The sequence below is a fragment of the Thermobia domestica genome, chromosome 10, assembly GCF_964235325.1.
Source record: "Thermobia domestica chromosome 10, izTheDome1.hap1.1, whole genome shotgun sequence".
In the NCBI taxonomy this organism is placed as follows: domain Eukaryota; kingdom Metazoa; phylum Arthropoda; class Insecta; order Zygentoma; family Lepismatidae; genus Thermobia; species Thermobia domestica.
Genome location: NC_137463.1, coordinates 83,271,400 through 83,559,757, shown reverse-complemented (window position 1 = coordinate 83,559,757; position 288,358 = coordinate 83,271,400). Strand labels below are relative to the sequence as shown.

At 35.5% G+C, this 288,358-nt stretch overlaps 1 protein-coding gene across 2 annotated transcripts; it reads left to right on the top strand.

Moving 5' to 3' along the window:
• Window positions 1–46,886: 46,886 nt before the first annotated feature.
• Window positions 46,887–206,078, top strand: LOC145662516 (scavenger receptor class B member 1-like). 2 transcript variants are annotated; one of them, XM_081728168.1, is made up of 10 exons: window positions 46,887–47,221; window positions 155,391–155,482; window positions 157,836–157,996; window positions 165,515–165,656; window positions 169,016–169,222; window positions 173,196–173,586; window positions 181,993–182,111; window positions 186,814–186,942; window positions 194,911–195,109; window positions 204,643–206,076. In XM_081728168.1, the coding sequence occupies exons 1-9, from the start codon at window positions 47,089–47,091 to the stop codon at window positions 195,082–195,084; spliced, it is 1,548 nt and encodes a 515-aa protein (XP_081584294.1). In that variant the 5' UTR covers window positions 46,887–47,088; the 3' UTR covers window positions 195,085–195,109; window positions 204,643–206,076. The 2 variants fall into 2 exon arrangements, with proteins under 2 accessions (XP_081584294.1, XP_081584295.1); XM_081728169.1 differs by lacking the exons at window positions 46,887–47,221; window positions 155,391–155,482 and adding an exon at window positions 163,842–163,963 and having other exon boundaries at window positions 157,880–157,996; window positions 204,643–206,078.
• The last annotated feature ends 82,280 nt before the right edge of the window (window positions 206,079–288,358 follow it).

The following is a 288,358-nucleotide window of genomic DNA, read 5'->3' as shown; positions in this document are numbered from 1 at the left end:
CAAGAATATACATTTTATTATCACACCCAATATAGCATAACAAGTTTCTATGTGAATATGATATGAAAGAGCATCAATACATGAAATGACATCAATTTCACTGTTCTTAAGTCCAAACTAAGCAAGTATTAAAGTATTAGCCACATATGTAGAATTAAATATATAAATAACAATAAAAAAAATAACGTATAATTTAAAATGCTATTCTACTTGATCAAGGTATTTATCCTTTCTTATGTCTTATTTGAGGTACAAATATAAAGGTAACCAAGAAAGTTCTGTCGTTTTTTCACCCAACATCTTCGAACACTGATATGTCACTTAAGGCGTACCTGTAAGATCAAAACCTAGTCCCCATCAGCATCGACGACCTTCTGCCAACGTTCTGAAAGGCGGTAGAACTTGGTGTGTCGTTAAGCGAAGAAGGTATCAAGTCCATTTTTCATCTCTACTAGATTTGAACTGGCGTCCTCTAAAGTGATTGTCCAAGGAATGGGTGATAATCCGACGGTGCAATATCCGTGGAGTATGGCACATACAATAGTGTTTCCCATCCAGGGGGAAGAATGGTATCCCGAGTCATCCTAAGCACGTAAGACTTAGCATTGTTCTGAAACAGGAGGATCCCGTTGTGATTCAGAGTTTTAAGTTTTTTCTTGAACATGGCTCAATGCTGACTGTACACAGTTGCATTGATGTTTACCAGCTGGTGCCAGTTCCTGATGCACGATGCAGCGAATAGTCCACCGAACACACAGGAGGACCTTCTTCTGGTGCATTGCTGGTTTCGGCTGTTTTGCAACCGGTTCATGAGATGCTAACCAATGATGACGGGGCGCCGTGGAGCTTCGTACAGGACCCCCACTTCTCATCACATGTCAACATCTTATCCAGAAATGGCTCCTTCCTCACACGAGACAGCAAAGAAACACATGTGTCTGCTCGCATTGCCTTCTGGCTCGGAATCAAATCATATGGGACCCATCGAGCAACTTGAAGTTCTTCCCAAGTTGATGGAGGTGCTGCCAAATGGTTTCTCCACTCACACTGAATTTTAGTCCCAGTTCCTCACATGTCTGGCCGCTGTTCGCCTCAATTGCTACCTGAAGATCTTCAGTTTGTACATGTGTTGGTCTTCCGGTACGTGGTGCGTCTTCGAGTGTTTCGTCACTGTCCTTAAGCTTGTTAAACCACCGCTGCACTGTCCGCGTAGTCATGATACTCTCACCAAAGGTCTGGCATATCTTCCGCCCCGCTGCAGCGGCGTTTGACCCCAGTTTGAATTCATACAGCATACACGTCCTTATGACGCTCGGTGGAGTTACCATGTTCACTCTGTCTCTACGCAAGTTCACGGCGTAACTGAACTGCCCCAACCAGGTAGTATGTTGGATATTCCCACACCAACAACTGACCTTCACCTTACCTCCATTCGCATTCAACTCACGGTGTGACGGCCAATTCAACACAAACTTTCATAAAAAGCGACAGAACTTCCTTGGTTATCTTTATACATGGCTGCAAGAGCAATTGCTTCAGTGTGCAATATACAGTATGTTTGTAGAAGACACAGGTAGTCCGTCGAAACAGTAATATAAGTATTATACAGTATATTTATTCTTATGTTTATTTCGGTGTATTTGTTCAGCTAAGATTTTATTAAAAGCCTTTGCTAAACTATTGGCCGGCATAGTCATAACATAACCATACTTCTCACTTGCTTTGAATTTAGGTTTAATTAAAATTTTCTTAAACAGTGACGCAAATAATACATTACTATGAATAGTTACTTTGATTATACGATGTTTTATTCGTTCAAACGTGAAAATTATTAGCCTTACAAATGTTTTGCCAAATGACTCTAAATTTCCCTGTCATAATCTGAAAATTCCCTTCTCTTGTGTAAGGCGAAACTGAAAAAGGCCAAACGAGATTTCCCGTTTCGCCTTACAATCAAATTAATATACACAATCTTAGCATCATAGCCTGAAGTCATGAAACAGGCATAATGCGAAACGGGAAAATGCCAAATGGGAAGACACCGTAAAGTGGCGTATTTAAGGGGGTGGCTTCCGGGCTTAAGCCCTCTCTGAAATTTTATTTTCTATTTTAAATTAAAAAATGAAGTTTTTGAGTTTTACGTCCCAGGCTTATGACGGCTAGGCTAAAGGAGACGATGATTATGAGGAATGAATGGAATGGTGGAATGAAGAAAGTGAGAGGAAACGGGAGAACTCCAAGGAAACCCGTGCACATGGTGTTTGTCCACCACAAAGTTCACTTGGCAAGAGCGGGGTTTGAACCCGGGACCCCACGCACTATTTTAAAGTAAATGAAATATCTTGAAGGATTTTCACATTTCCAGGAATAAAGTTAGCAAATACGTTGAGTAGTGTATTAAAATGGTTCTTCCAGGTAAATTTCTTCTTGGTGATTTCATGAACTTTTCAGCTTTCCCTCGTACAATCTTCACAGATAAGTACATGCCCGCAACTGGAGGGGGCCTGGCCCCTCGAGACTTCAATACAAAATGCTATTATTAATACAAAAATCACAATTTAGCTATTTGTAATAGAATTTTTAATGACTTGGGCCCCCCTATCTTATTCATGGCCCCCAAACTTCTGTAAATATAAGTTTTCTTTCGACTTACAACAACAATTCAGTGCCACATTTAGTTCGCGATTTCTTCTAGTATAAACTATAATTGAAATATTACTGTCAACTGGCAACACTGCATAATACTAGGCAGCTTAATAATAAAATTATCCTTGGGTAATCAGTTCACTTTTCTTAAACAACTTTCGATGCATAAACTTGAGCTTCTCTCCCCCCAATAGAAAAGCAACAGCTAACTAAATAATTATATGGCCTATGGAACCCGGAGGTTCAATGCTGCGCTCACAAAAGCTCTCCACTGACTTCTATCCTTAGCCAACTGGATCTATTCTGTATTACTATTTCTGAGAGATCCATTTTAATAGTATCCAGCCATTTGAGCCTAGGTCCTCTCATGGTCGTTTTCAGATTGGACTTCCAGTTAAAACTTTAAAGATGTTCCTATTTTCTTCCATTCTGGCTACATGAGCTTCCTAGGTTTGATGACCCTAACTTTTTACTTTTTAGTCTTGGTTTATTTCAACGTTTTTTACAATGTAAACAACGAGAAAGAGATAGCATCCAGCAAGAGTAACAAAGAAAATCCGTATCTGGAATCGGCACTTCCTGTAATTACCCTTTTCTTCTATCTACTATTTGAAATATACCTGTGTATTAATGATAATAATAAAGTTTAATAATTTATTTAAATTGGGCCGCCATTTTAGCAGCTGTCAGGTATATTCCTACAAATGCAATCGAAATTTTACTTAAATTAAAAATTAATTTGGAAACGGCAATCTGACATAAATCTGTCAAAATTATAATATGTATTCCATATTCGTCTTTAAACGCTTAAGAGCCCTACTGCTTTTACCAATTAAAAAAAAATCATAATTGGAAATACACAGAATTCTTACGAAATAGCTTTAAAAATCCAAAGAAGTTATCTAAATAAATGCTGAAATTAAATTGTGTATTCATTAGATTAATTTTTATTCATAACAAACTATATACATGAACATTTTAAACAGGAAATGAAAAGTCTGTAATGAACATCTAGTAACAGCTGATCAGAATTAATTCACAATTCTATTAATAGTTGTTGCTGTAATCGAATTTCAATAGTTACGTAATTATCAAATTTGCAATAAAATAAATTTCACATCTTCTTACAAGAGTGTGCTTGGGTTTTTTACATGCATAAGTTATGAAATACGAAATCGTGGTTTTGTGTACAAGCAAAGTGAAGATACATATTAAATCCAAATTATGATAATAGTCTTGCATGCTTCTTATACACATATATCACTATCTTACACTAATACCGGTCCCTACGTAACTGAAATTGCGTGTTATTTGTATTTCATAATTCACATTTCATTCCTAATAATTAAACACGAAAATTGTCAAAACATAATTTAACCTGGGCCACTAAGCATGCATTTGTACCAGAACGAAAATAGAAAGGTCATTCAATCTAAATATTTGTGGGAATTAATTTGAATAGTTTTAAATGAAAGTATCCATTGGACTGTCATTTCTGATTTATAAGTACTTGAGGTCTTCTTGTACAAGTATTCACAATCATCCTACTTCATCATAAAATTATCCATTCAGCATTTCTGATTTGTAAGCACTTGAGGTTTTATCTTATTGTGCAAGTATTCACATTTAAGTGGTAGCCATTTCGTAAATGATGCTCCGCATTATTTTTTCTTGCAAAAGTTGATTTTTTTAAATTATTATTATACTCTCAGTGATCTATCTAATGACGTACTTTCCCCATTTAAAATTTTCGAGTGACCCCCCAGTGCCCCATGATAGGAGACGCTGTGTCAAAAACAGCACCTTTTATTAAATTCGCCCTTTGATATTTCTCTATTTTATGTTTTGATTCACCTAATTTTATTATTATTATTATTTTAATCTTCAGCGGCTTTGATTTATAAGCACTGGTTGTTTTATCTAACTATGCAGGTACTCACATTTAAACGTTGATCTTTTCGTAAATCATGCACCACACGATTTTTTTTCCTATATAATATATTCATCATTTTTGGATCAAAAGACCCAATATATTTCATTCAAAATTTTTCTTGTAGGTCTTATATCTGGAGAACTTCATATAGTGTAGCCAAACCCAAACTATCACTTTAACTCAATATGATGTCCTTATTCCGTAAAAAAATACAAAAACTCGATTTAGTGGCCGTTCAAAAATTTTGAGAACCTGACCCAAAAACTAATTATTGGCCAAGATTGCAATCTTTTGATGCATTTTTTTTATCATTCCAAAAATTCTTGTTAACTTTTTAATGATCTGTCAAATGACACATCTTTCTATTTAGAATTTTCGATTGACTCCCCAGGACTCCTGGTTAAAGGACACTGAGGATAAAAGAAAATGTTCCCATGATGCACTCCTAGCACTTTCCTATCTGAATATTTGTTTCATCCTTTTTATAGTAAGTTATTTATGATTTATAGGCACTAGACGAAATTACAGACTTAACTTGTACAGGGGTAGACCAAAAAAAAAACTAACTAAAAACACTTCATACAGGACACGTAAGTTTGGCCCTCCACTGTACAACGCGTGTTGCGGTTGCCGATCGTTTTTTGTTCTCAATGTGTCATGTGGACCTTCCTCTTCCGTAAGCAGTAACCCGTTCACCTGTGAGCGTCGTGGTGTGAAAGTGGTGCGGTAAAATGGGCGACCTGACAGACTTCTAAAAAGAGTCATGATCGTTGGTGCCCGTCTGGTTGGAGCTTCAGTGGCAACAATGGCGAACATTGTGGGGGTATCGAAAGGTACTGTGTCCAATGTCACGAGGGCATACACAATTCATGAACAAACGACGTCTGCAAAGTACAACAGTGGCCGAAACACAATCCTGTTAGATAGGGACCGGAGGGCATTAAAACGGATTGTAGCAGCTAAAAAGAAGACCACTGCAATGGAAATTATGTCTGAACTTAATTCCGGCCTACAGAACCCGGATTCATCGAAAACAGTGTGACGGGAACTTCATAAAATGAAAATTCAAGGCAGGGCCGATATCGCCAAACCCCTGGTCACAGCAGTAAATGCGAAGAGGCGTATCCAGTTGTGCAAGGACCACAAGGCGTGGATTCATGAGCAATAGAAACACGTAATGTGGTCCGATGAATCAACCTTCACCTTGTTTCCAACAACCGGTAGTGTTTACGTATGGAGAACACCGTCGCAGGCCTATGATACAGATTGTCTGCTCCCAACTGTAGAGATTGGAGGTTTTTCTGTTACAGTATGGGCAATGATATCGTGGTTTTCCGGAGGTCCCATCATAGCCCTGCATGAAATGATGAATGCTAAGTAACGTATGAGACCATTTTGGGGGACCAGGTTCTACCCATGGCATAAATATTGTCCCCTGATGGTGATGGCATCTACCAAAATGATTTGGCACTCTGTCACGCTGCAAAAACGGTGAAATCATGGTTAGAGGAGCATGACCCAGGAGCTATCACACCTCCCCTGGGTCCCACAATCACCAGATCTGAACATCATTGAGCCATTGTGGTCTGAGTTAGAAAGGCGTGTTCGGCCTCATTATCTTCCACCAGCATCCCTTAAGGAACTGGAGCATGTTTTGGAGGAACAATGGTACAAAATTCCACACACCACGATTCAGGAGTTGTATATGTCCATTCCACATCGGATCCAAGCTGGTTTGGACGCAAAAGGAGGCCCCACACCATAGTAGGTATGATTTTCACACTTTTGCAAACGTTTTAGATGTTTTTTTTTGTCCAACCCCTGTATATTCCTAGGTATTTACAGAACTTGTGTGATTTACAAATTTTCGTCTCGAAAAGAGTCACTTAGAGGTACTGATTTTATACACAGAGAGATCTTTACCGGATATAATTGACTCTTCAATTTTCGACTCGAGGGAAATTGAGGGGTGAGGCACACGTTCTAGAGATTCAAAGATCATATTATGTTCCAGCATAACTCTGGAACGGCTAATGTAATTTTAACTTAGTGTACAGACCTATATTACCTATAATATGTAAAATAATACTTTTGGGTGTGCGAACCCCCTAGCACCACTAGGTGGAATGGGAGTTACTTATATGTAAAATAAAAATAATTTAAAACAACATAATATCAGTCTCCAGCTATAGTTTTCAGGGTCGCTGGGATGAATAGGGACACTCCCGATGCCATTTAAGTCCCAGTTCAGTCCCCATCGTCATGGGGTGAGAAGGAGTGAGGGGTAGAGGCAGTGGCGTATTTACCATTTTGTTTCGGGGAGGGCTTTGCTAACTTTCGGGGGGGGGCTTTGCCTGGAAATGTGAAAATTCTGCAAGATATTTCATATACTTTACTATAGTAAGTAACATTTCGGGGGGCTTAAGCCCGGAAGCCCCCCTAAATACGCCACTGGGTAGAGGTGAGAAGGGGTGATAAGTAAAAAATAATCGAAAACGACTCTTACATATATATTAGTGTCCAATGCATAATTTTCAGGGTCACTGATATGAATAGTGATACTTCCGATGCCGTTTAAATTCAAGTTGAGCTCCTATAAATATGGGGAGTGAGAAGTGAAAAAATAATATGTTCAAAAATGACGTTACTAGTTGTTTATGATGACATCACAGGAAAACGGCTAACTCATATGAAATTAATTTTAGAACCTAGTACCTACCTCAAGATAAATACTTATAACACAACTTTGATTAAATGGATAAGGGGTTTAATAATTTTTATACCAAAAATAAATTATCTTGCGATATTTATCAACACAATTTTATTGAAATACGTATCCTAAGGATTGGAGAGGTTCAAATATTTTCCATAAATATATTTTCCCCGTGCGAAGAAAGTGTATTTCAGTTAGATGTATGCATATATGAAACTCAAGGAGGCAATTTTCCCATTTAGGATGGTACCCTTCCTAAATGACGCTCTTCATATGAAGGAATGAGAGTTTGTTCTACCTCTGTTTTACGTTTCGTTAATACGAAGACACATCTAATACTATATTTGCGATGAAAAATATGAAACATTGTCAATAATTAAGAAAATCTGGTTATTCATAAAGAAAAAATTATAAATATACTGTAATTTTCCAGTTCCAGCAAATAGTTTGTACGAGTAATTCTCACGGGTCATAAAATTATTATTAAACAGGGTGTCTACTAAAATTCCAAAATTAAATTTCGTGACCTTTTCTTTACCAAACCATAAAATTTTGTAACATTCTCAAGAGCGAATTTGGGTGCGAATTAGGCTGAATTTTCATGCATGCGATAGAAGCGTGCTTTGCTTGTGATTTGGTAGCATTTAAAGCCGACCATCAACATTTTTAGTGGTGAATTTTGACGTTTTATACAGCAAAATTTTCCAGTCTGTACTTATATTTGTACAGATTTTAAAAAATTGTCACCCAAAAGCTAAATTTCGTGACTTTTCTTGACTTTCATGACCGTTTTCTGATTTCGTGACTTTCGTGACCAATAGACACCCTGTTAAATTAATAGGTTAAAATATTTATAGTGTCAGTAGAATCTGTAGCGAAATTCTAACAGTGGCTCATACCAGTGACGAGGTGCTCACCTCTAGTGTTAGGGATCCCTGGATGGATCGCAGGCCAATTGAGTTAATGATAGACATGATGTCAGTGAGTTTTTTCGGGGTTCTCCAGTTCCATCCCACAGTCTCACTGCATTAATTCCTTAAAAATCATTAATTTTCAATTATCATCCGTCCGATTTTTGTCTATAGTTTTTAAACTTTGACACATAAAAATAGAAATTTAATTTAATTTATATTCTAAATTCCGGGAACAGCTTAAGCAGCTTATTTTCGGAATATCAATTATTTAATTAATTACTTTTGTAATATTTCTGTTAAGCGTGGTACATATCTTTTTCGTCTTAATATTGAGTCTTAAAGAAAGAAACTACAGCATATCTCATGTTTGTCAGTAGGTCGCAGTGGATCGTGGTAGAGCGTTCACCAGTGGCGTTTTCAGGGGGGGACTTCCGGGCTTAACCCCCCCGAAATCTTACTTACTATAGTAAAGTATATGAAATATCTTGCAGAATTTTCACATTTTCAGGCAAAGCCCCCTTCCCCCGAAAGTTAGCTAAACGCCCCCCGAAACAAAATCGTAAATACGCCACTGGCGTTCTCTAATGGTGTGTGTGTTCCATGGTTCAATCACAGACCTGCCAAGTAGGCTTTGTAGAGACAAACACGGTACATTGTATTTCTTCTCGCGATTTTTGCCGTTTCCTATCACTTTCTTCATTTCACAGTTTCATCATCACGTCTCCTTTATCCTACAAGTTATAAGCGTGTGACGTAAGACTGAACGATTTCCTTTTTCGTGCTTCTCAATGTACAGTATCACCTCGATGTTCTAGTATACCAGAAAAGCCAATAAACATGTTACACAACATCATTGGAATGTTAAATAAATCATTTCTTACATGTTTGTTTCTTAAGAGAGTTGACTAACGTAAAACATAATATTTATCATTTTACGTATCCATACGAGGAAAAGCACTTTTAAACTGTTTCGTAAAATAATATGTACTATTTTGGATTTTAACATTAGAATTGGGAATTAGATTTCTGGGCTTTCGGCACTCTAGGGCCATGCATTGGGACCTGTATGTTAGGTACTATCCCAGCATTTACCTGGTGTGAATGAAGAAAAACTCAGGAAAACCTCAGTCAGTGTAGTTGGCGTGAAAAAGCTTTTACATTTTTTTCGACCAAGTATTCCCACCGGGAATCGAACCAGGAACTACGAGGATATTTTGTATTTTCTACAGTGCTCAAAGGTTACAGCCATTTCCTACTTTAACGATTTTCGTTTTTTTTCAACTTTGTGTAATTGAGTAATTTATCAACAATATGCAATTTGTCGTAAAGTAATATATCTCATAATGGCATTTTCCATGCTACTTTCTAACTACTGTTATGTTTGAATATATTGAGAGATCGACACTTTTTATTATTATTATTCTTGACATGGTCAATTAATTCACTACTATTGCCTACCAAAATATTTACAGATTCTTTTGAAATACTTTGTATGTCTCAAATATAACTAAATAGTTTATCACATTATTATATATACAATAAAATATGCAAAGTAATCTGCAAAAAGGTCAAGGTCAGTGTTACTCAATAAATGTTCAAACAATGCTTTCATATGCGTACTTTTGGTAAACCTTGTTATTTGCGAATTTTCCTCTTACGAAACACTCTCAGTTTGTCCTCCAATGATTTAATCAATGGCGTATGCAAACGAGAGTTTCCAGGTTTTAACTCCGCCCTTCAATAAGACGATATAACGAAAGTAATAAACATTTATCAGATGAGGATGTGTATACAAAAATGTCGAGTGTCCTGACTCGAAACGTTGAATGCTTCAACCCTCTCTGAGGAACTTCTGCGTACGCCGGTGGGTTTCAAGACTTTCAATTAATACAGAAGTAGAAAATTGAATACGGACTTTACAAAGGCAATTATTCTGACTGAAATATACGCAGTTTTCATGAACAGAGCGCCCATACTCTGTAAAAAAATAAAACAGTATTTAAACACATTTAGTACAGATGTTGAGAGAGAAATATATCAAGTGTGTGTTTACAAAGTGTGCTTTGTGTGTCCAAAAGCGTTCATTCTCCAAAAACAGTATTTAGTATGACATATTTAAAACACTTCTCGGCAAACAGTTGGAAAACAAAGTGATGGCATACATGTTGCACATTTTGTACATACACCTGGGACATGCTTGGACAACACAGTATCCACAATGGGTGAATATGTCATTTGAAGGTGTTCAAAGAGTGTCGGTAATGTGTACAGTACCGTACGTTACTGTATCTAAAAGTAGTTTCTGTATTTTGTTTGCAGTGTATATAAGGGACGCTCACACAGGACGCTTGATAATGTTAGGTTTACATTTCCTATCCCTGTAATTTATCCAGCACATCTAGACAACTTGTAAAATTTTCATGGATGTATCGTTATTGTGGGTTTCTCACGAGATAAGATGAGATAGAATTTTCATGACAAAATACGAAGCAAGACAGAAATTTGCAAATAGAAATAGATTCACATTCCGAGACGAGACGCACCTATCCTAAACAAGACAATGTCAATTTTCTTTCTTAGTGCAATGTCCCAAGACTTCGCGCCATCAGTGGCGGATCTAGCCCGGGGCCGGGGGTTCTAGGCCCCCCCAGATTTCTGAGTGACAAAAATAATTTAAGCTATTATTTATATATTTTTGAAAGTTTATAGTATACAACTGGGTTCTGACTGCCCTCCTTCCAGTTTTCACCTTCTAGATACCTCTCTGGCCGAGATTAAGGACTCTCCTCAAGTTGGGTTTTTTAATAATAGACTATCAATTTGAATTTATACCGAAAATATAATATAATATAATATATATATATATATATATATATATATATATATATATATATATATATATATATATATATATATATATATATATATATATTGTATTTTTATCATTACCTTTTCATTGGAAGACGTATCCTAAAGAGATTCAAATATTTCCTATAAATTTATTCTCCCCGTGCGAAAATTGGTCATTTCAGCTAGTTTCTTACAAAATGAAAAGCATTCTAATATTAAAAGAATATCGCTATTCAAAGCTGAGTTGTCAAATCCTACATTTTAAGAAGGAATGTGTCATATTTTAGTTGCAGCAACATTTTGTAATTTCTATTATACCACTTTTGCACCTCTGAAAAAACGTTTTACTTGATGATTTAGAAATTTGAAACAAAATCAAATGAAATATATAATGGAAAAATACTTGTAAGTAAAACACATATTTGCTGATTGAGTTTATACACAAACCAAACACAGAGTAACAATTCAGTAATTTTAATATGTTTATTTTTTTTTCAATTATGAAATTTTAATTATGAAAGTCAATTATGAGAAAAAGCAAAAATAAATTAAGAATATTCTTTCACTCTATTCACGCACATATAGGAAGAAATATAACTAACTGGGTGTTAAAGACAGGAACTACAATCTATTTAACTATTTTTATGCTTGCTTGAAACACATGATATATTTTATAGGGGGAATATCTTCTTTGCTCGGCAACCGAAGTACCACAGATATTCGCCTAACGTTAGTTCAACAATTTTTCAATGGATTCACCGTTCCTCACGGATTCACGATCTATGCTACTCGGACTTCGGAAGGGGATAATAGTATATTTGTTTCTTTAATTGAACGTGACTGTACTTTTAAATACAAGGTACGGACCACTGCATTAAATTTTCTCGCTCCAATTCCTTAAAGTAAATCATGTTATGCTGCTTGACGCTAAACCCCAAAACAACAACAACAACGATTAAACTCTTACATTCGAATGCTTTTTTATTTTCTCGACGCATCTTAATATGAAATTGTTAGTGGTTTACTACTCACGTATAAACGTTGCATGCAAAACCACTCGCTAAACTGTTCATTATAACACTAATTTTGTAGCAAAAATAATGTTGACGACTATGATACTATAAGGTAGTACACTCAAATTATGCTATAATGGACATGGTGTAAGTCGCATCAACTTATTATTATTTACTAGAAAACTAATATTATAGCCTAAAGTTTCGCGGAACGGTTTGCTCGGAGCTTTTGTACTTGAACACTAACCACAATAAATTGTATACCGGTATTAGGTTTCGTAGAGGAAAAAAGAAATTTTTCAACTTCGATTTTTCAATACGCTCTTTCTTAAACAAACAAACAAAAAAAAATAATTTTAGATACTTTTTTTTTAAAAAAATAATTCCATACAATTTAGATAGATTCATAATGAATCGAATGGAATCAAATCGAACATAACAGTGCCGTGAGACCATAAGTGACGCGTCTATTTTAGGTATTTTTGTAGATAAGAAGATAATGTCATCAATGCCTGCATCTGACGCACTTAAACGGGAATTTCCTCCATGACTGGGGTTGCCATATGGCCGTATTTTGTACGGACTGTTTGTATTTTTGGGTCCGTGTCCGTGTCCGTATCGCACAAAGCATGAAATAGAAAAATGTCCGTATTTGACAGCTTTTGGAGCTGCCCGAAATTTTTTTAAGTCGCGAATCGCTAAAATTTCGGGCGAAAATTATAGTGTTTTCATCATATAATTTATATTTTAGTTATTATTAATGAAGTAGGTTACGTTTTTTAAAAAAGTGTCTCATTTTTCTATTTCAGGGTTCTTTTGGTTAGATTTTGCATACGTAATCTAACGGCATGATATGTTATATTTGTGTTAAAAAAAATATAAAACACATTAGTTTCCAATGATGTTTTAAGTATTACAGTAAACAATTGTGTGATAACCTAAAAGGGTGATTTTTAGATAAGAAATTTCAAAATATTTGTTCTGAGTTTGAGCACCGTATATTTGATGGGTCGTCATTTTAAGGCTTGTCCGTATTTTGCATCAAAAAATTATGGCAAATGGTGTGGTATCATATGACACAAAACCAAAAAGAAAAATCTATGGGAGAGAAGAGCATATTGAAGGTTAGTCAAAGTAAAATGACTTTTGTTTGTATTGTTTGAAATTGGTCTTGCATCATAATATCCTCAAGAGGAAAATGTTCGTGGCCATGACATCATAATGATGACTATTGGTATCAATCTCTAAATTCTCCTCATATAGGTATAAGGAAAAATCCATGCCTTTTGTGTCAGAGTTTTCTTCACCGTCATCACACAAATTACCTTTCAAAATTATCATAGGGAAAAGCGTTGATGCCTCTCAACCACCTACATTAGTCACACTCATATGCAGTATATAGATGCTTGATTTGATTTGATTTTAGTTAAGCGTCCTGTTCATCAGCAAACTATGTGAGATCTGGATCTACAACTTAACATGGAATCCAAATCACATGAGTTTCCGCCGGTAATCGACCCCGGATCTCCCACACCAAAGTCGCATACGCTATCCACATAGCCACAAGGGAGCTCTGTGTACGGATTGAGACCATTCAAGCTATGGCAGAAGTAAACGGGCAGATTACATTTGAAGGGAAAATTTAGACCATATAAATGTACGAAGTTGAATCCCGCAATCGAAATATAAATTATTTGATACTGAAACACTCCTAGAAGAAATCGAAGAAGAACAATTTAAAATGTTTTTTTCTGATTAATCGTACACAAGATTGTATTGCAGATGGATTCTCAGTGTGCAGAAATGAGAAATATTTGCAGAACGTTTCAAGCAATTCTCAGAATTAAAACTTTGGATGACAGTGATGCAGTCAAGAAATTAATTACATTCTGATGTCTTTAGTTATAATTTTGTCAAATAGAAACAAATGTATTTAAGTCAGGGTATGCAGCTACTTTCTCGGATCTTCTCAATGATATTTATAAATATTGAAGTTACAATATTTGTGTTTTCTGAACTTTGCAAGAAATTGCGACTTTGCCCTGCTAGTGACTTTCGGGTGAGAGTAAATTATCCTTAAATCACAAACCATTGAGATCAAAGACCTCAACTTTAAAAGTCATTTTTCTTCTGACCTCATACATGGATATACTTATTTAGAACTGTTTTCGTTCGATTCAGTGACCTCCAATTAATTTAAAAATCGCAGTTTGACATTTATCCGCGCGTGGGCCTTTTTTACTAGTGGCATTAGTGTTAGTTCTTGGGACAAGAGAAACATTAATCTAAAATTGTTGTCAATATAGCATGAACTTACCTCTAAAATGAATTTCCTTCAGATAATTACGTGTAATAACTTCATCACCTGCAAGAGTAGAAGATTCAGTGTTTCATCTACTGTTACTCAAAAATGTTCAGCTTAGAGTAGCCCTCCATATCATAAGGGGAGCTGTGTAGCAGAATGGAACTTTTCCGCCAATGAATTTTTTCTCCGTTATTGTTCACCAATTAGAAGTCAAGATTTGTTTGCTTCTGCAGTCAAGCTGCTTTTAATTCAACTCGCGTGGATAGAAATAGCAGAAGGGCTATACGACACAATTTTGAGCTTTGCAAGTTAACATAGCTATATACTTGTGTTATAGTTGGTATTTTGTAACTTTTCGTATTCTTGTGACTGAACTAATACATATACCCTATGATATTATATATACACGGCTGGATCCAGGATTTTCTGACGGGAAGTGCACAAATAACTACCAGTACATTTGAATTAAATTTAAAATTTTTAGGCATCTGGGATGTGAATGAAGAATTTTCCTGGAAGTGCCAACTGTATATCGGTAAATCCTTTTCCTTCAAACTTCACAAAATTGACTTAAATTATTGCTTTTGCAAAACTCCGCTTTCTATTAAGCCTGAAACGGAAACACCACATGAAATTTTCGGAAAGTCTTGCTAGTTTTCACTCCTAGCTTCTCACTTTAGGTAGTGTATATTCACAACGAAGGCGGGGATGGGGTGCACATGTTCCGGTGCACCCCTCCTAAATCCGGCCCTGTATATAGACCCTATATACAGTGGCGTATTTTCTATTTTGTTTCTGGGGGCTTTGCTAACTTTGTTCCTGGAAACGGGAAAATTCTGCAAGATATTTCATTTATTTTAAAGTAGTAAATAAAATTCCAGGGAGCTGGAATTCTAGTCCGGGAGCCCGGAAGCCCCGCTTAATACGCCAGTATATATACAAGGTGGTAGGTAATTCCACCGAAAAACTTTTGGAGGCTGTTCCTTATACGAAATGAAAGAAAAAAGTTCTAATAAACATGGGTCGAAAAACGTGTCATTTCAGAGTTATGAACTACCGAAAATTCGAAACACCACGTTTCAAAACATCCTGGCTTAGAAACTATAGTGACTATCCCAAGCGGTTTAAGGAATTACACAGGAACTGGTATACGCTCTATCTAAATATCCACGTTTCAGAATTCACCGGTATCAGCAAAACGAACGCACCATTAGTACTTAAAGGAGTATCCCTATACTTCAACTTCCTTTTCACAGTTCCTTTCACCGATAACGGAACATGGTAAAACATGTATATTTAGATAGAGAACATACTAGTTCCTGTGTAATTCCTTAAACCGCTTGGGATAGGTCCTATAGTTTCTAAGTTAGGGAGTTTTGAAAAATGATTTTTCGAATTTTCAATGGATCATAACTCTGAAAGGAGGCATTTTTCGGCCCATGTTTATTAGAACTTTTTTCTTTCGTTTCGTATAAGGAATCGCCTCCCAAAGTTTGTCGGTGGATTTACCTACTACCCTGTATATATATATAGGGGTAAAGGTAGCTCAGTGGTAAAACATTCACCTTTGATGCGTAGAGTTTGTGATTAGATTCGAACTCGCGAGAAGTCGGTTTTGTGGTGGACAAGCACCGTATGCTTGAGTTTTCTGAGAGGTTCTGTTTTCTCCCACTTTCTGGCTGAGGGAATCTTCCTAGAGCTACGAAATTTACCCCGGGGGCATATCTCCGATCCTGCTTAATAACCTGAATTTTATCAATATTTCCATTAAGTCCTCCAGAGGGATATCTTCTGAAACCATTAAAGTATGATTTGTTTGAATTCAACAACAATTTATTTGATTTCCACTTTTGCATTATTTTGTTATGATTTACATGTTGATCAAACTCCCGTTTGTAGCAGTGATTTATATCTATTTGTTCCACCATATCTTTACAACAAATGCTCTTGATTTCTTTTATTTGGCGCACCTGCAGTGCTATAATAATAATATAAATAAATAAATAAATAAATAAATAAATAAATAAATAAATAATAATAATAATAATAATAATAATAATAATAATAATAATAATAATAATAATAATAATAATAATGTAACTTTTGCATGCAATTTACCGTGACAAAAAAATCATAGATATGCATACCATAGTCGGTGAGGCATTTGACACCAAATATTATATAATATAATACAAGCATAACTGATCCAAACTATTTCACTTTTGTTGCTTGAGGATATTGCATATTTTTTCCCCTTCAATCATACTCCCTGCATCGCCAACCATGAAAATTTTTGCTATTTGCTTTCATATTGTTTCTTTTTTTTTCTTTCTTGGCGGCTTCTTGACATTGTTCTCACTGTGATTACGACGAAAAGAATTACATAATAAAAATTCTTAATAATAATAAGAATAATAACAATGAAGAATGACTGGCGTCCATATGTGAACTGTTGTTCAATTTCAAGGACATAGTGCAAACAAAATCGTCTTATTTTCAAAACATCTAACAATATTATCATATTTAACCAGCCAAGGGAGGCAAATGGAGGCCCCAGTCCAAGATTATCTGTTTTTTTTTTTTTTTTTTTTTTTTTCATTAAAGTTGTCTGACACAGTAAATGAAGAATGTTATAATAATATGTTAAAGAAAATTAAATAAATTAATCCGTCAATACAATAAAGGAATTGAAAAAAATTTAAATAAATCATTCAATTTGTGCTCTTATTTGCTTAACTGATTGCACACAGTTGCGAATTTACTACTATATACTATTGTATAACAGCGTCTGAGTTGGATTTTAACTTTTCTTAGATTTTTTGAAAAAAAATAAAATAAAACTATTTATATATTAATACCCATATAAACGCATTCAAACAAATGGACTTTCATAAACAGTGTTTGTTTTCTTATGATTTGCTAATTTGTACCCTGTGATTCTAACTTCACGCACTGTCAAAATCTTGTTTCAGAAAGGTAACTTACTGGGATAATAATAATATATTCATAGTTATAAAAGGACTGCCACCTTGAAAAAGTTATGATCCCGAGAATAAGTAACTGGGTACACCCCTGTGTACAATGTATTTAATTTTGAAACTACGCACTGGGGTTTGTACAACTTCGGCTACTCTTGAAATGTATGCTGTGAATTTATTTTATCAGACTAATGAACGAGATATTGCAAATTCAGATCCCACTGTCTGAGCTTCCAACATTATTAATAATTTCTGTATGATTTCTATAGTACATTTTGATTTATTTGGGAGTCGAATACCAAATGATAGGCCCACAGGAGCATCCAAAAAGTGAGTTTCCCTAGGCCGGTAAAAGCAAAGACCTTAATACATGTATTCCATTGAACACTTGACACTGCTTTCCAACATTTTCGCTACTGGAATTCAGACACATGTCATATGGTGGATCAACTTTTGTATTCCGATGTAAAAGTCAGCCGCCTGGTACTTCGACACACACCTGGTAGAGGTCTGCACGTGCTTGGGACGTAAATTTTTAAATATACAACCATATTTCTCGGGCCTGTTCGGGTCTAACTTTGTAAATATACTGCACAACGATATATATTACACCGTTCTTTCTGGAGAACTTTCAAAGCACAATTTCAAAATTAAACCTCTAATTGCTGTAAATAAAAATGCAATTTTGCTTTCATTATTAGGTCTCTCTAATTCGGGCTTATTTCGGGCTCATTTGATTATCACACGAGCTCGGGCCGGGCTCGGGCCTAAATACTAAAACATATTTCGGACTCGGGTCAGGCCTCACATTGTATATTCACGGGCCAGACCGAGCCGGACTCGGGCTAAAAATTCCGGCCCGTGCAGACCTCTACTACCTGGTACACAATTTCATGCACAAGGATTGGGAAATCCGTGAGAACTGGTTGTTGAGTTCAGTTATAGTGAAGCGATGGTTCGCCAGAATGCGCTGCCGCTCCGGCTCATAAGGTAATCTCTCAAGAGAGATGGCCGCCCATTTCAAAACTCAGCAGCCAGTTTCCATAGACTTTCCGATCTCTATCACTACACAGCTGGGCTTCAAGAAATTGTGTCAGGTGGGTGCCTAAGCAAGTGAAACTTGTCCCACTACAACATAGAAATACAAAATTTGATCCAATGGTACAAGTGTCTGAATTCCAGTGATGAATATCTTGGTGGGCGCTCTCATCTGTGCTGATCCCCTATAGTCAGTCCCAAACCAGTATTGAGAAAGGGACGAGGAACTCCAGTTTAAGTGTTGGCTACCACGTCGAACGCTAAATGTTATACATTATTATGAGAAAATTAAAACATCACCTTCTGTGTGCAGCTCTTCCTTGTAGTGTCCAAAGTCGACAAGCGATAGACAGAGGTAGAGGTGGTAATGGGATCCCCTATGGGATAGACAAGGAGTCACAAGAGGCTGCTATCCTCGTAAATGGGTCAATGACACAGACCATTGGGCCCAGGAGTGTACATAGTATCTTACTGGGTTAAATATGAGCTGTTATAGCCGCCCCTACCGAAGGAAAGCGATTGATGCTTCCCAAATGGGTATATCTGCTTGGCGCTAGATGGGGTACATTACCAATTGGTACAGGTATATATAGTGTGCCTCTTCCGTAAAATGAGGTAGGCAGGGCCTGATACGGTGTCATCCCTACTGCAGGAGGGAAACCTTTTCGATACTTCCGAAACGGGCGAGTAGGACGTACTCTTGGGTCCGGAAAATGATTGGTTGGGCACCTGCGACAAACAGGTAGGTAGGAATAGGATTCAAGCCCCGGGCTATCCCAGGGCTCCTGATTGTGGGTTTGACTCTGGCAGACTAAAATCATACCAAGGAATTCGGTAACTTGGAGCTATGTTCTCCAAGGGGAGGTTAGTTGGTCTTACAACGCTCGGGTGCTGTTACTACTTATGATAGTAAGCCCCAACGATCATAGTGACCACAACGAGTGCAGGTAGACTCTCACTTTAGTTTGCACATGTGCTGTATTTAGACAGTAATTGTTTCAAATTCATTGTGACTGTGTTTACCGCACTAGGAAATCTTACATTTCGGACGCGCCTTGTACTTTGTGATTCTCTATCCTAAAAAATGGCATACATATTTTAGAAAAATATCTATTTATTTATTTTGTAAATAAATAAAAATATTACCTATTGTATTTATTTATTTTATAGGTAAATACAAAAAATCTGCCTATTATTTTCACACATTGAGATACATTCCATTAATACCATTTTACTGATTGATTTCAATATCTTACATAAAATCATTCAAGTACACGGGAGTTTGCCAGATTTCAGTCTGTACTTTGTATACCAAAAATTAAGTGTGTATTTGCAGCATTAATAGAAAAATACATCTGATATTTTTACTTTCATTTTAAAAGAGGTTAGAACAAACGAAGAAAATGACACAAGAACGTAGTTACTGCATAAGAGCGAATCTTTTTCCTTATTACAAGAGGAATTGAATTCCATATTTACATTAATAAACTGCAAGATTAATCTGTTTAATTTTATTAATATTATTCTACATCAGTCGGCGTCAATGAGTTTTGTTCTAAGGAACAGTATAATTTTGATTAGCCAGTGTGTATTAGATAGTTTTACATGATCTTTTGAACCTTCTGTTATTGTTATTTTTTTATTTGTTGATTTTTTAAGAAAAATGTTAAATAGTCTATATTAGAAGGCAGACAAAGACATCAGAATAAACAAACCAATTGTGATAGCATTTGTAGATATAGAAAAACTTTCGATAACGTAGATGTGAATATCATGTTCAGAGCGTTGAAGAGTTTGGAGATGGATTATAGAGACAGAAGAATAATATACCAAAGGAACCAGACAACTATTATGGGAAGAAATCAGAAGGAAACAAAAATAAGTAAAAGAGTAAGGCAAGAATGTAGACTTTCACCTTTCCTGTTCAATGTCTATATGGAAGAGGCTATGAAAGAATTCTTCGATAAAAACAAGAAAGGAGTAAAAGTAAATGGACAGGTTTTCAGCACAATAAGGTTTGTTGATGACATAGCACTGATAGCGGAGAACGAAAAGAATTTGCAGGAAGCATTTTCAAACCTAAATGACCAACTGAAAAAAAAAAATGCAAAATGAAGATAAATAAGAAGAAAACCAAACTGATAAAGTGTACAAGAGTAGGAAAGGAAGGAACAAACATGTGGCTACAAGGAGAGAAAAACGAAGACGTTCCTGTATTTAGGAAATCTAATATCCTCGGAAGTGAAAAAGATCTAAGTTCAAGAATAGCGCAGGCTAAACAAGCGTTCAGTAGGAAAAGAGGACTGTTAACATCAAGAAATATGTTGTTGGACATTCGAAAACGATTTATTAAAACTCTGGAATGAAGCGTGGTGCTTTCCAGATTAGAGACGTGGACATTGAGAAAAGCTGAAATATCCAAGGTGGAAGCATTTGAAATGTGGTGTTGAGACAGAATGCTGCGCATATCATGGACCGAAAGGAAAAGGAATAAAGACGTACTAAAGGAAACTAATGAAGGACGACAGATCATAAACATAATAGGAAAAAGAAGAAACAACATGCTTGGCCATCTTATTCGGCACTCCGATTGGATCACCGTGTTGATAGAGGGAAAGGCAGGAAGAAAACCAGGAAGAGGAAGACCAAGGATAAAATGGCTAGATGCAGTTACGAAGAAGAGGCCTTATGAAAGTATAAAAACAGCTCTCCCAAGGGAGAGAAGAGTTTTAAAATTTCCATGTTGCCCACCAACCTATGGTTATGGAAAGAAAGGAGGAGAAACAAAGACCATGGTACTTTAAATCAACAGTTATCCTTAAAATGGTACTGAGATAATTTAATACGATGGCCTGTATCTTTTGTTATAAGTTAAATAGAATCTTTTACGTTAATGCCTCGTTTTCATTCCCCATGAATAAGACTAATGCGAAATAAAAGTAGTTTTTCTCTTCTTTCTTTTTTAAGAAAAGGAATGAAGATATTTTATTTATTTACTTACAGAAGAAGTTTCCACATTGTATATACAAGGCCGACTTAATTTGAAACTATGCAACACATTTTTAGATTTACATTCAGGACTAAAAACATTTACATACACAAATAGCATATTTACATAACATTCTTCGAGTAGGATCTAATACCTTTCTCGGAGTATATATAATTAGTACGAAGTCTGTAGAATTACAAGTGTGTAAGTAGCAATTGACAACCTATATGCTTGTGACCGGATAAACTGTGCAAAAGGTCGATTGGTTCGCAGTTTAACGACCCTTCCATTACTGGAGTTACATGAGTAGAGGGCCTATTGTGTATAGCGAACTGCATAAGCTCGAACTGGGGATCGAATTATTTGCCGAGACACGCACGTATACAACAGAACAATCATGCGTTAAATAGCTAACGTTCTTATCTGTTGTGCAGGAAACCTGCCTTCGATTCCCGGTAAGAATAGGCTACTATCATCAAATTTGTGTTGAATAAATATGTAACTACAAGAGCATCAAGTAATTGACCTGTTTATATCACGAAGCAAGGGAGCATAGTGAGTCAGTAATGAAGCGCTCATCTCTGATATGAACAGTCTCTGGTTCGATCCCAGCCCGATGAGTTTATGAGTGAATAATGTCATTTGGTTTGCTCTCTTTATGGGTTATCCATTTATATAAATTGGTAAAGGTGCAAAGGTGCACGTGCACTCTCTCCCCCCCCCCCTTCGTTGTAAATACACACTATCTAAAATTAGATGCTAGCAATGAAAATAGCAACACTTCGAAACTTTCTGCCATCATGCTTCCTTTTGGGGCTTAAAAGAAAAAAGAGCTTTGCAAAGGCAATAGTTTAAGTCGATTTTCAAAAGGTTGAAGGAAAAGGATTCACCAAACGAAACAATATAACATTTGTCAAGTACTGAATAAAACGGAAGCCAGGAGGAGAGGAGAACAATTTTTTCCTGTGTAATACTTGTGACCCTTTAAAATACTTTTGTCCGTTCTATGCATCAGTGTTATCAGGGCTAAAGAATATTGTCACATGTCACTTTGAAGAGTTTCAGTGTGATTGGTTAATTTGGTAGTTATTGGTGCATTCGTGCAACCCCTTAAACAATCCTGCATCCGGCCCTGTGAACCTCCTTCTCTAGTGAAAATTCCACTCCTAGAACAATGAATGACTTACTTCAACTAGGTTGTTCTAAAAGATGTCGTGAATGTGATTTCGTATCTTGTTGCGAAATTCTTTTTCGTCTCGTCTCGTGGGAAAGCCATCTTCAATTTATTTAAAAAATGTGTAGAGGAGACGGGGGCTCGTTGGCAACAGGGGCTGGTTGACGAACTGCATATAACTCCTTCATTAATTAACATAATGAGCTGTTGCTGCTGTCATAAAAGAGCGACCTATGGATACAGCTGCCACCTTCATATGGAATTTGTAACTTGCGGATTATGGCGTCTATTAGATGATGAGTGTTTTTGCCAGTCTGAAGTATTTTTTTTCAGTTCTCCTTTACAACTTCACAGAATCGTAACTACTTGGAGTACAGAGGTAAGGAATATAGCATTAGTTAGATCTGAACTTTGTTTTTATGGATATTCAAACAATAAAACGTAAATGCCAAACAATTGCTGATTAATTACGTCTTTGTTGCACAACATGAGCTTGGGATTAGTTGGCGTATAGCATTTGGGGTTGGTTGGCAAGTGCGCCAAACCAATTTTATTTCATTTTACTTTTATTGTTACATTGTTTGTTTTATTGCTATGTTGTTTACAATTCTACCAATCTTTTACTTCAATGTTAGAGAATAGCATGCACGTATTGGATTACTGTCAAAATTTAGAAATCGATATAAGACTGTATGCCGGACTCTGAATTTTCTGAATAGGTTTAATTCTAAGGATCAAGAATATTTTGTATGTGCTCTTTTGTTACAAAAATAGAAAGTTGCTTTTTCTTTCTTTGTGAAAAGTAGGAAATAAACTGCACTTCTCGATAATTCAGCTAAAACACATCTTAGTTTATCTTAGTTACTTTGTGAACAGCGGGAAATAAACTACGTCTCTTGATAGTTCAGTTATTTTAATTACATTTTGAAATAATATGAAGAATTAGCCTACACCAAATCATATTAAAACTGATGTGGTTTTATAATCTTGTAGCTTTCAATGTCATGACAACCAAGCTAGAATGAAAGAAAGAAGTTTTCATATTTCATAATGCTGATTCTTTTAAACGTTGTGAATAAGTCATTTCAAACTTCAAATAGCCTACTTCATTGCAATATTTATAATAAAATTTAGAAAAATAACGTATATTTGTAATAAATCCAATTTTTGTTTGTGTTTTGCTATATTTAAAAAGTATGCCAACTAGCCCCACAATATCAGCCAACCAGCCCCTTACTAGGGGTCGGTTGGCATACTCCATTTTAAAAGGAAGAAAATTTATTTCTTGAAAACTGTAAGCAACAAAACAAAAACAAAACTTGAATTTATTAGAGGAAACATTGGTCTGTACGTACACATCCATTACATTACAATACAGTGCACCATCTGGTCCTAAAAAAATACAGAATGAAAAGTTCGCCAACTAGCCCGGTCTCCCCTATAGGAGAATCAATTTAAGTTTCTGAATTTCTTTTAGGGGAGAGGGAGTTAATTTTCGATAATATTCTTTGATTTAGATTAAAATATCTTTTTAAGACCGATGAATATGAAACGTTTACTTAATGGATGGAAATTTTCCAGAAAATTTTTAAACGGAAAATTTTCCCCTAAAATATTCATGTAATCATTTAGGAAATAAAGTAAATTGTAACTAATAAAGAGATTAACCTTTGCAGTTATTCTCCCATTTTAAAAGAAGTAATAAAACAATGGCAATTCGTAACTTTTAATTTATAAAATAAAAAGATATTTCTTGCTCTATTTTTCTATCAGATAATTGTTATATTTTCTTCCGTTACTTTTATGCGATTTTTATAAATACTAATTATACACATTTTTAGATTGAAATACTATTTTCAATACAAAGCTTTCTTCTGACTACAGTTCTTAGAACTAGAATTTACAATAATGAACAAGACTTACATATATATATATATATATATATATATATATATATATATATATATATATATATATATATATATATCGGATGTTCTAAAAATGGCGCCCACGGACCACAGAGAACTATTCTACAGGTAAAAATAAAACGAAAATGTTATATGATGGTTTGCCGTCCGGGGTCTCTTTCAGCCGCTATGGGGAATCAAAATTTCACAATGTGGCAACGTTGCAGATTACCTTGGAGCTATTAGTATCGAATACAACAATCAGTTAAATCGATTGTTGCACTAATAAGTGATGGGAGTGTCAATCAATATCGACTTTAGCTGCCATCTGGAAAGAATTGATATCACTATTTGATAAATTGGTAGATCTAATCTGTTTCTTTATTTGCGACGTTGCCACATAGTGCAATTTGTGTTTCTAGACGATGACAACAAAAGTATACAAATATATATAATGTCTTGCTTTACTTTGACTTGTAGATTAATGTCCTGTTGTCCGTGGGCGCCATTTTTAGAACACCCTATATATATATATATATATATATATATATATATATATATATATATATATATATGTATATATATATATATATATATATATATATATATATATATATATATAGAGAGAGAGAGAGAGAGAGAGAGGAACATATAAAAATCTTTGTTCCTAAGTCAGAATTTCCATGGGAGAGTCCCAAGTAGTTTGTTGGACAGTTTTCGCCGCTCATAAATATTCATGTCTCGATATTTTGATATTGTAGCAGTTTCTAATGATACATAATAATTGTATTCACTAGTGGTCGACAGTTTCAATAATTGATACACCTTCCTCCTCATATTAATGATCTTGTAAATGACACAGAAGAAATACGATAATATGTGTAGCTATGGATTACAACCGTACGGATGTAGTGTGAGAAGAGAATGTCACGTATAATAAACGTTTTCCGCTTGAAGAAATGCTAAGTTGACAAGCAAGATATAAAAAAGGCCTTTAGAAATGAAATATGCAGATCACACACGTATGACTAGTTAATATATTGTTGTTTCATGTAAAATGGAGGGTAGAGGGAATCAACATTGTTTATTGCACCGGTACTCGAACCAGGATTCTCCCACGTGGAGAACCGTACGCTAAATCTTTTGCTTGCAGTGCGGAGTTTTATTTATAAATGTTATAAACGTTACTGTGTATGAACAAACTTATCTTGAACAGGAAGTCAGCAGAATCCGCGCCGGGAATCGAACCCGAACTCTCCCACGTGGAAAACCGTACGACAAACTTTTGCTTAGCAGGTTTTGTTACATATATGTAGCTATGAATTGTGTAAGACGTATAACAGGTATTTATAAAGTATATGTTAAGAAGAAAGTTCTATTGGACAGGTAGCCATGATATTGCCGGGATTGAACCAGAGTTTTCCACTTGGAGGACCATATGCTTTTTATGTTTGCACTGTGGACTTTTCAGTTATAAATGTTATAAATTTTACTGTGTAAGAACAAACTTATATTAAACAGGAAGTCAGCAGTATCCGCACCGGGAATCGAATTTTTTTCTCACATGCAAAGCCAATATGGTTGGAACGTTAGTGGTACTTTGAATATTATATTTTATGTTTTTGTAATTTGTAAAGTCGTAATACGGTAAGTAACTAATTGCATTTTTTGCGTTCTAGGTGATGAAGCAAATAGAAACTGATATAATCAATAAAAAACTGAAGAATAAAACCCATTATCGTGAATTGTTTGCTGTTGAAATATAGCGGTGTTTTTAGGGTAAAGGAGTTATAGATTGGTTTTAAAACATGGATTCACTGAAACCTTTGGATCTTAGTACAAGAGGTGAAAGTGATTTTACAGAGTCGTCACTTTTGCAGGGGACAGAGTGTTTATCCCAACCAGTGGTGGGCTCGCAATCTCCGCCACTGGAAACAGAAGTTACCCCGGCCAACTTGGATGTATTGACGTTTTTATCGGGGAATTTTAACCAGTGGTGAGCTCGCAACCTCTACCACTGAAAGCAGAAGTTACTCCGTCACTTGATGTATTGTGCGCGGATCATGAAAAAGAAGAATATCCCCTATACTTTCACCAACAGTGAGTAATTCTCCGGTGCAGAATTGGGAGTTAGAAGAACTTTTGAAGTTACCATGTGAGTGTACTGTAGAACGAACATCATTGGGTTGTATAAAAGAGTGTATAATATACTGGAAACCAGACGATGTATGTATCTGTATTGCCTGCAGTTTTATGGAAGTTGGACAGTTAAAACATGATTGTTTGATGTTGGATACGGAATCGCTTGAACGGAAAGCTATAGATGCTGTAACAAAAGTTGAGGTTCGTAAAGAATTATTATCAATTTATAGAAAAATCATGGACATCTGTTTGTGACAACATGAAACTTTATTGAACGTTTCCGAGATCTTATGTGAGACTTTCAATACAGGCCGACGCTAGTTAAAATTTTGCTAGAGAAAGACTTTGGGAAAGATACCGATATGGTGTAAAATATACAAGAATGTACGAAAGTGCGTTAAAAGTAACCTTATTGTGAGTAAAAGATTTTTATCTTGAATTAGTTTGCACATTATGTGTAGGAGATATTGCCGATAACAAGACAAATATATAATTTTATATTTTACTATTATACATTTATGTATTTTATTATAATTGAATATAAGTTCATGGAGTACATTTAAAAAAAATAGAACATACGTTGTGATATATTAACGAATTGTTTTCTTGGGAAAGATTTATTTTGTATCGCCTTGAAACATTATTAAACAGGTAATTCGAATAAAATATTTGATTGTAATATAAGACGCAGAATGCATAGAACACTATTAAATGTAAGGGTAAATGTAGATATGTAAATACGTGTATCACACTTGAAAAATTAATGTATTTGTTTTGTTTTTGTTGAAGAGCAGAAAAATGACTAGCAGGGAGATTGTTTATGTTTCACCTAGAGAAAAAGAAATTCAACGTGAAAACGAAACACCTATAGTGTTAATTCACCCGTCTGACCCCGATTTACCAGATGAATTACATGATAAAGTGAGAATCATATAGCCGTCACAAGAAATAGAAGTGTATTATTTCAGACGCTACAATAGATATAATGAAGAAATACTCCCGGAAAGTGATGACAGTGTTTCAAATATTAACTGTTTCGAAGTGGAATCTAATGAGTGCGAGTGTACAAGTGAAAGTATTAGTGATACCTATATTATGCAATTATTTAACCGTTTGGGGATCCCATGGTACAATTTGTACCATACGGGTGTTTCATGGTACATTGCGTTATATCTCTCCTATTTGAGCTTTTTCGTCCGGTTTTTTTTTGTTTTTCAAGTCCAGAGGCATTGTAGAAGACATTACGTATGGTTTCACACCTTCCTGCGTCGAGACATAGGAGGCGATGACGTCATAAGTCTAAAATTTATATTTTCGTGTAATACGTTTTGGGGGGGTTTATGTAAAGTATTTTTGGCGATCTTATTTTTACACGTAGAAGATTGAAATTTTGCACAAACATGCAGTCCACCAAGTAGTATTTACCAGATTTTTTCAGATTTCTGGGTTAAAACAGGGGGGATCCAGAGGGTCAAAAAGTTGAAAAAAGGATAATTTTACCAAAAAATCCCGTTTTTCCTCATTTTCCCGCCTTAGATACATGATGGAGACAAGTGAATGGTACCGTCTGAAAGACAGTTCTATTCTGAAGAGAATGATGTTCGACACATGGCCCTAGGTAATTAGGGAAGTGTCAGGGAATTTTTATCAAAATATACTTCTGTATAGGGGAATTTTGGACATTTTCGGTATTATTTTTGTGCTGGCTTATTTTTGCACCTAGAAGATTGAAATTGTGCACAAACATTCAGTCCACCGAGTAATATTTTCCAGATTTTTGATCAGATTTCTGCGTTAAAACAGGGGGTACAAAGGGGCTAAACGTTGAAAAAGGGAAATGGTTACCAAAAAATCCCTTTCACGGGATTTTCCCGCCTTAGATACATGATAAAGCAAGTGAATGGTACCGCCTGAAAGGCAGTTCTCTTCTGAAGAGAATGATGGGCGAAACAAGACTCTAGGGTAATTAGGGATGTATGCTATATGAAGGAACTGGTCTTTAAGAACCAATGCATTAGAAGAAAAATATTTGTTTCGAAGAATATGGTAGGAAACTGAAAATATTTAATACTTTATTTTAGATTTTATACAGACATTACCAACGTAAGTGAATGATGAACTGTTTGTCCATTGAACCGAAGTCACTGAGGGTGATACTTTGTGTTTAGTTCATGATATGAAGAATTTAAAATTCTTGTTTACTCAGTTACTTTAAATGAAAAAAACAACATATAATCTTGTATGCAGAATGAACTGATTGAAGGGCACACCCAAGTGATTGATCCATCGGACGCGAACCACGTTTAAAACTTTATAACAAAACAAACATTTCAACACTTTCTTTATGGTTGCAGTAGGAGAGAAATGCGTGATATACTGTAGAAAAGTTGATGTTACACTACCCTTGTATTGTTTCTTCTCTTATAAAAAGAAGTTAGTGTACTATTTCGCTGAGAATATAGGTGGCAATACTTTCAAATTACGTATAGTTTTATTGAAAGTAGAATAATGCTACTTCAATAATGCTTAAACACAGTGACTGTTAGTGCTGGATCCCCCCTTCAAAAAATTCAGGGTGGGCAGACCCTTACTTGGTATATGCTTTTTAAAAAGAATAAAGCTTTGAGACCTCAATACTTTGGTGTAAATGATAAAATGTCTATGAAACGCATAGGAGTATACAGGAAAACACTTCTTTTTATTAAGATGATAACGTGAAATACGTATTCCATTTTATACAGTAAAAAGTCAAGATTGTACTGTTGTGAATAATTAACTTTGACTTGAAAATCAAACACGACCCTTTTTTTAGACAACTAGTAGAAAACCTACGTATAACGAATTGACACAAACAGTAGACCCTTTACTTTTTTGATCCTGGCAATGACTATTGTATGGTAACTTCTTGAAAACTTGTAGACCCACAGTGAGGTATAGTCGGATAGGGGAAAATGATTCATGCTAATAGCAGAATGATGTAGTATGTGGAAAAGTAGGAGAGCACGGTGACTCAGTAATAGAACGACATTCTCTGGTGTGCGTGATTCCAAACCGACCAAGTGAACTTTGTGGTGGACAACATCTTTTTTCCTGGTACTTCCATTTCCTACAACATTCATTTATTGGCTTAATCAACCTCTCCCTTAACCTAAAGAACTTCCTTCAGAGTAAGGAAGCTACCATGTTTCATAATCTACAATATAACAAGCACGATTATCGTTGTATATATATTAAAACCTCAACTTCTTCGATATAATTTTACGACAAAAGATTTTGAATTGAATAATAATACGATTTCCATGCTTTTAGTTAATATTTAACTTCTTCCTAAATATAGTTTCGGTAGATTTTATCGAATGTATTATTTGATAATAAACCTATTCACTTTATCGAAAGTATTATTTGATATATTAAAGCATTTTTAATTGTAGCATTACGATTTGACGAACTCATGTACTTATTAATAAACTCATGTCCCTGCAAGCGAATGAGATGTGACTGTCGAAATAAAAAAAAATTCAATCTTTGAGACAGGTATATTTATTGTTTCAAAATATTGAATTAGTTTTATTTGTATATAAAGCATTTTAATTTGATCTTTCTTTCTCTCTTGCAATAGAATCATTACGAGACTATGATCACACCTTATAATTATTATTAAATAATCTTTATTGCAGATTTAATTTACTTCGCGATTTCTTTGGAAACAATAACAAATCTTACTTGAGATGGATTGATTTCTCAGGGAGGAAATGTAAGAATCTTAGAAAACTTGCTTAAATGCTGTTTGTCAACAATAATAACCGCTTGGCGGGCTAAGATCGAACCATGGACCCATCACGTGCCAGAGGTGAACGATTTTGAAGGCAATGTAGAATATTCTATAATCCCATAGTAGTATCAATAACTGTTTGAGATTCTTAGTATACTATGTGATACCAGGTTATTTGAATTTTATTTTGTTTTTTCGGACTAATGTTTAAGAGGACCAGAAAGATAGATTTCAAGAACTACCTATGGTCTAGAGACCACAGTTTTAATATCACAGTTTTATACACTTGCATTCAAAATTATAGGGCCATTAGATGGGTGTATGACTCTTGTTGGAATAAATGTTTTCACTGTCTTCCATCGTGGAACCTTTTTAAAATTTAATGTAAAACTTTAAACATAATGAAGAAAATAAGAACATGCTGAGGTGACATAAACTTGGAAACTCCCACCGTGCAAAAGAATTAAGGAAAGCAGCTTCTGTTTTCAACCTGAGAATATCCGTGGTTGAGATTGACCATCAAATATAACGATTAATTTTCTCAGATGATGACTTCGTATGCTTATGCCAGTAGCGAAAAGTGGAAAAGTGAACCAGGTAGTGTTCGTAAAATGGTATTACATGGTTCAATCTCAGAACATGTCCAATTGTGATGGACAACAATTCCATGGGGGAGGTGGGGTGGACAACGCCATTTTTACGAAGTACAAGATCACATAACTAACTTTGCTGCCTAGAACTTTCTGTTGGTATCAAAATTGGCGATACACGAACTTTCAAAAGACGAAATATTTCTTTATCCGGACTGTTAATACGTATTTGAAATTTCATCGGAACAAGCATTCACCTTAAACTATAATAAACGAACGAACTATCTAGTTGCATTATAAGAAGGCGATAGGGGTGTGGATGAAACGTTTTTGTATTGATTCTTTGAACACGATTTGTGTGCGAGTATTTCAATTTATTTAACTTTTAATATTGGAGATTATCTTATACGACCATTCAATATTTATTATTTCTTATACATATTCATTTGTAATATTTGACCATTGTAATGTTAGTTGAAAAAGGCTTTATTTAACAATATGAGCACGAAACCTATAGGAAATATATTAGATAACATACATAATTATCACTGTACGGAATACTTCTTTGAACGGAAAAAGTTTGGTCCATTGGTAGAGTGCACTCCTCTGGCACGACGATCCTTAGTTCAATCCCAGACCATGACAATTTGTGATAGACAACACCCTGTAGATTTCTCAGCATTCTCCATTTCCTCCCACTTTCTTCATTTTCAGCAATTCACAATCATTCACCTTTCAACGTTGCCTACTCGTAAAATGTCTCGAGTAGATGAGTATATAAGACTCATACCAGAATAAGTATTTTTGCTTTACCCTCAAGCCAGAGAAACAGAAACTCATATCCACGAAGTAAAATTTCTCGAGTCGCTACTCGCCAAATTTCACGAGTTTCGTGGATACGAGTTTCTGTCCTGTATGGTTGGATAACGATGGATAATTCACATTGAGTTCGTTTCTACTGATCGTACCCTCAATACTGACCTTTATTCTGAACAGTTACAGAAAAGTATTTTGTACTACGCTAAAAAAAATATCGTGCATGGGTGAACGGAAAGCGAGCCCTGCTGCAACAGGAAAACTCGGAACGACATTCGGCTCCAAAAACGCAACATAAAATTCAGGAACTTGATTATATACAATTGATACTACGTCCAGCATATAGTCTGATCTTGCTGCTTCCAATTACCATCTATTTTCATCCATGGGACACTTCTCGAAATCACAATGTTTCACTAACCAGCAGGAGGTGGAAACCGCAATAGACTGACTTTTTTCCCTCTAAAAACAAGACATCGTATTGACGTGGGATCGAAGAACTTGCAGGAAGATGGCTGTGTACAGCACAAGGGGCCATACTTTCAATGTGAAACTGATTTCATTGTACTGTAATAAATACAGGTATGTTGTGTACCAGAATATTGCAAAGCTTATGATTTATCCTTGTATTCTACACGACATCTTTTACAACGCTGTTCGATTACATATTGACGAATTCTCATAAAAACTATATGTAGTATTTCTTTTTATATAATTTAGAGTATTTGTGTCCTGATCGAGCTTGTAGTTATCCTTTAGTGCACCGCTGACACGGTGCGTACATAAGAGGGAAAGAAGCCAATCGATTTAATGAGAAGAGAGAGAGGGAAGGGAATGTGTTTGTGAGAAATACAGTAGTGGTTCCATCAAGGGATGGCCAAGTCCAGGATTTTTAATTTCCGGAATCCGGAAGTAAAATAGGAAAATTTCGGAATTCGGGAAAATTTCGGATTTTGGAAAAATTCCGGAATTCGGTAAAATTATACGAAAAAATCCGGAGTTTGTCCGATTTCCGAAGTTTTCTAAATTCCACATTTTTCTGAAATCCGGAAAGTGAAATTTCTGATTCCGGAAAATTTTAGCCACCCCTATTCCATACATACTTTCTATGATGTAAGCCTATACGTATGATGATGTTTCATAGCCTTGATCATACCGGATCTGTCTGAGTCATACCTGGTCATTTGTCATCAGGATGCAAAAATAATTAAAACAACTATAGTTAATCAACCAATTTTTTATTTTCATTCGCCTAGCTAGAAGCAGAGTTGAAATTTTTTTATTGTATTATTCCGTAACAGTCTGGATTTAATCATTTTTAAATGTATATCTTCATAAAACCAAAGTCAAATAAATGGATTTCTATAAACAATATTTGTTCTTTTATGAATAGTTTATTGGCACCTTCCTATAATCTGTGATTCTAACTTCGCAAACTGTCCAGACACATGTTTCAGTAAGGTCGAGTACTGCATATAATAATATTTACGCTCGGAATATGGAGCTTACTAAATGGATGCTACAGTTGCAATCAAATGGGAAACGAGCGCAAGATCAGCCAAAGCAGAAGTACAGAGATTGTGTGAAGAACGAAAGATATGGTACCCCTACGCTTTAAAAAAATGCGCGTATACTGTAACATTATTTTTCGCAATTTTTCCATTTTCCTTGCGTTTATGAGAAAAATTAAGTTGTTAGTAAGTGCAGATAATAGAAAGCAATCCATCTAAGGAGATATTTCCAAAATATATAATCTATATATATAAAAGAGAACGCACAAAATCCTTTGTCCGCTCATCACGCTAATACGGCTGAACCGATTTCTTTCATTTTTGGGGGGTTGTTAGGATTTGGACCCTAGATGGTTTTTATCATATCACTTTAATTTTCAATTACCAGTGTCTTGAAGATAATTGACCAATCAGGTGTCAATACGTACAAAAATCCTTTGTCCGCTCATCACGCTAATACGGCTGAACCGATTTCTTTCATTTTTGGGGGTTGTTAGGATGTGGACCCTAGATGTTTTTTATCATATCACTTTAATTTTCAATTACCAGTGTCTTGAGATAATTGACCATTCAGGTGTCCATACGTACAAATCCTTTGTTATTAGTTCATCATAGGTATAAAAATAAACGTATTTATATGCAACCCGCATGACCCTGTGACTCGGCGGGTTAACATAACTGACAGGCGCTATAAATCACTTGAAAGCGAAAAAGTAAAAATTATCTAAGTAACAAAGTTTATTGCGTTCCGGGATGACCGCAGCGAAGCGGGGCGGGTATGGGGTGACCGCAGCGAAGCGGGGCGGGTTAACATAAATGACAGGCGATATAATGTTAACATTAGTGCAATCTTCTATGGTTTTTATCATATCACTTGAAAGCGAAAAAGTAAAAATTATCTAAGTAACAAAGTTTATTGCGTTCCGGGGTGACCGCAGCGAAGCGGGGTGAACGCTGCTAGTATTCTATATATATAAAAGAGAACGTACAAAATCCTTTGTCCGCTCATCACGCTAATACGGCTGAACCAATTTCTTTCATTTTTGGGGGGTTATTAGGATTTGGACCCTAGATGGTTTTTATCATATCACTTTAATTTTTAATTACCAGTGTCTTGAGATAATTGACCATTCAAGTGTCCATAACGTACAAATCCTTTGTTATTAGTTCATCATAGGTAAAAATAAACGTATTTATATGCAACCCGCATGACCGTGTCACTCGGCGGGTTAACATAAATGACAGGCGATATACAGCGGAAAATAGCTTGAATCTTCTGTTTAAAATTTTTTAATTGATTTGCTTATTTTTACAGACACTTTTACAATATGCCAGCACCGGGATGACCGCAGCGAAGCGGGGCGGGTTAACATAAATGACAGGCGATATAATGTTAAGATTTACTGCAATCTTCTATGGTTTTTATCATATCACTTGAAAGCGAAAAAGTAAAAATTATCTAAGTAACAAAGTTTATTGCGTTCCGGGGTGACCGCAGCGAAGCGGGGTGAACGCTGCTAGTAAAATAATAAAAATATATGCAAGAAACAAAATTATGCTCGCTTTTGTGCATACTGGTACTCATGTTTTTAAGGGACATTCCCAGCAGCAGAGCACGATTGCGTATGAAATTTCACAGTTGGTATCAAGAGAGTTGGATCAAGAAACTGAAAAGTGGAGTAAAATATTGCATTTATTAGTTTAAACCTAGTGTATAGATTGTCTGCCAAATAAAAATTAGCTTCTGTAACCAAGATGTCACACGGGAAATATAGAAACAATCAGGAAAACTCTTGTCTTAATGTTGGAAGTGACATGCGAAATGGATATGAGCAGTGGCGGATCCAAGGGGGGGCTATAGGGGCTATAGCCCCCCTTGACGCTCAGGTATACACTGGATAAAATGGGCTTCAATCCTGCTTTACACTGGATAAAACGGCAAAATATGGTTTAGCCCTCCCTTGATCACATCCTGAATCCGCCCCTGGATATGAGTATTTATTTGTTAAAAAAAAGACAGTAAAGAAAAAGTAGTCTCTGTGGTTAGGTGAATAGAGCAGTGAACTCGAAATTCTTATACTGTTTTCCCAGCAGATCGAATCCCATCCCATTCCACCTTTTCTTTTCTTTACAAAACGTTATAGGAAGTGTATAATTTTCATGATAATAAAGAACCAAAAATATATATAAAGGAAATAACTTATTGATTCTTTTAATGATGTATTTATTAGGAATCAGTGTACTATTAGTAATAGCGATTGTTTTCAGTTTATGGTGTTATATAGCTTCTTCTCTCATCCTCTTTCTTTGGAAAAAGAACATTTTCGTTTCCAAAAAAGTGCGAAAGATATACGGTATACAGACAGAAACAGACATATTAGTACCAACGTACTAGATATATGTACATACATCCTTTTTGAACTTGAAATAACTAGCAATCTAGGTACTCTAAGTACTTGAGCTTTAATTACCCTAGATAATCTAAGTACATACACTGTAATTACTGTCAGTATATACACTCTAAGTACTCTCGTTGAAACAATGAATATTTTAGTTACTCTTAGTACATACAACCTAATTACTCAAGTACACTCGTTGAAGTACTGAATGTTTTAATTGAAGTACAAGGGCACATTCGAAATTGAAATTTATTGTTACGGCTTTTATACCGATAGTTTAGAAACCATTACTGACATGTAATTACACATGCTTATGATGACGTTCTACTGGACTCATTACTTCATTGTTGTCTTTCTTGCGTATGTAACATTGAAAATACTTAGTTTTGGAACTTGCACTTATTAACTGTACTTAGTATTACTATTTTTGCTTAATGTATTATCCTTTGAGCATATGTAACCTCGAAAGTGCTTACACTTTCATTACTCATATGCAACTTACCTTCTCACGTATGTAATTTTATTGTCGATCTGATCTGTAACTGAAGTTCATAAGTACCCGTAATGTACCTTTTATTTGAATCAAACTTGTGATATTATACTAATTATTAACCTTTTGCCATTAATATTAATATAGGCTCAAAAACACACCCTTTATGCTTGCCCTTCCAGCACAACAGAAAGTATTTTTCTCTTTGAAGACCAATAATTTCCAAGCTCAAATCTCATCTCTTTAACCGTTTCGTGCTCCTATAATTATATACGAAATTGATTTGTATGCAAGAAATATTAAGTAATTATCTTTTGTAATTGTATGGTAGGAATTATCATATTTCTATTTTTACATGTCAGAATTATTTTGTTGCGTATAAAGACGGCATTTAACTACATGGGATATGTAAAGAATTACTACTTAATTAATTTAATATTTAATTGTATTACTTCGATGTGATACAGCACAGTAATTATCTTTTCTTGTATGGAAGACAGGAAAAAACTTGAGTGAATTCTTTAGATCACAGGTGGAAAGAAATGATGAAGAAAAAGAGGAATTACTTGTAGTTTCTTTGGTATAACTGCATAAAGTCGTTGATGATTTTATGTTAATTTCTTTTTTATATCGTAATGTCTGAGAGGAAACTTAAATCTTTGAAATGTCTGCACTAATTAATTTAAATAGAATAATATCATTGTATCATCATAGTCGTTTAGTTATATATATTAAGAAAAAATGATATAATAGCAAGAAAAGCTGATTGTGTTTTTTATAACAGGTGGCGAGGTTCTTTATAAAGGAAGGGCATTTCTGTGTTTTTGTGTGTTTGACCTTCAGATCTCTCGCACATAATCTTTAAATTGAATATTCTTCTTTGCATTTTAAAAAACATATGTTATATATGAGGCTAAGTAGTTAGGATGCTAGGATTAAAAATACAATATATTCCTTACTAACTATTTGTAAGTTTACCGAAACAAATTTATTTCGAAGTGAGTTAAATGGAAACAAATTTATTTCGTTGAAGGTAAACTACGTATGTATTTGTATTTCTGAGTTTTTGTCCCGTGATCATATCTTTTGGATAAAGGAGAGGGTAAAATAAAGTAGCGGTACACACTTATAATTTGATGGAGCGAGTATGCAGGAGGAAACAGAAGAACTCTGGGTACAACGTTTTGTACTGCAAATACACTCTGAATGAACGAAAGCATTTCGTTTCAGAAGTGACTTATTTTTATGGACAGTATTATGTACTGTTTACGAAGTTTTGGTACCAAGCATTTTATAAGAAACGAAAAATATTGTAGGTACATAATGTTGCAAGCGTAATATGGCACGAATAACGGATGAAATTAGGTTTTTATGTATCTGTGTACATAATACATTAGGTTGAAGGAAATGAATCGAAAAAATATGTTGTCTTATATTATTGAAGGTGATTGTTTGACTGAAAGATACTTCTTTTAACACTGAAAACCCACAATTATTTTCCACTGAGAGTTCAATAGCTACTATGTGTATAAAAATAGTAGATAAGTAAAGGAGATATATGTAATAACAGGTAGTGCACATTCGGCCAACTTTAGCATCATTCAAACAGTATAGGCAGCGACATTAATAGTGCGTTTGTTTTTATTAACATTAGCTTTATATAAATTAAAATATTATAGTTATAATAAGAAATACTACTTGGAACACTATAGTTCGGTTAAATTGTTTTACAGCGTCAGGTAGAAGGCAAGAACCAGCACAATTGGCGACAAGTATTACCCTGACTGTAAACTATGGGATTTAGTGGGAAGAGAGACCGAGATGTCTTGTGTATATAGTAATAAGTATGATTATCTAATTTTGAAACCTAGAAGATTTTGCGATCAACATTTCATACCTGTTTTGTGTTTTGCATATGATATTCACAGGCAGCCTGATACTATTTTAGTTGAGAAGTGTGCTTAAGTATTGACTGTATTAAAGAATTTTCTTCCTGCTCTTGGATTAAGAAGAATAAAATATGTCAAATAAACTAGAAAATATTCGCAATATTTCTATGCTTTTGGATTCAAATACTGAACTTAACTATTTTCAGGAAATTGTTCAATTACTGTTTCACTGGTTCTTTGAATGATTAAAATTCAAAGTCAAAGTTAGATGAGATGGGCGCTGTTGTTTAAAGTGGAATCTGAGCTATTACTGTGATTTGTAACCGAGGAAAGTATGTCTATTGACAAGTTTCGAGAAACAGGAAAAGGTTATCTTAATTCCAAGCAAATGAGAAGTGGTTTGTTTTAAGAAAGCATTGGGTAAAGTATTCCTTTTAACTGCCCTACACGCCGTTACAAGAAGATGTAATAAGTATCTAAGTATTTCTATTAAGAGTTAGGATTTGTTGCATTTTAGATATAACGAAAGCTTTACGCAGTATACTTGACATTTATGCTACGTAAAAATAATGTATTATTTTTATAATGTTTCATAACATATTTTTGAAGTTCTTGATTTCTGTGACAAAATTTGCATTAGGAAGCGTGCTACAATCTATTTTATGTTTGTATAATTATTACTATATTTATATTTCCTATACTTCAAACAAAATCAACGACACTTAGGCCTAATAAATAACTGCTCATTATTTAATTTAATAAAACATATTGCATTCAAATTGTTTTATTTGAAATAAATGAAAACTATATAACTGTGTTCTTATACTTGGTATTGGGTAATTTTCGGGTGTACTATGATCGTAAGTCTTCTAAGGATGAAGTGAAGAATAGCAAGCGAAACGAAAATGGCGCCTACTATGTGTAGATCGGCAATTCACAACTTTTAATCAAGTTGCCTACTGGTGTGCAACTGACAAATTGTGAGTCTTGGAGATGCTTGCTTGCTGCAAACTTAGAGATCACAAAACTTTTTAAAGCACTGAAGTTCCGAAAGTGTAGTGCAAGTAAAGCGCAAACTTATGCTATGTGGGATGTGATAACCTCTGCAATGAAGCAGGAAAGGAACTGTCGGGTCATGTACCTAGAAGAGATGAAAGATGAAAGAGAAATGTCATACATGAGATTTTTTTAAAAGAAGCGATGTACATAGAAGGCAATCGAATACAAAATGGATAGATGTAACTAGTCGTTTAGCAGAAACTGTTCAAATGGGAAAGACCAGCTAGAGGAAACATGTAGAAGAAAATGACAGAGACCTTCGTGCAACAGATGATTGATATTACTTGAGTACATATGAAAGTTACACATTTTATGTTTAAGCTGAATGTTATAATTTCTCTACAGCGGTAGGGAAATGTTCTATCAGTAAGCAACACTGATAAACGTTAAAAGCACACACCGTGGATGCTTTAAATTATTTACTTTATACATCTGAATCGTTTTTTTAGTCTTACATATATCCCTTGTATTTACGTTTCTTTATTATAAACATGAACATGTAAAACATTTTGTTTATATCGGTAGTTTTAATTATTTTTATAATATTTCATACTGTACTGAGAGATGTATTATTTCAATTAAGAGAAGATAGGTGAAACGTTTTGTGTAGCTAAAGGTTATGGAGACCTTAGAGTATTGTGTTATGTACATGTTTTTAAGTTACAGAAGAAGGCTGAAACAGGATCATGATGAGAATTGGTAGAAGGAGAATGTGTAAGGAAATAAGAGATTCGTGAATTTAGAGGCACAATTGAAATCATATTTAATTATTAAACTAAATTATTTGATAAAAAGTTATTTAAAATTATTTTATATAATTTTATCTGACATCCATGCTATTCAGAAAAATGTAGTTAGTGACATATTTGAATAGATTAGGTCTCACTTCGATATAGAGATATGTCTGAATATTATTTTCAACGATATCTAATTGTTTCGATTATATAGCTGAAAAGCATTCATACTGGTATGTATTTTGAATATGTGTCTTGTTTTTCTAGGCCCTAAATTGTGATATAATCTATTCACCATTTATTGTAAAAATAGTTCATCTACTTTTTTTGTATGTATTGAATATGTATTAGAATTGAGTTGATTTAGTGTTTAACGTCCTTTTCAGCAGCAAGGCTATGTGAGACGGGACCCCCTGATTAACGTGGAATCTGAACCATATGAGCTCCCGCCGAGAATCGATCCTGGGTCTCCCACGGTATTTTAACAAAAGCTTTGTTTCAAAGTAATGATAAAAAATTTAGTGCAAAATTTATTTATATAATGTTGTAAGAAAAATTTTATTCTTGGTTTCTACATATTTGTTTATCCGAAGAAGAAAGAATATGCAGTGTATCTTTCTGCAAGAAAAATGTTTCTGAAATTCAGTTTAACAGGAAAAGTTAGTAACAAAATATGTTAATAAAAATGTTAGTGCAAAAGTTAATTTATAATGTAACAAAAGTTCTGCATTTTAGTTTATCAAAAAGTTAGAAACAATATGTATTGTAATTTTTACAAAAAAGTTTCTGGAATTTAGTTTTAAAAAAGTTTGAACAAAAAATTTTAATAAAAGATTTTTATTGCAGAACTTATTTGTATAGTGTTGTATGAAAAATATTACTGAAAAGTTTATCTATTTTTAGTTTATAAGAAAAGTTTAAAACAATATGTAGTCTATTTTCCTGGAAGAGAAAGGATTCATGAATTCAATTTAACAAAAAGTTAGTAGCAAAATATGTTAATAAAAATTTTAATTCAAAAGTTAATGTTTAATGTTGTAACAATAAAAATTCTGTATTTTAGTTTATCGGAAACGATACAAACAATATATAGTGTAGTTTTCTGCACGAAAAGTTTCTGAAATTTAGTTTAACAAGAAGTTAGTAACAGAATTTGTTAGTAAAAATTTTTAGTACAAAATTTATTTTCATAGTATTGTAACGAAAGTTATTGGAAAGTGTCTCTATTTTTAGTTTCAGAAAAGTTAGAAACAATATGTAGTGTAGTTCCTTGGAAGAAAAAAGCTTCTAGAATTCAGTTTAACAAAAAATCAGTAACAAAATATGTTAACCCCCCGTAAGTACTATGGACCGTCTCTCAGACCGCTGCAACTTTTCGTATCATATCTTCCACAGTCTCACTGCTACAAGTGGATCTTTTCGTCTACCTTCCTGTCTAGCAAATGGTTACGCATTGTGAAGTTCGTGTTATAATTGATCCCCTGTGCGCGGCGCTGGAGGGGTCGAGCGGTCTCACAGACGTACTATAGTAGTTACGTGAGTATTTTTCTGTTCAGTTGTCTTTCGTTATCTTCTCATTATTTGCAGTTTTGTGTCTTACCGTGTAGCACGGCTTACACCACACATCAAATAATGACCCAGAGACTGGAAAATCTAAAATAATCATATTTTATAACATGAGTAAAGGCGGAATGGATACTCTAGACAAAAAATGTACGGATTACAAATCAAGTCGTCGAACAAGACGATAGCCATTGACAATTTTCTTTATGCTGGTGGATGTTGCGTGTGATGTCAATGCGTATGTCTTGCATCAAGTCTACACTAAGTCCGCAGTGATGACAAGACTTGATTTCATGAAAATGTTGGCAACAGGACTTTTTTGGGCTCACATAGAACGTAGATTGTTCATTGGACATCTGCCACGAGAACTGAGTTTTTCCATCAAGAGCATACTAAAGCTTTGAAAGTGAATTTCCCATCATCGCGCACAGGAGTGTAAGAGGAAAACATAGTCTTCTATCCACTTGAGTTGTAAGCGGAAAGCAAAGATATTCGTGTTAGCTGTGTGGGCCGCAGTACCAATTTCCTTCCAGTGCAGAAAAAATGATATAAGTGTCTACCTCAAGAAATAGCCTGCTGTCAGAAAAGTTAGTGCGATACTTTCTTTACCGGCAAAAGGTATTTTCTTTACTTTCGACATCATATAAGAACTAAAAATAAGTTTTATTCATTATCTTTTCACTACAAAAAAAGTAAAAGTACAACTATAACGGTACTTTCTTGTAAGTTTTACAAAGCTAAAATCCCATGCTTTTTCTCCATTTTTACTGTATTTTTTATTCTCAGTGCATCTATAAGAACACTGTACTTTAAATTAGTGTTACTTTGACTACATAGTAACGGAGAAAAAATTGAATATTTCAACAATTACAATTTTAGAATAACAATGAAAGCATTGTTGCAAATTTTGACTATGTTCTCTTTCTCATTGTTTTAAAAATATAAAGCTTTTTTTCCATCGTGAAATTACTGTGTTTTGTTTTTCTATATGCAACTAAGATATGTAGGATAGCATTTAAAAAAATATGCAATAAAACTACTATTCAGAAAATGTGAAATAACAATGCGGTCTGACAGACCGTTCCATAGTAGTTACGTGATTATTTTCGTCCATAGTACTTAAGGGTTAATAAAAATTTGGTGCAAAAATTAATGTATAATGTTGGAACAAAAAGTTTCTGAAATTTAGTTTACGGGAAAGTTAGTAACAAGATATGTTATTAAAAATGTTAATGCAAAATTAATTGTGTAGTGTTGTAACAAAAATGTTACTGAAAAGTTTCTCTATTTTCTATTTTATCAGAAAAGTTAGAAATAATATGTAGTGCATTTTCCTGTAAGAGAAATGTCTCTTGAACAGCTTAACACAAGAAGGTTAGTGACAAAATATAATAATAAAAGGATTTTTGGTACAAAGGATATTTTGTAATATAACAAAAAGTTTCTATATATAATTAGTTTATAGAATTTTTTTTTGTAATTTGCAAGAGTTAAGAACAATGTAAAATAGTACAAAAAGTGCGAAATTTATTTTGTATAGTGTTGTTAGAAAAATATTTCTGAAAAGTTTGTTTAACAGAAAAGTTAGAAATAATACACAGAGTAATTTTCTGCAAGGAAAATAACCTTGAATTTAGTTGAATAGAAAATAATGTTTAAATAATGTACTAACACTTTCTTAGTGCAAACGTTGATATATAATGTTGTAACAAAAAAGAATGTTTAAAAGTTTCTACATTTTAGTTTATCAAAAAAGTTAATATGTATTTAAAATATTCTACAAGAAAGATACTTCCAGACTTTAGTTTACCAAAACGTTAACAAAATATTGTAAGAATCGATTTAGTGCAAATGTGTTTATATATTTTTGTAAAGAAAATTAAACTTCCGAAAAGTTTTTGTGAGTTAGTTGATGAAGAAATTTATAAATTTTATGGTATGTAATTTCTTCTATGATATGTTACTAAAATATTTTTTGAAGAAAGCTAAAAAATATCTTAATCTAATTTTTTGTAAGAGTTAAGATAATAATATCTAATTGCAAACGAATTTACTGGAGAAGATTAAATTATTAGAATCAAGTTATCAAAATAATGTACAAAAATTTCGGTTGACAAATTTGTACAATATTTTGATAACTTCAATTCTTTTCAGTGAAAAATGTATTACGGATTCTTTTAAATAGTATGAATACAAACATTTACTTTTATATAGAAATTAAACGAACGAACTTTAAACGAACTATCCGCCGCTGCTGAGAAAACTGGTGGGGTGCTGACTGCCACGGGTGCTGACTGCCACAGCCAATTATTGGTGCTGATTGCCACGACTGTCGCTGATTGCCAATATCAAGGTGCTGACTGCCACGAGCCTGAGAGAAAGTTGCTAGACGTAACATTACCGGACGCCAAGAAGCATGAAAGAAACTAGATGATCCTTAGGACCGTGTTGTTCAGACCAACACCTAACAAAGGTAAACAGGTCTCTGTATGTAACACTCATGTCCAAAATTATTGTCACATGATTATAAATATGTTGTTCTAGTAATATAATTTGATAACGAATTCGCCCGGTATTTCTTATAATGTTAGTATGTGTATAATCGGCAAAGACAAGTATGTGGTAAATTTCATGTCAAAAGAGCAGTAAATAAGAACAATAAAACGAAAATAAAATTTTCTTGTCCATTTAGTTACATTTTATTTTACTATTATGATTTTCGTATTTATAATTCTTTTCCTATGAAATTTATCACAAATATAAATTTCCTGATTATACACATAATATAAGTATTAAAAGTATCCTGCAAAATCATTATCAAATTATATTCTTACAAGAAGACAGCTATAGATATGCGACAATAATTTTGGACATGAGTGTACTTTCAGTTTTGTCAGAGAGCGGTGCGTACAAAATTGGTACGATTTATGTATTCTCACTTGAACTCCCTATGTCAGCATGAACTGTGTACAGCTGTGCAAATTGTTTCGAGCAGCTCTTGAAAGTTCCATCAAAAAAGCACTGCTGGCTGTACCTCACAAGGAAAGTTCAGGAGAAAGCACTCGCCTGCAGAGATACTAAGCATGCCATTTAAAGTCCCAATTCATGCTGATTATAACAAGCTAATAAAATTCATGTACGGTTGAGAACGGTTCGAGATATTCAACTTGGAAGTTTATATGAAAAAATGAGGATATACGCATTTATACGCGTTAAGTACAACATAATTAGTAACGAATATTGACGTACGAATTGAAACAGTAACAGAAAAAAAGTGTTTCGCAATAACTAACGGGTTTGTTAGATACAATTAGTCATTACATTGTTCACAATAATCATAGGTTAGAGATGAAAATTGATCACTGTTGTTGTTCTGTTTTATGAAGAAATGACGCAGGCAAAATACTCCCTTGCACCATGAACATTTTATATGTGCAATTGTGTTACATCCGTCAAGAGAACAGTTCGCAGAACCAAAGCAAAAAGCAAATTCGACAAGTGATTCAAAAGTTATAGGCCTATAATTTGTTCGTAACCTGCTTTGCAGAACGCAAACTGAAACAATCCAATGTATCGCGGTGATCGGAAGTGATTCGTATGGACACGAACTTAATTTGATTATTTCGTTGGTACATTATAACGCCCAGATGAAGAAGATTCATACTATGTACAAATCTCCTGCCATAATCTTTGATTGATCGGAATCAAAACACATCAAATGGTTGCACAAATCGTGTGCAATTCTTTGGTATCTTCTCAACCATTAGGTCTTTGCCATCCGTCATGCAACTTGTAATGGACAATTTGTCTGTGAATGGACCCCAGTGATCAAGCAATAGCAAGTTCAAACAATCAGGCTTCGCCATGGGTGAGAATACTTAACGCATTGAAACGTGCATCCACTCATTTTCTCATATAAATTTCCAAGCTGAATATCTCGAACAGTTCTCAACGTACAGGAGTTTTATTACCTGTTGTAATCAGCATGAATTGATCCTTCAAATGACATGCTTATTTCTCTGCAGGCGAATGCTTTTCCCAAACTTCCCTTGTCAGCTGGCTTCAGACCATCATATCGATTAATAATACAATAAAACAATTAATATAAACAATGAAATGTGCAAATTGTACATATAACAGAAAAGACAATCCCTTTATAAACATCCAAGTGTATGTCGTTCCACTTAGTGAGCAACTTTGTAACTTATAGGATGCCACATAGATTTGCTGTGAATTAATCCCTACTAAATTAATTAATAATCATAAATTTAGTATGAGGTATTAATTCCTCTCTTTCCAAATACAGTTTCTCCCAGGCTCGTGGCAGTCAGCACGCCGTCGTGGCAGTCAGCACCTTCATATTTGCAATCAGCGACAGTCGTGGCAGTCAGCACCAATAATTCGCTGTGGCAGTCAGCACCCGTGGCAATCAGCACCTATCCAGAAAACTCCAGCCACTCCGTCATTAGATAACAATCTTGAAAACAATGAAATCTAAAATACTTTACCCCCTGACATTCAGTATATTTCAACACAGGTTGTGCTTTCAGTTACATTAAATAAACTTATAAGTGTCCTTTACAATATTACTTATCTATAACAACATTTAAGTAAGTAATCTTTTTTATATAATTTTCTAGAAAAAATCATATAATTTACTAACAAAATATGTAAACAATAACTTAACAAATATTTTTTTAAAAAATAAGCGAAAACACCAGTTTTGAGCTGAAATGCTTTTTCCTGTTTTAGAAATACTTGTAATTACATAAAAGTGCGTTTTTATTAAAAAGATATAGGTTACTAATTAATTATGCAGTTTTATTTTTTGGAGTCTCTCAGACCCAGCCCGACCGTTTATGAAACTTTGTTCCGCCCGACCGTTGTAGGGTTAACCGAGATCCGAAAGTCGCACCGGGTATCAAGCTTAGATCTCCCGCACCAGAGGCTCATAATCTGAAAATTATATAAAATGAAATCTTCTAAGTTTTATGTCCGATGCCGGCTAGGCTAAGGGAGAATGAGAAATGAATGAATGAATGAAGTGGTAGGAAACGAGAGAACTCCGAGAAAACCCGCCAAGCTGGTGCTTATCCACCACGAAGCTCACGGCATGAGCTGGGATCGAACCAAGGACCCCATGCACCAGAGTTGAACGCTCTACCACTGAGCCACCGCGACCCGGCTTATACACTGACTAATATAGCAACGAATAATCTCTCCCCTGCCTTAGTGTTCTGGCAATTCCTGTGAAGAATAACAGATCTGAAATAAACTAAGTGTTTAATATCTTCTTCATTTCCTTCTTCATCTTCAGAACCGCTTTTACAAGGTTACGTTAGATGGACGGAGGAAGACGTGTAGGATGCAGTAGTAGTGGGAATCGGGATGCACTTGAAAGCAGTGAAACGTAAACGTCCTTGTCAGAGGTTGGCAATACTGAGCGCTATTTTGGTTATTAACTACGCGTAGAAGCTTGTGCCATGAGTAATGCACGCCTGATCATTTGCGGAGTCATTGTTTCGGCTTTAACAAGTGACGGCGGCTGAATGGAAACACAGTGAAACCTAAAACGCGGGTGATAGCATGTGCTATGTGATAGTGATAACGGGAAAGTACAAGTGTTTACATGTTGTATGAATTATGTTTAGCTAATCACCAACATGATGGACCGAAGCCCTCGTAACAAAAAATGCAGTATTACGAACAAGGTTTATTTTCTCGTCGACAAGGAAGGAAAGGACATAATATCACCAAGACGACGGCATTGGTATCTTCTAAGGAATAACACGTGCGGTAAGAAATAGAAAGTGTTGCTAGGCTTGGGCTTGGGGAAGTTAAGCTCCCCTGTGGAAATTTATCTTATCCTCTCCCAGAAGTTGTAGTTTTTATGTCTTAAATTTGCATTTCAAATGAAGAAGCATTAATCCTTGGGAAGCAAAGAACGGGCAGAATTACTTACTATTATTATTTTGCATATTAAGTAGTACACAGCCATGAATGATATTCCATATCTTTATGCAGGTCTTTAAAAAAAGTAGCTATTCCGAAGAGAAAAAAAAAGTTGGTAAATGAATTTGTTACAAATAGTATAACAGTATGCGTGTCATCTTACGAGAGATGAAACAACACTATATAAAAAGCTATAATGTAGGCCTACTACCAGAATAAATAATATACGCACAATTATTGGCAATAAACGACATACTCTGAGGGCTCAGTGGTAGAGCGGTTACTTCTGGTGCGTTAGGTCCCTGGTTCGATCCCCGGCCAAGTAAGTTTGTGGTGAACAGCATCGTGTCCGTGCGTTTTCTCGAGAGTAGACCTCCTCCCGTTCTACATTCTCATTCCACCAACTCTTTCATCATTATTTACTTACCTAAAACATCGTCTCTCTCAGCTTAAAGAACATAACCGTGGGGCGTTAAACTCAAAGATTTCATTTCAATTCTTAGTGCCATAAACCAGTTTTTCCTGGGTTTTCCTCATTCACACCAGGCAAATGCCGGGATGCTACCTAACTATAGGTCCTAGGCCACTTCCTTCCCCAATCCTTTCTCCCTTCCCTTTCCCCGGATAGTGTGCTCGCCGAGGGACGTCATCCCTCATGCGTGACGGGCTAAATGGCCTTAGACGCCGATAGCCCAGATATCTAAATCCTAATCCTGATTCTCACAGCAGTCTTTCTCGAGTCTCGAAAACTATGCATGAGATTTTACCTCAACTATTGTTTGAGATGAGATGAGAAGTATATTTTAAAATTGGAAATGAGACAAGAAACACAATAATGTTTGTCTTGTTTTTGAGACGAGAAAAAGAAATTTTCCGAGTCTCGTAAGCACTGGCGTATTTACGATTTTGTTTCAGGAGGGACTTTGCTAACTTTCAGGGGGGGCTTTGCCTGGAAAGTGAAAATTCTGCAAGATATTTTATTTACTTTACTATACTAAGTAAGATTTCGGGCGGGGGGCTTAAGCCCGGAAGCCACCCCCTAAATACGCCACTGCTCGTAAGCAACAGTAATTCATCAAAGTCTTAGATCTCAAAACCCTGTTTTAGTGTTTAATGACTCATTGAAAAAAAAAACTATATATTGATTAAGTAATTGCACGAACAATGAAGACCATTTATCAGCGTTGAAAGATATGCAAATCATTACACAATATACTTCAATAATAAATATGGTTTAAATGTTATTTTGTCACATCGTTCATGGACCTCTCATGACGCAGAAAGAAGGTTTCTGATAATTTCTAGATGAAATTAGAAAGAAAATCAGATCACAAATTTTGTGCGTAAATTTTACAAAATGAGACAAGCTTTCAGAGATCCGAGACGGGACGAGACGAAAAATCGACAAAATTTTACGAATGGTATGGTATAAATATTACTCTGAAATATCTAATTTGGTTCACTTCAATGTAATTGATCGATTGATATACGTTTTATCTTTGGGCAATAGGATTTAAGATTTGAGATTTTCTAGTCTTCCGGCATGTTTGGCTATTTAGCCCGTCACGTATGAAGGATGAGGATGACGTCCCTCTCTGAGCACACTATCCAAGGAAAAGGAAGGAACATGGGCGTCATTTAGGGGGCAGGGGGCAATTGCCCCCCCCTGAGTTTGAGCTTTATATAGATTTTATCAATAAAATAGTAGTAAACCAGTGAAAAACGCGAAATTTTACTTATATCAAGAGGTCTTGCCCCCCCCCCCCGAAGCAAAATCTCAAATTACGCTCCTGGGAAGGAAGGAAGCGGCCTGGGACCTATAAGTTAGGTACCACTCCGGCATTTGCCTGGTTTGACTGAGGAAATCCCAGGAAAGCCTTATTCAGGATGGCTGGCCTGAAAAAGCTTTAAACACTTTTTCGACCGAGTGCCCTCTCCGGGAATGGGACCCGGGACCGCTCACACCGAAGGCGATAGCGTTAGGGACTACGCTACGCGAGGCCACTCTTTGGACAATATGTAAAGTTAAGCAAAAACTTGAAGATAAATAATCACAATTGTGTGCTATATTTATCATAGATCATGGTGGCTCAGTGGTATAGCGCTTACTGTTGGTGTGTGAGGTCCCTAGTTCCATCTCCGGCCAGGTAAGTTTGTGATGGTCAACGTCGTGTCTGTGTGGTTTTCTCGGGGTACTCCCGTTTGCTTCCACATTCTCATTCCACCAATTCTTTCATCATTATTCACGTGCCTTATTTATCCATCTTAATTATCCTAAATGGCATAATAGGAGGATGTCAAACTGAAATATTTAATTTCATTTCATATTTATGTTATATCTAATTATTTATGTTGTGTACTAAAGTCTTACTAGGATCATCAGAGAAGAGCTTGACGAGTAAATACTTCAATATTAGTGTCATCTTAATGCGTGGTGTCGTTATCATTAGCTTCAATTTTTGTTTACAAAAATGCGTTTTTTTTGTTTTTTTTTTTGTTTTTTTCTTTTTTTTGAAACTATACACAACTTACAATCTTCCCATATAATTTCGTTCAGTTCTGTGAGATACATCGATTGGTAGTCCAATTTACTATGTTCCATCTTGGGACTTTTTTCCTTTCGTTAAAGAGTTGATTTTGAGTTTAACGTCTCTTTCGGCAGCGAGGTTATGTGAGACGTGGACCAGCTAATTAACGTGGAATCCGAACCAAATGAGCTCCCGCCGGGAATCGATTCCCGGATCCCCTCCGCTAAAGGTACGTACGCTAACCGCTTAGCCACGAAATAGCTCTCTTTCGTTAAAGAGTACTATTGTATGTAGAATTTAGGAAGTTGAGATAGCCTATAGATTGTCTAGTTTGACAGTCTTGGTATTTTGTGCACTTTGTAAATTTTAGATACAATACGTTAATACGCAACTGTATGTTAATAACAGTAGTCTTCTAATATAAATAAAATAAAGAGTTTCTTTGTGTGTTTGTCTGTCTGTCTCTGTGCGGCCTGGGGACCAGACGAGTGGATTGAGAATTACCAAAATTTGGTCACGGGTACCTTAGTCAAGGCTCTAGATCAAGACTTTTTTTTTTTCAAATTTCGAATCAGGGGGTCTCAGGAAGGGCATTGACCGGGACCGGCCTGGGGACCAGACAAGTTGACCGAGAGTACCAAATTTTAGTCACGGATACATTGGTCCAGGCCCCAGACCAGCAGTGCAAATCTGTCTTCAACATTGGGGGGGGGGGACTGTTTCCATATATATACTGTATATTTATAAAGTTGGAAAACAATGCTGTGGAGGATCTGGAGAGCAGAGTTGTCTTCCACATTCGGAAGTGGGCAGATTTGAGGCTTATTCTGGGAGAGGGGAGATCAGACTCATATTACGGTACGATGAATTTGACTTCTAAGATGAACCTGTTGCATATTAGAATACAGGCGATGTAGATGAAGTGACAGTCGGACAAAAATCATCACATTTTTCTCCCAAAAAACACATTCCAAATCGGATTATTGAGCAGGAGAGTCCCCCTCAGTTCCAAGATTGAGAGGGACATGTCCCCCTCATCTCCCCTGGGATTTGCGCCAGTGCCCCAGACCAACACGAATCGTTTTCGTCAACATTCGAACCAGGGGAGTCTCAAGAGGCGTTTACCGGAACATGTAGAAAATGACTGATATTAGTGTCGAATTCATAGTTTTCGCGGTCGCTGATCAATGGTGAAACTCCAATCGCATCAACTTCCAAATTCACCGTATTCGACTGCGGGGGGTTACCGGGGGGATACCAAGACATGTAAAAGTAATCCAAAATGACCGATATTAGTTTCAAATCCATAGTTTTCGCGGTCACTGAGATCAATGGTGATACTTCCATTAGCGATGACTTGCAAATTTAGCCCAAAATGACCGATATTAGTTTCAAATCCATAGTTTTCACGGTCGCTGAAATGAATGGTGATACTCCCACAGGCATTGACTTCCGAATACAGCCCCCATTCGAAGAATTGGTATATTCAGCTAGTTATAAATATAGGCCTAGTTAGTCGCTTCTCTATTCCTTCCAAATATCTCTTTTTTTTTCTTTCTTAAATTTCGTTTTATGAATACACTAGAAAATACTATTGTTCTTGTAGCCCCGGCTTATAATTTTTAAATATTTCAGTTCGATGGGCTATTTACTTTGGACCATATGAGATCATATGAGACCAAGATCTACAGCTTATCGTGGGATTCGAACCACATAAATTCCCACTACCTGTCACGTATGCTAAAGCTACGAGTGAGCTCACGGCTAGATGGCATTACTAGTCAAATACTACAATGTACTAATGAAGTAAACAACATGTAACGATTCTAAGTAAATATGCAAAGAAATATTTAGCAAAGACATGTCTTACCTCTATTCTGGAAAATTGCATAATTTGTTACGAGAGAGTTCCCTCGTGGTAAAACGATTAGCGCATGCGTCTTTGGCGTGGGAAACTCGGGTTGGATTCCCGACGGAGTTCGGATTCTACGTTAAGCTGTAGTTCACGTCTCATACAGCCTCGCTGCTGAAAGAGACACTAAATTAAAAATTAAATTAAATCAAAATTTGTTACGAGAAATATGCATAGATCAAAATGACACAAATTTTCCCGATTTTCACGGTCATACATTTTCCTGTCCGCTTTAATTACTCTTTTGACATTGTTTTACTCTGCTTTGCCGTAAACTTCAACAATGAATGTTTGTAACAAGTTATATTTTATTTCTTGTTCTCTGTTTTCTTGGACATTAGCCTACTATAGTTTTATAGATGTGTCTATGACTGAGTGTAACTAGGATGGTAGGGGCAACCCTGACCTTTTACTTCTGGGAATTAAAAGAACCTTTTAGAATAAAGCTTTATTATTATTTTTTTAACTTTATATTCTGAGCCCAAACTACTCTTTTGTCTTCTTTAATGAAAGTGACGTGATAAATTCCAGTTCGAGGTAGGTACCGTCAAATGGGGTGAATAGAAACATGGGGGTGAATAGAAACAAAATTCCAAAATTAGTTTTGGATTTATCTGGATGATAAATTAATCAACAAAACTGAAATTTCTTAACATAGTCCTATATGGTTTAAGTGTTCACAGCAGACAAAAAATGTTTTAGTGAGTTGGGAACACTGAGGTAGACGGTAGCAGCGTTAATATGTTACTGAAATCCTACACGATATTTTGGCGCTCCTCAAACTTTCTTGGTAAGTATGACATTTTCATATTTGTTGCATTTGAACATATGCCTATTTTGTAGTTTGTTGTTTCATTTAATGAGGTTCATAGTAAAAGTTTTCCTTTTGTAAATTATTTGTAATCAAAATTTAACTTTACTGGGTTATTGTAACGATTTTTAATTAATAGTGTGAATAGAAAATTCTTGAGGAGCGGTAAAAAGGACCTGATAGGAATGAATCAACCATCTCTAAGAACAAATTTCCAAGTCGTCTTATTAAAAAAAAAAAAAAAAAAAAAGTGTGACAAACCGGAGGAGGTAAATATCAGGGTTGGATTTGAAAAGTGTGGAATTTTTCCCCTTTGTCAAGACCAAGTACTGAGGATGCTGCCAAAAAGAGACACTGAACGAGAAGAAATAGAACAGCAAGAGACATCTCAGACTGTAGACCGTTCATTTATGGGTCTTCTCAAGAGCATGCGAGAAGATGAAAAAAATAAACAACGGAAGAAGAGAGAACGAATAGATGTTGTTTCTGGTAAGAATTTTGGTTTGTTTTCTGAAAATGATACACTTTCATCAAATCACAACGAAACTCAACCTGGGCTCTCTTACTCCGACAGCAACAGAACGGATCTCTCACGAACAAGAAAGTTGATGCATGTGGAACACTCGTCATCAGAGAGCTCAGACTATTATTTTCTTCACGACAGTGACAAAGATGCGAAAATGTGAACATGGTGGGTATGTGGGAGTGTTTTATAACCCGTGTATTGTCGGAAGAGGGGAAAGACAACACTCCAGAAGACAACATTCCCGACGATCACGAACTAGATTATGGTTTTCTAAAGCTGGTGATTTTACTGTGGTAAAGGCTTATGGGAAGCTAAAATACTCGGTGAGGCTATTCACTACCCAAGTGCGAAAATGTGAACATGGTTGATATGTGGGAGTGTTTTATAAGAACACCAAAAACAATGAAATTTTTAGAAACTTCTGAAGAATCGTTCTTACTACATGAGGATATTCTGACGAAACTGTCGGGTCCTATTAGGAGTTCCTCAGCACGCTTTAAGTATATGATAAGTTTTCCTAGTGATTTCATTGGTTAAGTCCTTTTTCAAATGTCATCAAAACTGTATGGTCGTTTGTACCTACTTTGTACATTGTATTGTTTTATAAGCAGGGTGGAAAAAATCATGATTTTTTTAAAAAATCATTTTTGTTGATTTTTTTATTTAAATCGACTTTTTTGATTTAAATCGATTTTTCTGGTTTAAATTAAATCTTTTTCCTCGCGTAATACAAGTCACGAACTGAATATAAAACATTAGGAATTAATATTAGATGTTAATTATGCCATTTAAGTGAAAGTATTGGGCTTGAATTTTGAATTGATTGCCAGTCGTTAACTTATTTCAATCCCAAATAGAGCTGCAAGGATTCGAAAAAAATCTCGTTTTTTTGGGGGGGGGAGGAAACTCGGTTTTTTCTACTTCGCTTTTTTGGTTGGGAAATTTTGGGCTTTTTTCCAAATTCTTTAAATTGATAAAGCACGTTTTGTTTCGCTTCTCTACAATACAAAAACTCATTTAAGTAATAGTGGATGCAGATAATAATACAAAACCTCGAAAATAAACATGAATTTCGAAAACATATTTCAAACAATTTTAATTCTTAACACATTTTTATTGTAAATCCCAAAAAATTAATCCATGTATATAATAAGTTGCAGTTAAGTTTTAACTTTCATATGCATTATAAGCAATATTTTTTATTGTGAATTAAAAATACAAAAACAAGGAAAAACTGTTACATGACATACAGAATTTATTGTACTATGTGTGTAAGTTGAAACAAATAACACATCGGGAAGATAATAATATATTTACTGAACTAACGCACAAAACAAGTTTAAGTTTCGACGCAGTAGCCTTCTCAAAAATAACATGTTCTTCTCTTTGTTCATTACGTATATCAAGTGGCTCAAGTGGTACAACGTTGGCTTCGCATTCGGGAGGTCATGGTTCGATTCCCGCTGCCGACCATCCTGACTGGGGTTTTCCAGTGTTTCCCTCAGTCCTACCAGGCAAATGCCGGGTTGGTACCTACTAAGACAGGCCCTGGCCGATACCTTTCCAAATCCTTTTCATGTTGTTGCTAGATATTCAGTATAAAATAGCCTCTGTGCTGCATCTGGTTATTGTTAAATAAATAAATAAATAAATATCATTCCCTCGTCAATTTGTTATAGCCTATAAGTTTATTATGTCTGACTTCCAAGACTTTCGTACTAGAGTAACAATGAAAAATAATCATTGGTTTATTACAATTCAACGTATTACTTTAAAAGACTGAAAAAATGCAATCTTTGTATGGGACGCTCAAAAATCACCTGATTTGTTAATGCACCTCTTGCTTCCGCCTTTGCTACCCCTACAGAAACTTCTTTGAAATGGAACAGAAATGATGAAAATGTATTTTCTATTCATTTATTACAGGGCCGCGGTGGCTCAGTGGTAGAGCGTTCACCTCTGGTGCTTGGGGTCCTGGGTTCGATCCCAGCCCCCGCCAAGTGAACTTTGTGGTGGACAAACACCGTGTGCGTGGGTTTTCTCGGGGTTCTCCCGTTTCCTCCCACTTTCTTCATTCCACCATTTCATTCATTTCTCATAATCACCGTCTCCTTTAGCCTAACCGGCATAACCGTGGGACGTAAAACTCAAAGATTTCATTTTTCATTTATTACATACGTAAAAATCTGTTACCACCTATCAGGTGCTTAGAACCTGCAAAATCGGTAAAGTCCCAAATTCTGTAATGCACTTACTGTTCCTTAAGCTTCTTCAGAGTCAGGAAAGTACTGAATTTTCTGTTCATGGATCATATGCGTAATACTGTTCATTTGAGCGTTTGGCTTCCAAGGCTCTGGAATATATAACCACCATCACGGTTTACCCTGTCCTGAAGGTTTCTGAATTTTTAACAAGAATTCAACATGTCATTACGGAACTTTCCCTTAAAAAAAAGAAAGAAAAGAAGAAAAGAAAAACTACGAAATACATTTAAGCCAAGCACAACAAACATGAGTGAGTGGTTAGCTTTTCCACTTCTATTGGGAAATCCGGGATTCAGTCCCGCATTCGACCATTCCGACAAAAGTTCTTAATTCCATCTGTGAATGTAGAGATAGTGCGTGCACTGTGATTTCTGACTGATTTCATTTCTTATGTTTTAAATTGTTATTATTAGACCTACTAATTACCAGCAATGACGGATTTCTGAAAGGGGTTAGGGTGGGGCTGTCTTTTTGGACTGAAGCCTGTTCTCCGAAATTACGAAATTTCTAAAACAAAGGAAATTTTAGTTATGTTTTTACTCATAAACTTCAAGCTCCCCTCAAATGAAAATCACGCATTTTTAGAAAAAACTAACCATTAATAAGAAAAAACCTTCCCAAAACACTTATCTAAATCCGTACTGATTATTTGTATAAAATGGTATTCAAGGTTGCATCCGGAAGATTATTGCTACATCATTACACAGCTACAGTATAACAGAAATGTGAAAGTATGCTCTGACGGATATATTGAAAAACACAAGTTTAACTATGTGCTAGAAATTAGAGTAGTAAGCTCTAAGAAATGAAACACGAACAACTAAAATGAAATGATCTAAAGAAAAAAAATGTCGATAACTCAGAAGTTAAAATAAAGTTATATAGCCTCTAAAATTGCTGTCAAATACTACATACTTAATGTTTAATTTATAAAACATGTGCTCCATCCATTATGATGGTGAATTCTAGAGGGAAATATGGCATTTAGGTCATGAAATCTTGTTTAACTATACAGTATACTATAAGAAAGTTATTTAGATAGAACAATCATGAAAATGGAAAAAGCCAAAATTCCCGTTTTTTCCTAAAAAGCCGGCTTTTTATGTTAAAAAAAAAACTTCAATTCAAAGAAGCCAGCTATTTTGCATCTCTAATCCGAAACAATGTTTCTTAAGCACTAAGGAAAAAGTACGACGACGTTTATCAACATGATACTTTTTTTTTTGACAAAAGTTACTCATATTTGGCAGGGGCATACCTAAAAAAAATGGAACTAGCTTGCGGCACGAAATACATATAAAATAAGCAAATTTTGCCTAAAATTATAAAATATGAAAAAGATTTAAGTTTCGGAGAGGGAATCGGACCCCTTTATAAATACGCCTCTATTATTTGGGAATAAACAAACAGACGCGCACACAAAAGAATTTTCGTCTTAAATGTCCATGGTGATTTTCTCGTTGGAATAGTTAACGATTTAAAAACCTTATGTTACAAAGATAAGAATGCAGAATTCCTCCGTTACCCGTTCAAAACGGGATTTTCCCCTAATCATCCTCTGCATGAAACACTCGTTTTCATACTGTGTGGTACATGCATTTTCATCTTATTGTATTATGATTATCTTCCATAATTGAAATAACACAACAGAGGCTGGATTTTACTTATTTTCACTTTAAATTAATTTATTTAGGAATTTGATTTAAATCAACGATTTTTATTTAAAAATTCAAGTGATTTAAATCTTGATTTAAATCGTGATTTAAATCAGACTGATTTAAATCAATCCACCCTGTTTATAAGTTTGTAACTTAGGTATACCCTAATACTGGTCTTATTGAACTTATATCTTGCAGGTATCAAATAAATAGTTCGTTTCAACAAATACGCTGTTTCTTTTTACCTTCCCAATAGTATAAAAGAAACAACAATGAAAATAAAGTCATTGTTTCTATTCACCCCTACCCATGGGGTGAATAGAAACGTTAAGAAAAATCAAGGTGAAGAAAAGTGGAGTTGATAAATTAATATGATGTTTACTTAACTTCATTAGCATTTTAAGACCGTTTTCTTGGAATACATCTGATACGCGAAATCTTTAACATCACCAAACTTATATACTCATATAGCCAAAAATGTGTTTCTATTCACCCTATTTGACGGTAGTCCTACTAACTCATTTTTTAAGAAACTCATGTCAATTGGTTTAGCCGTTTGGCCGTGGTGCGATCACAAACAAGGTTACATTTACTTTTATTAGTATAGACTAACTTAAATGCCTGCTCTTCGTACGGGAGAAGTGGTCTGCAGAAAGTATTTGAACTTCTTCCCTCTTTAGGATACTCCTTTTAATCAAAGTGACATTGAGGTAGGTACTAGGCTATGTTCCAAGACATTTTAAAGCGATCAGCTCTTTTCCCGAGATGCAATCACCAACAATTGACGCCAATTTTTGAACACGATACATTTAACTTCTTCTCACCGCCATGTCGATGAGGGCTGGTTGAATTTGGACTTAAGTGACATCGGCAGTATCATTGTTCATTTCAGTGACCTTGAAAATTATGATGTGGACACTAATATCTGTCGTTTTATTATTATTATTATTATTATTATTATTATTACTTACCACCTCCTTCCCATTCGCACACCTAACCTTTTGTCACTCCCCATGCCGACGGGGAGAATTTGTACTTAAATGGCATCGGAAGTGTCACTATTCCTTTTAGTATCCCCAAGAAGTATGGATTGGATATTAATATCGGACGTTTTCGATTATTTTTATATTTAATCCCCTTCCACCTCCACTCTCAACTTTTCTCGTCACAACAGTTTAACCTTTGGATACCCAAGGGGGGTACAAATGTACCTCATGCATATGTTTTACTATATATTTTAGGTCACAAACGCTCGAGGTTGACTAGCGTTCTTTATATTGTAAACCGGAGTGTAAGGAAACTTATTTCCTCAATAACAATTATATTGTAAGGTGATCGGTTTACGTATGTGGCTGAAACTATACTGGGGTACATTTGTATCCCCTTTGGGTATCTATGTAACCATATTTGTTTTAAGTATTTTGTTGTTGTATATTATTATTGTAAAGAGCAAAATAAAGAACGTAATATTAGAGCCTACTGAATATATCTTTGCAATTTTGCATTCATATTGCAATATTACAACCGTTTTTTACCACAAAAATGTAAAGATATTAATATAGTTTCATAGCGAATAAACAAATTTCCTTTTCGCTAACCTAACCTACCTAAACACCCTAAACTAAGCTACAGTAACAAAACCAACATAAATTTACAAAGAACAACACAACATAAACTGACATACCAATATTATCGATACCACAAATAAGGATGTTTCTAATTGCAAAAAATTGTATTGGGGTACACCAGTAGGTACCCCTTTCGGGAATCCCGACTTAAAAAATATCACGGGTATCCAAGGATTAAAATATTAAACTGCTGGAAACGGTACTACAATCTTTACGTCTATTGAAATACATTTAATATACGCGATTGGATATGATATACTTCTAAACACTTTTTCGAAATAAGTAAATTGTGAATTTCTATTTATTCGAAATGCGTGGGGCATTTAAGTTATAACACCTCTCTTTTTTTATTTTTAACTCAAATCAGAACTGGTATCGAATAGAAATGTGCTGTTTATTTTAAAATACGCGAGCACTCGTTGTCAATGCCTACAGAGATGGGAACAGCATACGGCACAGAAGTCTAGCGGCAGCGGAGAGATTCTGGTTCCGTACCACGATTTCACACTAAACTACTTTCGATGTTCATTGCCCTTCCGTCTCATTTGCACTATTATTGCTGCAGAGGGCTCAAAAATTTGGATGTTAGTGATACTATGTCTTTAGTTTGTAACATTCAATAATAGTTCTGCTATTACATGTTTTCGCTTAACATGTAAATTTGAAATATGTAATAATCTGACGTAGTATCATTTGAAACATATGATGGGTTGGCAACACTGCTATTCTGCTAATATTGTAAAGCAGTGGTTCTTAAACTTTCGGATAACGCGGACCCCCTGTTCATTCGGAAAGTGATCTGCGGACCCCCCTTGCAATGCTATCTGAAATTTCACATGATATTAAAAATATATTAATTAGAATTACCACTGACAAGAAAAAGAACAAACAAATAAAAAATACAAATAAGTAATTTATTCTAACGATACCTTACTGTTTTCTAGTGAACGAAATTTCAGTTGAAAATACAGTAACTTCAGGACTTAAAAAAAGAAAAAAATGCACTTGATAAACAATATTTTCAAATGTGGGGTCACTAATGTGATGTGTTTTTCCATAATTGCACTGAAATCCGTAAGTTTTGTCACCATCAACCTTAGGTCCGATTCCAGATGAAGACGAGTAGGGATATACCGATATGTAAACATTCCAAACAGCGTGATACCATTGTTAAAATAATGGGAAAGGTTAGAATTCGTAACAGAGAGTCCTTGTGTAACTGTCACATAAATTGGAGCTTTCTAGGATTATTACAATAGAAGATACTGTCACTTGAAAGTTTCATATAGGTGTGGGACAATACTTTAACTGTTGGAAGTCAGAAAAGAGTATTTGAACATTCACATAACTTAGTTACATGTATTTAGAAACAAGGTAAATGTCGATAATACATTATTGTTAGAAGCACAGCTAAATGATAGCTAAGAGACTAAAGAAATGTAAGAGAATTCTTTGAGGGCAAGTAAAGAGAGGAAAGAGAGGCAGCTGTTTCTATGTGTGTGTTCCAGGTTGTCGGAGAGGTGAAGTGTAATGTCCTTCTTTTAATTGAGGCTGTGACTTGTACCCTATGGAGAATGAAAAGATGTGGAAAGAAATAGCACTCATTATTGTGAAGGACAGAGATTTTTTAGAAACACCTTGGAAATGTTACATGTCACTTTGTGAAAATTATTACAATGGAAAGCGAAACATATTTTTGGGTGGTCCAGATGGTTGGGGGCGAACTGTAATGTCCTTTTTGGAGTAAAGGACCACTTTTTTAATTGGGGTTGTGACTTGTTACGCATTTGTTAAGGACCTTGCCAGCTAGAGGCAGATGTGGAAATTACTGCAATGGAAAGCGAAAGCTACATACCGAACAGAATAAAAGGAGAAAATGTATGTGACATTTGTTGGTAGGGGGTGAAGAGAACGTTATGTTAGTTTTGTCCACCTGTATTTTTGAACCCTTTTTAGAAAACAAAGATCTTTTGACTTGTTAGACAGATAAATGTTCCATTTAGCATACAGATGTGAGTTTGTGAAAGTTATTTGAGAAAACGTATGTGACATTTATTGTTGACGGTGGAGACAACGTCATGTTAGTTTTGTCCACCTGTATTTCTGACCTGCATGTAACCCTTTTTAGAAAACAAAGAATGGAAATAGTTGAAAAAAGATCTTTTGACTTGTTAGACAGATAAATGTTCTATTTAGCATGCTACCTACCTTAATACTATGAAAAAGAAAGAAAGAAAAACCTTTTTTGTGGAAAAGATTTTTGTTAACTTTAAAGAATAGCTTTTGTAGTTGTTTTTGTGAAAAACGGAAGGGTCAAAAACAGATGTGTTTGTGTGTGCATCAAAGCACGCTGCTTAAGCGATATACATATAAGGAAGTTTGAAATGAGATGAAATTAAATACTGTGCTTTTGGCGTTGTGGAAACTTGGCTTGTGTATTTTCGTGTGAGTGTGTTCTTTGGAGAATAAACTTGGAATTACTGGAAGTAAAGGTGAGTTAAAATTTACCATGTATATAAATAAATATGATAAAAAATATTGAACTGTGATTTTAAAATGTATTTACATGAATTAAAATGACTTGTGTTTGCTTTTATTTATTTGACAAATGTAGGATATAAGCGTTGTTATGAGCGAAAAAGACATTGAGATTTCCTTACGGCAAATTTAAGATTGAAATGCCATGTATTTCCTGGATAGTTTTATAGGATTTGTGTGCGAGTTAGCACAGAAAGAACGTTCGAAAGAATATATATAAACACTTGTTTGTTAGGTGTAAAAGATGTTTAAAATGGGACAAACAGGTTACCTAACACTGTAAAGCAATATGGAAGGTAACAGAGAACGAAAGCGAGAGAGCGAGAGAGGGGAAAAAAAGAAAAAAGTTTGCTTGACTGTAGGCTACAGTAGGAGCGGAGCAGAAAGGCGGGAGAGGGTATATTTCTGTTGCTAGTTTGAAGGAAAGAGTGGGAGCGAGAGAGAGAGAGGCGGGGGAGAGAAAAATGTATTTTTGTATTGGTGTGTGTGAGAATGTCCGCACGGATGCATAAACGCGTTGGTGTGTGTGTGTGTGTGTGAGAATGTCCGCACAGATGCATAAACGCGTTGGTGTGTGTGTGTGTGTGAATGCTCGAAGCACGCATAAATGCGTTGGTGTGTGTGTGAGAGAGAGGCGGGGAAGACAGCCTTAGCGTCAATGGGGCTGGTTACTACCTACGCTTGGGGCGGTTTTTATTGCTAGGTGAATGGGATGGAATTTAAGACATTTCAAAGGAAGGAAAAAACTTGTTTTTTTGAAGATGAAAAATCCAGAAGTTTTCGTAAACATATATTTTTAATAAAAACGAATAGCAAATGATTGAGTTGAATTAACGAAAAGGAATAATTTTTGTTTGTTGAGAACAGTGGCGTATGCAGAATATGATTATGCGGGCGGCTTATTGAGAATAAATTTACATTGAAGTATATGTAAATGCTTTTGAGTGATTATAATTTTAGCTATTTATTGTTACTTTAAAGATATGTTTGCCATTTGAAAGGGGAAAAAATTAGGTTTTGAGTCTGATATATGTGTATGTAAAGCTACATCATACTGTTATGCTGGCTACTGCAAAGCACATGGAGATTATACAAATTTTAACACATTGTTACTTACCTAAGACAAAATGTTCTTTTCCATGTTTGAAGCACATACGGGAACTATATACGAACAAATAAAATATGGCGGGAAAAAACACGGGAAGGGACAAAATATTTTTGTCGGTAAACGTATGAGGCATTGCCGTTTCTACAAATAACACTAGGCCGGTAAATTTTGATGTTAAACAGAGAAAAGCCTGTTTAGTACTGACATTTGTTACTATATAGATGGCGCTGATGGTAAAAAAGTAAGGTTTTTCCGTATAATAAATTTAAATGATCATATCTCGTAAACTATTGATTGTAGGACAAAATGGACTACAGAAATCGATTTGTCAGGGCAAAATCTATATAGAAAAACACCCTACACGATAAACTTGAACACGATAAACTTGTGTTGTTACAAGGGGTGATCAAAAAGTAAGTTTTGTGGCATTACGCTTTTTACGGCAAACTATTGTTCGTAGAAAGTAAAGAAAGATATTTTCTTGAAGCTTATGACCTAAGGAACACTACGATACAAGTTAGAACAATGTAACTTTAAAATAACTTTAAATGATCATAACTCCTATACTATTGATCGTAGGACAAAATGGACTACAGAAATCGATTTGTCAGGTCAAAATCTATATAGAAAGGCACCCTACACGATAAACGTGAACATTTTTTCTAATTATTACGAGGGGTGATTAGGGATGCGCACGAGACGAGTCGAGACAGGATTTTTCTGACAAAATTCGAGTCGAGACACGGCTCTTCCAATAGAGAAATATACATTTTTCGAGTCGAGACATCACTTTTACGGCACATTTTCGAGTCGAGACAGCCACAAATCTTGTCTCGTGCGCATCCCTAGGGGTGATCGAAAAGTAAATTTTTCTTAAAATACATTTTTGGCTTTTTTCGGCAAACTATTGGTCGTAGAAACAAAAGAAAGGTATTTTCTTGAAGCTTACGACCTAAGGAACATTACTATACAGGACATTGAAAATAAAAATTTGATGAATTTGCATAAATATGGCGTCGATTTTTTTGAAACTGGAAATATGCTTATTAGAATATATATTTTTATATGAATAGATAAAATGAATGATAATACTAAAATAAATACCATTTTCGCGCCTTTTTACCGCTACCGGTGCGCGCCGCGTGGTATTTGCGCCCGGAAAAGGGTTTTCGCGACGCGGGACGCGTAAAATATTGCCGCCCGGAAACTGCGCGGGGTATTGCCGGTTATAAAAACAAACAACACTCGGTAACTTGCTACGGTACATGTACACACACGCACAGTTTTATACACACTAATGTTAATGTTGTGTGCACAGTTGGCGTTGTTTAAAGAAACACACATGGCGGTTATTATAATGAATTTTAATGTGTTTTCTTTGCATTAATGATATGTAGTATATGTAATAAAGTTTATAATATTTTTATATGACATAATATTAATTGGAATGTATGACTTTGAAATATTTACACTTAATCTAGTAAACGTTTTTTAAATATTGTATTATCTTATTATAAACACCAATAATTGGAAATTTGAACAAGTTAACACGAAGATTGCCGAACTTTACCGAACTTTACTGAAGTTTTACGAACTTTACCGAAGTTTTACCAACTTAACCGAAAAAAAACATGAGAGTTTATTCACAATTCTGTACATGTTTGATAAATGTAACTTTAAACATTAGTAAAGGTATACGTGTATTTTCCAATAATTGTAATTTTATAACGAAAATAATTATAATATCAACACAGAGTATAACACTACTAGTTGTATAGGCTTTGACGCAGTTTGTTGCGTAAAATTTAATCTCGTACCCAAACGCATTTAGTTTTGTAATCTCGCACCCAAAGGCATTTAGTTTTGTTTTCTCGTACCCAAATGCATTTAGTTTGTAGTCTCGTACGCAGGTGTTTTAACACATTTTAAATTAATAACATTAATATTACGAAATGTATTGTAATTTACTCGAACAATTTGTAATTGTAGTATTATTTTTTATTGTTTCGTTTGCCGTGCAAACTCCTTGTTAAAATTAATTTTCAAAATATTAAAAATTGTTGTGAACTTGTGTTAGTGATTTTTAAAAATTCCTTTGTTAGTAATGCTAGGAATTTCTTTTGTTTGCTTTGCTGCAGGTGTTTAAACTAGTTAAAACCAGTTTTATTGTTTTTTCTGTAACGGATTGTGTATATATACCCCCGTTGCTGAGGAAATATTATCATATTATTGTTGGTAACCATACCTTCAACACGATATTTACTTAGTGATTAAATTTATAGAAACATATTAAAAGAAATACTAAAATATTATATTAAGAAAAGAGTACTAATATTAACTGTATTGTTACAGTTGTTGAAATTGAAAAACAACATAAGAAGAAAAAACAAAAGAAGGAAGGAAGGAAGGAATCCTGATGTGTACCAAGTTTAGGATACATACCAGATTTACTTAGATAATCGTAAGTATATTTATATTATACATATTTGAATGATAATGTTTTTATACTTTAATATACGTATATAAAGTATTATTTTTAAAATTGAAAACTGATAAATATTTACAGTAATATCCATTTTAAAACAAACGAAATTTGTTTTACCATTGCACAAACGTGTTTCTTAATAGAATTACACTTTATTTTAACAACAAAGTTTTTGCAGAATTTAAATACGATCACATTGTATTTTAACAATGAAGTTTTTGCAGAATTCTAAAATGATCACACTATGAGTGTTCTATTAACAGAAAAATAAGTAGAGCTTCTTAGAAGCAAACTAAATAATATTGTTAACAGAATAACATTATATTTTTATATATTGTTGTATTTATTTATTTATTTTAATGTAAACTAATTTTTGTTTTTTATATTTTACAGATGGAATTTCTTGGTGCATGTATGGTTCAAGATTTCAATGAAATCGATGAAATTTATTTGGGTGAATTATTGAAGGACTGAACACGAAGGAACGCGTGTTGGAGACCTGGTGGACAATTATGGATAAGCAGAGGCAAGGATTGCGTGGCAGTGAAAGGTATGATACCTTGCTATCAGCTCTTTTTAATTTTTACCATGATAATCAAGCACTTATATTGAAATACAGGATGTCTAGTGCTGACATCATTGACTTGTTCGCACACGGATTTTTCCGTGAACAAGTCATGTACCAATGGGCACATGACAAATTTGTACATTTTAATTATTTTAATTGTGCACAAGGTGATAGGATAAATGCAGCAGAGGTAGCCGAATTTTGTAATTATGGAGGGCGTTTTATTTTGGTTCATAATAATGTGATGCCATCTGTTGAAAATTCCGTAACCTCGGTCCACCAAGAAAGTCAACCCTCGGAAAACATACTTCAAGAAGATGATTTTAATTTAATCGATGAAATTATTAATGAACAAATAGAAAATGAAGTAACAGATGGTACACAAACAATTGAAAATTCCGCAGTTTTAGTAAATCCCGATGAGTTTGGAACATCTGATTATGTGGAGGCTTTATTAAACGAGTTATGTGGACAAAATCCTGTGGATATTGTAAATAATGAAGAACAGCTATCAAGTGTACAATGTTCACGGGATACTCGTGGTTACGGAATGGGGTCTCCACAGCCTAGTACTTCCGGCTACGTTCCTCCAAGTAAACGTAGCGGACATACAGATGTTCAAAATACAGGGGAAGTTAATTTCGAAGTAGTACATGAAAGCAGAAAGTTTCACTAAGTTTAACTTGGTGGGACATGAAATTGCGGTAAGGCCAATGGGAAATGAAGAAATTAGAAATCCTGCGGCCTATATTGAAAACCTTATGAACTTCGCATTGGATAATGTACTAAACAATGCGAGACCTAATGATTTTGTTGGAATGTACATTGATTCCTCCAATAGTAAGGATAAGAAAGCAGTGTATGTTCCATGGGGACGCCGCAAAGACATTTCTGCTAAGTCCGTTTTAGCTTCCATTACTAGAGTGTTAAATAATAATGAAGACTTCATTACTATTCATCATTACACCATTCATCAAGTTCATCATTAACGATGGTTTCAATTACAATTTTTTCATTTTTACGAACATTATAAAAACTAAAAGGAACATTAAGTTGTGTTAAGGCAACATACCATTCTCCTTCACTTAAATGAATAGGTTGTGCTAACTTTACTATAAATGAAGAAGTTGTATTATTAGTTAAATTTCACTACTAGCATTTGAAGGAAGAGTAACATAGAAATCATGTTCTATCATTGAACTCATTTTGAAGACTGAACAGAATTTGTTTTAATCCATGAATTCATACTTGATGGATATCCCATCCACTTTAAGTACATCATATCTTTTTTCGTTTTAATACTTTCTCAATTAAAAATGTTTTGTTTGAATTTACATTTACTTTTTGTAATTCTTCTGTGTAAAATATTCCTTTAATTTCCTCATCATTCCAATCTTTTAATTTATATGATAGGATTTGTCGGAATACATTTACCAACAATAAAAATTTCTTGTGACCATTTTGGTAAATATCCCTTTTCTAATTTATGTTTATATTTACTAACACGTACATAATCACCAGGCTGAAATTTACATGTTAATTTCTTTTTATTCATTTTATCATCGTACAACATATTCCAAACTTGGTCAACATTAGAATAATTTACATTTGCCGGTGCCATTTTAATACTACTATGATACGAATGATTATATTTTTTTACAAATTGATCTAACACACCTATATAACGGTATGTATTTTTAGCGGTAAAATAGCGATACAATTTTTCTTTTAATGTTCTTATAAACCGTTCAGCTAATGCACATTTAATTTCTGAATGTACACTATAATGATTAATTTCGTATTCTTTAAATAAACGTTTTACATGTCGATTATAAAATTCTGTACCTAAATCCGTTTGCACATTAAACACAGGTAGTTCAAAATTTTTAAAATTTTTTTTGATTGCTTTTGCCATTTCAGGACCTGTTTTTGTTTTCAAGGGAACACAATACGCATACCGTAAAAAAATATCGATACAACATAATATATACATATAATTTTTGTTATACTTGGCAATATTTTGCATATCTGCTAAATCCATTTGTAATGTTTCATTTGGTGCACTAACATAATATTGTTTACGTTCAAACACTTTACGTGCTGGTGCATGTAATGTATATGCATCTTGAGATGCTAACCAATTTTTAATTTTCTTTTTTGATAGTTTTGTTTTTCCTTGTAATGCTTTAATACTTGATAAAGAAGCAGGATTCGTATAATCATAATATAATTTTGACAATTTTCCCATTTTTATTTACATTTTATATTCTTTCCAATTTTTAAAAATATTTGTTACTAGTGTTGGACTTTGTGATTTTTTAACTTTGCTATGTGATTTCACTATAGGAGTAGAAATAAATTCACGTGGTACATTAAGATCATCCAATAAATTTTTAAATTCGTGAATGCCTATCGGATTTCTTGAATATTTTCGTGTACGAACAATATCATTTATTAAATCAATAATAATAGAACCTGGTATTATTTTTCCTTGAATACGTACTGTTCCTGATTGACCCCAATGAATTTTATCAGAACTTGTTAACTGTTTTAATAATAGATCTGTTTTCCTTCGTTGTGTTTTTGGTACTGATTGTAAAATGCCCGATACAAAGGGTAAAATAGAATTATTTTTTTCTTGTTCAGATGATGATGATGTTTCACGAACATCTTTTACAATAATAGGTAATGTAATTGGATTTTGTGACACTGATGAAGTATAATTTAAATATTGTTGTAATGCTTGCTGATACAATTTCCATTTTTCATCAATACTAAGATTACGACGATGTAAAATACTATTCATTTCTTCATCTAATCGCGATTGATGTGAATCTATTGATTTTATATTTGCATGCATTTGTTGCATTGCATTTTCAGGCACTAATATCATTTTACGAAATTCCGACATACTTATCTTCCAAACAAACTAATTGCTACTGCACCAAGTAATGGTCCTAAAATTAATGGTAAAAATGCCCCACCTTTCTGCAATAAAATTTTCCTTTTCTTATTAAGTGCTGTACGTTGTGCAGATAAAGCACGCAAGATCTTTTTATGTCTACGTAAACGTTGCTTCTAACGCGAATTCATCGGAATGTTTCCTTTTTTGTGTTTTTAGCAACTTGTGAAATAGTACGTATTAAATCACCAGATGAATGTCGTATAATTTGTTTTCGCTTTGCGCTTTTGCATTTGCACAAAGCACGGAGAGTATCAAAGTGTTGTTTCACCTTCAACATCTTGAACTAAACTAAACGTAAACGACTGAATTACTGTCTTTTACATTTGCATATACATGCAGTGTTTCATTAGGAAAAATATTTGTACGTAATCGTAATGCATCATTTGTTTTTTGAGTTAAGTCAAATAACAAATAAATGTGAGGTTCACGTGTTACATCTTCGAACACATTCACAACTTGTTTACTATATCGTGGCATGATTTGTCTTGCTAAATATTGTATTTGTAATTTATCACGAGGATTTTTAAATACTATAATATAATGTGCATTTAAACTTATATCACGAGCATGTTTTCCTTTTGGATATAAATTTTGAACAATAAATATTACTGTTAATTTTTTATGATGTGCATATTTTGTAAATAAGTTTGCAACATCACCATTGGTTTCAGACATTAAGTCATCTAATATTAATAATGAATTTTCTTGTATTTCAAAATTATTCATATTTGGAATTCCTTCTATAAAGCGAATTTCTGAACTTGCATCTAAATTTGGTATGACTGCACCATAACACCAAACAATTTCATTAAATTTCATAGTAAACATTTCATCACTTTCATTTAATAATGGATTTACAAAACATATTTTGCCTGCACGTGAAGGACCGGCAATTAAAATGGTTGATGGATGTTGAAACTTTAACATCTTGTATTAAACTGAATGCATACAATAGATATTTTACTTTATATACAATCATTCACACACTCACTCACACAATTAACAAACAAAGACAGAGTAAGTGTTCTTACAACTTTTTATACAAAAAGAATATATAAAAAACAAATTAACAATAAATAAATATTAAAACTTCAAATGACTAGAATCACAGCATAGCTGTTGTTGAGTATGCTTTGGCCTACAATTTATGAGTTTGCACAGCAAACCATGGAATAATTAAATAAACTAGTGATACTCTATTAATGTTTTGTTAAAAATAAATAAATAAATAAATAAAACAAATCACTTATAAGCCAAGCTAAAATTATTATTGTACATAACCATGAGGTAAACTTCTTGTCTTTGGCACTGGTTCGTCACTTTGTATATCGTCAATACGTTTACGTTTTTTGTTTACCTCTTGGTGTGTTTTTGTCTCTTTACGTGAAAAGATAATGAAGCCCTGTTTCCGCACAATGCTATTTGGATTTTCTATAGTTGTACAATTAATATTTCCTGTCACTAATACATAGAAACTCTCAAAGTTTATTCTTTGAGTGTAAACCCCGAATTTTGAAAATATTCCGAAATTCCCCTTCTGCATTTTTAAGCCGCATACTATAATTTTTTGGCCCTAAGCCTATAAACGTTACAAACTCCCACCCTTCTTCAATTTCATCAATGAGATCACCCAAATAGCTTCCAAGCTTCAACGGAGGTTCCCTATCTTTTTTACACGTAAACATAATAAATTACGTCACAATAAATTACAATAAATTACACAGTGTGTCACAATAAATTACGTCTTCAGGTCCTACAGTCACAAGTAAATCATATAATTGTAGCCTGGCCCATGAAGTAATAAAACCAGCAAGGACGACATTGGGAAATTGTAAAGGTACATTTTCAGTTTCCAAGTCTTTATATGTGAGAATAAGATGTTTCTCACCAATTGGAATAACACTATGAACCTCATATCTTGGTGTAGCAAGGTACCTATGGAACTCTGCCCCACTATCAATAATTACACACTGTGTCATATCTGTTCGTTGACCCCATTTTCCGTATAAGGAATTGAGGTACAACTTCGCGCATTGTCTAAGTCCAGGGTTCGACCTAATATTATCTTTATTTATTTAATTTTATGCCTTCGTGAGCATAGTAATCGTCAATATATTTATCTTTGTCTTCTTCAGTTTTACACCAAGCAGGATAGCCTGAAGCTTCCTGCTTCACCTGAAGAAACGTATTCACATAGTCCCAGAATAAACTAGGTGAATTCCGATCTTCAGAACCCATGAGTTCAAATTCCCATATTTCATAAATTTTGACGATCTTATAACCGTTTTCAAGAGCACGGTGAAGCTCTGGTGTACAAAAAGTTCCAGTTAATGCACGTTCAGTATCACTATGTGTGCAATTATCAATAGTTTCTCCTTCCATACGTAGCCTACAAAGTCCAAATATTAATCGGCTTTGTGCTACATACGGCAAGATGGGAAAAGAGTTGTTTAGGAGCCAATACAGTACATAGGTTTTCCCAGATGTGGGAAAAATTCATGGGATTGTAAATGTACGTATTGTAAATGTATGTATTAATGTATGTATTGATATTGTAAAACAAGAAAATATTGGACCACTACTTCGTAAAGTTAGTGCATATAATATCGAGCACGGAAATGTAAAATGTTTTCTATTTCACACACCACAATAAGTTAAAGTTGTAAAATCTTATTTTAAAACGATTGAAGTAAACTTAAAAGATGAGCACGGTTTAAAATTGCCATTTGAATTTGGAACTTCAAACTTAACACTTCACTTTAAACGAAAATGATTTCTGAAAGTATTGATGATAGTTTTTACATTACTCTTGTATCAAACGCAAGTACTGATGTATATCCTACAAATAGTCCAACACATTTTATTAATCAACCAAAAAATAATATTCAATTATCAGAAACCGATTGGCATGTAGGATTAATTGAATTACTTGTTCCTTTAACATGTTATAATGTTAACGATGGAGAAAATGTTATATGGTATAAAATAAAAAATGAAGAAGCACAAAAAGGTAAAATTGTAAGTGGATATTATCACTCCGCACATCATATCATTGATGAATTAAATAAAGTATCAAAAGACATAAAATTTTCTGTATCAAATATTGTACAAGTAGATTGTAGTGATCGTGTTGAATCTGCCTTATTATCACCAACATTAGCAATGCAATTAAGACTTCGTCAACATAAAGATCTTGTTTTGTATAAACGCGGATTTAAACAACCATACGTTGATATTGGATATCCACATCAAATTTTTATTTATACTGATATACAATATCAGTTTTTAGGTGATACAAAAGCACCTTTATTACGTATTGCAACAATATCAAATGTAAAATACGGTAAAGTGCAAACATTAACATTTCAAGATATTCATTATCTTCCATTTGCAAAGTTTTCATTTAACAGTATTGAAATACTATTAAAAGACCATGCAGGACGAAATTTGCCATTTTATTCTGGGACACTAAGTGTTACACTTAATTTTAAGCGCTCTCCTAATAAAAATTAATTAATTAATTTTATTTTAAAAAATGAAATTTAGACGACATTACGGACATGGTATCCCATACTTTTCAGGACCTGTATATCAACGGGGACATGGTATAGGTAGTTTCTTCCAAGGATTATTTCGTTTTGCATTACCATTTCTTAAACAGGGTGCAAAAACTTTAGGTCGACAAGCATTACAAACGGGAATACAAGTAGCGGGTGATGTGTTAGAAGATAAACCATTTAAAGAATCTGTTCGTGCACGTGTAAAAGAAGCTGGTGAAACATTAAAGACAAAAGCTGTTAACAAAGTTGGTCAGTTATTAACTGTAAGTGGTAAGAGACGGCCACGCAAGTGTAAAGCTCCTGCAATTGTTCCTTTTGGACCTCCAACTAAACGTTAGCGTACAAACAAAAGCAAAAGCAAAAAAAGTAAAAAGAAAAATAAGTCGTGTTACAGATATATTTTCATAATGGCACTACTTAATTCAAGCAGTGTGGAATGTACCAACGATTTCGATTTATTTAGTACTCGAATGACACAAACTGCAATTGAATCTTGCTTTAATGCTGAATACCGTCCAATTTCAACATTAAGTTCTGATGGACCTATTGAATTTTTTATTCCCGGTGAAACAGAAGAATTTATTCATACTGCATATCTTTATCTTTACGTACGTTGTAAAATTACAAAACCTGATGACACACCATTAGCTGACACTGATGTTGTAGCACCAACAAATAATTTCTTACATTCATTATTTACTCAAATTGACATTTCATTAAGTGATAAATTAATTACTTCTTCATCAGGATTTTATCCTTATCGTGCGTACCTTAAACATTATTAAATTATTCCCGTGATGATTCTGATACACATTTGAAATTAGGTATGTGGTATAAAGATACCGCTAAACAATTTGATACCATAGGTAATGCTAATGTAGGTTTTCAACAACGTGCTAATTATATTAAAAATAGTAAATCGTTTGAAATGTATGGGCGTCTGTATACAGACATTGCTGGATTACCAAGAGCACTTGTAAATAAAGTAGGTCTTCGTATAAAATTACATCGTAGTAAAGATGCTTTTTGTTTATTGTCTCCTGCAAATACTTCTTATAAAGTAAAACTTGAAGATGTTACTCTGCATATACGTCGCATTGATGTTGCACCTCATTTAGCAATGGAAATCAATACTAATATGAATCATGAAACAACAAAATATTCCCTTACAAGAGTACAAACAAGATCGTATACTATTCCTGCGTATACTAAACGTTAATTCATACAATCTTGATAATATTTTCCTGGGTAACGTACCTAAAGGTGTTGTTATCGGATTTGTTTCCAATTCGGCATTTAGTGGAAAATCTGAACTAAATTCATTTCATTTTCAACACTTTAACGTTAACAAACTGCAGCTACAAGTTGGATCAAAACCTTTTCCTCCCAGTCCCCTCACCCCCGATTTTAAAAACAATTTGTACCTTCTAAGTACCATTCTCTGTTTTCCGGTACTGGTTTATATTATAAAGATGATGCACATACTATTACTCCTGAAGAATATCCACACGGCTATACTCTTTATGCATTTATTCTATCACCTACAGCAACATTAGATGATTGCATTTGGGACCTTGTGCGTGATGCACCTGTAAATGTTAAAGTTTCCTTTTCTGAAAATTTAACTGAACCTATAACATGTATTGTATACGCCCAGTGTGATTCTTTAATTCAAATTGATAAAGATAGAAATATATATATACTGATTATACTTTTTAAAAGTATCATTTTAATAAAAGAAGTATAACTGTTCACTTCTAAGCATATCAATTACATGTGCCCTACTGGTACAAACTGTGTTAAACATTGTATATTGTAATATTTTTTGCTTGATTATTTAAAGAGTTGCAAGGTATCATACTATGAAGTTTGTCAAAAGTATTTTTTATGCGTTAGCACCATTCAACGATATTGGAAAAGTTATAAAAAAATCTGTCATTAATATTTTAAACATGTTATTTCGTTTTATGAAAATATTCCATATACTCCACTAGGTCTTCGAACATATACGCGTATAAAGTGATGTAAAGTGAAGTGATGTGAATTTAAAAAACAAAAGTTATGTACACAGATGATTTAATAAAAGTGTTACTTCGTGATAAACTTACTGGTGCAAATGTGCATGGCATTTATCCTATTGATAGAATACCAAAAACTGTGCAACCACCGGCTGGACTTATTATAAATTTAAGCAATTCATCTTCAGGTGGCACACATTGGGTGTGTGCATTCATTGATGAAAATCAAAGAGGGTACTATTTCGATAGCTTAGCATTACCATTTCCAAAAGAAATAAAAACTTTTTTAAATAAAAATTGTAAAATATATTTTACAAATAGTTCCGCATATCAAGATGATAATTCAATCTTGTGTGGACAATTTGTATTGTACTTTGTGCATCATATTGTACGAAAGAAAAGCTTTCAAAAATGTTTAAATTTATTCAAAAAAATCTTAAACAAAATGATAAAATTGTATTCAATCATGTCACCAATATAACGAAAAAGAAAAACAAGCAGATTAGTTTAATAAATTTTTTATTTACAATTTAAAATCTTGTATTTTTATTTACAAGAACATATCATATCCTTTTTACAACTTTGCAAATGCATTAGTTAATGTTATAGTACGTTGAAACTTCCACCAATAACATAATTGTTGTGCATTACGAAATGCACATCCTGATTTTTTTATCAAGTTTAATATTTTGTTCATGAAAAGCACAATAATCATTAAATACGTTTGCATGCAGTGTGTTTAATGGTGGACACTGTTTACTTTCCAAATCAATAACATTAGCTAGTGCAAAAATATTTTTAATGCATAGTGCTTTTTCTGCACCTTTACAATAAAAGGTTGCATCTTGTTTACAAAGTTGATATATAAGGTTACGTATGTGTGATACAGTATAACCGCATTTATCATTCCAAGTTAATCCGTGTAAGTTTAATGTTAACCATTCAATTTGTTTTCGACAACCTAACGGAATTACATTGTATTCTACTGGTGATTTTATTAAACAATGCAAATTTACTGTACCATCACATGCAGTTAAACAAAATTCACGTATAATAAATTCATGATTTGAAATCTTAAAACCTTGTATGTCAATAATGTATTCATTAACACATGGTGAAATTTTATGTTTACGTTCTAAGAAAAACGGTATAATTTGTCCAGCAAATTCAGTGTTCTGTAAACAATCACGCGTTTTGCGTATAAAGTTTATACTTGAAATTTCACTATGATGTTCTTCAAACACTTCAAATAAATCAATAAGAGTTATATCGTTGGATAAATGTTCTACAGCAAAAGTTCCAATATCATGAAGAAATAAACATTGATGTTCAAGATGCAGCAAACATTGTTCACAATAAATATTATTAAAGCGTAAGTATGCACTTATAGTTTTTAAAACACAAACTTCACTAATATGTTCTTCACTACATGATACACAAAAATTATTTTCGCAATACATTATGTACAGTACGTTTTCTTAACACACATCACTATACTCGTTCGATCTGTCTTTTTCAAGAAAAATACTTAAAAGTTCTTTTCGTACATTCACATCCACTGATAGTTCACCAAATGTAATATTAAAATAATCTCTTGTTAATGGTATAATAACTGTACGTGTTTCTGCATAAATCTCAAACAATTCCTCCTGTACACGAGGGTTCACCAACACAGACCAAACACGAATGTCTAAAACGTCTTCATTACAATAAAAACATTCATGAGACCATTCACATGTATCATGCCAATAACATGCATAACATATTAAATAATCATTTGGTTTCCATTTCACAATGCATTCTCTAACACAGTTCACATCCACATAGTTAACACCACATTCACAGTTCCAACTTAATTCTGATAAAGCAGGTGAACATGGCGGCGTATCCACATTTGATACCACTTCGTCATTTGATTCCGCCTCAAAATCTGAATTATCTTGCGAAAATTCATACACTTCATTATCTATTCCCTCTTCAATATCACTTGCATAAACTTTTATATTGTCGTTTTCATATTTTTCTAATTCATTTTCATTAATTGTACAATCTGGAGAATCTGGATATTCATTCTCAGCGTCTAACTTATGCTTCACATCAACGTCTTCTACAAACTGACGGTTCTCTATCGCTAACAAAACTATACATGCCTATTTTTTAAAACCAATATTTAATAAAAATTTCAAATGACGTCACGCGCTCGCGTCCGCGCACGCGGGTATTTTCCGTTCATTTTCTTTGAAACGTTTTTCCATGAAGTATCGCAGGATAGTTCCAATAGCTGTTCTTGTTTTGTGATAGAGAGATTCATACCTTGTATGCTATGGACTTCTACATTAGTGAAAGAATTTTCAATTCAAATCATTAGCAGGTTGTGGGATAGGGAAATATTCTTCAAAACTTGAAGTTAATGCTCTCAGATATCCTAAAAGTGTTTTGCGTATTTCAGCAGTTTTACACCTGAAGAATCAAGGAAATCCTTGGACGCTGGAAATGATGAATAGTTATTGTTTTGTTCTCGTACTGCCCACAGCTGCAGTTTTTTAATCTTAAAAATACTTCTTGCATAACAGCTGTGAGTTCCATTTTAGTACAACACATCTCAATTTTTAGGCCTTGCGGACCCCTTGGCTATGTTTCACGGATCCCACTTTGAGAATCACTGTTGTAGAGTATGTTGAACAATTTAATTCCTCAATTTTTTTTATTTCATCAAAAGAATATATTTCAATCAAAAATTTTCTTGTACGCCTTACATCTGGAGAATTACATATACTGTAGTTAAACCCAAACTATTACGTAACTCAGTATGTTGTGTTTATTCCGTAGAAAATACGAAAACTCGATTTTTAAGGGCCGTTCAAAAATTTTGTGGCCCCTGATTCAAAAACTAAAAGATCTCAATCTTTTGATGCATTTCTTATCATTCCTAAAATTCTTGTTTCATAGCTACATAACAAGACTAAATTACCCACTGGAAATTTTGAAGGTCAGTAATAAATATTTCTAATTATTTTTGAAAAGCCGTGCTTTCAAGAAAAGTACACAATATCTCCAAAGTACACAAAAGTCTCCTCCACGTCCATTTCTTTCGAGGGAAAATATCTAACAATTACATTTGCCAGTTATTTGGAATTTAATACAAACATCCGGATTATTGACGTATATATCTATTTATGTAGTCATTACAGTTTCGATTTCCAAATGTAACAGTAACACGGTGTAATTTTCGTCATTTTGCTGATTGCAGTTTATGACACGAAATCATTTATCGTACGATTTCTCGTGGCCGATATGCCACCAAAAATGATATATGATATTCTACAGAATCAAAATATAGCGGAATGTTTGCATAGTATCTCTCAACAAAGAATACCACTACATAAAGATACTAAAACGCAATGAAGAGTTCTAGAGAGGAAAACACGCACACAAACATGAAACTAAACAAGGAAGAACTCCACCAAGGAAGAACACTACCAAGAACACAAAAATCTCTATGAAAAAAAAAATCAAGACCTCACGAAGGACACATGAAAATATAGGGTGTTAATGAACTGTACCAACAAACTTTAAAAGGTGATTCCTAACATAAAAAAAGTTCGTATGGATCTGTAGGAAAATGTGCGTGGTGCTTCTGAGTTAGGGCCCTCCAAAAAGCATGGAAAAATAATTCCAACACGCGATGTTTCGAACACAAGGAACCGTGAAGTGGCGATCTATAACGGTGTAAAGACAGTCACACAGACATACTCCATTTAAAAATGCATATTTCAGCAATGTGCAATGGTGCGCAAGGGATTCCCTGTAAGGCATAATTCCCAGACATACCTCCAATTGAATTCTGAGGTATGCCAATCTTAAAGGTTGGTCCAAAGCAGCAGCAGTAAACCTTGACAGGAGTGAACACGGAATAGGTCAACAGGAAGTGTTACAAACCGCCAACTCCACGGTTGTCTGTGTTCGGAATGTATTCGCGTGCTGCGATGTGTTTTTTCATGCTTTGGACGGGCCACCAAAGCCAGTCTCAAGCCCGTGTTGAGAACGAGGGAGGGTTGTTCCTGCAAGCAGGGAAATATAAAAGAGTTAACTTTGTTCGGGTTGTGTACCACTCATGAGAGGTTATGTGGAAATTGTTTTCTGATGATATAAAATATAAGTTCTTCAACGAAAGCACGGGGTGGCAAATTCTAAATGTGCTGTAGCAGGGCTCTCGTGAATTTGCTATCACTTAACAAGGACCACAAATTACTCATTTAATGGCTAACAACTAAAAGGTTAATTATTCAAATAGCTTGGAGCAGACAAACTTTAGAACGACACAATCAGCAGCAGCGGAAGTAAAATTTTGAATGGAAGCAGTTGGAGGCGGTTGAAGGCACAAATCACGACAGCATTTCATGCCAACTACTCGGGGAGCCCACAGAGCCTATAATCATACTTTTTATTCCTGTGGTTCTCCACTTTTTCTCTGGATTCCAACTCCGGCTCTTTTCAGGACTCTGAAGTAATGTCTGTTGTGATGCACTTCAGGCAACGGAGCGCGTCAGCTGGTTGGTTGATGGACACTGACCGACCAGGGTGCAAAACTGACACTGAAGTAAGTTGATTGATGGCTGTTGGGGTTTCGGAATACTTTGTGCGTTACCATGACCGGAGTCCCGGCGGAATGTTAGATCACAAGCATTTGCACATGCAGGGTATGCACCGTGACTTTTCCCCAGCTTGAGAGAAATTCGACCCTGTTGAGGGAAAGAAGAACCTGAAATGTACAATTACTTAAACGCTAAGATTTGCTTGTAAACATGATGTGCATGATGTGGCTCCTACTAATAACTTACCTGCCAATCTTGACCACTCTTAGTAGTGAATTACCTCAAAATATCAGCACTTACTCTAACCCGCTCTCAGTACTTGGTGTCCTATTCCTGTTCTCTAGTGGACCCAATTCCGACCAACCTGAACTACCAGCAGTAGGGCATCTGGTTTTCTGCTCTTCGTTATTCAGCTGGGCGTCGCAGTTTTTCCAGATATTAGAATCTAGACATCTATTTTTTTTAACTCAGCCTACAGAGTTTTATGCAGCTACACCCTTCCAAACTCACTAACGTCTTTAGTAATCGTTTCTTCATCTTTTTTAAACAGATACTGATCAATAACCTCTCGCGAGTGTTGGAAACCAAGGGCTAACATATCATGACTCTGCATATTCCTAGTAGACTAACTTAGAGCATGCAGAACCCGGGAAATGGATAGAGGTCTGTACTCAGAACCGGATGCTGCAAAATTTGCGAGACAGTGCCCAAAATCACGTTTCTGTTTCTGTCCTCCACGTCACCTGATGTTCAGGTACCGGCTGGTCCACTTCAGGATCAACTATCTTTCACTACGCTCCAGATACCTGTCACACAAGCCACGACTCCTTTTGTTAAAGCTGGAAATAGTTTTTCACTGGAACTGCCAACGAATCCAACCCTTCTTAATATCAATCAATAGAAGAAATGCCGCTTGTGGATTCTGTGAAAGCTCCATGCACTGCCAGAACATGAAGTATTTTACCTACCTACAATTCAACAGCCAACTTTTAGTCATGTGTTTCAGGGTACCGGCTGTTATCAGGACCAACTTTACTCCAAGTTCATTCCGAATACGATCACAAATGTTGAGATGGACTATGAACAAGGCTAACACAGTCAAAGAGCGCAAAATATCATTTCTGCTCCACTTTAGTCGTGCAATACTTACCAAGTTCTTGCCACGAATGATAAGCCTCCCTGTCACTCGTTAAGGTGGACAGTCCAAACATATTGTTAAGAGTTTGTTACTTAAGATACTGAAGATAGAATCAGTATTCACGGAATCTATTGTTAAAGCCTGTCAAATTAAACCAGAGTTTAGCATCAAGCGGTACAATATCGAAATTTGATGTCATAATCAGGAATAATTCTTCCGAAGATGGACGTATATGATTAAATAGAGAGAGAATTTCCCAAAAGGGTTCATGATTGTGATCGATTTCTCGTACATGGGCGAACTCTCTCCGAATGGTGGAGCGAAACATCAAAATCAACGCTGCGTACTACTAGACTCATGTCCTGATTGAAATGTATCAGCATGAAATCCCAGAATTGTACGGACAAGACGTCAAGCAGGTTGAACTGCACCAAGATAAGGCATTCAGCTACATGGCGAAAACATCATTTGAATTCTATCGTCGTATGGAACAGGAAACTGGAATTTCGGCAATTCCCTTCTCTGCCATCCCTGTCAATGGATTATTGTGCTTTTGGACACCTCAACTGGCGCCTGTACAATCGTCGAGTCCGCACCGTCATTGGCCTGTGGAAAGCCTGTAAAGAGGAGTGGGATGGAATACCCATGGTATAGCTGCAATGCAATCTCCTGCAATGGATGCCGGGCAATAGTCAGTAAATATGACCTACAAATACACAACCGGTATTGGGAACACGGCATTCCCTAGGTAAGCGGCACATTTAGATTGGGCACAATATAAATGAATCAAATGTATTAGTATGGCCTGGGCATTCCACATTCACTCTTTCATATAATAATTCAGATTGCCGCTCTGACCCTAAGGGAGAAAAGGGGATCATTTCTATAATATCAAAATATCTTTTTCTTTGAGAAAGTGTTCACTCATTACCAGTGGCGTATTTACGATTTTGTTTCGGGGAGGGCTTTGTTAAGTTTCGGGGGGGCTTTGCATGAAAATTTGAAAATAGTGCAAGATATTTCATATACTTTACTATAGTAAGTAAGATTTCGGGGGGGGGGGTCTTAAGCCCGGAAGCCCCCCCCCTAAATACGCCACTGCTCATTACCGTCTGAAATGCAGTACCGTTATTTTCAGATTTTGCTATGGGAGATAGACAAGACCACCCGATAAAAGTAGAATTTCTCGTTTTTCATTAGTATTTATATACTATCGATTAAAGTGTATAAATTTCTAACTCAGGGGGCAATTATCCCCGGAATGACGCCCCTAACAGACACTAGAAGGATCCAAGACAGAAGATCTAAACAGATAATAAAATCAAGGATTGTATCATTCACAATTTTTGCCATATCTCTCATGGAATCAATCAGGGCTGCAGGCACAAACAAGTGAGTTTCATTTCACAGTATGAAGCTTCAATAGACTTTCAAACTATGGCAATTCAATACTCAAACTTCAAGTATGGGGGGGGGGGGGCGCGGTGGCTCAGTGGTAGAGCGTTCACCTCCGGTGCTTGGGGTCCCTGCTTCGATCCCAGCTCGCGCCGTGTGGACTTTGTGGTGGACAAACACCATGCTCGTGGGTTTTCTCGGGGTTCTTTCGTTTCCTCCCACTTTCTTCATTCCACCATTTCACTCATCTCTCATTATCACCGTCTCCTTTAGCCTAACCGGCATAACCGTGGTACCTAAAACTTAAAAATTTCATTTCATTTTCAAACTTCAAGTGGTACATCTGTAAGAAATGGTTGGAATAGATTAATAAGATCAAAGGTAGAACCTGTTCCGCAGACGCTAAATCCATGCAGAAAGCCATTACTCGTTACACCGTACTGTTTTTCTATGGTGATAAAAGTTGAAAACGGAAATCGTTAATTTGAATTACTTCAGGGTTTCAAAAGATAGTTAAGAAACTAGACAGAACGTATTCTTGGAAGCTGAATCTACTGCAAAAAACTGCATATCAATCTCTCACCATTATTGAAATCAGAAGTAGTAGTAAATTTCAACTTCTTTTGGTTTTGGTAGAGTATTGTGTGTTGTGATGGTATGTTCTCACAAGGGAAAGTCACGAACTGGCTCCGCTGAGATCCGAACGGGACAATTGTGTTTGCATTTGATATGTTATAACTAGACGAATCCGAAAGTTATACGTGCCAACGGTCGGGATATCGTGAGCTAGAAATTATTTTGTAATGTAAAAGCTATTAGCTGGCAGAATAGTTTGAACAGGATCTTTTGTTTGGAAACGGTTGGATAGATGGAAATCTCGGCGGACACGTATCCCATTAGTTTCAAGGGCACACTTTTCAGGGTAAAAATGTTTGCCCACGGTCCCAGACAGGGTCCAACTCAAAAGTTAGAGCAAATGGCAAGGGGATTAAGTAGCACATCGTTTGAAAGCTGTTGTGAAATGAGAGAAGATGGAGCAAGTCTCAACTCTCTATGACAACCCTATGCAAAATAGCGATGGGTCAAAATGTAAACAAAAGCTTAATTGAAAAGTCCGTGGCCACCTCCTATAAATCGGAAATGGTGAGACAAATGTGAAAACAGGAAGGCACGTATGACATTATTTTCAAAGTATAACAATTTAAAGTAAAACCATCTTGTCCCAGGGCCCCCGCGGGATCCCAGGTGGGGTCTAACTCAAACTTTTCAAATGGCAAGGGAGGTAAAGTACCACATCATGTGAAAGTTGTTGTTAAATAAAAGAACACGGAATAAGTCTCGACTCTCTACGATAACCCTGTGCAAAATGACAGAGGATCAAAATATAACACAAACTTAATTGAAAAGTCTGTGGCCACCTTGAATCCAAGATGGCAGCTTAAAACCTATGTTGAAGTATAGTTACTCCAAACTGTTGAAGCAAGGAAAACCAAACTTGGCAAGAATGTTCATCAATAAGCGTAGTTGACGAAAAGATACGAAATGTTCAAAAGCGCCCCATCTTGAGTTCAAAGTGCCGCACTATGTATCACACGCATGTCCAGCTCAAACCACTGCAGCTGGAGAAACGAAACATAGTATTTGGTCTAGGAATTAATTCGTGCGGTTGGTACGCACACATTGAAGCTGTAGTACAAACACAAAATACATAAATACCTTAGGAAAAATATTGTCCATCGCTAGCCACCACTTTCGCCCATCTGTCAGGCAATGTACGGATTCCGTGGCGAAAGAAGTCCTCATCCTTGGAAGCGATCCAGTCAGAGACCCATGTTTCGATATCTTCTGAAGAAGTAAACCGCTGTCCAATCAAATCGTTGTTCATGCAATCGAACAAGTAGTAGTCCGAAGGAGCAACGTCTGGTGAATACGGCGGGTGGGGTAAAACTTCCCATCCAACATTTTCTAAATAGGTTTTGACCGATTTTGCGACATGTGGGCGAGCGTTATCATGTTGAACAATAAGTTTATCATGTCTGTTCTCCCATTCTGGTCGTGTTCTGGCCAGAGCTTGCTTCAAACGCATTAATTGTCGTCGATAACGTTCTCCATTCATAGTTTCACCCGGTTGCAGCAGCTCATAGTACACCACACCTTTCATATCCCACCATATGCACAGCATAACCTTTGCACAGTGAATATCTCGTTTTGGTTGTGATGGACCTGGTTCACGTGGTTTCACCCAGGCCTTTTTTCGTTTAGGGTTCTCGTAATGGATCCACTTCTCATCACCCGTAATAATTCGATGCAGAAACCCCTTTCTGCTCTGTCGTTGAAGCAGCAATTCGCAAATGGTTTTTCGTCTTTCAACGTCTCTGTCTTTCAATTCATGTGGAACCCAATGTGACATCTTTTGAATCATTCCCATGGCTTTCAAGCGTTTGGAGACTGTTGTTTGATCAACGCCTAATGCTGCTGCAAGTTGTTCCTGCGTTTGACACGAATCCTGCTCGAGCTATGCTGTCAATTTTTCGTCTTGAAATTTTTTTGGCTGTCCAGCTCGCTCTTGGTCTGCCAAGCCGAAATCACCACTTCTAAACCGTGCAAACCACTTCTGACACGTTCGCTCAGCTAGAGCATGGTCACCATACACTTCCACCAAAATACGATGACTTTCAGTCGCACTTTTCTGCATGTTAAAGTAATGCAGCAGGACACCCCGCAAAAACACTTTATCAGGCACAAATTGCGCCATGTTCACTTAACTACAAACTGGTGTTGTTGACGCTTTAATCCACTGCCCTATACTACGAACGATACGCGATGACAGGGGTTTGCAACACATGTGTGGATACACGGAACTGTGGGACGCTCCGTTCGTTGCGCCATCTCTTGTCCACCCGCACGAATTAATTCCTAGACCAAATATTTACGCTTATTGTGAATAGTAGATATCCATAAAAAGTTAAAGACGTATCATCTGTAATCCAATATGGTTCCCATCGTGAAAATGAGTTCATATATAAATGCTGACAATTATCTTACATCTGACAATCACAGCTGAAAAGTTGCATCTTCATTCAGTCGACCAGTTGAAATACAGATCTACGAGTGACCCGACCGAAGTACAGAAGTTGTTGCCACCAGGTGGCAGCTGCAACCGCCTCAGCAGACGATTGGAAATATCATAGAACGGATACTAATATTGTTTTTTATATTATTATTATTATTATTTATTTACCATTTCGATCATTTCTTATTTCTGTGTTATTCTCACTTTCATTTTCTATCCTGTTTGTATCATATATGAATTAGTCCGTCATTGTGAACTCATCTTCTTTCATTTCACAACAGCTTTCAAACGATGCGCTACTTAAACCGTTGTCTTCGAAACTTTTGAGTTGGATCCCACCTGGGACCCTGGGACAAGATTTTTTTTTTTACTTTAATTAGTTGTACTTTGAAAATAATGCCACACGTGATTTCCTGTTTTCACATTTGTCTCACAGTTTCCGATTTATAGGGATGGTCATGGATGAACTTTTCAATTAACATTTTGTTTACATTTTGACCTACCGCCATTTTGCATAGCGTTGTCGTAGAGAGTCGAGACTTGCTACATCTTCTTTCACTTTAGAAGAGCTTTCAAATGATGTGCTACTTTACCCCCCCCCTTGCCATATGAAACTTTCGAGTTGGACCCGGTCTGTTGACCCTGTGAAGAGCCTGGGGCAAACTTTTTTTTTTAGCCAAAAAAGTGTGCTCTTAAAAATGATGGGATACGTATTCGTCGAGTTTTCCATCTACCCAACTGCTTCCGAACAAATGACCCTGTTCAAACTATTCTGCCAGCTAATAGCTTTTACATTACAAAATACGATATGAACATGAACTTATAAATGAAGCATCAAACAGGTTCACTATATTACATAAACAAAACAGCACACAAAAGGTAAATAAAACAAAAGTGAATCGTGGATCCATTTCAGTAAAAAATGTCTACTATTAGGGACCCTAGGAATAATATTTATTCGTATGGCTTTAAGATTTGTCAACATTGTTCCCTTAATTAATTTGTCATGTATGGAACGGGCCCAGGGGCGTACGGAAGGGCCCACAGGCTCCGGGGGCCCACAAAGAGTAAGAGATGGAAAGAAGGAGACTATTTTCGAATTTTGCGAAGTGGCCCAAAACAACTTTTTCTAGGGTGCCCAAATATTAATCCTTGCCACACACACACACACCCCACAGAAAACTCTAAGTTACGACGCTGGACCCAAATAGATACCACTGTAAGTTTAGGTGGTCCATCTTGTTCCCTTTCATGGGTATAAAATTGCCAAAAATGCAAAATTGGAAGTTTTTGACTTAATTTATCCACTTTGATAATGGTTTATCGTGTTATGTGATTATATAATTGACTATAGCTGTCTAATATCTTTTTTGGTCAAGAAATAAGATTTGATAAAATGTTCTCTAGGACTCGAATATATATTTGTAAATTTGAATGGTCCAGCTTACTCCTTCTATGTGTAAAGAATTACCTAAAATTCTAAATTTGGACGTTTTTGACTTATTATATCATCTTTAATGAGGCATTAGTTTATTATATGCTTATATAGGTGAGCACAAGGGTCAATTCTCTTTCATAAAAGACATGATTATAATGATGCTTTCTTTCAATATTTGTGAGGGATATATAGGATTGGCCCTTAAATTTCAGAATTTTCAAAAAGCATAACTTGATAAATGTTCCCTAGCACTCGAATATACAGTGTGTTTCATAACAACACCGACAACATTTGGGAGGTGATTCCTGACACCATGATAAGACGAAAAGTATAGACCAACCTAGATGCACAAATGCTTCCTTTCGGAGTCATAGGCTGCCAAATCATGGAAAAAATGGACTTTAAGCGTTCATAACTCCAAAACTATGGGACCTACCGTAATCGAGACAAGACTTTATTTAGGAAGTAGTAATGGCCCTATCCAAATATCCATGTTTCAGAATCCAGTGGTACTCACGCAATAATTTTCATAGAGGCAGTTTGGCTACAGGCACATAATTTGAAGTACTCACCAAGTACCTCTACAAAAATGGTTATGGAAGTACCGGAGGATTCTGAAACATGGATATTTAGATAGGGAACATACTAGTTGCTAAATGAAGTCTTGACTCAACTACGGTAGGTCCCATAGTTTTGGAGTTATTGGAGCTATGTACTTTAAAGTTTTTTTTTCATGTTTTCAGCAGCCTATAACTCCAAAAGGAAGCATTTGTGCATCCAGGTTAGTCTATACTTTTCGTTTTATCTTGGTGTCAGGAATCACCTCCCAAATGTTGTCAGTATTGTTTTGAAACACCCTGTATAACGTTGTGGATTTGGGTGGTCCGACGTCCTATTTTATGGGTAAAAAATTGGGAAAATATTCATATTACGGCCTGGTCGGTTATTGATTTAATTATCTTTTTTAAAGTCTTACTACAACATAAAGCTATACTAGTATGATTGAGTACACGGGATCAATTTTCTTTCATATGATACTGGTACATTGATTTTTTTTATTTTATAAATTTGGAAGGAGTACATTGGCCATCTCTCAAATTTAAGAATTGTCAAAAATATATACATGGTGTTTCAAAACAACACCGGCAACGTTTAAGATGTGATTTCTCACACCAAAATAAGACAAAAAGTATAGACCAACCTGGGTGCACAAATGCTTTCTTTCGGAGTTAGAGGGTGCCGAAACCATAAAAAGAATTAAAGGTCCATAGCTCCAATACTATGGGACCTACCGTAGTCGGGTCAAGACTTCACTTAGGAACTAGTATGTGCCCTATCCAAATATCCATATTTCAGAATCCTGCGGTACTCACGCAACAATTTTTATTGAAGTATTTGGTGAGTACTTCAAATTATATATCCACAGCCAAACTCCCTCTATAGAAAATTGTTGCGTGAGTACCGCTGGATTCTGAAACATGGATTTATGGATAGGGCACATATTACTTCCTAAGTGAAGTCTTGACCCCACTACGGTCGGTCCCATAGTATTGGAACTATGGACCTTTAAAGTTCATTTTTTCATGTTTTCGGCAGCATATAACTCCGAAAGGAAGCATTTGTGCATTTAGGTTGGTCTATATTTTCTGTCTTATCTTGGTGTCAGGAATCACCTCCCAAACGTTCGGTGTTGTTTTGAAACACCCTGAATTTATAAATGTTCTCTAGGTATTCTCTAAATTTGATTGGCCCTGCTTATTATATTTTATGGGTATAAAATTGTCAATAAAATACTGTCTAAAAGTAATACTTTATATTTAGCGTGAAAAAAATGAATTAGCGTGAGGTGTGAATTTTAAGAGAATAGACGCATGTATTCAACCATATAACCACATAATGTGATAACACCTCATGAAAGGAGATAAATTCATGAAGTCAGTAGTAGAAAGTTTTTTTTTTTTTACTATTTCCAAACTCAAGGGGTGGGCCAATCTACCGCTTCCAAAAATTTAGAGGAGTATCTCAATATATTCAGGTCTTATAATAAAACAGTATAGACTCTTTTAGTTAATTATATAATCATACAACATGACAAACCATCAGAAAAGTAAATACATTAGATCAAATAAGTAAAAATTTTGAATTTTGGCAATTTTATACCGGTACTCAAAAAAAGGAACAAGATGGACCACTCAAACTTAAAATTCTATATATTTGGATCTAGAGAATATTTACGAAATTTTATTTTTTGACAATTCCCAAATTTAAAGGGTGGTCTTATGTGCTCTTTCCAAAATTTGAGAGAGATGCATGACTGTATCCATGTCCGATGAACGGGAATGGTTCCCTATACTCACACATGTAACCATATAAGGTAATAAACTCTCATCATAGGCTGAAAACCTCCGAAATTTACATTTTTGGTATTTTTTTTTACCCATGAAAGGAAACTAGTTGGACCTCGAAATACTTACAAAGGTACCAAAATTCACAAAAGTAAATCCCCACGTTAAGCGGGTTTGCATATCCAGGCTCCTAACTATGAAAACATTTACGATCACTCCAACCCCAATCATTTCACAGATTCAACCTGTTGTATATAAGTTATTAGGACGTAAAATTGAATGTAGTTTATACGAAAAAGACTTTTATGCATTGCAACACCTGTAACACCCAAATATTCACCACAAACTTATAGTCGTATCGAAATAAACAAACAAACAAAAAAAATGTGGAGCAGGAAACTACTTTACACAAAAGTCTAAACAAACTCAGTGAAAACGTACGAACTGGTCGAGCGGTTTGGGTGAATAGTCTATCAATCATAAGTGTATGTGTTCAAACCCTGTAGGTATTTTTCATTTTGTTTTTTTTTCTTTCTTAAAAGTGTGTTCCTATTTTCATCAGAGGACTGAGAACATTTCTTTGAATATATCTTTGGCAACTACTTTTCTCTCAAATTCGATTAGAAAGGAACATTATATAAATTGCAAATCTAAAATCTAAAGCTGAAAACAAAATATTAAGTATGTTCAATATTTCATTATTATCCTTTGATTTGTAATGAAAAACTAATTATAAGCGTTGATAATTTCAGAAGATTCTCCCCGGGTAATGGTCAATATATGAATGAGAGAAAACTGATAAAACATTATTAGTCCACTTTGAGCATGATCGAAAATATGGCCACGAAGGGGGAAATTTATGTCGAAAAGGTCTCAAATTCTGCCACAGGTCATGCCCTGAAATCATCGCTGTTTGAAAGGTATCCTTAACAAATACCTAGGTAGAATCAGGGGCGGATCCAGGGCGGGGCGATCCCCCCAGAAGAGGAAACTTTCTTACTTTATATATATAAATAAAATCTATCCCAGAGTTTGGAGCCCGTAAAAGTTGCATTATGACAACCCACCGCCCCCCCAGAAGTCGGTCCTGGATCCGCCCCTGGGTAGAATATTACATTTATTTCTCGTTCTACGTTTTGAAATGACAAAATCATAATTTTAAAGAGAATTATAATACGATAAGCATAAATAATTATAGAACTAATGAAGTAGTTAGTATTGTGTAATTTATCGATTTCTAATCGGATTAAAACTAGAATATTCGTTTGCATGCACTTTAAAGTAAATCCTCTCTCTATATAATTCTTACTGGAAAGGATGTTTAACTCCAATTACTTAATCAATATTTTTAATAATATATCTTTATTGTAATATTTTTACTATTCAATGTCGTATACACTTCATTTCCCAAAGCAAAACCTCGCAAATGTACACTGGGCTAGTGAATATTATCAAATAAATTATCATTTAGTTTACGTAAATACTGCATCGCCTGATTTCAAACTTCGAACTTTAACTAATAATAATAATAATAATAATAATAATAATAATAATAATAATAATAATAATAATAATAATAATAATAAATCAAAATAATAATAATAATAAATTCATAGCCATATTTTATAAGAAGTTCAGGCTTACTCAATAAATGAATTCAACGTGGTCTCTATTCGAAGTTCTATTTGTTCGAATCCGATAGAAATACAAAGAGAAACTTCGAGAACAGGTAAAAGAAAAATGTTACTTTGGTGGGACTGGAACTAACGTTTAAGAGTTCCTTTTAATTTACAGACAAATGCCTTAGACACTTTGTTTATTTTCTTTAAGCTAACTGATTCACTGAACGTATCTGAGTAAGTTGTCCCTACTTTCTACTCGGTTATACACGTTTTACAATGATTTCCTTTAAGTTAGAACGACAAGAACACGAATTAAAAAACGTATATAACAATTAAAATTCCAAAGTTCCCCCACCGGGAATCGAACCCGGGACCCCGTATACTAAAGGCATACATGCTAGCCACTAGACGAGCGGTAAGAACGAATGAAATGTATTTTGAAGTGTCTGAAATTTATACCTATGTCACCCTGATGTAATATGTATTGATGTTTTTATGTTTACCGTATTCGTTACTTTGCGGAATGGTATGTTATTCATATAGGTTCTATTACGTATTCCTCCATAAATATTATATAAATTATCAGAATTATTTATGATCTTTCATGGAAATTTGCTGGTGCATACACAGTAGACAGACAGTGGAATTGGAAGATGAGGTCAACAGAGATTTTCGCCGACATTATTTAATAGCTATATAAAAGAGATAGCGAATAGGAGTCTACCTAATAAAAATGGAATTTCGGTAGGAGATAAAATGATGAGGTGGATACGGTTTGGGGTTGATATGGTTGTTGTTGCAGAATCTAAAAAGATAATTAATAAGATGTAGAAAACTTGAGAAAAGCTTCTGAAGAATATGGGATGATAATAAATGTTAGAAAGACAAAATCCATGGTGATTGAAACGAAGCGATCGGTTTCTAATATAGAAGTAGGAGCGGAAGAAAACAACAAATGACTAGTTTCAATATCTGAGTAGTATTATTAGTGATATATGCGAACGTGAAATAAAAGCAAGGATAGAAATGGCGAAAGACGCCTTTAGGATGAAGAAAATACTATTTTGTGGGACCATGAATAGAATTTAAAAAAAAAAAAACTCATAAAATTCTTCGTGTACTGTATTTTACTGTATTTATAAGGCAGAGTCATGGACATTATGCAAAAAATGATGAGAAACAATTAAAGGCTTTCGAAATATGTGCGTGGAGAAGAGTGGAGAGAAATAGCTGGGTCGAGAGGAAAACGAATGAGAGGGTGTTAGAAATGGAAGGACAAAAATATTATTAAGAAGAGGAGGACAAACTGGTTGGGATATTGGCTAAGAAGGAACTGTATCATGAGGGATGTGCTAGAGGGTATGGTGGCAGGAAAGAGAGGGAGGGGATTAATTCGACTATATAAGCAGAATTAGGCTATTGGCGATATCAAAACAGAAAAAATCGTATGTGAAGATGGAAAGGTTAACAGAAGATCGTAGAGCATGGCAGTTTCTCAGTCGCGGTAAGTGACCCGCTGGTAATGGAGGAATACTTCTGATATAATGATGCTGATGATGCACAGTAGAAACAGAAAAATCCACTTTACTGTCATTACTAATGCGAATCACAATGCAAATTTCTACAGGCTGTCAAAATGCCTTGCTCTAAAGGCTGTTACTGTGTGAGGGGAAATCATAGGTCGATAAACTATGGAACAAACTGCCATTCAGATAGCTAGGGGTATGGGTTGTGACAAGAAAACAGTGAAGAAATTGATTTAGTGGTATGAAGAAAGTGGTGAATATTTCACATCTCAGCCAAGAAGTGGGAGACCAATAATAATAATAATAATAATAATAATAATAATAATAATAATAATAATAATAATAATAATAATAATAATAATAATAATAATAATAATAATCTCAGGTATTTATATTTATTTCCAGCAAGTGTTTAGCATACCCTCCTAGTTCAGTATTATTTTTTAAACGGTCATTATAAAATTGTCACTCTAAATTTTAAAGAGTCATTATAATTGGTGCTTTATTTATTTATTTCACAATTCATTTCTGCCAGTAGCTTTCGCCCCCTTCATGCTTAACCAGGAGGAAGCTGCGCGTCCTCAGGTTGGGAACCACTGCTTTCATTAAGGAATTCTGACAGCCTGTTAGAAATTTGCATTCGGACTAATATCAATAAACTGCATTCTTCTCTTTCTACTGCGCATGCATCAGTGAATTTTCATGAAAGATCATGAATAATTCTGATAATTTATATAATATTTATAGAGGAATACGTAATAGGATCCATATGAACAACATTTATCATTCCTCAATATAACAATTACGATTAACATTAAAAAGTCAATAGACATATCACATCAGGGTGAAATGGGTATAAACGTCACAGCCTTACAGCTGGTCTAGTGGCTAGCACGTGCGCCTTTCGTGTACGGGGCCCCGGGTTCGATTCCCGGTGGGGGAACTTTGGAATTTTAATTGTTCTATATGTTTTTAAATTCGTGTTCCTGTCGTTCAAGATTAAAGGAAATCATGTATAACGTGTATAAAACGTGTATAACCGAGTAGAAAATAGGGACAACTTACTCAGATACGTTCAGTGAATCAGTCAACTTAAAGAAAATAAACAAAGTGTCTAAGGCATTTGTCTGTAAATTAAAAGGAACTCTTAAACGTTAGTTCCAGTCCTACCAAAGTAACATTTTTCTTTTACCTGTTCTCGAAGTTTCTCTTTGTATTTCTATCGGATTCGAACAAATAGAACTTCGAATAGAGACCACGTTGAATTCATTTATTGAGTAAGCCTGAACTTCTTATAAAATATGGCTATGATTTTATTATTATTATTATTTTGATTTATTATTATTATTATTATTATTATTATTATTATTATTAGTTAAAGTACGAAGTTTGAAATCAGGCGATGCAGTATTTACGTAAACTAAATGATAATTTATTTGATAATATTCACTAGCCCAGTGTACATTTGCGAGGTTTTGCTTTGGGAAATGAAGTGTATACGACATTGAATAGTAAAAATATTACAATAAAAATATATATTAAATATATTGATTAAGTAATTGGAGTTAAACATGCTTTCCACTAAGAATAATATATATAGAGGATTTACTTTAAAGTGCATGCAAACGAATATTCTAGTTTTAATCCGATTAGAAATCGATAAATTACACAATACCAATTACTTCATTAGTTCTATAAATATTTATGCTTATCGTATTATAATTCTCTTTAAAATTATGATTTTGTCATTTCAAATCGTAGAACGAGAAATAAATGTAATATTCTACTCAGGGGCGGATCCAGGACCGACTTCTGGGGGGGCGGTGGGTTGTCATAATGCAACTTTTACGGGCTCCAAACTCTGGGATAGATTTTATTTATATATATAAAGTAAGAAAGTTTCCTCTTCTGGGGGGATCGCCCCGCCCTGGATCCGCCCCTGATTCTACCTGGGTATTTGTTAAGGAAACCTTTCAGACAGCGATAATTTCAGGGCATGACCTGTGGGAGAATTTGAGACCTTTTCGACATAAATTTCCCCCTTCGTGGCCATACTTTCGGTCATGCTCAAAGTGGACTAATAATGTTTTATCAGTTTTCTCTCATTCATATATTGACCATTACCCGGGGGGAATCTTCTGAAATTATCAACGCTTATAATTAGTTTTTCATTACAAATCAAAGGATAATAATGAAATATTGAACATATTTAATATTTTGTTTTCAGCTTCGGATTTTAGATTTGCAATTCATATAATGTTCCTTTCTATTCGAATTTGAGAGAAAAGTAGTTGCCAAAGATTTATTCAAAGAAATGTTCTCAGTCCTCTGATGAAAATAGGATCACACTTTTAAGAAAGAAAAAAATTAATAATACCTACAGGGTTTGAACACATACACTTATGATTGATAGACTATTCACCCAAACCGCTCGACCAGTTCGTACGTTTTCACTGAGTTTGTTTAGACTTTTGTGTAAAGTAGTTTCCTACTCCACATTTTTTTGTTTATTTCGATACGACTATAAGATTGTGGTGAATATTTGAGCGTTACAGGTCTTGCAATGCATAAAAGTCTTTTTCGTATAAACTACATTCAATTTTACGTCCTAATAACTTATATACAACAGGTTGAATCTGTGAAATGATTGGGGTTGGAGTGATCGTAAATGTTTTCATAGTTAGGAGCCTGGATATGCAAAAACGCTTAACGTAGGGATTTACTTTTGTGAATTTTGGTACATATACTGGTCCTATACTGCCATACAAAATTTGTAGTTTTAGCGATTTCCGAAATTTAAGAGGTGGTACTAACAACCATCCCAAAGTTTAGGGGTGGGCCAAGGTACTTCTGCCAAAAGGGAGTGGTCCTATGTCATTAACCCCGAGTCATCTAAAAATGTTTGCTGACTCGACCAGCCATATGCAGATCCGTACTACTTTGTCTTAACATCCTGAATAGATCGCAGAAAATATCTTGTCGCTATATATTTATTACCATTTTTGTTCTATGACGATAAATTAAACCAAAAATGGTCCTTTTTTTAGCCACTTCCCGGCTCAATACAGGGCGTAGGAAGGAGATAAAACGTGCTCTTCGGAAGCTGAATCAATTACAAGAAACCACAAATCAATATCTCTTACTGTTTTCGTTCTACGGAAATCAGAATTGAAACCGGAAAGCGCAATAGAGTGACTTTTCAACATTCCAAAATTGTAGTTAAGAAATGTAGTGAAAGTACTGTAAGTTGTAGTGAAAGTACTATAAGTTGTAGTGAAAGTACTATAAGTTCTATTTTTATGCGACTTCAAAAAACAGGAAGTAAATTCATTTCACACGGATCTTCTCTCTGTAGCGACACAGAATTTCCAGTGTCGGAGAGGGTTCAAGCTCCCAAGTTCCTATCATTTAAGGTATTTGTATATAGATCTTAACAAATTAAATACATTTTTTAATAATGTCTATCTCAAGGGGGATTAAACCTCGGAAAACCCCTTGCGTACGTCACTATTCTCTTCTAACAGGAAAAGAAGGGAGTAAGTATTAAATTGTTCAGCTGCATGCACAGGCTGCTTTTAGCTGTTGAAACAGAAGTGGATCCAGAAATTTTGAAAAAAGGAGTTCGTGGTGAAAACATGATGTTTCTTCATAACTTGCTGTAGTATACCTTCCATTTTACAGCTTGTATAAGAGCTCTGTATACTTCGCTTGCTTTTAGTTTTAAAATATATCTTGCCAGTTTGTTTTTTTCATGTTTAACGTTCCGTGTTTATGAACTAAGAAGGGCGGTAATGATGAGATGGATGATGATAAAATTAAGGTAATGGAAGGAAACAAGAGAACCGCGAGAAAAATCAAGCGCATCGTGTTTGTCCACCGCACAGTTCACTTGGTGGGAGCAGAGGTTAAACCTGGAACCCTATGCACTAGAGTTAAACGCTTCACCACTGATGCCAGTAATTGGGTCTCATGTCTTTCCAGTCCAATCGGGAGGGTTTAGGTTCATTCAGTTTTGTGCCAGAGATGGTGGTCCACTCATCACAGAAAAAATGTGTAATAATTCTTATAATATATATATATATATATATATATATATATATATATATATATATATATATATATATATATAGATAGATAGATAGATAGATAGATAGATAGATAGATAGATAGATATAGATATAGATATATATAATATATGCGTAAATTAGATTTTCGGACTGGGAGGGTTCTTATCTTTTTGTTCTTGCTCAAAAAGGATGGAAGGTACGAAGGCTTAGCAAAATATTGCCTGCTATAACAGTTTGGGATATTAGCTAGTTTGTAGTAATACAGAAAAAAATATTTTGTCGTCTGATCGTGTTGAAATAACACAAAAAGAGCTATGTTCTTCCTTGAGGAAGGGGTCCCGTTTTGACCTCATCATTGACTCATACAAGAACCTTAGAGAATTATGTATTAACATTTTCATAAGTTAAAGATGCATATTTATTGCGTCCATGATATGCAGTATTTTCATGCACTAAATTTTAATATTACATATTTTTTAATACACAGTTTTAACTTTTTAAAAGCAGACAGACAAACTCTTCTAAGGACTCCATAGTAGCAGGTTTCAATAGTATTTCTAATGTGAGGATTTCCAGATCACTTAGATCTTACACTGATGTCAACACAAGCAAACTTAGGTGAGCAGGTATCTTAATTTCGTAGAAATTTGTACCATACTTGAAAGTATCAATAGAAGGTATACTTAATATGGCAGCTAAACATTGTAGAGCAGGAAATCCGTCCTCAATGTTGTACTTCAAGTTTACATAAGAACAAGGTGACTAGAACTTTTAATTTCAAATACGGGACGCATACGAATCGGCGACAAGGGGGGGGGGGTAACTTCCACATTGCATTTTGGAATTCAGCAGTGTTTTCAATTTACAAAATACACAAGTAAGAATGATAACACAGCGTTTCTAACTTAAGTACTACCCAAAAATACTTCTAACTACTTCAACACTCAGATTTCCCACTCAATTTCCACTTGAACCCAGAACACTCAATTCTCATTTGAATATTCAGAAGTTCCAGACACGGCTGAACCTTCCCAATGAGTGTTGGTACTAGAGATGCAAAAAAGCCGGCTTTTTTGAATCGATGTTTTTTTTTCACATAAAAAGCCGGCTTTTTTGGGAAAAAAAAACGAGAATTTTGGAAATTTTGGCTTTTTTCACTTTCATGATTTTTCTATCTAAATAGCTTTCTTATAGTATATTCTATAGTTAGATAAGAATTCCATGACCTAAATGCGATATTTCGCTCTGAAATTCACCATCAAGATGGATGGAGCACATGTTTTACGAATTAAAGCTAACATGTAGAATGTAGTATTTGAGAGCAATTTTAGAGGCTATTTGACTTTATTTTAACTTTTGAGTTATCGACATTTTTTTCTTCTCTAGATCATTTTAGTTTGTCATCCGTGTTTCATTTCTAAGAGCTTAGTACTCTAGCTTCTAGCGCAAAAGTTAAACTTGCCCGTTTTTCTATATATCCGTCAAAGCGTACGTCTTTCAATATATCCGTCAAACCGTACTTCCATATTTCTGTTATACTGTAGCTGTGCAGTGATTTAGCAATAATTTTCCGGGCACAACCTTGAACACCAATTTATACAAATAATCAGTAGCGGATTTAGAAAAGTACTTTAGGAGGAGTTTCTCTGATTGTTTCATTTTCTAAAAAGTTCTAATTTTATTTGGGAGGTGCTTGAAGTTTATGAGTACAGACATAACTAATATTTCGTTTCGTTTATATGTTTAGAAATAATCTTCCGGATACAACCTTAAAGATCATTTTATACTGAGAATCAGTGGCGGATTTAGAAAAGTATTTTGGGAAGGGATTTCTTACTAATGTTTAGTTTTTCTAAACATTCGTAATTTTTATTTGACGGGAGCCTAAAGTTTATGAGTAAAGGCATAACTAATAGATACTGTATTTCGTTTGTTGCAGACATTCCGTAACTTTGGGGAACAGGCTTCAGTTCGAAAGACCGGCCCCCAACCTTCGCAAAACCGACACTGCTGGTAATTAGTAATAAGAACGATTTAAAAACAATAAGAAAGGAAGTCGGCCAACTCAAAGTACACGCACTATTTCTACATTCACAGATGGAATGAAGAAAAGCTTTGTCAGAATGGTCGAATGCTGGGTTGAATCCCGGACTTTCCGATAAAAGCAGAAAAGCTAATGACTCAGCCATGTTTGTTGTGCAGTTGTATTTAACTTAAATATATTCCGTAGTCCTTTTTTGGGGGGAGCGGCGGGGGGAGTTCCGTAATGATATGTTGAATCCCTCTTGTTAAAAATTCAGAAAACTTGAGGATTGGGTAAATGGTGCTGGTGGTTATATAAAACTTAACTGAAGAATTTCAAGAATATACAGAACCAAAAGCTCTAAATGTGCAGCCTTTAAGTGTATCATATAAATCTAAGTATTTCCCTTATGTTTTATTTTGTTTCAAAAAGAGAGTATGGAATATTTTGAAGTAAAAATACTACATACAATTTTGCTAGTTATTTGTGTATTTTTTTAAAGTGTTTACTTTTAGGGTTGGCTGGTTTACACCAACTTTGTTTTTAATAACTGGTTTAAACCAAATAATAATAATAATAAAAATAATAATAATAAATAAAAAGAACGAAAAATGCGAATCGTGTGAACTTCATGGTGACGTTTTCAGATATCAAACCACCTGCAATAGTTTTATTTTCCTTTCACCTTTTAACCAAGGTGTCCCATGTTCAATTCTCGGTCTAACCACAACCCTTCTTTCATGCGTAAACCAAGTAGCGGTTCGGATGTCAGTTTAAGCTAAAGTCTTCTCTTTGATGACCTCCGTATTTCGTAAGGATGTTAAGCCTGAACATACGAAACGAAACCAAATTGTATATTTCTGCATGCTTAAATGCCTGTTGTTTTATAAAGAAGCCAAGATTGCTTAAATATATTGATAGAAATTGGCAAAATTTATCGATTGCCTACGTAGCTTCCAACATTAGCTTGGATTGGCCTTTCAATTATATCTACGTACTAAATTTGTAATTTAATACCTCAGTTTTTGCGTACTGATTATGATACGTTGACCTTTAAATTTTACATGCAAAGCAATAACAGGATTTTTCCGTTATTGGCTTACATTTCAAGTAATGACAGGATTTTCCCGATGGCTAGAGCGGGAGCTTCTCAATTTAAGAAATTTACTGACTGGACTTCTTTAAGCTTATGGGAGTTCTTCCAGCATAGCCCCGCTGTTGCATAATAACACCAAGGCGAAACAAACTTATTTCTGTGAATATGTAATATAAATACATTAAGCAAAAAATCTAAATCAAAAAACCTGGTTTAAACCAAAAAAGCCTGGTTTAAACATCCCCCCCCCCCCAAAACGGGTTTTTGGCATTTTCAAAAACAACCATGGTTCTTGCCAACTCTGCTTCCTTTTGTATATAGGAGGTTAAAAAATTCTTATCATATACATTGGTTAATCCTTTGGAATTCATAATGTAAATATGTTGAAGAAAAATTGTTTGAAGTATCTTTTCGAAATTCATAGTTTATTTTCGAGGTTTTATATTATTATCAGCATCAACCACTAATTAAATGACTTTTTGTGTTATAGAGAAGCGAAACAAAGTCTGCTTTATCAATTTAAAGCAGAATTTTGAAAAAAGCCCAAAATTTCCCAAGCAAAAAAGCGAAGCAGAAAAAACCGAGTTTTTTTTTTTTTTAAAAAAAAAAAGCCGGGTTTTTTCCGAGCCCTTGCATCTTTAGTTGGTACGCAAGAGTGTAGAATTAGCATTGACCATTTATATTTTGAATAATAATTACGGGACACCTGGGTCATGTTTGCTTAAAAACGGGACATTTAGGCGTCACGTTTGAGAATCAGAAAAAAAACGGGATAACGGTTGAAAATAAGGGACTGTCCCGGCTAAAACGGGACGTCTGGTCACCTTGCATAAGAAATGACAACTTCGTACTCGTCGTAACTCAAGGGGAAGAAAATCACACAAAGATTTCAGTTCTTGTGTAAACATGATCAATCCATAAGCATACAGTCAACATAGCTGAACATTTGGGAGGGCAACGAGATTTTGCAACGAGATTTCCAAATCTGCTATCAAAATTGTCTAGCAACAATATCACATACCGCTACACTACTATCTTCAACCTTTTTGAGGGAAATCATCCGTAACGTGTCTGCATGATTTTACAAAAGTTGCTGTGTTCTCTGTCTGGATATTTCGTAAAACATTTTATTTCTCTCTTGTCTGCTATAACTGAACTCTTGCAACTGCAAAACAAACAGAATATCCTTAACACTGAACAATAAATTTCTTAAGATAAGTCATTGAAAAATATTGTTCTAAACTAGTAATACGCCTGGTTTTAAATATTAATCGATTCAGAGCAATACATACATTAGAAATCCCTTTAATAGTTCAATAGTTCTTTACAAGTAAGAAAAAATACGAACAGAAAAATCAAGTATATTTATAAAAAAAAGGCGAACGAATAAAAAACTTCAAGGATTTTTATAATTATGGTTATTAACTTTCCAGCACGGTGCATGAAGTTCAGAGTTGATTTCCAGTGAACTATATATATTTCAGCGCAGAAAAAGATTCTAGAAGGACAAATTTGAATCAAGGACTCCTGTCTTTAAAATTGCCAACTCTGGAAAATAAAATTACTGGCACTACAAAACAAAACAGATGAAGAATAATTGTATTTTAAACATTGAGATGTATAGTTCAGCTTGACAAAAATACCAACCAGTTAGCAACCCCATCTGGCCTTCATTATGATACGATACAAAATTGTTTCTCTGGAAGGAAAGAAGATTTTCTCAGGGATCATGGGTTAATTTATTTTTATATAGGCGTGGGTAAATATATACTCGAAGAAAACTCTTCCTGAGAAAGTGCAGATACGGTACATAATAATTATGTTAGCAATACATTTTGTACTTATGATTACATTAAGCAACGTGTTCTGTACAACGCTTGAATACAATACTCATTAATTAGTACATGTTACTAAATCTAAAGCGGCCGCTAGGAGTATACGTTTCCCAGGGATTTGCCGAAGTCCTCCAAATTTTACATTGTTTCCCCAAATTTTTTAATCTTCACTCTAAATTTTCCATTTTTTCCCCAAATGTTACACTCTTCCCTCCAAATTTTCCATTCTTCCCCAAATGTTCCATTCTTCCCCCAAATTTTCTATCCTCCCCCAATTCCTATTCTGTCCTCAAATTATCCATTCTTCTCCAGAATTTACAATTCTTCCCCAGAAATTTACTATTATTTTCATGAAATTTTCCATTATACCCTGTAAACTTATCTTTCTCCCACCGCAAATTTACTATTCTTCAATTTGGCTGTACCATATTCAATAAAAAGCTATGGTCGCAATATGAATCTTAAAAACCTCGCGCATGGTTGGTATTCCTGAAAGTCGCAACATAAACAAATTTCCCTAGCCCACAACATGAAGAATTCTATGGCTAGCCTGTCTGGTTTCATTTGAGTGATAATACAACCTAGCTTATGAGCTCTCATAGAAGTTATTGCTTGCTTTCTAGGCCAGAGTTGATTTAGTTTTAGTTCAAGTATTTCCTCGATTACCTTTACGATATTGACTGAACACCAAAAATTATGTGTGCTAACTACTAGGAGTCGAATTCTGAACCACAAGTACCGAAGACAAGGCAACGGAAACGCAGGTGTTATGAGAGAACTTTTGCTGTACTTTGTACGAGGGGTGATCAGAAAATGAGGTTACAAAGCCTGCAGTGAAACGTGAATATATTATTTCATACAACCTGTATAGCCAACAGATAGTACATACATTAGGTTATTTTTCGACATAGTCTCTATATTGGTTGAAGCACTTGTTTCATCGTGAGATGCATTTGAAGATTCCTTCCTGGTAAAAATCATGTCCTTACATGTTCACCCACATTGTCACGAAGTGTTTCATCTCCTCATCTGAAGCGAAGCTACGGTCTTCTAGGTTCCCCTTCAAGCCCAAAAATAGCTTGGAGCGAGATCTGGGCTGTAGGGAGGGTGGTCGATGAAGTCTCAGCGTGGTGGTCCTCCGGATCGTCTGTGCCAGCCGCAAATTTTCGACACTATTCTGCGACATCCTGAAAAGGCATTACAGTTTCTCCGTAAACTTGTGCCAGCTGCCGGTAAATTTCAGCCGCGGTGGCTGTAAGTGACGTGCAGTCCACCCAAACCTGCTTGGAAATTTCTTGATTAAAAGAAATTATATAATTTTCGTTTCTTATTTTCATCCGTATAAGGATCACTATTATTTAAATCAATGCATAAACTTTGCTTATTTAATAATTAAATCCTGAAACAGTTTTAAGTATACCTTGTACTTTGCATCACATGATTGTCGAGAATGTATATCTCTCCGCTGCACAGCTCGCATGAATCACTTCGTCTCTATAGAGCGAGAAGAACCAGCACGTATTAGGCAGTACTCCACTGTGGCAACCCATATTCATCTATATACTAATATTCGTAGTGATATATACAGTGCGTTCCACGAATAACATTAAGGCCCATCTCGTGAAGAAATCAAGGCAGATAGGAACATGAAACCTTTTGTAACCTTCAAGGGACACAAAACACAACATATGTTGACACGAAGTTACCAAGAGGGTTACGGGGTAACTCCAAAATTTTAAATAGCAACCCCCATTGTGTTGTACCTGGTTTGAAAGGTAATCACGTGTTGAGATCAGTTCTGCAAACTGCATGTCGCTAGCATGTCCCTAGTCAACATGACAGCCATCCGTAAAGTACGGTCGAAGTTTGTTCCGCGAATAACACTAAGGGCCGTCTCCTGAAGAAACCAAGGCAGATAGAAACATGAAACTTTTTGTAACTTTCAAGGAACATAAAAGACAACATTATGCAGATGATAAGAATCCCCCATGGGAGCCCAAGGGGGTTACAGGGGGCAACTACACAAGTTTTAATAGCAATCTCCATCGTGTGATACCTCTTTTGAAAGGTAATCACGTGTAGAGACCAGACCATGTTCACAACCAACTCTAAAGTTTAACGTAGGCTTAGTTCGGAACGAACGCACAATACACGTGCCACGCGTTTAGCACTTTAACAGTATTGCAAATACAAAACATGCAAATTGAACTGAAACGTATATAAAAGAGAGTAATGTAATATTAACGAAAAAATGAACCCTCCGAGACTCGAACCCCGGACCGCACGGGTACTGAATGTACGCGTTACTACTGCGCTACTGTCGAACTGCAACTCTTGCAGGCGAGAAGATGTAGTTCATGAGAACGAATTGCCCTTGGTGGCGCTTTGGTGTTGGACACATGTACTTGAGCAAAATCATTGTTTACTCGTGCACCACTATTAGATGTAGTTTATCGACCAACAGTGTGCTACATTACAACCCGGAGCAGTAGGTCTGAAGGCGGTACACATGTGTTTGTGCTAGTGCGTTTGAGCCTCTTACATTGCAGACATAATGTGGTCTCTTGACAGGGGGTCATTTAGGGGGGGCAGGAAAAGGCCTTTTGCCCCCCCCTGAGTTTGGGATTTATATATTTAATAGATTTTATCAATAGAATAGTATTAAGTCAGTGGAAAACGCGAAAGTTTACTTATATCAAGGGGTCTTTCCCCCCAAGCCAAATCTGAAATGACGCTACTGTCTCTTGAACAGAGAATTGGAATTGTGTGATTCTTTGGTGCTACGAATCGTTCGTTCAGTACAACAGCACTGTTGTTCAATGATCAAAACGTGCGCAACCCGATTAGTGTTCTTCTGTACGCCATTTATTACTCAAATTCTGCACGACAGGCAGTGTGACCAATGCTCGAAAACTTCGAAACCCTAGTATTGCTACGAAGGAGACAGAGATACAAATGTTGGCGGAGCTAGCTGCGCATCCTCAACAGTCCATAACAACGGTGGCTCAAACGTGCGGTGTGTCAAGAACAACGATACACAGAATCTTTTTTAAAAAAACTACCTTCCATCTATACGAACTACGTATGGTCCAGGAATTAATTGAACATGATCCCGATATACGTATCGAATTTTGTGAGTAGATATGTGAGGCATTGGTGCATGGGATCATAGTGCTGACAAATGTGTATTTCAGCGATGAGAGTACGTTTTACTTGATTAGCAAGGTCACCAAGCATAACTGCCGATACTGGTGTGACACAAATCCTCATGTATTTCGTGAAGGCAACACGCAACACCCACAATCGCTGAATGATTGGAAAGGTAACTGCGGTAATCACATAATCGGGCTCCTCTTCATCGCATGGCATATTAACAGCTGAAAAGTACCTGGCGATATTGCAAGACTTGATTGTAGGCGATGAAACAGAATCCACAAAAATTTGGAGAGATTCCGTCTGTTTTTCAGCATTAAGGCTGTCCTGCCCATTTTCACCGCGTTGTACATGATTATTAGAAGATGTGTTTCCGCGACAATTAATGGATTGGTCGTCGCGGCACCATTGAATCGCCAGATCTTACTCCGCCCGACTTTTTTTCCTGGGGCTATTTGGAGACTATGGTGTTCCGCACACAGCTCAACAGGATTTGGAGTTGCGCCAACGCATAGTTGATGTCTGTCATTCTATACCGGTAATGACTTTTACCCGTGTTCGAGAGGAGTTCGTCCAACGTTTACATTACTGCCAGGAGGTGGGCGGTGCACACTTCGAGCATCTCCTGTATTAATGTGGTATGTCCCGAACGGTAGCATGTTTCTCTCTGGTAACAGCTTTGCAATGTTTCTTCGACCGTACTTTACGAATGGCCGCCATGTTGGCTATGGACACGCTAGCGACATGGAGTTTCTAGAACTGGCTTTTAAACGTGATTACCTTTTAAACGAGGTACCACGATGGGGGTTGCTATTTAATCTTTTGTAGTTACCCACAGTAACCTCCTTCGGTCCCCTCATGGGGAATTCTTCTTATCAGCATAATGTCTTTTATGTTCCTTGAAAGTTTCAAAAGACTTCATGTTTCTATCTGCCTTGGTTTCTTTAGGAGACGGGTCTTAGTGTTATGCGTAGAACACACTTCGGACGGCTGGCATGTTAGCTAGGGATATGCTAGCGACATGCATTTTCCAGAACTGGTCTCTACACGTGATTACCATTCAAAGGAAGTATCACACGATGGGGGTTGCTATTTAAAATTTTGGAAAAATGAAATGAAATTAAGTTTTACGTCTCACGGTTATGCCGGTTAGGCTAAAGGAGACGGTGAAGATGAGAAATGAATGAAATGGTGGAATGAAGAAAGTGGGAGGAAACGGGAGAACCCCGAGAAAGCCTATTAGCACGGGTGTTTGTCTACAAAAAAGTCCACTTGGCGCGAGCTGGGATCGAACCAGGGACCGCAAGCACCGGAGGTGAGCGCTCTACCACTGAGCCACCACACCCCCTTAAAATTTTGGAGTTACCACCTGTAAACCCCTTGTGCTTCCCTCATGGGGGACTCTCCGTGTCAGCATAATGTTGTCTTTTATGTCCCTTGATGGTTTCAATTAGATTTTATGTTTCTGTCTGCCTTGGTTTCTTCAGGAGACTTGCTTTAGCCTACGGTCACAGTGCATCCGATTTTTCACTTTGGCGATTACGGCCGACTGGTCGGCCGACCGCGTCTGCCGACTGCTTGGTCACACTGCAACTAAACCGTCGTCAGTCTGTCTTCTTGTGGGATACAATATGGACAAGGAATTGCTGCTATTAGAAAATCCTGTGTTAAAAATATTACTTTTAGAGGAAGATAGGAGCGAATATGTAAATATTATTTTTCAAGAAAGGGAGAAATATGGCGAGTTTCACACTCTATTTCCAAAGTTGGTGAGCAGCCACAGAAGTTTTTTCAGTACTTCAGAATGGAACAGGATTCATTTTGGCACATCTTACAGAAGATCCGAGGACGCATAGAGAAGCAAAGTAATTTTCGAAAATGTATATCAGCAGAAGAACGGCTTGCTGTAACATGTAAATGGGAGTCTCAATACTTGCGATGAATTGTAAACCACCCGCTAGTCTGGCGTAGTCTGATGACAAAAACAAAATAATTTGTTTCTGATCGGTGGTGTCGGTAGAGTAGTCGCCAGACCATGTCGGCTCCAGTCTGACCACGTACACTTCCCTCAATGCATTTGTTTATTTCACCGATGTCGTCAAAGTATGTCAGACTAAAAAATCGGTGAAATTCGGATCCACTGTGGCCATAGACTTAACCTATGTCAAGGTTTAAAATGCAGTTATTCGTTATGTATTTTTGGGATTATGAGCGCGTGCTGGTAATCTTATTTCTTAGAGTTTGCAACCCTTAAGAGAGATAATGAATCGAAACTATTTAACAACCTCGGTAATTATTTAATACCATCATACCTAAGAGTTGCTATAGCATCTGAAACCTTTAATTTATTACTGTCTTGCGAAATGCTATAGCACATATACTCCGCGTTACTGAAATTGGCGTATGGAATCAGCCAATAAGGTCGCAGTGCAGTATTACTAAATCTGGGAGGAATCGGATCTGCCAGCATAATGGCTGATTCCACACGCCAGGGGCGGATCCAGGAGTAGGGAAGCGCACGAGACAAGTCGAGACAGAATTTTTCTGACAAAATTCGAGTCGAGACACAGCTCTTCCAATAGAGAAATACACATTTTTCAAGTCGAGACATCGCTTTTACAGCACATTTTCGAGACGAGACAGCCTCAAATTTTGTCTCGTGTGCATCCCTATTCTGGAGGATGGCGATCGGGGCTATCGCCACCCCCAGAAGAGGAAACTATCTTATTTTATATATAAATCCCATCCCAGAATTTGGACCTCTTTAAAGTAGCTATCCGCCCCTGCCATATGCTAATTCGGGTAACGCGGAGTACAGCGACTTTCAGTTGTTTTAAGACGACCTTGAATCGTACGCATGACAATTCTGTCACGTGTGAGGTCTCGTCTACCATACTGTGGTAGCACGTGACCTGCAGAGGTCACATGGTTGCATATAAGTGCGTGGTTTTAACAAGTAACAGTCGTGGGTATAACAAGTGAAACGACTGATAAACAAACACCTTTTGCACCTGTGTATCGTTTTTTTTTTTGTTTTTTTGTTGTTTTTTTTTCGAGCAAGAGAAATAAATTGGGGGAAGGATATTGTGACATGCACTCTATTTCCTTGTTTGTGTTTCTGTTTTATGCACACTATTTTTCTTGTTTATATGGGCTCTATTGCCGTGTAGAATTTATTATATCGTGTGTCCAGGAAATCTATGTTATAACTAGAGCCTGTCTACCCCACCTGTGCTCTCGGAAACTATGCGAACTAAACTTCGGCCCCACCCCCTCCAGCCTCTGACGGACGAAACCCTCCCTTTGCTTAGGGAAAAGAAGTGAATGACCTCAGCTGTGTTGCCAGTTTTTCATTCATTCGTTTGGTCTTGACGAGTGAGGATTGTAGACTACTTAAAGTGACTAACATGACGTTGCACAGCGGAGTCCATGAAATAATTCGTTGTGGCAACGCTTCCGCATCCAACAATTGAAAGATCTCGGCCGCAGCAGCCTGTCCCTCCTCGTTCGAGGGAGGTACAGGAAATTACATATCGATAGCAGCGCCAGCAAGGGCACAGTTGAACTAGACAAGCTCTAGGGATGGCCAAGTCCGGAATTTTTTTCTCTCCGGAATCCGGAAAGTAAAATCAGAAAAATTCCGAAATTCGGAAAAATTCGAGATTTTGGAAAAATTCCGGAATTCGGAAAAATTCCAGACTTCAGAGAATTCCAGACCAGAAAAATTCCGGAATTCGGAAAAGTTCCGATTTTGGAAAATTTCTGGATTTCGAAAAAGTTCAGTCGAAAAAATCCCAGAATTCGGAAAAATCCAGAATTTTCCAAAATTCCGGAATAGGCTATTTCCGAAATCCGGAAAGTGAAATCCGAAATCCTCTTTTCTTTCATAACAAGTGTGATGCATTTTGCTCCTCTTTCTTTCTAAGTTAAAGAAAGAAATGTCAGCTTGTTTCGAAGCGTATTGTTCTTTCGCATTCAATGGAGTTACCGGGTTCTAGTACATCGCGTTCGCTTCCGTCTCACCTGTCGGAAGCGGAAATTTGCTAAAATAATAAACGATTCGGATTCTGGTACGTACGGAATACAATCAGTTTATTTTTCTGACGAACGTTCTGTTGTTGATAAACTAGTGAAAAAATTGCCTGTCTCGAGTAACAAAAAAAAAAAAAAAAAAAAAATGTAGTACAGATGAAAAATTAGGGTGGAGTGAAAATGTGCAACTATCTCAAAAAACTGAATTTTGCGTAAATCCTGGTTTCAATCCCTCCCAAGTGTTAACTGCTGATGCATTTCCCTTTGATTTATTTTCTTTTTTTTGGACTATGATATGTACGTGCGCAAGTTATCGTAAATGAAACGAATATGTACGTGCGTGTCTCAACAAGTTGCAAAGAAGCGTCTCGAGGGCGCTTTAAAAAACATTTTTTTGGAAAGACATTACTCTTCCCGAGTTTAAAATATTCTTTGCTATTATTATTCATGTGAGTCTTGTTGGAAAACCTAAATTCCGTGATTAAAAAATGGGAGTTGATAAATCAGACCAAATGATGTCATGTTATTCTATTCAAAGGAAGACTGAAATGGTGGAAAAAAGTTATTTTTTCACTTATTCGACTTGACACTTGTAAATGACCGTATTCTCTACGAAAAAGCATTTTGCGAAGAAGTTTCCTCTTCAAAATTTCACAGAGAAAATCGTGAAAGGTATGGCAGAGATTTCCGCACTGGAAACCTCTCAGCAATCGTCAGGAACTATTTCCAGTAGACTTCTTGGCCAGAATCATTTCCCTTACCCCAGTGGCGTAGAGAAGGGGGAGCCAGGGGGCCAAACTTTCTCCCAAAGGCTTCCGACAACGTACTTTGGTACTTTGATGTTTGTAATTTTTTCTTGGAAGAAACAGCAATTTCCTTCCATGTCCTCTATTTTAAAACAAAACGTGTCACTAAACAGTTCCTAGACAAGCTGTCTTCCCGAACATCGTCTTTATTCTTTTAAAATGTTTTCGTTTTTTTTTTTTGAGGGGGGGCGGTAATGGAAATCGAGTTTTTCAGGAAATCCTGCTGTTCAAAGCGAAGGAAGGAAAGAAAGTGAAGACCTATATGCATATGGTGACCTTAAAGTTATTGTTCTGCTGTTTGACATAGCAATGACCATAGTTTTACGTATCGCCTTTGACTCAAAGCCTTTGCAGACTGACATGTGAGCCATACTGAAAATCAATTTCTTTCTGATCATAAAAGGAGGTTCCGAAAAGAAAATACTTTACCTTAGTTGAAGGGTTAAGAGAGAAAGAGAAAGGACATATCTGAGCCTAAGAAATTATTGAACTCGACAAAAATAAAAGTTAAAGTGACCCGTCATCGCCTATTTTGAATCATTCACTACGGTCCCCTATAGGATTAACTACAAGAAGAAACCTCGATTTAAAACACTCAATTCTAGCCGCAATTGGTGCCAGAGAAAGCGGCGATGAACGATTTTTGATAAATGATTAGCAGCTAGTGTCATTAACGTATAAGGAAAAAAAAAGAAGAAAGCAAGAAAGGAGGGGTAAAAATAAAATAAAGATTTTTCCTTTGTTTATTTTGGTTTCATTCAGATGAAAAATATTTGAGAAAAAATTGTTAACAGGAGAGTGTGGAAAACAATAGTAAAGACTTGTAGCGTGTGACCATCTCACAGCAATCTCTGATGTTTGATCATTTAGAGCAATTCAGAAGATTTGCTTGAGTTACTCGTGTTCAGGTCGTTGAAATAAGAACATCCTTTATAATTGCAAAACGTTGCAAATCGTTTTACAAAAGTGTTTAAAGCGAAAAAAAAAAACCAATGGTGTTAATTTCGGTGAGGAAAATGTGCAAAGAAACTAAAAAAACAACTGAGAAAAATCTAAACAAGATAATAGTTTAGAGTAAGACTCGAAAGACGTCTTACAAAAACGGCTAGAACGGAAAAAGACAGTAGTGTTGTTAATTTTGGCGAAGAATGTGTGCATAAACAGCAAATCGAGAAACAAAGAAGAAACATTTAAGCAAGCACTTCAGAGAAAAAGATGTAATAATAATAATAATAATAATAATTATTATTATTATTATTATTATTATTATTATTATTAAAATTAAACATTCTGGCTCACATTCTGAATCACTATTATATATATATATATATATATATATATATATATATATATATATATATATATATATAAAACAACAGTATGGTCTTTGCTTGGGACTGTGCTTTGAGGTGTATCATACTAAGCAAAAATATTGGGACTAATTCTGTGCTTTGTAGTGTGGGATGCATATTAAGGTGTTTGTGTGTGGGGTGAGAAAGTGTAGACGATTAGTTTTTCATTGAGGACATATGCACTGCCATTTATAAGTTCTATATATTTGAAGCACAAAACAAAAAGCAAACAAATATGAGCAATTTCCGTACGTTGTATTTTTTTTATGTCTACTAAGAAACGACACGACTATGACGTCATAGCTTCCAAACGCAGGTAAATTATTTTGATAGCATGTATTTAGTTTGCTATTTTCTAAACCTAATTCCATTTGGGTATTTTTAAAGTATGATTTAAAAGAAATGTTTTCATCCCACGTCCTTTAAAAGTGTGACGTCATCACACCCACCCTCCCATGCATATGGCATTTATATGTTGTTCCACATGACAAATGGTTACTCTTCTTTCATGAAACCAAATTTCATCTTTCTATCTGCACAATTAAGTTTTCAGTAATTTTTTCTAACCCCCAAGAAAAAGAAGAAAGAAACAGGATAGGGGGAAAATGAGGGTTGAAATTTTCAAGGATCGAAAGAGTTTATGAATAAAAATGGCACTTTTTTTTTTTTTTTTGACCAAAAGGTTGTTTGGCAAATTACGTTATCAAGAGCAATAATCGAAAGATGATTTGGTTGCTTTCGTTCTGGAAATTTCGATGTTCAAGATTATCCTTGCAGTGGGCAACCAATCACAGCAAAAGTGAAGGATATTCTGATAAAAGTTGGACAAGATCAGCATGCAAGAAGTTGACATCGCCAATGAGCTAAACATCCATTACCAAACTGTTAAATAATTCGAATGAAGATAAGTACAAAAAAAGGCTCGACGGTTATGTGCCACATGATATGACTCAAAAATATTTACGCCAGCGAACTTCCATCAAAACGTAACGGACTCTCTTCTGAAGCAGTTAATCATACGAGTGATGAAAAGTACGACAATAATATGCGAAAACAATCGTGGTCGAAGTAAGGAGATGATTCACAGTGCATGACAAATCCCACGCTGACATCCAGGAAGTTTAGTGGTATTAGAAGAGCATCGTGAATCAAGAGCTGCTGCGGCTGGAAAAAACGATAGATTTGAACCTGTACTGTCGACAAGTGTCACGAGTGTACCTACCAATTCAAAAGACACGGCTGAAACTGGTCAACACAAAGGATATCGTATACCACACTCGCAACGATATACTGCATACACCTTTAACGCCAAATCAGAAATTGAAAGAACTTGGCTGGTTTTTTTCATGCATCCACCGTATACTCCTGATCTGGCACCGTCAGACTATCATTAGTTGCTCTCTCCGCAGAGCTCTTTGAATGTTAATTTCAAAAAGAGGCCTTTGGATAAAAACGTGTCACTTTCTTTTTTTCTTTTTCTTTTATTTTTACCACAAACAGCAAAAGTCCTATAGCAAGGGAATTATGGTGTTGCCAGAAAAATGACAGAAGGCCATTGAACAAAATGGTGCATACGTGGTTTCATAATGTTGTTTCCAAATCACAATAAATGTCTTCTCAATTTTAATCCCCAATGGCTCAATATTTTCTTAAACAATCTAATATGAATAAATATTTAGAATGAGGAAAGAAAATCCTTCACAACTCGCAACAGTGCATAGATCAATTCAGAAAATATTATTGGAGTTGTCTTGGTCTGAACCAGGCCCTAAATTTCTAGTAGGAGTGTGTTTATTCCGTGATCCACCTACTACAGAGGATGGACTACACTACTACAGGGTATTAACTCTTAAGGTACCGTCCCTGCGACCTGTGCACAACAAATATTGTTCTAGCTTTTTTAAAAGAAGTTTCGTTGCAAAAATGTATTTCTCACATTATATATATATATATATATAAATGAATGTAATATGAAGAAATGTTCGTTGACCTTGAAGATTATTTCATCATTACCATAGTGTTATTATTATTATTATTATAATTATTATTATTATTTTAGTTTGATAGGCTAATATAGTTTGAGTTCTCATACTCTTTAACACGCAACTGTGTGTCGTAACATATATAATAGTTACGACTATCTTGCCCCAACTCGCAGTAACATACTGGTTCCAGTAACGTAAGATAATTATGATATCTCATAGATACGGTTCGCCTTCAGATAATCTCTACGAGAGACATAGATTTAGGAGCCAACTATGTTTGAAATACGGTAAGCCAGTTAAAAGAGTCAAAATAGCTTTTTTTCTTCTTTTAATGTAGGTTCTTTGCATTTAATTCAGCTTGCTAACAAATTTAGATAGGACTTAATTATTTTAAGAGATTAATTTCAACAATTGTTAGCAAATGATAAGTTGTCAATCTAAATAAGGATCTAGTGTTCTCAGAAATATTTGAAGAAAATCATACAAAGTGTACAAAAATTCTGTGTACTGATATTGTATATATAAAGGTTGGCCACAAAGTGAGCATGCCTTGGTGAAACAAGAAGGGAAACGTGTCACGTTGTTGAGAAATCTATGTTAAAACGATCGGTAGAACTTGGTATTCAGTGACCTATCTACACCCCTTAACACCCCCAGCACCCCCCTAAAATTTTCGGACACCCCTTGGAAATGAATACCTTACACCCCTCAATAGGAGGGTGCAATATTAAAAAGATTCATTTTCGTTCCGTCTATAGGCCCTACAGGACTTTTTAGAAAATATTTTAAATGATCTTTAGGTATAGCGGGAATTTCCATTCTGCCTAATCTTTGGAGACAGGGAATTCTGTGCGAAGAGGAAAGTTTTAAGGAAAAGCTTGACTCCTAGCGTGTTTGTATGCTGATCGAAACTTATGTATAAGATGGCTGCAGTAACGACAGCGGGAACTAAATCCAAGCAGTCGAAATACAAAGGTTGTTCAGTCTGAGTTCAGTCTATTTCGTTCCTTCCCTCTTCCGGGCAGAATGGACTCACCCGACCCGGCTCGTGGTGTCCTCCAGTGTTGTGGAGTGACTTCCTGGGAACGGAGTTGTTTTTCCGCGCGGACGACAATAACGCACAAAACAGGACCATTGTTGTGAGTGTTGTGTTAAATTTGTGGGTTTCCGCTCTGTAACCAAAATGCCGCTCAAACTAAGCTGGTTTTGGGAAAGCTAGGTTGCGGCTCTTTATGACGCCCACTTTAGTGTTTCTGTCATTAGAAAACAGTGCAAGAAGAATGGTTGCAACATCAGTTTAAGTGGAATAAAAAATGTTGTTAAAAAGTACAAGGGCAACGAAGCTCCACCATTTGGATCACCAACGAAGTTGCCTAGGAAGCGGGTATGCATCAAAGCTACCTCCACCATGCAGAGGAAAGTTCGCAAAATGGCAATGCAAGAAAATCCGCCAACACAAATGTCCCTTTCACATTATCCGGCGATTTGCCGGATCCGGTTCCGGCGAATTGCCGGACGAGGTAGAAAGACATTGCAAGCAATGAAGCTTTTCACACATGTGCGGCGGTCATCGGACATTCATCCGGCGAGCAAAAACAGCCTGATCTCCCTGCTAGAATCCGGCGCGGCAAATCGCCGTGTATAGCCAAGCGGAACATTACAAGCAATGGCGCTCTTCACATATACGCGGCAAACTACCGGATGTGTGTTGGGGGAGGAAGCAAGTGTTGCCAGGAAAGAGCAGAAAGTGGCTGCTATAATATGGGAGCGTGTGGTTTTGTGTGTTATGTGAAGTGTGTTTGTGTATGTGGTTATGTTCTAGCCCAGTACATCTGGAGTAATTAACCAAACCTGTATATACAATATATGGGGAAAGATGACATGTAAAATTAATTGAAAACTACCAATACTACCGAAGTGTCGAAATCAATATAAATTATTATTTTTCTATGTAATAGAAGATTGGGAGATGTCCGTGTAGCACTGGACAAATGACCTTCTATAAATTTGTGGTGACCCAAAATTGAAATATACACTATCAAATATTTCAGCAATACAGTCTTTTGCTATATATTTATGTACTATTTTGCTACGCAAAGCAAGAGAGAATTCATGATGTGATATTTGATAAATATACCGTATTTTATATATTTTATAATTATCTGGCTGTAATTTCTTGAATAGTCCTCTGAATTCAGAGACTAGAGCAGTGCTTTAAAGAGACTTGAGTCAATAGTCGGAACGCTTAAAACAAAAGAATAAACACGAAATAGTATAATAATAATAATAATAATAATAATAATAATAATAATAATAATAATAATAATAATAATAATAATAATAAGAAGAAGAAGAAGAAGAAGAAGGATGACCAAAAATATTCGGATTTCGGAAAAACTCCAGGTTTCGGAAAATCTTTAGAACCACACACTAAATTTGGTCATACCTATTATTTGTCGTAAGAAGAATTCCACTAGTATTATACTGGCAAAGGAAGTACTAGAACTGAAGAACTAGTTTTACATTAGCTTTGAATGAAATGACAACACACAATCAAGATGTAGTTTCAAATACATAAAAAAAAAAACATATAACTACTGTATTAAGTTTTCTAGTAATAAGGTTCTAAATTTTGTATTACGTCTATGGTTCTGTTGGCTAGGCTAAAAGAGACGGCGATGATGAGAAATGAATGAAATGATGGAATGAAGAAAGTGGGAGAAAATGGGAGAAACCCGAGAAAACCCACACAAACGTTACTTGTCCAACACAAAGTTCACTTGGCGCAAGCTGGGATCGAACCAAGCACCCCTGCACCAGAGGTGAATCCTCTGCCACTTACCCACCACGGTCCCCTCGTTTTATTGAAGTGAAACAATTTAACATTAACTTATTTCTTCACAATTCTTTTAACACAAGAAATGTTCGTCGAAAGTTATTCGCGTACTGAATTGAAAGAGAGACAGTATTTAAGACAAAATATTTGATTTGGATTTAAAACTTTAATTTATAACCCCCTTCATCGTGACTTGGTCGTGATAATCGGTCCTGACTCAAAAATATGAATTGTAGGGGGAAAAATATGACCTAAAATGTGTTAAAAGGTCTTTCTAAGAAAATATTCAAAAATTAAAAAAAAGAAAAAAAAAGGAGGTTGCTACCCGTCTTTCCAATCTGCCTTTTGCAGGTCAATTTACGGTCGAATCTGAGGATCCTGTAGTATTTGCTTACTTTCAACAAGTTTGGACTTTTTTTTTCGATTGGAAACTTATTTTGCCCTCAGGAGTAATCCAAAATGCCCGAGCCTAACATTTCTAACTCAAAAATACGAATTTTGGGAGAAAATTATAATGATCTAAAAATAATAATAATAATAAAATAACAAAATCAAAACTTTAGAATTAAAACAAATTGGATGAATTGGTTCCAAAGTTTTGAATTAGTAGACCTAAGAAAAAAAGTCCCCTTTTCAATGGTCTTTGAAAAAAAGGACTTTTTGGCGTGAAATTATTCCCCTCCTCCTTAGAATTCGAAATTATCAAAGGGGCCCCGGGAAAAATGTTATAGAAATCTTATACTCTGCCTAGCCATACATTATTATTTTTATTACTAATTTAGTCTAAATTCAGTAGCGGATCTAGAAGGGAAAACATGGGGGGCTGCCAGAACCCAGGCTATCATAGATATATCATGAGTTTACTATAAACTTACAAAAATATATAATATGTTAAATTATTATTGTCACTCAAAAAACTGGGGGCCTAGGCCCCCCTGGCCCAGGCTAGATCCGTCACTGGCTACACTATTCTATTGATTACAGAAAGGACCTGGATCCATCACCTTGGAAATTCAGCTGCGAATATATGTGAGGTACTATTGATAAAGGAATTAACTTCTTGTGTTGAGTGTTTCGTCTCGTATATTGTAGTGAAATGTTTTAACATGTTTTTTGTTCAATATCTTATGACTATACGAAATTGACTCAGATCCTTTCTTCAACCATCTATTCAATTACATTAAATTTAACGTTATCTATGTGTATAAAAAATACAAATTATCTTATCTTAATGTTACAGCCAACATTTCTGGAGGTTGAATACAGTTCCTAAATTTTGAATTCTGCCTCTGCAGCTGGGTCCGTACGCGATCCAACAACTCATCAAAAGAAGCGGTTTAAAGAATTTTACTTCGTCTTCCCTTAATTGTGGAAACAGTATAGAAAAATCTCCTTCAAGTACCGCTTCTCTAAAAAAGGGTGAACCCATATGTGTCTCTGACTTTTTTTTTCTGCCTGTGTCTTAACAAGGCGAGTAGAAAACACATTATGCGTCTGTCCATTACAACCACCACAACACGACAAGAGTCACTGAGTTTTGTTTCTTCAGTTGCACAGCAACCCTGCTCGCATATTTTTCATCCACGGAAAACGCCGGATAATATGAAAGGGGCCGAAACCGGATCCGGCAAACAGCCGGAACCGGATCCGGCAAATCGCCGGATAATGTGAAAGAGGCAAAAGGTGTATGGCTAATCGTCTTGACTTGTCTTTGGGGACTGTGAGCCGGACGTTACAACATCAACTCAAGCTGGAAAAAGTCATGAAGGCTCCCGGCCATCTTCTCACCGATGCTCACCAAAACGAAAGTGTAACGCCCGGAAGCCGTATGAACGGCATCTGACAAAACAAAGGTGGATGCAGGTCGTAACGCTCGATGAAGCATGGATTTATCTTTCCGACTGCGGCAAACCGAGAGCCATCATGTACCGAGAGAAAGGCGCCAAGAACTTCAGAAGGTTGGTCCGTGTCTAAAGAATCCTTCCCAAAAGGGTTCATGGTCATTACCGGTACTGGCTACTGTTACCGAGGTAACCTGAAGATTCGTGGGGTGGCGAATAACTGCAAAATAAATTCGCAGTATTTTCAAGAGCAGATCATGCGGCCGATCTACGAGCATGAGATTTCAATAGTGTACGGAAATGACGCCAATCTGGTGCGCATTCACATGGACAAGGCCTCATCACATACCTCACGATCGTCCCTCGCATTCTACAGGGAGATGGAGCAGGCAAGTACCTTTCAATGAGGTACCTGTTAAATCTCGAGATGCAAGTCTTATGGACTATTGTGGATTTGAATTGCTGAAGCTGGCTTTGGGAAAACGGCGTGTGACAACTGTGGAAGGACTTTGGAAAGCAGTGCAAAGGGAATGGGACAAGACTCCCCTCCCAGTTCTTCAGAGAAGCCTATTACAGTGGAGACTACGCTATCGGGCTATTGTTAGGAACCAAGGGAAACACATCGAGCACTTACGGACCTGGCGCCCGGATTCTTCTAAATTTTTTGGTAAGTCGAAATTGGCCAAATATAGACTGAACAACCTCTACACAAGGACAATTTTGACGAGGATAAAATCCAAGGAACAAAATCACAGGAGTATATATTGGAAGTGCCAGTGCACACCCTATATGATTATTTTTCCCCTTCAATTGTCATATATTCTAAAATGTTATCTGTATTTTTCAACAGAAATGTTTTTTTTAATGCTGAAAACTCAATAAAACGTAAAAATGTTATCTCCATGAGGAAATCTCGGTCGAAAAGTGGCAGGGCCACAGCCAACGGTGGCGGGCCACCGGTACGGATCATACACGACTATGTACAGAAAAAAAATCTTTTCGCCGGTTCAATCAGAGACTGCAGGTAGCCGCCGATCCTTTGCCGACTGTATGTCGGCAAAAGAGCGACGTCGCGGCAGGGCTGGTTACAGATCAGACTCTCTGCCGAAGAAACTGAGAAATTTGTGCCACCGTCATTTTCGAGACGACTAAGCCGCTACGCCGGCTAATTCTTAAATGTAAACCCGCCTTTCAAACGCCATACTGCCTACTGACACGTCGCCGTAAATCAACTCTCGGAATGTTGTCTTTCCGACGCCTTTTTATAACCAATGTCGTAGATTTGCCGCGCCTTTGTCGACCGAAAATCGATCTCTGGGAAGTTGTTTCGACGTTGTTGTGCGGCACCGCTACTTTCGTAGAATATTTTCCGCGAATCGGACAGACGTAATTCACCATGGGAATAAAAGGGCAGATTAGCTTTAATTACATTCACAAGTACCCAAGGGCGCCCATGTTGTAGTTTCCATGGGGGGCAAGTATAAGCGACGTTTCAAATATAGTTTCAAATTTTGCTGTAACTAATGTAAAAACTTTATTGGGTTTTCGATATTCTGAAGTACAATTCTTCTAGGGGGGTGATAGCCCCCTTGCCCCCTTGATGGGCGCCTTTGCACATACCCATATGAAAAGTCGGGGTTACCAGAACACAGCGCATCATTCGCATATGAGCATAAATGTTCTTATTCCTCACAAAATCTGTACATGTCCCTTTACAGACACAAGTGAAAGACGTCTTGATAAGAAAGAAATCGGCAAGGAGTATCACAAAAAGGAGATTTTTTCGATTATTTTTTCTCAATATCTTTCACCGTTTGCAAAATTTAAGCCTACTTCCGGTTGGAGTTCCTAAGTCATATAGGACCAGTGTTTTCTTTCTTCTTGTATGCAGTATGTTATAAACAAATACGCTACACACATAATTAATTATAATGTCAGTTATATATGGTCCTCATTGGGCAAAACACTCCAAAAATAAAGATTGATCTTAGCCTGGAGAAATGGTTATCCTTCCTTTTCCAGTATTATTTGGCCAGGAAACAACGCCTGAGACGTATTCAACTCGTATATACAACAATGTGGTGTTGGAATGTATAATGCGTAGGATATGATGCTTTAATTTTTTTAAATTTCAACACTTCCAGTGTACCCGTAAAAATGTAGTAAAGAAATAATGGCCATGTTTTTTAAACATTCAATTAGAACTGGACAATCTATGCAAAATTTGTAATCGATCAGTGAAAACGCCATCTTTCTAGAGCCTGTAGTTTCCGAGACTTCATTGTCGAAAGGATTGGCCACAAATATATAAACGTCCTTAAACATATAGTTTTAAAGAACTCCAAAGATGTCAGCACAATTCATTTGCATTGATTTTGGAGAAGGCTTAATAAAAATACAAAGGCTCTGAACAATTGCTTTGAAACATAAACTTTATAAAAAAAAGATATATTAAACGAATAATTTATTTGAAGTACACACAATTCAAAATATTGTCTTTGTTAAACGTGAAATCACAAATAACCGTAAGTGAAAGGTTTGAAATTCAAAGTCAGGGGTTGGAGTTCAAGCATTTTTATAAACTCCAGATTGATACTGATTTCGATCCATCAGCTGTGACGTACCACACGTTAGTACGGCTATTTTTTGCTACCTTCCTGCTCCTCATCCCGGGTTTTTTCTCTTGCCTTACTTCCGAGCACTGTATGTCAGACTAATCAAGCCAAGAGCGTCTAGTGCTACGAGTTTGGCACCTGAAACTACTCAACCTTGACGGCTATCCAAGCGGGTCGTCTCACCTTACATTTTTCATCTCCCAGCATCACATCATCTTACACAGTTAGCACGGCTTTGTGCCCCTTGATCGGCTTCGCTGATGGCGGACCCTGGCTTAGTTTCTGGACAATCCTTAGAATGTCGTCATGATTTTTTGCCGCCTGTTATCCCTGGTCCCGCTGGTCACACTGCGAAGGTAGAGAAGCGGAAAGACCGCAGAGGAGGACATCGTCAAAACTCCGAATGCTCTACTGCTTCCGCAGCTTCTGGCACTTCAACTCGGACGAGGTCTCGATCACCTCAGAATCATACGAGTTTCGCTGCGAAGGTAAAACACTCACCACCAGCTAAGAAACAACACTTTGTTTCCGCTTCTGAATCTTCAGATATGGAAGCCGAAGGCGCTTCAGCAGTACGCAAATCATCTGATCGAGTCATTATTTCCTCAAACGCTACTCCATCTCTGCACTCTTTCCTACTTCAACACTACGATTCTAAGTTCTCTAACGAAAAACTCATCATCTTGCAATTACGAAAATATCTACCTAGCCTCCCACTTCACGAAGTTGTAAACACACGCAATGGCTATATCTTCAAGTCTTCCGATCCAAATTTCGCCACTACTGTTCGCAACAAAGCATCCTTTGAAATCTTCGGTAAACAATCAATCCTCACCCACCTCACATCTTCATGTCGTAAACAACCTCCTCCTCCGAAGCGACCCCCATGTTATCTGTTGTTGTTCGAGGAGTCGATCCTACCTATTCAGATGAGGAAATTACGGATGCATTACAATCCGAAGGGCGCACGATTCACAAAATCATCCGCATTCGTAAAAGCGGTGCCACCTACATGGTGCGTGTCCTTACACTATCACAGGAAACTATTGACCGCCTTCTTACCCAAGGTGCATACATCTATAAACGCAGACACCGCGTGGAACCTTCTCGGTCACCTGCACCTATGGCACTCAGGTGTGAGAAATGTCAGGCGTACAACAGCCATTCAACGGCCCAATGTACAAACCCTGCTGTTTGTGGCTATTGCTCCGGTCCACACCAAACACGCCTCTGTCCGAATATGCAGCTCCCTCCTCAGTGTTCTACCTGCAAAGATCAGCACCCTTCTTATAGCTACAAATGTAAAAGTAAACCTCTTCCTGACCAGGCACATCCTGAATTAGTGGCTCCCTTACGCACACAGTCAACCTCAACAAACAGAGATCTGCATGTTGATGATCCCGTGACAGTAGGCAAATTGTTGGAATTTCTTACACTTGCTCTTCAGAACATTCACCCCTTTCATAGACAGCATGTTCTCCAACAACTCATCTTAGCAGCAAAACAAACCTTTAACGTTTCTCTCTATGCTACGTATTCAAATAATTACGTTCATTTTCATACCATTCGATACGAAACTACAGTCTAACTTCATACGCATCATGGATTTAAACTTTTTATTTCTCAACATCCGCTCACTCCCTAAAAACAAAGACCTTTTCCAGGGAGTACTATTAGAAGAGCATGTCACTGTATTTCTTCTAAACGAAACCTTTCTTAAAAAGTCCGTCTCGTGCTGAATCCCTCGCTATGACATGATCCGACATGACAATACACTAACAACCCTTCGCGCTAACGATGGAGCTGCTATTGGGTTTCGCAATAACCTGCCATACAGACAGCATTCTTGTCCTCACGTTCAATTACCTGAATATGTCATCACCACCATTTATTTCAAGTCCATAGTAATTACGTTCGCTACAATCTATGTTCGACCTGGCAATCCCATTCCGACCGCCTTCTTTTCATATATATCCGATACGTACAAACATTTCATTATCCTTGCACACACAAACCTTCACAGTCAATCAGCCCAGGAACGCACTCAGTTTTGTGGCTTCATCACCACTCATACTACTGGCATACTACTTCCACTTCCTTCTCCTACTCGACCAATCTCAAACACCACGCCAGACATCGCACTTACTTCCAATATATTAGCTACTCACTGCACTGTCACAGTCTTAGATTTGCTCGGTAGCGATCATGCTCCTATCAAATTGACCTACCATACAGGTCTTGCATGTCCATCCCGTTTGCCTACTTCTCGAGTCACACCTCGATATGACAAGGCCGACTGGCTTAGCTATCGTACTTATATATCTTCTACCATAGAACCCTACCAAGGCCCAGTCACTTCTGATGATCTTACGGAACAAATTGGCACTCTCACTACAACAATCCAGCGCGCATCTACACTCTATATCCCGCAATCTTCATCCTTTCCATATCGCCCCAAACTTCCACCCCATTATCTTGCTTTGGTTCGACGCTCTCGCCAATGCTATCGCGACTACCTTCGCACACATAATCCTGATGCACTTATACTTCATCACCAATTGCAGGGTACTGTCCGAAATTATCTCTCCGCCTATAAACAACGTCAGTGGATCAAAACATGCAATAATCTAGCAGACACTTCATATCCAACAATCTATTGGAAACGTTTCAACGCTTTATGTGGCAAAACCACTAACACAACATATCCTCTCCTTGTTCATGATAGGCCTCTCCAATCAGATCTAGACATCTCAAATGCCTTCGCTGATCATCTTCAAAGCATTTTTACACCATCAGTTTCCGATCATACCTACCGCACTCATCCTACTGCTCCAGTCAACACTGATTCACCTCAATTACAGCCCAACATCACTCACACTCTTCCGCAGCATGTTCGCACTGTTCCCATTACACCTAATGAAATCACCGCTGTACTACGCCGCAAGAGAAACACTGCTCCAGGATTCGATGTCATCACTTATAGACATATTAAAGAATGTTCCTTTGCTCTTCTCTCACTACTTGCTCTTATATACACCTTTATTCTCCGCACAGGTCTCTTTCCCACTGACTGGAAGGTTTCGAAAACACTCATGTTTCTCAAACCTAAAAAACCACCATCCGATGTTTCATCTTATAGGCCAATACAACTCACCTCCACTTTACAACGACTCACCAAAGGTAGTCGTCAACCCTGGTTCGGCTAATAATATAAGTAAATCTTTTAGTGACAATAATCGTTTGCACCTTAAAATATCTTCCGTAATTTTATTCACTAGTACGCTCACCTTTACTACTGAAATTACAAGTCCATGATAAGTATTAGATAATTTATTCGTTGATTCTCTTTTAACGTATATTCACACAAACTGTCTTGCAACCATACGTGTTAATTATATATCCATAAACAACTACATAGCAACCAACTATACAATAATAATGTATATTTCTTACATATATTAAAACATTCTTCTTTTGTTATCTTTAGTTAACATTATATCAGGTATAGTGCTTGTGTAGAAGCACTTTCTGCCCAAGATACAAGTAATTATCAACCGATACAAAGTATCTCGTTGTATAAAATGTCGCCCGATAATGGGACTAAATATAAAAGTTACAAGGAAGCTTGATTTTTATATTTAAGAACCACTGGTCCGTTTATAATAATGGTATTATATTAATTGTGTCCTTTACATTTTGATCGACCCTCGTATCTAACTTCATTAAGTTTCTTTCATATAAATATATTTATAATAAGTCTTTTATTCCTTTAATATTTATCTTTTATTATAAAAACGTCGTCGCTTACTAATATAATCAACGAAGGGTGCGAAGTCAAAAACGTAAGAAATAATTTCATTTTAAAACACATTACAATGATCAACAGTTTCAATCATTATTAAAAACGGTGATGTTAACAATGTTTGATCTTTCTAGGGCGCATTATATAACAGCTACGTTAGATGATATTTTTAATGTATACATCGTATCAATGAGGCGTCAGAATACAGAAGAATCTTATTCGAGTAATATATAAGGTGGTGCATGTAGACAGTCGTCGGATAATTAGCTTAATAGAATGAACCTTATACTTAACATAATCTTTGACAATTAAGTTTCAACACAAATCAATATAATATAAATAACCTTTGCTTTTAATCAATTATGAAGCGAATTATAATTCTTCACATTAACAAGAAAGAATTAAAATCATTTGAAAATTATCATTTATTGAAACAGACGTAATAAAGTATCTACGGGTCCATTACCTACTCCTTTAATGTGTTGTACTTCAAAGTCATAAGGGTTGTTTTCATTATTGTCATTAACACATAAATTTGAAGATAAATGTTCATAAGAACCTATAACTGATATGGGTTTAACCCTTACTACATCAATTCCAATCAGTTTAAATTCGTACTTGCATATGATTCTAATAAAGTACATTGTACTGCACAATCGTGATTATGTTCCGCATTATTTTGTACATGAATTGTGTCATTGTTTTGATTTTGATACGAAGCGCCATCTCTTGAATTACGATTACGTCTATCCATGTAGTTTACTGTATTTCTGGAATTTCGCCATGTATTTCGACTGTTTTTGAGTCTACTTCGATTAAGTGATCTGACATAATTATTGTCACGATTGATTAGGTTAGGTGGATTCCCATCATATCTTTGGCTATTTTGATCGTTCTGATTGTTTAAATTTGCTCGACTTAGGTTATGTTCCGTATTGTTCACATTACGGATATTTAGATTACGAACAGGTACAAGGTGATCTGAATTATTTTTAATTTTACCTACTCCCGCTTGATGATTCAGTGCCTGGTATTGAGTTTCATAACATTGGACAAGCATTAATAAGTGATTAAAACTCATGCACTGCGTAGAAAATAGGATTTGTTGTAATTTAAACGGTTAAAAATTTGAATAGATGCAATCACTCTAGATTCCGATTGCAACGGATTTACGACTTTTAATTCGTTATACGTATTTACAACAAAATCAACAACAGATTTGTGCAAACGAGGATTAAAAGGTTGGTTTCTAATCGTGGCATCTCTGTTTGCAAGTAAAAAGTCGTTTTCGTAATTTGCAATCAGCGCGGCTTTGAATTCCTCATATGTATTGACGTGATCTCGTACTGCTTTAAACCATAAAGAACATGGTGGGAGTAATAAATGGGGGATTAGTTTCATATATTGCGATTTATCTATACACATTATACTGCACTCATCCTGAAATTTTTCTAGGAAAGAAGTAGCATTTTCATTACATTTACCACTAAACTTACTCATAGCACGTATTTCGCTCATCTTTACACTTAACTTTACATTCCTTTCACCATTTCGTGTTCGCGTTGAGTGACAATTTCTACCTACTGCGTTAGGCGTGGTTCCACCATCTTTTTTCCGCCCATCTGTATTCCTTGTATGAATTCTTTCCAAAATAATGTCCTCATCGGATGGATTACTTGAAGAAGAGATAACGTAAGGTCCACGTTGATCTGCTGCGGGTGAATGTGAGGTCATCTCTTGTGAACAAGGGAACTCCAAACGATCATTAACCATGTTGTTGTGATATGCCTTGTCCTTAATCTGTAACGTCCTAATTTCCTCTTGTAAGGTAGATATCAATTGAGTATTTGCACGTATTTGGTTAGAATTATCTGTGACCTGAATCTTTTGTTGACGAACAGAAGATTCTATTACTTCAAAATCCTTTTTACACAATTAACTTTTTGGATTACATGGTTGTAATTATCCTGGCAATCTTCAGATAATCTTTTTAGCTTTTCATCAAACTGTAATGTGATGTCTCTCACCGCCTGGATAACAGATTGTTTCGTCTCTTCTGATTTTTGATCTATTTGCTCTAATCTTCTACTCAATTCTTCTGACTTTTGATCTATATGCTCTAATCCTTTACTCAATTCGTTGGACATCTGAGCCAAATTTTGCTTCATGGCTTCTAAATCGTCTTTTCGGCTTTGTTCCTGTCGCTGTAATGCCATTAAAATTTTGTCTTCTAATGTCAACATTTCGGGTGTAATGGGAGCTATATTTTGCTCGTTGTTAACACTGTCAACAGTTTCATTCTCTACTATCTCACCGATCATAATTTTTCTTGTGATTACTCTGCCACTTCTGAGAATAGTTGAGTTCGTATTCATGAACCTTCTTGCAGAGGTAAATTCACCCTTACTTTAGACTTCGGGATATGAATTTACAAGAATCCCGGGTGAGGTAAACCAAAAATTTTACAACGACTCACCAAAGGTAGTCGTCAACCCTGGTTCGGCTAATAATATAAGTAAATCTTTTAGTGACAATAATCGTTTGCACCTTAAAATATCTTCCGTAATTTTATTCACTAGTACGCTCACCTTTACTACTGAAATTACAAGTCCATGATAAGTATTAGATAATTTATTCGTTGATTCTCTTTTAACGTATATTCACACAAACTGTCTTGCAACCATACGTGTTAATTATATATCCATAAACAACTACATAGCAACCAACTATACAATAATAATGTATATTTCTTACATATATTAAAACATTCTTCTTTTGTTATCTTTAGTTAACATTATATCAGGTATAGTGCTTGTGTAGAAGCACTTTCTGCCCAAGATACAAGTAATTATCAACCGATACAAAGTATCTCGTTGTAACTTTCAGTAAAATTTTCGAACGGATCCTGGTTAAAAGATTACACCCATACTTAAACTATCATTATATCATTCCAACACATCAAGCTGGCTTTCGGCCCTCATATTCAATTAACGACCAACTCCTTCGTCTTACGTCACTTGTCACCAATCATTATAACTATTCAGCCATCTTGTCTTGTTCTCTTCGACCTTGAAAAGGCGTTTGACTCATCTATAAACTTATCAAATTACGACTTCCTGTTGCATATATCCGGCTTATCTTTCATTTCCTTACCTGCCGTCTTGCCTAAGTTGCCATCAACGATCAACAGGAAGACAGATCTTCTTGTTATCAGGCGTTCCACAGGGTTCGGCATTATCACCACTTCTCTATCTGCTTTTTGTCTCCGACTTCCCTGAACTACCTCCGAACGTCTCTTTATTCCAATACACCGATGATACAGCATTTCTTGCCCTCTGTCCACAATAGCACAAATCAATCTTACTCTTCAGGAAGCAATTAATCGTTTCACGGATTGGTGCCACACTTGGCAACTGACCATCAATGCCGCCAAGACACAAGCCATCGTTTTCATTCCAAGGTCCATCGGAATCCTTCCAAGCTATCCTTACAAGTCAATGACGTACCGTTACATCTACCAAAACAGTTACCTATCTAGGCATCACATTCGACCACCACCTCACCTGGACATCACATCTTAGTTCAGTGAAGGCAAAAGCATATAACAGACTTAATCTTCTGAAACGTTTAACAGGTACCACATGGGGTCTCTCTTCGAATATTGTTCTTAATACTTACAAAGTCTTTCTAAGACCAGTACTGACATATGGTTTTCCCGCCTGGATCTCTGCACCAACCTCATATTACGAAAAACTTGCCATTTTCGAACGTCATGCATTTAGAATTGCCTTTCGCATCTCATTGCCTAGTCCTACACAAGACCTCTATTCTCGTATTTCTTTTCTTATTCTCAAGTATCACCTAGAAGCCTTACGCTGCAAGTTCATTACCGACCGCTTCATTCATCACCACCCACTTCTTTTTGACACCATTCATTATCTTACACTCCATCCCTACCGAGCACGCTATACCTATACACCTCTACATTTACTCTTCAGGCTATATTATTACATATTATCTCCTAATCATCCAGCTCATGCGCTCATAGAGGACTTTTGCATTCATGCTCATCTACCTCATATATTTCCATCTTATATCGCATAGTGATTTCCTCTGTTACTAACAGGACTTCCCCATGTCTTCATCAGCCTAGAGTCGCCCCTAGGCAGAAGTTAACCGCATTCGTTTACTTAAACTCTTCCAAGTGTTGTGACGTGTCTGCACCTCATGCCATCTATCATGCTCATAACATATTTTCCTTGCCGAATAAATAGCATCTTACCGCCTTTTACTCTTCACTTTGCTTCATTCATTGTTTTGTCCTTTCCATCACCACGTAGCTTTTCAATTTGTCCGTAACTATCTTCTTATACCCTGCTTATATTATGTGTTATAATCTTTCCACCGTACTATAATATTTGTATTGTATTTGTAATGTGACTATGTTCCCAATTCCTTCCACTACCGCTGTCATGATTATGATCGCAAAGATCATAATGTCCATGTTATTTTAATTTAATAAATAAATAAATAAATGTATATAATGAAACCTATGACCCGGTACTCTAGCCTCCCTTAGACCATCCACAAATAATCCATGCAACAAAATTTTCCTGTAACTTCCCATCCCTGAAAGAAGGTGTACCCCTCTTAGAGGTAGCTAGCTTTCAAGCTAGCATTTAAAAAAACATTTTATATACTTAACTAAGAAGCCCAGCCTCTCTTGTGTTTCTTACTGTGTTAGCGAGGACCAAGTATTGCAACACGTACTTGCGAGCATAACACAATTAGGACACTTAGAGGATTGACGAAAGTTTTCGCTTTCAGAAGGCAAGCTTGCTTTTTGAACATCATTTAATAATCTTTCTTTTCGCTTCCGTCGTCATTTGGGCTTCGGCCCTAGGCTCGTTACTCATCATGACTGCCTTTGGCAACGCTTCCGGACCACTGTATCTCGATCAACAACTTCCTGTTAATATCGGACCAATCGGGCGTCAGAAAACTCAACTCCAGATTGTTACCGGAACTCCACGATCAGGACTCAACACCTCTGGTTCGCCTAGTTACACTGCCTGTATTAGTAAAGGTCATCGCATTCGCTCTCGGTCTCGGATGGAGAACAATCTCTAGATCCCAAGAAACAACGCATTAATCCTATAATCGATCAGAGTAGCAACTCCAACATGGATTGGGCATCAACTTCAGTCAATACTTCTAACACACGCAACCAACCAGTACCCGTATATAATTTTCTGTTAACAGATTATGACCAGAAGTATGATACCGTTCGCGCAGTTTTTCAGCAGCTAGTTAAATATGTACATCGTCCTGAGATACGTGACATAGTCAAAACTCGCAGAGGCATAATCCTGAAGTCTAGCAATTCAAACGTTGTATCGCATGTGCGTAATAAGGCCACTTTTGAAATATTTGGGCCAAAGGCTAAACTAACAGTACTAACTCCTAGCATACGCAAAACTACTACTCCTCCTAGACGATCACCAATACTCTCAGTAGTTATACGCGGAGTAGAACCGAACCTCACCGATGAGGAAATTTGTGAGGAATTACATCAGGAAGAATTCCCTGTAAAATGATGTATCAGGATAAGGAACAACAATGGTGCAACTTATCTTGTGACGGTACTCACACATCAGCCACAATTAATAGACTAATTGTTATTCACGGGGCTTACATTTATCGACGACGTCAGGCCCGTAGCCAGCCTGATTGCTTAGGGCGGGCAATGATGAATACTGAGGGGGCAATGGCAGGGACCTCAAGGAACATAAAAACTCTTTCTCTCTTTAATATATATATATATATATATATATATATATAGTTTTTGTTCCTTGAGGCGCTTGTCGTTGTCAATGTCTATGTTCATTTAAATAGTTATTTATTATTTATGGAATCTATAAGAAAGTTGAAACACTTTATTATGCTGATAAATATTACAGTACCAAATTCACGACTATCAAATATCATTAACATTTTTTGTTAAAATGATGGTATATAATTCAATACATATTTTAATACACTAAGTAGTACTAAAAGTAAAAAATAATAATTTATTTTAGGAATATTTATTAACTGTTATCTAAATTATAGTATTTTGGAACTACAATACTTTTATTACAAGTAGATTATGAAATATTTTTATGTATAAAAATTAAGAAACAACTCTGACATAAGTAAAATAAATATTTTTTATAGTCTTTATGTAAGTAATTGCATCAAAAGGAGTTTACGTGAGCACTTTGCAAATTCAATTACAAGCTGGTCTAGATCTAGTGCACGCAGAATATCTTTGTTGTAAGCCAGGAGAACGAGGTCCGATTTTCTTTCATGTCCCATAGACAGACGTTGAGGTCGAAGTAGAGCTATTAGATGTGAGAAGCAGTTTTCGACCGTGGACGTAGAAAACGGAATAATTAGAGCGGCTTCTGTAAGCATCTTTAGCCCCGGGAATGCCTCGCCATAGTTTCCAATTTGTTTTGTGAGCTCTTCCAGAGATGATGTCTTGTGGATCAGTCGATTTGCTAGATCTATTTCCTGCTTCAAATTCTGAAGCAGTTTGCAATGCAGGTCTTTGTACTTTACAACATCACACAGAGGTTTCAAATTTTCTTCACTTCTTTTCTCGCTCAGTAAGTGTTGAATGGCACCAATCACAGCTGTTCCTGTCTCACTGAATCTGCTCCGAATTTCTTCGATGGAGATATCGAGAACTTCGCAGAATAATCTTTTCAGCTCCTTCTCGTCTTCCTTTCCCTTCTCCAAATTTATGCCTTCCAAATCAACAACCGAATCAGCTAAGCGACTGGGGAGTGTTCATTTGCGTTCTATGGTTGCTGGATCGAAGTGTTTAAGGCATATGCCTTCATTGCATCGTCAAGGATATTTTCAAATATTCCTTCGTCTCGACGGCAAGACCTGAGCTGTTCCGTTACCGATCCTATTAACTTCACAGCGGCATCAATGTCCAAATTTCTTCTTTGTAGCAGTGCGTTTGTCGGTTTTATATATCCCTGAACATGAGCTCAGTAAGAAAACAGAAAGTCTTAGTGGAGATCTGATGTAGCAAACCGGTAGCTTCAACTTTCATTGAGGCGTGTTCTTCACTCGAAGTTTGAATTGCCATCAGTGCACTTAATATGTGAAACCTGTCGTCATGAATTACAGTCACTGTGTCAGGATGCCCAGTCCAACGTTGTTCCAACAATCGCTTTAAACTCCTTCCTGCGTAATCTGCTGCAACGCGTCCTTTTCTGAAAAAGTAATATAGTTGATGACAAATATCAAAGAACTCTTTCAGTTCAGGAATTGTGTCAATGGCTCCACAAATAACTAAAGAATGAAATGTAATTGGTGATTGAAACAGTTGAAATGTAATTGGTGATTGAAACAGTGAACAAACAAAATGTTCCTCTTCAAATCCTCAGACAAAAGAGCTTGCACTCAATTTTTCTGTCCACTCATGATAGGTGCTCCATCGTAGTACTGTGCTATTATCGTGTCGGTTTTGAATTCTACTTTTCTTAAACAATCTAAAATGGCGTTCTTAATGCAGGCAGTGTCTTGTTTGTCCAATTTCAGTATAGATACGCATCTTTCTTGCACTTTAAAATTCACCGACAAACTAATCTTCGATTCGGCGCTTGTCTCTGGTTTCATCTGCAAGTAATGAACAAAATGTACTTTCGTTTGCTTCATTTACTATTTTCCTCTTAACGGATTCTACCATGAAATGAATTAACTCATTCTGAATATCCGGACTAGTGTATGTTGCATTGGCAGGGATAGTTTTGACAGTTTCTGCTAATTTCGGATCTTTACGAATACTAAATTCAACGAAATTTAAGAACAAACCATTTGATTGTTTTCCGAGTTGCTCACACCCAGAATCTCACCTAAAGGACAACTGATTCACAGCCAAGAATGAATAACTTCCATCATACTTTTCACATAGTACCTATTATTCATAATTACATTACTACACACCTTCTTTACGGCGGAAGCTCATGTGGTTCGGATTCCACGTTAATCAGTAGGTCCACGTCTCATATAGCCTCGCTGCTGAAAGGGACGCTAAACTAAAATCAACTCAACCTTCTTTACGACCGTTTCGTCCGAGTCCTCACGTTTCCGTTGCTCCAAGTAGCAAGCCACAGCGTGCCTATGAGTTTCAGAATCGGCGTGACGAGAAAATCCCTTATTTTTCTCGTTGCATGCTTCCAGTCTCTGAAACCATTCTGCATAAGAGGGATCACTGTTTCTTGACGGACATTTCCGGCATGAGAAGCAAAAGGCAGCATCTAACATAACAGAATACTCGAGCCAATCCCACGTTTTGTACCATGTTGGACGAAATCGTCGAATTGAACCAGAAACGCTGGAACCTGAAAATTTTGCAAGATGCGGCTGAGCGGAATTTGTATCGCCAAGGTCTGATACATGGTGGAAATCAATACCAACACGGTGGAAATCAGATGTTTGACGTTTAGTTTCTTCTTGACCTTCTACACATGTTGATACAGATGACCCTGCTTCTGAATTAGTTTCATTTTCGATAACTTTTTCACCAAAAATGACTTGATGGATGCCTGCTTCATATTTATGGCGTTGTAATAGTCAGTAGAGTAATTTGAAACGTTTGGCGAGGTACATTTGCCTGTAGTTCATTTTCTACTGTTTTTGTTTCCTTCTGGAAATTCGCTAAGCACTCTGCTACTTATTATTGCGCACAACTATAATGGTGTGTGACAAAATCTTTTTAAAACAATAGGTTCGGTGTTCTGCTGCCGTCTTGATTTTTTTTTCTCTGCGTGCATATAAGGAATTAACGTTCTCTTCATTCCGTATATTTGTAAACAAATCGTGAAACAAATAGTTCGGGGCCACTTAGAAAACACAAAGTGAGCCGATGCAAACTGCTATTTAGAAATATTTTACAATCATTGATTTATTTTCGTGGGAGCTCCACGCAAAGACTCAAATCACGTGAAAACAGCATTGTTGCCGCTTTTACAATAAAAGACAAATCACGTGGAAACAGCATTGTTGCCGCTTTTACAATAAACAGAACTTCCGAATTCCCCACTGATTTTTTTGTATCTGACTATTCTAGAGGCGCATGTACGTTTTCTCCAGACATCGCAGTTTCGGTACCAGTTTCATATATGAGACATGCGCTTTCCTTTCACTGTAAGGAACATGGACATATTGCATGTTTTATACGTTAATTACAGGCACACGTGTGACATGTACTGTCAAGTAGGCAAAACAAATGTTTTTTTTACCTGCAATGTTACACATGCACAAGCCAGGCACTCACATTCATGTAGCATAGCCTGTTTTCGGGTCAATTTTCATATGGGTATTCTTTGGAAGGGTATCTTGTCCAACGCCTTGAATTCTTGTCGTGGTTGTGATTCTTCAAAGTCTTGGAATGAGGAAAAGTAATATATGGGAGATTATTGAGTATATCTAACAATGAAAATAACTGTTGTTTTTCGTAGAAATATACGTCACGTTCAATTTCATTTGTTTGTAGTAGTAAATGCGCGCTAAGTTCAATTTTATTTAGTAAATAAAATCACAAGATTTTCGTATTTGGGATTTGCTGAAACAATTTGAAACTTCTGGACAACGTCCTTTTTAGAGCGGAAAAATATTTTAGAGCGGGCAAAAAATATTTTTGAGCGGGCATTTCCCGCTCTAGCCCCTCCCTTGCTACGGGCCTGGACGACGTTATAAGGTCGAACCCTCTCGCACACCTCCTCCTCTACCGTTACGATGCGAGGGATGCCAACTCTATAATGCACATCCCACATCCGAATGTACTAACGATATTAAATGTGGCTATTGTTCATTACATCATTCTACTAAGGATTGTCCCAATCAAAAGGCACCACCACAATGCAGTACATGTCCTGAGAAGCATCCAACTTATAGCTACAGATGTAAGGCTAACCCACAACCCGAGCCATCCAAACCAGAACTTGTTGCACCCATCAGGTCTGCTGACCGTCCAACTCCACCTGCTAATTCTTTACTTCATCCTGTTATTGTCGAAGATCTGCTCCGCTTTCTCACAATTAGTTTACAGAACATCCATCCGTTTCTTCGCAGTCACTTTCTCAACCAAATCATTCATGCAGCTAAAATCTTGTTTAATATCCAGCTACATGCCACCTATTCTGTATCAACAGTTCATTTTCAAATCCAACCTCTTGAAGTCTACGTGTAATATGGCAGCTCCTATTTGCTGCTATTTCTGTATTTTCGTGATGGCTTACAACTTATTATTTATGAACATCCGTTCTCTATTGACACATCAAGTGCTGTTTACGCAGTTATTACTGGAAGAACATATCTCAGCTTTTGTGCTCAACGAAACTTACCTGGCTGCTTACCTACAGTGTTACATACCAAAATATAATTTACTACGCCATGATGCTCCGTCCGGACCACGCCTATATGGGGGTACCGCTTTCGGCATTAGCAGTCGTATACCATACAGCACTGTTACAATACCTCGCGATTTTAATCTGCCTGAATACAATATAGCAACTATCTACTTTCGCGATCGCACAATCACATTTGTTACAATCTATGTTCGCCCCGGAAAGATTATCAATTACGAGTTTTGTTTAAAAAGATTAAAATTAGCTATCTAAATAATTTCATTTCGGTTTAACTGTGAAATTTCTTATAAAATCCAATTATATTTTATTTATTTTTTAAGCCGATTATCTTATATCTATTAAATAAATTACAGGTTTCAATACTTCCTCCACCCATCTCTCATATGCTGGGAAATTTAAAAATATATTCATTGTGGTAAATTTAAGTAACTAAACAAACATAGCCATCCAGCTTTAACCATAAAAAAGCCCTTTACATGAAAATTATCCAGAAAGATGCCCTTAACCTGGCTTTTACAAGGGGCGTAAATAGGCATCCGGTATATTAGTATTTCAAATGAAAAGCGAAAAGAAAGAAGACGAGTGTATTTTTCTATATTTTCGACGCAGAAGAATGCCGTTACTGTTTGTGTTATACTGTACACACTTCTGCGTTTTACTAACCATGTTCAAGCCCCATTCATATTACACCATATATCGGCTAGGTCCAATGTAGCTTGAACTTGTTTTCTCTACTGCCAATGCGCCTCTTCTTCAAGGGACATTTTATTATTATTATTATTATTACACACTCAGAAACAAGGACAGAATGGCGCGAAACCTAAAAAGCTTTGGAGGATGATCCAGTAGCAACAAACAGACAAAAGGAAGGAAAAACAGTGTGGAAAATGTTTTGTAACCCAAAGTCGATGCATTTCTTCTTGCACCTGCCGGCCCTTCAAAGAAAAGTTTCTAGATATAGAGCCTAATAGTAATATTTTTCAGCTTGCTCCTTATTTTGGCTTCTGTGGTAATAATGAAAGATGCAAAGATGCATCACAATTTGCGATACATTTTTCAATTTGTATCTCATTTCCATGTTTTTGCATCGCAAATTGCAATGCGATACCGCTTAAAAAAAACGCTGATATATACACACACAGAGAGAAAAATGAAATGAAATTAAATCTTTGAGTTTTACGTCCCACGTTTATGCCGCTTAGGCTAAAGGAGGCGGTGATTATGAGAAATGAATGAAATGGTGGAATGAAGAAAGTGGGAGGAAACGGGAGAACCCCGAGAAAACCCACGCACACGGTGTTTGTCCACCAAAAAGTTCACTTGGCGGGAGCAGGGGACCCCATGCACCAGAGGTGAACGCTCTACCACTGAGCCACCGCGGCCCCTCACACACAGAGAGAGAGAGAGTGTGTGTGGATATATATAACTTTCTTAGGAAACAAATGATACAAGGTAGTCAAAAGCAAATGTTATACTGGATACCGGAAGTGACAAATAGGAACCTACAGAGCATCCTGAGACAAGACTGTCACGAAATTAAGTAGCACTGCGAATACCTTGAAAATGAATTATCCAAGATAGATGCTTGTGAAAAAGTATTGCAAAGACCTTAATCCAGCAATGAATTAACAATTGTTGATAATGGTATGTATGTGTTTCAAAAATAAATAACCCTCACCACTACACTCATGTGACCCCAATTCTCATTCTTGATATCTGACAAGGGAACCTTCCGAAAATGATAGTTGCTGTGAAAGATGTGGCCTATGCCAATTAAAAGAGCTGTAACAGAGATGAGCATTCCCCAAAAAATAGCTGCCCATAGCAATAGGTTCAAGAAATATAAGGGGTGGAAGTTCGGGAAACAGCAAGGTTGGCCAAGGGGGGGAAAAGTGCAAATTCCACAAAAAAAGGGGGGCACGGCAAAATACAATGCTGACAAGTGATGTATAGAAAGAGACTTGCCACAATAGGGAACAAATGAAGGCCACCAGTAGGGTTGACAGTGTTGCCAACTGCAATGAGAAGTACATGTTTTGCAAGAGCACTATGTGAAGTGAGTGCAATATTCAGTGTCATGTAGAACATAAGATATGGCGTGTATAATCAGTGGTACAATCTAACAAAAGAGAATAGAAAAAATAGAAGTACGAAAAATACGGAAAAGACGAAGTTGGCCATAATGCGCCACATTTGATCACGAGCTGTGCATATTAGAATGAACAAAACAAGAGAGTACCAACTATGCAAGAAACCGACGTACATAGAGTCGAAGAGAAAAACGAGTTCCAAAGTTGGCAGGACTGGCCATGGAAATCCAGACAATTCTAATATAGTTAGGCCACTTGCTTCACAAAAAGAAAATTCCGGCAAGAGGCATCATTTGTACATGCTCGTCCACATTGTACGTGCAATTGTTCGATGAGACAATGGTCCAAACAGAAGATATATTTGCAGTGAGCACAGCGGAATACTGCCAATCCGTCACACATGGTACAATGATCGCCTGTGAATGTTTCGAAACAGTACTCTAGATGTGTCGGAACCTTTGGTGGTCTTTCTACCACATATCCACACCTGTAGAAAGCAAACATAATCAAAGGTTTGATCTGCTGTGTGTTGCTGTCTGTAGTACTATCACCGCCTATATGATATATCCAGAGTGTCCCACCTAACTCTGCGACTGAAATAGTTTCAAAGCGAAAAAAATGTGACACATCCACTTGTGCAGGAATGTACCAATGTCAGCGGGCGACAAGCTTCTGTGACACGCAAGCGCCCCCAAGTCCCCCATCATAGGGTCCCAGGGGCCAACCTCAAAATTTCAAATAGCACCATCGGTCGAGTTATATTTCTTTCGATAAATCATGGAATATGCAACAACGCTTATCAGAAATATTTACTATATGGGATTTCAAAATGGCCGCCAAAAATATCTGCTCGGTGACAAGAACAACGTGCATTTTTGGTGGTCATTTTGAAGCCCGTGCTTCATATGGCAAACGTTTCTTATAGGCAGTGTTGTATCTATCCAGAGAAATATCATCCGCCCCCTGTTCCCATTTGAAATGTTGCGGTTGACCCCTCGAGCCTTATGATGGGGGCCCTGGGGGACTTGCTTCTTACAAAGTTTTCTTGGCCCGCGACAAGAGTACATTCCTGTGCAATTGGATTTGCAACACCTCTTTTCGCTTCGCAGCAATTTGAGATCACAATGTTCGATGCCATATTAAGACACAACATATATTTGTGGCGGTCATTTTGAAAAACATGCTTCATATAGCAAATGTTTCCTATATGTGTTGTTGCACATTCCATGATCTATCGAGAGAGGTGCAACTCGGTCCCTGTTGCCATTTGAAAGTTTGAAGTTTTCTCCTGTGGCCCTATGATGGGGATCCTGGGGGCACTTGCTTCTCACAGACTTTTATCACCCCCTGACATTGGTACATTCCTGCACAACTGGATCCGTTACATTTTTGTTCGTTTCTCAAATCTTTCAGGTCACAAAGTTTGGTGAGACACCCTGTATATTCCCACATACGACCCAACCATGACATAATGTTTACTTCTACTATCGGTTGTTGGCTCAACCCAACCATTTCATGTTCCCCGACTTGACATTACCTCAATCACTCTAGCAATGATGCATTCCGAGTGATGCCTGTTGCCGGAATTTTCTTTTTGTGAAGCGAGTGGTCTAACTATATTAGAATTGTCTGGATGTTCATGGTCAGTGTTGCCAACTTCGGAACTCGTTTTTCTTTTCGAATCTAGGTACATCGGTTCCCTAAATAGTCGGTGCTTCTTGTTTTGTTCATTCTAATATGCACAGCTCGTGATCAAATGTGGCGCATTATGGCCAACTTCGTCTTTTCCGTATTTTTCGTACTTCTATTTTTTCTATTCTCTTTTGTTAGATTGTACCACTGATTATACACGCCATATCTTATGTTCTACATGACACTGAATATTGCACTCACTTCACATAGTGCTCTTGCAAAACATGTACTTCTCATTGCAGTTGGCAACACTGTCAACCCTACTGGTGGCCTTCATTTGTTCCCTATTGTGGCAAGTCTCTTTCTATACATCACTTGTCAGCATTGTATTTTGCCGTGCCCCCCCTTTTTTTTGTGGAATTTGCACTTTTCCCCCTTGGCCAACCTTGCTGTTTCCCGAACTTCCACCCCTTATATTTCTTGAACCTATTGCTATGGGTAGCTATTTTTTGGGGAATGCTCATCTCTGTTACAGCTCTTTCAATTGGCATAGGCCATATCTTTCACTGCAACTATCATTTTCAGAAGGTTCCCTTGTGAGCATTTGAAATTATGAAATAAACCTTGTTCTGAGAAATCATAGGTTTAACCCTGTAGCTGTAAGAATTTCTAAAAACAAAGATAGTTAAACTAAAATTTATTGTTCCTTTGTATAACTGGGTAAAATTTACTGTTATGTCAAGGTGTAACAAACGGTTCTGCGAATTTGAAATATTTTAACAAACGGCTATAGCGAACCTGTACGAATCGGCCAAATAGCACCACTGGCTGTGTGGGCTTACGTAACCAGAGGATAAATATTTGGGAATCAAATGGTTGTGGAGAAATTCTGTAAGGAAATTGCTAGGCACCTTGTATATCACATCGTCATTAAGAAATCATGTATATCTATTAAAATGCTACAAAAGCTATAAAAATGCTTGAACTCCAACCTCTAACCTTGAATTTCAAACCTTTGACTTACGGTTATTTGTGATTTCACGTTTAACAAAGACAATATTTTGAAGTATGTGTACTTTAAATAAATTATTATTTAAATACATCTTTTTTAAAATAAAGTTTATGTTTGAAAGCTATTGTTCAAAGCCTTTGTATTTTATTAAGCCTTCTCCAAAATCAATGCAAATGAATTGTGCTGACATCTTTGGAGTTCTTTTAAACTATATGTTTGTGGACGTTTATATGTTTGTGGCCAATCCTTTCGACAATGAGATCTCGGAAACTACAGGCTCTAGAAAGATGGCGTTTTCACTGATCGATTACAAATTTTGCATAGATTGTCCAGTTCTAATTGACTATTTAAAAAAACATGGCCATTATTTCTTTACTACATTTTTACGGGTAAACTGGAAGTGTTGAAATAAAAAAAATTAAAGCATCATATTCTACGCATTATACATTCCAACACCACATTGTTGTATATACGAGTTGAATATGTCTCAGGCGTTGTTTCCTGGCCCAATAGTACTGGAAAAGGAAGGATAACCATTTCTCCAGTCTAACTAGGGATGATACCATACCTGGCCCAAGTACCTATGTAAAACCTATATATCGTCTGAAAGCTCTTGCCATGAGAAGTACGAAACCGTTTTCAAATTACGGGCAAACCCGCAAACTGACCCTATATGGGTTCAGTTTGTTGGCGTTGGTGACCCTATGTATGGTATATTCGACAGAAATAAAAATGAATATTACAATGCATCACACGTAAGCCCCTGAACCCATCATGTTCCTGTTTGGTTCACTGCTAGAACGTGACTCGGGTAAGGGTTCGATAAGATCACTTTGCACCCGTTCGTCAGTGTTGCCAACGAATTGTGATGGTAGATGGATGGTAGATGGTTTATGTACCACTCGATGTATATCCATGAAAATGCGGCATAAACATCATTCGTCACTAGAGAAAATTTATTTCGAACATATTCCTCTTCCAAGGACCCCAGTTTATCAGTGTTGCCAATCAAGTATAAAAATAAGAAATTCTAAAACACTTTCCGCACGATGAGACGTTTATACACCAAGCTTTGCAGAAACATCACACGAACTATAGGAAAAAGATGTTGAGTATGGCCGTCTCCCAACCATTCTAGGTTGTCAGTGTTGCCAACAAGTGTAAACATCACAATATTAAAAATGGCGTTAATGTCATTGAACGAATACATGACAAAGTGATAGAAGCAGCACTGGACAATGGAAAAGACAGTGTGAGTGTCTCCATCTCCCAAGCACCTCAGTGTGGCGATTATAATTAGACTTTGGTCCATACTAGATTTGTAGTATGTTAGTAAACCCACAAGCACCCATGTTGTCATGATTGAAAATGCGGTAGACTTCAAGCGAAAATCTTGAATGTTCGCCTTGATTGGCAACACTGCAACACTGGGATGCTTGGGAGACGGGAACATACACTGTTTTCCATTGTCCAATGCGTGCTTTTGTCACATTTGTCATATATTCTTCCAATGTCAGTCACGCCATTTCCAACATTGTGATGTTTACACTTGTTGGCAACACTGACAACCTAGAATGGTTGGGAGACGGCCATACTCAACATCTTTTTCCTATAGTTCGTGTGATGTTTCTGCAAAGCTTGGTGTATAAACGTCTCATCGTACGGAAAGTATTTTACAATTTCTTATTTTTATACTTGGTTGGCAACACTGATAAACTGGGGTCCTTGGAAGAGGAATATGTCTGAAGTAAATTTTCTCTAGTGACGAATGATGTTTATGCTGCGTTTTCATGGATGTGCATCGAGTGGTACATCAACCATCTGCCACGTTGTATTTACAATTCGTTGGTAACACTGACGAAATGGGTACGTTCGGGTGCAAAGTGATATTATCAAACCCTTACCAGAGTCACGATCTAGCAGTGAACCAAACAGGAACATGATGGGCTCAGGGACTTACGTGTGATGCATTGTAATATTCATTTTTATTTTTGTCGAATATACCATACATAGGGTCACAAACACCAACAAACTGGACCCATATAGGGTCAGTTTGCGGGTTTGCCTATGATTTGAAAACGGTTTCGTACTTCTCATGGCAAGAGCTTTCAGACGATATATAGGTTTTCCCCAGGTACTTGGTCCAGGTATGGTATCATCCCTAGTAAGATGAATCTTTATTTTTAGAGTGCTTTGTCCAATGAGCACCATATATAACTGACATTATAATTAATTATGTGTGTAGAGTATTTGCTTATTGCATACTGCATACAAGAAGAAAGAAAACACTGGTCATATATGATTTAGGGACTCCAACCGGAAGTAGGCTTATATTTTGCAAACGGTGAAAGATATTGAGAAAAAATAATCGAAAAAATCTCCCCTTTGTGATACTCCTTGCCGATTTCTTTCTTATCAAGACGTCTTTCACTTGTCTGTAAAGGGACATGTACAGATGTTGTGAGGCATGAGAACATTTGTGCTCATATGCGAATGATGCGCTGTGTAGAGAGCGCAGGTTCAGCTATTATAGTCTATCTATTAAAATGCTACACTAGTAACAAAAGCGCCTGAGCTTCAACCTATATAAACTTTAATTTCAAACCTTTAATTTACGGTTATTTGTGATTTCACGTTTAACAGAAATATTTTAAACAATGTGTACTTTAAATAAATTATTTAAGTAGATCTTTTTCATATAAAGTTTTTTTTTAATTATAGTTTAAAGCCTTTGTGTTTTAATAAGCCTTTTCCAAAATCAATGCAAATGAATTGTGCTGACATCTTTGGAGGTCTTTTAAACTATACGTTTGTGGACGTGTATATGTTTGTGTCCAATCCTTTCGACAATGAAATCTCGGAAACTACAGGCTCTAGAAAGATGACGTTTACACTGATCGATTGCAAATTTTGCATAGATTATCCAGTTCTAATTGAATATTTAAAAAACATGGCCATTATTTCTTTATTACATTTTACGGGTACACTGGAAGTGTTGAAATTAAAAAAGAAAAAACTAAAGCATCATATCCTACACATTATACATTCCAATACCACATTGTTGTATACATGGGTTACATACCTCTCAGGCGTTTGTTTCATGGCCAAATGATAATGAAAAACGAAGGATAGCCATTTTCCCACTCTAACAGTAAGTTGAATCTTTATTGTTCGGAGTGTTTTGCCCAATGAACACCATATATATCACTGATTATAATTAATTGTGTGTTTAATGTATTTGCTTATTTATTTATTTATTTATTTATTTTGCGTTGAAGAGACCACAGTATTGTACATTTGTACATGCGGTATAGAGCATGTCAAATTCTATTATTGTCTATATAATAAACTACTACTATAGTTCCTTATACATTACATTAGTTTTACAACATGATACATATATATACATAGAAATACCATACCTTATCTATTCATCTACCTGGTTTTATTCATAGTGCGAGAATCTAGAGTTTTTTTTCATTACATTATGCTATCTTCATTTAGTATTTAGGAAACACGTATTCAAGATATTTGATTATAATAGTATATAAATAAATATGACTACTTATGTAATAATAAAATAAAATAAATATCTTACTATTGATTCATACAACTACAAGTTTCTAGCTTGAGCATGTTCATAAAATTCCGAGACAGTATAAAAGCAGTGCTCTTGTAGGTACTTTGTTAGTCTTTGTTTAAAAAGGTGATCAGATTCTGAGTTTCTTATGTTGATGGGCAAGCTGTTGTAAATTTGTATTCCTGTATATTTTGGACCTTTTTGGTAAAGTGCTGTATTATGAATGGGAATTGCAAAATCGCTTTTGTTTCTGGTATTGTATGTATGAATGTCACTGTTGCATTTAAGAGACGGTTTCAGGTATTTTCTTATAAAGATTGCCGTTCGTATTATATAAAGGCAAGGCAGTGGGAGAATTTTAAGCACACGGAATATTCTTTTGCATGATACTCTTGATTTTGTACCTTTCATTGTTCTCAGTACCCTTTTTTGAATCTTAAAAATTCTCTTACTTTCTGCTGCGTTTCCCCAGTGTACTATTCCATACGTAAGTAGACTCTCACACTGACTATGATAAATTACTTTTAATGCTGGTATGTTGAATGATGTTTTCACACTTTTTAAGGCATAGTGCACCTTACAAAGTTTCTTTTGGAGTACAGATACGTGCCTATCCCACGTTAGTGTATCACTTACCCAGAGTCCTAGAAATTTCGTTGCTTTAACGTTATCTATAAATTTATTTTTAATAGATATGATTGAATTATTTACATTTATATTTCGAGAGTGATGAAAGTTTATTACTGTAGTTTTATCGGTATTTAATTTTAATTTATTATTTTCAAGCCATGAGTTTAATTCTTCTATTGTTTGTTCGATACTAACTTTCATTTTAATGTCAGTGTATTCAGTAATGGCTAGACTTGTATCGTCAGCAAACATGGTTGGTTTGGCTGTTTTTATGTAAGCTGGAAGATCATTGATGAAAATTATAAAGAGAGTAGGGCCTAAAATCGAGCCTTGTGGCATCCCATATTTTATTGGTTTGATGTCAGAGGTATATTTGAAACTTGTACCCCGCTGATCCGTGTAATCAATTTCTACGGCTTGATTTCTATCTTCTAAATAGCTTTGGAACCATTTATTTACAATTCCTCTTACACCGATATTGTTTAGTTTTTCGAGGAGTATATGATGATTGATGCGAAACAAGGTCGAATGCCTTAGTTGTCAAGAAAAATGCCAGTACATTTTTTCCTGTCGTCTAATGCGTCCCGAATATAATCGAGATAATTAAATATCGCTGTCTCAGTTGACTTTTTGCGTTGGAAACCATTTTGAGCAATGTATATTATATTTTTCCAAGAAGCTTACTATACGTTTTTGCATAGTTGATTCGATGATTTTTGAAAAGGGAGAAAGTAAGGCAATGGGTCTATAGTTTTCTACCTTATACCTATCATTTTTTTTTATGAATTGGTTTAATTCGTGCTAATTTTAATTTTTGAGGAAACTGTCCTGATGAAAATGAAAGATTTATAAGATATGTCAAAGGTTCCTCTATATAAGCGGAACTTTTCTTCACTATTGTCATTGGAATGTTATCAAAACCTACGGACCATTTGTCTTTTTGCTTTGAAATTATTTGAGCAACTTCATTAGGTACAGTAGTTGAAGAAACATCGTCTTTTGTAGGCTATCTTCCGTAGATTTTATTTTGAATTTAGTACCCGTTACACTTTTATTTCCGATTTCAGTAAAATAGTTGTTCATAATATTAGCAACTAATACTGGGTCAGTTATTTTAGTATCTACATGATTCAATTCATTTGTTTCCTATCTCCCTAGAAGATGCTTTATTATTTGTTTCACTTTTTACTATTTTCCAAAGTGTTTTTGATTTATTTTTTGAACGCTCTATTTGTTTGTCATATTCCATTCTTTTAGCCATTTTTATTACACGTCTATATATGTGCTTGTAATTCGCGTAATATCTATTAAGTTCCGGGTTCGATAACTCTTGTTTGACTCTTTGTGTCAGCTCTCTAATTGTTTTGCTGGATTTCTTTATTTCTGAAGTTATCCACGACTTTGTCTTCTGTGTGTAAATTTTATGAGTGGTAGTCGGGAATGCTGCATTAAAATAATTACTACATACAGGGGTGCCCACAAGGGGGGGCTATGACGCAAACTGCGTCATTGAAATATTTGGGGGGGGTTAAAATCTATATAAATATGTTTGATGAGGGGGGGGGGTAAAATTAATCGAAAAGAAGATTTTTTTATGGAAGAACACATACGGATAGACAATGGGGGGGGGGGTGCGTCATAGACATAAGGGGGGGTGGGCACCACTGCTACATATATTAAGGAAATATTCCCAGGCTTTACCTACTGTAGTTTGCTTGTAGATATCCTCCCATGTTTCACCGCTTAAGAGATACTGTATGCAAGAAGAAAGAAAACATTGATCATACATGAATTAAAAACTCGAACCGCAAGTAGGCTCAAATCTTGCAAACGGTGCGAGATATCGAAAAAGTAATAAAAAAACTCCCCTGTATGGTATCTCTTGTCAATTTTTTTTATCAAGACGTCTTTCACTTGTGTCTGTAAAGGAACATGTACAGACGTGAAGAATAACAAGAAGATTCATGCTCATATGTGAATGATGCGCTGTGTAGAGAGCACAGGTTCAGCTAGTAACTTTTTATTAAAATAATAAGTAAAAAATTGTTGTGCGTCTTATTAAAACGTCTGGGAGCGAACAAGAATTTTTTTTATCAAATCTACGCATTTCTTTGCAAACCAACAACTGACAAGATTGACTTCATAGAGCGCCAATACTTTTACAGGGCGCCGCGTCGTTTATTATTCTCCAACACTTTCTGGTTGGTCATTCGATGCCCTCTTGCTATCAGTGCTCGGGACGACGGGCCTGATGCCCCCTCCCCCTCGTAGGTACGGCTCTGATCATAGGGTACAGTTATGGGGCGTTTACACTTGGTCGATTTAGTCGCACAGCTAAATCGACTCGCTGCATTTGCCACTAAATCGAAGCAACTAGGCCGAATCAAATCGATGAATGTGTTCAATTGTTTCAACCACAGAAAATAGAACGTCTTTAAATTCAGTTGCCAATCGATTAGTCGCCTTCGATCAACAAGCGATTAAGTTGAAGTCCCGTTTACACGGTCGATTAAGTTGAAAGTGACGTCAATTCAACTGAATCGAACGCAAATCGACTAAGTGTAAACGCCCCATTAGTGTTGCCCACGAGACAATACAATTTTTTTTTTAATCTCATCTCGTATTTTTTGTCGAATTGTCGCCTCGTCTCGATTCTCAGAAAGATTTTCTTGTCTTGTCTTGAAAATCTTATTGTCTTGTTTTTATTTTCCACTTTTTGTATGGCATTGTTTTCTACTTAATTTCATCTAGGAAAGTACCAGAACGTTTCCGCGTAACGATGGTTCAGAAAAGCTGTAGTACGACAATAATTAAACCATATTTAATATTGAAGTATATTGTGTTATGATTTAAGTATCTTTAAACTTTGATAAATCCTCTTCATTGTGTTTGCACGATCGGTTTATCAATTTATAGTTTTCTTTACTATGATTCATCTAATTAGAACACTGTACGAGACTCGAACAATTTCTCGTTTCGACACCTTTTTAGTAGTATTTTGCAGTAGTATCTATTTTAGGGAGTAATTTTAGTAAAAATGAAATGAAATTAAATAACTTAATCTCCCACGATTACCCCCGTTTAGGCTAAGGGAGACGGATGATTAAAGAAAGTGAATAATAATGGATTAATTGTAGAATCAGAATGTGGAAGGAAACGGAGTAAACCCATTGACATGATGTTCACTATAAACTTACTCAATAATTATTGCGTCATTAGCTATTGATTCAATAATTATTGCGTCATTACCTATAGATTCAATAATTATTACGTCATTAGATATTGATTCAATAATTATTGGGTCATTAGTTTTTGATTCAGTAATTATTGCGTCATTAGATATTGATTCAATAATTATTGGGTCATTAGTTATTGATTCAATAATTATTGCATCATTAGCTATTGATTCAATAATTATTGCGTCATTAGCTATTGATTTAATAATTATTGCATCATTAGTTATTGATTCAATAATTATTGCGTCATTACCTATAGATTCAATAATTATTACGTCATTAGATATTGATTCAATAATTATTGCGTCATTAGTTATTGATTGATTCAATAATTATTGCGTCATTAGTTAATGATTCAAAAATTATTGCGTCATTAGCTATTGATTCAATAATCATTGCGTCATTGAGTTATTTAATAATAAGTAATTTCGAAAAAAATGATTCTTTTTAGGTTCGTTCTGGCAGTTTTCTTCAGTCTTTCTCAACTGTTTATGTATGAAATATGATGAAAATTATTGCAGACTCATTACAAAATCTCGTTCGAAAAGAAATTAACCCCAGCACTTAATCGATCTGGTCCTGCATTTTTCGATTGATTCATTAATTAACTGATTGGAGTTTTCAAGAAATCAATTTAACGTTCAGTTTCAACATCGAGACTGAATGAAATGGCACTATTTTCAAGAGAAATTGTGCGTACAGTACTCCACACGAAACATTTTAAGAGTAAAAATTGCACACCTTTTGACCGAAAGATTCTTTGGCAAGACATGTTATAAGATAGCAATAATCAAAAGAGGTTTGGTTGCTCTCGTTCTGGGAATTTCGATGTTATTCTTGCAGTGGGCGACCAGTTACAGCAATAGTGGAGGATATTCTTGGTTAAATTCGAACAAGACCAACGTGCAAGAAGTTATGACAATGACCTAAACTTCCATATTACCAAACTGTTAAATCATTTGAAGAAAGATGAGTACAAAAACAGGCCCAACGGTTATGTGCCACATGACCTGATTCAAAAATATTTATTCCGACCTTTCATCTGCGAATCCGTACTGAAACGTAACGGACTCGAGCCATTTTCGAAGCATTTAATCACGAATGATGAAAAGTGGATACGCTACAACAATATGCGAGAAAGCTCGTGGTCAAAGCAAGAAGATCTACAGTTCGTGGCAAAGCCCACGCTGACATCCAGGAAGTTTGGTGGTATTAAAAAGAGCATCATGCATCACGAGCTGCTGCCGTCGGACAAAAACGATAGATTTGGTCCTGTGTTGTCAACAAGTAGCGCGAGTAACTCTAGCAATTCAAAGGAAATGGCTGAAACTGGTCAACAGAAAGGATGTCGTATACCACGCTGACAATGACAGACTGCATATACCTTAACGACGAATCAGAAATTGAAAGAACTTGGCTTGGACGTTTTAATGTATCCACTGTATAGCCCTGACCTGGCACTTCAGATTATAATTTGTTGCTGTAGTTTCTAAAGAGATCTGTGCAAAACACATGTCACTTTCTTTTTCTTTCTTTTTTCTTTCTTTTTTTTAAATATAGAAACAACATAAGTTCCAGAGCAACGGAATTACGATGTTGCCAGAAAAATGGCAGAAGGTCGTCGCATAAAATAGTGCATGTATAATTTCATAATGTTTATTTTCAAATAACTATAAACGCCTTTTCAATTTTGACCTCCAAAGGCTAAATACTTTTTAGACAACCTGATATAAATGAATATTTAGAAGAAGTTCTTCACAGCTTACAACGGTGCATAGGTTAATTAAGAAAATTGTATTATTAGAGTTGTCTTGACTACTATCCATTTCATAAAGATAGGCCCCTGACTTCGTGGTGCTGCCATGACGTTCAGTCAAAACTTATATTGCATTGTCGTACCTCGTTGGAATTGGTGGAATATTGTCTTTTCAATACTTAAGACATAAAAATTTTCTTTGTACTATGTAGTGAGAAAAAAATAAAAAATAATGAAAAAGTGCGTATTTTTTCGTACTTTTTTGGTAGATCAATGTTTATAGGACTATATCTCAGAAAAGAGATCACGTGAAACTTTTTGTATAATTAAAACAAATGCACGACGCTCTGATCTCCTTTACCATGGTAGGTAGAGAAACGTACAAAACACTGTTCGAAAATTTGGAAGTCTAGTGTTCCAAATATTTGAAACTATTAACAAATAAGGTTTAGTTGGTAGAGTATTTATTTTTTTTAAAAAAAAGAAATTTACTTCAACATATTCTCTGCGTTAAGCGGTGAGCCATGTTGCAGCCGAATCTTTAAATTCCCCGCGCTTATATGAAGATACAGCATACAGTAAGTGGAAGTGCGGCACCGCTGTCGTACAGTGTTGTCGCGTTCAGGAAGCCTGTAGCGCGAAGCCGCCTTCATAAAGAATGTAATAGGAAAAAGTATTTATTATAATATTTCACAACATCATAAAAATAATAATAATGCATTACACATCTCAATGTAATCAAAATAAAACGTTCAAGTAAAACATCCAAAAACTCATCTCTTAATCTGGGGCCGCGGTGGCTCAGTGGTAGAGCGTTCACCTCTGGTGCTTGGGGTCCCGGGTTCGATCCCAGCCCCCGCCAAGTGAACTTTGTGGTAGGCAAATACCGTGTGCGTGGGTTTTCTCGGGGTTCTCCCGTTTCCTCCCACTTTCTTCATTCCACCATTTCATTCATTACTCATTATCCTTCATTACTCATCTCCTTTAGCCTAACCGGCATATCCGTGGGACGTAAAACTCACAGATTTTCATCTCTTAATCTATTTACTTCATTCACTTTCGTAATGGGTTTGTTGACTCATCGCTACTCCTGCTATCTTCCTGAACACTTATTAACAATGGCTCCATTTCTACCTCAAGATCTATCAGTATACACACTTTCCAGCTTAGGAACATGTTAAAGGTTAAAAAGATATGTAGCCTTGGCAAGCACGTGTTCACCCAAGTTCTGCGATCAATTCCCCTGCCGAACAGAATGGGTCCTTTGTTTTGTTTCAACGAAAGAAAACAATGTAATGAGTAGCTGACGAGGGCTGTATTTGCGTCTAATCACGTCGCACTGATTACGTTTTCAACACTTCCTTCGGTTCGTAGGCGTCAAAAACTTACACACGCATATATATATATATATATATATATATATATATATATATATATATATATATATATATATATATATATATATATATATATATATATATATATATATATATATATGGATATTCCTTTACGAGCGGCGGTTTTACAAAAAGATGAGGCAAAATTTTTAACGATTATGGAATTGCAGAACTGATGAATGACTCCGACTCAGACGGTTATGAGTTAGTAATGAATAGTAATGACATTGATTATTCTGTGCTCAGTGGCGTATTCGGGAGTGAACAAGGTAGTAACTCGGTTTCAAGTGAACCTGAGGCTGCGACGGGAAAGAGAGAAAAAAACGTGTCGTTCCTATTCAAAGACAGATTCTGATGTAGCTTGGAGCGATAAAATTCAAGTAAACGCAAAACCCCTGTTTAGTGGTGTCCCGGGAATTGATCAAAATGCTGGGCTATCTACAGAGTATTCCGCATATAAAGTGTTTCAGCTGTTTGTACCGATGAAGTTTTATAGTTTAAAAAAATTGATTTTGAATTGAATGTCATGTTCAGCAGTGAGGCTACATGAGACGTGGACCTACTGATAAACGTGGAATCCAAACTACAAGTACGTAGCATCCGCAAGGTGAAAGGAAGTTTTTAATAAATATTAGCGTTTATTGCAGGAATGCAAATAACCTTTCGCCCGGGGCTTGTGGTTCATCGGTGCGGCCGAGTATTTAATATCATATAGAAGTTAAGTAAATTATTTTTATTTTGTGATCTAGTAACTTTTTTCTTGGGCGAGTAAACTTTTGTTGCTTATTTGTATCCCTGGTTTATTGCCTGATATATAAAGTCGGACTTTGCGTGGGAAAGTGCTTCGAAATGTACAACACTAAAGAGAAGTACTGGGACTCCTAAATTTGAAAACAGACTTTCTGTGAAGTGTAAACTCAATATTACATATCAACTAAGGTTGTGTCGTATAATAAAGTTTGTGCTTGTATTTGTTTCTGTGCAAGTGTATTTTGTACTGCGTGCAGTAAGTGAAAAACTGACAAAAAGCAACAAATTTTCGAGGACCATCACATGCAAATCCAAAGAAAATAAGAGTTCGCTTTTCTAATTTTGAACACTTGGCACATTTACTGTATATCCTGTTAATTTCTAAGAAATTGATTCAAAATCTGTGGAGATATAACATTTTAAAAGTATTTAAAAAGTGCCGGACAGTGTGCATGACAAGTTTAAATACCAGTCCGGCAGAGAGTGTATAGGGCCAGGAAAATGTGGCAACGTAGCACTCCGTATAAACTGCGATAGGAAAGGGCGCAAAGCTGAGAAAATCACAATGTCATATTTGTGATTGTTTATCTTTTAAAACAAGTCAAAACAGTTCGGTTGAAAAAGAATATACAGTTCGGTTATATACTTTAAGATTTTTCTAAAAGTTTTTTCAGATTGTAAATACACCGCAGCAATTTAGAGATAATGATGTCTCACTTTTTACTGAATAACAAGAAAATTACTAGGTGTTGAGTAATGAAATTTTCAGAACTTACAGGTAATATATGCATCTACATATCGTGCACAGGAAATTATTTCATGTTATCTCCTTTCCGAGATATAGTCCTATAAACATTGCTTTACTAAAAAAGTACGAAAAAATACGCACTTTTTCATTAATTTCTATTTTTTTTCTCACTACACAGTACAAAGAAAATTTGTATGTCTTAAGTATTGGAAAGACAACATTCCAACAATTCCAACGAGGTACGACAATGTAATATAAGTTTTGACTGGACGTCACGGCAGCACCGCCAAATCAGGGGCCTATCTTTATGAAATGGATAGTAGGACCAGGGGCAAAACTGGATCTGAAAAGGTAGGGGGACGCTTGACGTTACGCTGTCCCTAGTGTTTATTTTTGCCAATTGTAATTGTTTGGGAAGTGGAAGGACGCCATAAATATTTTTTGGAAGTGAGGTAACGATGTTCCCCCGCACTTTTACCCCTGACCAGGACGAGTCCTTAGATTTCTAATAGGGATGTGTTTATCCCGAGATTCACCTGCTACAGAAGATCCGTGGACTGGCTACAGGCTATCAACTGTTATAGGTACCGTGTCTGCCAACTATGCATAAAAAAGAAATTATCGTTCTTATTATCTGCCCAAGTTTAATTATAACAATACACTTCTTACGTTCTGCGCAAAAAAAAAAAAAAAAAAGATAATGAAATAAATTTAATGTGAATAAATGTGTATTGACCTTGAAAATTATTATATTATTACCGTAATCTCCTTTCTTCGTATATTATGTTTAGAAGTGTTGAGTTCTCATACTTTTTAACACGCAACTATGTGTCGTAACATATGTAATACTTAAAACTGTCTTGCCCCATCTCGCAGTATTATACCGGTTTCAGTAATGTAAAATGGTTCTGAGAGCTCATAGATACGCTTCGCCCTCGGATAACCTCTACGAGAGACATAACTTTAGGAGCCAACTATGTTCTACATGCGGTAAGCTAGTTAAAAAGAGTCAAAATAGCTTTTTCTTCTTTTAATATATGTTCTTTACATTTCAATGCTAACAAATTGGTAACAAATTCAGATACAACTAAATTATTTTAAGAGGTTAATTTCAACATTTGTTAGCAAATGATAAGTAGTTACTCTAAATAAGGAACTGGTGTCATCTTATATATAAAAGAGAACGCACAAATCCTTTGTTCCCTCATCACGCTAATACGGCTGAACCAATTTCTTTCATTTTTGGGGGGTTATTAGGATTTGGACCCTAGATGGTTTTTATCATATCACTTTAATTTTTAATTACCAGTGTCTTGAGATAATTGACCATTCAAGTGTCCATAACGTACAAATCCTTTGTTAGTTCATCATAGGTAAAAATAAACGTATTTATATGCAACCCGCATGACCGTGTCACTCGGCGGGTTAACATAAATGACAGGCGATATAATGTTAACATTTACTGCAATCTACTATGGTTTTTATCATATCACTTGAAAGCGAAAAAGTAAAAATTATCTAAGTAACAAAGTTTATTGCGTTCCGGGGTGACCGCAGCGAAGCGGGGTGAACGCTGCTAGTCATAAATGTATGAAGGAAGTCATACAATGTTTGTAAAAATGGTATATATATACACCATTTTTACAAACATTGTATGACTTCCTTTATATATATATAAACGGTGGCCACAAAGTGGGCGCAGCTTGGTCAAACTAGAAAGGAAATGTTTCACGCTGTTGAGAGATCTATGTTAAAACAATCAGCAGAACTTGGTACTTTTCATTCGGCCACGATGAAACACATGAAACTTGATTTTAAGTGCCAGTTCTTGTCACGTTAATGAACTCACTGATGCTGATATGGATATCCGTAAAGTAGCTTGTGATATACTCCTTGCAGCAAGCAGAACGAACGTTCCCGTGATACTGATCTGTTCACAGAAGAATGTGCTATCTATCGGAGTATGCATTCATGCAATATCCCTTTTAGACTTACGAAAACCCATGTTTTTTTTATAGTCTTGGAAATTAACCCATAGCACTCTAGGCAGAATTGGGGAGCAGCCCGAATTATCTCCGGAAAACATCACGGATAATTCAGCAGTGCTACGATAATTAGTCCTCTACACGTGAACTATCATATACGTGATCATATCGCTGGAATAATAAACTCTAGTAGCTATCTAAGTACTCTAGTAGGTAATGATAATGAATTTTCATTATCGCGTACCCATATACCGTGCGTTCCACGAATAACACTAAGGTCCACCTCCTGAAGAAACCAAGGCAGATAGAAACATGAAACCTTTTGGAACCTTCAAAGGACATAAGGAGAATCCCCCACAATGGGGACTAAAGGGAGGTTACTGGGGGTAACTCAAAAATTTTGGTGGCTCAGTGGTAGAGCGCTCACCTCTGGTGCTTGGGGTCCCGGGTTCGATCCCAGCCCCCGCCAAGTGAACTTTGTGGTGGACAAACACCGTGTGCGTGGGTTTTCTCGGGGTTCTCCCGTTTCCTCCCACTTTCTTCATTCCACCATTTCACTCATTTCTCATAATCACCGTCTCCTTTAGCCTAACCGGCATAACCGTGGGACGTAAAACTCAAAGATTTCATTTCATTTTTTCTATTAAAATATGTACCTCAAAAAGATACCGTTAAATGATGTGCTTGTATGTCAAAAATAAAAAGGTGATTATATGACGAACATTTTACTTTCATCTGAGGGGGCCCCTAGTCAATATCTGCCCCGCGGCCCCACCTGGCCTTGTTACGCCACTCGAAGTAAGGCATCGTAAACCTCCCCTACTTGATATCTAACGTAAGTAGAGTCAGAGCATCAATTCGACTCTCCTTCCTTGTGGTGCTTAATGGTTTTAAAGTGAGACTACTAATATGCTCCTTTAGTATGGCCCAACGTTGAACTGATGCCGAGAAAAGTTATGAACTTTTTTAACTATATATATATATATATATATATATATATATATATATATATATATATATATATATATATATATATATATATATATATATATAAAATGAAACTGCGTACTAAGATGCTGTGGCTGCATCGTTAAAGACAAGGTTTAGTGAATGACTACTGCAAGGAACAGAGAAGACTCGGGAATTTATTTCTAAAATTCTCTTCTGAATACCTGGATGTTTGCCTTTCATGTTGGAATCATTGTCATATCCTTGGCCCCTCATGTCTTCGATAGGGATGTTCATTTCCTTTAGGTGTTTAATTATTTCTTCTGTCAGTCCTAGTGTCTGTTATCGGTACGGAACCAAGAAAGTGTTAGCAAATTTTTACGAGGCATTCTCCATTATTATGTGTAACTTGTACACAACGAACGATTATTGTCATTTGCTCTGTAGCACAAATACGGCAACGGAAATATTGTATGAGATACCTGTGGCTAGTAGTTTTTGATAACTAAAAATGAAGGAAATGTTCTGAATTACATGAATATTATCCTGAATGTGAGTGAAGTATTCTCAGTTGAACAAAATTTTATTTTTCTATGTGGGTCTACTACGAAGCATTATATTTTGATAATATTCTTTTCTTTCTTAAATTTTGTCGCCCATTATAGTTGCCGCCTTGGGTGGTGGCACGGCTCGAGCCGCCCTCGCGCCGGCCCTGTTTTTTATTATCCAGTATATGTCCTATATCAAGAATTCAATTCTTTTCTTTTCTTTCTTTACTTTAGTCAGTACAAAGTATTCAAACTATTCGAGAAGTGGGCAACAATTGATCATAGCTTAACATATTCCTTGAGTTTGAATTTCTGTAAAAATTTGTTTCTGTAAACATCACTCGGTAACAGTGTAATTTGAAACGGATGCCAATATACCAAGTAATGTAAATAGGTAACTTTTTTCTTGTTGAAAGTGCTTCGCGTCAAGTATTTACTATTTAACACAACAATTAGTGACTTTCCTTTTAGGATTATAGTTTTCCTTAAACACTTTTAACGATTGTTACGAGAAATTGTTCTTGCTTAATGTTTATAAAGATCCTTCCGAAGAATAAATATGTTATAAGACAGTAAAAGTGTTATACGTTAGTTATAGAATTTTTGTAAGGTAACAATGCTAAAATTTGCTAAGCTGTGCAAGTTTGCAAGCACAAAATGTTATCTTATTTATTTATTTTGCGTTCGCAGTATTGAACAGTTGTACATGCAGAATAGAACATGTCAATATATTTCTATATCAATAACAAAGATATTTCGTATACATCTTATTACTAATAGACCATACATCTTTTTTTTTTAGGTGAGTTTTTATAAAACATCCACATGGTTTGATACACAGTACAAAAATTCTAATTTTACACATTTAACTTACATATTACTGACACATATTCATACATATCTACTTGTTGTATAATTTACAGTTGTCAGTTTCATTATGATAACTTTATAGTTACTAGCTTTTCATTTAATTGTGGTTTTACAAGTTTCTTGTGTATGTTCAGAGCATTCAGGCTGAGAATAAAAGTAATATTTCAATAGTTATCGTGTTAGTCTTTCCTTGAAAATTTTTATCTGATTTGGAATCTCTTATATTGTTAGGTAATTTGTTGCATATTAATATTCCTCTATGCTTAAGGCCTTTTTGGTAAAGTGCTGTACTATGTGTAGAAATAGCAAAATCTTTTTTATTTCTATAATTGTACTTCACAATTGCACTTTAGTTGGAAATACACAGAATTCCAGAAAAGAAAGAAAAAAACGAGAAAAAGTAGCATAAAACATGTTGCATCGTAAATATATGGTTACCATATGAACTTTCTGCACGGACTGCCCGTTTTCAGTTCCTGCTGAGTGCTAATATGCTCAGGATTCTACGTTAAGATATAGATGCGTGTTTTATATTAACCTTGGTGCTGAAATGGACTTTAAGCTCTAAACCACCACTAACATACAATATTGCGTAAAGAATGTAAGTTGTATTTCCATCGGGAATCGAAAATATAGACCAGGTGATCAATATATATATATATATATATATATATATATATATATATATATATATATATATATATATATATATATATATATATATATGTATGCGCTTTGAATCAGCAACAGGGGAAACCTTTAATAAGAATGGTAAAATAATGTCTGTGTGTGTCATCAGATTTTTGCATAGAAAAAAAAATCATCTAGAGTTATCAAATTTTGTACACAAATAGATTTTCAATAGATCTAATGAAAAACCAAGCTCTATTTTCGATTTTCGAAGAGTATTTTCTAGGAGTCAAAATGCATGCACTTTCTTGGTGTTTTTAGAACACTTGCTCTATATGCAGCCAACATTACCTGTTGTTTTTAGCTGTGTGGGTTTACATAACAACAGAGGATAAATATTTGGGAATCAAATGGTTGTAGGGAAATTCTTTGAGAACATTCTCCTTCCTTTTTTTTTTTTTTTTTTTAAATCCAGGTTTTGAATTAAGACTGAGAACGAAGGATGAATACTTTTTAAATCCAACTCGGTAACGACCTGTGCTTAGAGCTGGTAAATAATAAGAATATAATATAGTATGTAAATTATTCAGTTTTGATTATCATCTGTAATTTATTTATTTATTTTAGTTTTGTCGCTGCTATTGGTGATCATCGGGTTCTGTATAATTGGAAGCATACTGTTGGGAGTTACCGACGTAGCAAACAGCATTCTTCTTCAGGTAATAGTATACTACTATAATGATATAGCTGTTGTAGATAAGGTGAGGTTCTAAATGCATCCATTTATTACTATTTTCACGTATAACTTTGCATTATTCGGCTTTCATTGTAAGGAACTATCTGCGTGGAAAGAAAGTAACATGAAAAAATAATCGAAAACGATTGATATTATTGTCCAATTCATAGTTGCATCATTAAAATGAATTGTGATATACTCGATGCCACTTTACCAAGTTCATCCCCTTCGCCGTCGAGGATGAAGAGTGTGTTCGTAGGAAGAGATTATAACACGAGTGGTTCGTGTTCTTGTTCGGTACGCCTTACTAATGGTGGTTTTAGTGGTTAGAATTCGTATGAGCTACTGCACCAGATTGCAACTTGAGATGAGTCCGAACCAAACTGAGATATCCGCGTACCCACCTTCAGTGACACGCCTGCTTCGCATACACTCTAGTGCTATGATATTACCTACTGAATTCTTACCGTTCTGGTAGTGATCGAAGCGAGAAACATGCATTACAACTGAAAACAAGAAATATACATGTAAATGATTTTACTCAAGCACATTTTGTTAATATGATTATTAATGACACCTTTTGAAATTTTGAATTTTAGATTTTTCTTTTTATCATTTTAACACAATGAATTTAAGCCCATGTATTTACTAATAAAAAAATAAAAAAAGGAATTTTAAAATTTTAACTCAGAAATGTATTATATGACGACGTAGCCGGCTTATTGCATGATTAGAGAAATGATTATTTTCACACGTTATTCACTAATTCACACAACATTTTAATTTCAAGATTTCACAAGAAAAAAGGGAGGTTTAGTGGATTCTTTTGGAGGGCAATCTCTTTTTAGATTCTTCTTTCCATTTTCGAATAGTTTTCCGACTTTCTTGAATAACTCCAATTTCCATTGTCCGGCTGGGAGTCGACCATAAAGTTATTTGTGGTACCGCAGATTAACAATTAAAGAAATAAATTTTTCCCTTGTCTTACTTACGTTATTTCATCGCTAATATGAATAAAATTCTGTAATGGATCTGGTATTTGCTCTAGAACAGCAACATTTACAAGGAACTAATACAACGTGGCATCTCCAGTCTTGGACAAATTAAGTTGATTTGAAGGATTTTCATTGACATTTACTTTAACACACGTATGTGGTGATATGATATAAATTCCACACTTCACTCATTCATGTTTTAACACAATATCACAAGAGATGACCAGATAAACGACGGATTTCTTTGCTGAGTCGTTCACATCATTTTCTTCTCATGGCGTCCATTTTGCACAATAGTTCTCGCGGCTTCTCTATCTAGCGTCGGTATACTTGCGCTTACGATGACAAAGAGAAATTTTAATAATATCTATACAAAATGTTCTATACAAAGAATATGTATATCAAAAAGTACTATAAGGATTCACCATTAGGGCAATATATTCAAAGTATTGAAAATAGTAAAAATGTTTTCCGATTGCATTAGATTTTAAGGGACTATTTTGTTATAAAGTCATGACCACATAACATTCTTTTTGTCCGATGCACAAGAAGTTCAAGTCTCCATTCACAGTACTGCCAACTCCTTGAAAAAGATAAAACTAACAAAGTTTGCGTCGACGTATAATCCATGGAGCCTTATTCCACTTCAGCCAAGAGAAACTGGGAAAATTAAAATGGAATGGGAGTGAGGGAGGACACACGCTCACAAGATGAGTTTTAAAGTTACACTTTCATTATAATCCATACCTAAAAGGGGAAAGACTTCAAATACGTTTCATAAATCTATTTCCCCGTTCCGAGAAGAGGCACATCAGCTTATATTTATCCTTTTCAATAACTTAAAAACATGGTTTCCTACTACATTTGAACAAAAGAATAATTGGTGCTTTCGTTGACACCTTCAATGTAGGATGAATCATATCGTATTCAGTAACCATTTAATAAACTTTATAGATATGAGATTGTTTGTAGATGAATATAATTTAAAATGAAGGATAGATTATGAAGAAATATGATATTAGATTATGATTTAGGATAGAATGTGAATTCATAGAAGATTATTGATATAAGAGATGTATAAGTGATATATGGAAAAGATTGAGACTAAAGAGGGTAAATAAGATATTGAGTTTTAGTGCATAGAAGTATTCGGGATGTGGTCGTAAGAGTCGCACACTTACGTAAGATTTAGTTAAAAAACCTTATTAAGTAAATAATAATAGCCAACAATATTCTAGGTAAACGTATATTGTATGGTACAATCTGAAACCTATTGAAAACTAGATTTTATACAAATATATGTTCTATTTATTTATTTATTTATTTATTTATTTATTGCAGAATTTGATACTGAAAAATAATTCTCAAATATTTGATTGGTGGGTTCGACCGCCTGTGAAACCGCTGATGAAGATACATATATTTAATTACACGAATGTAGAAGACTTTCTGAATGGGACTGCCAAACTAAAAGTACAAGAGATCGGACCTTTTACTTATTGGTTTGTATATGTGTTTGTTCCTTCTCTCATAAATTGAAAGAAAAGTTTGTTTTAATTTAAACCTCTTTTGAGAATAGTTCATGAAAGGTTACAGCCAACTTGTATTGAGTTTGCATAAGTAAATATAGATAAACAAATACTATGCATGAATAAGTGTTGTTATAGTGGAATTGCTGGCATACTGAAAACTAAATATTCAGCAAATATTACAGCGTGTTGTCAATGTTTTAATTCGGTGAAAACATATATTTGACTTAATTTCCGTATAAATGTACTTATTTCTCTGCTTTAAAAATCGTATTTTCATATAAAGTAATTAAATTAATCACTTTCGTTGTAATTCGTAACTTACTATCCAATGAGTATTAAGAATATAATCGTACTTTTTTTTCTGCAAGTTGGCTTCAGCTAAGAATTAAATGTACAACAAGAATGAAAATATGTGTTTTGGCTAGTGATTGAACTTGAGTTGTTCACTTACATTGGCGTATGATCATCTCTAGATTACCAACAATTTTTCTCTTGAAACAGTCAACAACTCACACCACCTTAGCCGTGGACCCGGGATTGATCTGCTACCCAGTCGCGCTTTTTTAAACTAAAAAACATGCACTTATATCAATAAGTGATGTGGTATAAAATAATTATTGGATTGTTTAAGCACAACACTCTTTGTGTATCGTGTAAAAACAAAGAAATGCGAAATATTATTAAGAAAGAAATGAATGTAAATTCATTGAAACCAACTGATCTAATACTTAAAAATACCCACACTAAAATATATTCTTCTACCAAAGTAGCAAATATTTTCAAAAAACTATTTCATACAATCACTCAAGAAATTACAAAATTCACTTTCAACGAATAAATAAACCAACTTTTCAAAGCATAAAATTCAATAAGCATAGTTTGTACCTTACATCTGTGGATAGAAAAGAAATCAAGTTTATCATTCAAAGCCTTAGGAATAAGAAATCATACGGACCAAACGAAATACCAGACCACATTTTCAAAAACTGAACTGACGATCTATCCACTTTACTTACAGTAGTTATTTAATTAATATTTCTTTAAGTACTAGCGTCTTACCGCGTAAATTAAAACTAGCAATGGTAATACCCATACATAAACGAAACGAGGAAGATAGTGTATCTACTGTAATTATAGACCAATATCACTTTTATCATCTGATTCCAAAATATTTGAAAAAAAAAGTTATGGCTAAGCAGGTAATAAATTTCTGTGGAAAATTTAAATTAATAAACCCTACTCAAATGTTGGTTTTCTGAAGAGTAAAACCACATCTACTGCACTACGAAACTAGGTTCAAAATACTTTTTTTGAAAATAGAAACTATGCATTAGGTTTATTATGTGACTCAAGTAAAGTGTTTGAAATTGTTGATCATAATATATTTCTAGGAAGTTATTTAAATTTTGGCATTAGAGGAATTGCCTTCAAGTGGTTTGAATCATATTTGTCCAAAAAACAGCAAACTGTAGCCTACATATTTCTCATTGTGATGAATTAGGCAATATAAGTGACTATGAATCAGATATAAAGGAAATAAAATCAGGAGTCCTAAAAGGGGTGTGTATTAGGGCCGTTGCTTTTCTTACTGTATATGAATAATCTTACAAATTTTGTCAAGACCGTTCATATGACATTTTTGCAGATCATACATTCTTACTAATAACTTGAAAAGATATGAAAATACTTCAACAAAATGTCAACAAAAGTGAACAAAACACTAAATGATTTCCAAGAATGGTTTAAGGAAAATAGACTCGTGCTGAACAAATCAAAAACAAAATATTTAGTTTTTCATTACCGAATGAAAAAAAAAAAAAAAGTTTTACACACACGGTTATGCGGCTACGCTAAAGGAGACGGTGATTGTGAAAATTGAATGCATTGGAGGAATGAATAAACTTGGAGGAAAGGGAAGAAACCCTAGAAAACCGACGCACAAATTGTCCACCACAAATTCAACTTGGCACGAGCTGGGATCGAACCAGGGACCACACACACCACAGGTGAACGCTCTGCCGCTGAGCCATCGCAGCCCGGAATGACAAAAGAATAACGGAACAACCGTAAGTTTAGGAACTAAAATCCTACATAGAGATACCAAAACTAATAATTTAGGTACAGTGTTAGATCAGAATCTCAGATTTGATGATCACATAAAAGAACTGTGTAAAAATTTGAGCTCGATGTGCTTTCCAATTCACCTATTAATCGATAAAATGTAAATACATACAATTGTAACATTATATTAAGCCGATGTCGTATCTCATATAAGATATGAAATTATGTATGGGGTAATATTACAAGACCATACGAAGTTTTCAAAGCATAAAATAAAATTATCAGAACTATCACACGAAATAATCAAAGAACTTACTACAAACCGTTATTTAGAAAATTACATGTGTTAACTCTACCGTTGTTTTACATGCTAGAATGTGTAAGGTACATAAAACAAAATTAGGAAATATGTAGAAATGTAAATATTTAGTCATAGTACAAGAGTATAGATGTTCCTTTATGTAGACTGAGAACATGTAGGAAAGTTTCATCTGGACACCCACTAAATTGTTCAATCATCTATCTCCAACTGTTAAACTAATTAATGATATTAATAAGTTCAAGAAGCAGTAAGAAAATATCATTAAATGCTGTGTTTTATTTTGTCAATGAGTTTCTAGATGAAGAACGTAAAAATACCTCTAGAGTAACTATAACAATTATCATTGTTTTACTTAATGTCATTCATGTAAATAATACTTTCATATATTATAAAGGTAAGCAAGAAAGTTCTGTCGCTTTTTTGGAGGTCTGTGTTCAATTGGCCCTCACACCGTGAGTTGAATGCGTATGGAGATAAGGCGAAGGTCAGTTATTGCTGTGAGTTTATCCAACATAGTTTATCCTGCTGCAATTGTGGCAGTTCAGTTACACCAAGAACTTCCGTAAGGACAGAGTGAACATGGGATCTCCACAGAGCGTCATAAGAACGTGTATGCTGTACGAGTGGTGGTTTAACAAGTTTAAGGACAATGACGAAACATTCGAAGACGCGCCACGTACCGGAAGACCAACACATATACAAAATGATCTTCAGGCATCAATTGAGGCGAACAGTGGCCAGATATGTGAGGAACTGGGACTACAATTCAGTGCGAGTAGGAAAACCATTTGGCAGCACCTCCATCAACTTGGGAAGCATTACAAGTTTGGTCGATGGGTCTCACATGATTTGACTTCGGGCCAGAAGGCAACGCGAGCAGACACCTGTGTTTCTTTGCTGTCTCGCTTGAAGAATGAACCATTTCTGGACAGGGTGTTGACATGTGACGAAAAGTGGGTCCTGTTCGAAGCTTCACGTCGCCATAATCATTGACCCACATCCCATGAACAGGTTCCAAAACAGCCGAAACCAGCACTGCACCTGAGGAAGGTCCTCCTGTGCGTTTAGTGAACTGCTGGCGGCATAGTGCATTGGGAACTGTTACCAGCTGGTGAAAGCATCAATGCAACTGTGTACTGATAGCAGTTGAGCCGTGGACAAGAAAAACTCAAAACTCTGGAGCCAGTACTTCTGAATCGGAAAGGGATCCTTCTGTTTCAGGACAACGCTAAACCCCACGTGGCTAGGATGACGCCGCATTACCATTCTACGCCTTGGATGGGAAACACTATTGCATCCATCATACTCCTCGGACATTGCACCGACCGATTTTCACCTGTTTCATTCCTTGGACAATCACCTAAGAGGACGCCAGTTCCAATTCCTAGTAGAGATGCAAAATGCACTTGATACCTTCTTTGCTTCACGGCCCACCAAGTTCTACCGCAATGAAATCCATGGTCTTCAGGAACGTTGGCAGAAGATTGTCGATGCTGATGTTGACTATTTTTGATCTTCCAGGTATGTCTTAGGTGACATATTGATGTTCGAAGGTGGTGGGTGAAAAAGCGACGTAACTTTCTTGGTTACCTTTATATAATCAATTAATGATATGTATTAATCATATTAATGTTCTATACCAAAGTGCGATATGCACGTGTATTTGGTACATGGAACCCAATAAGTACAATACAATACAATATTCAATACACAACATTCTTTGTGTATCATTGAATTCGCACTTATAGAGGAATTGGTGTGTCGAAAATCGGTTGTTTCTTCCATTCAGCAATATAAAGAAGTGTATGGTTGTTTAGTGAATGGATCGGGTTGCGTGGTGATTAACGCATCTGCGCGATGCAGCTGGAGATCCCGGGTACGAGTCTTAGTCCTGTCGTGCATTTTTTCACTCTTTGTGTACAACAAATGTAATTTGTAATTCTGTAGTAGCTAAACACGTATTTCAATTATGAAAATATGTGACTGTCTGGAAGAGGACTGTGTGGTGTAGTGACTACTGCACCGGAACGTTAAACCAGAGACCAAGCTTCTATTCCTGACTCGGTTTTGTATTTTTCACTCTGCAGAAGCTTTGTTGTATCTGTACCACAGTTACATAACTTTCTCACTAGAGGAATGAGATTTCGGTTCTCAACACGTTGTAAATTGAACAGTCATTTGTTTCCAAGTTGTAGGGCCAGTGGCGTAGCACACTTTTGCGGGCTCCCCCGCAAAGTATAGAGAAGGGGCCCTAGTTGTAAAGCCGATAGAAGTGAGATTGAAGTTTTACTTCTTTAAATCTTTATTCATCGCAAGACTTCGGGGCCCCCTATACGTCGGTCCCCCCCCCACAGTGCGGGGGTTGCGGGGCAGCTGCTACGCCACTGTGTAGGGCAAAAACTGTCTTGTGCTGCTTGCTGCAATGTGTACTCTGTTACAAGTTGGAATATAATCATTAATGCACAAGCCTATTAGTATCCACTCTAAATATCCGTAATATTATGACTAAAAGAAGCCACAGCGTAGAATCAGTGCATTACATTTATTTAATTTTTGTCCATAAGTCTAATATATCCAATACAGACATTAATCTAAAACGAATATTTTCGGCTTTTGTATACCTCATATAATATACTACTTCACTGGGTATTACATCACTAAATAAGCGTTTTTGTTTTGAGTATGCACGATAAATTTTGGTAAAACCCAGAAATAACACATTCAAGCGTGTCTAAAAAATTGAAATATGCCTTAGGTTTATTATTATTATCATTATTATTATTATTATTATTATTATTATTATTATTATTATTACTAAATGAATCATTTGTAGTGCACAAAATAGTCTGCACTAAGAGAAAGGCACCAAAGTATCACTTAACACTTTTTCAACTATAGTGGATATGCTAATGTATTATTATGTGTATTGTGGAAGTCTTTGTAATGGAAATTTCATTATCTTAGAGTACTTTACTAGAGAGATTTGTTATCAAAATGAAAAATACCATATGTTTTGCTTTTAAGATAGCATTTGTTAAAGTACAGTGCTTTATGATGAATAAATGAATTTATCCTTTTTAACTAGTATCGCGCAATCATACTTCCTTTGAGAAAATTTAGTCCGCGAAAGAAGGGAATGAAAATGAGAGAGAGGCTAGAGTGAGATAGCTAAAGAACATGCCTTGCTTAAGAATAACATATAATCGTAATTTAATTTGTCTTAGCTCCAGGGAACGGTTAAATAACTCTGGGAAGTAAGCCTGGAAGAAGAAGCATCAATTTGCCTGGTGCTCTGATGAGTTTGCACTTAAAGTTAGTATACTATTTTCACAAGACTTTAATAAAGTAAAGCTGCGTGGTTAAAAAAGTAAAATTAAAATATAAATATATAACAGTAATACTAATTCGATGTTCCACGGTTATGCCTTTTAGGACAGTGATTATGAAAGAACTGATTGAATCAGAATGTGGGAGAATAAGGGAAAACCCCGAACAAACCAGTGGGCACCAATGTTGTCCATCATGAACTCACATGATCTGGGATCGAACAAGAAGTGAGTATTCTACGATTGAGGGAAGTACTTTGATTTTTAGATCATTAATGAATCGTCAGCAGAGAATTAAGAAAAGCAGAAATTAAAAAAAGAAAGAAAGAAAAACGAAAATAGAGAGCGTTGAACAATCCGTAATATTTTTAGAGCTCATTTAAAGTGTTGGTCCACATCTCATGTAACATCTATGTTCAAAAACGAAGGTAAACTCCAAACAAGTAGAAATGTTTCTCTTTCAGTGAAGACAGAATATCGGCTATTTTATGAAGCATCATTTAAGTTTTTTGTTTTAGGGAGGAAGGGGGCAAAAGGGAGGCAAGACTCGTCGACATAACTAGATTCTCATGTTTTTAATAAGAATATTACTATTATATTTATTAAAATATATATATGTATTTCAAACTCAGGGAGAAAAAATACTCTCCCTAAAAGCCGAAATGATGCTACTGTGTCATCATCATAGGTATTCTGCCAGTATTGGCAGGTCACTTGCCGCTATCCCTCTCTTTCCTGCCATCATACCCTCTAGCACATCCCTCATGATGTAGTTCCTTCTTAGCCAATGTCCCAACCAGTTTCTCTTCCTCTTCTTAATAAAGTCTAAAATTGTTCTTTTCTCCCCCACCATTTCTAACAATAAGACCCTCTCATTAGTTTCGCGCTCAACCCAGCTAATTTGTTCCATTCTTCTCCACAACCACATTTCGAAAGCTTTCAGTCATTTTTCATCATTTCTGTGTAATGTCGATGTTTCTCACCAATATAGAACAATACTCCACACGAAATATTTTATGAGTCATTTTCTCAACTCTTTATTCAAGTTCGTTCAAAATAATATTTTCTTCCTCCTAAAGGCATCTTTCATTATTCCTATCCTTTCTTTTATTTCACATTCACCACACTTCGTTTTAAGTTCACCTTGCTTTTATTTCATGTTCACGCACACTTCATACCATCACTAATAAAACCAACCAGGTATCCAAAACTAGTTACCTGTTCTATTTTGTCCTCTTCTACTTCTATATTTGACACCGACCACTACATTCCAATCACCATGGCTTTTGTCTTTCTAACATTTATTTTCACTCCACATTTTTCACAGCTCTTCCTCAAGTTTCCTAATATTTTTATACATTTTCTCTTTAGATTCTTCAACAAGTGCAATATCGTCTGCAAACTGTATACACTTCATCATTCTACCTTCTACCGAAATGCCGTCTTTATTTTGAAGGCTCTTTTTCATTATCTCTTCTAAACAGATGTTAAATAACGTTGGTGAGAGGCAGCCAACTGTGTAGGATCACTATTTATTTTAGGTAACGTAGGATTATTTTAAATTTCTTAATGAAATTTATATCAGAAATTTTACTCAGTATTCTAGCACGAATTTCTAATCAATACCTTCGAAAAATCAGATACATTTTATTTATTTATTTTAAATATTTTGTTACTTTAAGTATTATTTTAATTGAAATGTTTTTCTTTCTTCATTTTAAATATGCTTTTTTTAAACAATATTAACTAAAATCTTTGTTTTTTTTTTCTTTCTTTTAGGCGAAATCTAGAAAAGGTTAATATCAAATTTAACGATAACAATACTGTCACTTTCCAGCAAAGGACTACTTTCCATTTTGAACCAAACTTAACGATTGGTAACTTGAATGACAAAATTGTTGTTCCAAATATTCCTCTAATGGTAAGTATACGGATAAAGTGTCTCTAGCAAATTAAAATTACTGTGGTATATTCTACTAGTATTTAATAACAGGACATAAATTGATCTTAAGAGTTTGTCAATAAATAATTTAACAGTCTAGAATACCTGCGCTAGGTTTTATTTATTTATTTATTTTTATTGTTTTCTTCGAATTGAACTGCAGTTTTAATGGCTTAATTTTACTGATTTTTCCTTCAAATTTATTTAAATGTTTATTAATACTTGAAAAATGAATTTTGTTATTTAAAACTCTAATACGAGGGTAATCCAGAAAGTGGGGTTTTTAGAAATGCAAAGAAACATTTATTTTCAATAATCTGTACATTAGTTTAAATCTTGTACATTTATCTACTTTTCTACGTAATCACCACTTTAGTTGATGCACTTTTGTAAGCACTGTGGCAGCTGTTGTATGCCCATGTAAAACTTTCTCGCTACCGTGTGTTTGATGAAGCATTTAACCCCAGTTTCATCCCGTTGTTGTTTCTGAAGTGCTTTCCGGTCAAATGTTCTCTCAATTTATTAAACAGGTTGAGTAATTGCAAATGAAATCTTTAAATTTTACGTCCCACGGTTATCCCGGCTAAGGTTGAGTAATTGGGTCCCAAAGCTGGACTATAGGGTGGGTGGCTGATGTCCCCATCCAAACTGTTGTAGGAGCGTGATGGTTTGCCTGGCGACGTGGAGACGAGCGTTGTTGTGGAATATGCTTACAACTTTGCTCAACATTCCTCTTCTCAGTTTCTGAATTGTTCGTCTGAGTTTTTTCAGTGTGCTACAATAACTCTCAACATTTATTGTGGAGCCAGAAGCCATGAAGACGACCCACAATACCCTCTTTCGATTCCAAAACAAAGTTGTCACGACTTTACCGGCAGACTGCGTTTGTTTAAATTTTGGGCGAAGAGGAATGCTGCTACTCAGGTGTGATGTGAAATGCTCAGGTTTCGTCACCCGTGATAGTGGAATCCAAAAAGTTGTCCTTTTCGTTTGCATGGCGGTGAATAAATTCACAGGATGAGTCAACTCGTTGCCGTTGGTGGTCTTCTATGAGCATTCGCGGAGCTGATCTTGTACACATTTTCCGATATTGCAACTTTTCCATCAAAATCCTATGAATGGTGCTTTTAGAAACCTCAGGAACCAAAATGCGTAGATCATCCATTGTGATCCGCTTATCGTCACGCGTGGTTTGCTCAACCTTCGCGGCAGTCTTGTCCGAACTTGATGGCCTCCCACTCCTTTCTTTGACTACTACGACTAGCTGCAAGCTCCTCATACCACTTGCAAACGTTTTTGACGTCCGTGTAAACCTTGCCATACACTTCCGTCAATTGATGAATTTGAATCAGTTTCACGCTTTTTACGTTGAGAAACCGAATAACTGCTTCGCCTTGGCGGTAGCGACAAGAGGAGGCTCCTTTCCAAGCCAAGACTGGGTGTTCCAGCAAGATGCGTGCAGGTTTGTTTGAGAGGGAGGGGGGAACGAAAACAACATTGTTGCCAACAGCAGCACGAAGCTTCCCTTCATATCCAGCGTCTTTGCTTTCGGGATTATCTTCGTATTTAATAATGAACAAATTTATTTATTTATTTATTTTTAATATGAAATTTATATTTAAATCAAATTCATTTTAAAGAGCAATGGTCATTTAATTAAGCTTGAGGAGGAAATCAGTAAAATAATATAACTAAACTTCAGGTTCATTTTTAAAAAAAATTGAAAAATAATTTTCCATATCAATGAATGGGCTAAAAAAATAATAATAAAAAAAAATTATCCCTGACAACTTCGACGTAAAATGGCTGATATCTGAAAAGTTGATTTAGCCAACCTTGTCTACTTTAAGAAAATCAATCCGCTTAGATCCTCTTATTCCTCAGAATTCTTGAAGAACGTATTAAAGAAGAAACTAAGCTTTTCCATACTATGAGAAATGCACTAATTACATTCTTTCGTCTCTTGAAACAAATGGAAAAAATATAGTGATATATGTTAGTTTGAGTATGTATTAATTTACTGTGTTTCCGTAAATGTTTGTTTAAATATCATCCGATATGATCAAACTAAAGTTCTATAACCATACATTCGTAAAGTGCACAATGACAATACTAGTATAGTATATATGTACAAATTTACGTACCTCTTAAAAAAGAAGTCAAATTAAATTTAAACAACAAAAGTTTTGTATTACAGTATTTACGAATTTTGGTTAACGTAAAATTGGCATGTAACAGAACAATGAGTCGTACCTTATGTATTACATTCACGAATTCTAATATATATAAATGAAAGTGATCTTGTATGGAATCGAATCACTGGAAAAACAGTTGAACTGTTTGAAATGAATTTTAGAATATTCTTATCAGTACTACTTACTTGGACGTGGGCTTTCATCATGTCATTTTGATCAAAGGCCGTATGTTATGAGGAATAAGGGAATTCAAAATTTATAGAAAATATAGAATATCTCATGAGCCCCTCTAGTAAGGAAGATGAATCCAGTATAGAAACTACTCATTACAAATATGCGGTAACATAACTTAGCGTTTTTTAAAATTTTGTTTCTAAGGGGATAAGAAGGACATTTTTTTTTTTTTTTTTGCCACATTGAAAGCAACATCGTCTGTTGTTTGTAATCGCATCGCGTAATAATGCCTGGTATATTTAAAATTTATTTTGGAACAATTAGTACCTACCTCAATTTTTTTTTCTTTTTTTTATTATGTCACTTTCATTAAATAGCATATTTTAAGGGGGTAGGAGAGTTAAAGATTTATGCCAAAACATAGTTTCACAATGTGGCCTTTTGTCATTAAACTTTCATTAAAATGCGTATTTTAAGAGAAGAAAAGGGTTTATCTATTTTGCAAAAACGTATGCTGTCTGTGATAAGAACTGCATTTTAGCTAGTCTCTAAAAGGAACTGTCGTACAAAAATCATGTAAATAAGTAGTCTGTTATATACAAAAAAAAGAGGAAAAATTACATCTGAATTTATTACTTAATTAGTAAATCGACTTATATTGTATGTGCGCTATCATATTATACTCAAAATGAATAAGATCCATTTGTAGACGGTTCATGAGAGAAGTCACAACTGTAAAAATTAATTTTCTTTATCTTGCAACTAAAACAAGAAAACTTGATTAATGTGTTTATTGCTGTATACAACAATTATTACATTATATAATCTTTATTCTCTTAGTTTCAAACGATACACCTTTAATTTTTACCGGTGTGATTTTCCTCACGAGCTGCCCCTGAGCTCTATGATCAATATAACTTTTATTTGTGTATCATTGATGCCAAGTTTTTTTTTTTTTTTTTTTAATAGGGCGCTGTTTCTATTATGAAAGACTCTTATTACATAGTAAGGAGAGGTTTATCATTTGTTTTAAGTACGTTAAGACTACAACCATTCGTAGAAGTGACAGTAGATGAATATCTCTGGGGTTATGACGATACGCTTTATAAAATGGCGAAACCTATTGTACCTGCAGAAATGAGACCTCCAGGAGACAAATTCGGAATTTTAGTAGGTGTAAGTATCTTGCAGATCAATATTATTGGAGATTTTTAATTAATTATTTTAAACTTGTTCCAACAATGACAATGACTATGAGAGTGACTTAATTCCTAGCTCACATCGTATACATGTAGAGGTGATAGTATGCGAGTTATTTAATAACTTTTGGATAGTGAGACTGAGTTCTTAGGAAGTAATTCTGTCAAACACATTTTTAATACAGCCAAGATTCTTGCCTTGTCGTCATGTTTCAGAAACTAGTACTTACATCGTTGAGATATAAATAGCAAGGTATTTTTCTTAGATGGAACCATTTATATAGTTCTAGACGATAGAACAAGCATTAATCAGACGTAAATTCCATCACACATATAGTCAATAACGATGATGACTGTCAACGTTGTTAACATCAGCAAACATCATTAAAAACAGAATAACACAGATAAAAAACAGTGAATCTTATTGTTTATGATATAATTTTAGTTTAATGTAATCCATCAGAAAGTGCCATGATAAGAACTTCCTTACAAGCTAATAATGGACGTTATTTAGGAGAAGTGCAAACTGGACCATTTGTAGTGCTCTATCTCGCACTCGGAAGCAGACTCAGAGTAAGATTTGATATAAAATGGTGATTGAAACTTTTTTTTAAAATTTTAACCAATATTTCTAAATTTTGTTTGATGAGTTGATATTTCTTCTCTTATTGTTACGTTGAGTTGTTGCACATGTTATACAATAAAGTTTGACAATTTAGTGGCGTGGATTGAAAGTGCTTGAACTATCTGATGCAATCCGCACCTACAGGAAGGAAGGAAAATAAAATAAAAGAGGTATACTGGAAGTGGTATCGAAAAAAAAAATCAAAACTCGTGATCAATTTTCTATTGGATTCTGGAATCAATTTATTAAAAAAAAAAAAAAAAAAAAAGATCACAAATTTCAATAATTTAATTCAAATTCATTATGAAATCCTAAAGAAAATATAAGCAGAAAAATACAACTTATGTAAATGTCATTTTTTCTCTTCATAAGTTATTGCTTCTGTTAAAAATAAAATAAAATAAAAGCAAACTGCCTCAGTGCGAACTTTGCCTGTCATTTGTTAGTTCTTTTTCGTTCTTTCTTTTTATATGTATTGAGGGTGAAGGTGTCAACGAACCGTAATGTACTGTGGGTACGTGAACTGGCAGTAGTGCTAGAAAGAAGTTGTCTCTGCTCTTTTTTTTTTTTTTTTTTTTTTGTTGTTGTTGTTAACTCTGAAGTATTTAGTAATAGAAAAGGACTGTTATGTTCAACATCATGTTATAAGTAATATTCAGATGCCTGCAAAATATATTTACATTCAGTTCAGATATTAGTTCACTTTCAAATCCTGCATTTGGTTCGTATAGAGAAATGTGCTCTGCCATCAGTTCCAATGAAGTAATATAGAAAAAAGTGAGAGACAATATAAGAACTTCACATTAAGTCAGACAAAGGAAATCTAAACAAAGAATGGTAACAATGGACTGGACTGGGTGCTTAACTCGAGAATAATTCACAATAGCATCGATTTATACTACTTCAATCGCCTCTAGAATCAGGCCTGTAATAATAATAATAATAATAATAATAATAATAATAATAATAATAATAATAATAATAATAATAATAATAATAATAATAATAATAATAATAATAAGTACTCTACCTTTTGGCAGCTGCTGGGACTAGTGAGTTTTTTTCTCTTTTCTTATTTCTTTTCTTCTTGATTTTTCAGTTTGGACCTGGAAATATTTCTTTCATGTATCTCGATTTTCAGCTTCCTCTTTTAACTTCCAATATTTTCTTATATTTTTCAAATCATCGATCACTTGTGTTATATAATTTCTTTCATAATAATAATTTAATAATTCTTTTTATTTGCAGTTTTAGCACAAATAGACATTGTATGGTGCTCTTAAAGGTCACTAATAAGAGTGTGGAAGTGAAGTGAAGATATCGAAAAGAGTTTATGTTTACGAATAATTAATTTGACGTTAATTTAATGAACTCTCGACTTAATTGTTAAGATTACACCTTGAATATAGCTGCTAAAGAATAAAATATTATTTTCCTGCTAACTAGTAATCTGGAAAAGTTAATTTTCGAAATTGCTTACAGATAAGTTGCGAGGTGGCAAGCAAACTCTCTTCTTAAGCCTATTAAATATCTACGTTTGGATCTCTTATTTCGAGTCAGTACAATGTACTACATAAATATGCATTAAAGTAACCAAAGGTCTAAAAGGAAGCTTCCTTGCTAGGATCGTACTATGGGAACCCTAACACAATCCAACATGCCAATGTCTTATTAGTAGTCTCATCATACATTATCAACATTACAGTAAAAGACAAATGGAAATTAAAAGCATTTACATGTACTGGGAGTTTTCCAATTAGATCATACCATCTCTTGTTTGTATGTGATTTCTTTCAACAACATCAATATTCCTTTCTACAATGATTGACTTTCTATCTTGGAATGGGCCCTTTTTCCTTTCAGCACATCCTGGCAACATACAATTGGTTAGCTATCAAAATTCTTATTAACTATCTACACCTCAACGGCATTCCCCTATAATAACCAATAATTATATATATATAAACGAAAAAACTCCATTAATTGTCTTCTCCGTTTGGAAGATCTCTACGGAGGAATTCTATCCCCAGATACCATTTTTTGCTTTCAGACCATCGAACGATATTACCCACTCTGAGAAGTTCTTTTCCTGATGAAGACAACTACCTGTCGATCGAAATATTCCTCCACCAACACTCGGAATTCAACAATCGTTTTTCACTCACTCTCTTCATTTGAACAATACAACACTCGTATTATGGAAGAAGTTTTTTATCTTAAATAGTTGTAGGGAACATTGAGAACGAAGATCGGCTAAGTACCAAGAACGTTAATTCTTTAATCCAAATGATGTTCACTAGAAAGGAGAGTAAGGAGTCATAAAAAGGTGAGAGGGGATAGTAATGGTGAGAGATGAATTCAAACGCCATGGAGACCTCTCTTATTTAAAAGGAAAATAAAGCCAGGGATTCATGCTTTTGGTAAAATAGGCCAACGAAGCAGCTTTTGACAAATCGATGAAAAACAACTTATATTATTATTATAAGTAATATCTTTAAACACATTTTTTTTTATTGTGGATCTGTTAAAAGAATTTAAAATTTTTATTTTTCTTAATCAGATAAGATATAAACAACTTATGTAAATATTAAATATTCATTGCTCATTATAATTTTTATTTTACATATTACCATGTTACAATTAAACTTTTGATATATATATATATATATATATATATATATATATATATATATATATATATATATATATATATATTCTTATGTATAAGCTTAATTTTCGGTAGTGTAGTTTCAAATTATCTTGAAATTTGCCTGAGCAAAAGTCTTTTGCATGAAATAATTCGCAATCGTATGACTACAATACTCTTTTGTGTACAGCAAACTGAAATATATTCACAAATAAGTAAGAATAGAGCTGTCCGTATTGTGTAAAGTTAGCCTAGATAATAGTACTGTGAAGTTGAACAATTACGTAACTGAGCCAAGTAATATGAAAAATTTATTTTACTATATTCTTTTTTTTATTAAGATTATTTTATAAACTGAATTTAAATGATAATTCAGTACTGTACCAAGAAATCTTGTAGCGAAGGTTAAAGTTTCGAGGAATGCTTTTAATGTCATAGGGATGTAGACCCAGCTAAAAGATAGATAACAATTTAGCAATTTAGCAATACTAAAAAACAGAAGTTCGGAATTTTACTATAATCATTACATATGTGTTAGAATTATGATAACTTACTTTTATTCTGCAATATAAATAAATTGGTTTCATTTTGCATCATTTTAAAGCTCAAAAAGAAATGGAAGATTGAGCCTCGGGACCTGTATCCTGAATTTAACTACTCTCAAATTGTATATTTCAGAGAAATGGTACTTCACCTGACGTTATCACTGTGTTTACAGGAAAGAGTGGAATAGAAAAACTGGATATTATTGATAGGTATAACGGAAAACATGAACTAGAGTTCTGGAAATCTGATGAATGTAACAGAATTGATGGCAGTGAAGGCACTATGTTTGCACCTCCGGTTAGCACTAGTAGTAGACTTCACCTATACAACAAGGAGATGTGTCGTCGGTTTCCTTTAGTTTTCAGCGATGATACTCGTGTTCACGATATACCTACAGTTCGATTTCAAGCGCCTGATGACATGTTGATAAACCCGAAAGAAAATCCTGAAAATGCTTGTTTTTGTTTGGATAAGACAGCATGCTTACCTTCTGGATTTTTCAATGCAAGTCCCTGTGCATATGGTAAGTATTGTTCGGAAATGATTGTAATATAGATGGTGTTTAGACTAATGTTAAGAAACAATGCATACCTCTATAACGTCTAGATATTTATTTATTTATTTTGATTTTATTATATCGGTGCTGCTGTTGAAAATTGAATTGATGTCTTAGTTCATAATCGTTCGTAAGAAATGCATTTGTTATAAATAACAAATTTATTATATTGTATTATATTAGCTGTGTTCAATGTACAAAATACATGTGCAAATCGGATTTTGCTATATAGTGTGTCAGAAAACAACCAGATTATTACTAGACACAGGTTATGTTTACAGATAGTTAATTGATTACAAAATATTAAGTACTATTTATATGAATGACATTAAATAAAACAAAAGAGCTATTGTTTGTATTCTTTATTACGAAACTTATCGAAGGATAAAATGCACCATTTAATAGATTTTTCTTACTGCTTCAATTTAATGATTTGCGGGAAATGTTTGAACAACTTAATGGATAACCTGAAAAAAATCTTTTCGTACAGTTTACATGAAGGTGGGAGCAAATGTATTTTCTTTAGCTCATGTTATACGTATATATCTACATTTTTTTTATATATTTCTTATTTTGCTTTATGTACACTACAGCCTAGAGCAAGAAGTCTTACCAGTTATATTCATATGGTGTTTTGGGCATATTTTTGGATTTGGGGGGGCCAGAATTTTTTGAGTTAAAATTTCTTACTTTCTTGATATATTTTCTCTATTTTTTTTTTTTTGTTTTGGTTCAGGTTACGTTAGGTTATACCGGTATTAGGTTAGATTAGGTTAGGTTAGGTTATGCTACTTTCGGTTAGGTTAACTTTGTATTGCCCCCCATTCCAAAACTATCCCGATGTTCTGTTAGTTATAGATTTTAATACTCTTAATTATATGTAGCTAGATTTGTTAGATCTTATATAAGTTTGTGCTAATTGGTTAGTGATAAATGCTGTTTTCTTCACTGTTCATGTCTGGAGGGAAAAGACAATATTGTCTCTCTTCTAAAAGTGACACGAATTTTACACTTATGCATTTGTTATTGGAACTTGTCATTATTAAAATTCGAATCTTTCAGTGTTGAAGAAGATAAAGCACAATAGTATTTAGAACTATTCGAATAATCATGTTTAGCAGGTAGCGTTGATAACGTCAAGAAGTTTCCACAATGCCTATCGTAGTACAGATGTGGCTTAATCTTTCACTTAGCAAATTCCCAACCTTATCCACATGGAGTACAGTCGTTTAAATATTGCCGAAACGTTTATAAAACAGGGGGAAAAAAGGAGAAAAACGTTCATATTTTCTATTCCAAACTTTCTTACTGGATAAAATTCCAGCTTCCATTCTCTCAGACACAAACAGACCTTATTTATGCCATACCTAATACATAACCCGAAACCACATGAAACCGAAAAGGTTTTCCTACTTCCCTAAAATAGTTTATCAGAAATGCTCCCCCTTCTTCCTCCCCTTTCACATCTTCATTATAAGAACTAGTTTCCTGTAGCACTCTAAATCACCACCAAAGAACCTCAAATGTAAAATGTATCATATATTTCATATTACCTTAACCTTCCAACATCTCGTCGCGAAGATAACATCCAGTTTCCACTATTCGTGTCCGTAGTTGCAATTATTCGAACTTTATTTACATTCCTGCTTCAAATTTTATCCTTTTTGCGACTAACGATACTTCTGTAGCTGTCAAATTCCCCATCTACCTGTCTCATAACATTATTTTCGAGCATATTTTCGCGTATCCCAAAGTACTTCTTCCAGGCTCTTCTACGTTCCTCACGAGGAGATATACAAACATTTAGACCACCGTACAACCCTCAAGCCTACCTCCTGGTCTTAACTGTCTATAACCGTACTTCACTCCAATTCCATACATTTATATTTATCTCTGCGTCTCTGTTATTTTATGTTTTATTATTATTTTTCCTGCATACTTTTCATTTTGTATTATTTCATTATTGTCGTTCAAGTTGTTAATTATTCATCATATTAAAAAGTAGTTTATATTTTGTTTGTAAATATTTTTATTACTCCTTTTCTTTTCTTTTCTTTTCTTTTTTTTTTTACAATTATTCATATATAAATTTTGCTCTTCATTTATTATCTCCATATTTTTCCGAGCAATCTTATCGATCAGTTCCTTTCATTAGTTTTATCTTTCTTCGTTAAATGGTCTTTACTTTCAATTTGGCAATACTGTAATAGACTTCATTCCAATATGGCGTCTAATTGGATGCGTCATAGCTAGGTTTCTCTTTTCTTCCTACTTCTTTGCATCTGATGATGACTTTAGCGAAAATATTTACAGCGTTACATATTAGTGTGTGACAATAATGTTTTCTGATGAAATCTTATTTTTATTAGCATGTTGCTGAATGGCTCGTATCATGATTATTTCAGAAATAATAACTTCAATTTTATTGATACAAACGAAGATAAAGATACGCATATTACGATTATATTATATTTAATATTTTCTTCGGATTTTTTTTTTAACTTAGTGATAAGATATATGATATTTTGTTCAGCTACTGACATCCTTAGAACATTGAATATATCTTCCACAGTATCAATATTATGGCAATTCGATAGTAATTAACAAAGAAAATTCGTTCTTTGTTATAAAATTATAGCCTGCTACACAGAAAATTGAAAATTGAGAATAAATGAATTCATAGAAAAATTAAAAACTAAAAATTGAAATCTTTTATACTTTTATATGATTTGGGAAATGTGTTTGTGTAATATTTTTATTCATTTTCTAACTCTGGCTAAATTTAACATGTAGTTTATGCTTTCAGAAGTACACGGTCTAAAAGTAGTTTCAGACAAGACATAATCTCAACATAGACAAATCTCTTTTTGTCCGTTTGTGAAAAATGAACAGTTAAAGTTTCAATAAAATGGAATTTACCTCACAAGTCGTTATCAGCGATCCTTGATAATACATAGAAATACCTAATAATAATCCCATTGCCGTGAGTTAGATATTCATAAAATAACCCTCTTTTTATCGGGATATCATCATCACTTCATTGAAAACTTCAGCAATGTGTACTAAGTGTAAAATGCGTTATTTATCTCTTGTTTCATCTCCATTTTGCACCTACATTTTAATGTTAAACTTTTAAATATGTTACGTTCTTTATGGAAATTTATGTAAAGAAAAATTTTGGTTTATGTTGTAAATAGTTTGGAATGAAGTTTATATCCAAATACATAATTCTGGTCAATGCAGTACAGAAAATGACATCCAGGAGGTTGTTCAAGCATTCAAACTCATGTCGTCTCAGGACACGGGCGATTTTTGCACACGTATCTTAATATGTTAAATGATAATTTTTCCATAATGTCTTGTTCAAATGGGAAGATTAATATTTGAAACTCTTCCCGTTTGCATACGCATTAATTCTGATAGAAACCTCTACTTTATGTGTTGTATGTGATGCAACATTTTGCGAATTCTTATCAAGACTTATGTATACGACTTTTATAACAAGAGTTAATTAAGAAATAAAATGATAACTTTACCTTAAATATTAAAAGTACATCCATTTACATTTGTTACTGTTGTGGATATATGAGGGATGGGGATATATCGAATATGTAAAAAAGGGAAACCAATGAGCTGATTTAGATCTGAGTTCTAATTTCTCATGAATGGGAAGTATCTCGCGGGGAATGGATATCATGACTATAGGAGATTGAGAACATTGTGCTTCACAGCCCGATTTATATCACAATGTTTATAATACACATGAATGTCTGGGTAGAGTCATTCTTGTTAATGAAATAATATAAAATAACATGGATGAAATAATGTTGTAATGTAATTCATATGCTTGTGCTTTATGCTTACGTTTCGACAATGCCACCTTTTATTTACATAGTAGGCTTCTTATGCGAAATCTGTTACTAAGTATATTAACTGATTTATATAACTAAGACAGTAAATCGTATTCGCAGAAAAGGTTAACAATAACTGCACACGTCGATTTAGACAGAGGTTGTCAGGCAAGGCTTTGTGTCACTAAGAATCAATAAGAACTATTTAATATTAAGGTTAGATGTCATTTAAACATAAGTAAGCAAGATGTAAGAATTCTTGGTATCGACAATGGAATAATAAGATGTTTCAAACCTATATGGATCATTTATTGCAGCTTTATATGCTATGATTAATGGACAGAAGAAAGATCAGTAGTTAATGTAACACAGGGAACATGAACAAGTGTTTACATTTAATTATATAGCGATTCATATGTGACAAAATCACTTGTACCTTCTAGTTAAATACTAAGATAATAATTCAATCAAATCTACACTCTCTCTTTTGGGGAAAAAAGTACACAAATTGATGTGCACTAAAATGAAAATGTGGATTACTTTAGAATTGCATCTGCAAGAACAAGATAAGAAGAATAACGAAAACGACCCTTAAAATGTAGCATTTTATTAAGAAGCAATAAATCTCTTCAACATACAGATGGTTAAAATTCGTAAGTTAAATAATCTTCATCTGATGTCAACTTTCAATATTGGAACATTAACATATTGTTACTTCACCTTGCCGTAAGTTAATGACTTAATAACATTTGCTGTCTATACGTCGTAACAAAACAATTTTATTTAGCATTTCCCATTCGCAAGTGAAAGTTCAAAAGTAAAACAAACATCTAACGCATTGTTTTTAAGATTGACACATTCAGTGCGTTCTATTTTCATGACTAATGCAAGTGAAGATGAGATTACTTTTTTAATTAACAACAACAAAAATAACAACAATAACAAATACTACTACTACCACTACGAATAATAATAATAATAATAATAATAATAATAATAATAATAATAATAATAATAATAATAATAATAATAATAATAATAATAATAATAATAATAATGACGACGATGACGACGTTTAAAGTGAAGAGGCGTGAAAAAGTAGTGATTTCCTCTAGTGCTCTGAAATCACATCAAAGATTTCACAGCTTTACAACAACAAAATAAATAAATAAAAAATAAATTGCAAGTAGTATGTTTGTTAACACCTTGATCTGAAGCATATCTTACTACAATTATCCACTTTGAACTCAATATAACAGTTGCCTTGCTAGGTTAGTTTAGAAGTTGTGGGAATCTGTTAAATCTTTTTCCTATTAAATAAATTTTAACACTAAAGAGGATGGTGGTTTTGATCATATTAAAGAAATTTATCCAATATATATATACATCTATATATCTATTATCTATCTATCTATCTTTCTCTCTCTCTCTCTCTCTCTCTCTCTCTCTATATATATATATATATATATATATATATATATATATATTCAATCTTTGGTACTCCATCCATCGTTTTCTTTATTTTGTTTCAACTTAAGTTTCAAACACATGCATTCAGATGGAATACCAAAAATAGAACTACTACTTCTTTTTTTAAAAAAAAAAATTCAGGTATATCTGTGAAAAATGTATGGAATATATAAATTCTTCCAAGTTTAGCGTAGCTCAAATAAATGTTCAAAATGACTTTTAGGCACTTGTCACTTATTTCCTATTTGTTCGAATTTGAAGTATATTATGGAGATAATTATAGTGGTAAATGACAAGAAATAACTCATATCCTTCGTGATATTTTAACAACCTTCCATTTTACAATGGACCCCTTCAGGGCCACTTGCTGGGTTATATTATTATTATTATTATTATTATTATTATTATTATTATTATTATTATTATTATTATTATTATTATTATTATTATTATTATATTTCAGGGTAACTACAATATAGGTATAAGATAAACCAGCACTGGTTTCAAAGGTAAAAAGTTCTATGGTATATATTTATTATCAATATTGATACTATTTATCTTGTATTTACCATGTATAATCTATATATTAATCTTGCATATTCTTTCAGCAGCATATATATGGAAAAAAATAGAAAATTTCCTCTTTTATTGATATAGAATGACAGTTGAAAATATTGTTCCGTTTCAAGCATGTTTTAGGATACCGTCAGAGGGGAACAGAGACCTGATTTACTTTCGTTTTCTTTTATTCCGCCTATGCCATCTATATGGGTCAATGGGTAGTTTTACTAGAAAAGCAGTTGGTTATCTTCCCGAACCTCTCATATATAGAGAGGGCATTCTCTTGAGGCGGGGAACCATTTTAATGCTTCGAATAGCGGGAGAGGCAGTTTTGTCCTTTCTCTGGTTCTATTTTAGGGGATGGGAGTTCCTTGGTTAGAACAATCTAAATGATGACTGTTGTGCGGGTATTTTCAAAATAGGCTGAAAAGTTCATGTATAGTATAGTGAGTTGGCAGGTGAGTCCACAGGTATAGCTTAGAGTTTTATTTGTTTTACTTCTCTATCTAAGGAAATAATTTTTTATTTTGGATAATGTTAGCTCGCGATTTCACTTTAAGCATTTTAACTAGGACTTTTAGTGTTTGTAGTTTACATTAGTTTTTTTTTTTTTTTTTTTTTTTTTTTTTTTGTCTGGTCTCCTTGCCTGGGTTTAGTGGCTAGGCTTATTGCTCTGAGTTAGAGAGCTCTGGGTTCGAGTCTGGCCGACGTCTGGCTTTATAAGGCCAGGCTGATAGTTCGTTTTAAGAAACACATTTGGTTCCGCTCTAGAATGGTAGGGTCTGGAACGGGTGAATTTAACCTAATACCTTTAGATCTGAGAGCTGATCTAGAAAGGCCTCTTGTTGGGGTCTATTCCTCTATCCTCATTGAACCTATTCCTAGTAAATTTTGTTAGATAGTATCCTTCTTGAAGAAGGTCTGGTTCTGTGTTTTTCCTCGCATAGGTTTAGGCCAGGTGCTGGATAAGTGGTGAAGATATCTTTAGTACTGTAAATTGGTACTGTAATAGTACTTCATCAGCTTGTAAGAGAACGCTTCCTGAGTGGACCCTGTTAAGTTAGAGTAATTAGTTAGAATAATTAAGTTAGAGTTAGTTTATGTAATTTTGTCTTGATGACAGAAGTAGAAAATTTTTAGATCTACTATAGTAAGAACTAATTCCCTATTCTTTAGGGATTAGGATAGAGAAATACTTAATCCCGCCTCAGTTTCCGGGAGGGCAAGTAGAGGCAGATAAATATTTTATCTAGTGATCATAGACTATTCTCAGCTATCATTCGCTCTTTATTGAAATAAAGATATCAAAAAGAGGAAACTTTAGTTTTTCATTATAATTTGAGTCTGGTATGCTAGTTGTAGTAAGAACTCCCCTAGATTCTTGGAAATAGGGTGAATAAATTGGTTAATTTAGAATTGGTCGACAAGAAAGGTTGTACTAGGATATTTAAAGGATTAAGAGGTATTTAACCTATCTTTTCTCTCTGCCTTCCTTGAGTAAATTAAAGGAAATAAGGGAGAGAGGGGAATCTTAAACCACCCTGACCGAAACCAACCTTGGTGAAGTTAATTATTTGAAATTAGTGGTTCTATCATTCCTCCTCCACAGGAATATTCTTTTGGAAAGATAGCTGTCAACTGGTTGGTGTGGTAATAACTTTAGATACTGTGAGTCTGGTAATAGCACTCACACGCAGAGAGGTTCGCCCATAACCATTACCAGCTGAGGGCTCGTAGAGGGAGCTCGTAGAGAGCTCATACAATTTTTAACAATTAGTGCTTAATAATTACTATGCTTGGCTTGTTTAGCTACTTGAGAAATTGAAGAAGCTTTTTATAATAAAATATTTTTCCAACAAAAGTTAGTTGCTAAATAATTACAACTTGTACCACTTCTGAAAATTTTCTTGTTAGTACCCTTACAGAAGTAGGCCAAAACTTAGCTTAGCTCAGAGAGGGGAAAGAAAATACAGTTATGTGTATATTCTTTTACGGAAGCCATATAACATAGGGCCTATAATCTCATGAAACACGAATAGAAACTACTGACTTAAAAAAAAAAAAAAAAAAAAAAAAAAAAAAAAAAAAAAAAAAAAAAAAAAAACTGGCGCAACAGCTTTTAGGATACCAGGGTTCACAAGTCAGCTCATGTTTTGATGTGGTGTGTGGTCAGCACATCGGCTGCCCTCACCGTTAATTCTGGCTTTCTAGACCGACGATCGCTATTTCTTTCTTTCAAGTAGTTCCGCAATTGTCCTCACGACGATGGATGTATGCCACAATGCCACCTGGTGAGAATGAACGATCACCCATATTTCCTGTGACCAGATCCGGTACTACCTGATTTCGAGGATCTCACGAAAAGTGGTATTCCAACGCGGCTAGAGTGTTGGTATAGGAATTGTTTGTACATACCTACATTATATAGATGATTCGTTAGTCTCGTTACTAACAATTTACTTAAAAGCAGTTTTTTAAAACTTTATTACAGGTGCGCCGCTGGTTGTGTCATTTCCTCATTATTACCAAGCAGATCCTCTTGCATTGGAAACAATAGATGGTCTTCATCCTAGTAAAGATGAGCACGAGTTCTATGTTGATATTCAACAGGTATTTAAACATATTTTCTTAATTAGTTGGTGTCTTATAAGTAGTATGCACGTCACATTTGGGAGTATGTGTTCTACTGTTAGAAGATAAAAAAAATGAAGATACAATGTGCTACTTAACAGTGTAGAGTTAATTAGAATTTTGAACTGTGTCTCGTTCATCGTTCAGTGTACTGCCTGTCGTCTTGCCAGTAGCATATTGAAAAGCTTAATGAGAACACAGCTTATTATTAGGTTCATCGTACCATGTGGCGTGGCTGTGGTCCAATATCAATTTTTAGATTTACAAAACATTTTGTTTTTCTCAATTTTCTCGAAAACTACGCATGAGAGTTTACACGAACACATATCATTTTATTCAGCTCAATGCGATCTATTGATTGTTACCTGTCTCGATTTTTTAAAATTATTAAACACTAATAATGTGGAAGTATTTATTTATTTTAGATTTTGAAAGTAACCTTGTTCAACGGAAGTATATATATATATATATATATATATATATATATATATATATATATATATATATTCTGGTAGAAGAGAAATTTCTGGAGATTGTTATGTAAATTAAATAAGTAACATGATTAAAATGACAAGCATACGATTACTGTCTGGCTCAAACCTCTTCATGTTTGAGGCGTGCTTTTTTTTTTTTAACACTATCCAATTAAAATTACACAAGGTTGTTTTAATATTCGATGTTTGGGAGAAATATTATTTGCATTCAAAAATGTCTTTGTTAATAGAATGTTGATGTATGTTTAAAAAAAAAAAAGAATATCGTTTCTAAGTAATTACGGGAGAAACGCATGATTCTACTTACAGTGGTTCATTATTTTATTGTTAGATTGTTTCTCCATATACAAGTTAAGCTAAACCAGTGTTTATTCTTTCACTTTCTTGGTTTGAAGTGTTTACTTCGTTCTCCCATCTGTGTTTCACGAAAGAAACATTTCGCGTTATACTTGGAACACGAAAGGAAATGAAATCCGACAACGTGGCTCTTACACTCTATTGACTTTCACTAACATCTAGAAGTTTGACAGTACTGGGTGAGATTTCGGCACAGAATAAATCTACTTTAATACCCCTTTTCGACCAAAATTTTTCAAATTTCAAAGCTTTTCGAAAATTTGTATTTTTCTTGATTATAAGAACCTATTTAAATGATAAATTTCAAATTCAATTAAGTTCCTTGTCAAAATGCCAGTTACAAAATTGGAACTCCAAGACCGAATGGGTACAGTAATATTTGTTCCAAAACTGGAATACCAGGAACTTACTTGTGCAGTAGTATTTCTTCCAAATCTTCACGTTAATTGTTATATAAGCTGAATATCAAGAACAAATGAGAACAATAGCATTTGTTTAACTCTAACTGTACACAAACAACACCATAAAGCGAACGACCATTTACTGATATCTATCCCCAAAATATATTTCATACACAGAATATATATATATAACGCTTCAAATATAGGAAGTGGTATAGTAATGTGAATAAACCGTAATAGACACATTTCAACGTTACGATTTCAGACTGCTAAAACTAATGAAGTAGATCTGAAGAAATAATGTAGAAGTCTAATGAAAACACGAGAAATTTCTTCTTTCATTCCGCAATAGGTTTAGAGACTTTCCCATAACTGGTTGTGATGTATCACTATAGGGAAGGATTAGACTGATCACTTAATTGATTTTTCGCATCATTCTTGAGAATTATATTTTTAGTATTGCATTCTTGAGAAGTAAAACGATTTTCAATGTTAGAAGAGTGAACAATTACATAACTTCAGCTTCTGACCTAAGTTGATGTCCTATTAGATTGTTCACTGTTCCTCCTTCATCTTCGTCTGCACTATCTTCCACCTATCAACATCGTTATGAGGTGGGGTAACATATACTGTAGCACTAGCAAGTTCTTTGTCTTCATTTAATGCTGTAATATTTCTTTAAATAATGGAAGTGCTTTTTTCACATCTATTACTATGTATCATCATTGTTTATTGCTTTTGTTGTTATTATAATTAGTAGTAGTTTATTTCCCAAAACGAACTAAATGTAATATATTTTTCTATTTATGTCCTTTGTGAGCAGTGTAGTTACGTAGAACGGAATCTACAGTTCAAATGGGAATGCTAATTCACCTAGAATTGAAACCCAGATTCTGTACACCAAACAGGGGCTTGCTAATGATGTGAGATGCGATATATGTATATGTAGCAAGAGACATTCTGCATCTAGCTTTTGACAGTCTATTTTATATCCTTAATGCAGTGATTACCAAACTTATAAAGCTTCTGAGCTGGCGTAGCATTTTTAAAATCCTACTGTGAACTATCAACCAAAAGAACTATCATTTTCTTTTTAATCTTAAACTTGCAACAAACAAATGACAACACTAATCAAGGTTAGCCAAATGGAACGTTAACGCGATCTACCGAAAATGTCCCTGCGAGTTACTAGTAGCTCGCGATTGACGGTTTGGTGATCACTGCTTTAATGCAATGATGAGAAAATGACAATTAAATAAATATTGCCTTTTCTTTCCAGTACTTTTAGAATTTGTATATGGTTATTAGCGCCCGTGTAATTTAAAAATAATGTAACAAATAGACACGCGGTGCACAAGTTATGAACACAAACAGTTTACAATTGAAAATAAAGTACAATTTTAGGACTCCGTAAAATTTAACAATAATACAAACAATGATACCGTTCGTTCTTGTATGTGAGAGGTCCCGGATTCGATTCCCAGTGGGGATACTCGGTTGAAAAAGTATAAAAGTTTTGAGGACAGCCATCCTGAGTGAGATATTTCCTGGGTTTTCCTCATTCACGCAGGTAAATGCCGGGATAGTACCTAACATATAGGTCCCAGGCCCCTTCTTTCCTTCCCTTCCTCGGATAGTGTGATCGCCGAGGGATGTTAATCCCTCATTCTTGACGGGCTAACATGGTTTTAGATGCCGAAAGCCCAGAAACCTAATTCCTAATCCTAATCCGGTTCGTTCTTGGCATTTCAGTAAGGACTATGACTAGAGATTTCATCAGTTTCTGTTAACACATAAGAAGGGATGGTTCGGCTCGACTTAAGACGAATAAAGGCCAGAAAACTGAAGCTTCATGGCCCTTTTCATATTATTATTATTATTATTATTATTATTATTATTATTATTATTATTATTATTATTAATAATAATAATAATAATAATAATAATAATAATAATAATAATAGTTGTCTACGTTATACTAATAAAATATTAGCGTCTAAGCAAGGTAGCTATTAATTGAACTTGCATTCTGAGTTCAGACGTGAACATAACAATAATAATAATAGTGATATACCCATGAGATGGGACCTGAGGGGTTGGAACTTCTTATTAAAAAAAAAAAAAAAAAAAAACCCTTTTAGACACAAATGCAATAAATTGAATGTATTTTGCGTGCTTATTTTGCATGGTAGGTCCTAATCGAAAAAAAAAATCCTGGGTTAGTCCCTGATAATGAATACTTTTTCTTATTGGGGGTTGTGAGAATATAATGTCAGTGCGGAAGATAAATAAGATTTTAAGATAAAAAATAAAGCAAATTCGCACTAGTCATGTACTAAATTATAAATAACTCTGCAAATACCCATAATTACGACAATTGTTTAAATAACAGCTACAATATTGGTTTGTCGTTGCATCTCTTCGTGATTATATTATTGTTTAATTTACAAACGTCCTTTAAGACAGTTACTTCTGCTCAGTAATCATTGATGACGGTCTGACGAAATGCTCATCAAATGTTAATATTTTCATGGTAGAAATTTATAAACGGTGAAAATTATTATTATTGTGTCATCCACATTCCATTGGTTACTATTGTACGAAAGTGTACAACTAAAGTGTTCTATTTTCTCTGCTATGACACTTTAAAATCATAATGTGGGCATTGCACTACTTGACTTCTGAATGCCGGCAACACTGTGAACAACACCAATCCGCTTATTAAACAAAAACCTTTTCATCAGTATTAACCTTTCTATCCATTTAGAGTGCATAAGTGCCAAAAATTATTTATTTACCGATTAAAAATACTCATCTCTAAATGGTTAATGATTTTCTTGAAAAAAAAAATAAAGAAAAGAAAACATAAATTAAGTTAAAGAGAACCAATTGTGTGTATGCATACAACATTGAACTTTTATTTAATGATGGTATGATTATTGTCCTTTGGAGAGTCTAATCTTTAGACACTGAAGGAGATCTGAGCAACAGAGTATTAAAATAAATAACAAACACTTAGAAAGATGTTGCATCCTCTCGATTTCTGTTCAGAATTTTGTTTATTTGTGTATATTTTTAAGTGTGTTAAAATAAGTAGTACTCTAATGCTTGATAACTTTCGATCTAATTAAAATTGAAACATACACTGAAATATTACTTACTCTTACTATGGAAGGAAAAATACTTTAATAATAACGTATTCTTTTTTTAAAAAAAATCTTGCAGTCATAATTTCGAATTTTATCTGTACATTTATATGATTTGGAATCTATGTGCTATTAGCAAAGTCCAGTGCCAAGTTCAAGTCAGTGTGTGAAAAATTTTCCACAATTAGTGAATAGTTTTACTGCCATTACAGCAATTTTAAGTATGGAATTTATTTCAATTTTCAACTTTTTTAATTTATATTTCAAATTTATCTATTTTCAGAAATTTGGAATCCCTCTGGCAGCCAAATTTCGATTGCAATTGAATGTTGTTGCAAGACAAGTCGATGGAGTTAAACAAATACAAGCGTTTAAGAAGGATACCATTTTACCCATTATGTGGATTGAGGAGGTAAGCTAACAACGCAACAAAAATATAAAAGATACTTTTTTATTCATATGTTGAATGTTATTTCCGGCACAAATAAATAGTTAGTTCTAAAAAGTAAATTATGTTTTGTCTGTGTGGTATACGAGATAGTTGTCTGGATGCCATTGATTAAGCCTAGAAGTTTTGATGTTGAGCATCTTGATTGAAGTTGTCCCTTATCATATTCGGGAAACGAAGGATTAGTTTCTTATGCAGTCTCTAGTACAATAATCCACAACATTCTTTTCGGTCTCGGTTAAGTATTTTTGAAGGGTGCATATTCCTGGTACACACAACTTCTTTTTGAAGTGCATATGCTATATCAGGGTGTCTATCGGACACGAAAGTCACGAAGGTCATGAAAAAGTCACGAAATCACAAAACGATCATGAAAGTCAAGAAATTTAGTTTTTGGGTCATGAATTTTTTTCTGTACAAATATAAGCACCTACTGGAAAATCTTGTTTTGTAAAACGTCAAAACTCACCACCAAAATGTCTATGGTCAGCTTTAGACGCTACAAAATCGGAAGAAAAGCACGCTTCTATCGCGTGCATGAAAATTCAGCCTAATTCTCACCCAAAGTTGCTCTTGAAAATGTTACGAAATTTTATGATTTGGTAAAGAAAAGGTCACGAAAAAGTCACGAAATTTCATTTTGGAATTTCAGTAGACACCCTGTATATGTTTCTCAAATTCTGTATTTGATTTGATCTAACTAAGAATTAGTAAATAATAGCGATGTGCGAGATGATATAGATTAGAACACAAGAAGTACATGTTTGCCCATTTTGCTTTACCCGCTGCACGAAATTATAAGGTATAACTATACTTGCGTAGAAAATAAATATAGTTGAAAATAAATAGTTGAAAAGTGTACAATGTTTTGTTTGTTTATTAGCTGATTTTTGGGTAAGAAATATATTCAGGATTACATGTCATAGTTCTGAAATTTCACGGTTATGTATTCGCTTCTGATATACTAAGATCTAAGAATACGCCTTAAAATGCAGAATAAATTAAAGTATAATATATACTCTTCTTAAGGCAGTTTGTTGAATGTTTGCAGTATATATATATATATATATATATATATATATATATATATATATATATTCTAAAATACTAGAAAAACGAGTGGTATGGTTGAATTACAAACCAATGTTTCTTACTAACATAACAACTATGAACTGTGAAAAGGACATTAGCGCCATGCAATGGCACAAATGTGACCAGTATTATAAAAGGTTAGCCAGTTGCATTTTTAGCAGGAGCCACAATAAGGTTGACTTGCTCTTTCCTTAACATCAACTGGAGGTCTTAACCTTAAAGAAAAAAGTTCTGTTTGTGCGTAGAGTATAATATTAAAATATTGTAACATAGATTTTTAAAAATACTTATGAAATGCTAAAATCTAAACATTTTTGAGATATCCAATGCATTTATAAGTTAATTGTGACGTCATACGCTTTTGTGAAATATTTATTTACAAAGAATTGATAACATTCTGCAAGCAACGTTCATTTTAAAAAGTAGCATTTACTTAAGTATCAAGTTACATTGTAGTTACATCGTTAATTTTTAAATATAGCATTTTGGAAATATTAGAAACTTATATTGTAATATTTTTTTTAAAAAAAGAACATTTTTAAAGTACTAAAACGTTAAGTTGCAAAATTTAAAATTTTAGTAATAGTATTTAGCTAGTACTAAAACGCTATGTTGTAAATTTAAAGAAACACAGTCATAGCATTATGAAAGTAATATAAAGTTTAAAATTAAAAAAAGTAATAGCACTTTCCAAAGTGCTAAGAGATATGTTGTAAAACATCATCTTTTATTCTTGCCAGAAATTGAAACTGTGTGGGAATATGCAACACAGTTTGCAACACGGTTTGCAACACGGTTTTGCAACACAGTTTGCAACACGGAATGTAATGAATAGTCTGTATGCGTATGGGTTTTATCCACACCAAAATAATGAAGACACAAATGACAAACAGTTAAGAAAACTTGTTCTCGTATTTTTACACACTAGAATAAAATCTAAAATGATATGGAATCACACATAGCACAATTGATTCAATAACAGAATCTGATAATTCACTAACAGAAAGAAGAAATGTAAAATTTAGAAATATGGAGAAGAAATAATAACTTTATTTATTTGAATGGGCTTTCTAAAAATTAAAATTTCTTTTATTATTATTATTATTATTATTATTATTATTATTATTATTATTATTATTATTATTATTATTATTATTATTATTATTATTATTATTATTATTGTAATCTTTATACATTGAAACCTGCCTAGGTTGGCTATTAAGAATAATAACGTGTGAGGCTTGACTAAAAAAATAAAAGAACTGGGAATCCTGTCAGTAGTACACGTAGAGCAATGGAGAGCGCATGAACGCAGAAGAACTTTGAACTTTTGAGGAGAGAATGATATACATGCGTTGCCACTCCCAGTCGAGTTTAGTTTGTGAGCAGTGCTTGAAGAGAGATCTGTGCAATTGTGAAAATTGAGAAGCTATTCTTCCGGCATAGCAAATGTGAAAATTGAGAAGCGCAAATTGCAAATTGCAAATTAACTTGAAATTCCTTGTAAAAGCGAAGAAATCACCGAGTGAGTGTGTGAAACTGTTGCAAAATGCATATGGTGATGTCACGTACGCAAGTGTTTGAGTGATGTACAAACTCTTCAGTGAGGAACGCGAGAACGTTGATAATTATAAAAGATATGTTCGTCCTTTCACAGCAATAACAGAAGAAAACTTGGCAATAGTGGTTAACATTGTCCGAAAAGGTCGCAGATTTAGCATTCGAATGGTCGCAGACACGATGGGCATCTATAAGAGTCTGTCTGCACAATTCTGCTCGACCATTTGAATATGTACAAAGCTTCCGCGAAAATATTACCAAAAAGCTCACACAGGAGCAGAAGGGCTTCCAGAGACATGTGTGCAGTGACATAACGGAACTGTTGGAAGCAAAACCAAACTTGTTAACAAAAATCGTCACTGGTGAGAAGACGTGGACTTTTCAGTATGATCCTGAAACGAAAAGGCAATCAATGCACTTCCTTATCGTCGCGAATGCAAAAGGCATGCAGGAGCAAATCAAAAATGAAGGTCATGTTCAATGTGGTTTTTGATATCAATAGCCTGCTTCTCATTGAATGGGTACGATTAGTCAATGGGTACAGTGAATAAGGAGTATTAGCAACATGTTTTGGTGAAGCTGCGAGAACATGTGAGAAAGAAAAGATCCTTCTTGTAGAAAATCAATTAATGGATTGTGGATCACAACGATGCTCCTTCGCAAACTGCTTTGACCGTTAAACAGTTGCTGGCAGCTAAGAAGATTCCAGTGATGGAATACCCACCTTATTTGCCGAACTTGGCATTGTGCGATTTTTTATTTTTCCAAAAGTGAAATCTGCCCTCAAGGGAACTCATTTTCAAACTGTGGAAGAAGTGAACCAGAAAATGACAGCGGTATTCAATACGGTGACACCTGAAGATTTTCACAACTGCTTCCAAGAATGGAAGCTTCGTATACAAACATGTATAGAAAGTGGAGAAGAATATGTTGAAGAGGATCACCTTTAGTTTGTAAGTTTGTGCAAATAAAGCGTACTTCCAGCACCAGTCCCGTTATTTTTTTTTTTTTTTAGAAAGATCTAGTATTTTTGCAATTATTATTAATATAATTATATTGATATCTTCCTTGATATACTTTGATATCAACATATTTCTTTGGTTGCAAAAAAGAATGACCAAGTGTTGCTCTAAGAGAGAATAGAGCAACATTCCTTAGTTCACACAAAATAATTAATGAGTAAGTTTCTATAATAAATTTAGAGTCTAACATTTGAATTTTGATAGATTTTACATAGGTACATCATTGAAATACTATCTCAGTTTTCCATTCATTTATTAGAATTCTACGATAGCTTAAATTTAAAACTATTTCCAGTAACTTACATTAGCAACAATTATTGGGAAACAAATATTTTCTGTTTCAGTGTTAATAATGTAGTGTGTAACGAGAAATGTTCCTAGAATTTCTGAATTGTATATAAGGTCAGGGACGTACGGAAGGGGGGGGACACGGGGGTCCGGACCCCCCCCCGAAATTTCGACTTTTTAAAAATTTAGCCTAATTTTAGGGGCAATTTTAGCAATTTTAATATAAAATAGCTTCATATTTAGTTTGAACCCCCCCCGAAATAAATTCCTGGGTACGCTACTGTATAAGGTACTTATGATAAAATAAATTCCGTTGTGTCTTTGCATTTGCAACTTTAACGAGTGAGAACACTATCAGAGTAGGAATTCAGATATTAGTAATAAATTCAGCTTCTACTGATTAACCCGTGTGGTGCCAAGATGTTTTCCATAACTTATCATACTGAATGGAAGGATGGAGCGGAGGGTGGATACTGGGAATGCATGTTGTGCCCGTAAAAGAAAACCTATTTTTAAGTAGCGATTTTAATGTGTTTCATTAGTTAGACGAAACAAATGATATTTTTAACAACCACTAACGTTTTATGTGCTCTGGGAATTCTAATTGAGGTACTATTTCGGCAACCAATCCTGTTCTCTTCTACTGCGAGACATTTAATGAAGTGCTTTGATTTCACAAAGATTTTAACATGCTATTTAATTTACTTAAGATTTTAACATTTTGGCCATAGAATATTCGTTCTTCAAGTTCATTCGTTGAGAAAATTAGATAAGATAAATATTACAATACTGGGTAAATAAGAAAGTTACAGGATCAGATCTCATAACTAGTGGTGTTATTCTAATTTTTTAACAACCGGTTCTGTATATATACATACACTATCTATCTATCTATCTATATCTATATCTATATCTATATCTATATCTATATCTATATCTATATCTATATCTATCTATCTATCTATATCTATCTATCTATCTATATATATATATATATATATATATGTGTGTGTGTGTGTGTGGGTGTGTGAGAGAGAGAGAGAGAGAGAGAGATAACTCGTAGGAAACAAATCATACAAGGCAGACAAAAGCAAAATTTTTATTGAATATCACAAATGACAAGTAGATACTATACAGCATCTTAACACAAAGTGGTGTGGTGAAATTAGGTAGCACTATAAATATCTTGGAAACAAATTATTCAAGATAGATGGATGTCAAAAATTATTGTGGGGATCATAATCAAGCAATAGATTGGCAATTGTTGATAATAGTATGTATGCGTTTCAGATATAAATAATCTCACCACTACTCTCATATGATTCAGTCCTCATTCTTGATATCTGAGAATTTGAGATTAAGAAATAAACGCATATGTTTAAGCCTATACCTGTAAGAATTTCTAGCAAACCATTGCGAACCGGCTAAATAGCACCACTGCTCATAAGCCAAATAAATGAAACTCAATTGTGTTTTGTTATTCTTTGTGTACTGTGTTTTGTACAGAAAGGTTGCTTTGTAATCACATTTCGTGTGCATTTTTTTTTCAATCTGTTATACTTTTCCTTTAACTTGACCATCCTTTGCAATATAATATGTAACACCTACCACTAGAATTATTGTTGAAATAGCTTAAGGTCCGGTCTGAAACACTTCGGATCTTCCAGCGAGGAGAGTATTACTTGTGCAATCCTGGTATGGGTCTTATTGTGACATATTCTGTTAGCAACTCCTTACCAATTGATAATAGAAACTTCTGGCGTCTGTTCTTATCCTTTGGATGCGAGTTAGGATTACTTTCGAAAAATTTTATATTATCACTGAGAACAGCGAGTGTGTAGAATGCTGATTGGCTGTAGGTTTCTTTTTCTCTTTATCGTACAATACCTAGTCAGTTAATCTATTTTAAAGGCCGCTTTTCCTTTTATTCAGTGCTTCTTCGTTGGAGGGACAAAATAAATAAATAATATTGTAATTTAATTTAAATTAAAAATTTAAAAAATAATAATAAACAGCAGTGATATCTTCGTTGTTAGTTAAAATATTTAGACGACATGGCTAGGGCTTCTTCAACTCCTTCTAGTTTTAAGCTAAAATAAGCCACAAGCCGTATAGAAACAAATAAAATAAAATACAGTTCTCTACATTCCTTCTGACAATTTTTTTTTTCATGCAGAAAGAAAACAAAACGCAATTGTTTGCAGTCCAATTAGCTATGCGTTTGAGGAGCTCCATCTTGGTACCATAAGGGTCAATTGTAACGGGAATATGTCTAAAAGGATTCAATGTGACTGAAAGCCATGCTTAAAAAATAAATAGTTCCAGAAGTTTACAAATATTATTACTGTTATTCGAATTCCCTACTCAATACGCAGGCTTTTTTTTTTTTTTTTTTTTTTTTTGTAAATTTTAGAAGGATAAGAAATAGTACGTATATACGGAATTAGTTAGGTGAAAAGGGCTTAGCCGTTCAGAAATAATGTATTTACACTAGATAATACTTTAAAAAAAATCTTCTGATTTCCCATCATATATTTGAATGGAAGGAAGAAATGTTTTTAGATGTCATCGTTATCGTCATCGCTGTCAATTTACTCTATATACGGTAATATAGAGAACATGACGTTGTAACTTGTATTAGCTACTTTAGCCCAGTGTTAGTTTTGTTTGTGTGTGTGTGTGTGTTTTGTGAAAGAAGTATTGTGCGGAATATGAAAGGGAAATTGATTTTTATAGGGTAGGTGTTTATTTGAAAAGGTTTAAAAGTTTTAGGTTCTTGCTAGGTGAAAAATGTAGCTCGCTATCCATAAGTCTTATGACCAGCCGATGATCTCAAAACTCACTTGAAATAAACTTGATGGTTGAGAGTTTTGTTGTTATTTATTTATTTATTTATTTTACGAGGTAAAATTGATTAGAACCTAGACCATTCCATTTTGTGGTTATGTCCTTCCCGAAAGTATTCTTCGTAGAATATTGAGCTAAGCAGTTTGACAGTAAATTTGCAGTTTAGTGCTCTAATGTATGTTGTCAGTGTTGTGATATTGGTTTTGTTGCATATTGTGGTTATGTTTCCTCCATATTCAGGATGTTTGAGTAGAAGCCACATACTCTCTGTTTTAGCTAGAAAATCCATGTTATGTGTGAAGAGGATATTTATAGGTAAGATTTTCCCTTATGGTCCTTTTGTATACTCTATTAATGATAGTTTCGGCAATATTTTGACTGGTGACAGCTGTTTCAGTGTTATACATTACGAAGGGCTTTGCTTTTAAGTTTTTACACATCAGGTTTAAGTGTGAATCGATTGTCTAATATTTTGCGTAGAAACGTTGCTATTCTTGTTAGTCTAATATAGGTGTCGTTGTTCGCAGTTGAACATGGATTGATTCTTTGCCTGTTGGATAGATAACAAGTAGTCGTATCTTGTCTGCGTTTATTTGAAAATTGGGGTTTTGATGTTTTTTAAAGTGCAAACTATAACTTTCATTATCAATAACTCGGGAACTAAAAGCCCACATAACGTAATATTTCATGTGCCTACTAAGTTAATCACGATCTACCACCATTTCCTATATAGTCAAGTGGAGATTCTTGATTGTCGAGTTATTGGCCATCAAAAGTAAGATTTGGACGTAATAAATATGTTAAATGAAGTGAATGCAGTGTGTACTTACAATAAACCTGTTAAATGAAGTAAATGCAGTGTGTACTTATAAATAAGTCTGTTAAATAAAGTAAATGCAGTCTAACTTCTAATAATTCTGTTAAATAAAGTAAATGCAGTCTAACTTCTAATAATTCTGTTAAATAAAGTAAATGCAGTCTGACTTATAATAGACCTATTAACTGAAGTAAATGCAGTGTGTACTTATAAGAAAGATTTGCCAATAATCAATGAATAACGATTTTTTCCGCTACAGAAGTATATAAAAACGTACTGATTTATTTAATTTTTTGTCAATTACAGACTGTAGATGAAATTCCACCAGATGTTTTACAACTCATACATCATGCACTCTTTGCGGTCAACTTTGCATCTAAAGGCTTTGTTTACGTTTTGATCTGCTGCGGTTTGATGTCGTTTTCAGTATTTCTGTTTATTCTCTACAGAAACATGGTGAGAAGTAGAATTGCAATATAAAACAACGTAATATGAATTAAAGAAGGTAAGATTATATATATATATCCTTTGAGCTGCACTAGTTTTATTTTTTATATATAAGCTCACATGTTTTCATTACATTTGTCACCATTTCTTATTTTATGCACAACGAACATGAGAATTTTTGAAACTAAACTATATAATGTATTGAAAAATGCTATTAAATAACTATTTATTTTCAAGTACTTTCATAAAGTGCAGGTATTTGAGTGTCTAACACTCACGACGTACGCTGCAGACTCAGAATTCTGTAAGACATTTGTTAGAAACATTGATCCATAACAAGGCATTTGTCATCGTTTAATAGCATTTTCTTGATAATACCCAGCTAACTTTCAAAGTTTTTTGATATTCCGTTGTCAATTAAAGTAATAATAATTAATAAGAACGAGTGTCACATATCACACATGACGAAGTCTTTTTTTATGGTGTAATATTTTCTCAATTACTGTTGAAACCGGAACTGGTAATAGATTTCTACCACTTCTGGTTTTCGTAGAAACATTAGAGTTGTGATGGAACATATTCTCGGGATACTTGATTGTTTGCAGAAAACACTTTTCGTTATCAATTATATTTTTACCCTATAGCAATCAACATAATACTGAAACTGCTCGATTTCTGCCGTTTTCGGTTTGAATAGAGATATTAGGGTGTAGGTGGTATGTTTTTCTTAGAATACCAAATGATTTTAGAGAACCGCTTCTGGCTATCTCTTGTAGTTTTTGGTCTATGTAGATCAATTGTAACCGGAAGTTGTATAGTGGATTTGTATTATTTTTGAGACACTTAATGTATTGCAGAAAATCTCTTCTCGCTAACTACTACCGTTTTGCTCTATAATCCTCAACATTAAAACTGGAAATGGTTGATTCCTGTCACTTCCGGTGGATAAATTATCTCTATCAAGAACTTGATTCCTAACTCTTGACCATCCTGGCCAAAGCAACTCCTTCAAAAAGTTGTGCGAAGCGCAAGGAGGAAACTTAAGAGGCCTACTCACTTCAAAATTAAAATGCCGCTAATTTTACAGTAATTACCTGATATCTTCAAATAGATAAAAGATAACACTGTTCAACAAATTTTGATCGAAAGTATGTAAATTCTTTGAAATTGCGATTTTTACATTCATTTAAGCATAATATGAAAGGAAATGATAATAGGAGAATTTTCTTAACTCAGGTTGTGAAAAAAACGCCCTTGTACAACAGTAGCTGTATGTATACAAATGTATTAATATTTATAGAACACTTAAGCAAAATCCTTGTAAATACCTACATTTCACTTTTTTTTTATCTATTTCACTGTGATGTGATAAGCTGGGGAGTTAAGAAGTACCCTAACCTATAGCTTTCTATACCCTTGTACTTCCTTTTTCAAAATTGAGCAAATACCAGTTTCACAGCGATACAGAAAATAAAGTAACCGTGGTCAAGTTAAACATTAACAATTCCGTAATAAAAATCGGTATTAACATCAAAACATGAAAAATATGTACAAATATCTTTTTGTGCAAGAACTACACTGTAATGTAGACAAAAGTTTCAAGTGATCCCTTGTACAGGATTATGTTTATTTTATTTTGAGCGTCTTCGCTTGGCTTGCCTTTTGTAGGTTACATCTGGAGCATCCCTTGCAATAGTCCAACAGTAGTCGGCCAACATGCTAGAACTCCACTTTCCCTCATATCTCTTCTCCCTGGCTGCAATATCTTGATGGAAACGCTCACCATGTTCGTCACTTACTGCTCCACAATCTTCGGGAAAGAAGTCTAGATGTGAATGAAGAAAGTGGAGTTTCAGAGACATATTGCAACCAAGATTTTCGTAGCACAATAACAACTTTGCTACCAGTTGTTTGTAATTTGTTCCTTGGTGTCTTCCCAAAAACTGTGAACAAACACTCTTCAAGCTTTCCCACGCAGCTTTCTCCTCACCTTGGAGGATTTCATCGAACTTGTGATCTTTGAATAGTTGCCTAATCTGTGGCCCTATGAAAACACCCTCTTTAACTTTGGCATCACTTAATCGAGGGAATTGTCCTCTTAGGTACTTATATGCCTCATCCTCTTGGTTCATGCTCTTAACAAAACTTTTCATAAGACCTAATTTAATATGTAGAGGGGGAAGCAAAATTCGGTTACGATCTACCAGTGGTTCATGCTGCACATTTTTCACTCCCGGCTGAAGAGTTTCTCTGGTACTCCAATCACTTTTGCGGTAATGAGATCCACGATCTCTACTGTCCCATTCACATATAAAGCAACAATACTTTGTATACCCTAACTGCATACCTAGCAACAGTGCTATTTCTTTAAAGTCACCACAAATGAGCCACTGAAAATCGTAATATTTAATGGCTTGAAGTAAACGTTTCAGGTTTTCATAAGATTCCTTCATATGAACTGCGTAACCTACAGGAATTGAAGGAAGTTAATTTCCAATATGTAAAAGCACTGCCTTTAAACTCACCTTGGACGAATCTATAAAGAGCCTCCACTCTGTAGGTTCGTAATTAATTTTAAGTGCCCTCATGAGACCATTTACATCTGTACATGCCACAAGTGTGTCTTCCATAGTAAAAAATGAAGTGAACATCTTCTCCCTATTCCGATACACTGAAATATTTACTTTTTCCTGCAATAAATTCCATTGCTTTAAGCGTGACGCTAAAATTTCAGCTTTGCTTTTCGAGAGGTCCAAGTCTCTGATTAGATCACTTAGTTCCTCTTGAGTAAGTCTATGTGGTTCACATGGAGGTTCTTCTACAACAAACGTAGGGTCCTTCGAAGTACTTGATTCAGGAGCTTCAACTTCTTGATCATCATCAGAAATAAAGATCGTATTCTTTAGGTGGGTCAGGAACAGGTAGTCCTTCTCCATGTGGAACAGGGTGCATTGCAGAAGTAATGTTAGGATAGATCAAGGCCCGCTTCTTCTTCGTGGAAATTCCCTTCTTGACGGAAGGAACCATACAAAAATAACAGTCTCTGATGTGGTCGCTTGGCTCCCTCCAAATCATGGGCACTGCAAAAGGCATTGAGCGGCCCATCCCATTAATCCAATTTCTTAGATTGCTGGCACAAGTGTTACACACAATGTGGGGTGCCCAAGATTTATCTTGGTCTCCAATTTTACAACCAAATTAATTCATAGGCTTTTCTTATTAGTGGTGTTATAGTCTGCTTTTGTGAGGAAAATGTCACTTCCCCACACACGTAGCAAAAGCTATCCTCACTGTTTACACAATTTCGCGGCATTTTTGTTTATTGAAATCCTCAAAATGTCACTTGAAATAGTTCCGACAACTATTTAAAAATATACATTCGAAATACCAGTATTTTTGCGTACTTGTAGTTGTATTTTTATGTCCTTCACTACACAAACGTCACACCCAAAACGCTGATAACTGCACTAAACCTGTCTTTTCTAACAATAGCAGAACACTACTGAGATAAGGAACACAAAGAAACCAAGCGTTCATATAGTTTCTCCAGTGTTGCCGGATCAGTGTAACATTTTACCCCAAACGAAGCAAATATATTTATTTTTAAAGCGTTATTATTAGACATGCCTGTAAAACGAAAAGTAGAGCTAATATTCGAAAATAACTTTCAAATTCGTGATCAGCACCACAAAATCAATAAGAATTAGCTGATTTTATTCAATTTACATTTTCGTTGTTGAACAGTGTAACCGGAATGTGAAACAAGATTGTGCTAGACAATATTATTTTGCATGAGGTACCGTTATCACGAGTCACTTTGTAGCTTTTCGTTTGCAGCCATTTAGAAACGCCAAAATAAATACCGATTTTCTAAATGGCTGAAAATCGAAAGCAGACAAGTGTGTCGTGATAACGGTATCTCATGTAAAATATTATTGTCTAGCGAGCTCTTGTTCCACTTTTCGATTATCTTTTATCTATTTGAAGATATAACTTAATTTCTGTAAAATTTTAATTTCGCCATGATGGAGCCTCTTAACGATAATACGAAAGACCAACACTGATCAGCCGAAACATTTTAACCATTCATGGACGTTGGAAACGAACTCCACGGCTGACGTCAGCGTGACGCGACATGGAACATGTGTTCACCAGACGATGATCCGATTCACAGCCGGGTAGTCAATGTGTTGAGTGTACGTACAGTATAATGGGGAAGGCGAAAATGTATGGACTTCAGCAGAGGCCAAATTGTGATAGCCAAACGACTTTGTGCAAGCATTTCGGAAACAGCACGATTTGTTCGATGTTTGAGATCTGTCTTTGTGAGTATATTCCAAAAGTGGACAAAGGACGGTGGAACTACGATGACACACCTCATTAAAGATGCTGAACGACACTAGCTTGCCAAGTTGGTAAAACAAAATAGGCAACAAATTGTAGTACATTTAACAGCAAACTTTGCTACAGAACAAAGTACGCGTGTGTCTCAACACACTGTCACCGTATCGTACACTGTTGGATATGGGCCTCCGCAACCAATGAATAACATGCGGGCTACTGTTATCTCAACATTGTCGTCCATTACGACGCAATGGGCACGCGATTATTGTCATTGACTGTGGAGCAATGGCAACATGCTGTGCGTGGTCCGACGAACCACGATACCTTCTGTATCACGCCGGCTCAGAATCCGTCATCTTCCAGAGTAACAGCACCTCGACATATACACAACAGGGGGAAAACAGGGCTCTAGTATGATTTGAGAAACCATTCCATGATCCTCCGTGAGCCTGATAGTTGTGGATGGCAACTCGACGGCCACGTACTATCTGATGATCATTGTCGATAATTTACACCGATTTATGTTAGCAACTTTTCCGATTGGCAGTTTCGTTCTTCAGCAAGACAACGTCTCTTGTTACAAGCCAAATGTTTGCTATAATGGTTTAAGAAACTCAGTGGTGAATTCAAACTTACCAAATTTTAGCTCCATTGTACTCATTTAGGATGTAATTGAACATCATACCCGAGTTCTTTGTCCGCATCATCGGAATTTGCAAGAATTGAGTGGCTTATGTAGATAGATGTAGACTTAAAGTAGCCAAAGGTGGACTTACGGGATATTAGGTAGGTGGTTATAATATGTTAGCTGATCAAGGTATAATTGTTAACCTTTTCTGTCGTCGCAGAAGTAATCACCTTTTGTTTTATCCGTGAACATATATTTTTTCCCCTTGCTTTCAATAAATTTGAAGTAAACTTCCTTGATAAATCAGCTAGCAAATGGAACTTAATTTTGCTAAGCAAAATTCCAAACTGATACAGAAAGGCTATTTCTATTAACAGTCTTAATTTTTTTACATATTTGGGGCATAGATATTTTTCAAATCGCATTCACCATTGGATTACTCAGATCCTATGCTAGATTGATGTACTTTGGCTTCTGTGCTGATTCTATACACTAGAATACCTTTGTTAAAACTATCTGTACTAAGTGTAAACCCACGACTTGATAATAATAATAATAATAATAATAATTGTAATAATTGTTATAGTGAATTTGTATAACAACAATGAAAATATGCAGTGTACAGGATTACAAGCAGTCAGCTCTGAAACACTATTTTTAAAAATTATTGTTATCATTTTATTTAGAAAAGACTGTTTTATCTCATGAATACATAATGTTCGTCTCGTTTGTTAAAATTTCTGAACTCTGCATTTCATTTTCTGGGAGTTTTCAGATAAACATTTTGAAAATGTTGTGCAGTATTTCTAATTCCTATTTACCCCAGGACTCAAATAGGTATATGAAAGCTAGATTATCTTTGTTCAGATTTAAGATTATCTTTCCTCTTCATTCCAATTTCTCAATTCCATACTTAATACATCATTCTTTGAACTTTCAAAAGAAGGAGAACTTATTTTATGTATATCGACATTTAAATAAATTATCTTGAGATTGTTGGATAATTGTCTAACTACCAGTAAATTGCCCACATATTTCTTTCGCATCTATGACATTAATTTAACCCTGATCAATACTGTTACTGTATAACTACCTACAACTAAAGGTAAAAATATACAAAATTTAGTAGATAAGCAAGGAAGATGTTACATTCGTCCTAACATAGTAGAACTGAAATACAATTTTAAGTATAACTATAACTACCATGCTTGATAACATCCTATCCAAAATCCTTCTCGTATACCATCACTTCCAGCAATAAATTAGCTCTTTTAAAATGTAGGGAAGTACTACAGTGCTAGGAGATGGAGAAGTTACTTACGTAATAATTGTTATACCTACCTATACTATTACTGGAGCTCCTACTATACCTCACTATATTGCTAACTCGTAATTCTCTCTTAATTGAATAAATTAGTGCTCCTCTATATCCCCTATCAGTTAAATAACAAAACCGAATATAGGCCTACAAGTAATAACAAACAGTTAAACCAGTAAAAAGAAGAGAGAAAGAAAGAGAAAAGAAAGACTTAATTAAAATAATTCAAGAAATTTCCATTCAATAAACATAATGTCCTTCACATGAAAGCAATAAGACATTAAATGAATCATTAAACGGGTAAGAGACAAGAAAGCATGGTGAAAAAAAGCAGACATAAGAAACCCCATAAACAAAATTATTATAAAACCAAATTGACCAAATGCTGTAGTTATTTTTTCCTTAAACATTATATCTCATAGAGGAGCATAGGTTCAGTGGTAGAGCTTTCACCTCTGGTGCGAGGGTCCTTGGTTCGATCTCACGCCATGTTCAGTCCTTAATTCTATAAACATTAAAGAATCAATGAAATAATATTATTATGTTGATTGTATTACTAGTAAATCTAATTTCTTCCCACTCAACAGAAACACTTTAATTGTCAGCTAAGAAAAGTACACCCCAATAATAAAATTGAATTTGTCGATATTATTGAAAGAGCAAACAATTAAATTAAAATAATAACCAGGTTAATATCAGAATCAGCAGGTAAAATATTTATTTCTACAATAAGCGACTATTCTAGAAACATATGAAACAAATCCTGTAAATATTAAAGATAACAAGTGAAATAACAATTTTCAAATACCATTGACAATTAAAGAAATGCGAATTCTTTCAAGAATTTTTTTCTTTAATTTTTTTTAAAGAGAATTCTTTAGTTTAACTTCGTGGCGTTACTACTGTAAGTATTAACTTTACATGGACGAGAAATATGAAACAAAATACACTTGTAATCTCTCATAAAAGATAATAAATTCTGTGATAATTTATGAGTATTGACTAAAGTTCATCTGAGCCATTCAAAGTAGCTTCCGATCACAAAAGACTGCGAAGTATTACCGTGTTGCTTACGTTGTTATATATTCTAAGAGTACATACAGTCAGGTCTAGTTGTTCCCATCCGATGTGTCGCTCAGTCCTGTAGAGTACGTCGCGAAATTTTAGAATTTTAAAATCATTATATATTTTGTAATTAATTAAAATAAAGTTCGAGACAGACTGTACAAGTCAACGCCTGTAGTGACAGCAAAAGTGGTCAGTGCTACAAATTTACTACTTTATAGTTTTATATTAGTATAATTTATCATTAATTAAAATCAAACAAGAATGTCTTGAACTCATGGGGGCCCAGTAGAATGTATCGCCAGTAAAGAAAGTTAGGAACCTTTGGTGTAGCCAGTAGGGCCAGCTCTAGGGAATTTGCTCATCCGTGTAATAGCATCATTTGCCACCCCGATTTCTCCATAAAGAACAACTGAAAACAAAGGAGAGGGAAAGAGCACTCGAAATTAGGAAGATTTAAATACCGGTACTACAAATACAGTCTCTTTGTTCTGTTTAAATTTTCTTTAGATAATAATCTATTATGTTAGTGAAAGATAAAGCAAACACATCTGCAGAGGAAAGATGGTAATCCTTTTTATAGAATTCAATATCGAGCTTCAACCTCAATATATCAGTTTGCAATTCCAGTGTAACTATTTCTTTTATCTTTATTTCTTGATTTTTCTTCTACATTTGTTAATAAAAAATTTTAAAAAACTTGTTTCCATCTTCAGTGATAAGGAACTTGTTTGGGACAGACAAGACTAGTTTCCAAAACTGTGATAATTAACTAAATGGAACACATGTTTGCTACTGTTCGAGAACTGAGTTCTTGTATTTGACAGAAATGAAGCAATCCATGCTGGGATTTGTTTGACCATTGCTTTAGCACTGTCCATGTGAACTTAAACTAATGCGACCTAAAACATGATTTATGAATGTAGTATTCAAATAGGACAGGTTAGTAAATTTAACACGTTCGCTGCGTTACAAGTCACCGATTGCTCGTGCGATATTTCATTTCTGTGGGGTGCTGTTTTATGCATTGGATTACCCCTGTGCATTTGTGGTGTTTACGTTTGTACAGATTTTTAACATTACTAGCATTTACGTGCTAATTTTCCACGAGACACGGTGACTCGTATAGCACTGAGATCCAAACTCAGTTTTACACTGCCGCAGCGAACGTGTGACTATCATCATCATGAAGTCTGTTTCCAACAAGAATTATTTATTTTTAATAATATAGTTATGATATATTTTCCGCCCCTCGGAACTTGGCGCCCTGTGCAAATGCACGTGTTGCACATATGGCAGAGTCGGCCCTGATTGCCAGCAGTGATTTGTTTTTGGTAAACCCGTGTGAAGAGTACTTAAACTGCAGTGTATAATATCTTCTCTTAACCCAACAGAGCTCAGATCTTACATCAATAATTTATATGGAAAACTAAATTGGTGAGTTTTCTGATTGTACCTCTCTGTTGTATATCTTATTATTTATTAAAAACTAGCAGCGTTCACCCCGCTTCGCTGGGGTCACCCCGTAACGGAATAAACCTTGTTAATTAGATAATTTTTACTTTTTCGCTTTGAAGCTTGAGCGCGAAACTGCCCCTCTGGCCCTGGGTCACCAAACGATTTAGCATCGAAAGTTGCGTTAAATATCTATTAATCAAACATAGACTACAAAAAGTTAAAAAGTTTTTATTTATAACTTTGGCCATAGGGCCACGTATAACTTTGGTAACGTTTTTACATGAACTAACTTTTTTTATGCCTTTGTCGAGATGCTCGCATGTATGAAGCCTTTCTTGTTCTTCGCCCTAATCTACTGGTCTTACGTGCTGGCATATTGTAAAAGTGTCTGTAAAAATAAGCAAATCAATTAAAAAATTTTAAACAGAAGATTCAAGCTATTTTCCGCTGTATATCGCCTGCCATTTATGTTAACCCGCCGAGTGACACGGTCATGCGGGTTGCATATAAATACGTTTATTTTTATACCTATGATGAACTAACAAAGGATTTGTACGTTATGGACACTTGAATGGTCAATTATCTCAAGACACTGGTAATTAAAAATTAAAGTGATATGATAAAAACCATCTAGGGTCCAAATCCTAATAACCCCCCAAAAATAAAAGAAATTGGTTCAGCCGTATTAGCGTGATGAGGGAACAAAGGATTTTGTACGTTCTCTTTTATATATAAGATAACAATTTATTACAGTACAATTTTTTTTCCTGTTTTTCAGAAACAGTTGCGTCGAAAATGTTGGATATCATGAACAGAAGATCTAAACCTTGTATGAAGAATTGTATGTGATGGATCCTTTTCTATGAATAAATATAAAGTTATTCGAGTGCTACATTATTTTATTTGTAATAAAAAAAAAGTTTCTTGTTATGCTATAAGACAGTAGCGGATCGAGAAGGAAATACTGGGAAAAGGAACATAGTGAAAACTGTCAACGTGTAAATCATTCCTTTTGAGTTAAAAGACTCCATCTATGTTCTTTTTTCTTAACCTGGAATGTTACAGCACAAGTAATTATTACAAGTGGGTCTCCAGTGGAAACTTGATAAATTAATGAATCACAGAAATCTTGCCATGTTTCGACTTGATATATAGGTTAAATTGTCAAATTTAATACTTTGAGAAGCAGGTGCAATGTTATACTCCAAAACTGATTATCGGCAATGTAACCAGTTCAATTGAGTTACCTATATATCATATGCTCCAAAACTTTTATTACCTGATATTCCGTTTAGTAGACCGTGGTCAGAGTGCCCTCATTTTATACATCACTTTAGTGGCTATGATCTCGGATTCGATTTCAGATGAGAATCATTGATTAATTATTTCTCAGAATTTCCTGTAGCTTATTATTCTGCGTTTCCCTTAGTGAGCTTTCATGTTTCACCATCAACACTATCAAGTAAAGCTCAATTTGAAGCGTGATATTTTATTTATACATGTACGAATAAAAAAAAAAAGTTTCATGCAATAATTTTTATAAAATAAATTAATACAGTTGTTAGAATATTTGAGACATAACGGTTTTGTATATTCGATTTTTTTAAAAGGTTTCCGAGATTTAAAAAATATTTTTTTTCTTTTTTTACGGATCCACCCCTGTTGTAAGCAAGTGAATCTTTGATATTACAATTGATAAACGTCATTTACTTGCTCAACTTTTTAAAGTTTTCGCCAAATCGAAACAGAACATTTAAAATGTAGAGTTTAGTACAAATGTATGGTAATTTGAAATAATTGTAAAGGATGATACATAAGAACTATTATAAACACGTTTGATTATGAAAAATACATTATTTGTACCCTAAATACTATTGAAGAAGAGTTTGGTGTAAATCTGAAATATATTTGCATATATATTATCGGTTTATATTACATAGGACAATTGTATTGAAAATTATTGCAAGAAGTGTTTTAATATCTGTTGTGTGATTAAATGATATTGACTGAATGTTACTTTGTTATTAAGTGATATGTTGTGGTGTTATTATTTGTATTTGTTGTATATTGCTTTGTAATGAGTGAATTACTATTGACCAGTTTGAAATACAATATTACAATGTTAAAGTTACAATTAGTACCATTTTTACAAACCTTGCAACTTACAATATATATGGTAATATTGAGAAAAAAAACTAGTTAAATATATCTACTTTTTGTTTTATAGTTTCTTTTCACACAGCTACTTTATATCCAGGGCCAGATTTACGGGTATGTGCAAAGGTGCACGTCCACCCCCTTTTGTTGTAAATATACACTACCTAAAATGAGAAGCTAGCAGTGAGTTTTGTAAAATCAATAGTTTCAGTTTCTGAAGGTTGAAGGAAAAAGATTCATCGAGAGCAGATACTTAGCATTTCCAGGGCAACTCCTCATTCACAGCACAAATGCCTAAAGGCATTTTAAAAACTCAAATTTAATTCAAATGTACTGGCTGTTGTTTGGTGCACCCCCTCAGAAAAAAACAGTGAGTGGATTTTCACGAAAAAACCAAGTTATACAAGCACATAAAATCTTTTTCAGGATAGTTCAATGCTAGATTTTAAAAAAATACATACAGTACTTTTGTGTATCGATTTGAAATTATGGAAGTGTTTTTTTTTTTTTTTTTTTTTTTTTAATTTGTGTTCGTAATCTGTGTCCGTGTCAGAGGAAATCTTCATGCAACATCAACCTAATCCTCGTAAATTCGTACGTTTTATCATTTTAATTTGGTTATAGAGAAGGAAGTAGTAAGTTAAATCCTCGATATACTTAAAAATTTTCAATATTCGCGCCATCTTCGTTTTCTAATTCATTTATATGACGAAGTATTTTTGTTTAATGAACTTGAATTTTAATGGTTTTATATTATTGATTTCTTCTTCCAGTTAGTTCAATTTGTTCCTTTGCTTTATGAAAATTAAATTTTGTAATTTACAATTTTGATATTTGTAAAACACATTTAAGCATTATTATATGAAATGTATTTATAATGCAAATGCATTTCGACAAAGCAATAGACATTTAAACACACAACTGCAAAATAAACTACTAAATGCAAATTATTAAAAATCCCTGTTAATTCCAAGGGAGAAAAATATGTTTCTCTATTAAAATCAATTGGCCTAAATAATGAACATGACATAGGTGTCCCTTAACGGTGAAGCAGTGAGAATGTCGCAGTCAATTACGGTGAAAACAGATTTTTTTTTTTTTTTTTTTTTTTTAGAGTTGCGCCGCACGGTGTCAGTATTCTCAGTGACAAATGTGAACGGTCCAGAAGGTTACTGTTTCCATGTTATTCCAGTGGATGTACTGTTGTATATCCTATATAGAGTTCTGTACGTATTGCAATGAAATTCGTTCAATAATTCCGAAATTAGGATTGAGTGCATAGAGAGTGGTCGAAAAGTCCCTTTACATTGTAAAGTATGGCGAGTTATTGTTCTCTTTGATATCTTCATTAATATTGTTGTTTGATGTTGGGTTATTAATCATGGTTTAATTTAATGCTTATTCACGTATAATAATAATGTTGTTCTTTTTAATAATATTAATGTTTTCTTATTGTTTTACGTTGTAATAAGACGGTGCTACGCCACACTTTGCTGTATGTATACTCACACGGTTTAATGAACTATGTCAAAACCGATGGATCGAACGTGGATTACGGGATCTTCCTGCTCCGTTGCTATAGTATAGCCTTTCCGAAGCCCAGACCTCACTGCACCAGATAATGCTTCTAGGGTATAATAAAGGAAAGGGTGCGTAAACGGCGATACGTGAGTAGAAATAACTGGAAGACAGAGTTCGCAGAGTATTTTAAACTGTCATCCCTGTTGCAACGCATACACGAAAAAATGTGGCGATGCATCAACTTTTGCATCGAGCAGAGAGGAAATCATAAAAATTTTGTTGATTATTTATAAAAAAAAATCTTCCAAAATGTACTGAAAAGGAGGCGCTTATTTTCGAAAGGAGTAATTTCCATCTCCAGTCTTTTTTGTTAATAATAATAATAATAATAATAATAATAATAATAATAATAATAATAATAATTATTATTATTATTATTATTATTATTATTATTATTATTATTATTATTATTATTATTATTATTATTATTATTATTATTATTGCTGTACCTCGGTTTAAACTGGTTTCAGCTTAGTAATCTGACGACCGTCTATGGCAACTGCAGATTATTTGGAGTTCTTCTCCAAAGAACTTTCTGACCATATGACAGGTGTCTATTATAGTATTATTGATTTTTGTAGATTTGTTAGATGTTTTGCGTTTATCTGTTCAAGTTGTGTCACAGTACTTTTAGGGACAATTGCTGTAGTTGAGATAATGATTGATCTTACTGTAACTTTCTGACATTTCTATAATTTTATGATTTTGTCAGCCAGGTCTTTATATTTGCTTATTTTTGTACTGAAAGTTGTACTACGTATATTATGAGTCAATGGTACTGTTACATCTATGAGGGTTAATTCTTGGTCCATTTTGATGCTAATATTGGTGTCGGGTCTGTATTATTATTATTATTATTATTATTATTATTATTATTATTATTATTATTATTATTATTATTATTATTTTCGGAATTGATCTTTAACGGTTTGTCAATCTTTGAGATGAAATATTCCAAAATTGCTAATTTTATATTAGAAGTAAATGAGCGATATATATCGATAGATAGATAGATATTACCTAGGTGTTATTATCAGACACGCTGTCATTTCTACTTAAAAAAAAAAAAAAAAAGACTTCCCGTTCGTGTAAACTCTATCGTGTAGAATTCATCTTATAGATTCAGAAAACATGAAAGGTCAATTTAGCCAAAAAACTTAGGACGAGAATGTTCTTTTGAAAATAAGCTCCTCAAGTGATAATAATACTAAAACTGTGCTAGTACATCTCAAACTGTACTAACATTAATGTACTCGTAAAATTACTTCTCACAAAGGTTGCACAAGAACATGAACAATAATACAACAACAATAGTATTGTTAGTAAAGATCAAATGTAAAAAGTAACTCGTAACACTTTGCCATGTAAAGAGATTTTTCGACCACCCTGTATTTGAACTGGGATTTGTATCTTTGCTTTCATCGAAAGGTTAAATGAGCTTTTAGAGAATCGGGGAACTTTTTCTTGAACTCGAATGTTAAATGTAACCCTGTGTATGTATATAGGGTGATTCACGAGGAAGCGGAAATACTTTGGGTGCTAATAGTATTGCTGATTCTAAGCAAAAAAAAGTTTTTATGAACATAGGTTATGTTCTCACAGGTTTGCTAGTTAAGGTTGTTAACTACTCTGGACATTTTCCTAAAGAAAAATATTTTTACTCAGCATGTCATTTCCGTTCTGGGAAGTGCTATAGCTTGTTGGAAGGTACTCTAATGCACATGATAGGGAAATTATAAAGGAAAATTTCCAAAATTGTCTCGAAAAGTTTTTTCCTTTTATTCGAGTAATTTGTGAGAATTGGATGACAACACTGTCGCCAAAGCAGAAAAAACAAGCACAGCGTAACTTGTATGCCAAATATTGATGGAAAGATTCAAGACATTATCTTTTATACTGAATGAGAAGAAAATATTAACATTGATGACCGAGAATAATATTAATAATAATAATAATAATAATAATAATAATAATAATAATAATAATTTAAACGTGCACTAGAAATCCCGGAATCCAATCAAGGATGCACGAACGGAAGTGAATAATCATAATCAAACAGAAGACAGAAGGCAAGCTTATAAAAAAATGTAATACAATATAATCCGAACGTAATTAAAATTTATGACCTACTGCTAACACTATAATAAAGACGATAAATGTTTATGCTTATTTAGAACGACCGAAGTGTACTTTACAAACGAAGAAACATGTCTAGTTTATAGTAGAAGTAAATTTTCCTTAAATGGCAACGTTTAAATTGCATCGAAGTGGACTTTCAGATGCTAATGTTGACGAGAGGGAAGTACCAGCTTTTTTTTTTTTTAATTACTTTAAAAATTTCCCTTCGTTTACATGATGAGTGGTTGACAACACTGGCACTGGGCAGTACAAAGAATGAGCACAGTGTAGGGATAGGTAACAGCACTGTAGTATCTCGTTCATGCAGTAGTAAATTACAAGTTCGGATAGCGTTGATCCCTACAGTAAGTGTCAACCAATAGAGAGCAGTATTCATTCTACTGTAACAATGACCTGCAATGTGTCGTGATTGTCGTGATAGTTGAGTTGCATGAAGAGACGTATGAGGAAACTGTCGCACATATTTACATACGAAGATTATGTGGACATGGTTTTCATGTATGCTATTGTAATGATAATGCTAATGCAGTTCTCAGGAATACAGAATCCACAACGCAGAACAGCAGATTGAAAAGCCTTTACAAACGTGTTTCGTACCTTACGTGAAAGGGATTCATTTCCAAGTGTGATGGTTTCATCACATCGGAATGTGATACAATCAATTGAAGTACATGGGAATGCTGTCATGAGTGGAGAACGAAGCTCGTCTACCAGCACAAGACGGATTGCGCCACATCTCCATGTTCCATAAAGTAGTGTCCGACAAACATTAAATCCGGATACTCGTAACATTCATCATTGGTCGGTGAATAACATAGCATTCTACAGTCGAAACCAGTTTTCAACAACGTTTCTCTGTTAACGTGTAGTGCGGCTTGGTAAATGACATTGACCCTGTTATTCTTGCAGAACAAATGACAAGCGCCAGTTATTTACATCTCTTAGAAAATGACCTACCTGTACAAATGGAAGATGTACCCTTGGCTACAAAAAGACGTATGTATATACATACGCGTGCCAATAAATAACAGTAAATTTGCCATAGACCATCTTAATCACGTTTACCCCAACAAGTGGATCGAACTAGGGAGTCTCGTTTACTGACCTGCACGTTCCCCTGATCTCACCCCGTTTGGCTCTTTCGTATGGGACGGTTAAAGGGGGAAGTGTACGAAATCAAATTCAATACAAGGATGAACTTGTCACTCGCATCAACAATGCTTGTACCCGCTTCAAGGGGAACCACGATGCATTCAGATATTTCACCCAAAGACCCTAAACAGAGTTGACAAATATATTAAGATTGGTGATGGTATCTTTGGTAAGGTTGGTATATTTGAACATAGCTATGAGATGTGTTATACATCAAGGAGAAACAGAAATTTTCGAGATTATTTCTTGTCTTTGCGAAATTGAATTTTGTGTATTTTGTAGTTAGTAGCTACTTACTGTTTAGATGAACATGCATGATTATTCACTTCCGTATTTGTTTTGCTATCCTTGATATCAATTGGCTTCCAGGATTTCTAGTGGACGATTTTCTTTTTACCAGTCATCAATATTTCTTTTTCTCATTCACTATGAAGCATTCAGCGTGGGGAAACTGGGTTGGATTCCTGGCGGGAGCTCACGTGGCTTGGACGTTAATAACTGTAGCTCCATGTCTCATATAGCCTCGCTGCTGGAAGAGACACTAAACTGAAATCAAATCATTCACTACGAGATCTAAGGACTTGAAACGTTTCATCGATGTTGGGCATACAACGGGTTACACTGTGCTATTTTTTTGTCTGCCTCGGCGACAATGTTGTTATCCTATTTCCACAAAATATTCGAAAAAAGGGGGAAAAAATTCGAGACAATTTTCGAAATTTCCCTTTATAATTTATCTATTGTTTGCATTAGAGTATCACTCTATGCACCATTCGAAAGGTCACTCTCTTACTTTCCGCCGTGCTATAGCATTTCCAAGAGCGATAATTACATACCGAGTAAAATTTCTTTTGTGCCGAGTAAAAAATTAAAATCAAACGTACTATCAGCACCCAAAGTATTTCCACTTCCTCTTGAATCTTTACACACACACACATACAAAAGCTTCGAAAAGCTTCGATTACGAAAGCTTCAATAAGACAATAAATTTATACATATTACACATGTACATAAATACATAATATTATTATATTTCCAGTTAGTTCCTTTTTTTGAAACCTGGACCTTGACAGAGCGTAAATTTAAAACCACAGCTTGCGGGAAATGTACGAATAAGTTAGTTAAAAAAAAAATCGGAAACTGTTCATGGAAGTCCATTTGTTTGACTGTATTTATCTTCTGTACTCTTATATAAAAGAGTAAAGATGAGTGATTTTTTGGGCATACTACTACATGTAGAGTCGTTAAATTTTAATTATAAAATATAATTTTCTTATGAAAGCAGGACATAAGAAAGAATTTTTGGAAATAAGTATCGTAAAAAGGGTGGGGCAAGATTTTTTTAAAGGATAGTGTATCTCGCAAGTTTCTGAAGCTAGTAAAATGAAACTTGGCACTCAGAAAATATGTAAATAAATTAAGGAAGGATTTGTTTAAGCTAGATGCGTGAAACTCGGTATTTGAACTTTTAACTAAAAGTAATAAAATACTATATGTTTCAGCGTCTTGAAAATTACACTTCTAAGGGGAAGGAGGGTCAATTTCTATAATATTAAAATATCCCACCTATTATAAGATTTGGGCAGAAAACTCTTTTTCCTTTAGGCCTCGGTTCATCCAGTTAAGCAAAGGAGAGTACAAAGTGGCTGATTAATTAGGTTCTTTTAATTATTTTAACATGTTGACGTAGTTTAATTCTTTTAAAACTGTATTCTTTCACATTCTATTATAAACATTCATCATTTGCTGTAATTATTAAACACGTTTAATAAACATAAAACAGACTAACCCCCGGTCCCGGCCAGGAATGTGTTTTTGGTGTTAAGCCATCATTTGCCGTTCGTAATATAACCTTTGATTTTAACTTCACGTACTATCAAGACTCAAGTCTCAGAAATGTAGCATATACACCCTCCATTCCAAAAGAAACCGAACTTTTGAAAACAAATAGTACCACTAGTGCCATCTGTTGTAATATTTTACCGGTAGATGGCGTAGTCCCTCATTGACAACTGGTATAAATGTCATGACATTTGGATGAACGGCAACAAAGTTATTGCGTTTCAACTGTCTGTGTGTTGTGTACATCGGTCGGAAAATGAGTTTCAAACAACGAGCTGCAATTGAGTTTCGTGTTAAACTGGGTAAAACTTTTAGTGAAACGCACCAAATGCTACAAAATGCATATGGTGATGAGTGTCTATCCCGTACGCAAGTTTACGAGTGGTTCAGGCGATTCAAATCGGGTAGAGAGACGCTGGATGATGACGAAAGATCAGCCCGTCCCAGAACCGGATTATCGGAAGAAAACATCGAAAAAGTGCGTGAATTCATCAAACATAACAAAAAATCGTCCGTGAAAGCTATTGAAATGGAATTAGGCATTCCTCAAACAACCGCATACCGCATTTTGACCGAAGTTTTGGGCCTTAAGAAGGTTAATTCGCGGTTTGTACCACACAAACTCACCGAAGACCAAAAAGTTGATCGAATTGCGCATTGCAAAGACATCGTTAAAAGTGCTCGACAGGATCGAAACTTCTTGAAATCGATTGTAACTGGTGACGAGACGTGGTGTTTTGAATATGAGTCGGAAACAAAGCGGCAAAGTGCTGAATGGAGAGCGCCGGATGAAGGAACACCCAAAAAAAGTCGCTTGGTGAAGTCAAAAGTTAAGGTGATGCTGATTTGTTTTTACGATTCAAAAGGAATTATCCACAAAGAATTTGTTCAGCCCGGCCAGACAGTCACTGGAGAGTTTTACTTGGGCGTCATGAAGCGTTTGCTGGCAAGAATTCGTCGTATTCGGCCCGAATATCGCGAAATCGGCAGTTGGACTCTTTTAGACGATAATGCACCATCACATCGTTCGCGACTTGTAACTGAATTTTTGGTCAAAAATCACATTATTCGGTTGCATCATCCGCCCTATTCACCAGATCTCGCTCCGTGCGATTTCTATCTGTTCCCGAAACTGCATTTGGCGATGAAAGGAAAGTGGCACGCATCGATTGATGCCATTGAGAAGGCGACGACCGCCGTCCTAAAGACCATTCCAATAAAGGACATGGAGAAGTCGTTTGACAACTTGTTGGAGCGTGCAAATATGTGTATCGATGCAGAAGGGGAATACATTGATTAATAAAAATGATTTGTTCCAAACTGTACATTGCTTTTTTTTTTTTTTTTAAACGTTCGGTTTCTTTTGGAATGGAGGGTGTATGAAATATACTACTACTACTTCTACTATTTCTACTACTACTGCAATAATAATAATAATATGTACTTCTGAAATACGTATGTATCTATGTGTTATTAATTCTTTCATAGATAATCTTGAAAGAAACTTTTTATTTGTTTTTAGTTTGTAAAAATCAAGGCCCTCTAGAATAACTTGCTGGCTACTCCCTGAATGACTATGTATTGGTTTCTGTACACGTATTGTGTTATCACTTGCTAGTCTAGTGTTAGTTGTAGAACACAACAATGGTTCTTGTCTTGGAATATTACTAGTTTGGTGTGGTAGTACAGTGATAGAGTGTGACCTATAATTTAATTTCCCTGTAGGATATGCTATCTGCAATGCAATAAACTGTATATGCTTCTTCTTCCTAACAAGGCTGGGCGATAAGCCCCTGCAATTCCATTAAAAATAAGGACGAAATTATTTTATAAACTACTTGGTGAACCTTTGTTAATATAACGCTATTAGTTCTTACAACCTTTTGTTAGAGAAAATATATAATGATGATGATTGTTTATTTACATAAGGTATACATACAACAAAAGGGAATCTGTTGGTCACTACTGCATATCTGCTAAACCAGGGTCAAACTCGGTGTGTCACAAAAGTTAGTTTAACAGAGTTTAAAATAATATATGTTTTGTTTATATATATATATATATTTTGTTTGACTTACAGAGATTATAATATTAGCAAAATGATTTGAAATAACACGCCAGGCATAAGATAAGCCTTGGGCTATATCGCTTAGAACTGTTTTAAGAGTGAATCTATCATTTATGCATTAAATTTCATTACTGGCTACTTACACATTTCGGCCTCGTATTGAAAGTCAGCTTCTCGTGTTCTTTTCATATCCCACGATAACTGTTTTAATTGCACACTAATTATAGGCACTACAATTCACTAGATGCATCACGTCTTCCTCTTCCAAGCCTAGAGTAGCGATCAGGTTTGAGCCCACTACAAACCTCTTTGTGTGGCTACGTAGTCGGGATCGAACCTTTGACCTCTAAAGACAGCATCAGTGGTAGCCCACAGCAAACCTCTCTGCGTGGCTATATAGAACGATATGGATCTCAGGACCTCTGAGGTAGGCAACAGTCACAGCCCACAGCAAACCTCTTTGCGTGGCTTATGGAGCTGAATAAACTGAATTGAACTCTGGGCCTCTCTCTTCCAAAATCAAGGCAGCCTGTTAATCAAGAACTCCTCGGCAAACGTGCAGCACCTTGGCCTACCTTCCGAAAGGACCTCCGTGACCTCAAAACCCGAAGTTTAAATACTCCTTACAGTTCTTGGTTTTTCAGGTCACGAACTACCTTCTGTAACTAAATTTTACTTGGGAAGTTAATTTTTAGTTTGTGTTCCGTATTTTAATGCAGCCACGGAAACTTTTCCAACGATTTCTTGTTAACTTGTAGGAAAACACAGCTTTATTTTGTTTAATAGTAGATTTTTTTTTCATTCTCACAGTGTACACTGTCCTGATCGTAGGTGATCGTTACATTTGTTTATTTTTCCGCTTATACATGTGGCTTCGGCGGCTCAGTGATAGAGAGTTCACCTCTGGTGCATAGGGCCCGGGTTCGATCTCGACTCCTGCCATGTGAACTTTCTGGTGGACAAACATTGTGTGCGTAGGTTTCCTCGGGGTTCTTCTGTTTCCCCTCACTTACTTCATTTCCTTCATTTCTCATCATCACCCTCTCCTTTAGTCTATCCAGCATTACCTTGGGACGTAAAACTCAAAGATTTCATTTCATTTTTACGCTTTTACATATCGACTAGTAATTATACTGAATAACTTAATTGTCCTTTCAATTTTAAATTTATTGAGCTTTTAATGTATACATAGTTTTTGAAAAAGGCCTCTTACTCTAAATTGTATCCTGGCTGCGAGAGCCAACTTGAAAAAATAACATGTTAAATCCTGGCTACGGGAAGCCAAACTTGAAACGTAACATTTACTCTAGTTCATAGCTGACGTTAGGGGAAAGGAGAAAAAAATATTGGGTCGCCGATATATTCCTTTCTTACGCTATAATTATAGACCAGTAAGCACAAGGTCACTTAAATCCAGACTCTTGCACACTAATGGCATCGCCGGTATGGAGAAGGAGGAAGAATAAAAAAAAATATCATTTCGAACAACACCACGTACCTTGTAATCATATTTATTTAACTCTCTTGCAAACAACGTATAATATTGAAAATGGCATTAGTAAACAGAGACAGCTAAACTCAATTGTCAGAAAAGAAAAAGGAAAAAAAAAATCATCTGTATTCGATCTTTAAAGATTTCAGAAACCTTCTAGCACCAACACAACTAAAGATGAGTAACAGCAATATTTGAACAGTATCCTCAATAACAAGAGTTGTTTACATTTTCAAATAAATATCAGGACATAATCTTTGGTAGGCTGCGTCACAGCAAGTGAAGGAAATTTCAAATACATTACTGTTCACAAAACATCTCACAGCAGAGGGAGTAAGCATGTGGCTGTGTCGACTAACTTTCCTCCCTAAACACATAACGTTTCCACTACTTCCGCAACCAGCTGTTAAGAGGGCATTTCCCTCGACATAACTTAACATTTAACAGCGGCGGTAATAATAATAATACTGTAGAAACATTATAAGAAGTACAAGACCAACCAGTAAATTAGACTCTACCCCTGACACCCTCACATCGGAAATGTGAGTACTAGCGTATGCCCACCGTCTTCGACGCGTCCTGCTAAACTAGTGAACAGCATTATAGCTAAGATATGACATGAAGACAACTCGAGGATTTACATAAAATTTGCAGTGAGACAACTTAATACTTAGATCATGAAATATATATGTATATATATATATATATATATATATATATATATATATATATATATATATATATATATATATATATATATATATATTGTGATAACTAATACGGAGTGTCCACTACCGGACAGACATGAGCTAGCTGTTGCTGATCAAGCTTTATTTCACCAACATAGTGGTCGTAAATAGACAATACGGAGTGCCCACTACTAGACGAACATAAGCTAGATGGTAACGAGTGATACATTATACATCTACGCAACTCGGGAAATGATTCCATCTAAAGCAAGAGAGAAATGGTGTTGATATCAGACTACCCCATCGGCGTATGATTCGACTTACTGGATAGAGACTCACTTTCGTTTACTCGGACATGTTACGGACAAGATTCACTTGAAATGACATTATAGACATTGTAGAACTGAAATACATATAGTATGTAAATGCACTGAATAACCAATGATTAATGGATGTATATATATAATGTCTTCAGTTTATAAACGATTCAAACCACAGAATAAACACACGACGATAATAGTATAGCACTGGATATTGTAAATGGAGACGACTTGAACGAATTACATGAACGGCGGACAAATTCCCTCACAGTTCCGGGACGACATTATTCCTTTCATGGAATGAGATAAAAGATAATGAAACATAGTTACCTGGGACGGTGACCCAAAGCTTACCCAACCTTTCGCTGCTTACAAGTGGACAGCACCGACACCACAGGCCAGTTCAAAGGGCTCCAGTTCGGACAGCATCCTAGGGTAGCAACCGGTCTCCAACGACCTCACAGGCATCTCGGTACATGACGGTCGTAATCATAGGCATAGGCACATCTTGACCAAATGGCAACCTTCTTTGATTGATAGCAATCAAATACACTCCACCAATTCCCTCACCAGGTAGACAATCTCACTGTAAAGTTGCTGAAACACTCACGTTCACACTTCGACCGCAGACGGGAACTTCACTGAAAGATGCATTTAAATCCCACAAAAGCAGGTGGAATCAGACGACGAGTAACAAAGGACGGAGTCCCATATTAAGGAAAGCAGAGGACGGGGAATCGCTACGTCAAGAAGAAAAGACCATACATAATCGAGCATGGTCCCAGAGACAGTTCTTGGGAAAGGACTGTTAGACTTCCACTTACATCACAGCAAACGATTAGCGAGTATTAAGACTATCCTAGTAATATCCTGTACGAGCACGAGCTGAGTGTTCGTAGGTAATTTATTGTAGTTCACTGCACGCACACTAATCTACCATCACTATTCCGACACAGCACCTCCTATTTAAAAGGTTCGTGATGGGAAACAATCATTCCACTGCATGACACGCAGTAATCAGGTCAAAAGACAGGACGAAAACTACACTTCCGTTCTCACCACCATATTTTTTTTTCGGTACAAAGAGCTAAGACAAAGGGAGCGTGCGCCTGCATCCAACTCGCTCTCTGATTGGTCGCTCCTTACTACGCATTAGAGCGTAATACCGAAACGACAACTTTAATAATAATATGTATATGACTAAATAGAAATAGAATTTATATGAATCAATGTTTATATATGCACATTTATAATAATCCCTCCGTTTAAACGAAGCACAAAATTTCAAATTATTTCAAGCAGTCAGCGCTATCTTCAGAAGCTGAAAGATATCCGCTCGACGCAAGTCATAGACATACAAAAGAAAGTAGCATACTGCGACTACACACACTAGTCCAATTGTCGACCATCTTGAATCCTTCATGAGGGTCGAGAATTGAGAAAATATAAAAGAAAATAACATTTGCTAAGAGCTAATTAGACATTTCTACGAATAATCTCTTTGAGAAAATGTAACGCTCAAAGAGGAACGTTACATTTTCGTACATAGAGTGTGTATTTAATGTTTAATCATAAAATATGTATCTAGTGGACTTTTGTTCTAGACATGAAAGCTTTCGGGTGGGTTTTGTCTGCGACCGAATGTATTGCCAGGTGACCATCAAAGTGGAATTTTCTCCATCTTGCTGTCCGCCTATCAAAGTTTATCATCAAGAGTCTTACACTGAGAAAAAAATGTATGTGGCGTACTTAAAAAGGTAGGTTACATGCGTAATTCCTGTAGTTTTTAGACTTAACGTACAGCGGACGTATAACTGAAAACGCATGTTTTATAATACTTTCCGTATAAGTGTTCCATCTATACATACTTTCCGTATGAAACAATATAGGCGATCAGGATCTCACATACAAATGGACGTATATAACATATAGCTGACGAATGTAACATACACATATGTATGTAATATAAGGAAAACTGTTAGATGTCAGACATCGTGCAATGGCATGATGTAACATCTAAGGTCAGTGCGTAAGTAGCATATGGATAACGTATGCTCCGCACTGATTTCTTTAGTAAGCAAGAGGATTCCGTATATTTGTACAATATACCGCTGTCCGGAGAATGTTTTTTTTCTCAGTGTAAGAGTGGAGACTTTCATATGAGACAAAGATTGTTTCGAGACGAGATGGCATTTGCATCATACCACAGGAGACAGCCTACAATCTTCTCTCCCCTCATCTCGTGGCAACATTATTAAATTAAGTAACTTTATCTTAGGAAGACTTTAAATGTCAGTAACAGTCGAAAACGTTTAAATAAATGAACAAGTAGTGAATTTCTGACAACTACTGCATTTCGAGCACTGAATGTAGTTATTCACCACCAACAATTACATAAATGTTGCCACTAAGATGGAAACGGGAGTATTTTTTTCTTTTAATTCCATGAGTACCAGTAGCGAAAAATATGACATTTATTATATTGTTTATATTATGAAGAAATAAAAAAAGTGTTTATAATCTACAATACAATGTTCCTAAGAACGCAAAGAAAAGAAATTATTTTTTAAACAATTACAATAATTGCCCACACTCTGCTTGTGTCGAATGTATTACTGAACTTCACATCAAGCAATGGGAAGTGTTGTTTTCGAAGCTCGTTTGGTGCAAGATTGCCGTCATGAAATAACCTTGTGTTTCGTTTTACCTTCGTATTCTATCACCTCCGATACTTTTGCTGATTTTGCGTTTTATCAATGAATAATTCGTAAGTTGTAGAGAATTGCTCCATTATATAAAGAAAAGGAGAGTTTCTACCGTAATAGGGACTCGAATCTACGTCCGTAAAATTGCAAGCATTATGCCTTAAACCCATTCGATACTCTGTTAACCTAGTAATGGTTCACAAAAGCCGTGAAATATTAGACAGTCTTTTTACCTTGTCATGAGAAATCATTTAATAAAATGAATAATTTACTCTCGTTGCTATCAATACTTCAATTCAATGTGAAATATATTCGTACAGTGTGAATAGTTTCCTAACAAGTAAATAATGCTTCTGTGTTTAAATTGATGTTTCTATGTTTTCTATTTTTTCCTTTCTTTTCCAAAGAACATCGAATGTACACATCACAGAAGCAGAGCATCTAGTGAACCGTATTCTACATAAAAGCTATTCACTTTGAAAAGCTATTTACTATTTGGAATCCCCTCATAATTTGCAGTATATTCTTACGTTACTCTTCTGTCAATTTCTCCGAAGAGGAAAGCGAGAGGTCTTTTTCTTATGAACTCCGTGTCTTTCTGTTCTGCCTAAGGGCCCTCTAGCACTTTGTAAAAAATATTATAAATATTCTTATCTTTAGGCAGAACGGGAGTTCCCGTTCTGCTTAATCTTTAAAGGTGCGAATTCTGTACAGGGAGAGATTTCTCCTAGGAATGTTTTTCTTCTTAATTGTAAGAGATTCTGTAAGAAGAATAACTATTTTTTCAGGTTTCATCATAAATTTTAAATGTTATTCTACTTGTTCTTCTCGGAAAAATGAGTGAGGGTAAAAGCAAACAATTGAGGACATTGAAGGGCAAAAACCATAATGCATCCACCATAACATGCTATACATCAATAGGAAGAGAATGAAGTGTAGTTACATGGTTTGCAGAATTTGTTATGAAATTGTTGTTTATTGTAAAGTAATTAGCTTCTTTGTAACAGAAAGTGTATTAATGTGCTGTTGTGAAATGAAAGGGAAGTGCATAGTTTAGTTATTGTTCCACTGAGCATCTGTGCAATACTTTCACCATTCTTCATAGAAATGTCGTCTATGGAACGTTGCCTTCCAGGCCAGAACAGTAATTATCAGCTCTATGTGGGTAGGCATCGCTAGTAGCAGTGAAATCGAGAAGACCCGTGGTGTTATGTTACGTACGTCACGGAAAAGGGGGTTAAGTTTATCCTGTACAATGAAAAGCGCGTGGACAACTTCATTCGTTAAATTATTCAAATAGATCATACCTTCTAACAGTAGGAATTTACCGCAAACATTTGTGACATCTGGTTAGCCAATAAAGTACGTGACCAACGAACTGAGTGCGTGACGTACGTAACCTAACGGTATTTGTTACGTACGTCACGGCCAATAATGTCTAGTCATGCCTGATACTAGCCTTCTTTAGCAGTGGAAACAATATATATTAATTGTTCCTGAATCGAGTAGTATTGTTAGTACAAATGGCAGCACTGCATCGACTGCTGCGTGTTCATTAGAGACAGGATTGTCTTAGCGTTGATTTCAGTTATGGTGTTTGTTGAAAGTGCACCATTGTCATTTCTTTTCTGCAACTTCCATATATAAATATGGCACCAGTTAGCCTCAGAAGTCCACAACGGAAAACGCTAGAGAAGTTAAGTGAAGAAGAAAAAGCAGCAAATCGTGAGAAAGAAAAGCATAGAATGCAGCAGTACCGAAAGACAATGTCAGCATCGAAGGCGAAAAGTGCGTCGACAGACAAAAATACGGATGCAGAAGTCCGCAGCGAAAGGAACCGAAAAGAATATGTCCTATCTGGATCTAGTATGGGCTATCAGAATGCTGCATCGTTAACATAGCCCTAGAAGAAAACTCAGAGTGGTTAAAAAAATAGTGGAGCAGTTTGGCGTGGCACAAAGGAAAACACAACAATATAAAAGCATTGTACTAAGAAGCAACACAAAAGCAACCGTAATTAATTTCTACAAGAGTGACAATATATTCCGAATGCTCCTTGGGAAAAGGATACTGTTTTCAAGTACAGCAATGATGGGGAAAAGGAAAGATGCAAAAGAGACTCATGATGTTTTACATCAGCGAGACACATAAGCTCTTCATTACCGAATTTGCAAAAATATACCTATGAGTTAAACTAGTTTCCTGAACCTTCCCCTCAAAGAATGCATTACTGTATCTAAGTAGGATCACTTGTCTTGCTTGTCCATACTGTGAGAACATTCAAAAAATGATTGGCGTCAAAGTGAAATGGAACCAGCTACCAATGACAAAGAACGTGCTTGTTGAGGGAAGTGTATGCGATACAGAGAGTGAGATATGTATGAAGAATAAGTGCATGGCATGTACGAACGTAAAACATACAGCCAAGGTCTGTTGTGTGAACCGGAAGATTGTGAGGAATTGGTTGAAGTTTATCAGTGGAAGAAAAGCCCCCTAGAAATTGTTCATTTTGACTTTCAATATGTGATAGAAATGGAGAAACAGTTACTAGTGTATCGGTGTCACATATACAACATAAGAAGACAAAACCAGGAGCTGAGCACTTTCAAATAAGAAATGAAAATATAGATGAAGTGGTTTTAAAGATAGACTTTGCACAAAATTACGCAATTAAGCATCAATACGAAGTTATGGCCACCCACTGGTTAAACGAAGCTGATCCTACTGTCACTATTTACATCACAGTAGCATACTTCAGCAATGGGGAGCGAAGTCAGGGAGTAATATCTGACACGAAAAACCATGGTACTTTCCAAGTAGCCGTCTTCAATAATTTAAGATTTTGCTGGAATTGCCCATTAAAAAATACACCTGTGGACAGACAGAGCGAGCCAACATTTTAAGAACCGGAAATCCATTGTCTATATATAGCTACTAAATGAAATTGTACGAACAGAGTGGAACTTTCACGAAAGCTATCATGGTAGGTGGTCACATGATGGAGCTGGAGCAAAGATGAAAAGAGAAGTTTGGTTCCGTGTTCTTCAAGGTAAAATAATAATGAAAAACGCTAGTGATTTCCACTCCGTCGCTCTCAAAAATACCCAGTAAACTGAATACCTTTTTATATTGCATCAAGACACAGCCACCGATGACTTTCCCTTTGTTATATACTTTATGTACGTGAACTTACAGCAACTAAAAACAATCAAGTCCGCAAGATACGTTGTTCCTGCTAAAAGGTTTGTTGCTGTGATATATGAAACACAAGTGCCAATCTTGAAAAACTCGTACCAATTGCACATTGCAATTTACAGCACCAGTAGAAGTGATACATATTCAGATCGAGATGAACCTGAGAAAAATATTTCGCAAAGTGTCAGAGACAAATTGCTCCCCCCCCCCCCAAAATGTTGACATGAAAATCGGAAGTTATGTTGCAGTGGTGTATGTAGTCGGACCGAGACATAAAACATGTGGGACACGTAACTGCTGTCGAAAGTGATGAAATGCACCGAGTGAAATACATGCGTGAAAGTGATCGGGGAAAAGACACATTCTTTTGTCATCCACGTGTAGATGACTTTGATTCTGTGGAACGAAATCGCATCCAGAAATTTCTTCTAAAACCACGTGAGAAACGAGATCGTTACACTTTTGCCCAAGAGTACCTGAAGGACTTGAACATTACTAATTAAAATGCACACTGTACATTTGTATGCACATTTTTATATTTTTCACACTATGTTGAATTTTGCGATATCTGCTACTTCCAAACGACTGTGCGTTATCATCAACAAATATCAGTAACTTATATTTGTTCTATGGCTTTCCAATACATCTCTCTTCGAGACTTTCAATTTTGAGTCTCCACTCCACAATTGTTTCTTCTAGTCAAAGTGCACGCTGTTACGTACGTCACGAAATATGTGCGTACGTCACGCTAGTTATGATTTTTTTGCTAAGATACCGATGCATAGAAAACTCCGGTTACAATACAGAAATAGCATATCAGTAGTCACTTATACACGCAATTTTCTTCGAGCATACACATGCAACAGCAGAGCAGAATTTATCGTTTTCTTTTCGATGTCTGACTTCAATGTCCATTTCATTGTGCGTACGTCACGACGTTTTGCACATTTATGTAATTTGTTTTTGGTAATTGGTTGATGTATATTTTATACCACCTTAAAGCTGCATTTCCTATCTGTCCAATAAAACAAGAAGTAAAGCGATATCTTCATTATGAAGGCCGCTACACTCAAAGAAAGTCAGAAAATGAAGTCTACATGTTACGTATGTCACGTTGCTTTCACCCTAGATACAGTTTTGCTATTAGCAGTATTATTCACATCTATTTTAGTAAAAATGAATGTGATTTCTTTAAATATCTGCAGGGAAATGGAAAATTGATTGACTCAGTTGCAAGAAAGTCGTTTGACATTGTAACTGAAACAAACATAAATCAAACCTAATTCGGTCTAATAGAAAGTCATTTCAAAACAAAATTTTTCTCAGTTTTCCAGTAATTCATGCCCAACATGCTAAGGTTAGCAGTAAATAAAAGGTATCACATTTCACATCCCCAAGATATGCTTGGCCATACTTTAAACAAATAATCCAAGAGGGTGCATAAGACGGCCCTTATCCCCGATTATCTGACCTTTTGATTTGGTTGAAACTCTATAAAAAAAAAAAAAAAAAACATACAAGTATTTGAAAGTGTTATATTGATATTTTGAATTGGTGCTATTTACAAGCTTGTACATTGACATTATAAATATCAGAATAGAAGTATGTTATCGCATATAGTATAGATTTATACATAGAAGACAAATAAGCTGATAAGGTGATGCCGAAAAAGAAGTTGTGATGTACAGGAGTAAGACTCTTTCTTAAGGTACTCCTTATGCGTTCTCTTGCATTGCTTACTTAATATGTGGCCAAACATCTCTTGAGGATGTGAACTGTGACACATTTTGCGTACTGAGAGCCTTAGCATGTTGGTAATGAACTTCTGGAAAATTGAATAAAATTTTGATATGAAATGACTTGATATTAGGCCGCATTAGGTATGTTTTATATTCGTTTAAGTCACTATGTCATACGGCTTTCCTGCAACTGAATCAATCGATTTTCCATTTCCCTGCAGGTGTTAAAAAATTACATTCATTTGTACTAAAGTGATGTGAATAACACTGCTAATGACAGAACTGTATCCAAGTCATTTTTCCGAAAAGAACAAGTAGAATAACATCTAAAATTTATGATGAAACTTGAAGATATGGTTATTCTTCTTACAGAATTCGTTAGAATTACTAAACAGATGATTATGAATGCAGAACAAAATCCAAGAGGATAAGACCTTGAAAATTCTTACAAAATAAACTAAAATCAAGGGACAGAATCATAAGTGCAGCCTAATAGAAGGATGATTATTCTTTTCTACAAGTGTCACACATCTTTGACAGAGGGAGGGGCGAAGAAGACTACAATTGATGGACGATATCAAAACAGAAAAATCGTACGTGAAGAGAAAGAGGTTAGCAGAAGACCGTGGAGCATGGAAGCCTCTCAGTTGTAGCAACTGACCTGCCAATAATAGCAGAATACCTATGATGATGATGATGTCATGCACCTAAAATGTTATCTGTAATTCTTCACTTTATAAGTAACCTGTTTAAAATACTGAAAACTCAATAAAACACGTAAGACAGTTGTACAGACGTGTTCAAATTATTAGACTCACTCTTGGAAAATGCGAAATTGATGTTGCAGTCCTTGTTTACTGTAGACTTGAAGTGGTGATATCACCGTTGAATAGCAGATGGCATTAGTAGAGGGGAGGGAGTTCTGAAAGTGGTATTTCAGCTTAGACAGCTGTTGTGATTTCGAACAACAAGTTACAATCTGAAGTATTGTGTCGTAAGCGGTTACGACATTCAAAGCGTTCAACAGTTCGTATGGGTCAGTTCGAAGTGATCTTGGCGTGTTTTGTGTATTAATCTTTTATTCTATGAAGTCCTGTAATCGCGGCATAATTTGAAAAGCCAGAGACCTTTCTTCCCGTAAAGTGGAAGTTGTCAAAACACTTCTGGTGAAAGGAAGATATACACGACAAATTGCTATTAGAGTTGGGGTAGGGCAAAAATATGTGAGTAAAATCTCCGTTGCGATGAGCAAGAAGCAAATGTGTCAGCAAAATAGGATTTGGAAGTGTGGGTGACATACAAAGCTATCGCTAAGAGGTATCAAAAAACTAAAAGAGATTGGCTCTGGGAAACAGAAACGCAACTTCTAGAGACTTAAGCATAAAAATGGCTAAATATGGTGTAGACATTTCGCCTGAAAATGTTCGAAGGGTTCTTTGTATTAAGGGAATAAAAGCACTCAGGCCAAGAAAGAAAGCAAAAATTACTCCAATCATTGCAAAGAAGCGCCTCGAATGGGCACGAGGCAAAGAACATTGGACTGCTGATGGTTGGAGAATAGGAATTTTAGTGATGAATCATGTGTCTTCGTATCTGATGAATGTTCACAATATGTGCGATAGTGTTGCAAAGGTCTAGAAAAAAACGGAAATTTTGGGGAAAAAGCCAGTTTTTTACCGTTTTTCCCGAACCTGAAAAAAACGAAAAGATTGGGGAAAATTGAAATTTTCAAATGTTTCACACATTATGCCTTTAAAATGAAAACTATTTTATATTTACTACTTTACAGTTAAGATCATTGAGTAGTTATGTTTCTTGTATTAGAATAGGGAAATTTTATGGCAATAAATATATTTACACCATCCCTTTAAAGTTAGCACCGAGATGGAATGGAGTTATGGCTACAAAAAATACTGAAATATAATCGAAGTTAGATTAAATAATATAGACGCATTTAAATTATCTTAAGTAATCTTATAAAGTTACCGTTTAATGGCAGGAAAGTGTTAAAATAACAGGGCCAGAATCATTTTAGTTAATACCAGTATGTTAAAATTAAGTATTTATTTTATGGGGACACGTATCTTCCTTGTCCTGTGTAAATTTTGAACCCATTAGAAAAAAATCTTTTGTTCGGAAATATTGGCAAAACCCGGATAACGTAATTTAAAAACTATTTATTCGCCTGATGCTAATCTTATTTTCTGTAACGTGTCTGCAGCATCTATACATACTACAACGTATTTCGCTAGCAGGAAAAATAGTTAAAGCAACATCTTTTAATTTTATTTTTTTACTTTACTGATGTAAATACCTCCTTATTATTTGTATATTTTTCGAAGAACTCAAAAAGAGAGAGGATTTTCTTTACATATACACACATACACCGCATAAGTGCGTAAATTTGAGCAGCGACAAATATATTAAAGAATTTAACATGTGAAACTTCCGTTCGTTATTCTTAAAGACTAGCAGAATACCCGTTCTTCACACGGGGAGAATAGTTTCAATTTTGGTATAAGGAGCATCAAAACTGTCACCAGTGAACTTAGTGACCCCAAAACTATGAGTTTGACACTAGTATAAGTCATTTTCACTTACTATTACATGTCATCCTCTCCCTTTAGGAGTAATAATGGGGGCTGAATTTGGATTTAAACGGCGTCGGAAGTGTCACTCTTCATCTCAGCTACCCAGAAAAGTATGGATTCGACACTGATATCGACCATTTTTATATACTCACATCTTCTTCCCCCGCAAGTTGTGGTGCTGAATTTGGATTTAAATGTAATCGGAAGTGTCACTGTTCATCTCAGGACCCAAGGGATGCGCACGAGACGAGTCGAGACAGCATTTTTCTGACAAAATTCGAGTCAAGAAACGGCTCTTCCAATAGAAAAATATACATTTTTCGAGTCGAGACATCACTTTTACAGCACATTTTCGAGAAAAGACAGCCATAAATCTTGTCTCGTGCGCATCTCTACAGGACCCCCAAAACCATGAATTCAGCAATAGTATCGGTCATTTTGGATCATATATATATATATATATATATATATATATATATATATATATATATATATATATATATATATATATATATCCGCCTCCAAGTTGCGGGGATGCATTTGGATTTAAACTGCATCGGAAGTGTTACTGTTGATTTCAGCGACTCTAAAAACTATGGATTCGACACTATTATCGGTCATTTTCGATCTAGATAGTTACATTCGAAGTAGTCTAGTTAGTTACATTCTAGATAACTTTCATTTATATATATATATATATATATATATATATATATATATATATATATATATTTATAAAAACTCAGCTATTGCTTCTGCACTATTTCAATGATTCGTTCTTTAATACATCTCTTCCTCAACAATGGTTGCGGAATTGATTAAACGTAATATTCTTGTATTAAATAAATTTATTTTAAATATATCTTTTTCATTATTTTCAATTAAGTTGCTTTTCAAAGATCCTCTAAAATTTCAGTGACGCACTATGGCCTATAAGCCATTAACTTCTATGGCCACCCTGCTACAAACTACAGACTTAAATATTCGATAAAGCATTTCAGTAGTAAGTAGTTGACACAATACTATTATGAACGTATTTAATTCCAAGGGTAATAGTAATATTAAAATTATTATTAATAATGATAACGAGTAAGGAGTAGTTAATTACGAGTATGACAATTATTTGCTACAGAAAGACTTCTGTACAAGAAATATATGTGTAAAAATAATTTACTTCAAAACAACACAAGGAAAGCAAAATTTATGACGTACATAACTAAAACACAATATTATGTTACTAATATGAGGTCAATGGTGTGGAAATAGAGAAAAACAGACATTATGAAAAATCTGGGAATCACATTTGGTAGAAAGTTAAAATTTTGTCAACATAGAAATATATCATGGAAAGAGCAAGAAAGGCCAATAGGCTTCATTTATTTATTTATTATTTCAGAACTATAGAATATGTATTTATACAAATAACTTGTAAGAACTAAGGTTCTGTAATTTGAAACAGTATATCTAAAACTTTGACTAACAGATTGACAGTATCCTTCTTACGGACGCGATTGTAGCGCCACAAGAGATTTTTAGGACTTCTGCAGTTTAGGACTTGTGCCGCTAAATGATTTTTAGGACTTCTGCCGTTTAGGACTTCCGCCATTTAGGACTTGTATCGCGAAATAATTTTTAGGACTTGTGCATTTTAGGTCTAACGCTGTTTAGGTCTTGTGACTTTTAGGACTACTGCCGTTTAGGACTTCTGCCGCGTCCCCTATATAAACACTATGTGATCAAAAATATCCGGACACCTGGCTGAAAATGACTTACAAGTTCGTGGCGCCCTCCATCGGTACTGCTGGAATTCAATATGGTGTTGGCCCACTCTTAGCCTTGATGACAGCTTCCACTCTCGCAGGTATACTTTCAATCAGGTGCTGGAAGGTTTCTTGGGGAATTGCAGCCCATTCTTCACGGAGTGCTGAACTGAGGAGAGGTATAGATGTAGGTCGGTGAGGCCTGGCACGAAGTCAGCGTTCCAAAACATCCCAAAGGTGTTCTATAGGATTCAACGCAGGACTCTGTGCAGGCCAGTCCATTACAGGGATGTTATGGTCGCGTAACCACTCCGCCACAGGCCGTGCAGTATGAACACGTGCTCGATCGTGTTGAAAGATGCAATCGCCATCCCGAATTGCTCTTCAACAGTGGGAAGCAAGAAGGTGCTTAAAACATCAATGTAGGCCTGCGCTGTGAGAGTGCCACGCAAAACAAGGGATGCAAGCCCCCTCCAAGAAAAACACAACCCCATCATAACAACACCACCTCCGAATTTTACTTTTGGCACTACACACGCTGACAGATGACGTTCATCGGGCATTCGCCATACCCACACCCTGCCATCGGATCGCCACATTGTGTACTGTGATTCGTCACTCCACATAACGTTTTTCCACTGTGTCCAAATGTTTACGTTCCTTACACCAAGCGAGGCGTCGTTTGGCATTTTCCTGCGTGATGTGTGGCTAATGAGCAGCCGCTCGCACATGAAATCCAAGTTTTCTCACCTCACGCCTAACTCTCATAGTACTTGGAGTGGATCCTGATGCAGTTTGGAATTCCTGTGTGATGGTCTGGATAGAGTCTGTCTATTACACTTTACGACCCTCTTCAACTGTCGGCGGTCTCTGTCAGTCAACAGACGAGGTCGGCCTGTATTCTTTTGTGCTGTACGTGTCCCTTCACGTTTCCACTTCACTATCACATCAGACACAGTGGACCTAGGGATGTTTAGGAGTGTGGAAATCTCGCGTACGGGCTTCTGACACAATTGAAACCAAATCACCTGACCACGTTCGAAGTCCGTGAGTTCCGCGGAGCGCTCCATTCTGTTTCTCACGATATCTAATGACTACTGAGTTCGCTGATAATTAGTACCTGGCAGTAGGTGGCAGCATAATGCACCTAATATGAAAAACGTATGTTTTGGGGCTGTCCGGATACTTTTGATCACATAGTATATATATATACAGTACTGGGTGATTCAATAAGATCGTACCAGGCCTATATCACAACTAGTACTGCACGCAGAGACTTCAAACAAAAAATTGCATTACCACATCGTATGTGTAGAATGCAATAAAAATAGTAGTGAGACCAGTGGTGTCTCGTGAATACCCCCAACGGGGGGCAACTTCAAAATTTGCAATGGAAAGTGGTATAACTGTTGGAATCGTTCGAAAGGACATTAAATGTCATGCAACTTTTAGAAGACAAACTTTGTCATATCCTTTCATATTTAGCCGCTAGAAGCGTTGTTGCAGACTTGTGTCTGACTACCCATAGCAGGCCTTTATCTAAGCTAATAATGCACATAGAGCCGTCAAACAAACAATTGAACTAAAAAATCGTATGTGTAGAATGCAATAAAAATAGTAGCGACACCAGTGTGTATCGTGAATATCTCCAACGGGGGTCATCTGCAAAATTTGACATGAAAACAGGGGTTGATTGTGACTTCATTGAAACAAGTGCACAATGGAAGAAACGTTGAGAGGATACACCCTCGCACCATCTGACTTTCACCTAGTATGCGACCGTGTTGCTGCCAACGAGGAAGAAATATGGCAAGGTGTTTCCTTGAAGTTTTGCCTTTCATTCATTCCAAAAAGAAACAAGTTAACAGGCAGTTCCGCCCTGATCCGCTGCAACCCTTGCCACTTTCAACGTTAAATAGTTGAACTTTGTCTATTGAAGCATCGAACAATGGTTCTTTATTACGTAAATAATCTACATTATTCTAGATAGACCTAAGGCATGTACCAAATTAAATCTGCCATTTTTAAATTGATGTAGTACCTTTATTACGCATTGTACAAGTTTATGTTTTACATGTATTGATAGCACGTACATTAACTTAGAAATTGATATACTTTTCATTGTTTTATGTTGCAGGGTACAGATTCAGCAATGAATGAAAGAGATCGCCGTCAACGAGTCGTCGACAAATGGCTCCAAAATCCTTATCGCCCGTGGAGTTTGATTGAGAAGGATCTGATAATGCCGCGCAGAACTGTCCAATCCATACTGACACAGTACATTACGACTCAGTCGATTGAACAACAACCACACAATTGAAATCCTTTCGGCCCATGTGACCCCTCGACTTCACAAAAGAATCGTCAGTGCCATAAAGAAGAATCCTAGTGCTTCGGTCAGGGATGTGTCCAGGAAGTGCAACACAAGCGTCAGCATAGTCCAGAGATCGAAGCAACACGAAGGTATAAGGACATACAAAAACCAGAAGGTGCCAAGAGTTTCAGAAAATCAGCGCACCGTCATCACATCACGTGCTCGCAAACTCTATGACTACCTCGGACGCGAAAATTGCCGCATCATTATGAACGACGAAACCTACGTCAAGGCAGCGCTTCCTGGCTAACAGTTCTATACTGTTTCACCTGGACAGCATCTCCCACGATCCAAAACAACGATCGCAGTGGGGAAATTCGACGAGAAATATCTTTTATGGCAGGCGATCTGCGAGTGCGGAGAAAGGAGTTCAGTTCTTGTCACGAAGGGTACGGTGAGCGCACAGGTCTATGTCCAAGAGTGCTTACAGAAGCAACTGCTGCCACTAATTCAAAAATACGATGTCCCCACTATATTCTGGCCTGATCTCGCTCCAGCTCACTACGCCAAAGCGATGATAGAGTTCATGAAGTACAATTTGTCAAAAAAGACATGAACCCACCTAACGTCCCGCAGTGTCGGCCTATCGAGCGTTATTGGGCGCGAGTGAAAGGCGTTTTGAGGAAGACAGGTGAGTCTACGAAAACCATTCAGGAGTTTCAGCGAAAGTGGATTGCTGCTGCCAGGACGATCAAGAAAGTGTCTGTCGAAATCCTCATGAAGGGAATCTGCAAGAAGCTGCACCATGAATACAATCCATGAACTCTTTGCATTGTTTCTTTGAGCATACTTTAAGTCAATGTACTTGCTCTCAATAAATGCAAAACAGAAACTTGTACAATGCGTAATAAAGGTACGGTACTACATCAATTTAAAAATGGCAGATTTAATTCGGTCTTAGAGCTATTTTTTAATTAATCCTTTCACAGTCGGACATCCTGCATTATAGAGCTTACAATCGTCATTTACTCTGCATAGCTAATTTAATGTTGTTGCCGAGTAGAAATTGAGTTGGTAAAGCCTGAGATTCCACCTGGTTTTCTGCTGGAGCCAGCATTGCATTGATAACTTGCTAAAGATGAAATCATCCCGGATTGCAGAAAACGTATTTTTTTGTTCTCCTAATGCTGAAAGTTCCTTACAAAAATACGTTCTTGATTTCAGGAATTCCTTCATGGAGAATGATATCATCATAATTGTTACTGGGTATCATAATCATTGTGTGTCTTGAGCAATTTAGATGATTTGCGGCAAAATACTGTATGAAAAGAAATAGCAGTCACAGCAGATAAAGAGTTCACAGGAGAGCACAAAGTCTCCTGCGGCCTATTTCACAATTAAAGTTTACAATTTTTCCCTTTGCGTTTTTCAGTTTGTAGAAACATTTCCGGTCCAAAAGAACTAAGTTTCGCAAAATAAAAAGCACAAAGCGAAAACTTGCAAAGGCCTTTCAGAAATTTCTGATACATGTTCCACCATCATCTTAAAACTGAAAAGGTAAAAGTAAGAGCTTCCAAAGTTGTGTTGTAGTTTACAAAGAGAAATTTTGCTTTACCTCAATGTCCGAGTAAGATTCATTGTCGTTTATGAAATATTTTGGGGTCATTCTATGTCAAACCAAAACATGACCGTGCTTCAATGTCTCAGATTCTCTTCAATATTTTTCCATACATTAATACCAATGAAATTATGCTTTTTTTTTTTTTTTTTTTTTTTTGAGTTTTTGGATGAGAAATGGGCCGGGGAGAATTTTTTTTGAAAAATGTGAATTTTGCTTCAATTTCACTTTCCGGCACTCAGCATCATGGAACTAAAATAACCAAAACTTCCTTATTTTTTAAGTTATTGGGCTCATCCAGGTGTCAAATGGAAGCTTAATTTTTGCTCTTTCAGTAGATCTTAAGTAACCTTGCCAAATGTTGACTGTCAAACATTAATTGGCGTACAAAGCAAATTTTAGGGTTTTTTACAAATTGTGCTGTTGCGCAAAAGTTACAACCATGAAACTTTTAAAACTTTTTTGTACATTCATCTTAACACGTACATGGTATGGTTAAAAAATAAAGAGGGAGTTTTTTTGTATTTTTGTAATTATTATTTTTTATGTATGGAAATATACAATTTTAAGTTTTGTTACAAATTGTGTCATTGCTCAAACCTTTGAAACTTCTTTTAATAGAATCATCTTAGCACATAAATGATATGGTTAAAAAATAAAAAGTGTACTTTTGGTATCTCTGTACGTAATTATATACTTTTTGGTATTTTACATGTACAGAAATATACAGTTTGAAGTTTTGTTACACATTGTGTCATTGCTCATAAGTTACAACTGTGACAATCTTGAAACTTCTTTTTATAGAACCATTTTGTCACATACATCATATGGTTAAACAATAAAAGAGGTGATTTTGGTATTTTTGCAATTATTATTATTATTATTATTATTATTATTATTATTATTATTGTTAGTGTTTTAAATGTACAGAAATATACAAATTTACTGTTGTTAACAGATTATACCTTTCCTCTGAAGTAGTGATGGCCAATTTATTAATTTTTACTTTTCGGATTCCGGAAAGTAAAATCAAAAAAATCGGAATTCGGAAAGTAAAATTTCCGATTTCGGAAAATTTTCGCCATCCCTACTCTGAAGTGACAACTGTCACACTTTAAAACCTTTTCAAATAAACATCTTAGTAAATATTATGCATGCTTAAAAATGGAACTGGTGTAATGTGTAGTTTTGATATTACCATAATATAAATTTTTGTACTTTAACTATGACTTTCAACTTTTTCCCAATTGTACTATCGTTTACAACTATGAAACTTTTGTATATTTTTATAGGATTAGTTTGCATTTACTAGGAATGATTAAATAACAGAAAGGGATATATTTTTTGTAATAATTTTGCGGTTTTGTGAATGGAAAATATATAGCCCTAGAAACGTAAGGGGTTGAGTGATTATTACAAACCCTGTCAACAGAAATAAGAAATAATAGATTAATGTACATAGATGAACACAATAAACATATATACATGTAGTACTTCTTAGAATTACATAGATTTACATACAAAATGTTGTGTCCTATATTTCACAGCTCATTCCTTTCATTGATGATATGATGTCTTCTTTTAATTTGCTTTCAGTTGCGTAAGTCCGGGCTTATTGGCTTGTAAGAGATGGAATAGAAACTTTCCAGATGATATTTTCAAAAGGTATCCAACAAAAGTATTCATTTTCTGACCAGTAGAATATAGAAGGCCCAGAGCGATTCATGAATCGCACTCTGACGTACAAAAATAATAATTACAAAAATACCAAAAGCACACTTTTTATTTTTTAACCACATGATGTATGTGATAAAATGATCCTATAAGAAAGGTTTCAAGAGCTTCACAGTTGCAATTTACGAGCAATAACACAATTTGTAATATAACTTAAAACTGTATATTTCCGTACATGTAAAATACCAAAAATATAATAATTACAAAAATACAAAAAGCACCCTTTTTATTTTTTAACCATATCATGTATGTGCTAAGATGATTCTATTTTTAAAAAAATCAAGTTTCATAGTTGTAACTTACGAGCAATGACAATTTGTAACAAAACTTAAAACTGTATATTTCCGTACATGTAAAATACCAAAAAAATAATAATTACAAAAATACCAAAACACCTTTTATTAATTTTTAACCATATCATTTATATGCTAAGATGATTCTATTAAAAAAGTTTCAAAAGTTTCATAGTTGTAACTTACGAGCAATATCACAATTTGTAAAAACTCTAAAATTTGCTTTGTATGCCCATTGATGTTTGATAGTGTAACTTTTTTCAAGGTTGCTTAGGATCTACTGAAAGAGCAAAAATTATGCTTTCATTTTACACCTGAATGAGCCCAATAACTTCAAAAATAAGGAAGTTATAGTAATTTAGTCCCATGATGCTGAGTGCCAAAATGTGAAATTGAAGCGAAATTCACATTTTTCAAAAAATTCTCCCCGGCCCATTTCTCATCCCAAAAATCAGAAAAAATTAATTTAGCATAATTTCATTGGTATTAATATATGAAAAAATTGAAGAGAATTTGAGATATTGAAGCACAGTGCTCTAGGTGATTTGACATGGAATGACCCTTTGGTGGTTAATATATTAATCAAGTGCGGGTAATATTTCGCAAGAAAGTATGGTACTCAAATGCATGGTATGTCTAAGGTAGTTTTCAGGACATTATGTGCAGTGTTTCTTCCAGGCATACTTTCTGGGGGGGGGGGGGCTTGTCCCTGGAACTAAGAAATTAAATTGCGATCACATGTCACTCTTGTGAAGAGCACGTTCTTTAGGAATTGTCTTTTAGTGCAGCGGCTCACATTCTGATTTGCCCCTTTCTCGGACAAAATTTACTGGAAGAATGCCTGACTACGTATTTCTGTGGAATTCAGGGGAATTAAAAATCATATTTCTGGGCTCTTGGTATCTATGGCTATTTTAGCCTCTCAGGTAAAAGGAATGACCTCCTCGGTGATGATATTAACTAGGGAAGTGAATAGGCAGAAATGGGGAAGGGAGAAAGGGATGTGGGACCTTTACTTTAGCTACATGCAGAGATTGTGAATGCGGAAAATCCAGAACAAATCTCACTGAGAGTGGCTAGCCTGAAAAGGCTTTTACACTCTTCCAGTGAGTGTCTCCACCGGGAATCGAACCCAAGACCACTCGCTCCAAAGACTAGAGTGTTAAGAACATACTTCTATCAACATATTTTGTGTAGTTAAGCACAATAGAACCCCTTCTTAACACAAAGACCCATAACAACTTTCAGTTACTTTTATTGTAATAATTTTACAAAATTCTTTCCAGTTAGTATCTTTAAGCAGACACGAAAAATGGCACTTTTCAACAGTGAGAACAAACAGTCGTGTTAGCAAAAGTTGAAACAAAAAATTCTTCCTATATGCCCATACCCCTCTTCGCTAGCGCACTTGCTCCAGACGGACGCACCCGCACTCGGGCCATCCTGCTTCACCCTGCCCTAACGCCGATTATATACGATATTACATTGTAGTGCCACCTACCATAAGTTAGTAGGTGTTCTTTCACAAAAGAAGCGGATAAAGATACAATAACGCCTTCTATTGCTGAACACTTATAAACTACATGTACATAACCTGCCCAGCTGAGCCTTCTAGACTTGATGACTCTAACAATTTTTGGTAAACGATATAAATTATGTATTTCCTCGTCATGAAGTTTCCGCCATTCCCCATTCCCGTTCATCTTGGGTCCGAATATTGTCTCGGGATCTTGTTCTCAAATACTTTCAGTCTATGTTCTTCCCTCAGCATAAGTGACCATGTTTCGTAACCATATAAAACAGCAGGCATGATTACCGTTTTATATATTTTAAGCTTCAAATTCCTCGACAGAATTCGCGACGACAAGAGATTTTGAACTGAATAATAACACGAATTCTATGCTTTTAGTCACATTTAATTTCTTCGCGAATATGGTTTTCGTAGGTTGATTTTGATCCTAGATATTTGAAAGTATCCAATTTATCAAAAGTATTATTTAGTATTTTAACGCATCCATAATTTGCCGTATTACGATCCCGACGAACTTCCATGTATTTAGTTTTCTCTGTATTTACTTTTAAACTCATGTCCCTGCAAGCGTTTAATAAGACCTCTGCGTTTCTTTCTATTGTCCTCCTATCATACCGTATTAAATTTACATAATCAGTATACGCTATAACCTGGTGAATGCCGTTCAACTCTACGCCATGGTTGCTATCTTTGATTTTCCTTATAGCATATTTCAGAACAAAGTTGAATAATAATGGCGACCATGCACCTTCTCGACGTGAAAGCTCGTGGACAAAAATTATAACATATTAAACTTCCCGTGGACATTTTCGTGTGAAAAATATAAATTATTATACCGGTGAAGAAGGTAGTTTTCAAACTGTACTTCCTTCTATGTAGTTACTTTAACCACATCTATTTCATCACGAAACGCCACACTATCAAGTCACTGTCTACCAGCAGCAGTTATGATCAATTAAAGTAAATAAAACATATTGCACTTCCTACAGACTCTTAAAAATGTAAGAGATACAAACCAACCACAATATTTAAAACATTACAACATGAAACATGAATAATTCACCTAATGTGAATCGCTCTCACGGGAAGCCCACCGAATTCGGACTCCCATCCCCCCAAAACTTTGTAACTTGACATGCATTTGTACACTCTTTTAATAAAAAAAAAAAATACTTGTTTAGCAGAGAAACGCTTAATATAGACTAAAGATTCGACCTTACTCATCATCTGTACTAGGCCTATTTCTTTTCTGATAAAAAAATCTAATTTTAACATTTCTCCTGAGAATATAGGTGTAAAGATTACTTATAGTTCTTTTTTTCTGAACAATAACCTCCGTTCAATACTAATTAAACATAGTGTATTGTATTATTGGGTCCACCAAACCTTGGATTCTACAAAAACAAACAAACAAACAAAAAAAAAGCGCCCCTCATTGCCTTGATAATATTTTGCAATTTTAATGGTTAATTTGAAAATTTACATGTTATTGAAATCGATGCTTTAATATTTTGATGCTTATACTATTTCTGTTTTTACAGTTCTTCCTACCTGAATGCAAAAACACTTGTCATCCACTTTTGACAAATTCTTGTGAATTTTGTTTACTGATAAATTACATTATTAAATGTACACACATAATCCTTATTACTAATCCTTTCCTGTTGCGTTCATTGTAAGCAACACAACACGAGTTGGATTGGAAATACAAGGTTTGCGTGTGTGTGTGTGTGTGTGTGTGTGTGTGTGTGTGTGTATACATGCAATAATGGTAGTAGGGACATGTGTATGGCTTAATGCTCCCTGTCACAAGACATGTGGTCATTGATACGGGGTCAATGATCTAGGGGTATCTATAGTACTCGCGCCGAGTCGTGAAGCTTGGGCTCTAAACCAATCATAGAAATATTTTGCTTGAGCTCTAACACATCGGAAAACTTCGGTACAATTCGTCGAGCTGCTTCCCGAGCGCACACTTGGGGAAACGTCAAACAGCTGAAATTCATTAACAATGTTGCCAAACTTTGAAGACATAGTAAATGAGTATATAAAAAAGGTATTTAAAAATTACCAATAATAACACTGCACAACAATAACTACTGTAACAACTATTCTAAAATGGTGACAATAGCACAAATAGTAACAACGAAAATATAACGCAGCAAAAAAGAATTAACAAAACGGAACTTGACGCCAATCCGACAACACTGTACTCTCGGGAGATGTTTTCCGTGTAGCGTGAGAGAAGAGACTGACAAAATTTGATGGGTGCGGGTTGACGACCGGAACACACCCTCGCATTCTATTGGGTGGTGAAATCGGTAGATCTAGGTCAAGCTTCACGACTCGGCGCGAGTACTATAGGAGCACCTTGCTATATTTTGACAGGGTACCTTGGCCAACTCCCGTAATATTAGAAGGGGTACCCAGGACCACTTCTGTAGTGAATGGCTTTTGTAGTTAAAACATAAAAGTTAATGAAAACATGGTTTTGAATTATTGAAATCCAGTGCTATTCTTGTTTATTTTGAACAGACATCAACATAGTAATAGCATAGAATATACGGTACAAATAACGATACAAATATTAAATTCCAAGATAAGAAAAAAATCTCACAGAGGGCTGGAGAGAGTTCTAGTTGAATAATTCTAGACGATATTTTACCTTACCGGTAATTTTCAAGTTCAATACTTTATCGGGAATCCCTCAAGAATCTAATCTAGGTAACCTTTTGTTTCTTCTTGTTATTAATGATATTCCTCTGTGTATTAAAACTTCTTGTATTAAGTATTCACTCTGTGTATTAAGTTATTTTTTGCCGACAGTCTCAAATTATATTCCAAAGTAAGTTCAATTGATGACTGCGGGAAAGTTCAATAGGTTCTACAAAGAGTTCAAATATGGTGTAATAAGAATAAATTAGTCATTAATGTGTTCAAATGTACATCTGTATCTTTCACGAGGAAAAAAATCCAATTAAATTTACCTATACAATAAGTAGCACTTCCTTGTCTACTCCAAATACTATCAAAGATCTAGAAGTATTCTTGCTCAACACATTGACAAAATAACGAGTAGTGCATATAGAAACCTAGGTTTAATTTATAGGATGCAGCAGGATTTGTATATACATTAAGAATTTTAGTGGCCCACTGTACACGCGCGATGGTTTCGTTCATATGCATTTGTGGAGCCTCTGCAGGGCGGATTCTGCAATTGCCCTGTTGTTTCTAATTCAACTGGTGATCAGTGTATGTAACAATCAGTGTATCATCGCTTACAGCAAATAAGAAGCTTTCTTGTGCACGACCTAATATGCTTATTTTGACGTAAAAATATAATCATCTTTAGTTGTCTCTATGACTTTTACAAATGAGTGTTAATATAAATATAAATAATTTCTAAGTAAGAATCGGATCAAAGTAAAACATCCATACGAGCTTCTATTAAACAATTGCGCCTTTAAAACATCTAAACTTTTTTTTTCAAATTCCCAGAGTAGAGATGCGCACGAGTTTTGAGTCGAATCAAAGGTAATTTTGTCGAGTCGAGTTCCGAGCCGAGAGTCACTGGTTTTGAGGTCGAGTTTTGAGTCTAGTGAAGTTTGATAAATGGCTTGCTCGTTCAGCTCATTTTATCTCGTTTTGAAATTATAGCCTCATTAGACGGGAAAGCGAAAGTCATGAGAAATGCAAGCAGTAATGTGGAATATTTTTAGTGTTGTTCACGACAAGGGACACTACTCGCATCTCGTCTCTTCTCGATAACTAGACGACAATAGACTTTTATAACAAGACAGCCTCAAATTTCGTGAGTATCAACATCAGTTTATACTGTAGTTCTTACCATCAAGGCTAGACCTGCACGGTCGAATTTTTTTAGCCGAAGTAGGAGCCCAACCCGAGTAGTGATATCAGCCGGCTTGGCTCGATTCAACTGAGCAAACAGCTTGAGCCAGCTTTGGTGGGGTGAGCCATCGGCTCGGCTCTATTGAGCCGATGGCTTGAGCCGGCTCGGTTGGGAAGAGCCATCGACTCGGTTCAATTGAGCCGACTGGTAGCCTGGATTTTTAATGGATGGGACTTTAGAAATTGTTCTATCGATTCTTGCAGTTGTACACATGAATATTTATGGAAGTATTTTCTACATCTTTATTATGTTCTTCCTTCGAAGAGAGAAACAAAATACTACTATACAGATCTTTCGTAATTGTAGGAGTCATTAGTACCTAGGGATGCATTCGAGTCGAGTCGAGTCGAGATTTAAGCCTGTCTCGACTCGTCTCGAGAAAATGTTGTCTCGACTCGTGTCTCGACTCGAAAATATGTTTCTGTCTCGACTCGACAGTCTCTGTCTCGACTCAACTCGAATTCGAGTCGAGACGTCTCGAAATTCGAGTCGAGACAAAATGTACGAGTTAAAATATACGCACACATCAGCCAGACCATCATGACTACCTACCTAATTGTCAGTATGTCGACTTTTGGCATGGATAAAAACGGCGACACGTCTTGGCATACACGCAATGATCCTTGATAGGTCGCTGGAGAGAGCTGGCACCACATGTGCTACAACGAGATACTTTGTATCGGTTGATAATTACCTGTATCTTGGGCAGAAAGTGCTTCTACACAAGCATTATACCTGATATAATGTTACTTTAAAAAATAACAAAAGAAGAATGTTTTTAAGATATAAGAAATATACATTATTATTGTATAGTTGGTTGCTATGTAGTTGTTTATGGATACATAATTAACATGTTTTGATTGCAAGTCAGTTTGTGTGAATATACGTTAAAAGAGAATCAACGAATAAATTATCTAACACTTATCATGGACTTGTAATTTCAATAGAAAAGGTAATAATACTAGTGAATATAGCTTCAGAAGATATTTTAAGGTGTAAACGATTACTGCCACTAAAAGATATACTTATATTATTAGCCGAACCAGGGTTGACGACTACCTTTGGTGAGTCGTTGTAAAATTTTTGGTTTACCTCACCCGGGATTCTTGTAAATTCATATCCCGAAGTCTAAAGTAAGGGTGAATTTACCTCTGTAAGAAGGTTCATGAATACGAACTCAACTATTCTCAGAAGTGGCAGAGTAATCACAAGAAAAATTATGATCGGTGAGATAGTAGAGAATGAAACTGTTGACAGTGTTAACAACGAGCAAAATATAGCTCCCATTACACCCGAAATGTTGACATTAGAAGACAAAATTTTAATGGCATTACAGCGACAAGAACAACGACTGGAACAAAATTTGACTCAGATGTCTAACGAATTAAAACAAACGGTCCAGCAAAAGTCAGAAGAATTGAGTAAAGGATTAGAGCACATAGATCAAAAGTCAGAAGAATTGAGTAGAAGATTAGAGCAAATAGATCAAAAATCAGAAGAGACGAAACAATCTGTTATCCAGGCGGTGAGAGACATCACATTACAGTTTGATGAAAAGCTAAAAAGATTATCGGAAGATTGCCAGGATAATTACAACCATGTAATCCAAGAAGTCAATTGTGTAAAAAAGGATTTGGAAGTAATAGAATCTTCTGTTCGTCAGCAAAAGATTCAGGTAACTGATAACTCTAACCAAATACGTGCAAATACTCAATTGATATCTACCTTACAAGAGGAAATTAGGACGTTACAGATTAAGGACAACGCATACCACAACAACATGGTTAATGATCGTTTGGAGTTCCCTTGCTCACAAGAGATGACCTCGCATTCACCTGCAGCAGATCAACGTGGACCTTACGTTATCTCTTCTTCAAGTAATCCATCCGATGAGGACATTATTTTGGAAAGAATTCATCCAAGGAATACAGATGGGCGGAAAAGAGATGGTGGAACCACGCATAACGCAGTAGGTAGAAATTGTCACTCAACACGTACACGAAATGGTGAAAGGAATGTAAAGTTAAGTGTAAAGATGAGCGAAATACGTGCTATGAGTAAGTTTAGTGGTAAATGTAATGAAAATGCTACTTCTTTCCTAGAAAAATTTCAGGATGAGTGCAGTATAATGTGTATAGATAAATCTCAATATATGAAACTAATCCCTCATTTATTACTCCCACCATGTTCTTTATGGTTTAAAGCAGTACGGGATCATGTCAATACATATGAGGAATTCAAAGCCGCGTTGATTGCAAATTACGAAAACGACTTTTTACTTGCAAACAGAGATGCCACGATTAGAAACCAACCTTTTAATCCTCGCTTGCATAAATCTGTTGTTGATTTTGTTGTAAATACGTAATAACGAATTAAAAGTCGTAAATCCGTTGCAATCGGAATCTAGAGTGATTGCATCTATTCGAAATCTACTACCGTTTAAATTACAACAGATCCTGTTTTCTACGCAGTGCATGAGTTTTAATCACTTATTAATGCTTGTCCAATGTTATGAAACTCAATACCAGGCACTGAATCATCAAGCGGGAGTAGGTAAAATTAAAAACAATTCAGATCACCCTGTACCTGTTCGTAATCTAAATATCCGTAATGTGAACAATACGGAACATAACCTAAGTCGAGCAAATTTAAACAATCAGAACGATCAAAATAGACAAAGATATGTTGGGAATCCACCTAACCTAACCAATCGTGACAATAATTATGTCAGATCACTTAATCGAAGTAGACTCAAAAACAGTCGAAATACATGGCGAAATTCCAGAAATACCGTAAACTACTTTGATAGACGTAATCGTAATTCAAGAGATGGCACTTCGTATCAAAATCAAAACAATGACGCAATTCATGTACAAAATAATGCGGAACATAATCACGATTGTGCAGTACAATGTACTTTATTAGAATCATATGCAAGTACGAATTTAAACTGACTGCAGTTGATGTAGTAAGGGTTAAACCCATATCAGTTATAGATTCTTATGAACATTTATCTTCAAATTTATGTGTTAATGTCAATAATGAAAACAACCCTTATGACTTTTAGATACTTTATCACGTTTGTTTCAACAAATGATGGTTTTCAAATGATTTTAATTCTTTCTTGTTAATGTGAAGAATTATAGTTCGATTTATAATTGATTAAAAGCAAAGGTTATTTATATTATATTGATTTGTGTTGAAACTTAATTGTCAAAGATTATGTTAAGTATAAGGTTCATTCTATTAAGCTAATTATCCGACGACTGTCTACATGCGCCACCTTATATGTTACTCGAATAAGATTCTTCTGTATTCTGACGCCTCATTGATACGATGTATACATTAAAAATATCATCTAACGTAGTTGTTATATAATGCGCCCTAGAAAGATCAAACATTGTTAACATCACCGTTTTTAATAATGATTGAAACTGTTGATCATTGTGATTTATGTTTTAAAATGTAATTACCTCTTACATTTTTTGATTTCGCACTCTTCGTTGATTATATTAGTAAGCGACGACGTTTTTATAATAAAAGATAAATATTAATGAAATAAAAGACTTATTATAAATGTATCTATATAAAATAATTGAACAAAATGATACATGAGGTGCGATCAAAATGTAAAGAATAGCACTATTCTTATGCCATCATTATAAACAGACCAGTGGTTCTTAAATATAAAAAATCAAGCTACCTTGTAACTTTTATATTCAGTCCCATCATCGGGCGACATTTTATACAACGAGATACTTTGTATCGGTTGATAATTACCTGTATCTTGGGCAGAAAGTGCTTCTACACAAGCATTATACCTGATATAATGTTACTTAAAAAAATAACAAAAGAAGAATGTTTTTAAGATATAAGAAATATACATTATTATTGTATAGTTGGTTGCTATGTAGTTGTTTATGGATACATAATTAACATGTTTTGATTGCAAGTCAGTTTGTGTGAATATACGTTAAAAGAGAATCAACGAATAAATTATCTAACACTTATCATGGACTTGTAATTTCAATAGAAAAGGTAATAATACTAGTGAATATAGCTTCAGAAGATATTTTAAGGTGTAAACGATTACTGCCACTAAAAGATATACTTATATTATTAGCCGAACCAGGGTTGACGACTACCTTTGGTGAGTCGTTGTAGTGCTTACTCAGTCACCTAATTCCCGTAAATTCCGGGAAGGGGGGCGATGTGTTCTGACGTCACGTTCAATCACATCCCACAAGGGACATCACTCAAATGTCCGGTTCCAATTTCAATGAAACTTTTTTTGCTGATAGAAGGCATGTATGCATCATTACTTGTGATGACAAATTTTTGCCATGGTGCATGTTTTCTATTTTTTTTAATAACTTTTAAGAGTTGTGATGTGGTTATTAGAGATTACCACAGAAGTCCTTTACTACCCTTTGTAAACGGAGCGTTAATGAAGAAAAGTGAAGAAAAACCATGTGGATACATATAAGTCCTGGGGGGAACTCGTATGGTAGATATGACCTTGATGGCAGCCATCTTGAAATCCGCCATTCTGAATTAAGGTCAAGTTTTCAAAATGGGAATAGGGTAATATGATACATAATTTCGGGCTTGAATTTAATTAGAAAAATAATGGTGAGACTAGTTTTAAGATACACCCATTTGGGGGAAAGTTACCAGCATATTAATTGTTTTTACTTACTGTGTGCGTAAGACCCTTCTTACTTTCGTCTCAAGACCTGTAAATCGATCGCAACGGCAGAGCCCGGTTTCGCACTAGTGTTTAGAAATCTTTAAACTCACTTGAGGCAATATTTGTGGATTATTGTATTGTATTTTGCCTTTAATTAAATTTGAACCCACTTCATGATCTTGTGTAAAGTATCACTAAAAGAGAATTTCTGTTTTTTATGGAGAATGTAAGCATAGCAATTATAAAAGATGAGTAAGGTGCGTATGTATTTATAAGAAATTTTATTTTACGAGTCTTTTGTGGTTCCGCCAACCTATTCTTTAGTTGTTGTTTTTTTTCAAAATACTCATATCTCATAAATAAAAGAGCTATTATAAAATCTCTTACCACTATTCTTTAATACTTATAAAATTTTATTTATTGTAAAAGCACTGGCGAGATATTTCTTATCGCCCACTAAAATTATGGTGGAGCTCCTTCGTGGCTAACGGTTAGCATACTTGCCTTTGGCGTGGGAAACCTGGGCTTGATTCCCGGGGGGAGTTCATGAGGTTCGGATTCCACGTTAATCAGTAGGTCCACGTCTCACATAGCCTCGCTGCTGAACGGGACGTTAAAATCAGAATCAATTCAACTCAAAATTAGGGTTTTGACTTTATTATGATGTCATTAGTTTAAACGCCCAACTGCCCAGTAATTATAAACATGACTACATTATAAAATTGTAATTTGTGACGACTAAAATATCAGAAATTAAAGATTATTCTTTGGGTTTTGGAACATTTTTAAAAACGTGAAAAACTGGTACTGCACCGATACAACACACCTTTTGGATTTGTCATTGTGTAAAGTGATACAAACTAAAGAAGAATTACAAATTTATGAAATTGTATTAGGACTTATTATTTAGAAATAAACACCAAATAAGTGTAATAGTTCATATCCGTATCAAATACCAAGTTTATGATGAATCAACTACACAAAGTAGGATCCAAAAACGCTTATTGCAATTTGTTCCATCCTTCAGTCGAACCAGGAACTGAAACATAAAGAGTGACATTTTCTTTTTAAAGATACTTTGTCCAGCTAAGTATTGTGAAGGTTTATGTCAGTAGAAGGAATTGCATTCCATTATACAAGCGCAATTTCACAACTTTATGTACACATTAATAAATATCGAACACCCTTGTTCATATGATTAGCGTACGCGTCTTTGGTGCGGGAGACCTAGGTTCGATTTCCGATGGGAACTCCTGTGGTTCTGAACCCACGTTCATTTGAAAGTTCACGTCTCATATAGCCTTGATGCTGAAAGGGACACTAAACTCTAATCTAATACTAAATACAAATATTTAAAGAAAAATGATGACGCACCAAGATGACGTGAATTTGGCTATCAAATCCATTTTGTGTTTTCAGTTATTTTCTAGTAGTATTTTTTCTAGGCATCCTTTCAAAAGACAGTGATGCAAATTTCGTAACTGCGAATTCCTGTTAGAAGCCATGAAATTATCCGATTAGATACAAAATTTCCCGTCCACTAAAATAGATACCGTAAATTTACAATAACTAACAATAAATAATTTTGAAAGATATCGCTTTCGAGGGAAAAAATGAAGTGAAATCTTTGAGTTTTACGTCCCACGGTTATGCCGGTTAGGCTAAAGGAGAGGGGTGATGATGAGAAATTAGTGAAATCGTGGAATGAAGAAAGTGGGAGGAACGGAAGAACCCCGAGGAAACCCACGCACACGGTGTTTGTCCACCACAAAGTTCACTTGGTACGAGCTGGGATCGAACCAGGGTCCCCAAGCATCAGAGGTGAACGATCTACCACTAAGCCACCGCGGCCCCGCTTTAGAGGGACCATGACGTATAGTTGAACTCATTCTCGTAGTATGAAAGGCATTATTTATAATTATGCATGATAGGATCACAAACAAAATTTTAAAATATTATGTGCACTTTCTTTTAACAAACATTATATTGTCTTTTATGGTGTGGAAGGGAATGTTATTTTCGAAAAAAAAGTCCTTAACACGATTCTTGTTGCTGCACACTGCATGTTTCTAGCCACAGAAAAGATGCAGCGATAGGTAGGCTATTTTTCAATTGCTTTACATTAGCTTGATGTTTCAAGTCTTTTGTGTGTTTCTGAAGTTCACTTTTACCACAAAAGAGCTCAATATTAACATGTCTTACATAGCTTTGGTTCGATTCTCAACACGGACTGCAACTACCCGTTAAATTGTGCATCCGAAAGGCACTCTTTGTTAAACCTCGCTTATCACCGCTCATCTTAATAATATTGCAAGGATCCCCACATCACAACAGACGCACGTGTCAACTCAACACGTGTTATTATTTACAAACAACATAGCAGACAGCAAGCCAACGCGGAAGGACACCGAGGAACGCCGAAAGCAGACGGACCTCACGAAAGGACCCGAGGAGGACAAATAAAAGGAGGAACACCGAGGGACCCAGCATCAGTCGTCCAACTGATCAAATCACCTACACCGCCCTGAGGTCGCACTGGACTAGGGGACACCCATCCTTCCCGAGGTCGCACTGGACTAGGGATCCTCTCAACAACAAAGCCTTGCGAAGCTGCCTTGAGCTGAGGGGGCTATCCTTCCAAACCCATCGAACCGGCAGGTGCTTTGGAGACTGCCTTGAGAGAAGGGGCACCGTGCAAAACACCTATACTCCTCTACTTGGACATTAACGAGGAAACAGCATTATTCTCTTTGTAATCAAAGACGTTTTGTATTTATCAAATTTTATAATAAAATTGGTGAAGGGATAAATCTCGGACCATTATTGACTCTACCAAAAACATTACATGGTGATAGGCACCGGAGTTTTGTACGGGACGCTCTTTTTATTAACTTTTTTAACAGGCACAAGGTCAGTATCAGAATCTATTTTATCTAAGTTTTACTATCAAAATTCTAAATTTAATTATCAATTTTTCTCTCTTCCTTTCCTTAAGTGCGATTTATGCCGGAAACTAGATCGGGTAAACAGACATATAGATCAAGAGAGAATAACACAAATATGACAGAGGGTGCATCCAATTTATCCTTTAATATGCCACACTTAACGAAGTATGCGGGACACATGCACGAGAATCCGGACAGGTTTTTTATGATATTCGACCATATGGCAGCAATGCAAGCATGGTCACCGGCTAAGAAGAAGGAGATTCTACCAATATATTTACAAGACACGGCACTAGATCTCGTATTACAGCTTAAAAATCAAAATCAATTTGACACACTGACATATGACAATCTAAAATCTAAGTTAGTAGCTTTATGTAGACCAAAGGCCCCATCGTATAAAGCAGAGCAGGAATTATTCGAGGTACAACAAGGAATGGACGAGCCAATAGATTCGTACTTTTTACGTAAACTCCGAGCAATAAGGCAGTTATTACCGGAAGCGACTGAAGAACAAAAGATCCACCATTTATCTTTGGGTTTGCAGAGGGATTTCCTTAATAAGATAGCATTAGAAAGGTTTGCAACGGTAGAAGCGCTACAGAATAAATTAAACACACTGGAAGCAGCTAATGACCTTTTAAGGAAAAGAGAACACGCAGAGCTATCACAAAAATTACATATGTTATACGGCCAGAATAATATACCTAACCTGCATAATACATCCTATGGCCTATCAACCGAACCAAAGTCAATATATCCCGGACAACAGTTATACCATCATACCTATCCTGTGCAGATGCAACCTGTTCCACAACCAATGAACAGCTATATATCAGGGTATCAACAACAAACTAATCTTTCCATGGCAATTCCTAAACCCAACCCTCAAGAAATTCAAACTTCAAGCCAGGAACCTAAGACCGTTCCCCACCAAGAGCAAAATCCTTCACAAAGCGACCTCTCTACCTTGGCCAATAAAATGGCAGAATTGTCGCTGGTGATAGCCCAGACGAATTATAGAAGCCATCCGAGGAATAGGAAACAGGGAAACAGGAGGAGAAATAACAATAACAACGGGAAGAACAATCAGCAGAATACGGAAGACCAAATTTTGGTGTGCGCAATATGCCGGAAGCGGGGCCATGGGGCATCTAATTGCTACAAGCGTCAAAAAAACGCATAAGGCAGCCCCTTGACGAGGGGGCCGATAGTTACATGGAACGAGGAGACCCAAAAGAAACCGACACAAATTACGAAATTCCTGTAATAAACGAACAATCAGTACAATTGGCAGAAAGACGGGAAAATATTGCATTAGAGGACGAAAATAACAGGTCGCATTTAACAATTAAAACTAAATTAGGCCTTCAAAATGCGATAATTGATACAGGAAGTACTGTTTCCCTATGGCCCACCCAAATCGTTCCCCCTGGGACAAATATAATTCCATTTCAGACAATAATAAAAGGAATTTCAGGCAATAACATTCATTTGAACCAAATAGCATTAATAAAATTTAAAATAGGACAGACAACATTCACTCATTACTTTAGGATAATTGACAAAACAATGCCAATAATAATAGGAATCGATTTTCTCCAACGTTCGCATTCCACCATAGATTTAAACAAGAACACAATCTCGTTTTTTAAACGACCGAGGAAACCGCAGTTACCAGTTCAAAGTACAGAGAATACATTGTCAGCTTTAACGACTCAGATAGTATCACAGACGGATCACAATTGCCTATACCTGACTAAGCAAATAACTTTGCCTCCAAGATCGCATACATATGTACAAGTAGCAGGAAAGAAAAAAATAGCTGACAGAGAATTTCTATATATATCATTGCTTCCTGGATTACGCGAGAAATATAATTTAAATGCCCTTGATCAAAAGATAGAAACAAGCAAAATGGTCATGTTAATTTCAAATCCAAATGGCAAAAGCGTAACTATAAAGAGAAACACGCCAGTGGCGGCTCTTGAGGAAGGGCACGAAATCTGTTTTAACGCCCTAGAAGAACCAGATTTTTTTGAAAAAGCATATCAATTTAAAACAAAAGAAGAAACGGAAGAACGTTTAAAGTACACAAAAACACTTTTCAACAAAGAACTTTTTGACGTCAATCCCGAATTGGACAGAAAACAAAAGCAAGCAGTTTATGACTTGTTATTTAAATATAGAGACGTTTTTACATATGCACCTGATGATATTGGATATTTTAGGGGATACGTTCATAAAATCAGAATTTCTAAGTCTGCCGTATTCCACGACCGCTCCCCACCTATTCCATTACATATTAGAAGTCAAGTAGATAAGCAAATTCAAGACCTTATTAAGGCAAACATAATCAGGCCAACTGACAATAATGAATTCTCTTCTCCACTTCTTGTGCTCAAGAAGCCTAATACGAAGGAATTTCGAATAGTTCTCAACCTGCAGAAGTGTAACACTTACACCAAGTATCTGTCGGTACCATTTCAAGCAACAGAGGACGTTCTAAACTCTATAAAGGGGAAAACTTTCATAAGCATTGCCGATCTTTCCAATTCATATTTCCAAATCTTGTTGCATCCTAAGAGCCGTAAATATATGACCTTCGAGCTCAATCATAATAGAAAATCATACGAATTTTTGAGATGCACAATGGGGGCCAAAACAAGTTCCCAAAGTCTAAGTGTCGCCACGAGAATGATTTTGGAGGGACTACCAGATAGAATTACAAATTTTGCCGACGATCTTGTTACTAGTTCGTATAATTTTCCACAGCACTTGCAGGATTTGGAGTTATTATTCCAGAAGCTTAGGAAACACGATTTTCGAGCATCACCCAAGAAGACACATATTGGCTATCAGGAACTTAACGTGTTAGGACACCTTGTTAGTGGAGAATCCATTAAAATATCTCCAAAAATAGCTAAAAAGATACGAAATTTTAAGAGACCGACTACAAAGCGGATTCTCAAAAGCTTTATAGGCCTATGCTCATATCTTAGGGCCCACATTAAAGACTTTACGTTAAAAATTGAGCCTTTCCAACAATTAGTAACATCCAAATCTAAATTTAAATGGACAGAGAATCACGATGTTCTCTTTGAACAATTAAAAGAAGATATACTAAACGCTCCATCACTTGCTCACTTTGACGATTCGCTAGAAATTCGCGTTTATAGCGATTGCAGTCAAACTCAGGCAGGAGGACTACTCGCCTGCTATGACCCAAAAACTAACACTGAGAAGGTGGTTGCTTATTGTTCCCGGAGGCTAACGAAAAGTGAAGAGAAAGCAAGCATTTGGCAAAAAGAGTTGTACGCTCTTATATACACATTGCGCAAATTTCGCTACTTTCTACTTAATAGAAAATTTAACCTGTATGTAGACGCAAAGTGTATCGCGACGATGAATACCCAACCGGACAAAGTCGGGAAATACACAAGATATAAGTTATTTCTAGCTGATTATGATTTTGATATACAATATTTGCCTGGATCCAAACACCCAGCAGACATAATCAGTAGGCTAGAACAGACCCAAGATATTAAGAAAGAAGGTGAGAAAGAAGAAAATGACGAAGAAAAAGGGGAAGACTATTATGCTTTTAAATCAAATAGCCTTCAAGTTAATACTGTAGAAGCAGGAAATAACGAGCCTTTACCGAATATCGCAAGAGAGCAGCGCCAGGATGAAAATTACAAAGACATCATTTCCGTTTTAGAAGGAAGGGAACCGGAAAAGATCTCCACAGTCAGATCAGCAAGATTTTTTTGTCTTAAAAACGGCATCTTATATCGAAAACAAAACCACCCCGATTATGGATTACTACATCTTTTATGCATACCGAAGTTCCTAGCTAATTTGTGGTTCACAACCTTCCACCGCCAGGCGACCAATCCGCATTTTGGATTTTCAAAATCATACAAGACCGCTATCAAGAAATTTTATATGCCATATCTGAAAAACTATCTTGCTAATAAGATACGCATGTGTACTGAATGTCAACATCTGAAGAAACTAGCACAGAAGAAACAAGCCGAACTCTTACATCACCCGGTGGGAGAGATAGCAACAACATGGATATATGACGAGTTAGGGCCCCTACCAAGCAGAGAAGGAAGAAATAAGTACATACTAGTAGCTACGGAACTAGCCACACGATATGTCATTGCAAAGACAGTAGACGCCATAAACGCGGAAAACATAGAGAAATTTCTGGAACATGATATTATCCTCAAATTTGGAGCTTTTACAACATTATATTGGGACCGACACCCAGTACATGGAGCAACTCGTTTACAGAATTTGGCGCAGAAGTACGATTTCGTATATAAGTACTCACCCGCATATAATCATGCTTCCATAGGATTAGTAGAGCAAACTAATAAAATCATACAGAATTGTCTAAAATTTTTTGTGCAAGAACACCATACGGATTGGGAAAGATGGTTACCGCACGTTATTTTTGGTATCAATACGTACGTACAAGGAGGGACCAAATATTCTGCAAGTTTCTTGTTGTTTGGTTATGAACCCAGGACCCCGCCAGAATGTACGCTCGAATCAAGACAACACATACAAATTGACAGAAATAAACTAGCAGCCATCAGGAAGAAAGTACGGAACAACCTGGAACAGGCGTATAATAAACAAAAGCAGTTTTACGATAAGCGCTATAGACAGACAACTTATAATCCAGGGGACCTTGTTTTGGTATATTATCCCACAAGGAAAATAGGCTTACCCGAACATTTCACAGTTCACTACGACGGCCCGGCACGCGTCCTGGAGAAGATTAATTCAAATTTGTATAGAGTAGAATTACCATCTAAATTTAAGGACAGAATTCAAGAAATTGCGGTGGACCGTTTGAAACCATTTTACGAAGACCAAACGGAGGGAACACAAGATTAAGAAGAAAAAGGCACAAATCCAAGAAGAAGAATTTAACAAAATTTCTAATACTTACCAGGAAAAGAAGAGGAACTAACACCAGAAAAAAAAAGAGAGAGAGAGATGCACTGACATAAATTCGCACTTCTTTATTTCAACTATAAACTATATCTCATTTTGTAACTTAACTTCGTTACAATTTGTATTTCCGTTCTTGCAGAATGCAAGATCAACATTTTTCTCTTTCTTTTTTAGTTTCAAAAGTCATTAATCCTTGCAAGGTCGAAATACAATACTTTCTTGTCTTCAACATCTTTTCTTCAATACAAACGTACATGAATGCTTATTACATCACTTCTTCTCCTTATACAGGATGTTCATAAAATCAGGCTCTTCAGAACATTATATAGAGTGACCAAAAATTCAAATTCTCTATTTTTTCTCTTTTTTAAGAAAAGAAGCTATTAAATTCCAAAACTGATTCTTGTCTTTTCATTCGTTCTAATAATAATTAAAATGTGCCTTAATCTTCATAAGTCCCGTTACAAAACAAAACTTAACCAATTGGCTAAACATACCTTCACCATTAGGAACACACAATTCACTGGCACCTCTAATACTACGAAAGAGACTTCACTGATATAGACTATTCATACCGGATGTGAGCAATCCTTAATAAACTGATATATTTATTCATCACAGTGATGACACTTCTACCCACTTTGAGGGAAATGATAAACTGTTTTTGATCCTGCTTAGTTGGGAAAGAACTACAGTGTTATTACCATTATGTGTATATTTCACAACAAGTTTTTCATAGTGATATTGGTGTATTATAGTGTTTATAGTGTCTTCTTGTGTATAAACAGTATCCCAAGTGTTTAAGCGTTGGTGCAGTTACCTTTTTACTAATTACAATTTTGTACTTTCTCAAAATAATCTTCCAGATTATTTTTTTCCAGTGTGGGGGGTGCAAGGATCCCCACATCACAACAGACGCACGTGTCAACTCAACATGTGTTATTATTTACAAACAACATAGCAGACAGCAAGCCAACGCGGAAGGACACCGAGGAACGCCGAAAGCAGACGGACCTCACGAAAGGACCCGAGGAGGACAAATAAAAGGAGGAACACCGAGGGACCCAGCATCAGTCGTCCAACTGATCAAATCACCTACACCGCCCTGAGGTCGCACTGGACTAGGGGACACCCATCCTTCCCGAGGTCGCACTGGACTAGGGATCCTCTCAACAGCAAAGCCTTGCGAAGCTGCCTTGAGCTGAGGGGGCTATCCTTCCAAACCCATCGAACCGGCAGGTGCCTTGGAGACTGCCTTGAGAGAAGGGGCACCGTGCAAAACACCTATACTCCTCTACTTGGACATTAACGAGGAAACAGCATTATTCTCTTTGTAATCAAAGACGTTTTGTATTTATCAAATTTTATAATAAAATTGGTGAAGGGATAAATCTCGGACCATTATAGACTCTACCAAAAACATTACAATATATATAACTTCACCTCGAAGCAAATGTTGCATTTCTCTCTTTCATCCTAACACAAAACAAAACTAACCACAGCTGTGACACGAAGGAGCTATTTCAAAAAGAAACAAGCTGTGCTTCATAGAGATGTGTACCAAATGATAGAAGTATAACGTATTGTTTTCTTTCCTGTTTATTGATATCAGTTGGTGTTCTTAATGAGTTTACTCATTAGTTTAGAAAGAGTATATATGGAATTTGGATATATGTTGTACGTATTCTCTTGAGAAATTGATGAGACCAGAAAAATTATAAGGACAGATGGAATAGGTTTAAGCGCATCTACGTGACTTCATCAAATATTTATTCTCCATAATGGTACCACGCGGAAAACTTGGTATAGGCCTACTTTTATCTTTGCCTCCCTCTGTTAGCTGTTTTGTATCATATATATCGGATGGTTTTGATATTTCTTCTGATCATTAAAACAACAATGGTACCTGTGTGCGTGCAGAAATGCAAAAGCACAAGGTAACTTCCTATTTGTTTTGGAAACAACAAACCCATTTCACATGTGCGAGAGAAATTGAGCACAGCGAGATCGGGTGTTTACTCACGGTCAGTTCGCAGCAGGAGTCCATGGTAAAAATTTGGCTATCTCGAAAACACTCGCAAAACCTTACAAATACAAAAGACTGCGCTTCAAAGAAAGTTTAGACACAGATGTTTCAATTTTCTTTTAGCATCGTTCTTCAGCAAAAGAGTCGGTTCATTGTATTCGAAAAAGAGAAGGGAGAAAGGGTGAATTTATATTTTATGTGGGGGGTAACGTTGTAAGTAGTATAAACAATACATACCGCTTCCGACTCTGTACGCATACACTAGCCGCGGAGTTCACACACACACACACAGAATCAGAGTCCTCAAGGGTGAGAGCTGTGCCACTGAGTCACAGCGGCCACGGGGCTAGGTCGAGTCCACTTTACGTTCATAGTTTCTTAGTACATAAATGTTACGATTATGAAATAGATTTTCCTTAATGAGCTGCATAAAAACAAAAGCTTTCGAAATGCATTAAACAATTAGCTCGATTTGAGTGTGAACTTAAAGTTATATCAGAGTGTAAATACGGATACGCATCAAAGCTCGAAAACTTAATACACTATTTCTCCTATATAGTCAGCATGTATCAAGCAATCATTCAGCTTTCATTTGAGAGGATGGAAATCGAAGGCCCCTGAACAACTATGTTACTAATGTGCGGAATGTATTTATCTTACAGTGAACTGCTTTGATGCCAAGTGGCCTAACTCCAAAATTGAAATTTTCCAGGAGTGAAAGTTGAAGTTCAATATCTCATGAACAATCCATATTTCTTTTATGTTGGGAACCAAAAACCATAACTACTGTATGTAGTTCATTGTTTTATAACTTAGTGTTTACAAAAATCCTTTTAAAAAATACCTATTCATAGAAGTGGATGGTACTTATCTGTACTAGTTCTTGGCATCCAAGCAGTCCATTTATTGTAATACTAGCTTAATATACCCATTCTTCGCATGGGGGCTGTATTTGGAAGTCAACACCTGTGGAAGTATCACCATTCATTTCAGTGACCGCGAAAACTAAGGATTTGACACTAGTATCAATCAATATGTGCTATTTATACATGTCTCGGTATTCCTCACCCGCTGACACCCGGCCCGCATACAGTAGTAGCTGAATTTGCAAGTCATCGCTGATGGAAGTGTCACCATTGATCTCAGCGACCGTGAAAACTATGGATTTGACACTAATGTCGATCAATTTGGATTACTTTTACTACATGTCTCGCTAAACGCCCCCCTGAGACCCCCTGGTTCCAATTTTGACAAAAACGCTTCGCCTTAGACTGGGACCTAGACCAAGGTATCCGTGACCAAAATTTGGTAACTCTCGGTCAACTTGTCTGGTCCCCAGGTCGGTCCCAGTAAACGTCCCCCCCGAGACCTCCCTGGTTCGAAATTTAAAAAAAACGCTTCGTCTTGATCTGGGGCCTGGACTAAGGTACCCGTGACCAAATTTTGGGAACTCTCGGTCCACTCGTCTGGTCCCCAGGTCGCACAGACAGACAGACAAACACACAAACAAACTCTTTATTTTATTTATATTAGATAAGATATACTATGTAAAATAGTCTCGTATCATAATATGTGATTTACAACAAATGTTACATTATATATTATCCGTAGCTCGTGATATGCGGCAACATATTAAAGCCTCAGAATAGTTGGGCAAGCGAATAATCCAGAAGTTACGTAACCCTATTGCGTTCATGAGAACGAAAACACAATAATTATAACTATGCTAAATTACTATAGACTACCAACTGCTCATTCAGAGAATTTATGAAGTTCACTCTATCGCAATAGTTTTATACAAACTAGATTTAGACTACGAATAATAGCTTTATACAAACTAGATAATCAATTATTATTATTATTATTATTATCATTATATTTACAGTACAACCAAATACAACGACATTAACTATTAGTTCTAATTAACTGAATTGAGCTGAAAATTAAATCTTGATCTTTAAAGATTAACTATTAATTTTATGCGTTCTGTACCTTTCTAAAGGAATAAAAGCTGGAATTGGTTTCAAGGCTGTTTCTGAGTGAATACTTTCTTCAAAATAATATTAAAAATTATAGAAAGATTTTCGAGACATTCGAGCCGAGTCGAGATTTTTAAGAGCCGTCTCGACTCGACTCGTGTCTCGACTCGAAAATTCGAGTCGAGAAATACGTTTGTCTCGACTCGTCTCGAATTCTACAAAGTGTGTCTCGACTCGAATCTCGACTCGAATTCGAGTCGAGTCGAGTCGAGATTCGAGACATGTCTCGACTCGAGCGCATCCCTATTAGTACCAGGGGCGGATCCAGGACTAACTTCTGGGGGGGCGGTGGGTTGTCATACTGCTACTTTTAAGGGCTCCAAACTTAGGAATGGGTTTTATTTATATATATAAAATAAGAAAGTTTTCCTCTTCTGGGGGGGGAGATCGCCCCGATCGATCCCCATGAATCCGCCCCTGATTAGTACTTTGTAAGAAGGGATTGCAATGGAATCCGAAAGAAAAGTGACAATCGATTTTTAAAAGTTAATTGTCAATTGTGTTTTTCAAAAAAAAAAAAAAAAAGAAAAAGAAAAAGAAAGAAAGAAAAGAAATCAAATGTATAAATTCAACGATGCTACTTGCATTATTCTGAAGTATTTGTAGAAAAGTTCAGGAAACAGGATTAATTTAATTACTTTGTATATCGGGAAGATGAGTATATCAGGAAGCGGATCAGAAGAGCTGCAGCACTACTTTTTTTTTCCCCCAGAAGACAGAATATCCGATATTTTTATTCATAGTGGTAAACACGCAGGGCGTACCACAGGCACCAGACTTCCGTGACTATATGGTTGATGCATGGCTAGACGAGAATGAAGTGTATTATCTTACGTAAGTAATATATCCTCTTTTTTATTCCATATTAAATGTAATCTTAATATAGTGAATGCTTTTTCTTTCATATCTTACTCAAAGAGGGTTAGACCCGGAAACGCCCTTCGTTGCGTACGTACGACTCTAACTTATTTCTCAGGTGTAAAAGACACCACCTGCATCTGAGATAAGACCAGTGGCGAGGCGTATTATGAGTGTTGAGGCCAGGCCTACCCTCTTTTCTACCGTATATTTCCTTTATCTTTGGTTTCTTCTAAAATAAAGTCAGTACTTCAACATTTCGGTTTTTTTTCGGTTACAAAATAGTAGGTTGGAAACACTTGGAGATTCTTGTGTCTGAGCCTCACCTGCTCGATAGACAGGCTCACGGGCTATCCTGCTCAGAGAGCGAATCTATTATCGCTTTGGAGTGCACACATTGTTGGGAAGGTGCGAAGGCTCGCCTCTGGGAGTTTATAGCGTTGAAGGCATCTATCAATGTTAATGTTATAAAATGATTTTTTTAACACAGAGTAAGAAGTTTATTATTTCTATTAGTGATAGTTTGTTTAATTTAGGAATACAGTATGGCGCTAAATTCATTGTACAAAGGCAGGGAAGTGATTCCTGCGAGTAAAACAAACAAAGAAGTTCCAATAAACATAGGGCGAAAACCCCATCGTTTACGCGTTATAGGCTGCCGAAATCATGAAAAAAAGAATTTTAAAGGTTCATAGCTCCAAAACTATGGGACCTACCTTGGTCGGATCAGGACTTCACTTAGGAACTAGCATGTGCCCTACCCATATATGCGTGTTTCAAAATCCTGAGTTGCTTCCACAACAATTTTTATAGAGGGAGTTTGACTACGGACCTATGATATAAAGTACTCTCCAACTACCTCCATAAAAATTATTGCGTGAATAAATTAGGATTCTAAAACATGTATTTTTGGATAGAACACATACTAGTTCCTAAGTGAAGGCTTGACCCGATCAAGGTAGGTCTCATAATTTTGGAGCTATGAACCTTTAAAATTCATTTTTTCATGATTTCGGCAGCCTATAACACGTAAACGATGGGGTTTTCGCCCTATGTTTATTGGAACCTTTTTGTTTGTTTTACTCCCTGGAATCACTCCTCTGCTTTTGTATAATGAATTTAGCGCCATACTGTATACTCTCAGGAGTTATTCAGAGTAACTGTTTTTCTTCCTACATGGGGCTTGAACCATAGGGGCCTAATAGCTTGTAGAATATAAGTTTGATACTTTAAATATGTATATAAATTTACAAAACCCTATCGTAAATGATAAAATAACAATATTTCTGTGTAATTTGTTTTCCATTTCATAGAATCAGTGGGGTATTTACGATTTTGTTTCGGAGGACTTTGCTGGTTTCGGGAGGAGTTTTGCTAACTTTATTTCTGGAAATGTGTAAACAATAAAAAGTTGCGATAAAATTTCGGTGAGTGCTTAAGCCCGGAAGCCACCCCTTTAAATATATCACTACATACTGTAGAATACAATATTAAATATCTTGAGTTGATTCAAATGAAGTTCCTCATGAACATTTCTACTGAAGTCATTATCACGTGATGCATTAATTAAATGCATTGTTGTACTTAATTGAAACTGAGAGATGCAAGTAACAAACGCTTATCCAAGGAATCTGACAGTTAACTATAAGGATGTACTTACTTTTTCTTTCCCTCCATTTTCAAATATGCAGGAAATGAAAACAGCAAGTTAGGAGATTCTCCTCACCTCCGCTGCAAATCCCAGCCAGAAGAAAATATGAACTGCACTTCAAAATATTTGTGGAGCTAAATGTAAATATTCCATTAATACTTATTGCGTGAGGGGAATTTTCCTCCATATAAATATTTGTTGAATAATAATAATAATAATAATAATAATAATAATAATAATAATAATAATAATAATAATAATAATAATAATAATAATAATAATAATAATAATAATAACACTAGTTAACAAATTTAAACTTTTTGTTTGTTACATGAGAAAAATCACCTGATCTTAAAGGAACTTTTTGCGCTGAATTCAAATATGCACTCGGTTTCTCTCCATCACGTACAGTTTTCTCGTAACAGAGGGATTTTCGGGAAATTCCCTCAAAAATTTCCCTTTTTCAGATATTTTATTCCCCTAGCTCCTGTCCCCTTACATATAGTAACATAGAAATTATACCTAAGTATACCTTGATTTATATTTAATAAACCCTAAAAGTTTCGTAAAAATCGCTTTGTTCTTTCTAGAGAAATAAATATATTTGTATGTATACTGTGTGCACTGTTTATTGCACCTGATAGTAATGCTTTCAGATCTCCTGAGTTGGGGTAAAAACGATTTGCTTTATTCCTACAAACACAGACATAAAAATGAATATTTACAATAGTCAACAACACACTTGTATTGCTCTCTGTAAATTAGAAACGTGTATAAAAATAGAATGTACATCCAACGTATATTTTTTTAAACGTACAGTATATGTATATCTTAATACATATATATACAATTCTCCAAGGTAGTTGGTATTTTATTAGGACTGCAGTGCGGTTACACGAAGTACCAATGTTTTTTATGTTTATGGGATAGCCGAGCTGATGACAAACATTATTAAGTGAAGGAATGGGAACCTAGAGTGAATTACGTACCTGGAGAATGCAATGTCAAATACGCTCCTTTGGTAGATCCTAATAAGATATTACTACCGCCACTTCATATCAAGTTAGGACTTATGAAAAACTTTGTCAAAGCCATGGACACATCTGGTGAAGGTTTCAAGTATTTGCGAGATAAGTTCCCTAACCTGAGTGATGCTAAGATTTCAGCGGGAGTGTTTATTGGTCCCCAAATTAGGAAATTAATGCTTGATGATAGCTTTGACAGCAAGTTAAACAGTGCTGAGCTAGCTGCCTGGACAGCATTTAAGTGTGTTGTGCGCAACTTTCTGGGCAATAACAAAGCTGAGAGTTACACAGAAATCGTACAGGACATGATACAGAAATACAAAGAGTTGGGTTGTAGGATGTCTTTAAAAATCCACTTTTTGCACTCCCACCTCAGCTTCTTTCCTGCTAACCTAGGTGCTCTCAGCGACGAACAGGGGGAAAGATTCCACCAAGATTTAATGGCAATGAAGAAAAGGTACCAGGGACGATGGGATCCTTCAATGATGGGGGACTATTGTTGGGGTCTTGTTAGAGAATGCAACATTTCCTACAAAAGAAGGAAGTAGTGTACGTTTTTGTAACCCAATGGAAGTTTCATATATTGTGATAGTTTTGATTGTCTTTTCATGACCTTTTGGTACATTTGTATTATTGTTTATTGTAAATTGTCACACTTGTAAATTATATTGTATTATATTTTATATATGTGTTTGTGGTAATAAAGCAAAACGTTTTACCTCAACTTAAGAGATCTGAAAGCATTACTATAAGGTGCAATAAACAGTACACACAGTATACATACAAACATATTTATTTCTTTAGAAAAAATAAAGCGATTATTACGAAACTTGGAGGGTTTGTTAAATATGAATCAAAGTATACTTAGGTATAATTTCTATGTTAGTATATGCAAGGGGACAAGATCTTGGGGTGTAAAATAAACGAAAAGGGAAATTTTTGAGGGATTTTCCCGAAAATCCCTCTGTTACGGGAAAATCGTACGTGATGGAGAAAAACCGAGTACATATTCGAATTCAGCGCAAAAAGTTCCTTTAAGAACAGGTATTTCCTTTTATATAACAAAACCTTTGTTAAGTAGTGTAATAATAATAATAATACTTTCCGTCCACTTTTGCCTATGTAAATATTCGTTTATCTTGTTAAATTAAACTACAAAAAATACTACTATGTATACATGCACATAGATTTAACTCTGAAGAGTGTTAAAAAGACAGCTAAGAAAGTTCTTTAAAATAAATAGATTTGCCAGTTTTTTTGTTTAACTCAATAAGGAAAATAGAATTATGACTATAATTTTAAATATTTTATGATAGATTAAATGCTATTTGTGTTATTAGTTTATCGGGCCTACTCTACTTAGGGATGCGCACGAGTCGAGTCGAGTCGAGATTTAAGCCTGTCTCGACTCGTCTCGAGAAAATGTTGTCTCGACTCGTGTCTCGACTCGAAAAGATGTTTCCGTCTCGACTCGTGTCTCGACTCGACGGTGTCTGTCTCGACTCGACTCGAATTCGAGTCGAGACGTCTCGAAATTCGAGTCGAGACAAAATATACGAGTTAAAATATACGCACACATGAGCCAGAACATTATGACTACCTACCTAATTATCAGTATGTCAACCTTTGGCATGGATAACAACGGCGAATGCTTTTGGCATGGACGCAATGATCCTTTGTAAGTCGCTGGAGAGAGTTGGCACCACATGTGCACACACAGGTCACCTAATTCCTGTATATTCCGGGGAGGGAGGCGATGCGCTCTGACGTCACGTTCAATCATATCCCAATATGTTCGATTGGGTTCAAATCCGGCGAGTTGGTGGGCCAACACATTACCTGAAACTCGGCCCTGTGTTCCTCGAACCACTCCATCACACCCCTGTCCTTGTGACATGGTGCATTATCTTGTCGAAAATTGCCACTACAGTTGGGAAACATGGTCGTCATGAAGGGGTGTACATGGTCTGCAAGCAGTGTGCGATACGCCTCTGCCGTCATGGTGCTTTACTCGAGCTTCACTAGACACATGGATGCATAAGTATAACCTTGGCCCATATGGTCGGGGGGCAATATAATTGTCAACCTTTGTCGACCCACTGCTGGATGAAGGTCTCTCCAATTCTTTTTCACATGTATCTATATTCGGCAGTTCGTTTCCATGTTATTCCACACTGCTTCCTAATTTCGTCACACCGTATTGTATTACAACATCTTCTAGATCGTTTTCGTTCCCTTAAGATCCAGTCAAGGATTGCTTTTGTCCACCTATCGTCAGTTCTTCTTGCAATATGACCAGCTCCCTGACACTTGAGTCCTTTTATTTTCGCGATGATATCGGTCACTCTTGTCATCTTCCTGATCCATGTAGATTTTTTTCTATCTCTCCGGGTTATTGCAAGCATACATCTCTGCATGCTTCTTTGAGTTGTGTATGCTCTCTCCCTATGGAAGTTAAAGAAAGAACATTATACATTAACAACTGATCACAGAAAGTTGAGAATTCAACCAGGCGTATATTTTAATTCCTACTTTAGATTGGAAGCAGCAACATATTTCAAATTATTGCCTTTGGTATAAAAATCGATTATAAAGTTTGAATTTGCGGTGGCAGCTACATGGCATGAGTGTGAACTGCGATTCTTCTTTTCTTTCATTATTAAAAGACAAGTTTTATTTATTGACTGTAAGATTCACAAGCTGTAATTGGAAGTATATAATATACATTGTTCACTTGTGCATGTGTAAACTTTTCTTTGTTTCGACAAAAATATATTCACAAATTTCCACTTGGGTAGGTAGTCTTCGACCTAAAATTGTCAGTTTTTGAAACCAACCATACATTTGCTTCTAATGTTTTAACCAAATATTTAGTACCGTAGTTTCGAGAAACCCAAATAGATTTTGGATCATCATTGTGTAGTTGGAGTGTGGGAATGATATAAATACTACTCCGGCAGATATCCAGCCTAACTTTACGTCAGTTTTTGCGGATGAGACCTAAAATTAAACCTTTGCCTTTGTGCTAAAAATTGTTTTAGTCAATAGCCGGAACGCCTTTCCCTAGAATAATTTCGCGGAACACAATGACGCAGAACGGAAACTTCTAGATTAGTTCTTTATCGTGCTTTAATAGGATATTTATCTGCGTAAAATATGAAAATAATAAACTGAAAAGATACAAATTTGGAGCGAGGCAAGTACAGAACAGGAACTGAATTCGGACACCACACTGACTTACTGGAACGTAGAACTTGTGAGTTCCGGCCCATTTTAAGCCCCACTTAGCCAATGTTCCACTGATCTTTGCCCAAACCGTCATATTAACCTGAGCCTTAATGTTGTTAAGGAATTGCCTGGAACAACGTATCAGCACAATAGCCACATATTTGTTTACCCCAGCTCATTAATAGTGTTTCGTTCAGAAAAAATCTCCAAAGAGGGTATTTTAAAAATAAAGAGGGAAATTATAGTTAAACATATGTTTCTTGATATACTGATTTTCTCTGAAAATGAGCCTGAATGGTATTTTGCACTTGAGTGTGTGTGTATGGAGGAGTAGGCCCGGCTCACCTTCTGAAAGAAATACTGCTTATCAATAATACATGGAAATCACAATATTAGGAAATCCAAATATTAGCCAGTAAATATCACATTTATAATTTTGATTTAATAAGTTAATATTTCGCGTACTTCTAAATGTAATGATATGGAAACTGGACTTGAACTGTAAATGGAGCTGCAGTCGCATTCCTGGAAGTGTTGCTTTTGAATCAAATGTGTCGATAATCTGAGAAACGTTAATGTCGTAAGACCTTTCTAAGCACAACACAGCTAAACTACGAAATTTTTCTTGACCCATAGTGCTACGAACGTATGTGTTTAGCCGTCTCAGGCGCGAAAGGAACTAGTTGCGGAACTGACAGGCACGGTTAGAAAAGTCTTATAAACTTGGTTCAAGTTTGGGAAGAATTCGTAAAGGTTCAATTAATAAGAAAAAAAGTAGACGCGATGAAAAATCATTTTCAGTCTATCTCTCTGCACACAAATTGGAGAAAACTGTTAACTCTGATATCAGTTCAACTTTGGGGATTTTGTAGGTGTTGCTGACAATTGTGACACTTTCTGCTGATGGCTTGTGTAGATGTCTTGGATGGAATGAAGAACCTGCATATCATTTTCTTTGAATTTTTATTGCTAACATCTGCCACAAGGATGTCAATAACGGAATAATACACTTCGCGTCTGTAATATTTAGCTGCTGTCTTACACTCGGAAGAAGTATCATTACCATCCAATGCTCGTGAGACTCATGTTCTTCGTGGAACGTTCGGTGCACTGCACCCCATGGTTTCTGCAATTTCTTCTGTTTCTGTCCACAGAATATTGAAATTTTTCTCACTCCGTAAGGACTGATGGCTGCAGATAGTGGCTTGCTACAAAATTTTCACAGTAGAATAATTGGCACGTGTATTCTGTAAGTGCATGGACAGTTGATTCGTGTATTCAAAAACACGTCTTATCAGTTTAAGACGAAACAGAAATAAAAAGTCATGAACATTTTTTAACAGGAAATGCGCGTCTGGGCCGTAAATTTGATCGTGATCTGCTATTTCCTCTAAAGTTTCAACTACTGGTCCAAAAGTTTCTAAAACTGCACGAATAGCTTCTAATCTACAGTTCCATCTAGTGTCGCTCAAAGATTTTAATGCTATCAAATGTTTTAAGTTTTCTCCTTAACGTTGAATATTTTCAAAAATAGCGTGCCTTTTTGACGACGCTTCTACGAAGGAATGCAAGCTACTCAGAACATCAAATATATTTCGAATCGCAGACGCTTCTCCGCACACATCAGCAATGCATAAGTTCAAAATGTGAGCGTATCAATGAATATAAATGGATAAATCGTTCATGTCCCTGATCCTCTTTGCAACACCAGAGTACTGACCACGCATAGCGGCTGCACCATCGTAACATTGCCCTCGGATGTTATCTATTTTCAGACCCAGTGATATTAACACATTTGTTAACAGTTTGGATAAACTTTCGCCGTGATTTTTCTGTGTTGTAAAACCCGATAAAACTTTCGTGAACATTGAATGTTTCATCACAGTATCGCAAAACAATTGATACTTGTTCATGTCGCTTCAAATCTTGAGTTTCATCCATGATGACACTATACGTATATATCTGCAGTAGTCTTCACACGATCAATTATTTTTCCCAGCATATACTCACACATTAAATCTAGAAATTGATTTTGGTATTTGGGACTAACGTATCTAAAGATTTTCCCTTTGTTAACATAATACAGAAAAATCACGTCATTGTCTTTGGATCTTAGCAATAAGAGTTCTAGTAAATTGCTTTTATTTTCACTTTCGTTATTTTCCCTATGGCCTCTAAGAGGAACGCATCGGCGAGCACAATACAAATACTATCTAGAAGTGCTTGAAATATATTCTATTGCCGTTAACTATTTGGTTCGTCTAATTTACGAGCAACTGATCCATGCAATAGTGCGTTTCGAAATTCCGCAGCCTTAGAAATACAAGTCTTATGAGCATTACTTGCCTCATGAGTACCGAATTCATCTACGACCTTCTTCCAGTTACGGAAACCCTCCTTAGTACAGGTGTCTTCAGATTTCGGAATATTTTCGGAGAATGTGTAACAATAAAACCAAAAAGCACTATCTCGAGAAATGTTATATTCCAACCAACTAAGTTGCCTATACCACTCAAATCAGAACCGGCGGTTATTTTTATTGGGGTATGTTTTCAATTGCGGTTGAAAGGGACCTAAACCTACTGCCAGAAATGTCTTTGCCTTTTCACAACCTTTGACTGGATCACGATCTTCTGAAATTTCATCTTGTGACACTGTTTCAACAGTAGTACCGGTGTTTGAATTCTTATTTTGTGACACTGTTTTCATACTAGCACTTGAATTTTTATCTTCTGAAACGCAAGAAGTAGATTGTTTAGTCACTCATTATCTCCGCTGGCACTGTCAATACTGCTAAGTTTCGGCTTCTTACTAAAATAGTCCAACAAAGTTTTTTTTTTTTTTTTTTTTTTTTTGGAGCACTGCATATTAGTCACAACTTCCTGTGAAACTTGAGAGTACCACAGATAAAATATAAAAAAATGAAACCACTATACACCAATACACGTGAAGCCTATATATATATATATATATATATAAACTTCAAACGAACTACCAAGGGCGCCGATTTCTCTGTAACTTTGGGGAGGGGGGCATTAGATGTGGGTTTGTATATTTATAAAAAATACATATAATAATACAAAATACATATAAAACATACATATTCAGAAAAACACATAGGGGCGCATATGATCTTTGGGGGTCCCGGGTCCCACCGCCCCCTTCCCCAGGATCGGCGACCTTGCTCACTGCAAACACAAACTTCAGAATGAATCAAGTGTATTATTTTTTGTTGGGGTGCCAGGATGGCTATTAGTAAAAATAACTCGTTGTTTTAACCTTATAATTGTCCCTTTCCACTTTACAACAATACCAGATGTTGTTATTTTTGTGACTTACAGGGAAAGCAATAAAATATCTTTTGTATTTAGGACCACAAGATTTCCGACAAAGAGCCGAGTTCTGTATTATCCTTATCCTTATCCTTATCCTTATAAAAACACACCCAGTATCCCAGGCAACAGACCGACCTGTACTTCCTTTTACAATCAACGTACACCGCAACCCCTTTCTCCAGCACACTCCAAGTTCACTGACCTTTATTAAGATGGATGTAGCAAACATTTATTGCAAGACATTACTAAATATGGTTAAAATCAGAGTTCCATTCCTGGTTATTCTAGAACTTTATTCGAACATTTTATAATAATATGAGCATAGATAAGATAATTTTTAATAACTGTCCATTGCCTAAGAAACAGCCAGAATCATTAAAGGAGAAGGTATATGAACATCTCTGAACATTAACATTTTTTTTTAAAAAAAAAAGATATAGTTCGATCACAATTTTACACTGCCTCTGTGATCCTCCCCGTCCCCCCAAAACTGTTCAGAATAAGTCCTATCTTTATTCAAATTACAAGCATTTCTGATGTAACAGAAAAATAAAGAAATCCTGAATTTGACGAAACAGTTTATAAATTATTATTACCGTTGTAAAGCGTCAGTCTAAAAACGAAAAAAGAAAAAAAAAACAATAAAGTGAGGTGTGAACCAATTCAGATCACATGCATCGAAAGTGAGTGACAAATACCCAGCTAGTAGTAGAGAGGCAGTGTCACGGCTTAAAGTGGCGCTGCGTTCCGACAAATCAGCCTGCTGTCAAATTTTAGTTCATGTGCAACATTTGTCACTTTACAAACACAGTGCATTAATTTTTAATTAATATTTTGGTTCCGTCTATGAAACGAATATTAATGATTTATCAAAACACATGAGGAACATGGATCAGGGATTATTTACTTTAATTGCTGACTGTGTTCTCGCAAATCACTGTAGATAAGCATTCTGGCGAGGGGGCTATTCACTGAAGCCACTTTAAGCCCTGGACAGTGTGTATGCCTAACAAGCAGTATTTTTAAGGTGGAGCATCAAACCATGTTCCGACCGGCCATTCTAACTGAAGTTTTACCTGGTACCTTTTGTTAGGCCAGGGCCGCTGTCTTTTCACTTCCTTGCCCCTCCTTTCCCTTGGCCTGGTTAGCGTATAAAGACCTTATTACTGTGAAACAAAATCATAAACTAAAGCAAAACGGTGTTCCACTCGCTTCAGCTCAGTTCATAGATAACACTGAATGACTATCCTAATAAACTTCTGAAATGTGGGGGGGGGGGCAGTTGCCTCCCGTCAGCTACGTCTATGTATGGATGCTCACTTGAATTGGTTTCAAGGCTGTTTCTGAGTAAATATTTTCTCCAAAATAATATTAAAAATTATAGAAAGATTTTCGAGACATTCGAGTCGAGTCGAGATTTTTACGAGCCGTCTCGACTCGACTCGTGTCTCGACTCGAATTTTCGAGTCGAGAAATATGTTTGTCTCGACTCGTCTCGAATTTTACAAGGTGTGTCTCGACTCGAATTCGAGTCGAGTCGAGTCGACATTCGAGACTTGTCTCGACTCGAGCGCATCGCTAACTCTACTTGTGGGATTACGCTTCGCCACTGGATAAAACCCATGTTTCTAAATCAATTTGATTCAAACTTCGTTGAATGTTTCTTCGTTTGTTTCTTTTTTTTTTTTTTCTAGCATAAGACTGGAATCAGCACGATATCAATGGACAAGACAACAAATCGAATTGAAATGTTGTATTACAGAATTAACAAGGAAGCAGGAAATCCATACTTAAACATATACCGGTAATTATTATAGATTTTTTAACGCAGAAACAAAGAATGAAATTACACTAGATCAACGTTTGAGAGGTACGTCGCTAAATCAAATAGAGCAGTGGAAACTTATGAGAGAAGAACATTGGTGAAAAAAATTAATATTTTTTTCTACAAGCTAAGGAAAAAACTTATCTATTGTTCTAACAAGAATTAAGACTTCCGTCAAGATCAACCACTGAAGGAAAGGTAGGTGTTGTCACCTTAATTGACATATTGTAAAACTGAAAAGAAAGCTAGAATCACAAGAAATGGACATAATACAGGCCGTTGATGTAGTGCCTCACTGCATTTTATTTATTGATTAGTAATTCTTAGTGATTTGTCAATTAAATGAAATTAAATCTGTAGTTTGGGTCCCACAACGCTCTTTAAGGCAAAGAGGACGGATGATGAATGTGAAAGTGAATGATTATGAAGGAACTGGGGAAATAAGAATATGGAAGGAAAGGGGAGAATTTCGAGAAAGCCAATATACGATGTTATCCTATCCAGGGGTAAAAGTGGATCTGAAAAGATGGGGGGACGGTAGGTAGCGGTGTGACGCCATGCCGTCTCCCCTGCCTATCTTTGCCCATTGTATTTTTATAGGAACGGGGACGTCGTACCTATTTTTTCGAGGTGGTGGGACAGCGTTCCCCCGCGTTCTCCCGCACTTTTAACCCCTGATCCTCACTAGTTCATACAGACTGAAATTTTTCGCGCCAGAAAAGAGCGCCTTGAGAAGAGTCTAACTGTATTTTATTACTTCTGTAACTTCGTGTAACTTTATTACAGCTCTGTATAAGGCCTACCTAATTATATAGCTGAGCGTAAACTACTTGGATATGTAGGCCTCCTTTAAGAATATATCCATGCTTTAATAAATATAATTTTGTATCATTTCTTGCCAGTACTACCAAGATTCGCCTATATTTTATTTTGTAATTCAGCATGGAAATTCCACTGCCGGGTTTTTTGGCGAATCGTAAATAGGCGAAACTTGAAATTACCGTTTTTTTCAAAAGTTTCTCGATAACAAATTGCTAATAGTTATTCAATATGGAATTATTCTTCCTTCTTCGCTAGTAACACATTGATATAAGTTTAATTAAATATTATGGAATTTAGTACGACGATAATGTATATTTTGTATGTACTTCTAAGTATTGTTTCTATTTACGGGCAAAAGTGCTATTTAAAAGAGCACAAGCGGTTAAGAAAAAGAAGAAGAAAATATATAAAGAAATAATTTAAAATATTTTGTATTATATCGATATATTTCTTGTTTTCGTTGCTATGAAAACTTGTTTATCTTGTTGTTAAGGTAACTAGAAGAAGATATTACGAAGAACCATCTTGTAAGGATTGAATGTTAATTACTTTCATGTGACAAATTCGATATATAGTACAAAATATATATTCTGAAGTGTATACTCGTGGAGTGATTTTATCATAATCTTACGTAGTATATAAATATTGAAGATATATTTGGAATCAGGGAATGTAACGGAATGAATAACGTTACATACTTATATGGTGCCGAAACCGTGGGAGCCTTGAGATTAGTCAGAAGTTTTAGTTAACTATCTCAACATCACAGATTACACTTTACTACGTATTAAAAGAAAAATATATCGAAGAACTAAAATGGATACCAGTACAGGAGTTGAAGATATCAATTCCAACAACTGAGACTTCAACGGATGTGATGGATCTTTTACGACAGCTAGGACAGCAGATGAATTCCATGACACAACAAATGAATTCCATGACAAAATTTGGAACAAATGGATTCTAAATTGGATTAAAGATTAGAACAAGTAACACAAAATTTGGATTCCAGACTGGAACAAGTAAAACTACAACTAGGACAGCAGATGGATTCCAAATTGGAGCAAGTAATGCAGCAGATAAATACCAAACTGGAAATAACCGACAATAGAATAGAACAAATTATCTATGGTTTTGCAGTGGTGAGAAGTACCGTTGATGTAATAGAAATGCAAGTCAATGAACATTCAAACTAAATTCGGAGGCTGTACATACTAGGGATGGGTAAACCCGAATTTTATAAAAACCGGAAACTGGTTTCTAGAAAAAACCGAAACAAGAAAAACCGATATTTCGGTTTTTCGTCGAAACGGGTTTCGGTTTTCTCCAAAAATCAGTTTGGTTTATCACCGAAACCGGTTTCGGTTTTCTTCAAAACCGGTTCCGGTTTTTTCCAAAATTTGTTCCATTTCTGACCAGAATAGTGTTTCGTTCTCCGGAAACCGAATCCGTTTCGACAGAAATCGTTTTATGTATTTACAAAAGTTTTCACCGAAACTGGTTTCGGTGAAAACCGAACCGGTTTTGAAGAAAACCGAAAACCCAACAACCGGTTTTTTGTGGCCACCACTAGCAGTGTGCGAATTGAAAAATTTTCCCAGGGGGGGATGAATTTCACCCATATGCGCAAGCAGTCCTCCCCCCATATATATATATATATATATATATATATATATATACTAACAAGTACAAAACAATTGAGATGTGAGATCTTTCATAAATTTTCACTCAAGTAATATTTAGGTTAGCTACGCAAAGTAGACCCACTTATCTTTATGTCCACTTAAAAATACTCCAGAGGGGGAAAAAGTTATCGCTGCCAGGGATAAAATTTTTCTTTTCCAGGGTGGGAAAGATTTTTGTCAGGGGTTGAAATCCCTGGCATCCCCCCCGCCAATTCGCACCCTGACCACTAGTACATACCATCAAAGAGAAAATCAGTATAGCAAATTGTAATCCTGATCTTATCTTCAACATAGTGTATGAGGAACATAGTAGAACTGAATCAAGGCCATGTGAAGAAGACAGCAACTCATCAGAAGGACGTTCTGAAAGGGAGGGCACCATCTCTAATATCGAGAACGAAGAAAGAAGACCACGACCAAGAAACCCTACACACGTAAAACCTAGACATCTAAGATATTTTAGTACTAATAATCGGGTGAAATTTAATTAAATAAAATCCTTAACTAAATTCAGCGGTAGATCTGAAGACATCCCAGCGAGTACCTATTTAGAAAAATTTGAAGAAGAATGTGAACTAATTGATATAGATAAGGTTAATTTCCTCAAAATATTGCCACATATTTTGTTACCGCCTTGTTCTGTATGGTATAAGGCGATCAGATGTAGTCTGCATAATTATTCAGATTTTAAAAATGCGCTGTTAGCAAATTTTGAAAACGATTTTATGTTAGCAGACCGGGATGCTCAAATTAGAAACCGACGTTTTGATCCTAAAGTGGACAAAAGTCTTACAGATTTTGTATTTCAGCATATAATGACTTGAAACAGATCAATCCATATCAGCAGGAATCACGCATTACTGCATCAATAAGAATATTATTACCGTTTAGGCTACAACAAGTATTGATCTCTTTACAGGGTATTAATTTTAATCACTTAATGATGCTAGTTCAAAATTATGAGAGTCAGTCTAGGTTACAAAATAATAATAACAGAAATCAAGCTAACCATATTCCTGTTCGAAATATCAATGTTAGAGAAGATTGTAATCATAATACGAGAGGTAATGTTGGATTTTCTCGTAATGGCAATACCACCAAACCTAATTTTAGAAGAAACAGAGATAATAATAATACAACTTTTAGAAATAATGTAAATAACACTGGTCATCATTTTGAAAAAAGTGTCAGTTAGGATCACAAACTAATAGGTGATCCTAAATGATTTTTTGGGCGCTGATTACTGAAATGACATCTATTTATGCTTATCACGTCAGGTTTTCTTATAATTTGCAATCTTTATTTCGAACACTACCATCATTTCAATATACGTATATAGTATTATATTATTTCGGAAGGCACGAATAATAGTGCAGAACAATTCAATAAAACAATTTAAAGAAGTAAACTAGATTGCTTTGGTTACACTAAACAATGCTATACACACATAATATTATCATAAACCTTATTTCCTATGGTATAATGTTGAATACACTTACTTGCGCTGGTTCTCAAGTTCATTGAGAAGCCACTTATTCCTTTTTAAATGCACGTCTCTTTGTTTTCCTACAACTTTTGTCGTAACTGTCAGGATCCCTCTTCATAATCCAACAATAGTCTGCCAACATTGTGATATTCCATCTGCTCTCTATTGCAGAAATATCTTTGTGAAATCTTTCCCCTTGCTCTACGCTGACCCCACCAAGATTGGCAGGAAAAAAGTCGAGATGTGAATGCAGAAAATGTATCTTGAGGTTCATGTTACACCCAAGTGCGTGAAAATGGGTCAACATATCTTCTACAATTGTTACATAGGCAGAGTGTTTCTTGTTTCCGAGAAAGTTACCTACAACATTTTTTAAACTTAACCAGGCGCTCTTTTCCAATTCGGTCATTGAATTTTTAAATGTGTCATCTACTAACAGCTTTCTAATTTGTGGCCCTGTAAAAATACCTTCCGAAAGCTTTACTGCACTCAGTGATTTAAAGGTTTTAGCTATATATTGAAAACATTGCCTATTCTTGTCCACAGTTTTCACAAATTGCTTCTTAAATTCCAGTTTCAGATGAAGTGGTGGAAGTAACCCTTTATTGAGATCAATTAGTGGAGTGTGCATTACACGCTTGTTACCTGCAGACAAATCAAAGCGTTGAGGCCAATCTCTCACATTCCAGTGCTTGTCTCTGGCCCTGCTATCCCATTCACATTAAAAGCATGTGTATTTTGTACATCCTGGCTGCATTTCTATTAGAAGACCTATGACTTTCAAGTCCCCGCAAACAGAACCACCGTGTTCTTCGTATTTTAACTTATATTAATTTTTAGGTATTGTACGTTTCTTTCCATGTAACAGAGTATGCTACAGGAATTGATCCAAGTTTGTTTACATTATGCAGAAGAACTCCTTTTAGGCTTGATTTCGAAGCATCTATAAAGTCTCTCCAATCGGATGCGTTATAAGAAGCACCCAAATGCATCCACAACAGTTGGAATGTTGTTGCAGAACACTAACCCGTCTTCTTCAGAGAAATAAGGAAGAAATTCTCTCTCTCGGTATCTATACCATAAGTAATGTGTCCCATTGGCCAAAAGGTTTTTCGAACGAAGTCTAGACCCAAGAACTTCCTTTGGTAGATTTAAATCTCGAACAAGATCATTAAATTCTGATTGTGTAAACGGCTGCGGAATCGTGCTAGGATAGTTACTATCATCTTCGCATGGAACATCTGCTTCACTACTACTAGATGATGATAAAACATTCATACAGGCTGGTGGATTGGGAATCACTAATTTTCACTATGAGGAACGGGCCGAATTGCTGAAGCTATGTTATCCGGATACAGAATACTTTTCTTGTTCTTTGCATTGTATCCTTTAACATTTATTGCACAGAAATAACAGTCATCATGATGGTTTCGAGGCTCCCTCCAGGACTTTTATACAACCCTCCAGGATTTTCGAATTTCTTCCTATCCCTAAAAGTAAGTATTGTTGACTTAAGAGTAAAAATAAAAAAAATCTATTTTCTCAAAGAGGACTCTAATGATTTTGTTTATGTTTCACAAATCAACTTTCCGAAAACAACTCCATCATGTGGTATAAGTAATTTGTCTGGGGAAAATCGAGAATGTGTAGTTTATTTGTGGAGTGAGTTTTCTTCCGGACGATTTTCTCAAAAACGACTCAGGCATTTTTATTCATACTTTATAAATAAATACTTCATTAATAATCTGACAATATGATTTAACTCAATTGTCCTGAAAAATCTACGAGGAGTAGCTTATTCTGGGGTTTGAATTTTGGACGTTTTTTTTTTCGAAAATCACTCAGGCGATTTTCTTCATATTTCGCCGAAAATACCTTACGATTTTGTTCATATTTCACAAGAAAATGTTTCATTAATAACTGCAGCACAATATGATTTAGTTTAAGGAATCGGAACAAGAAAATTTATTCCGATGGTTCATACCTTTTATTTTGCTTTGGAAAATCAAATCTCAACTAAAGGGAACACATTTTATCTACGCAGAGGCGGATCCAGAAGGTTAAAACTAGGGAGAGGGGAGACAGAAGCCAGACTATGATATTTACATCATAAGTCTACTATAAACTTTCAAAAATATATAAATTATATATTCAATTATTTTTGTCACCCAAGATATTGGGGCCTAGACCCCTGGCCCAGGTCTAGATCCGCCACTGTACCTACGTTAATGATGTTGAAAAAAGCGGAAAACGTACTAAAGATCCTTACGGATGACTTCTAGAGATGTTACAAACAATGACATCGGCAAGTGAAAAAGTGTGTTGAATCAGAGGGAGATTACTTTAGAGGTGACACTACCGGTAGGAATCAATAATGTAAGTATTCTCAGTTATTACTTGAATCCGTTTTTGTGTGTGTGTGTGTGTGTGTGTAGGTCACACCTCGTAGCTTCATATTTTAGCATAAGCGACCACTTGTTCCAGCTGTTTTGAAATGAACGATTTTTCTAATGAACTAGCAATATTAGGGAAGACGCTCTTAATGTTTAACAGTGAACCATTTTCTGCCGAACTTGAAAATAGCAAGTTTATATTGAATTCTAATTATACTAGGTTTGAATTTGTGAAGAGAAGTAGTAAAACCACAGTCACTGAAAGAGACGACATTACATTGTGGAGAAGGAATTTCTTTTTGCCTTTGAACCTGCAGACTTCGTATTGCGAAGGGTGGAAATAAACTTTTCCTCATCAAAATCATTTGCATAAGGATTATTTTGTTTTGCTCTCTGGGAGGAGGGGTTAGATTCAATTTCGCTACCACTTAGTATAGGGCTTCGATATTTCACAGGTCGCAAATAATGGTCCTTTTGTTGTTTGAATATATAAGAAATCAAAATTTTCTCAACGTCATCAAAAATGACTTGAAACGACTATTATTGCATACAGGCAGCATTAGGTAACGCGTCCAACTATAGCATAAAGCTTAAAAAATTTCCAAGCACGGACTGGTGAAAACGAAATAATTGTTTCCTGGCTAGGAAAGAATAACCTGTTCCGGAATGTCTACTTCGCACAAAATATCATTTAAAAGAATGCTATAGATACCTTAATGAAAAGTGGCAGGCCATGTATGACTTCTCAGAACTCCTACATTCGAATAGTCCCAAAGCTTCGTATACAGATGTCAACCTATGTGCTTAAGATCCTTGTGTTATGAATTGTATATTGATTCAACGCAACATTCATGCATGCAGCAGGGAGCAAGAAGGGGCGATTATTAGCTTTGCATCAATAATAGCTATTTTACACCAAATATTATGTGCATTAAGGTGTGTATATTCGCAACCTTCCCACCCCCCACGGAAAAAAATCCTGCAGATGTTTCCCATATTTTCACTGCTTCACCGATTAGTATATTGATGTCTTCAAAGAGCGTCAATTGCTTTAAGATACGTTGCAGGATGATACATATGCTGCATTGAATTTTCACCTATACTTTTTGGTATTTAAATCCAATATCTATGTCAAATTGATGTAGAAATACGACGCAACTTACAGTTTTTTGAAAATATTGTTTATGCTTTAAGCACATTGTCTTCACTAAGTTGCAAAACTGAAATGTTAACGAAATATCGAACTCTTATACACTTTAGGCTAAAGAAGGTAGACGATTAATAAAAGTGAAAGATTGTGAAATTATTTGTTTTGTACTCTTTCTGCTGGTAATCGAACCCATGAGCATATGCATCAAAGGCACACATGGTAGTCACTAAACCAGCGGGGGAGACGATTAAGATCCAGCTTACTGATTTTTAAGTAACGTAGAAAAGCAAGATAGAGTATTTCTAAAAATAAAAGTTAATTTGTTTAGAGAATGTTCTAATTTTCTTTCATGTTACGAAAAGCAAAATTTAAATAAGAATAGCCTACTTCTTTCTTACAAAGATTTCAGTTATCTCCTTTAAATATATAGGCTGTGTATAAAAGTTTAACAGTTAGTTTTAAATTTACTACATAATTTGTCAATAATTAAGCTTGTAATGTTACCATGTAAACTAATTTATCAGTTCTGCTGAACTTTTGTAGAAATGCGTGGGCTAGGTTCTGTAAATAATATTATTCATATTTATATTATAGAAGTTATGAATTGTTTTAGAAAAAGGTATGGAAGAGTTCATTATGATCCACGAAAATAATACACAAAACAACTAGGGCCCAAACGCACCTACTGACCATCTACTGAGGAAGCATCAGTGGTGGAAGATGTGGAAGCCCAATGCTTGAAGAAATGTCGAAGTATCTCATGGCACCCAGCAACTTAATCTCTCCGACGTGCTGAAGAGGCTTATCGTTGAAACAGATAACTAGGCCAGGAGCAAGTTCAAAAAGCGTGTAACCAAGCTTCAAAGCAAACTTTGACAAACCCAAGCACCGAACAAAGTTGAACAACTAGGAAGGGAGCTAAGAAGGTTACGGCCGACTGGTTAATTGGACTGCAAGTAGGGTCGTCATAGTTGTAAACGAACTTCTTCCGTGCCTGTTATCTCAGAAAGTACAAGAAGATGAAAAAATAAATATTCTAAGATGAAATTTACAGGAAATTCACAGTTTCTTCGCTAAGTTAATTGACTTTGAAAAGGAATGTTTTGGAAAGCCAAAAGTTAGTTCAGACCAGATGTCTACGATTTGGAGAATGTTCGTCTGTTGCAGCAGAAGATGAATCTAGCTTTATCTCTTCTTGAACTTCAGTAGAGTTTGTGTATAATGGTGTACAAAATGTAAATATGTACAGTTTTGTAAATATGTAGAATTTTGTAAATATGTTCATACATCTGTATATAAACACTAATAGTAAAAATAGCAAAAACATATTAAGAAAAAACAAAAAATAATAAAATTTCAAAAACCCAAAAAAATTGAAAAACTTCAAAAATACAAAAAAATTAATACACTTCTACATACCACTGTAAATAATTGTAAAATATCTAATATTATGTACCATATTATAAATATTGTGTATATAAATGTAATATAATTATTTTAAATATGATGTACATATGTATATAGATACATTAAAATGTAAATATGTAAATAGCAAAATATGTATAGTTTTTCACTTTTTTCACTTTTTTTTTTTAAGGGTACATGCGTATCGAGAGGATGCCAACCTTAGGGTCACGAGATGTTAAAATCATTGTATAATATGATACAAGATGTCTCATAAAGGTGGGATGCATTTTAAATGCAAATATCTAATACTGGAATAAACAAATTCATTAAGAGCTGAAGATGATCCATAACCAAGGTACAGAGGTTCATAGACTGCTAAAAATTTGAATAACACATTTCTTAATATTCCATTCCCTATCATTAAATAGGGAATATTTTCCTAGTTTTTATTTCAGAGTTGTGCTTTCTAGATGCGTATGTGATTCCCTTTAATATTTGCTTTATTAAGGATTAAAGCGAAATGAAATCTTGAAGTTTTACGTCCAACGGTTATGCCGGCTAGGCTAAAGGAAACTGTGATGATGAGAAATGAATGCAATGGTGGAAGGAATAATGTGGGAGGAAACGTGAGAACTCCGAGAAAATCCACGAACACGGTGTTTGTCCACTACAAAGCCCACTTGGTGCGAGCTGACATCGAACAAAGGTCCCTACGCATAAAACGTGAATCCTCTACTACTCAGCCGCAGTGCCCCCCTCAAGGGTTAAAATGTATCACTTCCTGAAAACTGACATAACTGTGTTACCCCACATTACTTTTCAGGAAATATAGGTTAAATGAAATATAGGTTAAATATAATAGGAGAAAACCCACGCACACGGTGTTTGTCCACCACAAAGTTTACTTGGTATACCCATTTTCAAGTTATCTAACCTAAGCGTAACTGTCATAACATATCCTAACACACTATCGTTCTAACATTTTTTAGTTTCGAGTGACGATAGTAGGCAAGTATGGTGATCGTGAAAATTATTAAATTCGAGATTTCAACGGATTTATACGTTTCATGGCCCCTATATGCACAAAAGTGATATTTCCATGCCTGTCCGTCCGTGTGTATTATAAAGGTAATCATCCTAATCCTAATGGCTTAAATAATGAAAAACACAATACTTTTGCGTGCGACTTTTTAAAAAGTGACTGAAGTGATTCTTTCATACTTCATAAATACATATTTCTATGGTAACCTGACAATATTGCATAACTCATTTGTCCTGAAAGACATATACCTAAGAGTTAGTATGCTCTTCGAGGTGTTTTTTCCAGATTACTAAAAAAAATCTACTGAGGCATTTTTGTTCATATTTCATTACAAACCCAGTATTTACATTAGATTAGTTATATACTGTATTCTTAATCTTTTTCAACTCTTTTTCATTATAGCCTAGGCATCAACTTGACAAAAGTGCTCACATTTTCGAAATCATGTAACAATTTGGCATCCGATATTTTTTGAATATATACCGATCACTGATCACAAAAATGCCGGATGCCAGAAAAAAAAAACACCTCACGGGAGAGTTGGAGGAGAGGAAGAAAACCGAAATTTTAGCCGTTTCTATTATTCACTATAACTCCGCAACCATTCGAGCTAGAACATCCAAACTTTTTTGATTTTGTTTGTCTAATTGTCTTCTACAGTTTAATTCTAGTGCACATTTGAGCTGAATATAATGGTTTTCTTGTTATTTTTATTTTTACTCAGTTTTGGTTGCGCGTAACGTCAGCTTTTTAGCCACACATTCTTTACAAGATGGAATTCGAAAAAATGTCTCCTATAAAAGTTTTTAGTCATTTTATGCTCTTTCAAAAAATGTAGACTTATATTAGTATAGGACTAATAGTGCCTGAGTTATAAGCTGCTTTATTCTGTCGTGTGCGAAACTGATCAAGGCGCGGCCAAAAAGTTACCTTCCCACAAACAATAGATATTAACAGCTGATGATGATTAATATATGTATAATTTTGTCTGCCTGCAAGTATATAATCCTAGTGATTAAGTCTCTCTATAATCTAATTAAAAATAGCAATTTTTAATATTAGTTGAGGGTCTTTTCAGAAAATAATCCTTGTCAAAACACAAAATTTCTCTGAAGAATGAAAAGACAGCTTTCTCTAGCACACAGTATGAAAAACTCTGCAAATCTGTTACTTTACACGCGTCTCTGATGCCTTCTAAAACATGCACAAACATGCAGCTTTCTATATATTTTTCTGAAAAAAATCTTGTTTCGACAAGAGTTGTTTTTGCTACAAGTCCTTCGATTTATGTACTACAATGGTACTGAGCGAAATAGAGCAGGAACCAAATTTCAAAATTGCCTTCAAGAGAGAATTATGAACAATTTGGCATCCACGTTTTTTAAAGTTTAAACTGTTAAATCTTCGGCAGAAGTTACAGAAGAAGCACTTGCCTATTATTAAGATTGTGTACAGTTGCTATAATGTAATAAATCTATAATAAGAAACGTAATAGAAGGGAACCATATACTTAAGTAATCTCTACATAAGAGAACAAATTAATTGATTTCTAGAATTAGTTCTCAATAATGTTATGCCAGTCTTATATCCTAAAAAGATAAAGAAATTTCTGATGTCTTTAATTCTTCATTCAGTCTTTATCACTGTTCATTAACTAATATTGAATTTTTACACTCACTCGGACAACTACACATTGGAGTGCACAAGAAACCGTGATTCTTACATTTGCATTTCAAACTTACACTCTTCAAGTTTCTGATAGCTACACATGGTGATATCTAAACAAACCTTGGGAATATCTTCGAGTGTTTTCAAAACTGGTCTCAGAATTTGGTTCTCAAAGTTCCATCTGGAGTCTTCTGGCCTTGGTAGATAGATCTGACACTTATCAGCGTTACCCAAACTGCTGTTGGGTAATGGGATCTCTTTATATGTTATTTCAGAGCATCGCTAGTTTTAAGGTAATTTCCTATTAGAAGCCTAGCTCTATCACAGATCTTCACATTATCCTTGAGGAGTTTTGTGAAAAAACAGTTCTACAAGTTCAATAGCGTTTGCTGATAAAGGAATATGTACTAGGGAAAATAAAAGGTTACAGTTCTTTAAGTAAGCAGACCATAAGTAGATAATGCATTGCTGGAATTATCACCTTCAGGACTCTTTGTTGCTGTTTCCGGTAGTTTTAAAGATCAGAAAACAGTTAAGTCAAACTTCGAGATCGATGTTCAAAATCTTGAAGCGAAGAATGAAGAAGGAGATTCTAGAATGATACATTATGGTGTAAATCACAATTCAGAAAGAATTGTTGTGATGAGTAGAGACACGGATGTATTCCTACTGTTGATACACTATTACGACAGAATTTCTTGTAAAGAATTTTACATGAGGCGGGATTTCAAAGACAAGAAGGTTTATTCCACTTCACCACCTTTTTCACAGTTATCTGAGAATGAGAAGAGAGGTAATTGCTTATCACGCTCCACTTGGATGCGACATAACGTCATATCCAGTTGTATCATCAAAGATCAAGAACTGTCTACTTACTCATGTCAGAAAACTGTGACCTTTTATTTTCCTCAGGACAGATTCCTTTGTCAGCTAGTGCTAGCGAATCTGCAGAACTGTTTTTCACAAAGCTCCTCAAAGTTAATGCGAAGATCTGTGATGAAGCTAGGCTTCTACTTTTAGGAAAACGCAGCCTGGAGAAATTACCAACTAGTGATGCTCTGAAACAACATCCCAGAGAGATCCCATTACCAAACAGAAATGTGGGAAATACTGATAAGTGTGAGATTAGTCTGCCAAGGCCAGGAGACTCCGAATGTTACTTGAAGGACCAAATTCTGACGCCAGGTTTGAAAACACTCGAAGATATTCCTAAGGCTTGATTAGAGATTATCATGTGTAGCTGTCAGAAACTTGAGTGTGTAAGTTTGAAATGCAAATGTAAGAATTGCAGTTTCTTGTGCATTCCAATGTGCAGTTGTCCGAGTGAGTATAAAAATTCAATCATTTAATGAACAGAGTGCTGAAGAAGAGCGAATGATGCATTAAAGACATCACAAATTTGTTTATCTTTTTCGAGATATAAAGGTAACCAAGAAAGTTCTGTCGTTTTCTGTGGCGGTCTGTGTTCAATGCCTCTCACACCATAAGTTGAATGCAAATTGAGATAAGGCGAAGGTCAGTTGTTGGTGTAGTTATATTCAATGTATTACCTAGTTCTGGCAGTTCAGTGAACTTGCGTAAGGACAGTGAACATAGGACCTCCACAGAGCGTCATAAGGGGGTGCATGCTCTACAAGTTCAAACTGGGATCAAACTCCGCTGCAGCGAGAGCGGAAGATATGCCAAGCCTTTGGTGAGGGTGTCGTGACCACGTTGTCAGTGCAGTAGTAATTTAACAAGTTTAAGGACGGTAACGAAACACTCGAAGACGCACCACGTACCGGAAGACAAACACATGTACAAAATGAAGATCTTCAGGCAGCAATTGAGGTGAACAATGGCTAGGCATGTGAGGAACTGAGACTACAATTCAGTGTGAGTAGAAAAAAACAAAAAACATTCTGCAGTACCTCCATTAGTGATGTGAGGTGGAAAGTTTTCCGCGGAAAATTTTCCATTTCGGAAAATTTTCCGCTATATTTTTCGGATTTTTTTCCGTTCTAAAAAAATATCAGCAATCAAGTAACAATTCCTCAGTGATCATAAAATTGATTAAATTCATGTTTAGAAGTGTTAAAAAGTGAAAGATCGTTTAAAGAATCTGAAAATTTTCATGGGTTAGACAATTTTCAGTACTATGTAGAACAAGTGAAACAATTTTTCATGAATCGAAAAATTGTCTGTCCTGTATGGAAAAATTGAAAAACTTTATGTGTCGGAAAATTTTCATCATTTTGAAGCAAAAAGTAAATCGGAAAGTTTTATTGCTCTGTGGAAACAAGTTAAAGGAATTTTCATAGATCGGAAAATTTTCATTGCGATGTAGAAACAACTAAAAAAAAAAAAAAAAAAAAAAAAAAAACTTTTCGTAAGCTGGACAATTTTGGATATTATGTATAGTGATATTAGGTGGAAAATTTTCCACTATATTTAACTGCACATTCAGCTACAAAGTTGAATTCCTGTAGAGGAAAGTTAGTCAGCAAAATTTTCCAATTAGCTTCAGGAACAGGAAAACTTTCTAATATTTCAAGTTGGAAAGTAAAATTTTACACAGTCTCTCTCTCTCTCTCTCTCTCTTCATCTGCGAGCTCCTTCGTTGCTAAGCGGCTACCATACGCGCCTTTGTCATGGGATACCTGACTTCGATTCCTGACTGGAGCTCATGTGTTTGGGATTCCATGTTAATCAGTAAGTAACGTTTCATAAAGCTTCGCTGCTGAAAGGGACGTTAAACTCAAAATCAACTCAATTCAACTCTGTGTGTGTGTGTAAAGTGCAGGGAACATACATCGAGTTCGTAGAGTACAAATATCCCATTCTCTTATTTAAAATTTAAATTTATGAAAAGTGATGAATATTTTCCGATTCATAAAAACATTCTCTACTTATTCCTACATCGTTGTTTAGCCGTAAAATTTATTGGTAATAAATATTGTTTAAAGAAGTTTCGTGAAGTGAAAATCTAACGATTCTTCATTTCTTCAAAAAGGTTTCAAAAACTTCAATGCGTTCTTCCCGCAGAATCCACCTTTGATCTCACAAAATTATTTCGTCAATTTAATACGCGTAAGACATTAGATTTACATACATTTTCTAGATTTACATAATGCAACATTTATAAATAAGTAGAGATAATATAAAGTACCTACTGTAAATTTTTGACTACCCAAAACTTGGATTTAAGTAACTCATAAAAACAAATAATGACCATTTTCTGAAAAAAAAAAGCAATTTATTTATTCATATATTCATTCAGAAGAGAAGGTGAAATATAACTAATAAGGAAGCTGATTTGTGTAGTAAAAAGAAACGTAAAAGTTGTACTGTTGCTTGCGTTAAAAGCAACAAGAAATTTCATTTTAATTTACAATATATATATATATATATATATATATATATATATATATATATATATATATATAATTTTTACAGATATGTACTTGTTCTATCGAATTGGTTATATTTCTAATACATTTTTATACATAATAATGGTAGTTTTACAATAAAAATATCTGCTTTAAGGTGTTGATTATACAAAATTCTAATACTGAAATTATGAATTACGACATTAAACACAATAAAATCAAAGCATTTCTTCTTATTTTCTGTTACAAAAATAATTTTCATAAGGAACTTTTATGTAGTTATTTCATTACATAGGCACACCTATATGTGAAGAAAAAGTGGAATTTTCTGGTTTTGAAATATTTGATAAATTCAGAATGGTTTGTAAAACTGGAAATGTTGGAATGGGATATTTGATCTCTACGAACTCCATGTATGTTTCCTGCACTTTACACACACACATACACATACAGAGTCTTCCAAAACTGCAAAAAAAAAAAGTAAAAAGCTGTAACTCTGAAAGTACTACTTACAATTTTGTATTTTGTTTGTAATGTTTGGTGGAAATGTTAAAATTTTTGTTGGCAACAATGAGCGGATGTAAACGTTGACGTCATAATCGCAAATCACGTGACAGAGATGGCGTCTACTCATGAGAAAGCGCAGTGTGTGGTGTGGTTTTGTGAGTTAAAATCTAGTGTTTTGGTGAGAAGAAAATACCGACAAAAATATCAGAAATAACCACCTTCAGGTTCAAGTATCAAGAGATGGTACGATAAGTTCCTAGCTACCAGAAGTGAAGGACTTACCTCGTAGCGGAAGGCCAACAACCAGTGTTGATGTGATTCAGTCCGTGCAAGAAAGCATGTTGCTAAGTCCAAAGAAATCGTTGAAATGCAGATCCTTGGAGCTGCGAGTGCCAATGTGAAGACAGAAGTTTACAAGCAAAAACCGAAAGATGTTCAAGACCTCCGGAAGAAGATAAGTGATGTGATTGGGACTATTACGGATGAAATGCCAGTCTTGGATTCCCGAAAAGACTTCAGTAATGTTTGGACGTAAATGGTGCTCAACTGGAGGTTTGGCTTCGAAACAATGCTTGGAAACAAAATTTCAGACTTACAAGTCCATTAAAAGTTTTGTACAAATACAATAAATGGTTACAAAGTTACAGCTTTTTACTTTTTTTCAGGACTTTTGGAAGACTCCGTATATATATATATGACCGGATCCAGGATTTTTTGAGGGGGTACACCAATAACTATCAATACGTTTGAATCAAATTTAAACATTTTAAAAATGCCTTTAGGTATCTGTGATGTGTATGAGGAACTGACTTAAACTATTGTGTTTAGCAAAACTGCTTTTTTTTAAGCGTGAAACGGAAACATGACATTAAATTTTAGGAAAGTATTGATATTTCCACTGCAAGTTTCTCACTTTAGATACTGTATCCCCTAAATCCGGCCTTATGTATATATACATATATTCACAGATGGTGATAAAAAAAATGGAAACACCTGAACGAAATTGCAACATACCAGATTAATATGGTGTCGGGCCACCTTTCGCCTTCAGAACAGCCTTGATGCGACGTGGGATGGAGGCATAGAGGTCGTGAATGGTAGCAAGTGGAATTTTACACCATTCCTCGTGCAGGGCATCGGCCAGTTCTGTGAGAGAGGATGAAGATGGAAATCGTCGCCGGAGTCGTGTTTCCAAGACGGATCACAGATGTTCAATTATGTTGAGATCTGGGGATTGGGCGGACCAGGGGAGGTGTTGAACTTCATCCCGATGTTCCTCAAACCACGCTGCAACAACGCCAGCTGTGTGAATGGGTGCATTATCATCCTGGAAGATGGTGTCATTGTCCAGGAACAACATCCGGACAATAGAATGCAAGTGGTCTCCTAAAATTGCGACATAATCGTTGGCAGTGATTCGTCCGCTAAGTGTGACCACAGGACCCAATGAAAACCATGTTATGGCGGCCCACAGCATCACCGAGTCGCCGCCATGTTTCACAGTTGGGCGGAGACACTGCAGATCATAAGCTTCTTTGGGCGTTCTCCACACATAAACACGGCCCGTGGTCAGGGCCGGATTTATAATTTTGGCGCCCCTAGGCCCAATAATTTTTTCCGCCCCCTAGTCTGGTTAAAGTTACTTTCCTAAAAACCTTTATTAAAAATTATAGCCAGTTCTCCCGTGTTTGAAATCAATGTTGAAACAAAGTTGATGCAAAATGTTGAAAAATAGTTTAACTTTGCCAACAATTATTTGTTCCAATGAACTTCAAAATCAGAATGCTTTATTAGCCTGTTTTTTTTAATCAATTCAAAAAATATGTTAAGTTATGGCTATTTATTTTTATTTCTAGATATATTTTTTTCTCTCGGCCGTGCGCCCCCTGGGAGCTTGCGCCCATAGGCCCGGGCCTACCGGGCCTATTGGGAAATCCGGCCCTACCCGTGGTTGGGAATAGGCTGAAGGATGACTCATCCGACCATATTACACGTTTCCAGTCCTCAACGGTCCAAGTTGCATGGTAGCGGCACCATTTGCGGCGTGCGAAAGCGTTATGGTCCCTGATGAGCGGTTTAGCCCGTGCAACACGACCCCGTAAGTTCATGTCATATAATCCGCGGCGGACTGTGATTGTCGAAACATGGTGGGGGAGGTGCTGACTGAGTTCCTCCGTCACTTGCTCCGCAGTGGCACGACGGTTCTGCGTGACAATGCGCTTTAATACCCGGCGTGACCTGTCACTCATGATTTTCTTCCGCCCACTGTTCCGCTTCCCCGATGTAGTTTTCCCGTGTGTTGTGTAGGCCGTCATCATCTTCGACACTGTCCCACGCGACACACGTAACACAGTAGCCACTGCCGTCACACTCACTCCGCATAACCACGCACCAACAATTTGTCCTCTTTGAAAATCTGAGAAGTCTCCCATTTTACACTACCTGCGTCTGCTGCAGCCACTGGCCACTGCTGTTCCACTGCGCCTGACGTAGTATGGAGACCGATCTAACACACCACCACCAGCGGTCCGGCGCTGCGGGCGCCAGGACACCACTGCCAACCCATACATCTGTCGTGTTGCCAACTACAGGTGTTTCCATTTTTCTGATCACCATCTCTCTCTCTCTCTCTCTCTCTCTCTCTCTCTCTCTATATATATATATATATATATATATATATATATATATCGGGTGTTGCAAAGTAAGTGTTACAACTCTTGGGAGCTGACTCCTGCTAACTTTCGGCTATCGGACATAGTTTCAGATCTACAAGGTGATGAAAGCGTGGGAAAATGACTTTCGGACGCCAATAGTTCAGAAACTATCCAACGTAAAGAGGGCGGGTTAAAAATTCACTGAAGAAGTCATACCTGATGTATTGAATTTTGCATGTTTCACAATCCTACCATGCACGCGCAAGGGATTCCCCAAAGGAACGTAGGGAGTGCCGGATAATCTGCCAAATGAAAATTTGTCTAAATGAATATGAATTGATAGGGTTTCTACCAAGTAACAATAATTCGTTTGTATTAAGTCGATATCTGGAACAAATACAAAATGGCGGACACCTTTATGCCCGTTGTGTGTGGTTGCATAATCGCCAGGTACGGATGCTGGCCAACAGTGACGTCCTGAGTATTAAGTGTAGCGAATTTGTACTCAAATGCTCTAGAAAAACATCTGGAGTGTCTGTAGAGCACAGCAGATGAAGCAGGGTGATCCACATGCGTGGAAACACTTAACGAAAAATAGCCAGAAATGCTTACTCTGAGGGAAGAACATAGACTAAAAGTATTTGAGAACAAGATCCTGAGACGAATATTCGGACCCAAGAGGAACGGGTATGGGGAATGGCGGAAACTTCATAATGATGAACTACATAAGTTATATGGTTTACCCAACATTGTTAGGGTCGTCAAGTCTAGAAGGCTTAGGTGGGCGGGTCATGTAGCTAGAATGGAAGAAAGTAGAAACGCTTTCAAAGTCTTGACTGGAAGACCAATCGGAAAACGACCATTAGGAAGACCTAGGCTCAGATGG

What these genes read in the sequence shown, in the direction of transcription:
- LOC145662516 (XM_081728168.1), top strand. Translation starts at nt 47,089, where the DNA reads ATGATGGACCGAAGCCCTCGTAACAAAAAATGCAGTATTACGAACAAG. An exon ending in TCTAAGGAATAACACGTGCG is followed by an intron (nt 47,222 to 155,390) that starts GTAAGAAATAGA and finishes TATTTATTTTAG; the next exon opens with TTTTGTCGCTGCTATTGGTG. An exon ending in CCATTATGTGGATTGAGGAG is followed by an intron (nt 186,943 to 194,910) that starts GTAAGCTAACAA and finishes TGTCAATTACAG; the next exon opens with ACTGTAGATGAAATTCCACC.